The sequence below is a fragment of the Zootoca vivipara genome, chromosome 5 (assembly GCF_963506605.1).
Source record: "Zootoca vivipara chromosome 5, rZooViv1.1, whole genome shotgun sequence".
Lineage (NCBI taxonomy): Eukaryota > Metazoa > Chordata > Lepidosauria > Squamata > Lacertidae > Zootoca > Zootoca vivipara.
In genome coordinates, this window is record NC_083280.1 from 87,758,980 (window position 1) to 88,047,337 (window position 288,358).

Here is a 288,358-nt window from a genome sequence, read left to right on the forward strand (position 1 = left end):
ATGGGGAGCAGGGTAGATTTGATTTAAATCAAATCGATTTAATTTCACGATTTAAATCACTAGTCAGTAAGACTTGATTTAAATCTTTTATTTATTTATTTATTTATTTACAGAAAGACTCATTCTTGCTGGTATAATCTTAATATTTACAACCAAAGGAAGGTTTCATATTAGGAATATTTTTCTCATTTATATCAAAAATTACTGATTTGGTTATACTATTAGAAATACATAGACAGATAATTATGAAATTATTGTGAGGTTTAATAAGTTAACTGTTTATATTTGGGCAACTTTTCTGCTGTACTGTACTTTATTGGAAGGAGAAAAATAATCATTTCCTTAGTAACAATTTATTTAACTCAAGCAATAACATTGTAGCATATGTATCCATGTTTGTTAACTGATGTGGTTAAACTTTTTTTTAAAGAAAACAAAACTTAGACTGAGTTTTAGCACACATGAAAAACTTAAAACAAATCCTTATTTCCTGATGAATAGACTTTGGACTATAATGTAACTTAAGTAGAAAACTATATCTTTAGAAAGATTTTTCCTCCAAAAGCATTTCATTTTAAAAATCTGATTTAAATAAATAAATAAATAAATAAATAAATATTTATACCCCGCCCATCTGGCTGGGTTTCCCCAGCCACTCTGGGCGGCTTCCAACAGAAAAATAAAATACAGTAAACATTAAAAAGCCTCCCTAAACAGGGCTGCCTTGAGATGTCTTCTAAAAATCTGGTAATTGTTGTTCTCTTTGACCTCTGGTGGGAGGGCGTTCCACAGGGCGGGCGCCACTACCGAGAAGGCCCTCTGCCCGGTTCCCTGCAACTTGGCTTCTTGCAATGAGGGAAATGCCAGAAGGCCCTCAGTGCTGGACCTCAGTGTCCGGGCAGAATGATGGAGTTGGAGACGCTCCTTCAGGTATACCGGACCGAGGCCATTTAGGGCTTTAAAGGTCAGCACCAACACTTTGAATTGTGCTCAGAAACATACTGGGGTAGGTCTTTTTTATTTTATTTTAAAAAATCATTGGTTTTAATCTACCCTGCAAAGCAGCGTCATAGGATGACTTAGTCTGTTATCCTCAGATGCTGATTTTGAATGGTCCTGTGCTGATCCATTATTACCCCAAAGCAGTGTTCCATAGAGATGACCCACCAGAAGTGGAATTAATTCACCTCCTTCTTGAGTCAATCACCCATCTCCTACTACCCTTCTGGGGAAAACCCCACCCCACCCTCCAACTAATATATAAGTCTGGTGACTTCTGTTTCAGTGTATCTGAAGAAGTGTGCATGCACACGAAAGCTCATACCCAGAACAAACTTAGTTGGTCTCTAAGGTGCTACTGGACTTTTTTATTTTTTTATTTCGACTACGTCAGACCAACATGGCTACCTACCTGTAACTAAATAATAATAATAATAATAATAATAATAATAATAATAATAATATATTTATTATTAAACATTAAAAGCTTCCCTAAACAAAAATCCCTCATAATGTTTTTATTCAATGAGGTTACAAGGACTGTTACCACCAGCATACAGAATAATGAGAGTGAAAACTGGTCTTATTCCCCCCCCCCCCAAGTATTGTATACTGGACTATAACAAGCACAAGGTAAGGTGGCAGGACTATTTTTTATTTTATTTTTTATTTACATCTAAATTAAACAATAATGGCAGTCTGTGCCAGAAGCTGGAATAGTATTTGACTAAATCATCTCCCCATTATTTCACAAGCCGCACCCACTGTTTCCTTTGGCAGGCTGGAAAGCATTCCCGTAACTCTCCATGTGAAAATAGCTTTCCTGTTTCTAACCTCCAGTTCTTTTAAAACTGCTGTAGTAGAGCTGTCTGCAAGCATGGCTTTTTTTTCTGCTGAACAATAAATAAATGAATGAAATGAAAGTGTATTGCCATCCCAACACACAGGGCACAGAGCACTGTGGTTGTTTGCTATAGCAGCAGCTCACTTGCTCTATAGAGGCAGTTGCCATCTGCAGGGTTCACCAATTCCGCCAGAGGACAAAAATAGCCACCATCAGTTTTGCATACTGTATCCATTTAAACCAGGCACCCTCAAACTCAGCCCTCCAGATGTTTTGGGACTACAACTCCCATCATCCCAACTAACAGGACCAGTGGTCAGGGATGATGGGAACTGTAGTCTCAAAACATCTGGAGGGCCGAGTTTGCCTATGCCCGATTTAAATGCTTGGAAATAAACAATTCCCTATGATCTGGCATTAGGTAAAAGTAAAGGGACCCCTGACCATTAGGTCCAGTCGTGACCGACTCTGGGGTTGCGCGCTCATCTTGCATTATTGGCCGAGGGAGCCAGCGTATAGCTTCCAGGTCATGTGGCCAGCATGACCAAGCCACTTCTGGCGAACCAGAGCGGCACACGGAAACGCCGTTTACCTTCCCGCTGTAGCGGTTCCTATTTATCTACTTGCATTTTGACGTGCTTTCGAACTGCTAGGTTGGCAGGAGCTGGGACCGAGCAACGGGAGCTCACCCCGTCACAGGGATTCAAACCGCCAACCTTCTGATCAGCAAGCCCTAGGCTCAGTGGTTTAACCCACAGCGCCACCTGGGTCCCCTGGCATGATCTGGCATTAGCTGGGCTGAAACAATAAAGGTTACACATTCAAGTGATAACAAAATCAGGGGGGCCTCAAAACACCACCCATGAGTGGGGGAATCCTTCTGAGGAAGGTGGAGCAGGGAGCGGCAGAGCATACGCCCGCACTGCCCAAGGGGGGCATGGCACAGGGGGTGCCCTCCTAGGCGCAGGATAGCCACTCGGGTGCCTGGAGCAGCACACACGCCCTGCAACCGGGGGCAGAGCAAGCTGCTCAAGGGGGCAGAGTGAGCTGCTCCTGGCGGACATTGGGCGCGTGGCGCGCCTGCAACTCCCAAGCCTCCCCCCAGCTGTCAAAGCGAAGGGGGGGGGATACCGCTGGCAAAGTGGCACAGCTCCCCCCTTACCCCAATGGCTCGGGGTAGGCTTGGGTGTCACAGGCGGACAGCACACTGAATGTCACCCCTTTCAGTGAGGGCACCCGGGGTGGTCCACCCTCACTGACCCCCCTTCCTACGCCCCTGGGGGCAGGGGGGTTGAACCAGATGGGCTTTTGGGTCCCTTCCCAACCTACAGTTCTATGATTCCGCGAGTTTCACCCATTGTGCCTCTTCCTACGCAGCTGCTTGCAATGGTTCTTCAACATCAACTTCAGACCATTCATAGACCATTCATCAACACAGACCATTCATAGTGTAGGAATATTGTTGAAGTGTTGAAGAAATGATTCTTCAACATCAACTTCGTTGGACTGGTCATGTTGTGCGGTTGCCTGATTATCGTCTTCCAAAGCAACTGCTCTATTCCGAACTTAAAAATGGAAAGCGTAATGCTGGTGGTCAGCAAAAGAGGTTTAAAGACTCTCTCGAGGCAAGTCTTTAAAAATGTAGTATAAACACCGACAACTGGGAAACACCGATCTGCAAGCGCTCCCGTTGGAGAATAGCCTTGACAATGGGTTTTGAAGATGCTCAAACTCAGGACAATAGGGAGAAACGTGCTAAGAGGAAGGCATGCTTGGCAAACCCTCACCATGATCAACTCCCACCCGGAAACCTATGTCCCCACTGTGGAAGGACGTGTGGATCCGGAATTGGCCTCCACAATGGACTCACTGTTAAGACCATGTTTATGGAAGACAATCTTACTCGGCTACGAGTGATCGCCAAATTAGACGACTGCAGAAGCATTGGGCAGTGTTAATTTTAGGGGAAGTAGCTCAGCATCTCTGTCGCTCTTGCGTCTCTTACATTTGTACGGACTGCATTCATATTTATTCGTGGGCAAAATGGGTATACTTTTAAATAAATATTCCTTGCTGTTCCGTTAACCCAACTCGGAGACATGGGTTTCAGGAAGAGGGAGGGTCTCTCAGCCATAAGCCCTGTTTAGGGAAGCTTTTAATGTTTGGTGGATTTCTGTATTTTGATGTTTTGTTGGAAGCCGCCCAGAGTGGCTGGGGGAACCCGGCCAGATGGGCGGGGTATAAATAATAAATTATTATTATTATTATTATTATTATTATTACTCATTCAGATACCCATTTGGAAGGTTTTGTGTGGTGACCCACCAAAATAGTTCACCTATTTTATGAAAACATATGCAGAACACAAGAAGCCTTGTTTGTGCGGGTTCTCTATTTATTTATTTTTTAAACAACCCTGTATATTTCTGGGGAGCAGACATCAAAACAGCATAAGGGTTCTATCTTAGCAGAGAGAAATTGGTAGACCGTGTCACTCACACACACACACACAACCTCCCTAAGCAAATGTTCACCCTTTTTTCATTGTTCCCTTTGCTAAGAAAAATGGTTTCGAAACCAAACTGCTAGAGGGAGCCTGCAAATTACTCCACAGCAGATCCCATTTTGGAAAGTATGTGATTAGGCGCTTAACAAAAAAAAATATGGATTTGTTTTCCGTAATCAAAACCCCCGTTTTGCTGAAAGGCCATTGATAGAGAGCTGGGCTGCTCCTGAGCATTAGCTCTGAATCAGGAGCCCATAGCCTTATTTCAACATCCTACCCAGAACTCCATAATCTACTACCGGTAGCAGCCTGGAATTTCAGCAGCAGAAACTAACCTTTTCGCCTCTGGCTATTTGAGACTGGGAAGGAGAAAGAAGGGAAAGGTGAGTTCCTATTCACCCTTTTTGAGTCTTAAATAATCCTGTTTTTAAACTGGTGGAAGTTCTCGCAGCACTGTTGCTAACTCAGAATCATGGTGATATATTCCTAAAAGCATGCATCATTTTCTGAAAATAAGCTTCCCAATGTCTGATGTATCTCCTTGGGGTATAAAGTAGCAAAAGCATTGCTCAGTTGAAGGCATTATGAGACAACTACATTCAATGTATGGGACGCGGGTAGTGCTGTGGTCTAAACCACAGAGCCTAGGGCTTGCTGATCAGAAGGTCAGCGGTTCGAATCCCTGCGACGGGGTGAGCTCCCATTGCTCGGTCCCAGCTCCTGCCAACCTAGCAGTTCGAAAGCACGTCAAAGTGCAAGTAGATAAATAGGTACCGCTCTGGCGGGAAGGTAAACGGCGTTTCTGTGCGCTGCTCTGGTTCACCAGAAGCGGCTTAGTCATGCTGGCCACATGACCCAGAAGCTGTACGCTGGCTCTCTTGGCCAGTAAAGCGAGATGAGCGTTGCAACCCCAGAGTCGTCTGCGACTGGACCTAATGGTCCCTTTACCTTTACATTCACTGTGGGCTTAGGAGAAACCAGAGAAAATTAGGAGATTCACTGCAGTGCAAGCTCTTGCAAGTCACTCCACGGACACTTCTGGCATGATACATCATTGTACATTTCTTTAAGCCAGTGCCACAAGACGTGTCATTTAATTGTAATGTCCCCCCCCCCCCAAAATCATTTTCAGATGGGGATATCCAGTGTTACATCATACTCAGAGCAGAATAATGAAATCAATGGAATTAAGTAACTTAAAGTCACCAATTCCAGTGGGTCTTCCTTGAGTGAATATGCAGGAAGGAATATTGAATATGCAGGAAGGAATATTCAGACAATGACGAATACTTTGTCAACAGTGCTAGGGTTACCTTGTGTAACCCTAGGGGCAGAGATTAGCCCCCACCTGGGCACAGCCAAGCAGCTGTTACTGCAGCACCAGACACTCCCCAGGTCTCAAGTAGGTGCCGCACCTCTCAGAGTTTTCCTCCTTCCTCCAACTTTGGCAATCTATCAGGCAAGTACAGACAGCACTCCCGGGAAGCTGAAGCAGGCACCGCAAAATAAGTTCAGCCCCAATTTAAGGGCAGAAAACTGTCAGTTTATTTCAAATACCATTGTGATCTGTAAAATGTATGCTGCAAAAATGTTGGGAAAATACAGGATGTTGGTTTTTTTAACCAGCCATGTGGACGCAAAGCCCATCACCTCCTAGCATTGGCTTTCATCCTTCCAAGTGCTAACACGCCTTGGATCATCAGCCCAATATCTGCAATGGATTTGAAAGGGGATTAGACAAAATCCCAGGAAATTCCAAGGAGCTGGGAGCATTCCTCGCGATTCTATCAACGGATAGAGCTAATCGACACCTCCAGACTCACGGGCACCACCGTGCGCCTCTGAGCACCAGCTGCCAAGGAGCAAAGGCCGGGGAAAGGCTGCTGCTGCCGGCCGGCTTCCCAGCGCCCCTTGCCCGGCGGATCCCGGCCCCGATCCCGGATTTCTCTCCTTGGGTTCCCCAGCCCGAGAGACCCCTGCTGAAGATTCAGAAGAGCTAATATTCAAGCCCCTCTGAGAATTGGAGCCGTATCCTTTGGGTCCCTAAAAAGCGAGAGGGGGACCCAAAGGATACGGCTCGGGGCGCGAGAGTTGCAGTTGGCGACGCAGGGCGCTCTGCACATGTTCAGAGGCGCTCTCTTCCTCCCCCTTCTGTCACCCCCTCCCATCCCAATCCAGGTTTCTCCCGGAAGTTTCGGGGCTCCCTGCTTACCCTGGAGATGGTGAGCGGCTGTTCGAAGTCTTTGCCCCCCACCAGGCGGAAACCCCAGGGCGCCGGCCCCTGGAGAACGATACGGTGGGTCTTGCTCATGGTGCTTCGCCGCAGGCTGCGCGATCTAGCCGGCGCGGCGGGGCTAGGCTGCTCCGCCCCACCCCGGGGCGGGGACTCGGGCGGACCCCGAGCAGGCGCCGAGTAGGGAAGGAGCCGATCCCTGCCCGACCCGGACTAACTCCGCCCCGGGACGCGCCGCGGGGAGGAGCGCGGCCGAGGGCTCTTTTTTGCGCGTGCCCGGCGTCACTTTACCTGATGCCACCTCGCCAAAGGAACAAAGGAGTCCGATCCGGAAGCCGCGCCCTTTCTAGCCGGCAAGCGACTTTTTCTCGCACCCGGATCGTTTGGATGCGCGCGGTTGGTTCCAGGAACGCACGCGGAAGCAATTGCGCGCAATTACGCACAAGCAATGTTGGAGGAGAGACCTATGGCCACGCAGCCAGGGGGGGGGGGGGAAGTGCCCTGAGCTGGAAATTTTGGCACTAGCAATCATGGGGTTGCGGCACAAGCGTGCTCCTGAGCATGTTCATCAGCTCATGAAGGACACGTGCAGCAGAAGGAAGCGAGGCGCAGGTGGAGCTCGTCAACGTCAACGTGGAAAGGTAGCCCATGGATCTAGGAGAAGGAAAATTGGAATCCTAAATCGCAGAGTGGAGTCCCTGACTAAAATGGTTGGATGGCATCTTATACACCACCTGGGAACTCCTGCAGCCCAGCTGGAGCCAAAAGGTATTGCTCTGCTTTCATGGGCGTAGCCAGCGGGACAGCTGCCCCCCCACCCCAAATCAAATAAATAAGTAGAAATTCTTAACTGACCAATTGCATCACAGATGACTCAGTTGTGCGCCCCCCCCCCAGCCTGCCCTTCTAAAATAAATCATGGCTACGCCCATGTCTGCTTTCCTTTGGACTACCTCAGGCCAAGAGGGCCAGTCCAGACCTCCATACACACTGCCCCAGTCACTTCCGTGCTGCTAATGAAGCAAAAACAACACAGGAGGCAGTAGTTCTCTGCGGCCACAGTCGGTGCTGTGATTCTCCAGTGGTTTGGCTTCACCCCGGAAGGCACACTCCATTGTCCCAGAGCTCATTAAATTGGACCCACTACTGTGAAGTAAACCTAAGTTGTATATATTTGTGAGAGAACTATATATATATATATATATATATATATATATATATATATATATATATATCAGAAGTCACCAGACCTAAAAGGTTTCTAATATATATTTCTACTGTGTCAGACCAGCACCTGAATATTTGTGAGAGGTTTGTTCTCCAGACAAACCAAGTGCCTCTTTGGCATGCACATAAATCGAACAAACCCTCAGTACAAATTCCTGACAGATTCCCGCCTCAATTTCTGCAAGCCATTATTTTGACTTTTGCAATCGCCACACAGAGAAGTTCATGGCCTACAGAGGTTTCAGGCAAAGCAGGGTAAGTGGACCCTTTCAGCAAGTAGTATTTTGGCAGCTTATCTACTCTGGTGATTGCAGAGTGCAAGTTACGGCAAGACATTCAAACAACCCTGCTCCGTAGAGGTCCCACTATAAAAACCAAACAGTGCAAAAACGCAGTACAGTGGTACCCTGGTTGTCGAATGGCTTGGCTCCCAAACAAATCAGCTCCCGAATGCCGCAAACCCAGGAGTGTTCCGGTTTGCGAACATTTTTTGGAAGCCGAATGTTCTGACACGGCTTCCATGACTTTCAACTGAGTGCAGGAAACTCCTGCAGCCAATTGGAAACCATGCCTTGGTTTTCGAACTGTTTGGGGAGTTGAACGGACTCCCGGAACGGATTAAATTCAGTAACCGAGGTACTACTGTAATCCAAATCTGTCCCTTTCATTTTCAGATCTTGCCAACTCAATCTGCAGGCTGTCCTGCTTAAATTTAAAACACCTTCACAAGTAAAACCAAATGCAACTGTGTGTGGAGGGAGGTGCACATTTTAGGGAACACCCTGCCCTAGGCGCCCTCTCTCCCAAACTCCTGAGTGCAGCAGAACTATCAAGAGCAGGCATCCCCAAACTTCGGCCCTCCAGATGTTTTGAACTACAATTCCCATCATCCCTGACCACTGGTCCTGTTAGCTAGGGATCATGGGAGTTGTAGGCCAAAACATCTGGAGGGCCGCAGTTTGGGGATGCCTGATCAAGAGGGTTTCCCTCTGCCAATCTTAACACCCAAAATGGTCTGTGGGGAAGGAGGCGGTCTTTCAGACATTTGGGACCTCTGTTATTATAGGGAGCATTTGGAACAATTCAAGATATTAATTATGACCTCTAAGTCCGTACAGGGCCGTCTTAAGCATATCCGGCGCCGTGGTGCAAAGATCCCTCCGGCAGCCCCCCCCCCATTTCCCAGAGTTGTCAACCTTTTCCCAAGCCTCTGTGGGGGTCGTTCTCCTCCTGTGGAGGCTTGGGAAGGAAGCTGCACGCCCACCAGCCATATAGTTGGCAGGGCGCAGCTTCCATCCTAAGCCTCAGCAGGGATCGCTCTCCTCCCGTGGAGGCTTGGGAGGCAAGCTGCATGTCCCCCAGCCATATGGTTCCCTGCACAGCTGGCGGGCGTGCAGGGAAAGGGGAGGCCGTCGGCAAAGCCAAGCAGCTCCCCCACTCACTGGGGCGCCCCTAAGAGGGTAGTGCCCTGGCGCAATGCACCAATAAGCCCAATAGGAAAGACGGCTCTGAGTCCGTAAAAAAGGCTTGGGCCTAGGCGACCTCCTCCCACAAACGCACTTCCTCAGGACTCTCAACTTAACACTGGAGTGAGATGTAAACATGAGGCATAAACACCGTACCACTCTTCCAGCTGGGGATGCAAGGACAAAGGGCCTCACTCCAGTTCAGACCAACATACTGTACTAACAAGCGTTCTAAGCATCAGGTTTATTGGGCAAATAAGAGGAATCACCAGTAGGTGGCAGGCTGTCACCTGAAATCAAAAAGGCATTGGACTCTAGGTTAATACTGGTTGCAGGGAAAGCTCTTTTGACGGGCAATAGGATGGGGTGGGGCCTGGCAATCTCAGGGCATGACTGAAAGAGAAATCGGATAGGGATCCATTTCAAAGTCTTGTAGAAAGAGTCAGGGTGGTGTAGTGGTTAGGGTGTCGGACTAAGACCTGGGAGACCAGGGTTCAAATCCTCACTTGGCCCTGAAGCTCACTGGGTGACCTTGTCGGCCTAGCCTACCTCACAGGGTTGTGAGGATTAAATGAGGATGAAGGGAACTATGAGCTCTTAGGGGGAAATGGTGGGCTGCAAATAGGAGGGACGGAGGGAGGGAGGGAGGGAAACAAACAAACAAACAAACAAACAAACACACAGACAGACAATGGTGCCATCCACAAAAGTGGTGGTACTTGCTGTGCCTCCCATCCTGAATCATGCATGTCAAATAACGGGATTGCAGGGGTTGGGATAGATGACCCCTTGGGGTCCCTTTCAACTCTACAATTCTCTGATTCCAGGTCAGAAAGCCTTCACCAGCATTCATATTCAAGGGAAAGGCAAATAATTCAGGAGTATCTTATACATTGTTACACACAGGGGATAGAAGCCTACACACAAATAGCAGTCTTTGGGAAGTGGAGAAAATCTATTTCTGCATATAGAGAGATGAGTCCTTAAAGCTGATACATAAATGGTGTTTCACCAACACATGTTTAGCACACAAAGCAATATGAAGTTCATCAGTATGAGGGAAAGCAGGCCATGCAGAATGTTTACGCACATGTGGCGGAATTGTACAAAAATAATGGATTTCTGAAAATTAGTATTTAATGAGATGGATGCAACGACTAAAACACTGAGTAAAGTTGCAGCCCCCCCCCCTCTAGCTTTGCTTAACTTATGGGAAAATAAGGTAAAGTCTAAAACTCTTTTTATCTTTATACAATAGGCTGCTGTGAGACGATCCATTGCTCCATGCTCAAAATATGTGGATGGTTTGAAGAGAGATAAGTGGTAGGAAATATTACGTCAGGTGGCCTTGGTGGAAAAACCGACACATCAAATGAAAGTAATAAGTGGATATACAAAAGACTTGGACTTCCTTGCTGTACGGAAAGATTTAATTTTCTCTAACATGATGGAAAAGAGACTAAACCTGGAGAGAAAGTGCACTAAGGGCATATCTTAAACCAGTGGTGGCGAACCTATGACACGCGTGTTAGACGTGACACACAGAGCCCTCACTGCTGGCACGCACCCCATCGGCCCAGTCACACTACTGTTGTTTCCCCCCCCCCATTTGTTCTCCCGCTCCTCCTCATGCTACAGCTTGTCTCCGCTGTTAAAACCTCCGGATCCATTTTTGTTGTTGTTGCTGCTGGTAGCCAGTGATGGGTTTTTTAACCCGTTCTGTGCTGGGTTTTTTTTTGGCGCTTTGGCAGACTATGTCGGTGCTGTGTGTTAGTTCCAGCGAAGGTATTATTCATCATTTATTTCTGTTCTCTTCCCCCCCCCAAAAAAGTGCAGCACCTTTGGGTCATCCCCCCCCCAAATGTACAATTATACATTTTTGTTATTTAAACTTTAAATATCGTGAAATTATGGTTTTTTTCTTGAAGTGACACACCACCTGAGTTATGCTCGGTTTTTTGGCAAATTTTGACACACCAAGCTCAAAAGGTTGCCCATCATTGTCTTAAACCTTCTTCAGCCTATATTTTCCCTGCTGCCTGTCTTGTGATTTTAAATCTCTGCTGGCGTGCTCTCACCAAAGAATACTTGCCCCAAGCTTGGCATCCAGGAATCCTTCCTTCTTCTTTTTTTTATTGAACCAACAATACTTGCCTTCCTTACTCAAGAGGATCCCAGCTCAGAAGTCCTGGTGCAACTGCCGTCTCCCTTGCTGTGTCAGGTTCAACACCTGCTCAGGTAAGCTGGGCTCCTTTTAACGAACAGGTTCTTCTCATCAAAGACAGAATTAGGTAGCTACAAGGCAGCTGCAGCACCTGTCGCTCAAAAACAGAACTCTGTGTGTGTAAGTATGTATATTCAGAGTGAACAGTAACCAAGAGTATTGTGGCACCTTTAAGAATATAAAAAAATGTGGGGGTGGATGGAGGGTTTGTGTTGTGCACAGTGAGGTCAGAGGGGAATGGAATGCAGAAAAGTACAGAGAGCGATAATGAAAGCAGCTGTTGGCGACATAACACAGGCACGCCGGCATTGCTTGGCTGATGAACGTGTTGTGTTGCAGAAACAAAAATAAAATCAAGCCATGGGATAGCATTTAACCTCTTTATGCACTTCCACATGGAAGTCACTGTGTGACTCATGCCTAGATGTTGTTCACAGCACCAACATGAAGTTGCCATTCCTACATTCCCCCTTTTAATCTAGATTTACCATATCATCCTACAGAAGTTTATTTATAGCTAGAAATGGAGTGCAGGTGGTTTTTTTTTGCATAATTATTTTATATATAATTGGCAGATAGAGAAGTGGAAGTGCCTTCTTTTTCTCTTGACAAAGTAATAATCGTAAATAAATAAGAATAAAAATGTGCACCCCACCACCGAGACCATTCCATTGTAACTATCCAACCTCTCAAAATGTCAACACCTCTTGCAATGATTTGACCCCTTTCCATTTTTAAAAGTACAAATTCTACAAGCACTCTCCGTATCTCCTCAAAATAATTTCTCCTGCATATTCCCCATCTCATTTTAATGGCACATGTTAATTTATCATTAATAGCTACACCCCACACTGCCTTCTTTTGCCTTGTCTATTTTCTTTAATCAATAACCTTTATTAGGCATGACAAATTCAGAAGCTTCAGAACAAAATTATGAATAAAACATTCGCATTATAAACTTCATGAAATAAAATACATATTAATTGAATTAGTATTTTAGAACAATATATCAGTTTTCAATTAGCATCCCCTGGTCCTCTCCACAGTGGCCCAATCTCTCTGCGTAAACCGAGCACAAAAACTCAGCCACCACTAAAGTAACTCCATCATTATTATCTGACAATAACCCCTGAATAGTTGGCATTGCTGCGATCAATGCATCCACCTGCAAAGCATCCAAAGCCTTGTCTATTTATTATTATTTTCTTTCATTGTCTTTCCCCCCATATTACTCTTTTTTCTTCTCTCTTTTTCCTTTGATAGTTAGATAACAAGATCTGTATTCTTCTTTACACTCTAATAAAATTTATTCATTTTTAAAAAACTAATAATCTAGATTTATTCAGGGTGAAGATCCAGCGTTGGTGAAACACCAGTGAGACAGCCCTCCAGAAAAATATATATGGTAAAACAGAGAGTGGCTGGTAAGCAAAAGGCTACTTTGAGAATGTGGGTTGTTAGAAAACAATTTGGACAGGAAGAGCATTGAGGCAATGACCCTTCATTCTTTAGCTAGGAGCCTGGTGCCCTGAGAGGATCACAATGAAGATAAAAGATTAAAAGCTGAGAAAACAGTTACTCTACTATGCTGTTAATGAGAAACTGTCTATAAAGGAATGCAGCTAATAAACTTCATTCACTGTCTCCAAACATGACCTTTTCTGGAGAACTTCTTGTTTTGCACCCTGGTGGCTTCAGACTGGATAGTTTGTTTTCTCTTCTTTTTCTCCTGCCAAACAAGGAAGAAGTCTAATTTTTGAAAACATTATATAAAAGAAGAAGTCGGCAAAGGATTGTCTGGGGTGTCAGAAAAGGGGAAAGTGCCATTTTGTTTGTGGCAATATAACCTTTCGGCGAATTACTCGTCATCTCTGCTTAGTAAATTTGGATGCAAAACTCTCCCTGGCTTGTTGACACGCCAACTTGCTGAGCAGTAGCAGGCACACGACCGGCGAAGGAAAACACTGGAGCATCTGTGTACTCACCATTCTCAACGCCTTTAAAGGAAAAGGATCGGTCCTATGACCTTTAATGGTGCTCCCATCCTCATCATGTTCAAGTACTACTCTGGATGTCTGTACAAAGCAGACATGCTTCTCCTCAATCTCAGCACTTCCACGTTTCTGCAGCGGCAGAAACTGCCCGGAATGTTTTTGGCTTTGCACAATGTGTAGGTTGCCATAAGAACTGATAAGGTGCCAAAGGCCTCCGTTTGGCAATTTGGAAGCCTGCAAGGAGAGGGGGAAAGCCTTAATTTATCACTCAAAGCACACACCCTAGGGTTGCCTAGAGCGATGGAGAGCAACATGTCATTTCATTTATACCAGGGGGAATTGGCAAGAAGGCAAGAAACAGAGGCTTAGAATAAAAGAATAAAATAAAAATTGAATAATATGTCAGTGGTTGCAAAAGGAAAATATTGACTATACTTTAAAAAGGACCAGAAATTCTAGTTACAGGTAGGTAGCCGTGTTGGTCTGAGTCGAAGCAAAATAAAAAAAATCCTTCAGTAGCACCTTAAAGACCAAATAAAAACTTAGTTGGTCTTTAAGGTGCTACTGAAGGAATTTTTTTATTTTGCAGAAATTCTAGGATTAACTTGAGGAAGTGGGGGAGAAGGAGGGATGCCTAACAGAAACCAGGTGAACATGCATAAGGCACTCAAATGTGGTAAGAGGCAGGGCATGGGTGCAAGCCCTACCCCCAGTGTCCTCACATATATTGTGTCCCCCCTCCCCTGTCCTCAGTCATCCCTGTTCAGCATGGTGACAGTTGGGGACTCAGCAAATGGGAATGTAGGGGTAAATCTTTGTCTGCACCCCTGCATCCCACCCACTAAGTCAAAGGCCTGAAGTCACATATACAGTAAGTCGCAAACTTGGGTCGCCAGGTGTTTCTGGACTACAACTCCCATCATCCCTAGCTAGCAGGACCAGTGGTCAAGGATGATGGGAATTGTAGTACAATAACAGCTGGAGACCCAAGTTTGGGAAACCCTGGATTAGACCTTGGCAGAAACTACAAGACGGCAGGCAAAACTGACCCAGAGGTGGTGGTGGTTTTTAATTGCCCAAGGCTAATTATAACGATAAGTCTGTTAACAGACAGGACTGAAATCCACTCTGGGTGCATTTTTAATGTACACGAAGTAGATCGACAATGTAGTCTTTCTAGGCGTAACAATGTCCCCAAATATTAGCCACTTCACATTTGCAGTTTCCTTTCTGCAAACAAACAGTACCTGGGTAAACAACATCCTGCAAAATCTATTCATCAGTTTGTTTGTTTGTCTGTTTGCTATTGCATGTTTTGTCTCAGCCACTGCTAACAAATGTCCCCTTCAGACTGGTGTTTTCGTGTGGGTGTCTTTGGCAACATGTTATTAATGCTATAGTATTGGGTTTATTCAGATTTAGTTTGTTCTGCAATGCTTCCCCAAAGCTACCGCTTTATTATTGCTGTCTCGAGGGGCTGCAGCGAAACAAAAAACAGCAGAAAAAGAAACTTAAACATTTGTGGGACAAGAAGTCACAGGATTTCAGCAGGAAGTTATGAGATGGGGGGGGGAGGAAGTGAAGCAGGGTGACCGCCCCAAAACTTTTACAGCTCCAAACCTTATTGAAATGGGATTATTATAGCACCATGTGCACAATTCAATAAAAAGAACATCTAGTGAGTCTCTATAGTAAGATAACAAAAAGGGGGTTGGATAAGTGCATGGGTAGGCAAACATAATTTTTGAATTATGGTGCTGGAGGAGACTCTTGAGAGTCCCATGGACTGCAAGAAGATCAAACCTCTCCATTCTGAAGGAAATCAGCCCTGAGTGCTCACTGGAAGGACAGGTCGTGAAGCTGAGGCTCCAATACTTTGGCCACCTCATGAGAAGAGAAGAATCCTTGGAAAAGACCCTGATGTTGGGAAAGATTGAGGGCACAAGGAGAAGGGGACAACAGAGGACGAGGTGGTTGGACAGTGTTCTTGAAGCTACCAACATGAGTTTGACCAAACTGCGGGAGGTAGTGCAAAACAGAAGTGCCTGGCGTGCTATGGTCCATGGGGTCACGAAGAGTCGGACACGACTAAATGACTAAACAACAACAACAACAAGGCAAACTAAGGCCCGGCGCCGGATCCAGCCCAATCGCCTTCTAAATCCAGCCCACGGACGGTCCAGGAATCAGTGTGTTTTTACATGAGTAGAATGTGTCCTTTTATTTAAAATGCATCTCTGGCTGGAGCATAGGAATTCATTCATCCCCCCCCAAAAAAAATAGTCCGGCCTCCCACAAGGTCTGAGGGACAGTGGACCGGCCCCCTGCTGAAAAAGTTTGCTAACTCCTGGATAAGTGGCCATCTTCTGAAACAACATGCATGGTTTTGTTTGGGGAAATTCTACCCCAACATAACTTGGAATTTGCCTTGGGGTATCAAAATACCCCATTAAATTTTCCTAGGAAGGTGAATCACAGATTTTATTGTTGGCCCAGGCTTGCGGGCAGGAAAGGAGAATCAGTCTTGAAGAACAGGTGAAAAGTACATCGTAGAGGTGAAAAGTACATTGTGTTTTCCTCCCTTATAAAATCACAGATGGTTGTTGTTGTTCAGGGTGGGTGCATTCTCAAAGTGGGAGGTATTTTCCTTCTTCCTTAGTGTGCATGAACAATAGACTGGCCTCCAAGGATTTTTGCTTTTAACCATTGTTGCTCTTGGCCAGCCCATTTCTCACAGCCTCCCCAACCTTCGCTCAGGACAACATTCAAACAAATAGTTTTAGCATCCGATCCACTTGGAATTTGTTCTGCTGGGTGCAAAGGTTTGGCATTGGAATGGAATTGGAATAAAAGCACAGTTGCAAAATTTCTTGGCCTATTCATCCTATATTCTATGCCCCTCCCTTGTTTTGAACTTCCTTCTCAAGATGCATTGATTATTTTTGCCAGAATTTGGTTGTTTGATGTGATGTGACATTGCAGAAGTCTCTAAACGTCTATCAGCTTTCCATCCTGAAGAGGGGGAGCAAGGAAAGATACTGAGAGTGAATTTTGGCTAAGGCGAACCAGGAGCACAAGATGCAATCGAACTGAAGACAACCACGAGTGTCTGTTTGCAAACAGCAATTTACTACAGGTTTCCCAAACACAATAACTACTACAGGTTGTGCCCCTACTGCAGAACTCTTATTGCTTTCCTCTGGTACTTCTGTGCAGAAGTCATTGAGCACTAGGTGAGAAATTGCTGGTGTGCATTTTTCCTCGGCAGAGAGCTACTATATATTTGCAAACACATTTTTTTATTCATATACCCCCTTGATAAAACAAAAATGATATGAGATTGGCAGGACGCATTTTGTGGAGCCAACTATCCACGTGGCTGGTTTGGGGCGGCAAAATTATTTTTAATTATACGTTTTCCACCACAAGGGACATCATTTGGATTTTCTGCCTCAGGCACCAAAATGTCACGGGACAATCTCTGAATATTGCTTCGTATAACAGCTACATTTTCTGTATCCACAATTGATGCACCAGACTTTTATTTTCAGTCCACAAACTACTGATCTGCATATGCATGGTTCATTTTGAGGGAAAAAGGAGAGAGGAGTAACAGTAGGTTTTGCTATATTGGTGCAAACTGCTAGTTGAGGGCAACAATCGGAAACTTCATAAACATGCTTGCCCTTGTCTTTGTACTCAGAAACAAGTCTTCCTATATTCATTGGCCCTTACCCACAAGTAGCACACATAAGACCGCAACAGAAAAGGAGCTGGTCGAGAGTGAAACGGACTCCCTTGAAAGTTGGTGGACTCTTAATCCTTGGAGGTTTTTAAGCAGAGATTGGATGGTGTAGATTTATGCATTGCAGGAGGTTAGAATAGATCAGGCTTCCTCAAACTCGGCCCTCCAGATGTTTTGAGACTACAATTCCCTTCATCCCTGACCACTGGTCCTGCTAGCTAGGGATCATGGGAGTTGTAGGCCAAAAACATCTTGAGGGCCGAGTTTGAGGAAGTTTGGACTAGATGACCCTCGGGTCCCTTCCAACTCCCCAATTCTATGATTCCAAGGCCTGGTTTATTTTCAACAACAACAACAATTTATTTACACCCCTCCCATCTGGCTAGGTTCCTCCAGCCTCTCTGGGCGGCCCCCAACAGAATATGAAAAACACAATAAAACATCAAATGTTCAAACCTTCCCTAAGCAGGGCTGCCTTCAGATGTCTTCTAAAAGTCAGATACTTGTTTATTTCCTTGACATCTGATTTGCCCTCCCCTCGAGAAGGCCCTCTGCCTGGTTCCTTGTATCTTCGCTTCTTGCAGTGAGGGAACCACCGGAAGGCCCTTGGCGCTGGACGTCAGCGTCCGGGCTGAACGATAGGGGTGGAGACGCTCCTTCAGGTATAATGGGCTGAGGCCGTTTAGGACTTTAAAGGACGGGACCAATACTTTGAACTGTGCTCAGAAGCATACTGAGAGCCAATGTAGGTCTTTCAAGACCGGTGTTATATGGTCCCAGCGGCCACTCCCAGCCACCAGTCTAGCTGCCGCATTCTGGAATAGTTCAAAGGTAGCCCCACGTAGAGCACATTGCAGTAATCTAAGTGGGAGATAACCAGAGCATGCACCACTCTGGCGAGACAGTCTGTGGGCAGGTAGGGTCTCAGCCTGCGGACCAGATGGAGCTGGTATACAGCTGCCCTGGACACAGAATTGACCTGCGCCTCCGTGGACAGCTGTGAGTCCATGGGCGCACTCTTGCTGTGTGCACGATCTCATTTGCTCTGCATCCAGTGTGCTCCCACCGCTGGTTTGTAAAGCACATGGCGATCATCGCAATCCACATCTACCCTGTAGTTTCTTAAGGAAGGCTGCGTTCCTGTGCTTCCCTTACCCGCCCAACTAGCTACAACCCAATCTGAAAATGTCAGCCGCATGAAGACATCCATGCTCCTTCTCTACCCACTGACAGCGGGAAGCTTGCAAACACAGCCAGCCCTGCTGATGTGTACAGCAATGTACAAATGTGATTTGAAACACGGCAGGGGGAAATGACCTAGCTGCATTTTAAGCCAGGAATGTGTGCGCAACCACCCACACGCTGAATAGCGAGGATATAATAACTGGTGACAAAGGGCACAGCGCCAGGAACGGTTATTTTCTCCCAATTGCCTACAATAAGACCCAAACTCAGCAGTTCCATCATGTACCCAGGCATAAAATGGAGATTGCAATTTATTCAAATGAGCCATTGTAGACCGAGTGCGTCATGTCAGAGATCTGGAGGGATTATGGGCCCCCGGCAACATGCAGACACACAATAGCTGGGGGTTGCATGGTCCCTGCTTTCAATGGCCTGTGGATTAGAAGAGTGTTTGATATGCTCCAGGAGGCTTCAACTTCCAACCCCACAAATTTCAGATCTGCTTAACATTTGTATGCAGTGGAATTCTCTGCTGGGAAGTACAGCGGGCCAATACTTGGGTTTCCACTAAAACTTCATTTTTGTACTTATTTGGGTTTCCCTACCCAAACTGAGGGAATTGGTCTAGGGCAGGCACCCCCAAACTTCGGCCCTCCAGATGTTTTGGACTACAATTCCCATCATCCCTGACCACTGGTCCTGTTAGCTAGGGATCATGGGAGTTGTAGGCCAAAACATCTGGAGGGCTGCAGTTTGGGGATGCCTGGTCTAGGGGGTGTTATTGCAGCAGAACACCAGGACTGTTGTGGGTCTAGAGCAGTCATCCCCAACCTTTGACCCTCCAGATGTTTTGGCCTACAACTCCCATGATTCCTAGCTAAGAGGACCAGTGGCCAGGGATGATGGGAATTGTAGTCCAAAATATCTGGAGGGCCGGTGTGTGGTCTAGAGTGTGGTAAATGTATATTTGTCTGATGGGATGGCAGCTACCATCATTACAGAAGCAGCGAAGCATCTGTTCCTCAAAAACAACAATGGGCCCAGAGCTGCCCAGTTGCAAATGTCCCCTTTTGGAGACGAGGAAGTTGGCCATTCAGTTCCAAGTGCTCTTGGAGGAAATTGATTATCTAGATCTGTGAGGGAGGCCCTCCTGGTAGTGCTGCAGCCATCAGAGATACACTATAGAACAACCCGAGCAGGGCCTTCTCAATGGTGGCCCCTCAAGTGATTGAACTCCTCAGATAAGTTCTGCATTGACTCTTGGTGAGTTTTAGGCCCTAGCTGAATACCCACTTTTCAATCAGGCATTTGCTGGTGCCTGTTTCTGTTATTGTTATTGAAATTTTCCGGTTGCTGAGAGTGAGACTATATATTTATGATATTTTAATAGGTATTTAAAATTTTATGTACAGTATTTCTAATCTTTTTGCTGGAAGCCGCCCAGAGTGGCTGGGGAAACCCAGCCAGATGGGCGGGGTAGAAATAATAAATTATTATTATTACTGTGTTGGTGTTGTTGTTGTTGTTGTTGTTGTTGTTAGACTGGCACTGGGATTCCTTTTACAGTAAAGAACAGGCAATAATTTTTTTTATAACTAAGTCAATCCATGTTGAGCGTGAAAAATTTTGTGGATATTTACTCGAGGCCTTTGCAGAGTCCGAATAGAACCTGTGTAATACAGTTGCCGGTCCTGCTTGCTTCCGAAATGCTTGTCAACAGATTAAGAGTGTTTCGAGCAAGAAGCAAGGCTTGCCGTTTCCTACAGCTATGCCTCGGATTTCAGCTCATTTTCTCTGTTCCATGGACTGCAGTGGCAGCTGAGATCTGCTTGTGTGATGGAGTGTGAGGAACAGGTTAGTACTGAGATAGACTTTATAGCAGCAGCAGCAATAACATACTTGCACAGCTTGTAAACAAAGCAGAGCGTTTTATTCCAATGTGCTCAAAGCAAAGCTAGTGACAGTGAATAAGATAACAGAGAAGGGAGAAAAAAAGAGGGGGGGGAAACAGCGCCGGTGTGTGTGTGTGTGTGCAAGCAACAGAACTCTCCTCACCTGCAATTCTCAGCAATGGGTTCAAGAGTCATATTGCCTGTGAAAGTGGTGTAGAATCTAACCATTGTGGCTAGCAGCCTTATCATCCATGAATTGGCCTGATCCTCTGTTAAATCATCCAAATTTGTGACCATCGCTGCTTCTTGTGGAAGTGAATCCTTGTGGGAAGAATTCTATATTTCTGCTCAGTCCCGAATCTTCCAACGTTTTGGCTACACCGAAATGTCCCCGAGTTCTAATATTATAAGAGAGAGACCGAAACGTTTCCCGATCCAATTTCTCTACACCAGGCATGGCCAAACTTTGCTCTCCTGGTGTCTTGGGACTGCAATTCCCACCATCCCTGACCACTGGTCCTGTTAGCTAGGGATGATGGGAGTTGTAGTCCCAAAACATCTGGAGGGCCACGTTTGGCCATGCCTGCTCTATGCCATACATAATTTCGCACACCTCTGTTGTGTCTCCTCTTACTTTTTCTTCCAAGCCCAAAACCTCCAAATGTTGTCACCTTTCTTGGCAGGAAAATTCCCCCCTCGCTAATGTTGCTTGCCCTTTTCTGAATCATTTCCAACTCCACAGCATGATGACCCACTGACCCTACTATTTTCACCCATCAACCTGTTTTTGCCTGTTATTGTGTGTCAGGCCCAGCATAACCTGATCTCTTCTCGTCTTCCACCTTCTGGAAAATGAAATTGATAGCAAGGTAAGTCAGCAATTAATCAGTAGGATTTCATTCTTGGCTTCCAACATATATCATGGTACTTGGTTCCCCACACTACTATATCTCTCTTATCTGAAAATGTGGAAATATGATCTAGGAAGTCAACATCCATGTCTTTTTTCGGGTTTGGTCATGTAGCAGTCTCCTAAAAGGTAAAGGTAAAGGGGCCCCTGACTATCAGGTCCAGTCGTGTCCGACTCTGGGGTTGCGGCGCTCATCTCGCTCTATAGGCCAAGGGAGCCGGCGTTTGTCCACAGACAGCTTCCGGGTCATGTGGCCAGCATGACAAAGCTGCTTCTGGCGAACCAGAGCAGCGCACGGAAACACCGTTTACCTTCCCGCCGGAGCGGTCCCTATTTATCTACTTGCACTTTGATGTGCTTTCGAACTGCTAGGTTGGCAGGAGCTGGGACCGAACAATGGAAGCTCACCCCGTTGCAGGGATTCGAACCGCCGACCTTCTGATCAGCAAGCCCTAGACTCTGTAGTTTAACCCACAGCGCCACCTGGGTCTCCTACAATGATGTAATTCTTAGTTCCTTTTGATATTATTGGTAATCAGCTGCTCTCAACCAAACTTCCATCTTCAGATTTAGGGAATTCCTTGCATATCTACACTCTTCCTGTTCGCTCATTTGGAATAAATGAAATCCCCTACATTTCATTAATGAATTTCATCCCACCAGGTTTCAGTAATGCCTGTTAAATCATATTTGCTTCCCTCGGAGGAAAGATGGGGCAGTAAATAAATGAACAAGGGAGTGTTTGTTGAAGGTTGAGGCAACAGAGGAGACAATCTGCTTCACTTTTCATGGAAGAGTCCAAAGATTGTTCCATACCTTCCTATTCAAAATAGGACGGCTCATATATTACCATCAAACCCAATAGTGGCATTAAAAAAAAAAAAGCCACGGAAGAAGATTTGAAAACATTATTGCAGGTATGTTAACAATAGCTTTTGACGGAATAATTATTGACCCATCATGTAAATGTCAATTGAGAAATTGGGATATATGCATGGCATATGTGGTGAAATTAACGCAGCAGAACTTCGAGAGGGGGAAGGTGCATAATGTATCAGGAAATGGAGCGTATATGGAAACAATAAAATACAGCCTTGAGAATGTTTTAAACTAATTTAGTGTTTAATCGTGTCTAGAACCAAATGGGGCAGACCTTTTGTTGTATTTGCCGTGGTACCTTGTTACTCAAACGCCTTGGTTCTCAAACGCTGAAAACCTGGAAGTAAGTGTTCCGGTTTTCGGACATTTTTCGAGAGCCGAATATCCGATGCGGCTGCAAGGTATTGTTTTTTGGGCACCTGCACCAATCAGAAGCTGTGCCTTGGTTTTTGAACATTTTAGAAGTCAGACGGACTTCCGGAACAGATTAAGTTTGGCGCTTTTGTTTTGGCTATTTATTTTGCATTTTTGTTTTTGAGGCTTTTTCAGTTAATTTGTTTTTGTGACTGTGTGGAACCCAGTTCAGCTACTGATTGATTGATTCCGTGACTGCAAAAATGGATAAAAGCCCCCCATCCAAACAATTATCATCAGTGCAGGTAAGAAAAAAAATTATTTTTAATTTTTATCCTCTACGATACTGTCTTACTTATTTTAAAGTACAGTACATTGATTATTGCTGTCATTTTGTGGCTCAGTGGTCTCGTTAGATAGTAAAACTCATGTTAAATTGCTGTTTTAGGGGTTGTTTTTAAAAGTCTGGAACGGATTAATCTATGGGAAAGCATGCCTTGGTTTTGGAACGCTTTGGTTTTGGAACTGACTTCCAGAACGGATCTGAGAACCAAGGTACCACTGCATTGCTCCTATACCGTATATCTGACTTGGTATTATGTTGAACTTGTAAATCACGTATGGATGTTGTAATGCTAATTAAAAAGGAATAAAAATAAATCACTCAAACGAAACCCTGAAGGGTTTGGTGGCACAGGGGGAAAGACATGGGGGTGCCTTGCATCTCTCTTTGGGAACAGATGGGCAAAGCAAAGTTCTGGGAGATTTGCAAGACATTTGGGTGCTCTTCTGTGAATGAGCCTGGGTCTCCATGATTATGAGGGGGTCTGCATTATGCTGAACAAAAGAAACTGGTAGAAGCAGGAAGTTCTACCTGCTCCTTGGGGGAAATGGCATCACACAAGCGAGCCCCCTCGCAGCAGTTTCCTCAAGATCTGCTTCCGTCCCTGGAGGCCGTTGAGTTAACAAAGGGCCAGGGTCAGCCCAAGACATTTGGACACCTGAGGCCAACCCCAAAATGGCGCCCAGTCCCCTCCCCACGGGGGAAGAGAGAGCTACATCAGGAACAAACATGGGCAAAAAGGTTCCACATCAGGGTCTGTAGCCCCAGTAGATGCTGAAGCCTGAGGCAATTGCCTCACCTGGAGTGGATCTACACAGGTATTAAAAACACTGTGAAAACATTTGTTGTTGTTGTTGCTTTAAAAAAATGTCAAATAAAGGTGGAAAAGCTCAACAACTTTTCTGTCTGGATTTTCACTTTCTAAAATATGACAACCCTATTTTTGTAATCCTTTTAACTGCATCTAAGGGAGGACACAAGGGACCCAGGTGGTGCTGTGGTTAAACCACTGAGCCTAGGGCTTGCTGATCAGAAGGTCGGCGGTTCAAATCCCTGTGACGGGGTGAGCTCCCGTTGCTTGGTCCCAGCTCCTGCCAACCTAGCAGTTCGAAAGCACATCAAAATGCAAGTAGATAAATAGGAACTGCTACAGCGGGAAGGTAAACGGCGTTTCCGTGTGCCGCTCTGGTTCGCCAGAAGTGGCTTTGTCATGCTGGCCACATGACCTGGAAGCTATACGCCGACTCCCTCGGCCAATAATGCGAGATGAGCGCGCAACCCCAGAGTCGGTCACGACTGGACCTAATGGTCAGGGGTCCCTTTACCTTTAAGGGAGGACACACCACCCTCTGTGGCCCACGGTAATATTTATGTCCTATGTCCATGGTTCCCAACGTGGGGCACACGCCCCACGGGGGGGGGGATTTGTTTATTAAGAGGGTCAATTCGAGAATGAGTTAGACCAATTTAATGGCCTTTTAGGCTTCCTCCACGTGAATAGAAGGTCACTTTTTGAATAATAAGAATTATATGTGGGGGGAGGGGGAATCAGGATTTTAGAGATGCTAAAGCGGGGCATGCCCCCAAAAAGGTCGGGAACCACTGTTCCTTGTCATAGATCAATCGAGACTAGGAGTGATTTATTTTCGTTCTCCATTGTATTTATTTTTAGAAAGTGGCAAATGTTTATTCTGAAAGAAAAAGTTTGAGAGCCACTAATCCCTATGCTTTGAATTTTTGCTGCCAAGGGTAGGATTTCAGAACTCCGTTCCACCCCCACGCGTGGATGCCTGGAGGGATAAATTGCCATTAATACATCCTCTCCTACTCCTCCACCCCACGCAGCAGACACGTGTCGGCGGGGGAGGTGCCGGGCTGCACGCACGCCTCCTCCAGGTGCGGAGGAACGCGCGCTCTCTGCCGAGCGCGGGAAGGGGGGAAAGGCGAGGCGAGCTCGGGCCGCGCTGCGAGAGCGGACGCGGCCCCCGCGAGGCATGCTAATGAGGTGGGCGGAGACGCCTCCCATTGGCCGCCCGGCGCGCGTCTGCCGGTGAAGTCAGGGCTTTTTCTTGTCGCCCCAGGCAAAGCGGCGCGGATTGCTGCGGCGCGCGGCGCTGGAGGAGCTTCTCCTGCGAAAGCGGCGCGGGGACGGAGCGAGGTAAGAGGGGAAAGGGAAGGAACGCGCGCGCGCCAGGGGGAGTCTTGGGACCTGGGTGTCTGTGTGAACTGGGTTGGGAATGCTGCCGCTGCTGCAGCCGCTGCAGCCGCCGCCTCGGACTCTTCCAGGAGGGAATCCGGCTTATCCCGAGAGTGGCTTTGCGGGGGCGCGCGCGCGTGTGCGGGGGCGCGCTTTTGCTTGCTTTAAAGGCCCGGCTCTTGGGCAGTTAATTAAGAGAAGGTTGCTTGGGACGCGCGAGGAGCCTTTATTAGAACGCCTCCCCCGCGTGGATTTAGGGACCTCTTTAGAGAGTTTCGGAACCTAAGCCAAGGTGGTTCTCTCTCTATGTATGTTTATTTTGCAAAAGTCGAACTGCACCCCCCCCCGCGGAGATTCGGGTGCGATAGCAGCCCCACCCGGTTGATCATCGCCACGGCAAACGGGTTTTCTTGACCCGCCCCCCCCCCGCCGCCCCAAGAACTGGGCTGAAGATGGGAGTCCATCTTTAAGGTTGCCTTTTATAGATCGCGCGACCTTGACTTTCGGATGCCGGCGGTGCTGGAGGTTAAGGACCGCCGTGCATTGTTTCTCGGGGAGGGGGGGGGAGGAGGGCAACGCGGTTGGCGTGTGTCCTGTATCTGTTGCTAGGAGCGGTGAAAGTAGCATCTTCTCCGGGAGATCCAGGAAGCGGCCGCTGGTGGCGCGTGGCGGTTCATTCATGGCCCTTTTGCCCGCAGAGAATGGCATTCCTTCCCCTCCTCCGGGCAAAATCCTATGGGGAAGATCACTTGCGCGAGCCCCCATTGGAAAGAAGGAAGGAACGGGAGGTGCGCAGGAGCTGTACTGCATTGGTGCCTGCCTGCAGGGTTGCAGATGACCAAGGGAAAATGCTGCGCTTTGGGGGAATCGGAGAGCAAGCCAAACAGAGGATTTCAAATAATTTGTTTGGACCAAATTTCGGGAGAATAGACTAGCCCAGTGGTCAATAAAATAGATTTAGAAAGCTGGTTGTGTGTGTCTCACTCTCCTCCTGGGTGTTTACATGGAATTGCTGTGGCCGGTTTTTACTGATTTACATGCAGAAATGTAAAATACTTCTGTGGGTTTATTTGGCTGTTTTGTGTTCTTTCTTCTTCTTCTTCTTCTTCTTCTTCTTCTTCTTCTTCTTCTTTTTTTTTTTTTTAAAAAAACAGTGTACATTAGATATTTATTTCCCCCACAGAGCAAGACAAAGGACTGAACGCTTGTGAATTCGCATTTGTGTAAAGAATGAAACCTCTATCTATGGCCTGCCAGGAACATTTACTGTTAGGCCCTGCAGCCCTTCCAGTTTTGAGAATTGCCCCGGGGTGGGGGGGTGTTGGGGTTTCTTGCTAGCATGCTGCTGTGAACACGAAGGCTTCCACTTACTTATTTATTAGGCTATTAGTATAATGAATAAAAGCCACCTCAGGCCTGTTGTACGTATCCTGTTTCCATCAAAGAGGGTGCGCTTGTATTGGCAAACCTTATGCTTCGTTTTAGAAAGGCCATTTGCTGGTACGAATCTATTGTACAAACAATACATTTTCAGGCATGGGAGATGTGTGTACGCTTGGGGCTATTCAGTTGCATTGCTGTTAACTGGAGAGTTGGATTTTCAGGGGGGGGATTCTTGCCTTTCATTTGAAACCCTTGTCCTTTCTCCCCATCAGGATGCTGTGACACAGACTTGTATGTTTTAAATACTATACAGTACATACACAGCTGGGGAGTAAGTCCAGTTTAATGTAATGGGACTTCCTTTTGAGTAGATATGTATAGGATTGGGCTGTAAGTGACCCTCACTGAGACCTTCTGGATAGACTCTGTGGCATAAGTGGATAATAATAATAATAATATTTATACCCCACCCATCTGGCTAGGTTTCCCCAGCCACTCTGGGTGGCTTCCAGCAAAATATTAGGATACAATAATTCATCAAATATTCGCCACACCATTCTCCCAGGCCTGTGCAATTGTGGACTTACTTTCGAAGGGCTTGTAATACATTTACTGTGGCAATTGTAATAAATTTGTTGAACGATGCTGTTTAGTTGCTATTCAGTTGGATCAAAAGGGAAATGTATGACTGAGTACACATAACCAGTGTGCTCGCCCTGCTGGCTTTTGAATCGTCCTGCATGTAACATAATTCACAACGCAGCACCGACTCCTAGGTGTGTGTTTGTTTTTTAAAAATAAATACTGCTGTTTGATGTGTTTTCCCTCAAACCAGCTTCAATCTGAAAGGAAAACTTGAGCCACGTTTGACTTCACTGTTAAGCTGAGGTGTGTACATTTGAGGCAGCCGTTTGCACATGTGCAGATGGCAATCTTAATGGAAAGGAGTTGGGGTTTGCAGGAGTCAGGAAACCAAGGAGTAATGTGCATTGTGTAAAGACCTCCCAGCCCCCCTCTGACTGTGTGCAAATGCAACTTGAAACAGCAGGGGGAAGATGTCCTTGCTGTATTTTAAGCTGCTAATGTGTACATAGCCTAAGTCTTTTCATTGGGTAAGCGTCAAATCCAATTAAATGCATTCAGTAAGCATCCAGATCTCGCCCTCCTTTTCCTTAATTGCCATTAAATACATTTTTACATGCCACAGTTCTAAATGCTATTTTTTTAAAAAGGCCACGAGCAGGCAAACTTTGCTGAGCCTCCTAAAATATTAAGAATGACTTTTTCAGCAAGCTCTGAAATACACAGGATATAACTAACCAGCATGGATATGAACATAAAGCACTTTCACATCACCTAGAAACCCAAAATTAAAGACATATGTACCATAAGATATCCTGGCACAGATGTACAATAGAAATGAGAAGGAAATTAATTGCCTCCAGATTATTAACACTTAACTAGAAAGTTTGACATTGCTCACATGCTTAAGCCAAAACATCCTATTACTAGAAAAGCAGACCCTTGACAATTAACAGTGAAAGTTGGGGACGTAGTTTGTTTTGTAATGAACCCCGTCATAGTACAAGCTAAGCCTTACAAAGAATGGAAATTTGGCCGGTGGTGTTTCTTTGAAAGGCAGTAGCAACCAGGAACATATTTACTAGTACATACAGTATATGCTCTGTAAAATTGTCAGATGGCCTGGTCCAATTGACCAGGTCACGTAGACTACATCTCCCATCATCCTCGACCCATGGCTGTGCTGGCTGGAGCTCATGGGAGATGCAGCCCACAGGATCTGACCTACCTTGAGAGAGATATTCCAGGCCGAGTAGGAAAACGGGAATCGGCACAAACATTCACGCTATTCAAAATAAAATAAAATATGGGGCTCCACAGTTCTGGTCCCCAGTGTGTTACAGATGTTAGACTGTCAGACTGGGACCTGGGATGGTTCAGATCCCCACGCAACTCACTAGATTACCCTGCGCTGGTCACTCAGCCTAACCTGCCTCACAAGGTTGTGTGCATAGCATGGGGAGGTGCTCCTTGGAGGAGAGGTGTAAATGAGTAAATAAATAGGTGTCTCAGGCTGTCTTTTTCAGATGCGGAGTTGCTGCGCCCTTAGAAGCCAAGTGAAACTTCTAGGGGAGATTCCTTCCTTTGCGGTTTGCAGTTAGAAGTGCGCCCAGGTTGCAATTTTTGACACTGGGCTGCCGAGCTGCTCTGCTGTTTTGGCACAGTGCCCTCTTTCAGCCTGGCAGCCGGGGGGGGGGGCAACGTTGAATGCATGGATCGGGAGCGGAGATCTGCCAACAAGCGAGGGAGGAGGACCCTTGTTTCTGATGCGTGGGAAGGGAAAGAAAGGAGCGCTGAGTTGGCAGAGAAAACTGGGCAGTCATCTGCATGGCAATGCAACACTTCCATGAAGTGCTCAACACCAGAGGTGCTGCCATCGGTGTCAAAATCACATGCACACAGCTCTGAATAGAAGCACAGTTTTGTGCTGAGAACTGTTAGGAAGGGCAGGGGGCTGGTCCCCTGGTTGTATCACTGGGAAAACTCTTTAGGGCTTTGAAAGTGGAGAAGGAAGATTGCGTGAAAAGGACCATAGTGACTTTGAAAAAGAATGAGAACCTTTTACAATATATTTGCAGAAACAACAACAAGAAATGGCTGGCTGGATTTAAATACAGTCATACCTCGGTTTAAGTACGCCTCGGTTTGAGTATTTTCAGTTTAAGTACTCCGCGGACCTGTCTGGAACGGATTAATCCACTTTCCATTACTTTCAATGGGAAAGTTCGCTTCAGGTTAAGTACGGACTTCCGGAACCAATTACACTCATACCTCGGGTTAAGTACGCTTCAGGTTGAGTACTCTGCAGACCCGTCTGGAACAGATTAATCCACTTTCCATTACTTTCAATGGGAAAGTTCGCTTCAGGTTAAGTACGCCTCAGTTTAAGTACTCCACGGACCATCTGGAATGGATTAATCCACTTCCCATTACTTTTTCAATGGGAAAGTTCGCTTCAGGTTAAGTACAGACTTCCAGAACCAATTGCGTTTGTAAACCGAGGTACGACTGTAAACATTTACAACTTCATTTATTGAGAACAAGAAGTATAACAGTGTGACAACATATTTCAGTATACAAACAGCAGAATGTATCCTTTGATGTAACAAAGCAGAAATGGTAGTTTAGGGAAGTCAACAGGGAGGGGGGGAATTGGAAAATGTATGCTTAGTAATGTTACTGGTTATTTGTTATGAGAAAAGAAACTTAATAAAATTATTATATTTTTAAAAAAGAAAGTGGAGAAGGAAGACCATTACTGATCTGGCTGCAGGGATTTCCAGAAGCTCTGGGGTTCACTGTGACATCAGTTAAAGCCCCCCCCCCCGGCAGGGGCCTGTGAACTGAGCACCCCTGGATTTAGGAAACTTCTGTGCACCACGCAAAATGCTAAGGATATAGACAGGCTCTGACTGGCAGCCTGCCTCTGAAAAGAGTGAAAGTTGGAGAAAGAAGAGGCTGGTTGCTGGAGCCCTCTTCGAGGCTGGTACCTGGTGGGTGGACTGGCTGTGCTTGATGTCAGCTACATTCCCTCCAGGCCACAGACTTATAATATCACTCAGGACACGAGAAAGGCCTTAGTGAGTGCCGGTTAGCTAGGCAAGGTCTGTCCATTCCTTACCTTATAAGGTTTACTATGGTACACATGCCTCTTTGCAAGAACTAGTGGCCTTGCAAGTGAAAGGCGAGGGGGGGGGTATTATTAATTATTAGGAGAACGGTCACAGCTCCCCCCCTTCTTTCTGGCAATCCTGAGTACAAACAGAGATCTATCTCCATTGCTGTAGCAGTGCATTCTCAGTGATGTGATCAGCTGAGATAAACAGGAAGCAAAGTAGCAGTAATAAAAGAAATACGATTTTGTAATTATGAATCGCATTATAACTGGTGCTGCCCCTCCAGGAACACGACGTTTCTAGAACGTTGCCAAAAATCTCTTTAAAAGACTGCAAAGAGCTAAATGGCCTTGGGTAGCTTTGCCAGCTTCCAGGAACCAAGGATGTTTTTAATTGGGCGTCCTTGTGCCAGGCATAATGGTGGTTAATGAGTTGGAAAAAAGCATCTCTGAGCAGGAAGCTGGCCTTCTTCTCACCTGTCTCACCAGTTGGTTCTCACTGGTCTGGAGTCAGACATCATTCGTGCCTTGGGTCTCATAGGTCCTTTAAGGCAGGCACCTCCAAACTTCGGCCCTCCAGATGTTTTGGACTACAATTCCCATCTTCCCCGACCACTGGTCCTGTTAGCTAGGGATCATGGGAGTTGTAGGCCAAAACACCTGGAGGGCTGCAGTTTGGGGATGCCTGCTTTAAGGCATTGCTCTGTTCTTTGTTCCTGTTTCCCAGATGTAGCAAAATTCATTGAATCCTAGAATCCTAGAGTTGGAAGAGACCCAAGGGCCATCTCATTCAATGGGTCATTCATGCAATGCAGGAATTCATGAGTGCTGAAGCTCACTGGGTGACCTTGGGCCAGTCAAATCCTCTTAACCTACCTCGCAGGATTGTTGTAGGGATTAGCTGAGGAGGGAGGTGTGCCATGTACGCCTTGGAGAAAAAGGTGGGACATAAGCAGGTCAGCAGAATTTAAGAAAGCTGGAGGGGCCAGCCAGGTGGAGATGCCAGTCGCCAACCTGGCATCCAGAGATCTCCATGTGGTCACGATTGGACCCACGCCAGTCGCAAAATGTGCCTGGCGCCTGGCTAATTTCAAACACTGCTCTCCATGAAGCACATTTAGTACCCACCCTTCGCCGGCAGGTCCCAAGGAAGGCGACGACAATTCAAAATCCAGCATTAAAACAGTTAAACTGAAATGAATGAAATGGTTGTAGGTTGCACCCCAAAATGGTACCTCCACGAAGACTACTTTTGAACCTGATGAAACCGCAAAATCTTGAAGATGTTAGAATGGTCACACTGAAATATGTTGCCACTTGGAAGTTTTATTTTCCTTCTTCTAAGATCTGCCCGGTGTGATCCACAAGGAGACAGTCTCTGGGGAAATTAATTATTGAAAGGGTCTGGGTCTGTTTAATATTTTACAATTGCTTTTTGATACGGCTTTCAAATGAATTCTCTCCAAACCGGGGCGGGTAGGCAATAAAATGGGAAAGCAATTAAATATAAAAGCAAGTTGAAAGTGATGCACGATTCGTCCCCAACCCCCCCGAATTCCACATATGGGCTCATGGGGTGTGAACTGGCATTGACTTACCAGAAATGAGACCTTTATATCAGAGTGGTTAGCTTGGCAAAGGTGTTCACCCTGTGTGTATGGCAGCTGTGGAAATGGGATTGTTAGGAAAGAGGTTGAAAAGAACACGGCCAATATCATAATGCTTTTATGCAAATCTATGGGGCTATCACACTTGGAACACTGTTATGTACTGAGCTGAATCCTAGAACAATAGGATTCAGAATCAGCAGTCTGATTGGTCCGCAGGAGCTACCCAATCCAACTCCAGGTGGAAGTGAATCCGCAACCTGATTGGCCTGCAGGAGCAGCCAACCAGGCGGCTGGCAGAAGTGAATCCGCAACCTGATTGGCCTGTAGGAGCAGCCAATCAGGCTGCAGGCAGAAGTCAATCCACAACCTGATTGGCCCACAGGTGTAGCCCTGAAGTAGCCAATCACGCAAGGCCCATTGTGTAAATAATGTATATAAGCAGATGGTTTTGGGAAAAGAGCCATTCTTCTTCTCTTCTTCTCCTTGATGACGATGAGCTGAATAAAGAGCATGAAATTCACTCTCGACTCCGAGTATATTTCAAACACTATGTGCAGTTCCGGTTGCTTCAACTAAATAAAAGATGCCACAGAGCAGGAGAAGTTTCAGAAAAGGGTGAGTGTTTTCGAAGCTACCAACATGAGTCTAACCAGACTGCGGGAGGCAGTGGAGGACAGGAGTGCCTGGCGTGCTCTGGTCCATGGGGTCATGAAAAGTCAGACACAACTGAACGACTAAACAACAACAATCGGCCAATTGTGACCAAGTGAAGGTGCCTGGGTGTCAGGATGGTGCCTGACATCACCACCATCTGGAGATCCCTGGATCTGCTCTGTTTTGACACACTAATACCACATCTTGTAGAATCAGTTGTACATATTTTACCTGCACAATCGGAATGAATTTCGGGAACCAAAATGCTTTTTCTGTGCTGCCAGAGCAGTGAACAATGTTATGGCTAATAGTTGTCACTTGTCTTCACTTACCCCACCTGTCTGCCCTGCTCACAGTTGTGAAGAATGTCCATACACCACTTCTTCTTCTTTGGCGATCTCTGCGAGTAAGATTGTCTTCCATAAACCACTCTTCTAAACCACAGAGCCCTAGGGCTTGCTGATCAGAAGGTCGGCGGTTTGAATCCCCACAATGGGGTGAGCTCCCGTTGCTCGGTCCCTGCTCCTGCCAACCTAGCTGTTCGAAAGCACGTCAAAGTGCAAGTAGATAAATAGGTACCGCTCCGGCGGGAAGGTAAAGGTGTTTCTGCGCGCTGCTCTGGTTTGCCAGAAGCGGCTTAGTCATGCTGGTCACATGACCCGGAAGCTGTACGCCGGCTCCCTTGCCCAGTAAAGAGAGATGAGCACCACAACCCCAGAATCGTGTGCGACTGGACCTAACGGTCAGGGGTCCCTTTACCTTTACCTTTTATGAGTAAGATTGTCTTCCATAAACACAGTTTTAACAATGGGTCCGTAAGTGACTGTGGAGGCCAATTCTGGATCCACATGTCCTTCCGCAGTGGGGACATAGGTTTCCGGGTGGGAGTTGATCATGGTGTGGATTTGCCAAGTGTGCCTTCCTCTTAGCATGTTTCTCCCTTGCGTCCTGAGTTTGAGTGTCTTCAAAGCCCATGACACCTTTGGTAAAGGCTGTTCTCCAGTTGGAGCGCTCGCAGGCCAGTGTCTCTCAGTTGTCAGTGTTTGTACTACATGTTTAAAGATTTGCCTTGAGACAGTCTTTAAACCTCTTTTGTTGACCACCGGCATTACGATTTCCATTTTTAAGTTCGGAATAGAGTAGTTGCTTTGGAAGACGATCATCAGGCATCCGTACAACATGACCAATCCAACGAAGTTGATGTTGAAGAATCATTTCTTCAACACTTCAACAATATCCCTACACTATGAATGGTTGGTGTCACCATTAAGAAAAAGAGGTAGGAATATGCCAATACAGTATATATGTGGACTGTGCCTGGATAAAGTGATTTTTCTTTTAAGTTCTCAAATTTCTTATCCTTGCTCAAGGTTGTCATCTGAACTAGCCAGGTGTTAAACTGAGAATCACAGCCAGTCCATCATTTGAAAAATAAGACATTATAGCTTTCTTGCCCCAAAATGGCAACTAGACATTCTGTTTTGGTGACTGTAACCTTGGTTTAAGGATCCATTGATGCCTAGCTTATATATCTTGAGTTTCTAACGCTGCCAACAGCGTTCTCTGCAGCCTTCTCAGGTGTTTTTTTGCTGGGCAGAGATGTGTCCTTGGTCTTTGGCAATGCCTCTTGCTTCCCTGGATGAAGGATGAAGAGGTCAGTGTGTGACTGTAGACTCTCACAGAGTTAAGAGCCGCATCATGGGATCTGCCAACTGGCCTTGCCCACTGTTCGAATGTAGTCCCTGGAAGCTCTGGTAGAGAAAGATTCTCCACTCCAGACTTACATGGCTGCCCTCCTTTTTGTAGAAGAATATCCAATATGACAGCTAGGGAGGCAACAGATATTCAAAGCCTTTCATCACTCCTGGAAGGCACCCAAGCAAACTTGGACAACGGCCAGACTACATACGACGCTAAATGTGCCACTGAATTATTGTGTTGCTTTACTTTTAATAGCAGGAGTGCCTGATCAGTTTGGGGACTTCAAGGCAAAGAGAGCATTTTAAAACCCTTTCTTCACCCACCATGGTTTCAATGTGCCATGTCAGGTGTGGATCATTCGCAGTATGGAGCTATGCCCGTAGTATGCTGCTACACTGTGGTTCTTGGGCTTGCCGATCAGAGGGTCAGCGGTTTGAATCCCCACAACAGGGTGAGTTCCCATTCTTCTGTCCCAGCTCCTGCCAACCTAGCAGTTCAAAAGCACACCAGTGCAAGTAGATAAATAGGTACCGCTGCGGTGGGAAGGTAAACAGTGTTTCCATGTGCTCTGGTTTCTGTCAGGGTGTTCCATTGCACCAGAAGCAGTTTAGTCCTGCTGGCGACATGACCTGGAAAGCTGTCTGTGGACCAACTCTGGCTCCCTCGGCCTGAAAGCGAGGTGAGTGCCGCAACCCCATAGTCGCCTTTGACTGGACTTAACCGTCCAGGGGTCTTTTACCTTTACCTTTTTGTTTACAGTTACAGGTAGGTAGCCGTGTTGGTCTGAGTCGAAGCAAAATAAAAAAAAATTCCTTCAGTAGCACCTTAAAGACCAACTAAGTTTTTATTTTGGTATGAGCTTTCGTGTGCATGCACACTTCTTCAGATACCATGCACACGAAAGCTCATGCCAAAATAAAAACTTAGTTGGTCTTTAAGGTGCTACTGAAGGAATTTTTTTATTTTGCTTTTTGTTTACAGTTGATTCTGGAATGAAAGGATTGTAGGAATCGGACATGTGTAAGAACAAAATGCACATGCATGCCTGTCATGAACTGGCAATGGGGAGGAGGAAGAGAGAGGAAGAGGCGAGGGGTGTGGCCGGGACTGGGACACACTGGGGCAAGCTGGGGATGGGGAAGGAGAGGTTGGTGTAGGGAGTTCTCACGGAGTGACAGAGGTTGGGGGTCAGTGCACAAGAATCAAAGCAACAGGACCCATCAGCAGAACCAGCAGGGCTTCTGTCTCCTTGAACCCAACAAGCTCTGAGGTGTAGGGAGCACTCCTGGAGGCTGAGGCAGGCAAGGGCCCACAGCCCAGCTTCTTTAGCTGGCCAGGTGGGGCTCGCTAGCTCTAGGAGGAGGGTTGGTGATTCCTCAGCTGGAGAAGGCTCAGAACAGGTGAGAGTCACCTGCTTAATCAAGCCCAGATGCTGCAATCACCAGGCAAAGTGTAGAAAGGCAGCAGAGCTTGTGTCTGCTCAACTGCTCCATGTTGAAGGACCTCGGCAGAGATGCTCCAGGATCTCTGTGGCACAGTGCTTTGGACTTTGGACATGTGGATTGACTGGGGAGTTGACATACTGACTTGCCAGCAGGTAGGCCAGGGGTTCAGGACCAAGACCATGATGGCTGTCCTTTGTCAACAACAAATTGTTGCTGTTTTTCGTGTTGAATATACAGTGGTACCTCGGTTTATGAACACAATTGGTTCCGGAAGTCTGTTCATAAACTAAAGCGTTCATAAACTGAAGCAAACTTTCCCATTGAAAGTAATGGAAAGTGGATTAATCCGTTCCAGGCGGGTCCACGGAGTACTCAACCTGAAGTGTACTTAACCCGAAGCATGGGTGTAATTGGTTCCGGAAGTCTGTTCATAAACTGAAGCGTTCATAAACTGAAGCAAACTTTCCCATTGAAAGTAATGGGAAGTGAATTAATCCGTTCCAGATGGGTCCGCGGCGTTCATAAACCGAAAATTCGTAAACCGAGGTCCCACTGTATGCTATATGTTAATTTATAAGTTAATAGGTATATAAAGCCATTTGCACATAACAAAATATGTATTTTATCAAAGGAATTGTTGAAATGAAATACAATTAGGAGGTACATTAATAGTGAAATACAATTAAGAAGAAGTAACGGTATATTTTTGGGGAGCCCCCAAGATAGTGGAGACCTAAGCCAGGCATCCCCAAACTGTGGCCCTCCAGATGTTTTGGCCTACAACATCCCTAGCTAACAGGACCAGTGGTCGGAGAAGATGGGAATTGTAGTCCAGAACATCTGGAGGGCCGAAGTTTGGGGATGCCTGCCCTAAGCTATAGCCTGTTTAGCTTATACATAATTCCGGCACTGACTGTACTGCAAGGTTAGTATTCTGCTGGGCATCGCAAAACAGGATAGCTACTTTCTTACACTTTATTTATGTATCGTAGGAAGGGACAGCTGGTTTGGGGGAAGAACATAAATGTGTCATTGTGTTAGATACTGGCGAATAGCAGATGACTATAATGACTTTGGAAACCAGAATGCCCCTGAGAAGTTTATTTCTTTGAGGGGTAGGCAAACGTCTGCCCACAGAAAATCCTCCAGACATTACCAGATCTAGGAACTAGATGAGTTTCATGCTGATTTCTACATTGCTTAAGAAAGAACTGTGGGAAGGGAGAGGTTGTATCCAAATTCCCTGCTTGTATTTAACGTTCTTTCATTGTGTCATTTTAAGGTGAAGTTGAGTAGTGCAGGATTAAAATGCATAAAAGGGTGGTTTTTTTGGTGGGCCACTAGGGACTGGTGGCAAGACTCCAGTTACATGCATATTGGGTGCTCAGTAATGGATTCAGCCTTGCCTGTAACACTTTGTCTCAAAACTGCACCAGGAACATAAATTCAGATGTTTGGGAACACAGCAATTGTGTTGGCTGTGAATAGATAATTCTTTGGCAGATACTTCAAGGAATTGATTGGTTGCAGAAGCTTAATGTGCTGTTCTTTAATACTCAAAGACTCTCTTTCAGCTCCTCTTCTTAAAATATTAAGGGAAACATTTTTAGAGTGGCCAAACAGCTAAGAGCCTTGTTTTCAATAAGAGGTTGTCCAATCCACATTCTGGCTGCCTGTTCATATGAATCACATTTGTGCTGTACAGTACATTATAATCCTAGGCGCTCATGCAATGAGTCACAGTGGCCTTCACGGTTCTTGACTAAGGATGGTCATGATTCTTGTGAGGCAAGATATGAAGGAGGGCACCCCCCTCTCTTGCAACTGGCCCTCTGAGCAGATTTCATTTTAAACAGTGGCAGCTAAATATCGCGATACACCAATATGTCACAGCGTCTGAAATAAGGATGGAGCTATGTCAAGGCACTGGCTGGCTTCACAGTTTAACACATTGTAAACTTTGTATGAGAAATTGGGTTGGCAAAAACGGAACTCCACAGCGCCATCTGGTGTCCCAGTGCGGTAATGCATATACAACACATATAAAGCGTTCTAGTTACAGGTAGGTAGCCGTGTTGCTCTGAGTTGAAGCAAAATAAAAAAATTCCTTCAGTAGCACCTTAAAGACCAACTAAGTTTTTATTTTGGTATGAGCTTTCGTGTGCTTTCGTGTGCATACACGTGTATCTGACGAAGTGTGCATGCACACGAAAGCTCATACCAAAATAAAAACTTAGTTGGTCTTTAAGGTGCTACTGAAGGAATTTTTTTTTACATATAAAGCACCTTTTCTTTGCCAGTGTAGCTGAGCCCCAAGATTGTCAGCTGCTAGCACATTCATGTTTGCTTTATTGTACTAGCTACTAAGTTGCGCTTGGGGCAAACTACTTCCAAGTTTGCAGTGTTTGGATTCCTAGTTGTTTGAGTACCAAGGTGTTTGAGAACCAAGGTACCACTGTAAGATGATAAAGGCAAAGATGGCTGCACGACCAGCCCTTTTGTAGGGTCTGCCAGGGTCACGCCCATCTACCTGGGCACACACAGGGGGAGGATGTTCCAGCCCAGGTGTGACAGGAAGTCCTCCTGGCTAGAGCAACATTCCCGTGTGTGTCCACTCTGGGCAACCTGGAAATGTTGCATTTGACTGCTTCAGTGATTTTACAACCCACATCTGGGAGGCAGCGAGAGGAAGGGGGAGGAGGACTTAAAGGATTGCCACCAGGGAGAGAGGGGAAATTTCTGTCCAGGCGGATTTTTAAAAATGGGCAAAACGACTGGGTTTTTTTTGTTTTGTTTGCAGTAACCCAATAAATTTTTTCTAGTGCATTAGACTCAGATCTAAGGCACCCGGCTAAGAGGGTCTGCGGCAGAGAATCACAACAGAGCAGCATCTTAAACTGCAAGTTAAAGTTGCCAACTCTCCCGAATGTTCCTCCGAGGGAAAGAGAATGCAGGAAGATATGGGCTTCAAGTTGATGAAAAGACAGCTACCCTGAACACACCTCAAGTTGACAACCAATGGGATAGTAGATGCTCCTGGAAGTGGATGTTACCTGTGGAAGGGGCGTGGCTAATCTGTCGTTTGCCACGCCCCTTCCCCAGGCAACAACCACTTCCAGCAACACAGAACTCTGATGTCTTGCACACAGGTAGGCTGGCCCTAGGGGATAGGAGCCTTAGAAGCAACTGTGTTAATATAGAAAGTGCTTTCCAGAAACCCCTGCGAGAAACTGCATTGTTTAAATGAGCTGTCACATTTTTAAATGTTTGTGTCCACCACCCAGATCAGCAGCACAAGTAAGTGGTTTTCAGGAGCACCTGCCCGAAACCTGTAACATCAATTCCCCACCCACCTCTTATTCTAGAGTACGCCGTGCATGTGAAATTTAAAGATGGAAAGTGCGATATGCATTGAAATCCACAGAGAGCTTTTTAAAAACGACAGGTCCTTGTTTTAATTAAACACCTGCATGAAATTGCAGGAAAGGTGCTGCTTGGATATGCTTCCATTTTAAATGAGATTGCATGTACAGGTTTTAATTTGGAACAGAGTTTTATTTGTTTTTAGGTCCCCGAAACCTAGTTTCGGGCCTTCGAGCCTGAGCCTCTGAGTTAGAGCAGAATGAATGAAAAACAAAAGACTCATAAAGCTGCACCTGTATTCTGGCTGGAATGGAGAGCATACCTGAAAAGGTGCCACAGAACTCCCTTTAAACAGCTGCAGATTCTCAAACCTTAACACTTAACACATGGGTATTCAGGGACCCACATTTTACTGATGGTCAATCCATTGCCACTGCAGCCTGCAGGTGGGGCTAACATGATGGAATCCTCTTCTGTGCAGGAAAAATACCCCATAGCCCAGGGGTAGGCAACCTAAGGCCTGGGGACCGGATGTGGCCCAATCGCCTTCTCAATCTGGCCCACGGACGGTCCGGGAATCAGCGTGTTTTTACATAAGTAGAATGTGTGCTTTTATGTAAAATGCGCCTCTGGGTTATTTGTGGGGCCTGCCTGGTGTTTTTACATGAGTAGAATGTGTCCTTTTATGTAAAATGCATCTCTGGGTTATTTGTGGGGCCTGCCTGGTGTTTTTACATGACTAGAATGTGTCCTTTTATGTAAAATGCATCTCTGGGTTATTTGTGGGGCCTGCCCGGTGTTTTTACATAAGTAGAATATGTCCTTTTATGTACAATGCATCTCTGGGTTATTTGTGGGACATAGGAATTCGTCTATTCCCCCCCCCCAAAAAAAAATAGTCCGGCCCACCACATGGTCTGAGGGACGGTGGACCGGACAACAGCTGAAAAAGGTTGCTGACCCCTGCTGTAGTGTATCGGATATAAAGGCTCTAGCCCAGCTTTCTGCAAGATACACTGATTCTCTGCATTTGATTTTTCTTTTTTCTCATGGACATTCCCTCCCCATGGGGGAACATTCAATTATATGAGCAGTCTGAAGTGGTATGACACAAACACAGGTTGATCTGTGAAAACTAGGCTTTGGTCAGCATGGCATCTATGCAATCTTGTGCCATGGCAATGTTTAGTGCATTTGCAGCCAGCCACCTTTAAAATGTTAATAAGCAATAGCTGTATGTTCCCGTAAGGCCTGCTCTTAGCTTTCTGCTTGTGGTTTTCTTGGGGGGGGGGGCATGAATGCTGGTTTGCATGAAATTCTAAGTCAGTGAGGTGGTAGGGTTGCCATATTTTGAAGAACAAAAAAGAGGACAAGTTTCACCGATTTCTTCCCTTAACTACAAATTGCTCTGGCAACTTTCATGTTAAATACCCTTACTATATGTAGGCTATAGAAGCTGTGATATATTGCTTGTAGCAATGTTCTTCACTTTCAGCAACAAAATAATAATAATACATATTGCCCCCTCACTTGCCACAGGAAAGTATTTGGGCTCGCCCGTGTTCACATCTTTGTGAACATAAGCGTGCACCGAACCATTTATCAAACTGTTTAACATGTGCACATGAACTCTTCTTAAGGGCAGGCAGATGTTAACTCTTGCCCTCCCAGACGACTCCTCCAAGATCTTGTAGCTGAGCCAGCGTCTTTGGTTCAGCCACAAGAGAAGGGATTTATACAGTACAGTGGTACCTTTGGTTAAGAACTTAATTAGCTCCGGAGGTCCGTTCTTAACTTGAAATTGTTCTTAACCTGAGGTACCACTTTAGCTAATGGGGCCTCCTGCTGCTGCCGGGCCGCCACAGCACGATTTCTGTTCTCATCCTGAAGCAAAGTAATTAACACGAGGTACTATTTCTGGGTTAGCGAAGTCTCTAACCTGAAGAGTCTGTAACCCGAGGTACCACTGTATGTAGCTAGTTTAAGATGCTGCTCTGTTGTGATTCTCTGCCGCAGACCCTCTTGGCCGGGTGCCTTAGATCTGAGTCTAATGCACTAGAACAGGGGTTCCCAACAAAATTTTCTCGAGGACCCTTCATCGAGCCGCTATTGTGACAAGGACCCCTATTAATTCCTAATCCTAAAATTAAAAAGTGAGAGCCAAATTAAGAGTCTTTTTATATTTTATATTTATACGTTTTTTACAGTTACAACAGAGTACTCCATCAGTATACAGTTAGTTTTAATTTTCAGTTCTTAATGAGATGAACCACTTTTTAACCAACGGTCCATTTTTAACTACGCAAACTGTAGCTTCCGCGAAAAACAACGCTTTGTTTACAAATACTACTGTTTTGCAAAGAGGCAGCGCGCGCCAGGGAGGAGGGAGGGGAATGGAGAAGACAGGGTACCTGCGCAGTAGCGCACAAATGAAGCCGACGTGCGCAAAGCATCTTGGGGAGGTGAGCGTTAGTATATTGCGCGCGCTGCCTCTTTGCAAAACAGTACTGTTTGTAAAGCGCCACCTAACGGCATACAGAACTACTGCCTCTATCTAATTCTAGTTTTGCGCTAGACTCTGCTCATGCAGGAAGCGGCCAAAACAAAAAATCTGTTATCATACGAAATATATTTAATATATTTTTTAGCATCTTGCGGACCCCTCTGGCATAGCTCGCGGACCCCTGGGGGTCCGCGGACCACCTGTTGGGAACCACTGCACTAGAAAAAAAAATTCTTGGGTTACTGTAAACAAAAAAACCAAACAAAAAACCCCAGTCATTTTGCCAACTTTTAAAAATCCGCCTGGACAGAAATTTTAATCCTGAAAAAGAGGGCGTGTCCTGGAAATCCTACACTGTGGTTTGTTTCCTCCCGGATCAGCAAAGGAAGCAGCAAGGTGGTTGTGGTTTAAGTTGTGTGTGTGTGTGTGTGTGTGTGTGTGTGTGTGTGTGTGTGTATGTAGCTAGACATAGTTCCATACTCTGGATTATGGTTATGTGTGAAAAGGGTCATCTTTAATTGTATGATTATAGAAAATCAAAAGTTCAACATAAGGTAAAGCAATGCAGATCTATCACTCAACAAGCTTTGAGACCGTATCGCAGTGGAACCTTGGTTTACAGTGGAACCTTGGTTTATGGCCTCGGTCCAGTATACCTGAAGGAGCGTCTCCACCTCCATCATTCTGCCCAGACACTGAGGTCCAGCACCGAGGGCCTTCTGGCAGTTCCCTCGTTACGAGAAGCCAAGTTGCAGAGAACTAGGCAGAGGGCCTTCTCGGTGGTGGCGCCTGCCCTGTGGAACGCCCTCCCAACAGAAGACATCTGAAGGCAGCCCTGTTCAGGAGGCTTTTAATGTTTAATAGATTACTGTGTTTTATTTTTCTGTTGGAAGCCGCCCACAGCCAGATGGGCGGGGTATAAATAATAAATTATTACGAACTTAATCCGTTCCGGAAGTCCGTTCTTAAACCAAGGCGTGCTTTCCCATAGCAGCGGGGGACTCAATTTACAAAATAGAACACACTCGACAGGAAGTGAAATATGTTCTGCTTCCAAGGCGAAGTTCACAAACCAAAACACCTACTTCCGGGTTTGCAGCATTCTTAATCCAAGTTGTTCATAAACTAAGCTGTTCTGAAACCAAGCTACCACTGTACAGCAATGGCTTGTACCCACCAACCAACCAGCAGTTGTATTATCTGAGCAAGATGAATTCTTCCTCTCTGCTAGTTTGATGGTCTTCCCGCAGGCAGTCCTCCATTTGAAAGTAGATTAGTTTAGGAGTTTGTGGTTTTTTTAAAGTACAGTACGCAAAAATATGCTTAAGGGAGTGGTTCTGTTTTCTTTCTCAGCTGGGTAATTGCTTTACCACACTGATAGATAGTGGCATTGTGTGGATCACAAGGCTGAGCTGGAATGGGAAGAAGGAGTGGTAGAGAGGCTGCTGTTTGACATTACAGATCAGACTTGTTTTTCCTCCTCTAATCACTCCCTCTGCTTCAAGTCCAGAAACAAAACAAGCTTTTAAGTTCCTGTCTCTCTGGCACACCTCTCGGGCACATACTCAAAGCTGAGGGCCCAAGCTTAAAGAACTCTTAACTCAAGAGAACCCCGTTGTCTCAGAAAGCAGGTGCCCAGCATAATGTCTGCTTCACTTGGGTTGCTTACAAACCATCCTTTCCCTGCAGAATTGCCTGCACTCTCCTTTTACGGAGCAGAAGTAGACTACAGAGAATGTTTTTTAGTGCCAAGGGTAGGAACAACATAGCTCAAAATGGCCAGACAGCGCCAGCCCACCCATGAGGGAAGGCGAGGCAACCGCCTCAGGCGGCTGGATCCACAGGGGCAGCACATCCCGGTGGAGGTCTTTATTCCGTGCTTGTTCCTGATATAGATCTTCACGCATCCCTTCTTCTCTAGCGGGGAGAGGGCTACCATTTTGCGTTTCGCCTCAGGTGTCAAAATATCTTGAGCAGGCCCTGTGGTCAGGTAGCAAAAACCACTGTCTGAGTTGGTTGGCAAACCTCTCTGTTCTTTACCAGCAGAATAAATTTGATATGCGTGTGTTGTTCATAGATTGCTTATCCATGCTCAAATAAAACATGCTTTCTGGTAACGTTTCAGTAATTCCATTTTCAGCAAGGAAACAAAGAAGCACATAAAGCTAAAGAGTCGAAGGGTTTTCCATTCGCATTTCCTTTCTTTCCGCTCCTCTACTCCAGTGGTTTTTGAGGAGCTGGCAAAATGATAGCGACACATTCCACCTCTTCGCTGGGAGAAAACCTTGGGTCAGTTTAACAGTGCACAACTAGTTCATTTGCATGACTAGCTCTTTTTTTTTCATTAACCAGCCCGCCATCACATGACCAGGCTGTGGGATTTGGAGTGGAGGTCACCATGATCGTTTGTGGGGTTGCTATGCAGCGTCAACCGCAGCTTCTTGGTATAAGCTTCTTTTGTCGGGGGGACGACACTCCATTCTTTGGGAGATGGACTCCCCGTCAGAAATCCAGAAGCACCTTGGGTCTTTTAGTAAGAAAAAGAGAGTACAGTGGTGCCCTGACTTACGAATTTCATCCGTTCTGAAGGCACCTTCATAAGTCGAAAAATTTGTAAGTCGAAAAACGCCATTGGAAACGCGATTTCCCATAGGAATGCATTGGAAATGGAAAAAATCGTAAGTCGAAGCAACCCTATCTAAAAATTCGTAAGTCGAAAAATCCCTATCTAAAACCGCCACAGTTTTTTTCCGGATGTCGAGACATTCATAAGTTGAAAAATTTGGTTGTCGAGTCGTTCGTAAGTCAAGGTACCACTGTAGATGAACTTTGTCCTTTCTACCTCGTACCTCTACCCCAGCGCCTTTTTCATTAGGCATAAAGGTTGTGCAGAGAGAGAGAGCAGAATGTAAAAGATATTTTTTAAAAACACCTAGGTACACATGCATGCTCATCTACATAAAATGGTTTATGCTATATACAACTTAGGAGCACAACACCTCAAGGACCGACCGCCTTTCCCCATATGAACTGACCCAGACCTTGTGATCATCACCTGAGGCCCTTCTTTGTGTGCCTCCTCCATGAGAGGTCCAGAGGGTGGCAACCCGAGAACAGGGCCTTTTCTGTGGTAGCTCCCAGTTAGTGGAATGCTCTCCCCAGGGAGCCTTTGTGACATAACTTTAGGCATCAGACCAAAAACATTCCTCTTCTCCCAGTCCTTTGGCTAATTAAGCAATCTGTGGCCTGTCAAACTTTGTGAGTGGGGTTTTGTTTTGTTTGTTACTATGTTATGGATGTTTGTGTTTCTATACTGTAAATTGCCCTGTGATCCTCAGATGATGGGCGGCATACGGATTTAACAAAAATAATCAAAATATACATGTGGGATGTTCCCATGATGTTCTAAACTGGTATAGTCGGAACGCTCAAGCAAAAGTCCAGATGGAGAGAGCCAGAAGCTTCACAATTGCAGAATACATGAGACTTCCATATTCCTGATTTGGTGGATTCCAGGGCTTGGATTTAATCTTGACTTGGGTTGTCGTTTTACTGAAATACAATTTATCTTTGACAAAAGGCGGTCTTTGGAAGCGAGGAAGTTCCATAGTTTAGTGCCGGAGCAGGTACATTTGCAGCCAAAGGATCTCTTAATTGCAGGATTGGGCAATGCCTGCATTCGAAACCTTGAAGAACCACTGCTAGTCAGAGGCAAGACAGTACAGAGCTGCAAGGCCAGTTTTGTTTACTATTATTATGTTGAAAATTAGATTAGCAATGGCCTCTCTTGTGTCTGCTCACAAAAGGATGGGTTAAACTGCAAATACCAACAGCTCACATGCCTCACCGTCTTTTCTTTCTTGTATTACGTTTATATAGTCAGAACCTCATCCTGCCTAGGTGCCTTAATTGTGGATAAAGTAATGGAATGCTTCAGGGTTTTTTTTTACGGGATCTAATAGTGCTAGAAAGGACATAAATGTGCACTGTTTTGGTCTATGACAGATAAATCTGTTGGAACCGTCATGTTCGATGGGCTGTGCCTTTAGCACAAAAGAGCAGAGCTTGGCGTGGAATAAAGCTCACTTCTCCCTCACCGACTGTATACAATCTTGCCTGTTCTGTTCTGTGTATTTCTCCGAACTGTTTATATTGCTTCAAATATCATTGCACAACAGAACTTGGCTTGGGGCTGCTGCAAAAGGTATTTCATTCCATGTAGGGGCTTAGTCTCCCAGTGCTATTTTAGTTCGAAGTTCCTCATGAAGTTGTGACTTCATTTCATGTTCATGCACGGGGGCCGGTCCTGAGCAGCTTCCTTGCTGAGTCGTGGGTGCTTTTTGGCAACCACAGAATCAAATAATTGTAGAGCTGGAAGGGACCACGAGGGCCGTCCAGTTCAGCCCTTGCAATGCAGGGATCTCTTGCCCGACGTGGGGCTTGAATCCACGACCCTGAGTCTCATGCTCTTCCGACAACTAAGCTATCCTCAGGGACCTGCTTTGGTTCTTGCAAGCCCTCCTATCCAGGGCTTTTCAGGCAGTGCATTAAAGATTCAACTTCTGTACTGAGGAACGCTAAATTCTATGCTTAAGGGTCAGAAAATGCTGAGCAATCAAATAATGTTCTATTCATAATTCATGCAAGCGTTCAGAGCCAGGCAAATTTGTATTCCAGATCAGATAACTCTGGATTTCAGTTACATGAGTGCAATCTACTGTTCCCCCACCTTGTTATATAACTTTCCTTCAGTTTTTTCTTATCTTTGCTCCCTTCCATGTCAGTCTTGCATCTATGCCTCTTCTTCCTTTTCCCAAAGCCCACTGGCTTCTGTAGCGGCTGCTTCTATGCCTGTGGGAAGGTTCTTCATACAATCAAGCCATCTTTTCACTTGCCTCCTCTCTATAGCCCAACTTTTTAAGATGAGGGAGCTGAACACTATTGGGGAGGGCATCCTAAGTCAGTGTGAAATACATAGAGCAAATAGGGACGCTGGTGGCGCTGTGGTCTAAACCACTGAACCTCTTGGGCTTGCCGAACAGAAGGTCGGTGGTTTGAATCCCCGCGATGGGGTGAGTCCCCGTTGCTCTGTCCCAGCTCCTGCCAACCTAGCAGTTTGAAAGCACACCAGTGCAAGTAGATAAATGTGGCGAGAAGGTAAACAGCATCTCCATGCGCTCTGGCTTCTGTCATGGTGTCCTGTTGTGTCAGAAGCAGTATAGTGCTGCTGGCCACATATATATATATATTTGTCAATTTTGCCCAAGAAGCTCAATAACTTTGCCCCCCAAAATCTCAACAACTCTGGATTTTCACGGTTTGAAATACAGCAACCCTGGTCATTTACTCTGGAAAGGTAGAGAAAAGTGTCTGTTTGGTTGGGAAATGGAACTTGCACGCTTGCTCAAATCTATTTTTTTAAAGTCACAGAATTGTTGTGTGTCCCTGTGGACTGACTAAAACTTACATATGGTCTCCAGGTTAGGGGTTTAGCCATTACTTTCCTAGGTTCTGAGGTACCTATCAATTGATTCCATTGAACATAAAGAGATCACTTCTGTTCCAGACAGCGTCATTGGAGCAAACAATTTTTTCAGCTCCGCAAACACAAAACCGCAACCTCATTAGTGGCACGAATAACATTTCATCCGACTTATGCGGTGCGTAACTGAGAAGCCTCGAAACAGTTGGGAGTGAAATATGATGATAATATAGGAGCGGAAACGTGTCGTTCTGAGCTCCTTCTCCAAAGTATGTGACAAGAGCTTGAGTTTTCAGTTACAAGCAGAAGAATGAGGGAGGGTGGCAGGAAAAGAGATGAATGTGGGGCTAGAGTAGAAACGGGGAGCAGGATCTAGCTGATAGGCATCCCCACCCTTCAGGAGATTTTGAAAACGTGGACAACCATTGCAGGGACATTGGGTGACACAAAGCATTGCTGGCTTGAATTAGAGCTGAAAAGGCAATGTTGGAATGAGAGACAAAGGATGCACAAGCGAATTCCTCAATGATACATTGGGCAATAGATATTGGTCATAATATAGACCAGGCATCCCCAAACTGTGGCCCTCCAGATATTTTAGCCTACAACTCCCATGATCCCTAGCTAATAGGACCAGTGGTCAGGGATGATGGGAATTGTAGTCCAAAACATCTGGAGGGCTGAAGTCTGGGGATGCCTGATATAGACAGGGAAGCATGGGAATGAGGGATATAAAATCTAAGGTCTAAGAGAAAATGATATATCAATGGTATCTAAACGCCGAGTAAACTGTAAAAAATGTATAAAACTAAATCAAGTAAGTGTTGGAAATGTAAAGAGAAAGAAGGTTCTTTTTATCGTATGTAGTAAGTTCTTGTAGTAAGGTGAAGGCTTACTGCAGAATGATATACAACGAAATAAAAAAAGGATGCTTAAAAGAACGTTTGTGAAAAAAACAAAACCAGAAGCCTTTCTCTTGGGAATTATAGGGACAGAACCACCTAAGTTGTATAGAAATTTATTCATGTACGCAACTGCAGCAGCAAGAATGCCACTTGCCCCCAAATGGAAAGAAGCAGAAGTCCCAGCAAAGGAAGAATGGATGCAAAAACTTATGGAATATGCAGAAATGGCAAAACGTACTGGAAGAATAAGAAATCAAGATAACAAACTTTTTTATAAAAAGAATGTTGTTGTTGTTTTTTACAAATGTTATTGCTTGTAGGAGTTTGAATCCCCAAACACTGCAAACCTGGAAGTAAGTGTTGTGGTTTGCAAACTGTTTTCGGAAGCTGAACTTGCTCCCTTTTGAGTGCCACACTTACATTTTGAGTGTTAAACTTCCGTTTTGAGTGTTACGCTGAGGTCTGTCTGTTTTTCCTATTTTGTGTTTTTGCGGCTCTTTTTGTTTTGTTTTTGTGACTGTGTGGAAACCAGTTCAGCTACTGATTGATTGTGTGACTGCAGTACATTGTTTGTGGCTCTCATTTTATGGATCAGTGGCCTCGTTGGATAGTAAAATTCATGTTACATTGCTGTTTTAGGAGTGGTTTCATTTTGCATTACTTTCTATGGGAAAGTGTGCCTTGGTTTTGGAACGCTTTGGTTTTGGAACGGACTTACGGAATGGATTAATTTATAGAGCCAAGGTATCACTGTACACAGCACCCATACCTCAAAGTGTTGGTGCTGACCTTTAAAGCCCTAAATGGCCTTGGTCCAGTATACCTGAAGGAGTGTCTCCACCCCCATCGTTTAGCCCAGACACTGAGGTCCAGCTCCGAGGGCCTTCTGGCAGTTCCCTCACTGCAAGAAGTGAGCTTACATGGAACCAGGGAGAGGGCCTTCTCGGTGGTGGCCCTGTGGAACACCCTCCCATCAGATGTCAAGGAAATAAACAACTATCTGACTTTTAGAAGACATCTGAAGGCAGCCCTTTAGGAAATTTATAATGTTTGATTTTTTATCGTGCTTTTAATATTCTGTTGGGAGCTGCCCAGAGTGACCAGGGAAACCCAGCCAGATGCGCAGGGTATAAATAATAAATTATTATTTTTATTATTACACTGACACCTGAAGCATTCCTATTAGGAATTTTAGGACAAGATCTGCTGAAGAAAATAAAGAATTTATTTATGTATGCTACCACTGCGGCAAGAGTTTTGCTAGCAGAAGGATGGAAGAAGGAAGAAATTCCAATGAAAGAGCAATGACAAGAGAAATCGATGAATTATGTAGAACTGGCAAAATTAACATATAAATTACATGAAAAGGACAATTGGCAATTTAAGGAAGAATGGGAACTTTTTTACAAACTATTTGAAAAAAAACAAAGAGACTTAGATTCACTGGCAGGATTTGAATAAACATACACAACTTTTTATTAGAAGCATATGAACAAATAGGGAAATGATATGTACAGTTGTATAACATGCAGAAACAATATGTATGAATAAATCAGGGAGCTGAGGGAAGTCCGAGGAGGGTGGTAGAGGGAGGGGAAGGGGGGGGAATGGGAAAAATGTAATTGGTTGTAGTATTGATAAATTGTATTGACTTTCATTAATAAAAATGATATTAAAAATAAGAATAAATTATTATTTTTATTATTACACTGACACCTGAAGCAGATCAGGTTTCACATATAGCAGTAGAATTCTGGAAGCCAAGACCCAAGTTTGGGGCAAGCACTTTTGGGTGAGAGAAGCCCAGCAGAGAGTTAATGTCGCAAAACATGCAGCAAAGAAAAGTACAGTGGTACCTTGATTTATGAACACAATTGGTTCCGGAAGTCTGTTCATAAACTGAAGCGTTCATAAACTGAAGCGAACTTTCCCATTGAAAGTAATGGAAAGTGGATTAATCCGTTCCAGATGGGTCCGCGGCGTTCGTAAACCGAAAATTCATAAACCGAGGTGTTCATAAACCGAGGTTCCACTGTATGTAAAACCTTCGAAATATGCCCTTCCAGTGAGTCTCAAAAATGTCACTTTTAAAATACATTTCCAAGCTGTCCAACATCCCTAGCACAGAGATAGACCACAAGTCATTGGAGTACCGTATGTTTGTACAAACTTCAGGGTTCCCCAGTTAGCTCAAATAATTTTAGTATCCCAGACAGGGAATTGAGGGTGTCTACGGGTTTTTTTTTTATGTAGCTTTTCTCTCACTTGTATTAGGGAATGTTCTTTCTATGATGAAACGTTTTGCTTTGTTCCAGGGGAGAGGTGAATTTGCAAGCTCTGTCTTTGTTTCCCCGCATGACTATTTCTAAGGGTCGTCATGTGTTTTGGCAACTGATGCTTTTGCAACAGCAAAGCAGAAAATGGAGAGAAAACAGGCTTGGATTCTGCTGAGAGGATGCACTTAGCACACAGTTGAACACAGCCGTTGGTGGCAGCCTTATCATTTGGGCTGCAGCGCAAATTAGTCTTCCGATGGAACTGGGAGGCCAAGGGCCCTGATGACTTGAAACAGTCCAGACTTTTAGAGGAATGTGTGTGATGGCATTTCTCCAAGATTGTGTTAGTTCTGTGGTTGTCACACTGTGTTCAGAAGGCCTACGCTTATTTGGAGCTGGCAAGTTACAGGACTGACTTTTTCTTTTGTTTCACCTGATGCTGGATTTTCTTATGTAATTTTAAAGTTGCTGTTTGTAAAACAAGAAGTGACTAGCGTAAAAACATGCCGGGGGGGGGGGGAGTTAATGGGAACAAATGAAACCTCAGAGTCCATTTTAAAACTTCCAGCTGATCGTTGGCGCTTGGGGGACACTTCCCAGGGTGCTTTGCAGGCCCAGCCAGCCAGATTATCGTGCCTGCAAAGCCCCTTTGCCAAGCAAGTACTAGGATGGGGTTCAATATTTCAAATACGATAATTGCAACCACCAGATGGCAATTTGTTTCTCAGAAATGTATTCTTGCTACAAACGTTTCACTGGCACAAAGGTTCATCCTGTGAACTGACTGTCTGAAGCCACTGTTGGCATCGGAGGGTTGTACAGCTTGAGGATTTATGTACGGTGTTAATGACAGGCTTCCTCCGTTGAGGATTATCTCATCTATTTAAATGGGCGCTCTTTCAAATCAACATGCACTTTTAATGATGAGGCAAGCCCTGTTTGTTTCCCCAAATGTTTAATATTGCGACACGGGCCATCACTATAGATGTGGTAGAATCCACTCAGGTGCTTCAACCTGTGTATTGCTTCAGAAGATGAATTGCTGCATTGCATCCAGTGTCCTTGTTTGCACATAATGCTAAGCCAGAGCGTGGCGTGGTGCAAATGTGTGGCCTCCTGGAGAGGAGATCATGACCCCTCCTCGATCATTTTGCTGCAGCACTGAGCCATAGCTTTGCTTAGAGTCTTGTCTGAACCCGGCTTGTGGTTTAACTGTCCCAGACAAACCACGAGCTGCAAAATTACTCAGAAAGACCAAAGCGGCCTTGATCTCCTCTCCAAGAGCCTGCAGTTTGCTCATCCATGTTAAGCACTACATGTTAACTAGGGCCGTTGCCCGTTTTCTGACTCCAGCAATGCTTAGCAAGTGCTCTCTTTCCTTAGAGAGGCTGCCTGGGGAGGGAGTGGAGCCTTTTGCTATTTGGCAACACTTGAGTTGTAATTGAAAGGCGTGGGTGGCCTATTGTAGATAGGTTTTCCCGTGTGGGCGTGTGGTGTCACTGAAAACTTTTCTGACTTTGCTTGCTTCTCCTGTGAAGCTCAATCCAAACATCCTGTTGTTCCATTCGCCCCCAGAGCCTCAGCCCAAGCGTAATTTCAGCATAAGGCTGCATGCGGCTCTAAGATCCAGGTTGGCGCACTTTTCAGATATGTGCTGTTTTCAGTAGGTGTGGCATCTAGGATCCATTGTGCTGAAAAGTCTGGATGGTGTTGTTGTTTTCTGAAGCTCTGATTTTGTGTGGTCATGTATGTGCCTGGGAAATACTGTTTCTGATGACCAGTAGGGCTGGACGTAATATTGATATCGTCCGAAACTGGTTTGAAGTCCATATCGTGATAATGGTTTCATAATTTTTGACCTGGCAATAGATTGCAAATCATGATGTGTGAGAGCTATGCAAAAAATCACAATGTGGGGAAAACCGTGAAGCCAGCCAATGCCTCTACATAGTTCCATCCTTATTTCAGACATTGCGATATATCAGTAACATCGGCATATCACGATGTTTTGCTGATGTTATATTGCAATGTTGGAAAATGCCAATCACTTCTCCTACCTGGGCAGTTTTCTTTCCACAAGGGCCAGCATTGATGCCAAAATCCAGCATTGCCTGAGCTCTGCGATTGCGGCTTTCTCCCAATTGAAGTGCAGAGTGTTTGAGGACATTCGCAGACAAACCAAAATGCCTGTTTACAATGCTATTGTACTACCAACCTTGCTGTATGCTTGTGAAACATGGACCACTTATAAACGCCATCTCCAACTCCTCGAAATACTCCATCAATGGGGTCTCCAAAATTTGTTACACATCACTTGGGAAGACAGGTGATTCAGTGTACTGGAAGAAGCAAAGATCACCAATGTTGAAGCAATGATTCTTCAACATCAACTTCATTGGACTGGTCATGTCGTGCGGATGCCTGATAATTGTCTTCCAAAGCAACTACTCTATTCCGAACTTAAAAATGGAAAGCGTAATGCCGGTGGTCAACAAAAGAGCTTTAAAGACTCTCTCAAGGCAAATCTTAAAAATGTAGTATAAACACCAACAATTGGGAAACACTGGCCTGCGAGTGCTGCAATTGGAGAACAGCCTTTACCAAAGGGGTCATGGGCTTTGAAGACACTCAAACTCAGGACGCAAGTGGGAAATGTGCTAAGAGGAAGGCACGCTTGGCAAACACTCAACATGATCAACTCCCGCCCGGAAACCTATGTCCCCACTGTGGAAGGATGTGTGGATCCGGAATTGGCTTCCACAGTCACTTATGGACTTGCTGTTAAGACTGTGTTTATGGAAGACATTTTTACTTGGCTACGAGTGATTGAAGGAGAAGAAGATATTGCAATGTTGAAAACCAGGTATTGCCCAACCCTAGTGACCAGGGTACGGGAAGGAAGGGGTTGCCCAGAAAGGTGTGGTGGAGACTCAGATGGACCAGCTGAGGAGAAAGGTGGTCAGGTGAATTGTGCCTTTTCACCCCAACCACTGTGACCAAGCTCTGCCAGCTTCACCCCAGGCCTCCTTATGCCATTGAGATTGGGGTGGCAGACAACAATACATATTCAGTTGGCTCCAGCTCTCGGCTGATGCAATATATTCCATTGCTGCCTCAGGGGGAGAAGGTTTCAGCCAGCAGGCTCCCTTGCAGCTGCAAAATAATCCTGTTCTTGAGTGCTCAGACTGGACACTGCCCACTTCCCCTGCAAGTCTTGAAAATCCCAGTGAATCCAGACTAGGTAGTGTTATCTCTGCCGCTGAATAAGCCTTCCTTAGATCTGCATGAACTCCATAATCCTTTGCTGGTTGATAACATCCCTTTCCTGTACAAGGCGGTTTTGTGCGGTGAATGGAATACAGTCCGGACACTCTTGGATGAGCCAGAATGTTCTTGGTCTATCTTTTGGTCATAGCGAGGCTGGGTTTGGTACTGAGAGGGATCATTAATGTGCGGCCCTTGAGGTGTTTTTGGGTGGCCCTCAGTTACATTTGAGGCCCACAGCCCTCGTGCTGCCTTCCCACAGCTGGGTTAAGCAAGGCACTGGGATTTGGGAAGAAGGTGTGAGGCTCTAGCACGGTCCTAGAGTCCTCTTTCCTCCTTCCCCAAAGCCTTGCTAGCGCTTTCCCATGTTTGGGAAGAAGATGGAAGGGCTCTAGGACTCTGCCAGATCTTTGTGTTTGCTTCCTAAAGCACAGCACCCCACTTTGCCAGTTTGGGGAAGGCAGCATGAAAGCTGGGGGGGGGTTGTCAGATTTTGGCATTGCTTCACCCCTCCCCACAACAAGGCAGTGTGTGGCCTGCGGGTTCCATGTTGAAGCACTCTTGCAGCCCACTTGGTATTATAGGGTTTTTTTTGGGATCCCCTCTAAATCCTAGAAAGTAATAAATGGTAGGATTTTGATTAATTGGGATATGGATGAAAGCACAAGCTGCTGAACTGTGCCAGACAAGGAATGCCTGGGCTGGCTTATGCAAACCAGCCTGGTTGGCCTAGCTAGCAGAAGAGCAAATTTGGTAACATAATGTCAGGGTTGTTGTGACTACTCTTGAGTAATGACCTTCCACATGCTTGTCTTTCAGAAGCTTTTATTGGTGCACATTATTTACAGTGTAACGAACTGCTGGTTTCATGTCTACTCGCTAGAGTCAGATTCCTGCACTGCCCCCCTCCGCGTTCTGGACCAACATAAATGCCTTGGAACTGAGAAGCGCCTCCCTTTCCTCCTCCTCCTCAATTCCGGCATGGGGGGGGGAAGGTCTCCGGTCTGACTGATTCCTGTCCTCTCTTTCCCCCTCCCTCTCTCCCTGCCTATGGATGTTGCCAGAGCCCTGGCACTCTCTTTCCGTTTCCTGACTCCCTCCCTCAGACCCTTAGCTCTCATGACTGCTGGGAGACGAGCTGCTTCGGATGAGGGGGGGCTGTTCTCTGTAAGCCCTCCCCGTTACACATCACAAGAGGTTGATGGGCCATCAGAGAGGAATCCTTTGGCCTGGGCAGACAGATGTTGCCAAGGTGTGTTTTGAGGTGCCAGGAAAAGTTCTTGAGCAAGGTTGTGCCCAGACGAAGGATACCCACTTACCTTGGAGTGTGAGCCCCATTGAACTAAATGCATAACTCCAGAAGAAGATGAGAACAAGCTTTTGAAATCGTAATGGTTCTTTGTGGGTTTTTTTTAAAAAAGAAAAAGTTTGGATGGCCTGTTGCTATGGCAACAGGAAGATTCCAGCACCCGTTTCCAATAGCAGCTTGGTTTTGCAGCACTTGCAGTTTGGCGCCTGTAGTGTGTCCTTTGCACTTTTAGATGAAAAACATTTCATGTGACGCTGGAGGAGAAGTGGGACCCTCCTAAGAGGGTATTCCATGGCCACGCTTTGGAGTTCAAAGCAAGTGCTTTGCACGAGCCCTGAGATAACATGGCAAATGTTTTTCCATCATCTCTGGGGAATCCCAGTGCCATTCTATACATGTGTCTACTCAACAGTAAGTTTCATTGAGTTCAGGGTGGTTTACTTCCTGGATAACTGTTATTGCATGGATGCCTCAGATCCACAGGTTCTTTTTTAAAAATATTTTTATTAAAGATTTCTTGAATTACAAAGGTATGTGCAGTGTCGCTCATATTTTAACATGCATCATTTTTGCAAATCAGTTTCATTTGTTAAGACACTACGAAGAAAGAGGGAAACCGAGGTAGATAGGGGATGGGAGGGTGGATGGGGGTGAGAGTAGGTGACGATGTTTCTGTTTTGCTTAATATATGTAGGGCTTGATGTCAGCTTTGTTTGTGTTGGTACTCCTTTATTTGCTTGTGTTCTTTTGATGGTGAGAGAGATTTGGGTTGGCCAAGGATGTAGTTGTTCATTTGTGATTGGCTATGATGGTCTTTGTTTCCTTGTGTGAGTGGGGGGTGGGTGGGTGGGTATTTTTGGGTTAGGTTAGCCATACCACAGGTTCTCATCACATTAACAGCTGCCCCATGTTGATATTTACTCTGCACCTTCTGAAACTTTAAAAATCATCTTCTGCAAAGGCTGGTGCAAGATTGGTAAAGTCTGAGCAAGCAAAGGAGCAGCAGAAATGGAACACAACATGGTAGCTATATCAGATGACATAAGAAAATAGGCTCAAAACAGTTGTGAGATTCAATGCACATATGTTGTTGGCAGCCCTGTTTAGGGAAGCTTTTAATGTTTAATAGATTATTGTACAGTCAAGCCTTGGTTTACACCTACCTCGGCAAGCGACTGCTTTGGCGAGTGACCGCTGCAGACCCAGAAGTGTTTACATCTGGGTTCTGCGGCGTCGATGTGCAGACGCGATCTGCGTTCGCAGAAGCGCTCTATCGGCGCTTTGTGCAGAAGTGTGCCTTTGGCGAGCGACCGCCTCCGTGGAACGGATTGCGGTCGCAAACTGAGGTACCACTGTATTTTAGTGTTTTGTTGGAAGCTGCCCAGAGTGGCTGGGGATGGTCGGGGTATAAAGAATAAAGTATTATTATTATTATTATTATTTTATTAATTATGTCTGTCTCAAGAGACAATGGAGTATACATCTGAGGGTGAAGTCAAACCGCAGCACCAAAGTGACTTTCTATGGTGTGCAAGCCTGGGCAGTGTGTTTGGGGGTCCTAGGCTGCCCAGATGATACGAACCCACTCTCGGCCTCGCTGATGGGGGTCCAAAGGAAAGCAGAGCACCAACATGGCTGCGAGAGTTGCTGGAAGGAGGCGTACAAGGCATCATCCAGCCGTCTTGTGGACTCCACTCCGGATTTGTGTAGGGTTTACTCCTTAGCCTTTTCTTTTCCTGAAGATATCCCTCAAGGCAGCGGAGGTTTAGGATCAGAGCATTCCTTCTCCTAGATGGGCTACCTTCCCACCTGGCTCCTCACTTTCCTCTACAGCACATGCAGAAACTCTGGGTGAGTAATGCTGGAGACCTGGATCCAAGGAATAGTACATACTGCCATGCCTCTTTGTGCAGGATTCCACCACTATCACTCCTCCTTCGCTGCCTCAAACACGCATATCGGAACCAAATCAGTGTTGGGGAAAAAAGCACAAAATGTTAAATACGTTCTTAATGCCATTTTTGAACGTAAAGTATCAAAGTTGCCGGAAGAAAGAAGCTACAGAAAATATTGTCAGCTTGCTAATTAAAAGCCCACTGTGGTCAAGAGGAGTATTCGGCCTTGATTACCATAATAGGAAGCATTTTCTCTGTGTGTGTCAGCCATAGTGGGGAGATTTATTTTTGGTCCTGAGAAATTTATCTCTTTCACAGCTATTAAAAGCCTTCTCTGGCATCAAAACAATCCTTTGAAATATGTGGCAAAAGTTAAGTGGGGCAACATGTTTTCTCCATGATGTGGAGCACATCTGGGAAAACTAACTCTGGGAGAAGCAGATGGAGGAGTTTGCCTTGTCCCAAGAAGAAGAAGAAGACGACCAAGAAAGTGAAATAACATTTGCCTCTAGTGTCCCTATAATAGCAGGTTGGCGGTTGGAATCCCCGCGACAGGGTGAACTCCTGTTGCTTTGTCCCAGCTTCTGCCAACCTAGCAGCTCGAAAGCATGCCAACGCAAGTAGATAAATAGGTACCACTGTTGCGGGAAGGTAAACGGCGTTTCCGTGCGCTCTGGCTTCCGTCACGGTGTCCCGCTGCACTGGAAGCGGTTTAGTCATGCTGGCCACGTGACCCGGAAAGCTGTCTGTGGACAAACACCGGCTCCCTCGGCCTGAAAGTGAGATGAGCGCTGTAACCCCATTGTCGCCTTTGACTGGACTTACCTTAAAAAAAAAAAAAGCCTAATATAGCAGCTTTACACCAGGAAAAGGGTAGGATGGCAAACCCTGCCCTCCCAATGTACTGGGTTTTGATTGAATTGCAGTGTCCCGGCTGTGTTGTTCAAGGATAGCGATGTCATGCAAATGAGACATATGGCGGAAGGCAACCTGGATCATGTGATGGACAGGCAACTGGATGAATGGGTCTGCCAACACACTCTTGGCTCCTCCAACTGGCAGGCAGGTTCCTCAGATTGTCCGATGAGAGGCCACATCTGGGACACATCTCCCCACCTCTTCCCAAGGGAGCTCTTTAGATGCAATATTGACTCCATTTCTGCCCTGCTTTCCCCCAGAGAAGCCCAAGCCTAGCAAAATGGTTCCATGCGCCTCCATTTCATGCTCCCAACAACATGAGCACATGAGGCAGGTTAGGCCTTCTCGCGGGGACCTTTTTTTGCCAGCCCTCCACCCAAGGGCACTGTGTTGTGTGGCCCGAAAGTACCTTATTAGCAGTGTGGGGGTGGTTTTGAGGCGATTTTGGACCCCCTGGCTTCCTGGGGACGCCAAGTAATCTGGGCAGTGACTGTCTGCGCTGTAGTAGATTATGCTTGCAAGGGACTCTGTGGAAACGTTCGTGAGGTGGGGTGTTGTTATCCTGGAGATGTTTCCCTGCCGCCCTGTGGCTCCTTTTACAGACATGGCGGCACTGTTGCTACAGAACCACACAGAATTGTCAAATTGGAAGGCCCCCCCCTCTCCAAGGATCACCCAGTCTACCCCCCCTGCCATGCAGGAATCCTTTTGCCCAATATGGGACTCGAACCCACCACCCTGAGATTAAGAGCCTCGTGCTCTACCGACTGAGCTCAGCCTGTGTTCGGTGGGGGCTGGATGGTGTTACCATGGTCACCCAGGGTGTTACTGCTTCTTTCCGTTCTTTTTTTGTAGCAGCATATTTTCCTCCTCAATTTGCATATGTACTGGGATATTAAATAGGTGCAGCGCCCATTACACCTGGCACCCCCAAACTGCGGCCCTCCAGATGTTTTGGCCTACAACTCCCATGATCCCTAGCTAACAGGACCAGTGGTCAGAGGTGATGGGAATTGTAGTCCAAAACATCTGGAGGGCCGAAGTTTGGGGATGCCTGCGTTACACCAAGGTTGCAATGTCTCCCTTCTGTTGGTGCATTATATAAGAGTGATCAGTGGCATTTTCCATTAGTGTCAGAAGGGACAAAGGTCCACCAAAAAGACTGGATCCAAACCCTAAATTCGTTTTTCTGAATGACACTTCGGAAGAACTTAAGGTGACTTTCTAATAATGGGTTAACAAGTTTGCTTTCTCTCTCATGGCTTAGTCAGTGCCTTTAGCACCACCTGTTGAATTTCCGCCTGTAATCTACCGGTAACTGAACGGCACATCTCCTAATAAAGAAATACCCCCCCTTTCCCCACATACTGGCTACCTAGTTAGAGCTGTACAATTCTATACCTGGAATTGTTTTAGTAAAAGCGACTTACGTAGCTGCCTGCTCTTGTTTGGCCGTAACATTTGCATTAATTCAACCCTCCTTGCTCCATCCAGGCAGAGGGCCTTCTCGGTAGTGGCGCCCGCCCTGTGGAACGCCCTCCCATCAGATGTCAAAGAGAAAAACAGCTACCAGATTTTTAGAAGACATCTGAAGGCAGCCCTGTTTAGGGAGGCTTTTAATGTTTAATAGATTATTTTATTTCATTTTTCTGTTGGAAGCCGCCCAGAGTGGCTGGGGAAACCCAGTCAGATGGGCGGGGTATAAATAATAAATTATTATTATTATTATTAGAAACCCATTCAATCATACTTACTTCAACTGCCTTTTCCCATTTACGGCCAGCGTTTCCACGTTTCCTGCCTCTGTCCTATTTGCATGTCGTAGCACATGGAACCGGGGAAGAAAACATGAGCTCAGATCCCTGTATCAAAGCAGGTTTTTCCTACCCAACTCCCAGCAAAATGTCAAGCTTGGTAGCTGCCTACGTATGCCTAGTTAAGCTGGTAGTCAGAATCAGTTTTATTTCCGAGCATCACTCAGGCCTTAGGAATGCAATGGTCGTGATCTTCTGAGATATCTGTAGGAAGCATATGTTTTTGGCTGAATATAATTAAGTTCTGTAAATAACCATTGTGCCTTGGCAAGGCAGTTGAAACAACATTCTTCTGATAACCTGAATTAACATTAGATAAGAATGTCTCTCTAGATGTTCCTTGTCTAATAGCATCACTTCAAAGCCTCCCAAAATATTGTCGCTGTCTGAAGAGCTGAAAAATTGCTGAAATTCCCTCATCTTAGTTCTTTCTGAGGAACTCGGTGGACACGAATCCCATGTTCCCCTGCAGTTTCCAATCCAATTTAAAACGAGAACCACTCTAGGGCAAAAATATTAAAAACATCTGGGTTATGGACAGCTGTGGAAATTGTGTAGAGTGTTTTAGGGATCTGTGTTTAATATCAGGCTGTCATATTGCAATATAAGTTTACCTCCAGTAAATGGTTAATCCACAAAGTATAATATGTCCGCCAGTTGCCTGGTTGGAGTATATGCTCATGGAAATTGGGGGGGGGGGTTGTGAGTGTTGGAGAAGGAGAGTTTGAAATTCAAACTCCCCCTTCTGAAACAAGGCGGCCTCCTCGATTTCCAACTGCAAAGGATGGGAGTCCTTGTAGTTTGCAAAGCGTTCTGTTGGAACACTCGAATCAGCCTGATTTTATTTCTGGGGCAAAGGGGCATCCTTAATTAAAATAGCTGCTACTTTCAATAATGGAATTTGGGTTCCTCCCAGGAGTTCCTCGTGCCCAAATGATTCAAAACTTCTGGTGTTTTGCGCTAAGTGGAAATACTGACTTCACTGTAATGTCTTCTTTGGATGGTGAGGGGGGGGGAAATAGGTAGTTTGTAATCAGTACCTATGGCAGGAGTCAGCAAACTTTTTCAGCAGGGGGCCAGTTCACTGTCCCTTTTTTGGGGGGGGGGGAATGAACAAATTCCTATGCGCCACAAATAACCCAGAGATGCATCTATATATATAAAAATGTAAAAAAGGTGAAACTGGGGGCTCCACTTTTCTCCGAAAGCGCTTGACCGATTGTCCTGGAATTTGGACACAACGGTCCATGCCCACCAAATTGGGAGGGGTGGCTAATACCCCAGAGGACAGGATCACACTTCAAAAACGACCTTAACAGATTAGACAACTGGGCCAAAGCAAACGATGAATTTTAACAAGGAGAAATGTAAAGTACTACACTTGGGCAAAAAAAAAATGAAAGGCACAAATACAGGATGGGTGACACCTGGCTTGAGAGCAGTACATGTGAAAAGGATCTAGGAGTCTTGGTAGACCACAAACTTGACGTGAGTCAACAGTGTGATGCAGCAGCTAAAAAAGCCAATGCAATTCTGGGCTGCATCAATAGGAGTATAGCATCTAGATCAAGGGAAGTAATAGTACCACTGTATTCTGCTCTGGTCAGACCTCACCTGGAGTACTGTGTCCAGTTCTGGGCACCACAGTTCAAGAAGGATACTGACAAGCTGGAACGTGTCCAGAGTAGGGCAACGAAAATGGTCAAAGGCCTGGAAACGATGCCTTATGAGGAACGGCTTAGGGAGCTGGGTATGTTTAGCCTGGAGAAGAGAAGGTTAAGGGGTGATATGAAAGCCATGTTCAAATATATTAAAGGATGCCATATAGAGGAGGGAGAAAGGTTGTTTTCTGCTGCTCCAGAGAAGCGGACACGGAGCAATGGATTCAAACTACAAGAAAGAATATTCCACCTAAACATTAGGAAGAACTTCCTGACAGTAAGAGCTGTTCAGCAGTGGAATTTGCTAGCAAGGAGTGTGGTGGAGTCTCCTTCTTTGGAGGTCTTTAAGCAGAGGCTTGACAGGCATATGTCAATGTTTTGGGTCTGTAAAACATGGGCTCTCCTTCTGACTGCCTTGCATGCCTCCTCAGTGGTAAGTTCCTTTTAGTTCAGTGGCACTTACTCCCCTGCAAAGAATTAATAGGGCTAAGCCTTAGATCAGGCATCCCCAAACTTCGGCCCTCCTGATGTTTTGGACTACAATTCCCATCTTCCCCGACCACTGGTCCTGTTAGCTAGGGATCATGGGAATTGTAGGCCAAAGCATCTGGAGGGCCACAGTTTGGGGGTGCCTGCCTTAGATCCCGCTGAAAAGAGAGAGCATTTAAAATCCTGTTAATTGGTGTGTTTTCTTCACATTAGGAACAGAGGAGATGCCCAGCTAGACCTCCCACAGTGGATAATGCTCACAGATGCAGTGGACACTCTGGGTTAGCCAGAGGTCAGCTCAGATACTTGCCTTCTTAATGACCAGGGAGTGACCTTGCTCCCTCTCATACCATTATCCTGAGGAGGCATAAACGGTGTGGGAGGTCTTGCTGATCGGAATTAGCAGGAGCTGTAGACTGGGTTTCTTTAGCTTGGGCTGCACCTATGGGTGTGAAATTGGTCTTGGACCTAGCACTCAGGCTGTTTGGTTTGCTGCCTTTTTTAAAAAAAGATTTTAAAAAGAGCTTTATTTCTTTCTTTAAAAAATTACATAAAGAACCTTCAAACGCAAAATAAACCAAACAAACGCATGAAAAACTAATCTCACAGAATACAAATTATGTACATGAAATTATATATATGAAACTTAAATGCAAACTAATTACAAATTAATTGAAATAAAGATACGAAAGGAAAAAGGAAAAAGAAAGAGAAAAAAGGGGAAAAAAGAGAAAATTTCTTGTGAAAAAATAGAAATAGAAATAAAACTATGGATAAAAAAATGCTTCCGATTGTTGATATATCGTTTCTCGCAATTCTTAATTTCCCCTGTTTTCTCCCTTTTTATATATTCCCAACCTTAACGGGTGACTCTTTTCCCATTACTTCCCATACGTTCTCTTTAAGCAATCCTCAAGTTAATTTAGACAAACTACCAATTCACAATTTATGCCTTCTTTCCTCAGGTGATCCTCCACCGACATCCATTCTTTTTGAACTCTCTGTTTTGCTATGTTTCTTACGGCTGCTGTCATTTTGTCCAAATTCATATATTCAATCAATTTAATTAACCAATCTTGGACCGATTTGGAGACCTAAGCACCTTTACACCCAGTTCCTTCTTGGTTTCTCGACCATACATGCAATGGGCTTCCACGTTACAAGAAAGGAGATTCCGACTAAACATCAGGAAGAACTTTCTGACAGTTTAGAGGCGTTCAGCAGTGGAATTGCCTCCCCTGGGAGGTTGTGGACTCGCCTTCCTTGAAGGTTTTTAAGCAGAGGTTGGGTGGCCATCTGTCATGGATGCTTTAGCTGAGATTCCTGCATTGCAGGGGGTTGGACTAGATGGCCCTTGAGGTCCTTTTCCAACCCTATGATTCTGTAAAACATGGCTGGGCTATTCTTGAATGACAGGGTTGTCTGTCCCGGCTGTTGTTTTGGGAGCCTGTCATCTTTTATACAGGACAATCCAGCTCAAATGTTGCTGAGGGCCGCCCAAAAAGGCCCTGAGTGCCGGCGTTGGACCACCCTATATACAACGTCTCATTATTTTTCTAAAACTGAATGATTGTGTCTGAAGGTTTCCTACGTTATTTCCCCTTGAGCAGACTCCTGTGGCCGAATGTACCTAGGTAAAGGTAAAGGGACCCCTGACCATTAGGTCCAGTCGTGACCGACTCTGGGGTTGCGGGCTCATCTCGCATTATTGGCCAAGGGAGCCGGCGTATAGCTTCCAGGTCATGTGGCCAGCATGACAAAGCAGCTTCTGGCAACTAGAGCAGCACATGGAAACGCCGTTTACCTTCCCGCTGTAGCGGTTCCTATTTATCTACTTGCATTTTGATGTGCTTTCGAACTGCTAGGTTGGCAGGAGCTGGGACCGAGCAATGGGAGCTCACCCCGTCACAGGGATTCGAACCGCCGACCTTCTGATCAGCAAGCCCTAGGCTCAGTGGTTTAACCCACAGCGCCACCTGGGTCCCTTCGTGGCTGAATGTATGCAATAATAAATTCAAAAAACATCACGTTTTGAGATAGGGCGAGGGATGTGCCTTTTGTAGTGCAGTGTGTTGAAAAAGAAAAGTTGCTGAAACAAACTTTACTTGGGTAACGGCATGCCAGGCAGTGTTTATTCATGTTCCAGTGTCAGCAGAGCTGAGACAATAGAGCTGCAATTTGCAGAAGCCTCGAATTGCCTTGGGCGCGCGGTCAACTAGAGCAGCATTAGCAATAACCTGCAAATTTCCTTGTTTATAATGAGAACGGACAGAGTAGAACTCAATTGACTTTGCAGAACAATTGTCTTCTTACTGGTAGAACTTGATATCATGCAGGCAGCACTTAGTAAAGTCTGCTGTTAGGATTAGGCACTTACCTTTTGGTGTGAAAATATGGACACTGTTTTGCACATGGAACATCACTGTTTTATTTATAAAATGTTGCAGGGTATGCAAACAAATTTCCCGGCTCCTGTTGGACAGCATGAAATATGATGCCAATAGACTTGTGAGCAAGTGCATTAATTTCCTGCTTTTGCATTCCTGGGATTGCATATCCTGAGCACTTCTCTTGAACACTTTATGAGTCATGTCCAACTGCAACTTGTGCCAAATGTGAGTGCTAAGGACTATGGAATCTCAGTCGTCATATCATGGGAAACCGACGCTGGCTTTTGAATAGCGTGGCCCTAGGCAAAGCGGATTGCACAGGGGAAACCCCCTCTGTCTTGCAAGCAGCAGGATAATCTCTGCAAGACATCCTACCAATTATGAGCAAAGATCTCGCCACCCTTCAAAGTGCAGCATTACCCATATCTATGTGATCATGCTGGGGTCAGGCAATTGCAGGAAATCCCCTTCGTATCATGGTAACTGCATGTCTTAGACAGCTGGTGTGTTAGGCAGAGATTTTGACTGCATGCTACTACCATAGGGGTGGACCACAGGATCAAGTGATATGTGCACATCCCTTCTCCATAGCTGCCAAGTACCCCGTATTTCCCGGGAAACCCCCGTTTTTACTTACCGTTTCCCGGAGGTCTCCCGTTCCAGCTCCTCTCCCGTTAATTTCCCTTATTTTTGTTCCTGTCGGTGGCCATTTTTCTGGTGTCGCTTTGCACAGCTAAAATATACCTGATAGAATTATACAGGGGGTGGTATTAGTGTGCGAAAACACTCCTGATTCAGTGATCCCCAGGCATGCGCTTCCAGGTGGTGGAGATGTCAGGTCCCATCTTGGCGCCCAGCCATCTTCAGAATGCGCCCGGCACCCGGCTAATTTCAAACAGTGGATGGGGATATGCAGCAACTCGGGCGCCAGAGAGGCATGAATGCAGCCCAGTCCCATGGAAAACCTAGGCGGCTCAGGAGAGGCCAGCTACCTCCCCCAGGGATTGCTCTGGTTATAGAAACCCCGTGAAGAAGATGCAGCTCTCCCCTCTGTTCTGGAGCAGTGATGCTGAGCAGGAGGAAGACTCGGATGTGCCTTTAACCCTCTCCCTGCTGCACAGGAGCCCACATTGGAAAGGAGGAATAACAGCACAGGTTTCAGAGCTAGACGTCAGCCTTTTAGACCTTCTCCAATTGAACAGCTGCGCTGTTGTTACACAGGCACGTTTTGCTCATTTTAAAAGCGCTCTGCAAGCCAAGCAGCCGATAAGAAGTATGAAGCGGGCTGGGTTTGCCGCTTTGCCGTTCCGTGCATTCATGTGCCTTTCATGCTTGCCCTATGCAATTCTGGCAGCAGCACTGCGGGCCCGGGCCAACGTCAGGAACACCCACCCACATGCCATAAGTGTGTGCGCCTGCAAGCGTTTACCCGTATCGCAAGCTGAGCTGAATGACGTTGCAGGCGGAAGCGCTCCCTCTGCTGTGTAGCATAATTGCATAATTTCCGAGCTGTGTTAAAATCGTGACTTTTAAATAACACGGTGTCGTTCGTGTGTGTGTGTGTGTGTGTGTGTGTGTCTGAAACAGCCACCCAAGTAAATTCATAGCCATGTTGAGGATGCTTCTCGCACGTAGGCATTTCAAAGGGTACAAATATAAATAGAAAAACTTTGATTTCATTCACAAAGGATTTCCTCCCAGTTAATACAGTCTCAGCTTCACAATTGATCAGTGTGCAGTGACTACATGGGTGGGGAACCTTGGGGGGGGGAACACATGTGGCCCCCAGACCTCGCTGTTTGGCCCTTGGGATTCTCCCCAGGCTACCCCCATTCGCTGGCCCTGTTCCACACCCACTGTGGGTGTTTATGCCTGCCTAGACTGTTTCCTTGAACCCTGATAGTAATAGTAGTAATAATAATAAGTGGGACCCAGGTGGTGCTGTGGGTTAAACCACAGAGTCTAGGGCTTGCTGATCAGAAGGTTGGTGGTTCGAATCCCTGCAACAGGGTGAGCTCCCGTTGCTCGGTCCCAGCTCCTGCCCACCTAGCAGTTCGAAAGCACATCAAAGTGCAAGTAGATAAATAGGGACCGCTCCGGCGGGAAGGTAAACGGCATTTCTGTGCGCTGCTCTGGTTCGCCAGAAGCAGCTTCATCATGCTGGCCACATGACCCGGAAGCTGTCTGCGGACAAACGCCAGCTCCCTCGGCCTATAGAGCGAGATGAGCGCCGCAACCCCAGAGTCGGACATGACTGGACCTGATGGTCAGGGCCCCTTTACCTTTAATAATAATAATAAATTTATTATTTATACCCCGCCCATCTGGCTGGGTTTCCCCAGCCACTCTGGGTGGCTCCCAACAGAATAATAATAATAAAGCGATAAAACATCAAACATTAAAAACTTCCCTAAGATTGGTGTGCAAATAGCTTGCTGTACTGTACAAAGGTAAGCTTTACACTTGTTGCCACGCCCACTTTTGATAGTGGCCCTGCCCACTCCTGGCATGTGGCCCTTGGAAGGTTGCCTGGAATGGCCGGTGGCCCCCGGGCTGGAAAAGTTCCCCCCCTTTCTGCGCTGCACCCTGAATTAGCTTCCCTGCCCCCCTGATTCTTTTAACACAGAACTTGGGCTCGGCAAGTGGTAACACACACCCCTCCCACTTTCAGAAAACGGGTTGTTTGTTTCTTAACAGTGACAACGTTGTCAGTTTTTGTCATTTCGTAACGGAAGGGATACTTATTTTTAAAGCAGGTGCTCCCTTCTCTCTGTGTGTTCCCAGCAAGGTAACCACCGCCGTGACCAGAGAGCTTTCCCCTCCCTCCCAAAAAACACACAGCGCCAATCTCCGCAAAGCCTTTTCGATTGTGTGGACAGGAAGGAAGAATGTTGTATGGCTCTCATCCTGTCTTTGAAGGCGTAACTCTCCCTCCCAGCTGGAACAGCAGGCTTAGCTATTCATGTCCGCCCCCCCCTTCAATAATATAGTTTTATAAAGTCTCCAGGCTCTGAGGTCGCGCATGAAATGCGGGTCGGTGTGCATAGTTGCCGGACTCAGCTCCTAAATAAAAGCCATGCCTGCAATGAGGAAGCAGAACTTTTTAAAGCCAGGGTACTCTCTGACTACTGGGAAACTGGCCTGTGTGCCAAGATTTTCAGGAGAAGCTGCTTGGACTATTCCCTTCCTTTTTGCAGCAGCTGTTTCCACTCTGTATTTTAATGAGGAGGCTGAACTTCAGCCATGGGGGAAGGATTTCCCCCTAATGGCACCCCCTCCTGCGGCTAGCAGAGGGCTTTGCTTGCATTTCATGTTCTTTGCTTGCGTTATGCAAATGCCTTTGACTGCACACTTCCAAAAAAAGGAAAACACTGCGCTCTCCGTCAGTTGCATTCTGGATTACCAGCAATGTCGGGGTTTTCCCCTCCAGCTTTCTGTGGATTCTTAATTTCGATGTGCCGTTGACCTTGCCAAGTGAGTCTTTAAAACTTCCCAAGGTTTGAATTAGTCTTTTTTTTCCCCTTCTTCTTTTTTTAAGTTCTTCAGTGAAAATGGGATTTCCTCGGCATTTGAAGGCAGATTCAGTTGGAACTGTTGCATATAATCTTTCCGGCAAAGTTAACTCTTACATCCCTACTACTTTCTGTGGAGTCTTTCTAGTGCGTTTAACAAGTTTTACTGGCAGAAGATAAACGGGCTAAAGGGTAGATCGCCAGCGGTTTTGTTTCTTTGTGTTGTAATAATGAAATGTGGATGCAAATCTGTGAAAGCCCACAGAGTAGCCAAGATTGCAGATGTGGCTCAAGTTTCTTTGTGCAGTTAACGGTTTTATGTGCATAATTTGCTTACTGCCAAATCAGGTTTGGTTGCTCGTAGAGAAAGCTACTGATGTGGCAACCATAAGTATACTTTCCCATGAGTAAGAACAGCTGAACATATGGGATATTTCTGAGGGAGCATGCATAGATCTGCACATACGCCTTCTGTAATTTCGTCAGACTTCATAGCCAGTTAGTAGATATTTTATTCCTTTGTGTGTTTACCATGTCGGAGCAAAACCATGGAAGCAGCGATTCTCTTTCATGATAGTTCTAGAGTGCATTAGCTAAATTCAGCTCAAATGGCAAAATACTGCCTAGAGAATATTGGGAAGCAGCTCCTTTTGTTGTCGTTTTCCGGTTCGTGTGTATATCGATGAAAGAGGGATTTTGAAAAGGGACAACTGTGGTATTCTACTTTTTAATAATTTGGAAGACATTCCTGATTGATACTTTTCTCAGAAAGTCAGTTTTGTCCTAAACCCTTCGGTAGGATTATGTACCACTCTTTTCAACCCAACTGCAGTGTGCGTCATTTGCAACAGAGAAAATTGTGTAGGCGTCTGGCTTGAAACCCTTCTGATTTCCACACCCCCCCCCCAACCAAACAAACAACACCACTTTACATAAAAGTCATTGCATATGAGAATTATGAAGGAATGCAGGGAAGTGCCATATGTTCAGTTTAGCTTACAGCTATTTTAAAATTATCACCCTTCCCACACACAAATCCATTGCTTGAAGTGTAATGTGTCGATATAGCAACCCTGCAAAATGTCCAGACTGGTGGTGATGCCTGAATGTGGCAGGAAACGTGTTGATGTGGTGGTTTGAAAAGCTGGAGGAAAGAGGTAGGTGTATAGAGATGGCATTGCTACGGGAACCAGGAAGGTAGTGCTGTTCTTTCGTGGTCCCCCGTGGCCACCTTGATGTTTTAATTCAGACCACTCTTCAGAACAAGATTATAATGTTCAGAGTGCCAAGCACACTTCTGTTCTCTTCAACACTGATAAATTAAGGGTCGAACCAGACATAATATTGAACATGGCTTTGCATTTACAGTGGTACCTCGGTTTACAAACTTAATCTGTTCCGGAAGTTCGTTCTTAAACCGAAGCGCGCTTTCCCTAATGAGGTCTCTCACCACCGGTGCCCTTCTACTGTTCAGATTCCGTTCTTAGACCAAGGTAAAGTTCTCAAACCGCGACAACACTACTCCCGCTTTTGTGGAGTTTGTAAACCGAATCGTTCGTAAACAGGACTGTTCGTAAACCGAGGTACCACTGTAATGTGGACATTCCTCTTAAAATGTAAATGTAAACAGCAACCAGTGGCAGGGGCATGATACATTTCCGTGTTGTTGTTGTTTAGTCGTTTAGTCGTGTCCAACTCTTTGTGACCCCATGGACCAGAGCATGCCAGGCACTCCTGTCTTGCACTGCCTCGCGCAGTTTGGTCAGACTCATGTTGGTAGCTTCGAGAACACTGTCCAACCATCTCATCCTCTTCGTCCCCTTCTCCTAGTGCCCTCCATCTTTCCCAACATCAGTGTCTTTTCCAGGGAGTCTTCTCTTCTCATGAGGTGGCCAAAGTATTGGAGCCTCAGCTTCAGGATCTGTCCTTCCAGTGAGCACTCAGGGCTGATTTCCGTAGTTGGTGCCAAAAGGAGATTTCCTCTTGCTGCAAAAAGCAGCTTTCAATGAGCAATCTTCTACATTAGATAAGGACAGGGTTTGCACCAGGGGTCAGCAAACTTTTTCAGCAGGTGGCCGATCCACTGTCCCTCGGACCTTGTGGGGGGGGCAGACTATATTTAGAAAACAAACAAACGGACGAATTCCTATGCCCTACAAATAACCCAGAGATGCATTTTAAATAAAAGGACACATTCAACTCATGTAACAACATACTGATTCCCGGACCATCCACAGGCTGGATTTAGGAGGCGATTGGGCCGGATCCGGGCCCCGGGCCTTAGTTTGCCTACGCACGGTCTGTACCTTTCCCACTTGCTGTGACCCCAGTAGTGCTCAGCCTTTGCAGAAGCTGTTATTTGCATTTAATGTGCGCACATTTGAAATCGTATCGGGTTTAGCCTTGAGGGTAAGTTGGTCGAAAGGGATTTTAGTTCGAGGGTTCCAAATGTCTTGCTGCATCTGTTTCGACGGAGTCCTGAAAATATGGTCCTATTCCATCCGGAAAAACACTGCTACCCTAGCTAGCAAGTAAATGTAGGCAGGCATATTTGAGTGAGGCATGTCCTATTCTTGCAGCAAGTAAGGCAATGTGCTACTGCATCTGAGGGAAAAACAACAACAGCATTTTGGCTATTTCTGCACCCCATCGCTGACTCTCGCATGAGTTGTCCTTGGAACATACAAAGTTTCTTTCTCCTATCATCCAGCCCAGGATTGCCTGATCTGACTGGCAGCAAGTTCTTCAAGTTCTCAAGTAGAAAGCAAAACTTCCAGTATCGGAGCACCATTATACAAATAAACTGCGCAACCACACCTACTGTGTCACAGGACTGGTTGCATCACCTCAAAAAGGATATCTTTGGGCAAGGTTCAGGGGGGGAAACAGGCAAAATTATAAAGCAGATGGAACTGCTTCCCTCTGAGGAAAAGTTAGAAATTTGGTTCTTTTTCGTTTAAGAGAAAAGGCAAGAAAGAGGGGAAGTGATGGAGTGAGATTACAGGGAACCAGGCAGAGGGCCTTCTCAGTAGCGGTGCCCATCCTGTGAAACACCTTGCCTTCAGATGTCAAGGAAATAAACAACTCTCTGACTTTTGGAAGACATCTGAAGGCAGCCCTGTATCGGGAAGTTTTTAATGTTTGATGTTTTATCGTGTTTTTAATATTCAGTTGGGAGCCGCCCAGAGTGGATGGGGAAGCACAGCCAGATGGGTTGGGTATAAATATTATTATTATTATTATTGTTGTTGTTGATGTTGTTGTTGTTGTTATTGTTATTGTTATTCCACCTGAGGTTGACCACAAATACAAAATCTGCCTGCTATATGGGGACCTTGTTGTGGTGACCATCCAAGACTTCAGTGGGAACCGCCTGGAAACACAGTTCAATAAAGGCATTTCTTTAGGTCAGGACACTGGCAAGAGTTTGGTCAGATAACTAGCTCTAAAATGCTCTGTTTGCAAGAGTGGATACCAAGGGGGAAATTTGGTGCTCTTTCTAAATTTTACTTTGGATTTGGGGGGGGGGTCAAGATTGGGAGTGGAACGGGATCTGAGATTAGAAGCAAGCGAGAAAATCTCGAGACTGGAGGCCATGAGGAAAAATTAGGATCAGGAGTTAGGAAAGAGGGAGAAAATCTGATTGGTTGGTATCGGATCCCTCAGGCGTCTGAACGACTGGACTAACTTGAAATCGCACAAGAGGGCAGAATGTATCTTTCCTCAACCTATTTTTAGAAGTCAGTTAAAGTTTAGGAAGCAGAAAATCGAGGCAGACCTAGTTAGCACAAACTGTCCTATTGCTGCTTTCGATTGGATATGGTTCTTAGCAGATATACTGTACAGTGAGATGCATTCTGAAATGATTTCCCCTGCTTCTTCTTGGTCATAGTCTGTCTGGAACCTTAAATTGGACTTATTTGACTTCTTCTTGCTTTAGTTTCTGGAACCCCTCCTATCTGGCTGGCACTACTGCCTGGAGCAGAATACTCACCTCATATTGCTAGGTCTTTTGCACAGCAGTTTGCCCAAAGAACATGGTCATGACTAGGGAAATCATAGAATTGCAGAATTGGAACGGAACACAAGGGTCATCTATTTTTTTTTCATAATCATTTTTATTGGTTTTTTCTTTGCATACATCATCAGAAATCGGAAAGTGACATTTCAATACAAAAAAAGTTCAATAAAAAGTATACAAATTCCAAAATATGTCTTATCGTATTTTTTAGCTAAACTGAGAATTGCTACAATTTATCAACTTCATCTTGTGACTTATTTGTTTCTGTACACTTTCTTGTTTCTATACATATTTTCCTTCTACTCCACTTGTAATCGACTTCCTCCTCTCTCTCTTTCGGACTTATTCTTTCATTTAATCAGTTTCGCGCTCCCTAAAATTGTACCCGTCACAAATTATCTTACAAATTAAACATAGAATTTTGACTTAGGTTATTTTACAACTGTTGCAGTTTGTAATGTTGTATTGGCTTACCGGCGTTTCATGTCTTACCATGTTCCTTCAAATACTCTATAGGAACACAAGGGTCATCTAGGCCAGCCCCCAGAAATGCAGGAATCTGTTGCCCATCATGGAACTTGAACCCACGACCCAGAGATTAAGAGTCTTGCACACTACCGAATGAGCTATCCTGGGAATGTGCATGAAGTTTGTGTTTTTCTAAATTGCTTTTGAAGTATCATGTACCGTATTTTTCCGTGTATAAGACTAGGTTTTTTCCCTTAAAAATAATGTCAAAAATTGGGGGGCGTCTTATACACGGATTGTAAAATAAATCGGAGTCCCCCCAAATAGGGGGCATCTTATACATGGGGTCAACTGCATGAGATGAGAGCTTGCATGGAGCCCCAGACCGAGAGAGGTTGACAGTTATTTTGTGTTTCTTCCATTTGCGAATTATTGCACCAACCCTGGTCACCTTCTCACCAAGCTGCTTGGCAATAGTCTTGTAGCCCAGCCCAGCCTTGTGCAGGTCTACAGTCTTGTCCCTGACATCCTTGGGACAGCTCTTTGGTCTTGGTCATGGTGGCTACTTTGGAATCTGCTGGATTGATTCCTTCTGTCGACAGGTGTCTTTTGTACAGGTATAGCAACGAGCTGGGATTACAGGTAAGACCTCTCCCTTACAGCAGGTGCTTCTAATCTCAGCTCATTACATACCAGGTAGCCTGACATCTGGTTGGTTGATAGGGGATCAAATACTTATTATAATGCACATCAATCTCTGACTTTTGTCTTCTGGGTTTCTGGGGTTTTTCCTGTTGTTGTTCCGTCTCTCACAGCTATAATAAACCTACCATTAATATTGTGGACTGGTCATTTCTTCATCAGAGCGCAAACGGGCAAATTTAGCAGGGGTTCAGATACTCCCCCCCCCTCACTGTGTATTGTATGTCTGCAAAATGATGCACAATCTGTAACTTGAAACGCGTTGCTGGTTACGTGGCTGGAAGCCGAGTTACAAAACATGCATCAGGTTTTGTTTTTAAAAGCAGTTATGAAATCTTATGAAGGAGCAAGGGAATTATGAAAGCAAAAGAGCTCCGAAGGAGGACCAGCTCAATAACTGGTGCAAAATGAATGAACCGGGTCGACATCGCAAATGGTTATATCCCGAGTCTTGACCTCTTGCTATATTTGACAGCCGTTAAGTATCTAAGCCATTATATATGGTGAGGTGTATTGCAACTAGCTCATAGGAAAGCTGCACAGGATTGTATCAATTGGCTGCCAGCTTTGATTTGACCATGCTGTATATCACAAGGCCAGTGGCGAATGACAGGTGCACACATTGCAGCGCGGCCGTCTTCCAGCGCCCCAGGGCATTCCATAGCAGATCCTGCTAAAGTTCAGGAGGATATGCAGGTCTCTCTCTAAATGCCACACGCATTCTGGAGGATAATTAAGCAGGGCTTCCCTACCTAAACGAACCACTTTCCCCCCTCTTCCTGTTGACAGCCAGAAGCTTCTATTAATGCGCCACAATGTTGCTTGGGAAGATGTCTCTATGCAGCTCAGGGCATCGGGAGGTGGGCAGAAGCATACCCAACGATACGCAAGTCCTCTCGCCATCCTTTCTTGTCAAGAGATCGCTTGCCAAGCAACAAAGCTGCTGCTATATTCGGAATCAAAGAATGTGGCCGAAGGGCTTTCCACAAAACCGCTTACCATAGAGCTAACCCTGCAACTATTTATTCCCAAATAAAAGTTGTTGTTGAATGGAAGCGCAGTAGTTGCCAAAGAGCTTCTTATAGGAAGACCAGTTTGCAAACTTCTCAATGCCTGCTAAAAACCTATTTTGTTCAGGCGTGTCCCTTTGTTATGTACATTTGTTTTTTAAACAGCTGATTTTATCTATATTTTGATAACTTTATTGTGTTTGCTCTTTCAAGGTCTGTTTTCGATGATAATTTAAAATGAATATTTTATGCCATTTTATGTAAACTGCCTAATGGCTTTTATTTTTATTAAGCATTGTATAAATCTTGTTAAACAAACAACTAAATAAAATTTCTGCTTCAGGCCTCCAGGGCATGGCAGGGATGGTATTATTAGCAATCATGCAGCATAGAACCCAAGCCAAATTTGTACCTTGGACCTACAGTTAGTTCCACCTAGTTTGACACCCATAATCCAGACCCTTTTCAGGAAAATCTGCTGAAGAACAGTTAAAGCAGTTCGAAAATGTTGTGTTGAGGTGTGATAGTCTTGTACTTTACAAACTCCCCTCTCCTCTCCTCACTCAGAACATATAATAAATATAAGATCGATAATGGGACTTGTTATGCAGCCCAGGAAAAAGGAGACAAATCTCAAGATGCTTTTATTTATAAATAGGTTCCATTTATGAAAACCACTGCAAAGAATGTTGATTTTGACAGACTCATTTAAAACTACAATGTTGTTCCTTAGAGATAACTGTGGAAGGGGAAAACATTGCAAAGGCAAGTGTTGTTTTTTCCATCTTGGAGTTGCTTCTGAGGAAGATCAGCTTAGCTTCAAGTTGAAGAACTGAGGACGAACATCTCATCTCTGTTCATCCATGAGGTGCTATCTAGAAACAGAACATTAAGAATCCTTTAACAGCTTTGCCACTCATCATGAAAGTGATAACTAGCTTCTTGTGACATGAACTTCAGGCAAGCATCCATGTTTCAATATTTAGACGTGAAGGCACATGGTTATCTTGCTGCACACCTATCCACAATAATAGCATCATACCGGTAGAATTGTAGAGCTGGAAGGGACCCCAGGGGTCATCTAATCCAACCCCCTGCAATGCAGGAATCTCAGCTAAAGCATCCATGACAGATGGCCTTCCAACCTCTCCTTCAAAACCGCCAAGGAAAGAGAGAGTCCACTGTACCTTCTGAGGGACTTCTTTCCACTGTTGAATTGCTCTTACTGTCAGAAAGTTCTTCTTGGTGTTTTGTCAGAATCTCCTCTCTTGTAAGTTGAGGCCATTGGTTCAGGTCCTACCCTCCGAAGAAGGAGAAAATAAGCTTGTTCCCTCGCCCATGTGACAGCCCTTGATATATATGAAGATGGAAACACTCTATTTTTCTGAATGAGCAGCCTCCTTCCACTATCTTTAGAGACTAATCTTTTCAGCTATGGTGCCCCAGTTGTGGAATAATCTTCTTGGGGGGGGGGCGCTCACCTAGCGCTTCATTTGTTGCCACTTTGGTTTCTGGTTAACACATTTCTTAGGCATTCAAATAAATGTTTCACCTCTGATATTGGTTTATGTTATGCTGTTCTGCCAGTGCCGTTCCGGTTCTCATAACTTCTGCTGCATCCAAATTCTGCTGCATCCTGCCTCATGATGCAACCACCTCTAAACGTACACTAAAGGACATTATTCACTCTGGTCTTGTATACACCAGTGGCCAAAATTGTGGAAACCTTTAGGAAAAAGTGTGTTTCTGAGGTTTGATGGCTCATGACACCATTCTTTTTGGAGTAATACCATAAAATTATATATCAGTGGCAAGATAATTTAATGAAGAATGTAATGCAACAACATTTGTTCAATTATCTGTATTCTATCAAAAGTTATAGCCAAATAACCAGAAAAAAGGAAGCACAACTTGCTTATGTTGATATGCAGTAGCTTTCCTTCATTTGAATGTAGCCAATGAGCATGAGTGTTTAGAGAGCTAATCAGGTGTTATGAGCCTTCAAACCTCAGAAGGTCTCCACAATTTTGGCTGTGTGTGTGTGTGGAAAACCACATATACAAAAATGGTCCTGAAATATTCAGGAAGAAACCCTTCTGTTAACAGCTGTTTTCATCTTATTCTCTGAGAGAGGGTGTGGGGATAGAAGGTAACCAGGCATTATTGACCTGCTTGACATGCAGCTGTGAGAAATTTGAAGGAAGGCTGCAGGGGAGCAAATGGTGCTTTGCAATAAATGTTAGAGCTTGACAGGAACCTGTTAGTCAAAGTTACTGTACGGCTCTAGACCTTGATGCTTCACGTTGCTTTATTACCACTCTGTGCACCGTAGCTCCATTTTTATTGATCACAGACCCTCAGCACCAAGTTAGGAAAGCACAATGCTTTTTGCTTTGTTATTATTATTATTATTTTCATTCTTTGGCCGTGAATGTTCAAACAGGACATATAGCCGGAAGAAGGGAACTCGTCCATTGCTGTTTCTTTGGTAAGCACATCTCGTGCTTTTAAGAATTGTGTGACGGATAATGAGAGGCAAAACTAGAAGTAGCCCTGGGCTTTTTGAAATGATTCCGTTCCAATTTCTGAGGCCGTCACTCTGAGCGAAGTGTAGTTTAGTCTGTTGGCACTAGGCACTTAGAATCATAGAATCATAGAGTTGGAAGAGACCACAAGGGCCATCCAGTCCAACCCCCTGCCAAGCAGGAAACACCATCAAAGCATTCTTGACATATGCCTGTCAAGCCTCTGCTTAAAGACCTCCAAAGAAGGAGACTCCACCACACTCCTTGGTAGCAAATTCCACTGCCGAACAGCTCTTACTGTCAGGAAGTTCTTAGGTGGAATCTTCTTGTTTTTTTATATATATAAATGCTTTTTATTACTTTTTCATACATAATCATTTATACAAACTTATATATTCTTGTTCGAAGTAACTGCCTCCGCTTAAAGACCTGCAAAGAAGGAGACTCCACCACACTTCTTGGCAGCAAATTCCACTGCCGAACAGCTCTTACTGTCAGGAAGTTCTTCCTAATGTTTAGGTGGAATCTTCTTTCTTGTAGCTTGAATCCATTGCTCTGTGTCCGCTTCCCCGGAGCAGCAGAAAACAACCTTTCACCCTCTTCTATATGACATCCTTTTATATATTTGAACATGGCTATCATATCACCCCTTAACCTTCTCTTCTCCAGGCCTCACTTAACACGTGCGTCCTCTGTGTGCAACATAGGAAAGTGTGGTTGTGCTCACCTCCTGCTTGTGGGCTCCCCAGGAGCATCGCAGAGGCTACCGAGTCTAGAAGATGCTGGACTTAAAGGGGCTTTGGGGTTGACCTGCCAGGGCTCTTCAGTTGGAAGTAGGACCTGCTGTGCTCAATGACATGTATATTACCTAGAAGAAGCTACTCTGAATGCAGTGTGTTGTTGTTTAGTCGTTTAGTCGTGTCCGACTCTTCGTGACCCCATGGACCAGAGCACGCCAGGCACTCCTGTCCTGCACTGCCTCCCGCAGTTTGGTCAAACTCATGTTCGTAGCTTCGAGAACACTGTCCAACCATCTTGTCCTCTGTCGTCCCCTTCTCCTAGTGCCCTCAATCTTTCCCAACATCAGGGTCTTTTCCAAGGATTCTTCTCTTCTCATGAGGTGGCCAAAGTATTGGAGCCTCAGCTTCACGATCTGTCCTTCCAGGGAGCACTCAGGGCTGATTTCCTTAAGAATGGATAGGTTTGATCTTCTTGCAGTCCATGGGACTCTCAAGAGTCTCCTCCAGCACCATAATTCAAAAGCATCAATTCTTCGGCGATAAGCCTTCTTTATGGTCCAACTCTCACTTCCATACATCACTACTGGGAAAACCATAGCTTTAACTATACGGACCTTTGTCGGCAAGGTGATGTCTCTGCTTTTTAAGATGCTGTCTAGGTTTGTCATTGCTTTTCTCCCAAGAAGCAGGCGTCTTTTAATTTCGTGACTGCTGTCACCATCTGCAGTGATCAAGGAGCCCAAGAAAGTAAAATCTCTCACTGCCTCCATTTCTTCCCCTTCTATTTGCCAGGAGGTGATGGGACCAGTGGCCATGATCTTGGTTTTTTTGATGTTGAGCTTCAGACCATATTTTGCGCTCTCCTCTTTCACCCTCATTAAAAGGTTCTTTAATTCCTCCTCGCTTTCTGCCATCAAGGTTGTGTCATCTGCATATCTGAGGTTGTTGATATTTCTTCCAGCAATCTTAATTCCGGCTTGGGATTCATCTAGTCCAGCCTTTCGCATGATGAATTCTGCATATAAGTTAAATAAGCAGGGAGACAATATACAACCTTGTCGTACTCCTTTCCCAATTTTGAACCACTCAGTTGTTCCATATCCAGTTCTAACTGTAGCTTCTTGTCCCACATAGAGATTTCTCAGGAGACAGATGAGGTGATCAGGCACTCCCATTTCTTTAAGAACTTGCCATAGTTTGCTGTGGTCGACACAGTCAAAGGCTTTTGCATAGTCAATGAAGCAGAAGTAGACGTTTTTCTGGAACTCTCTAGCTTTCTCCATAATCCAGCGCATGTTTGCTATTTGGTCTTGAATGCAGTGTATTGAATCCAATGATGGCTTTGCCTTGTCAGAAAGTGCTTCTGTTCATGCAAGCCAGGACACTCTGTTTTTGCCGATCCTCCTGCAAACATGCCCATTATTGATTTCTGCGGATGTTGAGGAGGCGCCTTTGGTGGTGGGCTGCAAAAATGCCTAACTCAGGCACCCCCAAACTGCGGCCCTCCAGATGTTTTGGCCTACAACTCCCATGATCCCTAGCTAAGAGACCAGTGGTCAGGGATGATGGGAATTGTAGTCCAAAACATCTGGAGGGCCAAAGTTTGGGGGTGCCTGGCCTAACTCTTCTTGCCCTGCCTGTGTAAAATTAACCAGCAGAGGGTGCTTTGAACAGTTTATGCTCTACGGGGCAGTGGAGTTTCTCTGGCTCTCTGGCCATGATCTTGCCCTACAGTGCCTCTGAGGAAGGACCCTATGCCATGATGCCACACCTTTTCAGATGCAGTGTTGGGGGAGAAACATGGCTGTCCCCAACAGGACTGTGGGATCAGCTGTCTCACCAAACAGTGCACCTGAGGGTTACAGTACTTTGGGCGCATTGACACTTTCACTTGTCCGAAAGGTTTTCCCTTTGCCCGGGAAAACCTGCTCTTTACCACTGAATCGGAGCAGACAGCAGTCGAGTTTTCTGTGGATGGATGTTTGCTCCAGTTCGGCAGTAAAGAATGGGTTTTCCTGGGGGGAAGGGACAGGGCAAAGGGAAAACCGCTCAGATTTGTTGCCCAGAAAGCATGGAGCACATGAAAAACCTCTCGGAGCTTTCTAGGCACAGCACAAGGGAAGAGTGGACAGGCCCCCACTGGAAGTGGCTCTCCACATGTTCTGATGGGGTTCATGCACAGTCCTTCCTGGAGATGCCAGGGATTAAATTTGCAGCCCTCAGAATGCTCTGTCCCTGAACTGTAGCCCTTCCCCTAGCCATGGCTGGGAGAAGATGCTGCTGCTTGCTTGTTACGCACCCAACTCCCCTGCCCTTGAAATTCTTAAGAACTTGGGTAATTTTTAGCAGCCCAGGGTGTGCCTTGCCCACACCCTGCAAATGTCCTCAATTTTCTCTCCTGCCCACAGATGTGTTATTTTGAAATGTGTGGAAAACAAAAGGGAGGTGTTGGTAGGTCAAGGCGATATTAACCACTGGGAGCGGATGGTGCGAATCAAGACAAATTCCTGCCTGCAGGCTTACACTCTAAATGGACACAAAACACGGGAGAAGGGGAGAGATTGGACAGTGAAAGAAGCAAGTGAGAGTTCAGATTTTGGAAGGTTGAGTCGCAGCAGAGGAAATAGAGGACAAACTGCGTCCTGTGTTGAATCAGTAGCATTTCACACTGGAATAAGGGACAATCCTGTATTATAGGTGGCTGCGTTCCTTGTAGGGCCAACCCTCCCTTTGCAGCTTTTACCTCTGGTGAGTTTGGATTAGATGGTGTTTGTCTAATTATGCACAGGATCGGTTCATCTCACAGCCGGAGGGGAGGGAACAAGCCTGTTTGCAATGCATGTATTTACGCTGGCTGCAAAAGGAGAGGTTGAACTGCTTCAGCAGAACAAGTCTGTTTGCAGTCCAAACCTATGTTTGCATTGCCTATATTTGCTTTGGGTCAGGAGAGAGCTGTTGTGCCCAGCGCTTAAACAGAGCGGCAGCAGAAATAAGGAGGCTCTCTCTGCAGGTGAAGCACGACATTAACTTGGGGTCAGGAACAGGAAGCTGTGCCCAGCACTTGGCGGAACAGCAGCAGCAAATGAAACTAAACGAAACACATTTGCAGCTTGCCCTTGGGTCAGGATTCAGGAGGGAAGAGAAGATGATGCTTGGCCCCATCACCTATCAAGGACAGCGCCGGGAGGCATGGAAATCGAGGGGGGAGATGGGACAGGTTTTATAGGGCCCCTAAAATTGAGAGACAGGAGGATTTGTCACTGAACATGGCTCTGTGTCAGCATTGGGAACAAGGGGAACTGACATTTTTTTGTACTTGATACTGGGCTGGGAGAAAGAGGCATCAGGAGTTGGGTGAAAGGGAGGTTGTGCTTTCTGTACTCAGGCACCGGCACGAGACAGTAACCAGGAGCAGGGAATGAGGAGCTTAGAACTGGACTGTGTTTTTGTGGGCGCCCACAACACGTTTTCAGGGTGGTATATTAACAAGTACTGTAAGCATAACTAGCATCAGAGAATAACAATTTAAACAATTTATTTAACTCAAGCAATAACATAATAGCATATGTATCCATGTTTGTTAATTGATGTGGTTAAACAATTTTATTTTATTTTTAGGGAAAAACCTTAGGCTGAGTTTTGGCACACATGAAAAACTTAAAACAAATCCTTCTTTCCTGATGAATAGCCTTTGGACTATAATGTAACTTAAATAGAAAACTATCTTTAGAAATATTTTTTTCCTCCAAAAGCATTTTATTTAAAAAATCCCAATTAAAAAAAACCAATTTAAATAAAATCCAATTTAAAAAACAATCCTTGATTTTTATCCACCCATATGATTGGTGGCTATTAGCCAAGTCACTGATCCTATCCCTGCATCTCCAAGGGGCAGTTATTTCACTGTTTACTCGCAGCAGCGTCTTTTCATAGGGAATGCTTTGGTTCTGAGGAAGTGCCAGATCCTGCTCAAAACATGGTTGGCTCCAAGTTAATGAGGGAGAGAGGAGCTGAATAATAATGGCTAGTGTTGCAGCGATCGACTGCTGCGTCAGGGAAAGCGACAAGCGGTCAGAACAACTGAAAGTTTGGGAGCCACTGCTGTATGCGAACAAGGAACGAATGCAAGGAAATAATCTCTGGTTACTTGTTAATACAACAAAGACCCCAGTGTTCCTCCTCGTCTCTGAATAGAATTTTATGTTCTGGAAAAAGTCGTCATGTGAATCCACTCGTAAGTGCATCAACTGACGGAACGTAATTACGGGACACGCAAGAAGCAACTGAAAACGAATGTACTGTACCTAACTTTTAATTAGGTAAAACTCAGCCCCCTCTGAAAACCCAGCACTCCCCTCTCCTGTTCACTTCCTGGAGAAAACACTGATGGAAGCTACTTGACTTTGCTGTGGAGTCGTGACTGAGGGGGAAATAGCTTTAAGCCATGGAGGCAAGAGGGCCGAAGAGATACAGGTCATCCTCGGCAACAAGCAACAACAATTAGCTATCATGTCATTCATCGCTTCTGCTCAGGCTGCACAGAAAAAGCATTTTGGTTCCCGAAATTCATTCCGATGGTGCAGATAAAATGTAACTGATAGAATTCTACAAGATGGGGTATTAGTGTGCAAAAACTGTCCCAAGGTGGTGGAAGGTGGAAATCTTGGGTGCCATCCTGGCTCCCAGGCATCTTCACTTGGTCGCAAGGGGTCGAGAGCCGGATGCAAAATGTGCCTGGCGCCTGGCTAATTTCGAATACTGGCTAGATCTGTCTCCCTACGCCGCCTCTACAGCAGTCTATCAGTGAATAGGTGATAGACTGGGTCTCCTCCCACCCCTAGGAAGGAAATGGGGGCTGTGACAGCGTTTGATTCAGGCAAGTTTGATCCCCCCCCCGCCTTGTTCCTTGGTGAAGGGTGGAGGGACGCCATTTTGTGGTTTGCCTCGGGTCCCAAAATTTCTTGGGCTGGCCCTGTTTCTTTTTTAGAGTCTTATCCCTTATGGGAGGGAGATGTTTATACAGGACCTATTGGAAAAGATGTGGGACCCAGGTGGCGCTGTGGTTAAACCACTGAGCCTAGGACTTGCTGATCAGAAGGTCGGCGGTTCGAATCCCTGTGACGGGTTGAGCTCCCGTTGCTTGGTCCCAGCTCCTGCCAACCTAGCAGTTCGAAAGCACGTCAAAATGCAAGTAGATAAATAGGAACCGCTACAGCGGGAAGGTAAACGGCATTTCCGTGCGCTGCTCTGGTTTGCCAGAAGCGGCTTTGTCATGCTGGCCACATGACCTGGAAGCTATACGCCGGCTCCCTCGGCCAATAATGCGAGATGAGCGCGCAACCCCAGAGTCGGTCACGACTGGACCTAATGGTCAGGGGTCCCTTTACCTTTACCTTTATTGGAAAAGAAGGGCAGACTGATCTCTTCCGCATGCGCCCCCCCTCCCCGCCTTCTGATTTTGCTTCCATAGCATTCCAAGCAGTGTTAGAAAATGAGATAAGAAAGCTAGGAGCTAAATGACACCTTAAACTTAAGTTATGGGCGCAAAAACAGAATGTCTAGGTGTGCTTTTTTGTACCCACAATACAAAGCTGAAAATGAACTGCGGTTAAAATATTATGTCCATTTTTCACACGGTCTAGTCCAGGCATCCCCAAACTGCGGCCCTCCAGATGTTTTGGCCTACAACTCCCATGATCCCTAGCTAACAGGACCAGTGGTCAGGGAAGATGGGAATTGTAGTCCAAAACATCTGGAGGGCCGAAGTTTGGGGATGCCTGGTCCAGTCCTTCCCCTGGCCACTCCCCTAATATTCTTAAGAGGGTCTCTTCTCCAGGCTTCAGAGAGTAGCTGGAAGTGGGGAGGAAGAAAAAGGTCCTCTTTTCCTTCCACTCTGCAGCTTTAATATGAAATTTTGGGCGCACTGTTGCGCCCAGAGCTCAGAAAGTGCTCGCGCTAATGAAATTCCCTGTCGCAAAACGCGTCTAGAACAGTGTTTCTCAAACTTGGGTCCCCAGCTGTTGTTGGACTACAACTTCCATCATCCCTAGCTAGCAGACCACAGTGGTCAGGGACAATGGGAGTTGTAGTCCAACAACAGCTGGGGACCCAAGTTTGAGAAACACTGGCCTAGAACAATGGCAGTTTCAAAACACTGATTCCAGGACATTTGCAGTAGGGCTGCTATCAGTGTTCGAAACTCCCAGGCTCTGTAAATATATTTGCTTGCATTTATTATTATTATTATTATTAATTTTAAATTTAGTCCCTGCCTTCCCATAGAACATCCAAGGCACCTACTGGACATAATCGCTATCCAATAGGTATGATTGTCGCTCCGAAAATGCACAGCATACCGCAGGAGGAAAAACGGCACTTTGTGGAGAGTAGATTTTGCGTTTCCTGTGCACAGCTCGAATCGCTGCATTAAAAACAAAAACAGAGCTGTGCGAAACCGGTTTGGCCAGAGCAGGATACGAAGAATTAACATGTGTATCATAGTCGGTGCCTGAAGTTGCCAGGTCACCAGGCAGCCAGAGGGCCAAGGAGCACGTCAGAGCTCTGGAAGACTTCAAGCCATGTTCAAGCATTGTTCCTGACCAGGAAACAGCAACATCATGTTGAGAAGGAAGAACTCCAGCTCTCAGAAGCCTGCTCACTTCCCCGCTTAAGTCACTGGGAAGTCAGGGAAGCTCCACAAGTTTCAGTAATTCAGTAGGAACCCCCCCCCCCAAAAGGCTTCTGACTAAACTAGACATGACTGAAAGGACCACATCTGCGTTCTTTCACTTACAAAAACACACACCCCCATCTCTCTCTGTCCTGTTTCATATAAAATGATGGAATCGGTTAAAAGGGCATGCGGTCAAGGGAAGCCAGGTCCTGCCCCCCTAACTTTCTCTTAGGCAACATCACCTCAGGTATTTTTCTGCCCCAGCCTGGCTGTTCCTGGATGGAAGAAGAAAAATGACACTCTAAGGCAGGCACCCCCAAACTTCTGCCCTCCAGATGTTTTGGACTGCAATTCCCATCTTCCCCGACCACTGGTCCTGCTAGCTAGGGGTCATGGGAGTTGTAGGCCAAAACATCTGGAGGGCCGCAGTTTGGGGATGGCTGCTCTAAGGTGTCAGCAGGAAATGTACTCCCCAGTCGGTGTGTTTAGGATTGCAACCCGGGACAAGCCCTAGAAATGTTGGCCTTCGTGCACTAAATCTTGCGAGTCCTGGCAAACAAGGCTCGCTTCTGGCAGTGGAGCAATTGGCAGCTTGGTCTTTAATTATTTCCCTGTTGCTTACAAAGTACCGGCTTCCGTTTCCACCAGATTCCCCATAAAACTACAACAACAACAAGCCCTGCCTTTTGAGGGAGCCTTAACCACGATACATCCCATCTCATCTCTCTCTCAACTTCGTTAGGAGACCTGAGCAAGCAAGCCCATGAATCTTCACCCTGAGATTGGCATCAGTGGTGGAGAAAGAGGAGATGCGGCTCGCTCTGGGTGCCATTCCTGAAGGGGGAGGTGATACAGCTGGGGGGGGAAGCAGTGGGTGGGCTGGGCTCTCATAGGTGCCCAAGAGGCATTTCCACCTGGGAATCATAGAATCATAGAGTTGGAAGAGACCACAAGGGCCATCCAGTCCAACCCCCTGCCAAGCAGGAAACACCATCAAAGCATTCCTGACAGATGGCTGTCAAGCCTCCGCTTAAAGACCTCCAAAGGAGGAGACTCCACCACACTCCTTGGCAGCAAATTCCACTGCCGAACAGCTCTTACTGTCAGGAAGTTCTTCCTAATGTTTAGGTGGAATCTTCTTTCTTGTAGTTTGAATCCATTGCTCCGTGTCCGCTTCTCTGGAGCAGCAGAAAACAACCTTTCACCCTCCTCTATATGACATCCTTTTATATATTTGAACATGGCTATCATATCACCCCTTAACCTTCTCTTCTCCAGGCTAAACATACCCAGCTCCCTAAGCCGTTCCTCATAAGGCATCGTTTCCAGGCCTTTGACCATTTTGGTTGCCCTCCTCTGGACACGTTTTCCAGCTTGTCAGTATCCTTCTTGAACTGTGGTGCCCAGAACTGGACACAGTATTCCAGGTGAAGTCCTTTAGAAGCCTCGTTTGTGCCTTCCTAGCTTTGGAAACCAGCAGGTCTTAAGGACAGCCTTGCTGGAATGCAAACCTCTCTTCTTTGCAGTTAGACTTTTCTTGCTGCCTCTCCGCCTGCCCCTTCTAAATCTCTCCCCGGGTCACTCTGGAGTCTTCTTGCTGTTATTTTTGCATAAGAGTACAGCACATACTTTCGTGGCATCCTAATAGGCCTCATTTATACTACGTGAAGACAAGTTGTCTCAGGCCTGTTTACAAACCCCTAATAAGCTCCAGGCCACCCAGTTTGTCCAGCTGACGGCTGTTCTCAAGTGTCAACGCACTACCAGGTTGGACTTGCAGGGAACAAGTGCCACGACCGTCAGAGTGATGCTCTGGGCATAATTTTATGTCACTTATTGATGAGCAAAGATCACATGGGAAGGGTAGAAGAAGCGAGGATCTGATCTAATTCTTGCTGATTCTTCTTAGCAGCTCCAGAGGTGTTCGAACACCTTTAAACGTGTCCCCTTAGAAGCCCTAACTTTTACCTGGAACGTAACCAAATATTACTATTCAGGATTCAAAAGCATGTACGGTCATACCTCGGTTTAAGTATGCTTCGGCTTGAGTACTTTCAGTTTAAGTACTCCGCGGACCCGTCTGGAAAGGATTAATCCACTTTCCACTACATTCAATGGGAAAGTTCGCTTCAGGTTAAGTACGCTTCAGTTTAAGTACTCCGCGGACTGTCTGGAACGGATTAATCCACTTTCCATTACTTTCAATGGGAAAGTTCGCTTCAGGTTAAGTACGCTTCAGTTTAAGTACTCTGCGGACCGTCTGGAGCGGATTAATCCACTTTCCATTGCTTTCAATGGGACAGTTCGCTTCAGGTTAAGTACGCTTCAGTTTAAGTACTCCGCTGACCCATCTGGAACGGATTAATCCACTTTCCATTACTTTCAGTGGGAAAGTTCGCTTCAGGTTAAGTACGCTTCAGTTTAAGTACTCCGCGGACCCATCTGGAACGGATTAATCCACTTATTACTTTCAATGGGAAAGTTCGCTTCAGGTTAAGTACGCTTCAGGTTAAGTACAGACTTCCGGAACCAATTGTGTACTTAAACCGAGGTACCACTGTAATCCTCAGTTTAGGCCATCTCCTCTTTCTTTGCTGTACGCCAGCTCACCCCTGACAACGCAATCTAAGAGGATTGTGTTGTAGGCCTAAAAAAGTGGCTTAGTTCTGCAGTGGGTTAAGATAGCAGGGGCTTAGTGTGGTCAAAGCTTGTTGAGGCTTATGCTGAGAGTCACATTGCACGAGAACCAAGTCACTTCTGCATAAGGCAGCGTGAGAATCCTGCCTGCATTTTTGTCATGTTTGGTGAATGTATTCGTGCCTCCCAATGTGCACAGAGGCAAGCTACAACTAGTAGCTGATTCTTCCCTATGAGCATGTGGTGAAGCAGAAATATTTTGCCATGTGTCAAACCTCAAGATATTGAGTACAGGAGCATTAATTTCCTCCAGCCGTTTCCGTTTCCTGTTCGTTTATTTAATGTTACTTTTATGTCCCAACTTCCCCCCATGGAGTTCGATGTGTACAGGCTTCTCCCTCTCCCTCCACCGAATCCTCACAACAACCCTGCGAAGTAGGTTAGGCCAGGAGATGGTGTCCGGCCCAAGTACACCCAGTGGGCTGAGTGGAGATTTGAAAGCTGATCACCCGGGCTCTAGTCCAGGCACCCCCCAAACTTCGGCCCTCCAGATGTTTTGGACTACAATTCCCATCTTCCCCGGCCACTGGTCCTGTTAGCTAGGGATCGTGGGAGTTGTAGGCCAAAACATCTGGAGGGCTGCAGTTTGGGGGTGCGCCTGCTCTAGTCTGACACTGGAACCCCACAAGCTCTAGTTTCTGCAGAAAAATTACCAGGGAGGGGGACAACCCACCCCAAATTCCCCATTCCTAGGGAGAAAACAAAACCCACAGCCACCCCGCTACTGAGCCACAGTTGACGACTGGAGAACTATTTGTCTGACAGCTGGTGTGGTCCCTGCCCCTTTGAGCTGGAACGGGTGGCATGCATAGTAAAGATGCTGGTTATTTGAAAATGACGACATTCGGCCACCCTCCGTCTACCACCCTGCTGAGGCTGAGCTTGCCTGCTTTCCTGATGCGACACGGCAGGTTTTAGCCGGCTGTTTCTGCAAAGGACTACTGTAATTCCCCTCTTTCCTCCTCTTAGAGCCGGCGAGTCCCTCTCCACCGAATTGCGGTTCTGGCTGATGTCCAAGTGAGAGGGGGACTGTGCCAGGCAGGCTGGGAGGAGGAGGAGGAGGAGGAGGAGGACGGGGCCAATGACATGACTCAGACGAGCTCTTCTAATTATAAAGCACAGCCGGGGGTGGGATGGAGTATTTAAAGGTGTCGCACTTCTTCCTACACTTCAGCCCAGCAGGACACACACAGCAGGCTTCGGACTCGGGGTGATAACTCTCTCTGCCCCAGTTGAAATGAGGAGTGCAGAATATGGCACCTGCTCTGGTAGAAAAACCTGACCAAAGGTAAGGGGGGGCAGTGGGTCCAATTTTAGCTCTCTAGTACAGTGGTACCTTGGGTTACGTTGCCTTCGGGTAACGTCATTTTGAGTAACGAACGTGGCAAACCTGGAAGTGTATACTTCCGGGTTTCGCCATGCGCAGAAGCGCTCTATCGTGTCGTGCGTGTGCACAGAAGTGATGCCTGCGGTTACAGACGTTTTGGGGTAAGTATGGACTCCCGGGACGACATAAGTTTGTATCTGGAGGGTCCACTGTACCTTGGTTCTCAAACAACTTGGAACCCAAACACTGAAAACCCGGAAGTAAGTTTGTGAACCTTTTTTGGAAACCGAACGTGCTCTGTTTTGAGTGTTACGCTTCCGACTTGAGCGCCACACTTCCGATTTGAGTGCCACGCTTTGGTTTTGAGTGTTACGCTGAGGCCTGTCTGTTTTTGCTATTTATTTTGCGTTTTTCTTTTTGTGACTGTGTGGAACCCAATTCAGCTACTGATTGATTGATTGATTGTGTGACTGCAGTACATTGTTTATTGCTTTCGTTTTATGGATCAATGGTCTCGTTAGATAGTAAAATTCATGTTAAATTGCTGTTTTAGGGGTGGTTTTTAAAAGTCTGGAACGGATGAATCCATTTTGCATTACTTTCTATGGGAAAGCGTGCCTTGGTTTTGGAATGCTTTGGTTTTGGAACAGACCTCCGGAATGGATTAAGTTTGAGAACCAAGGTACCACTGCAAATATTTCTGGCCTCTTGCATTGATGCGGGTGCTGCATTGATCCGCCTGCGTCATATAGTTTAATTTCTAGTCCCGTTCTGGTTTTGAGGCATCGCTCAACTGCAGCTGTTGTTGAGAGAGTTTCTGATTTGATTTTTTTTTTTTAATAAGTCTTGGAGCTGATCCGAGCTACAAAGGACTATAGCTATCACACATCCAAAGGATTGGCAAGGGTTATGCGAGGAGACTTGTGAGATGCCTGGAGGTGTGTCATTTCTGTTGTAGGGTTCTTGTTGTCATAATGGCAAGCGCAGTGATCCGTCAACTTGGGACATCCCAAATTGAGACCTCGCCTCTGTCATTAACCTGTTAGGCAAGCTTAGGCAGTTCTCCAACGGCGATGCAGGAACAAATTACTGACCTGCTTTATAGGGTTGTTGTAGAGGTTTGCAATACAATGTGGCTGATATTTTTACATGGCATTGTCCTATTGCAGATTGAATAGCAGGCTGATTGTCACAGATAGATAGTATCACATACAGTGGTACCTCTACTTACGAATTTAATGCGTTCCGAACACACATTTGTAAGTAGAAAAAATTTGTAAGTCGAATCCCATAGGAATGCATTGGGAGAAAAAATTCGTAAGTAGAAGCAACCCTATCTAAAAATTTGTAAGTAGAAAAAATCCTATCTAAACCGCATCCAAGATGGCGGACGGAGCTCCATTCGTAAGTAGAAACATTCGTAAGTAGAGGTACCACTGTATAAAGAACTCTATACAGTGGTCCCTCGACGTACGAATGACTCGACATCCGTAGGTTTCGACTTACGAACGGGACAAATGGCTGCACGCTTATGAATTTTTCTACATCCAAACGGAAACTGTTGGCGGCTTTAAATGCGGTTTCCTCAACTTACGAATTTTCCCGAATTTTTTTTTCCCTATGGGAAGCTGCGTTTCAACTTACGAGCTTTTCAACCTATGAATGTGCATTCGGAACGGATTAAGTTCGTAAGTCGAGGGACCACTGTACATTTTCTCCTTACCAGTCTAGTTGCTGATCACTGTAATTTACCTGTGCTTTGGATTTTGGAGGTCAGACGGGTCTGCAATTAAAAGGAAAAAAAGGGTTACGGCAATTTTTACCTTGTCTGTTTGCCTGTGTGAAGCAGGCCAATGTCTGCCAGACTCAACCTCTGTTTAAATGTTAATCGGGGTGGATAATGTAACCGCCCCAAAAGTCTGAAGTTTTTATGCTCAGGTGCTTTTTGTTTACAGGAGGGGGGAAATAGTCACCAAGATAGGAAGTTTTACTTTGGGGTGTTGTTCACTATGTGTAATGACAATGAAGAGTCACTACAACGTGTGACAACACACACACACACACCCAATATACATAAGGGAAATTCCCTTTGGACAACTGTGGGAGTAATTTTCTGCCATGATTTGCAGCAAGGGCCAAAGACCTGTTCTGGAATGTATTCATGGCTTGAATTGGAAAAAAGGCAATACATTAAAAAAATATTGGTTATGGGGCCAAATGAATGGTCTGGTGTGGTTTCATTGCTGAAATTAAGCAGGTACAGACCTTATCACTCCCTTGGATGGGAGATCACTGGGAGAGTAGGATATATTTCTTAAAAATAAGTGTTCAGGTTGCTTTCTTCACACCATTGTACAGTCATACCTCATTTTAAGTATGCTTCGGTTTGAGTACTTTCAGTTTAAGTACTCTGCGGACCTGTCTGGAACGGATTAATCCACTTTCCATTACTTTCAAGGGGAAAGTTCGCTTCAGGTTAAGTACGCTTCAGTTTAAGTACTCCATCTGGAACGGATTAATCCACTTTCCATTACTTTCAATGGGAAAGTACGCTTCAGGTTAAGTACAGACTTCCGGAACCAATTGTGTCCTTAAACCGAGGTACCACTGTAATATCAACACAGGCTTCTTTCTTTAATTTTTTTATTTTGGGTCAAATTTTTATTAAACTTTAAAATGTTCACATATATATTCCAGGTCCAAATTTATTATACATTTCTCTTTAAACTTTGACTTCCAGGCTTTCGCTCCACACTGTTCTTAATCCCACCCCATTTACAATATTGCATTCTAACAAACATTTCACCTAAGACACATTATTCTATTTCATATATTATCAATCTTCTACCACTCCTCATGTTTCAAATCCAGCTCATGATTCCATCCAATTCCCCCCCCCCCCAGATATTCCAAAAAGGGCTTCCATTCTTCCATGAATAGCCTGCCATGCTGGTTTCTTACTTTTGCTGTTAGTTCCGCCAGTTCCACATGGTCCATTAGCTTTAGAATCCATTCTTCTTTTACTTCTTTCTTTCATTTTTAAACAGCTATGGTAGTGCCTAGGTTTGATTCAGTTGTCTAGAATAGGCCAGCACGACATCTGATTCCTAAACAAAGCCCACATAGAGACTCTCTGTCTCTCTGGAGCACAACAGGGTAAGAAGTAAAGCACATTTCTCCTAAGCTACCTTTCAGAACACAGGGACACAGGTGGCGCTGTGGGTTAAACCACAGAGCCCAGGGCTTGCTGATCAGAAGGTCGGCGGTTCGAATCCCTGCGACGGGGTGAGCTCCTGTTGCTCGGTCCCAGCTCCTGCCAACAGTTCCTGCTCCAGTTCGAAAGTTCCCAGCTCCTGCTCCAGTTCGAAAGCACATCAACGTGCAAGTAGATAAATAGGGACCGCTACAGCGGGAAGGTAAACGGCGTTTCCGTGTGCTGCTCTGGTCCGCCAGAAGCAGCTTTGTCATGCTGGCCACATGACCTGGAAGCTGTACGCCGGCTCCCTCGGCCAATAATGCGAGATGAGCGCGCAACCCCAGAGTCGGTCACGACTAGACCCTAATGGTCAGGGGTCCCTTTACCTTTACCTTACCTTTCAGAACAGGGAGAACCATATAAAGATCCTCGGAGGGTAGGGTAGGGGGGAACGTAATAAATACAAAGAACAACACAATTCGCACCGTGTTTTAGTGCTGAGGAATATGAACTGGGGAAGAAGACGAAAAACCTGCTAACCCACAAGACGCCCACCAGCGGATAGGCTGTGAGTTGAAAGTAATTGAAGAATATATTCCCATTGTTCATTTAACTAGCAACAAAGCTCCGGTGAAAGGAGGAAAGACCATCTGCCACCAAAGCCACATTTTAACCACAAGTCTATAACTCTTTCATTATGTGTTCAGGGCCAGGTTGCTGAAATGCAGCAACGCTGTGGGAAGGCCAGGCATGAACAGGACAAAAGAGAACGCATTCTTTTATCAGCGGAAATGGGGGTGCCAACATCTCCCTCTCTTTTTCTTTGGTGTTTTCCAGGTTGGGGGGGGGAGGGGAGCAGAACATTCCTTTAGTTTGCTTCTTAGCAGCTTGCCCCCATGGGATCCCTATGCCCAAAGCCCCCAGCATTGATGTAATGGAGTCACAGCTGTGGGCAACTCTGGCAGCAAAACGATGCCACTTTAAGCTATGGCTTCGTTGAATGTGATTTGATTGTTCAGTGATTTGGGGCTATGGCTGCAAAGGGGAGCAAAATGTTTGCAGTGGAAGCAACCATGTTCCTCACTCTTAACTGGGCATTATCTGTAGGACATTAGAGCATCTGCAAGAAAGACTAGGTAAAGGTAAAGGACCCCTGACAGTTAAGTCCAGTTACGGACGACTCTGGGGTTGTGGTGCTCATCTCGCTTTAATGGCCGAGGGAGATGGCGTTTGCCTGCAGACAGTTTTTCTGGGTCATGTGGCCAGCATGACTAAGCCACTCCTGGCAAAACCAGAGCAGCGCACGGAAATGCTGTTTACCTTCCTGCCAGAGTGGTACCTATTTATCTACTTGCACTTTGACGTGCTTTTGAGCTGCTAGGTGGGCAGGAGCTGGGACCGAGCAACGGGAGCTCACCCCGTCGCGGGGATTCGAACCCCCGACCTTCCGATTGGCAAGCCCAAGAAGGCTCAGTGGTTTAGACCACAGCGCCATCCGCAAGAAACACTAACAGATGGTAAGGAGGTGGGGGGAGTAAAGGGAGGACATTTGTAAAATGCATGCCCTCTGAGTTCCCGTTTGAGCCCAAATATTAACCTTAGCTTTTCTTCAAGCAACAGAGAATATAGCCATTCATAGGATACATCCAGACTTCCTTTTGCGCTGCACTTTCCAGGCACATGTCTGGGCTTTAAAGATCCGCATCTGAGCAGTTCTTTCTTTCTTTCTTTCTTTCTTTCTTTCTTTCTTTCTTTCTTTCTTTTTATCCCGGCGCTTTCCCTGGGAAAACCAGTGTTTTACCACTGAATTGGAGCAAACAACAGTCCGTGGAAAGCCTGTTTGGAACATGTGCTTAGAAATGTTTCACAAATGGAAGTCTGGATGAGCCCTCAAATGTCAGCATCCATGGCAGCTCTGCTGCCACTCACCATGTTTCATGAGCAAAAATGAATGTGCAAAAAGAACCAACACGTCACGGCAGCAGAATGATCCCACAATAAGACCTTACGCAACATACAGGCAAAACACAACTGGGCAGGCGTTAAGAAACTCTTTCGAGGTTGAAGACATCTGAAGGCAGCCCTGTTTAGGGAGGCTTTTAATGTTTAATAGATTACTGTATTTTATTTTTCTGTTGGAAGCCGCCCAGAATGGCTGGGAAAACCCAGCCGGATGGGCAGGGTATAAATAAATAAATTATTATTATTATTATTATTATTATTATTATTATTATTATTATTTATTAGAAACCAAAGTGCTTCCCACAGTGCACAACACCATGGGTCAGCCCGCACAAGGGCTCGAACCCTGAGCGTCACAAGCAGCCTGCAGGTACCCTGTTTCCCCTTTTTTAATACGTAGTCATAAAGTAAGCCATGGCAGGGTTTTTAAGTATTTGAGAAATATAAGACATACCCCGAAAATAAGCCATACTTCCGCGCCGCGGAAACCAACCTCCACAGGCACCTCCACTCACAGAGTCACTCCATGCAGCCAGCACTGCAGGAGTGCGATCAGCTATGATGAGGCGCTCCAAGAGCTCCGCTTAACAGCTGATCGTGCTCCCGCCTTGCTGGCTGCATCCCCGCGCTCTGCCTTCTCGTCCACCGCCATCCCTGCCACTTCCGTGCTTGCCGCCACTGCTGGGCTCACTGCTTCTTCCTTGCCTGGCCCGACCAAGGAGCTTGGAGCGCCCTGCAGCGGCGGGCGGAGCGCATGAGCCAGCGGCCTCTGCCTGGCCCGGCCAAAGACGCCTGCCACCCCGCCACCCGGAACTGGGGGCTGCTGCAGCGCCGAGCACTCAAGACAGCCCAGCAGCGCCCTGAGCCAGTGCCCTGAACCGTAAAAACCGTACCAGTAATAAAAAAATAAGACATCCCACCGAAAGTAAGCCACCCTGTGTTTTTTGAGGGGGGAAAAGTTATAAGACGGTGTCTTAAAAAGGGGGAAACACGGTAGCTCCATTTTTCAGCAGCAAACATGTAGGGCTTTGCCCTACAGTCACCAGGGCAGCTTACGTCAATTACAACACAATATTGATATTAAAAACACAACATTTAAAACAACAATATAGGAGACACCAGTAGAGACCAGGTTCCTGTTGAGTTTGTGTGTGTGTGTGTGTGTGTGTGTGTGTGTGTGTGGAATCCTGAGGCACTGTGAGGCAGAATACCTAGAACAGTTTTGAGATAAGTGTTAACAAATATTGAAAAGGCAAATCCTTGTTGGGCCAGACCATTTGTGGTTGCCGCATCCCCCAAAACATTATTTCACCTTGGCTGTCATCAGCCCAATTGTATGCTCTTGAGTTCTCCAGATATGAGAAAAAAGTAAGGCAGCCAGCCCCATGACAGATATGCACCCAGGGTGTGTGTTTTCTTGCTAAGCCTTATATACTACGGTGGTCTCTGGCTGTAGAGGTTGATGGATCCCTGTTCCCCTCACGGTTATAGAAATGGAGAAAGTGGAGGAAGGTTAGTTTCAGTGGGAATGTCGTTTTTAGTTCTTGCACATGTAACATGACACCATCACTGTGGGAAACACGCAGGTGGCGTTGTGGTCTAAACCACCGTGCCTCGTCTGCTTGACAATCAGAAGGTCAGCGATTTGAATCCCCAAGATGGGGTGAACTCCACTTGCTCTGTCCCAGCTCCTGCAACCTAGCACTTTGAAAGCATGCCAGTGCAAGTAGATAAATAGGTACCTCTGCGGCGGGAAGGTAAACAGTGTTTCCGTGTGCTCTGGTTTCCGTCACGGTGTTCCGTTGCGCCAGAAGTGTTTTAGTCCTGCTGGCCACATGACCCGGAAAGCTGTCTGTGGACAAACGCCGGCTCCCTCGGCCTGAAAGCGAGATGAGCGCCGCAACCCCATAGTCGCCTTTGCCTGGACTTAACCGTCCAGGGGTCCTTTACCTTTACCTTTTTTATATTCAAACTGTTTTTTAGCACTATAGATCAGGAGTTGGGTCTGAATACGGTCCTGCAAGCCTCTCTGTGTGTCTCTTGCTCGTAGAAGCTATCCCACTGTAGAAAGGCAAAATGTTATATTAGTTGTTGTGGGCATAGAATCATGGAACTGTAGAATTGGAAGGGACCCTGCGGATCCTGGTGTCCAACCCCCTGCAATGCAGGAATATGCAGCTGTCCCATGCAGGGATCGAACCTACAACCTTGGCATGGTCAGCACCATGCTCTAGCCAACTGAGCTATCAAGGCTGGGCATCTTTGCCCCTGTCCAGTGATATACCCTTGTGACCTTTCCTGTCTTTCATTTTACAGAGAGGATTCAAATTCGCATGTGGAGAAGCCGAGGTCCTCTGGCACAATGACTTCTGGTAAGTTGACTCTCTCTGCATTTTTCTTCCATTTCTTGTCCTCTCGTGAATGACGTATACTAAGATTACCAGATTTTTTTTCAAAGAATCCGAGGAGTAATATCTTCTCTTCTGTGGCCTCCTCTGTTGCGCAGCCTTCCTCTGGGCCTCAGCCTGCTCTCTTGGAGTGCTAGCCGCTGTGGAGTAGGCTCCGGTCGGGCCTGGGCTCGGCCACGTGTGGTGCAGCAAGGTCTGGGCTCCCTCTTTTTTCTCCTTCTTCTTTCTCTCTCTTCCTTCTCCTTCTCTCCTCCTCCTCCCTGCATTCGCTCCAGGGTTTTTACTGGCCCCGGAGTGCCGCTGGGCAGACGGCTGGGTGCTCTCGCTCCCGGCTTGATTTGGGTCGCAGGGGTGTGTGTCAGCCGTTTCCCCAGTTGATGCGCTGGGCGTCCCCGGTTCCCCCTTGGCAGTGGGGCAGTGGCAGCAACCCGGAGCCAACCTTGTAGCACAGTTGGTTCTGGCTGGCTTCAGGAGCTGCTCGCTGCCGCGGCACCCACCATTTTGCCTCTCCAGAAACCCCCATAGGATGTGTCTTGTGCCGTTGAACCAATCACGCAACATTCATTCCCCACTAATAAATCTACAACACTTAAAATATAAATCTGGGGACATGAAATGAAATCCGGGGACATTCCAGGGACGGATTTTGTCCAGGGACAGTTTTGTAAATCCGGGGACTATCCCCGGGAAACGGAGACATCTGGTAACCATAATGTATTCTGCTGGAAGCAATGCAGAGAACCACCCCAGCATTCTAGGAGTAACTTCAGGTATCACATTTCATAGAATCATAGAATCATAGAGTTGGAAGAGACCACAAGGGCCATCCAGTCCAACCCCCTGCCAAGCAGGAAACACCATCAAAGCATTCGTGACATATGCCTGTCAAGCCTCTGCTTAAAGACCTCCAAAGAAGGAGACTCCACCACACTCCTTGCTAGCAAATTCCACTGCCGAACAGCTCTTACTGTCAGGAAGTTCTTCCTAATGTTTAGGTGGAATCTTCTGTCTTGTAGTTTGAATCCATTGCTCCGTGTCCGCTTCTCTGGAGCAGCAGAAAACAACCTTTCTCCCTCCTCCATATGACATCCTTTCATATATTTGAACATGGCTATCATATCGCCCCTTAACCTTCTCTTCTCCAGGCTAAACATACCCAGCTCCCTAAGCCGTTCCTCATAAGGCATCGTTATTTGACCGGTACCTGCATCCCTAGCTTCCAGGAGTAGCATCCTTACAGAGTAGTTAGATCGAGGGTGCGGAACCTGATGTCGACTAGATGTTGACATTTTTTCTGCTTGAAACGCAGCTGACCTAGAATTCCAAAAAGTCCCAGAAGATGAACAAGAAGTCTGACCAGACTGCCTCAGATGTCAAATAAGACATTTCGCTAAGCATGCAAATATTTTAAGCCATATACTTATCTCCTGCAAGAAGTGGGCATAAACTGTAAGTGTGGGTTCTCCTTTAAGCTGCTGTTTATACTCCTGGGCAAAAGGTGGGTTATGCCCTTGATCTCCAAAGCATCTAATTTATTAGGCGAGCTTGATTTTGAGGGACAAGAATTGTCCTTGGCTAGAGGCTGCTGCTGCAAGTCTGAAGTCTCAGCACAGTGTAACAGTCTCTATGGTTGAACTCATCACATCAGTAGCACCTCATCACATCAGGAAGAAGAAAAGTGGAAACTGGCTTTCTCATTTCCCTCCTGCAGTGGTGGGGAAAGAGCAATATTAGCAAGTCTGCTCAAATTACACTAGGGTGTTTTTTGTTTTTTTGCTGAGTTAACGCTTTGTGTACGTTTGTGCAGATTTTTCAGTTGCGAACAGAAATGTGTTAAAGGTGGAAGCCTTAAGCTGTTTGTTGTGATGTAAGCTCACAGCGATTTAAGCTCCCTGGTAATCTTTTCAACTCAACGGTGTTCTCACTTGCCCACTGTCAGAAGCACTGTGACTCTGAATAACAATTGGTGGGAATTGCAATTGGTGGGAAAATATGCTTGTGGGTTTTCCATGGAATTTAGCTGGCCACCCTGAGAACAGAGTGCCAGGTTTTTGGCTTGAGCCCTTCTTATGTCCTCCCATTCATGTACTCTCATCACCTGGTGCCAGTGTAATTAATTTTCACAACCTCCCGGAGGTGATTTCTTCTTCTTCTTCTTCTTCTCCTCCTCCTCCTCCTCCTCCTCCTCCTCCTCCTCCTCCTCCTCCTCCTCCTCCTCCTCCTCTTTGAGGCATACTCAATACTCATGAATGCACTACTTATTAGCTTCGCAGGAATGTGTCTCGAAAAATAGAGTGTTATTAGCAATGTTTCACTACCACCTCCCATGCTCTCCTAGCCTGAGGGCATGATTCTTCTATCATCCTTGGACTCTGAGGATAAGTCTGCAGAAGAGATTACACCTTCCCAGCCTGTTTGAAGCAGCAGTTACAGAACCATGGAATTGTAGAATTGTAGAGTTGGAAGGGACCCGAGGGTCACCTAGTCCAACCCCCTGGAATGCAGGAATCTCAGCTAACGCATCCCTGACAAGGGGCCATCCAACCTCTGCTTAAAAACCTCCAAGGAAGGAGAGTCCACCAGCTCTCGTGGGAATCTGTTCCACTGCCGAACAGTTCTTACTACCAGAAAGTTTCCCCCAAATGTTTGATTGCAATCTCCTTTCCTGTAACTTATAGCCATTGGTTCATGTCCTACCCTCCAGAACAGGAGAAAACAACCACGTTCCCTCTTCCCTTGAGATATTTGAAGATGGCTATCATAGCTCCTCTCAGCCTCCTCTTTTCCAGGCTAACCATACCCAGCTCCTTCAAGCGTTCCTCATAAGGCTCAGTTTCCAGACCCTTGAACATCTTGCTTCCCCTCCTCTGCAAACGTTCCAGCTTGTCAACATCCTTCTTAAATTGTGGAGCTCAGAATTGGACACAGCATTCTAGGTGGGGTCTGTCCAAGGCAGAATAGAGTGGGACTATTACTTTCCTTGATCTGGACACCATACTTCTGTTGATGCAGCCCAGAATAGCATTAGCTTTTTTGTTGTTGCTGCATCACACTGTTGATCTCATGTTGAACTTGTGGTCCACCAAGACTCCTAGATCCTTTACACATGTACTGCTAGTAATCCAGGTGTCCCCCATCCTATGTTTGTGCATCTAGTTCTTCCTGCCTAAGTGCAAAACCCTACATTTGTCCCTATTGAAATTCATTTTCAATAGAAGGAAAGAATTAAAAAGAGGACAGGCAACTTCTCTTTGGAGATGGGGTCAACTAAAGAACAGGATAGCTGGACTTTAATAAGGTTTCAGATAACTGTGACTCTTTGCTGAGACAACATTCCTCCGTTTCCAACACTTGGGTGTGTGAAGAACTACTGTAGCTCTAGTTACAGGTAAGTAGCCGTGCTGGTCTGCCGTCGAAACAAAATAAAATATAAAAATTCCTTCCAGTAGCACCTTAGAGACCAACTAAGTTTGTCATTGGTATGAGCTTTCATGTGCATGCACACTTCTTCAGATACTCATACGAAAGCTCATACCAATGACAAACTTAGTTGGTCTCTAAGGTGCTACTGGAAGGAATTTTTATATTTTATTTTTACAGTACTGTATACTGTAGCTCTGAATGCTCTCCATGGTCCTGATAAAGCTTGCCTGAATCTTGATCAAGCTTGGCTAAATCAAAACGAGATGCTCCCTTTTGCTGGAGGGGGGTGCAAAAGGAAAAGCTCCCCATACACTTGCGGTGGACTTGTAAAGGTGTCAAGACATTCTGCTGACGTTTGGGATTATATCGGGATTTGTACATCAGATCATGCCACCTGACCCTAAATTGGAGCTTGTTTCAATATATTAAGAGCAGCTTCTCCACAAAGATATCCTGTTCCTCCTTACAGCTGCTGTAGTGGAGGTACGTAGATACTTTGGGGGGGGGGAGAAACCTCCTCTGAGCATTTACTCCATAATTTGTTTCACGGAAATTTGGCTTTGGGTAAAAGTTAAGGGGCTGTTTAGACCGGCTCTAGAAGACTGTGTGTGGAAGGGGGAACAAGGCAGCCCTCGGAGAAGGCAGGAACTTTTGCAAGAGTCATTGGAGAATGCAAGAAAATTATTCTTCCTTCTTCCTTCTTTCCCTATTTTGTTTGTTTTGGCTCACCAGTAAGGATAGTACTCTTCTGCGCAAGCGTGCGCTCTCTCTCTCTCTCTCCCCCCTCTCCCTCTCTCCCTCTCTCCCCCCCCTCTCTCTCTCACATACACACACACACACACACTCTTACACTTTTGTTATTGCGGTCCAAAGGGTTTTGCATCACTGTACCACAAAAACCCTGAACTGAACTCACCAGATAGTCAGTCGCCACTGCCCTGCTCCAGTTAGTCCCCTCCTGAATGTACTTCCTTTGCCGACTCAATCTGGAATGATCTCATCTCAGTCCTTTTCTGGAGAGAGGCGTGCATCCCACAGCACAGTGTTATCTCTAGCTATGCCACCTTTGCTTTACCTTAAAGATGCTCTGCATCTTTTAACGGCTGCGTTGAAGGCAGCCGTTCAACAGGTTCAGAATTTCGCTGACTAGGTGGTCATAGGTGAGGAAGGCTGTGCTTTACCTGTCCCATTGTTGTTTAGTCGTTTAGTCGTGTCCGACTCTTCGTGACCCCATGGACCATAGCACGCCAGGCACTCCTGTCTTGCACTGCCTCCCGCAGTTTGGTCAAACTCATGTTTGTAGCTTCGAGAACACTGTCCGACCATCTCGTCCTCTGTCGTCCCCTTCTCCTCGTGCCCTCAATCTTTCCCAACATCAGGGTCTTTTCCAGGGAGTCTTCTCTTCTCATGAGGTGGCCAAAGTATTGGAGCCTCAGCTTCACGACCTGTCCTTCCAGTGAGCACTCAGGGCTGATTTCCTTAAGAATGGATAGGTTTGATCTTATTGCAGTCCATGGGACTCTCCTGTCCCATTATCAACCTTTAATAATTAAGGGCACAACACCTCTCAGGAAAAGAAGGGGAAAGCTGCTGGAAACTTGGAGCGAGAGAGATTGAATGAATGCGAGCACTGAGTGTGATTTTTCTTTTCTTTTCTTTTTAATAGTTCTTTATTGAGATTAAAATAAAAAATGAAACAAAATATAACAATAAAAACAATACAAATAATATGAACAAATAAACCACACCTAAAACACAAATTATACATAACCAAAAATTTATACATAACCAAAAATTTCTACATCAAATATATCAAATAAATCGATTAAATCCAATATATACATCCTTCTTCTGTAAACCAACTTCCACTTGTCTTCCTCCTGGGCTGATATACTCATACCTTTTTACACTGCTTCACTTAATTTCCAAATTTTTGATCTGTACGGAATATTAAAAGTAAATCCAAGTTTTTATCATGGGGCACTGCCTTTTAAGATATTCCCCAAAATTTCCCCCAATTTTGGATAATTTTTTTTAGTACTGCCCCCTCTAATTGCATTTGTTAATTTAGCTAATTCCACATAACTTAATAATTTTTCTTGCCATTCTCCAATTTTGGGGGTCTCCTCTTTTCCCCAATATTTAGCAAGTAGAATTCTCGCTGCTGCTACTGCATACAAAAAGATCTTTTCGTTTATTTAGAGTGTGATCTTTGGAAACGATCAATTAAGTGATTTTATAGTATGTTCCAATATTGAGGAAGACATTTTGCATTTTCATTGAGTGTCCCCTTCCCTGAACTTGGGTATGAATTGCACGCGACATCATGCTCCAATTCTGTTTCCTGTTTCTTGCTCCTGCATTTTCCGTATACAGTGGGCACCTCAGACACTTTCCTATCCTTGTGGATTCAGCATGAGAATGTTGTACTGATCATTCCTGCTCTTTTTTCAGAATGCAAAGAAGTTGAAGTTGGAAGCACCGTTGTGAACGGCTTGGTGCTGAGCAGTAATGGACAAGACAGAGGTATGTTGAATAACAATACAAAATATTAGTACAGTAGTAGCATTAGTATTAGCTGTGGGTTAAACCACAGAGCCTAGGGCTTGCAGATCAGAAGGTCGGTGGTTCGAATCCCTGCAACGGGGTTAGCTCCTGTTGCTCGGTTCCTGCTCTTGCCAACCTAGCAGTTCGAAAGCACATCAAAGTGCAAGTAGATAAATAGGGACCGCTCCGGCGGGAAGGGAAACGGCGTTTCCGTGCGCTGCTCTGGTTCGCCAGAAGCAGCTTTGTCATGCTGGCCCCATGACCCGGAAGCTGTCTGCGGACAAACGCCGGCTCCCTCAGCCTATAGAGCGAGATGAGCGTCGCAACCCCAGAGTCGGACACGACTGGACCTGATGGTCAGGGGCCCCTTTACCTTTAGCATTAGTATATTAACCGCATTCTACACAAGCATCTCAAGGCAACAGCAATAAAAATAGAGGGGACGCGGGTGGCGCTGTGGTCTGAATCACTGAGCCTCTTGGGCTTGCTGATCAGGAGGTCGGCAGTTTGAATCCCCGCGACGGGGTAAGCTCCCGTTGCTCTGTCCCAGCTCCTGACAACCTAGCAGCTCGAAAGCACGTCAGTGCTAGGAGATAAATAGGCACCACTGCTGTGGGAAGATAAATGGCATTTCCATGCGCCCTGGCACTTGTCACAGTGTTCCATTGCGCCAGAAGCGGTACAGTCCTGCTGGCCACATGACCCGGAAAGTTGTCTGTAGACCAGGCATCCCCAAACTGCGGCCCTCCAGATGTTTTGGCCTACAACTCCCATGATCCCTAGCTAGCAGGACCAATGGTCAGGGAAGATGGGAATTGTAGTCCAAAACATCTGGAGGGCCGAAGTTTGGGGATGCCTGCTGTAGACAAACACCAGCTCCCTCGGCCTGAAAGTGAGATGAGCACCACAACCCCATAGTTGCCTTTGACTGGATTTAACTGTCCAGGGGTCCTTTACCTTTACCTTATGTTGAATAGGAATACAAAACCTTATTATTAGTAGCATTAGTATATTAACCACCTTCTACACAAGCATCTCATAGCAATGGCAATAAAGATTGCAAACAAACCATTAAAAACACAAATATTAGTTGTGGAAGATGGAAAAGCCAGCTTTAAAGCCCTAAACGGCCTCAGTCCTGTATACCTGAAGGAGCGTCTCCACCCCCATCGTTCTGCCTGGACACTGAGGTCCAGTACCGAGGGCCTTCTGGTGTTTCCCTCATTGCGAGAAGCCAAGTTGCAGGGAACCAGGCAGGGGGCCTTCTTGGTGGTGGCACCCGCCCTGTGGAACGCCCTCCCATCAGATGTCAAAAAGGAAAACAGCTACCAGATTTTTAGAAGACATCTGAAGGCAGCCCTGTTTAGGGAGGCTTTTAATGTTTATTAGATTATTTTATTTCATTTTTCTGTTGGAAGCCGCCCAGAGTGGCTGGGGAAACCCAGCCAGATGGGTGGGGTATAAATTAATAATAATAATAATACTAATAATTAATTAATTAATTATTCCCTGCTGTAGGAGGCGGTTGCTGGGTTTTCTTTTCGATACTACATTCGCAAAATCCACATATATGTAAATAAATTTCAAGGAGAGAGATGAGCAATAGATTCCCCCAAATCAGTAGAACAAGTAAGAGAATTAAAGTAGAGGAGCAGTCTGCCTGATGCAGCAGTTGGCCTGCTTCTGTAGAAGGAAGGCTACCCGGATAAACCCAAAAGGAACAGGAGCAGTCCCCCGAGAAATTAAGAGAAGTTGTCCAAGGTGCTTGCGAAGACATGCATCTCTTCAGGCTTCTCTGCAGCTTCACAGCCCGTCCTTTCTTACTGCAGGCTTACAGTGCTAAGGATGTTAATACATTGCCAGCTCAAGCCCTGCATATTGAAAATACTCCTTCCTCGCTTGCAGAGGAAGAGGTGCTGTTTTGTTTTGCAGCATCTTGGAGGAGGGCTAAGTCTGGCTTTCTGAGAGAGTGCTCTGAGCTCTGGATGTTATCCAGTCCACTTCGGGCTGATCTGGAGCTGCCTCAACCCGTTCCGCATATCCGGGCCCTATTCGGAATTCAGGATTTGCTGCAGTCTCAGTTGCTCGTCCCATGTCTGTAAAGGATTAAACAAAAAAACACAGAAGCCGGTGTGTTCAGTGTAATGTGTAGTTTGGCCCTCCAGGCCTTCGCCTTGCATATGACACTGTCATGGCAGGATGGGCGACTTTATATGAGGTTGGCTTATGCCTCCCCTCCTGGTAATATCCCCCCAGCCCCAGCCCCAAGCCCAGTTGATAGGAGATTACAGCTCAAAAGCGTGGGAAAGGGAGTATGGCTGGGTCTTGCTACTGAGTTGTGGGCAGAGGAAGAGGTCTTTGTCTTTGTTTCTATGCTGCTGGTAAAAAAAAGGAAATACCTTTCTCAGCGTGCAGCTTGGAAACCAGTGAGCTGAATATGTGAGAATCATCACATTGTAGCGTTGGAAGGGGACCCCCAAGGCTCATCTAGTCCAACCCCCTGCAATGCAGGAATAAATGCGTGGGCAAGTAGTGAGAGAGTTGTTTCTGAATACTGGATACTGTACCTTGGTTCTCCAACTTCCGTTCCGGAAGTCCATTCCAAAACCAAAGCGTTCCAAAACCAAGGCGCACTTTCCCATAGAAAGTAATGCAAAATAGATTAATCCGTTCCAGACTTTTAAAAACAACCCCTAAAACCGTCATTTAACGTGAATTTTACTATCTAACAAGAACATTGATCCATAAAATGAAAGCAGTAATCAATGTTCTGTACTATAAAATAAATAAGAGAGTATTGTAGATGATAAAAATTGAAACTATTTTTCTTCTTACCTGCACCGATGATAGTCATTGTTAAGATTGGGGGGGGGCTTTTATCCATTTCTGCAATCACACAATCAATCAATCAATCAATCATAAAACGAAAAACAAGCCACAATCACAAAAATGAAAAAGCCACAGAAACGCAAAAAATAAATAAATAGCAAAAATGAAAGCATCAAATATCATCTCAGACCACTGCAATCAGAAACAGAAGGCTTTTATTATGATGGGGGTGGGAGGGACTCAAATGAGCTGCACAAGGGTAAAAACAGCAGGAAAAAAGCCTTAATTGCGATGGGGGGGGGACTTAAGTTAGACGCGCAAGGGTAAAAACGGGAGGGGAAAAGCCTGAATTATGATGGGGAGGACTCAAATTAGGTGCACAACAGTGAAAATGGAAGCTCAGGAGCACGTTCGGCTTCCAAGGCAAAGTTCGAAAACCGGAACACCTACTTCCGGGTTTGCAGTGTTCGCGTTCCAAGTTGTTCGGGAACGAAGCTGTTCAAAATCCAAGGTACCACTGTATGTGCATGTTTCGCCCTCCCCCGCTGATGGTGTGCATCTCACAGTAGCCACTTCCCCCAAAAGTTGTATAGCCTTTTGGGGGGAAATGAGTAAGGCTCCCTACCTTGTATTGTATTGTGAAGCCTGGTTTATTGTATCCGTTTTTCCTTGGAAGCTTTTCTTCAGAGTTCCAGAACACATAGGTTAATGGGTTAAAAATAAGGACACAAGTAGCGTTTCCATTTTATTCTGCACTCTTGCCACACCGTTTCCCTCATTTCCTATAGAGATGAGATCCATATGGTTCCTAAGGGTTTCTTCCTATACCCATGTTCAGATGCTACGGTACATATACAATGGTTCATTAGTTGTATACTATGCTTGAATCTTTCTATGCCACGTTTCAACAAAAAAAGTTCTTTGGGTGCTGTTCTTGCCATTTTTAAAGTCACTTCCAGGTTCGGTGTGACGAGTGAGTGCATTGCTCACATGTCAATTAAAGGTAAAGGGACCCCTGACCATTAGGTCCAGTCGTGACCGACTCTGGGGTTGCGCACTCATCTCGCATTATTGGCCGAGGGAGCCGGCGTATAGCTTCCAGGTCATGTGGCCAGCATGACAAAGCCACTTCTGGCGAACCAGAGCAGCACACGGAAACGCCGTTTACCTTCCCGCTGTAGCGGTTCCTATTTATCTACTTGCATTTTGACGTGCTTTCGAACTGCTAGGTTGGCAGGAGCTGGGACCGAGCAACGGGAGCTCACCCCGTTGCAGGGATTCGAACCGCCAACCTTCTTATCAGCAAGCCCTAGGCTCAGTGGTTTAACCCATAGCGCCACCTGGTAAATTCAGAGGCGCCTGTAGTTGTGAAATAGACCCCATGCAATCCTGCATATTGCCAAAGTCAGCAGTATTTCAAAACGATAAGTGCTGCAGCTTTCCCCACATAGACTAAAGTTTTCTCTGATGTAACCTTTCAAGCAGTTTATAACCTAGACTGAAGATGCTTTCTTCTGTGCAATGCATGCTGGCAAGCAAGAAGTACCGGTAATTGTTTCAAACAGTGATGCTGCATTCTCAATAATAGGGATGAGGGAGAGCAGAGCTCGCTGCTGTCTAGTGGACGCTTCATTCCAGACTTGCAGAAAGTTGAGGGGATTGAGATAGCAAGACCCTATAGCAGCTCATCTCAAGACAGTGATCCTCCGGGTTCACACTGAATGCCAAAGGCAATAGCTGCTCTCTTTTTGCAGCGACATCTTATTTCAGGGTGGGTGGGGGCAGCTGGCACGCTGCTGTCAAATTGCAGCTCTTCTAGGACCCTGGATTTCTCAGTTGTTTAATGTTTCATTCCAAACCTTTATTGGCATCATTTACATTTAAAAACAAACAAAAAAGAGTCCAGTGCGATCCCATCACCAACCCATCAGTACAAACACTCGTCAAAGGGAGGGGAGGCCAGCAATCTGTTTCACCTCAGTGGGTCTCCAACAGGGGCAGGATCCTGTAATGTACTTTGGCGGCAAAAGATCAAATAGAGGAACTCAGCTACAGTCCTGATCTTTCCCCTGTAATAGGAAGCGTATGACCTCTATCTCCGGTTTCCAATTTAGAATACATAGTTGGTCCAAGTATTGCCGGCGGATATCATAGTACATTTTGCATTCAAGAACCATGTGAGCCAGAGTTTCAATCAAGTGGGCAGATCCTGTCTTCTTCTGCAAACCTACCCTTCTTCTGCAAACCTACCCCAGAGGAGGTTAGAGGGGTTGGCGTTGAACCTATCCAGCGTGAAGGTCCTTCTTTCTTGCGGGTTGTACAGGAATTGTAAATAATTGGGTTGGGAGTGAATTCCTGCACCCAAGAGAGAAGAAAGTAAAGAGGGGGACATGTTTTAAGAGAGAAGAAAGTAAAGAGGGGGACATGTTTTCCTCACGCCTAAGGTTAGTTTGTCGCTCTGTGTCCCATAACCTAGTTTTTAACATGGCCTTAGCAGCTGGAAAAGCCACAGCTCCTAGGAGGTCCTCTGAGAGCCCCAGTTGTCGAATCTTTGTGTAGAACAGTTGCAATCCTGGGGAGGGGAAGGAGTCTGACAAAACTTCACTCAGTAAGGAGTTGTTTAATGTGGCCAGCCCCCAGTTCCACCCTGGGGGTTGGGGGGAAAGGCATTGAAGAAGACAAATTCAGCAGATTCTTGAGTTCATAAATGTAGTCTGCGGCTGAGAGAATCAGAGGCGAGGAATTTTACGGTGTCGGTTAAGGAAGAGAGGTTTGGAAAAGGAAGGCAGGCAGGGGGAGAATGGCAATTGGTCTGCATCTTTATAGTTTATGGTGAACATCGTGGAGGGAGGGTTTAGGGTGGAGCATGTATGTGGAGCAGTTAAACAAAATGGAGAAAAAACCCTTCCCCTTTCTGTAAGATGTGGGTATATTTCAGGAAAAGGGACATCCGCCGGAATCAGGTACACATACACACACTGTAACAATAACATATTGGCCGTGCCGGATTTACGTATAAGCTAAGCAAGCTATAGCTTAGGGCCCTACTCTCTTGGGAGCCCCAAGAAGATTTAAAGGGGAAAAAACCTGGGTGTACATTTCCAAAATATAAGATAAAAAAACCAAATAAAATAAAACATACATACAGCAACAGTGTTTTGTGTTGTGTAGGCTCCTATTTGTTATGTGCAAATGGCTTGAGATACCTATTAGGTCCATAAATTACCATATAGCATATATTATATAAAAACAACAACAACGATAATTTGTTGTTGAGAAAGGACAGCTGGACATATAAAGGGCCCCATTACCTTCAGTAGCTTAGGGCCTCATCAAACCTAAATCTGGCCCTGCATATTGGGACTGGTAACCAGCCTTAAACCTGCGCCTTCTAGCACCAGCCGGAGCATATCTCAGGGAGATATGAAAGAGGGAAAAGTTACCCTCATTTTTCTAGTCTCCTTCCTGGAGAGGTCAGAGAAGCCCTACAAAGTCTCCTGTTCCAGACTGCCTGGAAATCGAACCCTTCTTGGTCTGTGGTGGGGAGAGAGATGCGAATGACAGCCTAATGTTTTAATTATCAAGTTTTCTGACATTGTTAGAATACTTTATGTCATGTTTCCCCACATGCCCTTCCCCTTTTGTTTTTCCCTGACTTGGACGCACCATCTTCTGTACTCTTATGTTTGCAGCGAATGATGTCCCTTTATGTTCACGCTCTGTTTCTGCTGTTAAAATAATTCCCGTGAAGAAAGTGAAAAGTTCTCCTGGTCTAGTGTTGCCGACAGGTATAATTCTCTCTCTCTCCCTCTCTCTCTTTTATTTTTGGTCCTTTCTCCATATATTCTTCCCAGGTCTTTTGCTTTGCCTCCTTGTTGCTAGAATAGATTTTCTGCACCATCCTCCCCACCCCACCCCACTGCTTTGCCGGGCCACAGATTTCGTCAGTGCTCTATAAAATTAGACCAGAACAACAAATATGCCAGCAGAGTTCACCAGAGAGCCATTCTGAAGATAATTTACCATGGAGGAGGGAGGAAAGAGTTATGAGCAGGTCTCCACTTGCTTCAGTAGTGAGTGTCTGGTGAGTTTTGAAAGGGGTAGGACTTTAGTGAGGGCACATGCAGACCACGGCCAGGTCACCCCCTTTTGCTCATTCCCACTTCAGCGCACACATGCTTTGGGACCTAAACTTCTTCCTCTTTCCTTTCACCAACTAATTCAAAATTGTGCTTGCTTATACAGTGAAACCTCGGTTTTCGAACGTCTCGGCTGCCGAATGTTTCAGAAGCTGAACGCTGAAAATCCAGAATTGAATGCTTCCGTTTTTGAACGTGCCTTGGAAGTCGAATGGTTTCCGAGGCATGTTTTTCATCCCCACCCCATTGAACTTGCTGACATCCCTTTGATTCTTGGTTTTTAAACGTTTTGTAAGTCGAACAGATGTCCGTAACAGATTACATTCAAAAACCGAGATTCCAAAACCGAGATTGTTATAGATTCAGGAGGAGGACCCTGCTAAACCAAATTAGGGTTGCCATATATTGAAGAGCAAAAAAAGGAGAGGGACACATTTGCCAACTTCTACTTTTAACTATGGGACGCGGGTGGCGCTGTGGGATAAACCACTGAGCCCTAGGGCTTGCTGATCAGAAGGTCGGCGGTTCGAATCCCTGCGACGAGGTGAGCTCCCGTTGCTCGGTCCCTGCTCCTGCCAACCTACCGTAGCAGTTTGTAAGCATACCAGTGTGAGTAGATAAATAGGTACCACTCCGGCAGGAAGGTAAACAGTGTTTCCATGTGCTAATCTGGTTTTGCCAGAAGCAACTTAGTCATGCTGGCCACATGACCCAGAAGCTGTCTGCGGACAAATGCTGGCTCCCTTGGCCAGTACAGCGAGATGAGCACTGCAACCCCAGAGTCGTCCGCGACTGGACTTAACGGTCAGGGGTCCCTTTACCTTACTTTAAACTATGGATCGCTATGACGACTCTTATTTCACATACCCATTAAAAAGGAGCGTGTCCTGGAAAAAGAGGACATATATGGCAACTCTAAATAAATGGTAGGATTTTGATTATTTAGCATATGAAGGGAGAATAGGAGCTGCAGTGGAATTCCTGGGCTAGCCTATGCAAAACACTAGGGCCGTTAAGAATCAATACAGGTGTATTGAGAGTCATTGGCAATGCAAGAGAACTATCCTCTCCCCTTGGCTTGAAGTGTGAACAGAGACTGGGGGTTGGGAAGGTTGCCAAAGTAACTGGGTATGAGGTGGCAAGGAAGGAGAGATTTTGAGCAAGGTGTTATGGGAAGAAGAAGGCAGAAGAGAGACTGGTATCCATCTTGGGCAGGCTGGCTGCAGGCTGGCTGGGAGAGATGGCTGGGAGCAGCTCTTAAAAACAACAACACGTTTACATACAATATGAATAAATGACAGCAATCATTTGATAAAATAGTATAATATTTGCTTACACAAAAGGTGTCAGACAAAGCTAAAAGGCTTTGCGCATGGGCCCATAAGCACAAAGTTGCCTCTAAATTGTATGTGCTGATTTATGAGTATAGGTGCAAAATCATAAATGATTACAGTGGAACCTTGGTTTAAGAACAGTTTAGTTTATGAACAACTTGGATTAAGAATGCTGCAAACCCAGAAGTAGGTGTTTTGGTTTGTGAACTTTGCCTTGGAAGCAGAACATGTTCCGCTTCCTGTCGAGTGTGTTCCATTTGTAAATTGAGTCCCCCGCTGCTATGGGAAAGCACGCCTTGGTTTAAGAACGCTTTGGTTTAAGAACGGACTTCTGGAATGGACTAAGTTCGTGAACCAAGGTACCACTGTGCAGTACTAGAATTTAAATTTCGCAGAAGTCAGGAGAGCTAATTTCCCACTCAAATCACCCCAAGTAAAATTCTTCAATTAATTTATACTCGGCTCTCGGACAAACCCACAAAGCAAACAAATATTTTCACACTCTGCATAATTTCAGAGGCAATAAGTCCTTGGGTCCATTCCTAAAGCTGTACCTCCAGCTTTAGAAAAACCCTGTAAATTACCCAACCTATCCCCTCCACAACCCACCCCTCTCCCCCAACACTGCCAATCTGTGTCCCCCTGCAAAACTGCCCCCTCCTCACCTCCACATGACCCAGAAGCTGCCTGCGGACAAACGCCAGCTCCCTCGGCCTATAGAGCGAGATGAGTGCGCAACCCCAGAGTCGTCCGCGAGTGGACCTAACGGTCAGGGGTACCTTTACCTTTTTAAGACGTGCCGGCTTGCTACTTGTCCTCCTTTCAGCTGGGCCCAGGGATTATATTCCATGCCCCCAAGGCCTGGTTCTGAGAAGGAAAAGAAGCCCATTCAAAACCAATTAATCGGTCACTCAGATTTCAGCAATGGGAAAAAGGCAACGCTCACACTGCCTCCCTCCTCAGCAAGTAGATGTTCTGTGCTGTGCACGAGACCTGGGGCAAAAGCAGACTCTGTTTCAACAAAAACTGAAGATTCAAGATTGCACATTTGAAGGGCGGGGATAGAAAAAGGACAACTTCCATCAGGATGAGGGTTCATCATGCGGTATGTGAGCATTTGATTTGCAGCAGACTCTTTCCTCAGCCTGGATGCAATTAAAAAGGGGAAATAGATGCTCCCAGGAGAGAGAGCCTATCATTTAGTATTGTCTGCAGTTTGTTTCACGCTTTAGAGGACGGTACCGATATTTCTTGCAGACCAATTCAAAGCTGTGCCTCCTTAAACATTTAAGACCTTTCAATACAGCTCTTCAAAGCTGTTCACACAGAATATCAATAAATAGCAATAGAATGATAAAACAGCACAATGTTCACTCATGCTAAAGATGACCACGATCAGTTGGTTAGAGCGTGGTGCTGATAACACCAACGGTTTTCCTGCAACGGCTGCCTTTACAATTTTTGGGGTGGCTAAAGGGTTCACTTAGGGATCCAGGTGGCGCTGTGGTTAAACCACTGAGCCTAGGGCTTGCTGATCAGAAGGTCAGCGGTTCGAATCCCTGTGATGGGGTGAGCTCCCGTTGCTTGGTCCCAGCTCCTGCCAACCTAGCAGTTCGAAAGCATGTAAAAATGCAAGTAGATAAATAGGAACCGCTACAGCGGGAAGGTAAACGGCGTTTCCATGTGCTGCTCTGGTTTGCCAGAAGCGGCTTTGTCATGTTGGCCACATGACCTGGAAGCTATACGCCGGCTCCCTCGGCCAATAATGCGAGATGAGCGCGCAACCCCAGAGTGGGCCACGATTGGACCTAATGGTCATGGGTCCCTTTACCCTTTACCTTTAAAGGGTTCACTTAATCTCTCCTATTGTTCTGTGATCAATTTATATGAAGATTGCGTGACCACAGGGGTGCCCCCTAGGCAAGAGAGCTGTTAAATTTCAGAAGGACTGAAACGGGTGGGATGGAGGGATTGCGTGCCTAGTTTGGAGGGGCAGCTAAAAGGGGTCTGTTTCCTCCCTGTGGTTTTGTGAGCAATAGTTTAGTGTTAAAACATCACAAACTGTAAAGGTGCCCCTAGGAAAGCAACCTGAAGAATAGGTGCAAAGGTTAATAAGTTATAGTGAATTTGGGGGGGAGGGACCGCTTCCATCTTCTGTGGCTTTCAATTTGAGAAAGTAAATGCAAAGGGGCCTTGGCATGGGTGTGTGGGGGACAGTACCTTTAAAAAAACAAATAAACATTTAAAGGTGCCCAGCACAAAAACAAAAACAACCCCTTTGTCTATTTGTCTGGAATTTAGCAGACTTGACTTCATCCACTTGGGTAGAGCTACGATGCCTGCTAATTTCATCTGATTCTTTCATAAAAAATATTGCAGCCTTTTAATTATAATAGCATGCCTGGGGGCTGCACCAATCTTCTGATTTGGGGTTTTGTTGGCTGCCATTTTAATTTTCACAGTGGCCCAAGGTGCATAGCTGCCAAATCTCCTGTTTTCCCTGGGAAATCCTCATTTTTCCAGCTGTTCCTAGCTGAAAAAACAGATGTTTTTGTTTTCCCCCCGGTTTATTCTGGCGCGGCGACCATTTTGGAACTGGGTGGAGCATGCTCAGAAGCGACTTTTGATGCTGCTCTGCCCAGTTCCAAAATGGCTGCAGTGCGACTTCTGGCGCGGTGGCCATTTTGGAACTGGGCAAAGCAGCATCAAAAGTCGCTTCTGAGCATGCTCCACCCAGTTCCAAAATGGCGGCAGCACTACTTCCGGTCTGCTACTTCCGGCCGGTCCCTTATTTCTCCGACAGCAATTTGGCAGGTATGCCAAGGTGGCCATGCACCAGAGCCGTTGCCAGAAATTTAAAATGGTGGCTGCCCAGTACTGACTGCTGCATTCCCTCAGGGATAATCTGTTGGGAAAGGGCATGCCATTGGTGGGTAGAACTGAAGCAACCCACCTCTCTCTTTCTGGCATCCCTTTCCCCTTCTGCTGCACTGCTGTGGGAAGGGACTCCTCAGTGTTGCTGGAGGGGTCTTAGTGAATCACTTGAGGAGGACTTTTGAAATTGGCCCTTGGGCCACAGGTTGCATGTTCTTTAAAGAAGAAAAGATGTCTATACAAAGGGTTGCCATTTCCATCCGATATCCTGAAGTCACTAGAACTAGTTTGCAGGGAGTACAGGGAGAGATCTGTTGTTGTTGTTGTTGTTGTTGTTGTTGTTGTTGTTGTTGTTGTGAGAGATCTGTTGTTGTTGTTGTTGTTGTTGTTGTTGTTGGTGGTGGTGGTCCCCCTGCCGCACGTTCCCATTCCTGTTGCCTCCCACCTGTTGGGACCTGAACTTGGAAGACCAGGGTTCTGTTTAAGCACAGCAGGCTCCCTGCCGCAGAAGTTTAGCACTCGTGCTATGGGAGAGCTGCAGGAATGTACAGGAAGGCATTGGGGTCGGTGGGGCTTATCTCTCTGCTCACGCCCTCGTGTAATGGGAGTTGCGTTGGCCCACCTCACAGGCGTGGGAAATCAATATGCAAATTCTTATTTTGTATGTTTGGATAATGGAGTCCATGGGGGCTGTTTTGCCTTGTTATAAAGTGGGGTTTGGACTGCTTGAACTAGTCATCCTTCGACCACCCAACTGGATCACGTTCCATCTTTAAGCCTGCAGAACATACACACTTATAAGAGAGGAAGTGCCACCAAATGCGGCGATTCTTACTTCTGAGTAAACATGCATAAGATTGCATTGCAAAGATAATAATTCTGCTGGAAGCCGCCCAGAGTGGCTGGGGAAACCCAGCCAGATGGGCGGGGAATATATGTATGTTTGTACAGTGGTGCCTCGCAAGATGAGTTTAATTCGTTCCGCGAGTCAATTCGTTTTGTGAAAAATTCGTCTTGCGAATCATGGTTTCCCATAGGAATGCATTGAACTTTATTTATTTTTTTGCCCATAGGAACACATTAATTAAATTTCAATGCATTCCTATGGGAAACCGCGATTCACAAGATGAATTTTTCGCAAAACGAATTCGACTTGCGAGTCACCATGTATCTTGTGAAAAATTCATCTTGCAGGGCATTCGTCTTGCGAGATACCACTGTATGTATGTATGTATGTATGTATAAATAAATAAAATACTTATAAGCCAGATACTGTTAAAGTATCTGTTCTGCCTACCAGCATTTCATTAAGCCTCCTGGAAGGATGTTCTGATGGAGGCAGACCATAATAATTAAACCCTGCCAACAAATTAAGATTCTGAAGTAGTTTGGACTGTGTAGGTTTACTTTGGAAAGCAAGTATCACACCCAGGGGCATAGCAAGGGGGGTGGGTGGGCCGCCCCGGGTGCCACCCCGGGGGGTGACACTCGATGTGCCCCTCCCGGCCCCCCGCCCGCAAATGTGCAGTCCGTATGGGCTGCCGCGTTTCAACCCCCTGTTATGGGCCGCCGTGTGCGAGCGGCGCCCTGGAATGCGCAGGTGCCGTATCCAGCACGTGCGCAGTCAGCACGGGATCCACTGGCATGCTCTGTAGTGCGTATGCGTCGTTACGTCACATAGTGACGTTGCGCGTGCAAGCTCCGGAGTGGGTTCCCACCCCGGGTGACTGAGCGGCTCCGTACCCCGCTGATCACACCAGGGCTAGTGGTGGCAGGTGAAAGAAGAGAACGGGAAGTTGGAGAATTCTGACAAAAATGGAAAAGGAAGCAGAAATTGCTGCAGTTCACATGTTTTTGGAAATCAGCCAAATGAATACATGAGTTGTTGTTTAAGTCTGCAAACAATGCATAATTAATTCCTATTTTTACGTAGTTTTGACATTTCCTTTACATTGAAATGAACGAATGCTTTGAAAGTTACGCAAATATTTAAGTAAGTCACGTGACCTATGTTAAAGAATGGATAGCGTAACGGATATTATAGTGTGTGGCAGAAACCGAACTGCAGTAGAATGGAAACAGTGCTGATTGTGGCAAATACCGGTTGGAATGGAGATTTCTGCCTTCTCGCATCCCTAGATGGGAAGCAGTTGGGGATATTATGGTCAGGGGAGCAGAAGCAAGCTGCGAAGGAAAGACTGGCAGCCTGAGGGGCACTGAAACTTCTGCAGTTAGTGCCTCTTCCCACCCAGAAAGTAGCTTTAGAAGTTGGAGATTCCCTGGAATCCCATTTAGCTGCTTCGTGTGAAATCTCACATATCCAGAAGCTAGACAGTCTTATAGGAATCAGTTTGTGTGCCTTAATTATTATAGTGAAGAAGCTGCTCTGGCTGCTGCGATAGGCTGCTTAGGTGAAGTACAACTATAGTCAACAGAGGATGGGACAGAAATATAATCCTGGCTGGCTGATACTAGTGGTATATATGAAAATGCAACCGTGGTGTCTAATATCTATACATTTTGTATTTTCTTCCTTTTTTAAATAAAAAAATTCCTTCAGTAGCACCTTAAAGACCAACTAAGTTTTTATTTTGGTATGAGCTTTCGTGTGCATGCACACTTCTTCAGATACACTTGAAACAGAAGTCAGACCCTTATGTATATACAGAGGGTGGGGTGGGTGGGAATGGGTGATGGGCTGATGGGAGTGGTAAACCTGTAGATGGCTGTTAACGACTGCTGATGACTGCAATTGGTCCTGCGGGGGGGGGGGGGGAAGCAAGGGCTGAGGTGCTAAAGAAAGCTTGATCATGCATCTGACTTCTGTTTCAAGTGTACCTGAAGAAGTGTGCATGCCCACGAAAGCTCATACCAAAATAAAAACTTAGTTGGTCTTTAAGGTGCTACTGAAGGATTTTTTTTATTTTGCTTCGACTCAGACCAACACGGCTACCTACCTGTAACTTCCTTTTTTAGATCATGGTCTTGATTTGGAAATTTGACTCATCTCTCTGCAGATAAACTTACTTTAGTGTATATATATTTTTAAAGCTGGAATCAAAAGCTGATTTCCATCCACACTATTATGACTAGATCAATTTGCTTAGATGCTAAAGCGAAGCAAGCAGGATGCTTTCTGTGAAGACAGCATGATTTAAGATTCTTTCACGTTCTAACTCATCATCTTAATGTTGTTGTTTTTTTTTGCCCCTGTAGACCTGGATCCTGCCAAAGTCTGTACTGGAAAGGGGGCTGTGAGCCTCTGGGCATCTCCCACCTATGAGGAGAATCGGAGCGTCAGTCCTACAAGTCATTCACAAGACGTCCCCCACTCTGAAAGTAAGTCCAAAGTGTGAGATAATAGCCATAGACTAGAAAGTCAAAGTGCTTGTTGTTTAAGCTGCTGCCACTTGAGTGAGGCATCCCCAAACTTCGGCCCTCCAGATGTTTGGACTACAATTCCCATCATCCCTGACAACTGGTCCTGTTAGCTAGGGATCATGGGAGTTGTAGGCCAAAACATCTGGAGGGCCGCAGTTTGGGGATGCTTGCTCTAGTCTTTTAAAAAAAAGTATTTCAAAACCAACTCCAGTTTTAAACTAAAAATTTAATTTACATGCTTGAAATGTGGGCTATGTTTGGCTTTTGACATTCAGGTTTTTAAAACTACGAATTGCAGCGAGCAACTTTTGATCCAGCTGAAAACCAAATCCTAGTTGTGAAATGTGACTGAAAAAAGAGCAAAAATGGCAGTGACACGTCACATAGTTCAGTAACATCATGCATATGTCTGCATCAGAACTTAAGCAGTAGCACAAAATCTCCATTTTAGAAATTCAGAATGTGCTGTCTCAGATCTCAGCTATGTGAATTTTTGAGTTCAGTAATTTTGTATTTTCAAAACCCGGTGTTTCGGAATGAAGTTAATTTTTTTGTTCAATTCTAAGCTTGAAACGGATGTGTTTTCATTGTGATGCTCCTTTATGGGGACAAAGCATCTTCCGGCCCCAGAGGGCTGTGCTCTCTCTCACCGCAGTGGCATTTTGACGTAGACAGTATTCCCAAGTTGATTCTGTTGTCAATAAAGCTCAGCCTCCCTTTAAATAGCAAATACGTAATCGTAGTAAACAAGCAAAGGCAATAAACAATGCTCAAATGAGTAACTGACCCTGAGAGGACAGGATTGTTCTTGAGGTGGCATTTGCTTGCAGGTACAAGAGGAGGGACTGAAGCACTTTTTAAACCAATGTATAATGAATTTATGGAATGTTTGCTACCCTACAAGGTATGGAGATGGCCATTGCCTTAGATGGCTTCAACAAGGAACGAGTCAGATTTATGAAGGGTAAGATCTACCGGTGGCTAGAAGTCAGGAGAGGTGCAGCATAGTCACCATTATGGACTCCAACGACAAATAAAAATAAAAATGCAGCAGACAGATTCTTACATCACAGTGCTGAGCAATGCTTTTTCACATTGTTCCCCAGCAAGGTGGTGGAATGAAAGTCATTCCATTAACCAGCCACTTTGTTCTTTTCAACCTGCTGTCCTCCTCTCAGAAGGGATGGGATGATGGGGTTTCTGAAGAAAACCGCACCGCAAGGCTGCTTGGGTCTGACTAGTTTCAGATGTCGTCTCACAGCCCCTGGCCTGTTCCACCCGCTGGCTGAGATCCTTTCAGGAAGTCACAACCCCTTCTGCCATTTGAAGGTCGGAAGGAGAAGGCCCTAGAAACTGTATCCCAACTATCATCGACTTGCCGCCCTTCGTTGGACCATAATGCGTAACAGCCCCAGGCAGCAAAGAAGAGGATGAGCACATTCACTTATGCCAGAGGCATTTGACAAAGCCTGAACAGCATTTGCTGCCTTTTTTTAATCAGTCTTTATTTTTAACTGCAGGTGTATGAAATTGTTTCTAGAATGAAACATTGCCAGCCTAAAATAAAACCACTTCATTCCTTTCTCTCAGTTCAGATCAAAGCTGGCTTGGGGGGAAATACTTAAAAATGCAGTATTTCATAAGAACAACAGAATAGATATGAGCTAGTGTCGCCCAACCGCCCTGAAATGCAAGAACCTCAACTTCAAAGCATCCGTGACAGATGGCCCTTGCTCAAAATCTTTCAATGAAGGAGAGGAATTTCAGCTCCTTGGGGCAAGTGGCACAGAGCAGGAAGCCGAGGAATATCGTGCTTGGCTGAGAAAAGAAGCAAAGTTTCCCCATACTTGAGTATGTTAAACACTACTAAGGCGGAAATCCCCTGCTCTCTTACTTCAGAGTAAGCCCCACTGCACTGAACGCTGGCGGAGATGTTCTTCTGAGCATGCATCTCATGCTCAGGCTTGCTGGTGGATAATTTGAACCGCTTTCTTATTTTTTAGCGCAGAGGATGCAGCCAGAAAGCTTCCGCTGTCTCACAGCAGGAGGAGGGAGCAATTTTTGGAAATGATTACGCGAGGGGTTGGGAGAAAAAGGAGGAGAATCGTGCCCACTCTTTTGACACCGTGCAAAGTGGAATGCGTATGGATGGAAAGAAGCATTGAATCCTGTAGCACACCCCAGTGGGCGTAGATGCCCTGTGGGAATTCCAGATATAACGTAAAATAGAAAAGCTGCAATCGGAGAGTACTTAGTGTGCTGCACCAGAGCTCTAGTTAAGCCACCTGTCTCAATTTATCTCCCTTGCGCCCTTTCCCCTTCACCCTCTTCTCTGCACAACATCATCCCTCCCTCCCACCCACGCCACGCCACGCACTGTCCTTTTTTATTGCTGATGGCTTCCTAAATTTCCAGCAGTGAGTCATTTACAATGGAAAAGGGTCATTGTGCTGACTCTCCCTTTGGAAAAAGCCTTTTGGAGCCAGGAGGCTGCGTTTTGCATGTGCATCAACAGGGGATTGGGCTGTGTGTGTGTGCGCACACACACACAGTGGCACCAAAATCAGATTCTGAAACATCTTGGAAAGGAACCCAATGAGAGTTATAAACTTCCCTGGGATCTGATTAAGGACTTTGCTCTGCTGCGGCAAATTTGCTCCTAACCCTCAAAACAGAGAGCGTTTGTTTGTTTGTTTGTTTGTTTGTTTGTTTGTGGTTTCCATTCTTAGGATCTTGGAGCAACGTGCGTAAGCCCAGCATGTAAATAGAAAATACTGTGTCACACCTTGTGGCTGGGCTCTATAAAGATGGCACATGTTGTACCAAGCACTTCTAAATATGTTTGTTTGTTTGCTTGCGGCTCTCTCTCCCAGCTCTTCCAGCAGGGTTAAGAAAGGACAGATTTGTTTTCCACCCCTTGCCTACATCTCCGTTTGAAATATTGAAGCCCTGCGTTTGCAGCAGTGTGTGGCATTTGGGCTCCGTACTGAGAGCTCCGGCTGCCTTTTTGACTCTGGAAGGAAATGTCAATGGACAATTGTTTCTTCATCACTCTGAATGAATTGCCTTGTGTTTACAAAGGTCAGGAACGGTGAGGGAATCATGTTTCTATGGAAATTAGGCAGCCCTGAGCTCCAAGTATCCCATGCGCAAAGTGGACTAAATTCTTAACTCTGATTGGTAAATGCACAACACCCCCCTCCAAATGTAACAGTTGATTGTGGTGTGGTTTGTTTTTTTCCTAATTCCCTCCCTCCTTTTCATTTTCTCCAATGCTTGCCACCAAACGCTTCAGGTGTAGAGCCAGGAACACCCGAAACAGGTATTTATGAAATCGCTTCATTTTCTTATGGTTTCCGCGGCACACCTCTCGGTTGCATAAGCCAAGCACAAAACCTTGACTGTTTGGTACAGCTCTAGTGATCTGAAGTTCTTCGTTTTGCAGATGATTGCAGGTTACCGCTTAGTGTCGACTCCAATGGGGGTGCTGAGTCCTCTGCTCTGGCGGCCAAGGGCTACCGCAGTGTGCGGCCAAACCTCTCTGAGAGCAAACCACACGTGAGTACCTGCCTAAAAATCCTTACGTGCTGGGAAATCTTTTTGAGCCAAAGTAAATGAAGAGCGGAGACCTGTGCCGTCCTCCCGGCTGTGCTCGGGTGGGGAGCTTTTCTAATTCCTTTTCTCATGGTCTGTAACACAAGCATAATGCCAAGGAACATCTCTCGTGTCTGTTAAAACAAAGAGGTAGCTGTAATTGGTGGAGAGCGCCACAAAAGAGCAAGTTTCCTTGTTTGTTTCCCCGTTCAGCAGTAGTCGTCTTCTACTTGGGATCCATCTTTAGCCCTAACCTTTGTTTTTTAAGTTAATGTGGACTTGGAGATCACCTGGTCCAGAATGCTATTACAGCATCGCTAAGATCCAGCCATCAAGCAGGGGAGACTGTCCCAAGGCAGGCTGTTCTACTGCCAAGCAACCCTTACCCAGTAGGAAGGTTTCTCCTACTGCTCAGCTGAAATCTGCTTCCACACCATTTCTGCCTAGAGATTCTGGCCCTTCCCTCTGGAGCGACGCACACAAAGATGTTTGCTCCATCTTCTTCCTGATGGGTGTTTGAAGACTTGCTGCCGTATCTCCCCTTAACCTCCTGACCTTCAGGCTAAACATCTCTTTAAACTGTTTCTCGTGGACTTTGTTTCCAGGCCACTCGCCATCCTAGTTGACCTTCTTTCAACATAACCCAGTTTGTCAATGTACTTCTTAACACACGGCACCTAGAACTGGAGTCAGATGTGCCCTGGCTAGTACAGAAGATTTACAGTCATTTGCTCTCCTTAGGGAACTTGGAGAGTTGTCTGGGCTGGTGGTGAGGGTGGAGATGGGTTGGCTTGGGATCTCTAAAAGAGAATTCTTAGTACTCTCCAAATTACGATTCTCAGGATTTTGGGGGCAGGAGCCACGATGCTAGTAAATAATTGGTATGAATATATGTATAGCCTTACACACACACACACACACTCCCTCTTTCCCCTTCTCTCTCCCTATTCTCTCACCCTTATACCTTTCCTTAAAATAGCAAAAGCAAGTATCATACCCCTGGTGTGGTTCTCTACACATTAATTGGTTCAGATCTTTATGAACTCATTGGTCAAATGAGGCACGAGTGGTGATCTTAACAGCATCGTGTAATAAAAAGAATTTGTAATGTTTGCCGTGCACAAAAAACCCCTCTGTTCTCTCAATCGCTCGGCATCGTTATGCTGGTTTCCATTTAACTGATGGGGCACAGATAATACTCACGATTACACAATGAGATCTCTGGCTGAGCTGAGAGTTGAGCTCAGGTCCAAGGGCAGAATACTATTCACAGACGAATGCCAACTCTCAGTTGCAATACTTGCTGCTTGGCCCATCATAGACCATTTAAGAAGTGAGGCACCCAATGGTGCTTTTCTTTTGCTTGAATGACCTTATAGCTGCAAACGAGCTCAAGTTGGTCCTGACTCTCGGCTAGTCCAAGGCATGCTGGTTCAAATCAGGCTGTTTTTTAAAATAAATAAATAAATGCTGTGGGGTCTGCGATTGAAAACCGCTTAACAAAGGTTATGAGTTCTAGGATTTTACCAGAAAGGGAATTTGAGGCTTTTTTGACATTGCCTTCTCCTAGAACTGTACTTGGTCAGCAAAAAGGAACCGGCGTCCTTCTTGATCTTGAATCTTGGCTCCATGTGTATGTGTGTAATTTCCATTACTGAATGAAGCAAAGTAGGGGAGAAACCACAGCTGTTCTTCTCTCCTGCTACCAATCCTGCCTGTCCTTTGCCACAAACTGGATTCTTGGTGAACCAGGTCGTTACTTCTGCCACCCACTATGTATGGATTGCAGGAACCATTCAGTTCTGGGTGGCTGTGCTAAAGCTGGTGACCGGCAAACTCTGCTTCGTTTTATACAGAATAGGGTGACTGCACCATTGCATAACACAGATTTTTGTGAATGAGAGTGAGGGGACAAGCTTGATTCATAACGTTGGTTTCCTTCTTTATTACATTGCCTTAAAATTTTGCTGTTTTGCATCGAAGGATGCTTGCTTTCCCCGCCTTTTTTCTTTTTGCAAACAGGAGGAGGCCCTCACTACTGGAAGAGGCAGTGAGGGATTTATTTTTATTTTTAATACCAAAACCACCCCCTTCGGTGTTATTTGGTACGGTCCCCCAATCATCTGGAGCAGATTTTCACGGGGCTGCAGGGGGGATGGAAAAGATCTCTTCCCCTTCCTTCAGCAAGAGCATCCGTTGGATCAAAAGCAGTTCTGTGCACTGGAAGGGCGCAGTCTGATTCAACTCAGCCTGGTGGTTATTTTGTTTTTGTCCAAGCCCTGAACCCCAGTCACACCTCAGACAGTTTCCAAATGCTTCCAAATGCTAACGTTTAGTACATTTGAGAGGGAAATTTAGAAGCTATTCGATATTAGGGTTGCAGACACATTATTTGGTCACACAAACTTACTGGAGGCACAATACCTTCCCCTCCTACCCCCAGACAGTCTCTGGACTTCCCAGTTTCCAGAAGCCTTAAGAAAAACCCTTCTTTGGGGGTATTTATTTCACTTATGTTTGAGCTGTGGTTGGTGCCCAGAGCTTGGGGGGAAAAAATAGTCGTGAGCTAAGATTGCATTCTGCACATGTGTAGGACCCTGTTTTATGTTCCAAGCTCTAGTAGAACTTATTTTTACAACCAAGTTTTATTTAAAGTTTTCCACATCAGCTACAATAAAAATCAAACTAATCTAAAAAGCAAAGTAGAAAGGGGGGGGGAGATGAGGAAAGGAGGAGAGTAAAGAGATAGAAGAAAGTGAGATTTTAAAAAAGGCTAAAAAGAAAGAAATAGGGCTTTCAATTATCTGCCTGTCAATTATGTATGTAACACAGGAGGAGGAGGAGGAGCAGCAGCAACAGCAACAACAACAACAACAACAACAACAACAACAACAACAACAACAAATTATTTATATCCCACCCATCTGTCTAGGTTTTCCCAGCCATTCTGGGCGGCTTCCAACAAGAGATTTAAAATACATTAAAACACCAGTCATTAAAAACTTCCCTAACCAGGGCTGCCTCCAGATGTCTTCTAAAAGTCAGGTAGTTGTTTATTTCCTTGACATCTTGACATCTGATGGGAGGGCATTCCACAGGGTGGGCGCCACTACCAAGAATGCCCTCTGCCTGGTAACAATGATTCAAAATGTTCAAAGTATGCACTAGTTATCTCTTGCTTGGACTACTGCAATGCGCTCTATGTGGGGCTGCCTTTGAAGGTGACCCGGAAACTACAACTAATCCAGAATGCGGCAGCCAGACTGGTGACTGGGAGCGGCTGCCGGGACCACATAACACCGGTCTTGAAAGACCTGCATTGGCTCCCAGTACGTTTCTGAGCACAATTCAAAGTGTTGGTGCTGACCTTTAAAGCCCTAAACGGCCTCGGTCCAGTATACCTGAAGGAGTGTCTCCACCTCCATCGCTCTGCCCAGACACTGAGGTCCAGCGCTGAGGGCCTTCTGGCGGTTCCCTCGCTGCGAGAAGTCAAGTTACAGGGAACCAGGCAGAGGGCCTTCTCGGTGGTGGCACCCACCCTGTGGATCGCCCTCCCACCAGATGTCAAAAAGAAAAACAACTACCAGACTTTTAGAGGACATCTAAAGGCAGCCCTGTTTAGGGAAGCTTTTAATCTTTAAGAAATGAGTGTATTTTAATGTTTCTGTTGGAAGCCGCCCAGAGTGGCTGGGGAAACCCAGCCAGATGGGCGGGGTATGAATAATTTATTATTATTATTATTATTATTATTATTATTATTATTATTATTATTACTCCAGGATAACTGGCGAGGGGGCTACTTCTACGGAAACTTAAGTGCCCCCTCCACGTGGTTCCTCTGCATTAACTTGCAGTATCCTGATTCCTGAAACTGCTGTCGATATATAACCAAGAAGGTTTTAGGGGACAGGTACACAGCGTTGCGTGGAATGTTTAGTTCCTGTTTGAGACTGAAATTGAAAGGCAGATTTTTCTGGTGACATTCTTGAAGGTCTACAAAGGAAGGAAAGGAAGCAGGCACCCATCTACAACAACGGCGAAAATAAACAATAAACAGCAACAGATATTTGAATATTGCGCTCTGGGTATTGCTGTTCAAGAATTGGCAGATTGGAGGGGAATTCAGAAAACAGCCAGAAAGATGACAAAAGGCCTCTTCAAGGCACATGAATACTAGCTCACAGAAGGCGGCTGTGAAACCTTAGACTGAAAGAAAGCATCTTTAGGGAGTCATTTCGGTTCTCGAAATGTTTAACTGTTTAATCGACTTGCTGTTCCTGTTTCCTTAAAGGGAAAGGCATTCAAAGGGCACAGAGCAAAGATTTGGATTTATTTGTTAAGCTAGTACAATGCCCTCTCCTCCTTTTGTAGTAGTAATAATCAGGGTAGATTACCATTAAAAAAAATAAAAATTATGCCCCCTGCCTTTTTTAATACCCCCCCACCCTAAACTATTAATCACAGACAATTATAGGAAAGGCAAATGTATACTAGACATGAAAGAAGACTGTGGCATCAGATAACTGCAAGAAAAGGCTGTGCAAATACCAATTTGGGATGTTTTTGTTGTGGGATATCATGTCATGGAGCAAAGTTTGGTGTGACCCAAATGGTAACTTTCAGGACGAATAGTACCTGGGAACAGACTGTCAGGAAAGCATTAAAGGCCCTGGTCCAAATTTATTCTCCCCACCCCCAAGGGGGCTGCTATTAATTTCCTTTTAAAATGCTGGTGATCTCATTCATTTTATCTCCTGCGTCATGTCTTGTTAGAGCAGAGCGTTGAATGGAGTGAACCACCAAATCCCTTCCAATTGTATCGATAATTTTACTCTGAGAGCTGCTCACTGATGTGTGTTTTTTTAATTGAAGTATGCATATATGAATGAAACCTCAGTATATACAGAAATCCCAGTTCCAGAAAGATTTAGAGAGTTACATAGCCGTCTTCCAAATACAATCATACACAGTTTCAAACTGTATCTGATTTTATTTTCAAAACACTCTCAATTTTATCCCAGTTTTTTTTTAAAAAAATTAAAGAGTGTTTTGAAAATAAAATCAAAAAGATAGCTGTTTGCCCCGTACCTTTTCAATAAATAAAAATTTGAGCATTATAAGTGTTTTTCCAATTTCCACCAAACATTTTTCTTGTGTTGATAAATTTGATGTTTCCCTTCCCCCAACGTATAATTTGTATTCAATTTGTATTCAATTTGTAGTCAATAAATCACCAGGCTATAATGTTATTTGTCTACATCCTGGATAACACCCAATGACACAGGATTGGAGGCAAGTGATAGTTCTGAACCAAATTTTCCTTAATCACCAAAACAATGGTATTTGAGAAAGACTTTATATTAGAACATGTCCACCAGGAATAATTGAAAATAGCATTCAAATTGCCACTTTGAATTGATTAGGGCAGGGGATCTCTACATTGTGGGACCACATCTCCCATCATCCTGGCCGCAGTGGGGCTGATGGGAACTGGAGTCCAGTGACAGGTTCCCTTTGAATTAGGACCACTGTTAATCCTTCAGAACTTATGAGACTTCTTCTGGTAGAACACGTTGCAGTATATTCAATACTTCAAAGAAGATTAACTGTGGTACACTTGAGATCTCAAAATGACAGCTATTGGCAAATGTTGGCTGATGAGATGATGAAAAATATCACCCAATTTTATTTTCTAATCTATTTTGGTGTGTGTGATGCTTTGGCTTTTATGAAGTCTCTGCCATCTTTTAAAAAAAGAAACATTTCACCTCTTTTCCTTTCCCCCCGCCAGCTGAGTGTGTGTGTGGTGTGTGTGCGCTGTTAAAAGCTTGCAGCAACAGAAACATTACAATGACATTTGAGTGGTCTGTCTTGTCCCCCACCCCTTTTTTTTAATATACTGTGCAACTATTTTGAGTTCGGTGCAAAAGCTCACTCCAAATGGGGTCTTTGCTAGCGCACTTTGTAATGAAAATCTGACTTCCTCATTGATCAAGGGCTTTCATTTGGTATCAACAAGTTTCACTCTTAAGGTTGCATGGTAGATTTCCATCACTCTGCTGTAACGATATGAGTTCATAACAGACCCGGGGAATGCATTTTTGGTCTTTACATAAGCATTTTCCTTCCAAAGACCTCTTTGTTTCATGCACCTCTGCCTTTGTACAGAACCAGAAGTAATATTGTTGATTGTTTGGCGTAAGACCCTGAGCTTCTGAGCTTCATTCCAATATCCAGAGATCCTGAGAGGGATGATGGGATTCAGAGCTGAAATTCACCACCTCTAAAACTGTGATCTTGAGAGTAAACTCCAGTCAATGCTATAGGGCTTCTGAGTAGACATGGTTGGGATTGTTGCATTAAATCCTCAGGCTCCCCTGGTTTGTCAACTAAGTAGAAAACTGAACGTGTTTACTGTAAGCAGCACATAACACTCACTTCTTGTTTGTTTGTTTATTTATTTGCTTATTTAATCATATCATCAGTGCGCACTGTGTTACAGTCAAAGACAAGGTAATAAGAAAGAAAAACATACCTTAAATATAACACATATGTATATAAGCAAAGATCACAACATAACTTATTCCTCCAATTTAATGGATTCTTATCCCAGGTGGCGCTGTGGTTAATTTAATGGATTCTTAATCCAGGTAGCGCTGTGGTTAAACCACTGAGCCTAGGGCTTGCTGATCAGAAGGTTGGCGGTTCGAATCCCTGTGACGGGGTGAGCTCCCGTTGCTTGGTCCCAGCTCCTGCCAACCTAGCAGTTCGAAAGCACGTCAAAAAGCAAGTAGATAAATAGGAACCGCTACAGCGGGAAGGTAAACGGCGTTTCCATGTGCTGCTCTGGTTTGCCAGAAGCGGCTTTGTCATGCTGGCCACATGACCTGGAAGCTGTAAGCCGGCTCCCTCGGCCAATAATGCGAGATGAGCGCGCAACCCCAGAGTCGGTCACAACTGGACCTAATGGTCAGGGGTCCCTTTACCTTTACCTTTATACACCTTGATATCAATTCCCGTTCCACTCTTTTCCCTGGTTTGAAAAGATATCAGATAGGAAATGCATACCATTGACTTCCGTGTGATAGACAGCTACACCGATCTGGGCTTTGGGTTTTCAGCCAGTACATGATACACTGAAATGATACCACCAGCTCATCATGTGAAGATCTGGAGATCCTTCCTTCAACAACGGGAGTGAATGAGCTGTGTGCCAGCTTTGAAATTCCATATTACAGTTTCGTTTCTTCCTGTTAACCTCAGTCTAATGACCAACTCATTTTTCTCTCTCCTCTTTTCCTCCTTTGTACGGTGCTGACTACTCCCCCCCCCTTTTGAACCCCTTAACCGGACAGACCCCTTCTCCACCCCACCCCTCTCCTCCAAACGAGGGGAGCTTTGCATGGCGACCTCACACCGGCACCGCGATAACTGTCCTGCAGCCCGTTCCCCTAACGGACCGTGTACACCCTCACACACCCAAGCCGCATTTGCGACCCAGCCTTGAGGGCCGGCCCAGTTTTTCCTCCTCGCCCAAACCCTTCGTTGCTGCTCCCTACAAATCCGCTAGCTCGATCCCCGCAGACGGGGAGTTGCATGTTGGGCGGCCGCGGCCGGGAAGTCACTCCTTGTTGTTATCCGACACGTCACCCGAGCACCAAAACACCCTGGCGCTTGCTAAGGAACATCCGAGTGGTAAAGCCGGACTGAAACCCAACCACGAAACCAGAGCGGAGAAAAAGGTCAGCAGTCTATATGTAGCTTGTTTATCTAACAGCACTTGTTCGGCTCCCTTTGGAAATTCCACCGCCCGTTCAGATGTCCAAACACAAGGCACCCGTTTTGGAGCTGAGGTCACTCTGGCACCAGCCTTCTCCCATGCTTCCTCTGTAACAGATACTGGAAAGTCTCTTCCTCCTCCTCCTCCTCCTGCCCCTCCCAGACCATTCTTTAATATTGTTCTCAGTGGAGACTCAGTTAGTTATGATCAGAGCCATCCCTCCAGGACTCCACAGGCTGCTGGCAACACAAAGGCAGACTCCCCACATACGACTTGCAGTGAGGACAGGATGAGAAAGGAACCATTCATTGCTCAGCCGCCGCCGCCGCCGCCATCCCAGCAACATCCATGCAAGGCAAAGGAACATGGCAGGGTACTTGGTTTCCTTCCTAACCTTTTTTCCTCCCCCTTTCACATGTCTATATCTTTCTTTTTCCTTCTCCCACCGGTGTAAAACGCACCAGCGCCTGCTTTTCCGACTTGGACGCATCCTAAAATCTTTCCCTCTCTCCTTCTGAATAACCTGCAGCCTTTCCTTCCGAGACGGATGCATGTTTGTGTGGAGATTGCCGGTGCACGGTTTGGGGTGGGTGGGTGGGGGTGCCTCAAGCCCAAACCGTACCGGAGAGGTTGGAATGGGCGCCGTTGTGTGAAATCCCTCCGTCTTAGGCCAAAGGAAACATAGCAGTTGGCGCAAAACTGCCCTCAGGTGAATGACCGTGTATTCTAAGGGATTTTGGATTGCTCGATCTGTTGATGGCAGATGACTCGGAAGGTGGGTTTGGGGCCTGGAAGTTGTGTGAATTGTCGTAGGCTCTTTTTTTTAATGGCACAGAATCTGGCCGCTGTGCAAAACATGCTCCTTTGGGGAAATAATGTCCTCTCGCAAGGTGCCCCTTTTGTCGAAGCGGCGCCTTTTGCATGCCACCGCACACCTCCACTGTTTCGGTTCCCCCCCCTTGTGTAATGCCACCTTATCTCCCACAGGATGCGACTTGCTCTGGCACCACCACCCCAGCTCATACAGAGGTTATAGTAGTGCCATTCCAACAGGTTTACCCAGACAGAGGGCAAGAAGCCAGCTCAAGCACACCTCCACCGCCTCTCCTGCCATGTGGCCAAAGCTCGGCATTCTCTGACAGCACTCCTGCTCCCGGCTTGCTCCTGACCTTCCCGACATTAGACGATTTCATTCCCCCTCACCTTCAGAAAGGTTCCCAACATAACCAGCCGTCCTCTTCGCCGGGGATCGTGCCCCATGTTCGCCCGAAACTGCCTTCACTGTCGCCACCACCGCCACCTCCTCCTCCTCCTCTGCTGATTCCTCCCGTCACGGAGGTCTCAGACAGTGTGTCGGAGCCCGAGAGCACAGGAATGATCTTGCGCACAGTAAGCCTTGCCACATGCCACCGTGACGGCTTTGCTAAATTTATGCTCCCGGATTAAATGACCTTATTTTTTTTTTCCCCTCACTGGCATACTAAACTTTGAACAAGGTGCTCTCTGCCAACAGCATGACAACCGAAACCTTGTTTATGTGCTATTATATTGCATGTGTGTGTCTTCTCTTCCCCCTCTTCTTGCTCAGTCACCCTTCGGCCGTGTAATGTTTCTTCCTTGTCCTTTCCTATTTGAAAACGCTATGCCAGGGTTTCCCCCAAACATTTTGGACTACGGCACCCATCATCCCTGACCACTGGCAGCTAGCGGTGATGGGAGTTGTAGTCCAAAAACAACTGGAGGCCCAAGCTTGGGGAGCCCTGCTCTATGCCTTTGGCCATAACCAGGGCCATATACCAGGCACATCCTAACTTAATGCCCTGCAAATGGTGCTGGACTACAAATCCCAGCCTCCTGACCTGATGGAAGTACTCCAATTTAGTCTTCCGCGCTGCTTTAGACTACCTTCATGGAAGGACGTAGGGTAGCTGTTATGCCAATGTCTTAGGGCTTCTTCCTTTTGTGGCAGCTTCGTATTTGCAATTCCACATCTGAGTACGAAAGCACGCCTGCCATTGTTGCGTTGCAGAACACGTGACTTTCCTTGGCCCCATTTAGTCACCTGGCAGCGGGAAGAGGTCTTTAAAGAAAGCTTCACATGCAATGCCTTTCATAGAATCGTAGCTGGAAGGGGTTCTGAGGATCATCTTTGTGTGTGTGTAATAATTTTTATTATTACAGTCATGAATCAATTTTATTAGTTTTCAATTACAATAACTCAATAAAAGCCTCATTGTCACAATACCAAATTATAATACAATTCATATTTCCAGTTGTTCAGACACCGAATTATATTATTTTGTTGGGCCCCCGCGTGCTAGAATTGATGATTCGATAATTTACTTTAACTCCGCATTCCAAAAACTTATGAATTCCAATTGCACACCAGTCAGAATAACAAACCCTTATATTGCAACTTTAACAACTTCCATTCGCATTAACACAGCAAATAATTTACAGTCCTACAGGTGAAGCCTTCAAACTCTCTCTTTGGATTCTGAGCATCATCTAATCCAATACCTGCAAGCAAGGCAGTTGCTCCATACGGGGATCGAACCTCCGACTTTGGCATCATCAGCACCTCGCTCTAACCTACTGAGCTATCTAAGCTCAGTGAAGGCTGGTGGGCTCTCTCTGCCCATGGCAGGCTACCTCTCTCCAGAGGGCCCCAATTAGAACAGCCAAACCTGGTGAAAAGTACTTTATGCCACCAGGATCTCCATACACAACTCTTCCAGCTTCAGGCTGCAAATTATGCCAGTACCTATGGTTTTCTTCTTCAAGACTTGGCTTCTGCTGGCTTCACTTCCTGGAGTCTGAAAACACAGCCAGACACAGGAACAACAACAACCACCACCACCCTAATTTAATGATGGGGCTGGGGGCTAAACAGGCCACCCCTCTTCCAGTTTCCCCCGAGGGCTTTTATATACTTGCTAAAGTGATTATGGGACCAAATGGATCTCTGGTGGTCGCCCGATGATTCTGTTGACCTTTGAATATCATGTAGCGCCAAAAAACCCAGTGGGGCACATTTGGATTCAAATTTCCTGTGCTTCTGGTTTGATTCAAAGTATTCCATTAAAAATGGGGAGTGGGGGAGATGCAATTGAATTTTGACATTTTATCCCTCTGGGGAGGTAGGGGCAGCACACATGATTGCCCCAAACGTTTCATCCTTGTGGCAACCCTGTGGCAATAGGCTGAGAGGTGGGGGCTGGTCCAAGGAGAACCCAGAACATGCCTTGAGATGGTCCTTCCTGGTGCACACTGGCTCCTGCAAATGATGGCATCATGAAGTTAAGTAGGAGATCAGTATGGCTGTATGTAGTGCGAATGCTGTTTATTGGATGTGCGGACGCGGGTGGCACTGTGGTCTAAACCACCGAGCCTCTTGGGCTTGCTGATCAGAAGGTCAGCAAGCTCCCGTTGCTCTGTCCCAGCTCCTGCCAACCTAGCAGTTCGAAAGCACACCAGGGCAAGTAGATAAATAGGTACCACTGCAGCGGGAAGATAAATGGCGTTTCCGTGCACTCCGGTTTCCATCTTGGTGTCCCGTTGCCCCAGAAGCGGTTTAGTCATACAGGCCACATGACCCAGAAAGCTGTCTGTGGACAAAAGCAGGCTCCCTCAGCCTGAAAGCGAAATGAGCGCCGCAGCCCCATAGTCGCCTTTGCCTGGATTTAACCGTCCAGGGGTCCTTTACCTTTTTACCGTATTGGATGTGCACACTCAAAGAATTGTGGAGTTGGAAGGCACCCCAAGGATTATCTATTCCCAACCCCCTGCAGTGCAGGAAACCTTTTGCCAACATGGGACTCGAACCCACAACTTTGAGTTTAAGAGTTTCATGCTCTACCAACTGGCTATCCCCCCCCACTTGCAGTTGAACCCTAATTTTCTGCCACTTGCTGCTCACTTTGAACAAATCCTTCTGGTAGACTTAAACTGGAAATCTCAGGGTCAAGGTGATCATTTCATCTTGACGGCCACCTTTATTCCACCGCCACAAAAATTAAACAGCAGTTCTTATGTCAGTGATAACAAATAAGCAGGTTCTGCAGCTGGCTGCAGTTGACCCAAGGATGTGATGCTCTGCCTTCCTCTCTCCTGTCTCTGACGGTTCCTCTCCACCTGTTCTTTGCATTGTCCTGATGTCTCCGGCGTCCTGCTGTCTAACAGCTTGCAAAGGGGGGTTTGTCCGCAAGTTATTTCCCTGATCCCACTCATCAAGTAATCCGTAACCGGCTTTCATTTAGGGACTGCATGAGTTTTGCATGCCTGAGGATGGAACACCTCTTTTTAAAAGGAAGCACACAGATCTCTCTCTCTCTCACTCTCTCTCTCTCTCTCTCTCTCCCCGTAACCAGAATAGCTCACTCCTGCCACCAGCTGTATGCCATGTATTACAATTTCTTTGAACGACGCTCCTTATTTCAGCGCAAAAAGGGGTTTCGGCTCTTTCCTTTGTGTGTACTAACGGCAATGAGAAAGGCGCCGTGCCGGTGCATCGAACTAAACTTTTCTCGGTTTTGTTTGTTCTCTGTTGCAAAGCGGCTTTCCTCCAGGTACCCTGTGACCCTTGGGCGATAATGGCATATGTACCTTTCCATTTCAGGAGCCCTGTCCTCTGCTCCATGAAGCGCCTAGGTCCAGCAGTGGCACAGAGTGCTATGGCTCCCTAACTCTCACCAGCAAACCCACCTCCGGTTACCCCTCCACAACCATTGTCAACCCGACCATCGTCCTTTTGCAACACAACAGAGGTAAGGGTAACAGCATATTGTTCCGGTTGGTCGCGGCACCATTAGCAGTCGGAGATCTGCTCGCGGAGCAGACCTCGGCACTTTGAAGCAAGGGGAACCCGTTCCAGCGAGACGGACCCCATAAAACTCCAAATTGTGCGTTTCGGAGACTGATGGCTTGGCGGACGTCTTTTTTTGGGGGGAACTTGGGACAATTTTCAGAGAGGGCGATTATATATGACAGGATACAAACATTCCTTCCAGCAGCACCTTAGAGACCAACTAAGTTTGCCGTTGGTATGAGCTTTCATGTGCATGCACACTTCTTCCGATACATGACAGGGTAATCGCAATGGGGTGGGGGTAGGGCTGGGCTATATATCGATACGTTGTTCAAAACTGGTTTGAAGTCATGATAATCAGTTTCATAATTTTTTTAATCAGGCAATATATCGCGAAGCATGATGTGTGTGTGTGTGTTATGCAAAGAATCACAATGTGGGGGAAACCGTGAGGTCAGCTAATGTTTCTACATAGCTCCATCCTTATTTCAGACACTGTGATATATTGGTAGCATATATTCTGGCATATAAGATGACCCCCCAAACTTTTCCAGTTAAAATATAGAGTTTGGGATATACTCGCCGTATAAGAAATACAACCCGGCATATAAGACGACCCCCGACTTTTAAGAAGATTTTCCTGGGTTAAAAAGTAGTCTTATACACAGGAATATACAGTATGTTGTGGTTCAGCTGGTGATATATCACAAAGTTGAAAACCAGATATTACCCAGCCCTAGGGTTCGCCTCCTTATTCCAGACATTGTGATATACATATGCACACACACATACACACCGTACTTTTCCTTCTATAAGATGCCTCCGTGTATAAGACGCCCCCTGAAATTGGGGGACTGAAATTTCAGAAAATGGGGGAGATGGCAAAAAGTTGTTGTTGGGGGGGGGGTTTACCAAGGGTTGCTGAGGTTTTTAAAGGGGGGGAATGCTGAAAATTGCTCACCCACACACATCACAAAATCCACCTCCCATCTGTCTCCTCCCTGGCCAGAGATGCCAATCGCCCGCCCAATTGCCGCAGTGCCAGCCAATCAACAACACCCATTGACGCAGCAACCAGTAACTCACACAATAGCCGCTGACAACCACGGCAGCAACCAATCAAACGTCCACCCCATGTATGAGATGACCCCCACTTTTTTGCATGATTTTTAAGGGGGGGCGAACATAGTCTTATACACGGAAAATTACGGTATATTTATTTATTTATCTTATCTGTAAACTGCCTGAAGGTTTTCCTTTAAAATAAAAACAAAACTACAGGGAGCCGTCACAGCATGTTAACAATGAGGTTAAGTTATGACCTTGGGAAACCCTTCATTTTAATTTTGCTTCTGCCCATTAAGTCAATAAGTGGCCTTCGATAAGCCACCCTTTCTTTCATCCTTAACCCGCACCTGCAATCTGAATATAATAATTATTTACCTGTCTTCCAAAGTCGTTACAAAAGGTCACAAGATAAACAGTCTAAAGTGATATATAGATACTAATAATAAACCCACTGCTTGGAAGTTTGGTGTTTTTTGTGTGTGTGTGTTTTTGAGCTTTGATATTCATACATCCTGTTTGGAACAGCTGTGCAAGAGTTTTACTCACTTGCTGTATCAGTGACTTGGGAACGTTGTCTAGCACTGCTGAACGTTACTTTGCTTTGGTGGAAAGACCTTGGGTTCAGGATCCGATAAGGAGGCACCTAAGCCCTTGTGTACAGCATGTGTTATTTACGCCTGCCCAGATCACTGCAAGAGTTGAGAGCGCTCACGTCTCTGGTGTTTGTACCACTTATTTGTCTGTCGTTTTCTCCTCTCCCACAGAACAACAAAAAAGGCTTAATAATAGCCTATCAGGTACGATGCCCAAAATGTTGCCACCTCCTTTTCTTCTCCTGTTCTCCTGCTGCTGTGTTCACCTGAGAAGCGCACTGCTTTGTGACTTAGCAGAGTAGTACCTTTAGTGAATCCACAAGTGAAGAGCCTTTACTGAAAGGGGTAGATAAATTATTGTCCGCTCAGTCGCTGCGAAGTATATCCTCTCTCTTGAAAGCGCTGGAAGGAGCAGCATGTGAATTCTTTTAAGACTGCCTTGGGTTTATTGGATTCTCAAAGGCAAGGCTGCATAGTCAATAAATAAGCTTGACAGCTACACAGCGCCTTGCCGCTAAAAAAAAGATGTTGAGCTCCCCCAACGCAACTATTCTGTCCAGTTCTGCTAGAATTTTGCACGCCTGCCTTCGCACAACCACTGCACCTCACCTGAGCCAATTCCTGGGGTGGGATCCCAGCCTGGATGAAAAAATAGTGTGCCCTACATACATGCCTGCAGATAGCAACATGTTTTAAAACCCGAACATGCTTTTAAATGACACTAAACTGGATCCAAATGTAGAGGGGGGGAAAGGAACAACTACATTTATCGACTGATTGGGTTGCAGAGTAAGTGTGGTAAGCTTTTCCCTTTCTGAACTTTCTTGGGTTGCCATATATATATATATATATATGGACCCAGGTGGCGCTGGTTAAACCACTGAGCCTAGGGCTTGCTGATCAGAAGGTCGGCGGTTTGAATCCCTGTGACGGGGTGAGCTCCCGTTGCTTGGTCCCAGCTCCTGCCAACCTAGCAGTTCGAAAGCACGTCAAAATGCAAGTAGATAAATAGGAACCGCTACAGCGGGAAGGTAAACGGCGTTTCCATGTGCTGCTCTGGTTTGCCGGAAGTGGCTTTGTCATGCTGGCCACATGACCTGGAAGCTATACGCCGGCTCCCTTGGCCAATAATGCGAGATGAGCGCGCAACCCCAGAGTCGGTCACGACTGGACCTAATGGTCAGGGGTCCCTTTACCTATATATATATATATATATATATATATATATATATATATATATATATATATATATACAGTGGTACCTCTACTTACGAATAACTCTACTTATGAATGTTTCTACTTACGAATGGAGCTCCGTCCGCCATCTTGGATGCGGTTTAGATAGGATTTTTTTCTACTTACGAATTTTTAGATAGGGTTGTTTCTACTTATGAATTTTTTCTCCCAATGCATTCCTATGGGATTCGACTTACAATTTTTTTCGACTTGCAAATGTGTGTTCGGAACGCATTAAATTCGTAAGTAGAGGTACCACTGTATAACTGTTGGCTTGCTTGCTAGGCTACTCGCCCATTTCCTTCTCCTGTAAGAGAAGAGCCGCCTGGCACCTGTGTATTTATGAAATCCCCTTTTAAAACTGTCTCAGCTTAGTGGCTTTCACCCACATCCTGTGGCAGCTCCTGCCATAAATTAATTGATCCTGTGAAGTATTTTCTTCCTACCGCCACCAATAAATGTCACTTTACCTTCCTTGTTGACATCATACACAATCTTAGAAAGCAAGATTGTGTGCCCGTCCCCTTTATGCATTTATTTGTTATATTTATATCCCACCTCTCCTCCAAAGGAACACACGGTTCGTAGTTCTCCCACAATCCATATTTTTTATGTTATTATCTGTCTAGGTATCTTTGACCCCAGAACTCTGTTTAAATTTCCCACTTCAAAAACTGGTGGTCTTTCTCTGGTTTGCTTTCCATAAAGCAACAGCTTTTTCTTAGCAAACCCATTGGGCTTCCTCAAGGGGTTAACTGCGCCTTGAAGTGTATTTAGAGGATTACCATGCTGAACTTTCAGTGATTTTGAGACTTCTCCTTCGCTTGTCAATCCTTCACTAGATTTAAGAGCAGGCCCCTATTCAAAACCTAGATCAACAATCAGTATTTTCATTTATTCAAAACATGCCTGCCACCCTGCTGCAAATTGATTCAGGAGCAATTTACACAGGTTAATCGACAATATTAAAAAAAATTAAGAATATTAGATGAAATGGCTCTATACAGGATTTGCTCAGGGTACTCAATGACTGAAGCTGGCTCTTTCTGCATGAGCCTTGTCCTGCACTATTTCAACATCCCATTCAGAACCATACAGCTCTGGTTGGCTTTGGGGACTACAGCTCTGCGCATGATTTTAGTATCTGGTCCTCCCATCTTCCTCCCATGCATGCTACGCAGTGATATCAGAGTTCCTGCAACTTGGCAAACTTTTGATGAGGGAAGTTTGTAATGTCCTGTGTCCTTTTCACCCCCGAAATCCTTCGTGGGGATTTCCTCAAAGGTGGGACTTGAAGGATGCCCCGTTGTAGCACTTCGTTATGCAACCTAACGTCAAGGTACGAGGGCCGAGCCAAATTTCTCAGAAAAGAACGTTATCGGAGTCTCCTCTTTTGGTGCGTTTCTCGTCCCACCACCGCCAAGCTGGCTGGGGAGTTCAGCCGAATGGCCCTCTCAACTTCTCCACCAATATTACTAGCAGGGAAGATTTTGAGCGCAGCCGCAGATCCCATATATTTTAATATTGTTGAAGGAATCAACAGGCTTGGCTCCTGTTCCTGCCATCTTCCTGTCCTAACTTTGCGCTTCCTTCATCTACCAGCGTGAGCTGAGAATACAATTCTTTTGAGTTTAAGTGAGCTTCAGTGAGTTTTTGCAGAATTCCCCCCCCCTGAGAATTTCCCTTAATGCCTCCACTTCAAACAGTTAGAGAATCCCACCTTGCCCCAAAGAATATTTGGGGCAAATGTCTCCCCACCACCACAATTTTGCCACCCACAAATCGCATGGAGAATTTGGGGGAGCCGTTTTTTGCCCAGCCCTATAAATATTGCTAGAATTAGGGAGTGGCTTTTGAGAACCCATGTTTAGCCTGATTAGTGGCTAGAGTCAATCCCAGACATTGATGGGCTCCTCCTCCTTGTAAATCCCTTGCTCATTCGCTCACATTTCAAATTATTTTGCTGTCTCGGGACAGTCAAACTCATCAGTATTTCGCCAAGGTTTTTGGAGTGATTGACGTTGGATATTGTGTAATGATTGTATTGGGAGTCAAAGCGATGGACTTGCTTCCTTGTTTACAGAGCCAGCGATAGATGTGCCACTAGCTGATCAAGTAGATTATATGCCTGTCCAAGGAAAGATGAGCCAAAGCAAGAAACAAGCAATGGAGGAACAGAAGAAAGTAATTCAGAGTCCGCAGTACATGACCGATTCCTCGCCGGATGACATAGGCATTCCATTAAGGGTAAGGACATTTGGCCCTATTTCATTCCACGTAAATTCATTTGTGCTAATCTCAGGTTGTTGGTCGAGCGGTGATGGAGCAGCAGCAGCAGCAGGGGACAAACCTTGCGATGCAATGTATTGTCGCAGAGAATGAACAGAGTGTGTGTTGTGAGGCGAGCTTCCTTGTTTCCCGAACGGCGGAATGAACTCACTGCCAATAACTTGTTTTGTCCCTTTTTCTATTAGAACACGGACCGATCAAAGGACTGGTACAAGACAATGTTCAAGCAGATCCACAGGCTGACGAAAGGTACCGTTTGCCTGCCTGTTTTTTCTCCCCCCCCCCCCCGAAGCCCTGCATTCAAATCTGTGGGCAGCCCTTAGTGGATGTTGGAAGTACCCAGAGCACCGGGAGAAAGGTTGAGAACAGACTTAGAGAGCCAAACTAACCACGATAGCATTTAGCTTGCCTTATTTTTGTCCTTTAAATAGCAGTTGGAGGGGGAGCTTCAATCTGAACTGGGCATGTGGGGAGTGGCTTGGTCTCAAAGGAAATCCAGCCTTCCCCCAAGCTGCCATTAGCTCTAGAAGAGAAGTGTTTGTTGGGGGCCAAGGAAAGTTCTCCCCCAAGACTAATTAGAGGGATGTGATGACCCTCCATGACACTCATTGAAAAAGCAAAAAAAACTAAGAAGAGGTGTGTTGTGTTTACACATATTTAGCATCATTTGTACGTTGGTCCATGGATGCTGTGTGCCTGTGTGTGTGTGTGAATTTTTATACATGTTTATAGTCTTGGCCATGAAAGGGCAGTGAGCCCAGAAAGGGGCTGCATATCTTTGCAATGTGCAGCTCGTTCTACCTCTGCCGCCGCCCCCTACATGGATGTCTGAGGTGTGGAACATTTTGCACATGGACCTCCATGCCTTTAGTTTTTTGCATATAATGGAACCACGAGCATGTGGGATTCGAGGGCCCTGGGAAGGCAGCATACAGAGAGGCCTGCTGCCTGCGAAGGGTTTCTCCGTGCAAACGTCCATGCCTGGAATTGGGGGGGGGGCAGAGCCAGGAGAAGCCCCACACCATCGGGGCAGGGCCTGAGATAAGGCCCCACAGCCTTCTTAGCCTCAACTGCCCTCTAAGGACTGGTCGGCTGATACTGACGGACGATGTCTTCAAGTAAATAAAGAACCATGCAGATTCAAATACTCCACAGGGAAAGGAACAACTTTACTGAGGCAAAAAACTTTGTTACAGTGGTACCTCGACTTCTGAAGGCGATGTACATGCAATGTGCAAGCAAAGTGAGAGAGAGAGAGCGCAGCTCGCTGAGCGCAGGAATTTATCTGTCCTGGCTCAGCGCAACCTTGAGGTAGTCAACACAATATTTGCATCAGAAGTGAGCCTGCTAGAAGCTTCCGGAAGCTTCCAGCACTTTCCAGTTTCTGCCCCCAATGACCTTAGTCATGACAGATACATGTCGTGTTCTTCACTCGTCTGGCGTTGACTCCCTTGATGCCTCTCGCAATGCTGCTATTTGTTTATCTTTATTTACTTATTAGATTCCTATACCGCCCTTCATCACAAGATCTCTGGGCAGTTCACAGAATAAAAAACAGGACAAAAACATGAAAATAAGTAAAGCAAAACAGCCAAGCGATAACACACACACACACACACCTTCCCACAGACACATTTAAAAGGCTGTGGAATATTAATCAGCCCAAGGCCTGGTCGAAGAGGAACGTTTTCGCCTGGCACCTAAAAATATATAACGAAGGCGCCAGGCGAACCTCCCTAGGGAGAGCATACCACAAACGGGGAGCCACCACAGAAAAGGCCCGTTCTCATGTTGCCACCCTCTCAAAGAGTCTGGGATGGTTTATATGGGGGGAGGTATTGTGGTCCTGAGCTCCCCTCTGTGAAACAGGCCCTGTGTTTTGGCTTTGTGGGGTTAAGGAAGCATTGTCCTCCTCTTCCTTTTGTAGTCCTCTATAACCTTGCCGGGACCCAGGTGGCACTGTGGGTTAAACCACGGAGCCTAGGGCTTGCTGATCAGAAGGTCAGCGGTTCAAATCCCTGCAACGGGGTGAGCTCCCGTTGCTCGGTCCCTGCTCCTGCCAACCTAGCAGTTCGAAAGCACATCAAAGTGCAAGTAGATAAATAGGGACCACTCTGGCGGGAAGGTAAACGGCGTTTCCATGCGCTGCTCTGGTTCGCCAGAAGCAGCTTTGTCACGCTGGCCACATGACCCGGAAGCTGTCTGCGGACAAACGCCGGCTCCCTCGGCCTATAGAGCGAGATGAGCGCCGCAACCCCAGAGTCGGACACGACTGGACATGATGGTCAGGGGCCCTTTACCTTTATAACCTTGCCATTGGGTGAGGAGTGTTTTTCCCCATTGGTACTCAGCCAGAAACTGCGGGGGCATGTCCGTGTCATGTGCTGTCAGACATTTGGTGGGGGGCAACTGGGCCCCTTGTTTTGCCCTTCTCGCAGTATTCGTTTCAGCTTTCGCCACCCCCTTTCCCCTTTAATTCAGCTTTCCTGCGCATGAACCCCTTTGCGCTCCTCCTCCTCTCAACAACATGATATTTGGTGGGAGGCAGAGGGAGGAGAAGCCAACTGCCATCTCAGGGAGACGATGAGCCACCCAGGGATGGGGCTCGAAAGAAGGGCGCAGAATGCTAAATGGATGTTTTCTGCCTTTTTTGCGGGGAGTGTCAACATAAAATACAATTCTCGGCATGCGCGTGCGAAGAGATTCACACTGATTTGTCCATCTCTCCCTTCATTTCTTTCCTCTCTGTTCTCTCCCCCCCCCCCAATGTGCTCTTTCTGCACAGACCCTCCCGAAGAAAACCCTTATTGCCCTACCTACAAATTCCCCGAACTTCCTGATATCCAGCCCCAAACCAAAGGTACCCACAAGCTTAGCCAGTTTTTCTGTGTTGGGTTTTTAACCATACTCTTTAAGTCTTTCACACTAGAGCGTGCTACTAGTCGAATGCCTGTCCTTTCAAGCATGGCTGGCTCTTGAGTGGTGCTGTTTGCCACCTTGTGTGATGTGTGCGGAGGCAAAAATACTTCCTAACCTTCTATTCTCTGTCTGGAGTGTGTGGTGTAATACTGTTGTCGAACGAGCCCGCAAGGAGCTTAATGGGGATAGGAAATTAGGGGAGTGATGTTTCCTCCACTGCTTTCCAACTCCCTTGCTTTTCTCCGCTGCAGAAGAAAATCCTTATTCTCCTACCTACCAGTTTCCTGTGTCTACTCCTAGCCCTAAATCTGAAGGTAAATAGTTGCGGTTGGTCACTGTTTCCTTTTGCACAAGCGCCGCTGCTGCTTCCTCCTCCTCAACTTTCCAACCAGAGTTTTCTTCCCCCACCTTAGTTTGCTTCTTCCTAATTGATCCTGCTGCCAGTTAACTTTTGCCTTAACTGTCGGACCAGCTATCTTGGCTTCGCCTTGCTCTCTCCGCTTTCTAACAGTCCCCGGACTAATGCTGCGGGACTTGGAGCTGCTTGGTTTTTGTGTGTGCTCAATCCAAGGTCCTGAGCCGTGCATCTGCAGTAATTTACCTGGCACACTGAGCCCAATCCACCAAGCGCAAACTGCATTGGATAGAATGAGGACTGGTCTGAGAAGAGAGCCATTCGATTGCACATTCCCCATTCATTCCATGGGGGGCTTTGCTGAAAACTTCCCCAGTGAATTGGGCTCATGATGCCAGCTAATTGATTGCCCTGAAATATAGCATTTAACCTAGTGTGTATTTTTTAAAAATAATTGTCTTGCGTTTTCCCCTTCCCCTGCCCTGACTACTTTTTAAAGATTACCTTAGACGGGGTTTTCCAAACTTGGGTCTCCAGCTGTTTTTGGACTACAGCTCCCATCATCCTTAGCTAGCAGGACCAGCGGTCAGGGACGATGGGAACTGTAGTCCAGAAAACAGCTGGAGACCCAAGTTTGGGAAACTCCGCCTTGGAACAAAAAAGACTAACAAAATCAATGGAAAGAGATGACCATTGACATGACATTTAGTGACCCTTAACACACACAGACAGAATTGATACATTTTCAGTGCATAACGGTGCATTTATACTGTGCAACTTTACACATATTTATACATATCTTAGTATATTACTGTGTCATGTATGATACGTAAAAGTTCTAAATATGTATCAATATGTATATATATTTGGTAATCATGCATTTATGCTCTGACTCAAAAGGTTTAGACCAGGCATCCCCAAACTGCGGCCCTCCAGATGTTTTGGCCTACAAGTCCCATGATCCCTAGCTAACAGGACCAGTGGTCAGGGATGGTGGGAATTGTAGTCCAAAACATCTGGAGGGCCGAAGTTTGGGGATGCCTGGTTTAGACTCACTGAAGCTCCTCTTAATTCCAGCCCTCGGTTAGCTGCCCCCTCTCCCATGGATTACCTGCACTTCTAATTAAACCTAGATATTTGTACCCGTGTAATACTTCCTACTTTGTTGCTGGTGTGGGGCTTGCTAGGGGCTGCCTTGCCATAGCTGGTGCACTCTCAGCGGCGACAAGTACAAGCTCTTAGACGCGCTGAATCTGGCATGCTATCTGTAAGAGTGGCCCATAGCTCAAGACTTTAGAAAAACCCTTTTTCGAAATGCATGTGTTTTGCATGTCTGAGGCTCCAGGCTCACCCTCTGACACTGGGGGTTCAAAGAATGATCTCTGGTGGCAGAAGAACCTGTGTCAGAGATAACTGCTGCTAGTCAGGGTCCGAAGCACAGAGCAAGTTTCTGTTCCATCTTGTGTGGTCATTTGAGGCCTTCAGACAAAATGCTATGCATTGCAAGGAACGCCTGTGCGATGAAAGTTATTTACAGCATGGACTCAGAAGCCCTTTGGCAGCAAATGAATGTTTAGAATATTGTGGTACCAGCAGTGTTGTGTCTGATGCTACAGAGCGACCCAGGGCACCAAGGTTTGAAACCGCCTGGTGTGGAATTGTTTCTCTGTCAGCTGCTGCGATTACGAGATGCATCTCAGTCGTGTTGCAGCAGGAGGAGGAGGGGATGACTTTCCTAAGCCCTTCTTGCACCATGGCAAACTATTTGTGGCAACGTCTTATAATGAGATTGCTGCCGCAGGAACCTTGCTCACTATAGGACGGCAGCCTGCGTGCCAGTTGTAGCTCTGTTCTGGAGCACTGGGTGGTGAAAACGCAGGTTTCTAGCTTGTTTTAAAACTTGTGGGTCTGTTTTATTGTTATAGAGCAGGCATCCCCAAACTGCAGCCCTCCAGATGTTTTGGCCTACAACTCCCATGATCCCTAGCTAACAGGACCAGTGGTCGGGGAAGATGGGAATTGTAGTCCAAAACATCTGGAGGGCCGAAGTTTGGGGATGCCTGTTATAGAGAATGAACGCTTTCTGCAACAGGAGGCCGCCATCGCTTCAAGAAGGTTTTGCTCTTGCTTGAGGCAGGAGAACTGGGGACTTGGGCAATGGACCCAAGCACTTTTCTCCTGTGCCTCAGTGGCAGCTTTCAAGCAGAGAGAACTGATGGCTGCCCTAAACTGTCCAGTGCAGATGATCAGAGGATGAAGTGAAGCTTTCAGCTCAGTGGGAATTGGGTGGCATGAGGAGCTAACAAGAACCCTTGTAGCCCTGTAAACACCAGGGCCTGACTTCTCTCTCTGAGCAAGCTGATGTTCAGGTGTGTCGGCTGGATCGCCATACAAAAATAGTGGAAACTAGTCAGTCAAATGGGAAGGCCTCGGAACTGTTGGTGGGTAATGGGCAGGAGGTAATGGACAGTCTTTCTGGGCATTAATGGAATGCCAGCACCCATTTTCCAACCCAGCGTCTTGTTTCGTTTATTTTATTCCGTTTTTGCTAATCAGTCCTGCTCTGGTGTTGGGAATGAGGATGTTTTTGGCAGTCCCTTTGAAAAATAGGTTTCCTATATATCTATATTGGTGGGCATTCTTTCGAATATGCTGTTCTAGAGGAGGAGGAGGAGGACATATGTACTTGCATAAGGAAAAGCAAAGTCACACTACGCATGGTTCAAAGTAATCATATAAAGCAGGCAAAGAAGCTGAACAACTGTGCCTCCCCTTTAAAAAGTTCAACATCTTACCTCCTCCCTGAAAAAACTCAACAACTTTGACCCGAACCCCCCCCCAATGGGCTTTCTTCCTTCCTAAAAAAAGCTCAAAGTTTTTTGACCTGAACCCCCAAAAAGGGGGTAGATCACTGCCAGTTCTTAACTGTGAGTAGATCGCAGTCTCTTGGGAGTTGGCCACCCCTGGTATAAAGGATTATATTGCAGTACTGATAAATAGTGTGTCATCTGGGACTTCCTGCCGTCTTGTTCAAGTATCCCCTCCTCTCCTGCCTACCCTGAAGAATTTCAAACACAAGTTTGCTAGAACCGAGCCTAGTAAGATGTTGAGTTGATGTGGAGGGCCTTCTCGGTAGTGGCACCCACCCTGTGGAACGCCCTCCCATCATATGTCAAGGGGAAATAAACAACTAACTGGCTTTTAGAAGGCATCTGAAGGGAAGTTTTTTTAATGTTTGATGTTGTGTTTTTAATATTCTGCTGGGAGCCGCCCAGAGTGGCTCGGGCCAACCCAGTCAGTTGGGAGGCATATAAATAAAACCAACATCCTCATCATCCAGTCATTCTAGCAGTCAAACAAGCATGGAAGGAGAGGGAGCTCTCACAGCCACGTGCACAAAGGTAAACATAGGAACACTTGTGTATTTATATATTTTGTAAAAATGTATATACCGCTGGATTATAGAACAAACCTCAAATTGGTTAACGAAAAAGATAAAACAATAAAAAAGCTATTCCCACAGTTTAAAAACATCCAGAAAGTTTAAAACCAGAATAGAATAGAGTAAAACAAATCAAAGCTCATGCAAACTTTCTAAACTGCTGTGTGGGGTTGTCTAAATAAGGAGTTTTCCAGCTGGCGCCGAAAGGAATACCTGCAGTGTTTTCAAACGCCTGCCTTTTCCATGGTTAGAGAGGAATCTTGCAGACCTCTCTCTCTTCACACTCTCATTTTCTCCTGCTGCCGTTCCCCACACAGATGAGAACACTGAAAAGGATACCAGGACAGAAGGCAAAACTCTTTAAGTCATAGGTGCCTAATGAAATACCTGTGGTGATTGTAAATCGTTTGTTTTCCAGATGAAGATTCCGATTCCTATGTGCCTCAGTACTCCTTTTACAAAGACAGTAAGTACATGGATGTTTCAAAGTTTGAAGTGAACTCACGTAAACGCTAAATATTTAAATAGTATGAAAGAGAACATGTTGGTGGGCTTGTTAGTTGCATCCCATCGAAAATCGTGGTGCTTCTAGAACGCAAAACCTTGAACATTTCAGAACATTGAGATCTTGTTGTTTCCCTTTCAGACGTAACCATGTTGTGTGTTTGTTTTTTAATGCTCCCTTTTCAGCAAGAGCACAAACTTCAGTACCCCGTTCCAAGAGCGAGAACAACACGATTGACATGGAGAAAGTGGTCAAGAGATCGGCCACTCTGCCCCTGCCAGCTCGTACCTCTTCTCTTAAACCGAGCACTGAAAGGTAACTTGGTTTCTCCTCATCAGGAGTGCTTTAACTTGTGCCACCTGTTTTGCCACAAACCTCAGACTTTCCCCCTCAATTCAAACCAAGTGTGTTTGGCGCAGTGAGAAAGGAAAGGGGCGTGGATCTGGTTCCAAACATAAGGTCGTAATTACAGTTTGGTTAATGGGCTCCAGCCCATTTTTGACAACTAGAATGATGCTTTGGCGTATCAGTGTAGGAAGGCAAAGAAACTCCCCACACCCCTAGTTTGAACTGCACGGTGCTCCAAGCCTGATTTTTCCTTTTGGTTGAAGCGTTTTTGTGATTAAACTAGGATTAACCTCCCAGTGAAAGTATTTCGTTTCTGTAACAACAAACTATATTCCGCCCCAGGAATGATTGGGAGCCTCCGGACAAGAAGGTGGACACAAGAAAATACCGCGCTGAACCTAAAAGCATTTATGAATATCAGCCAGGAAGGTCCTCGGTTCTGAACAATGAAAAATTGGTAATGTTAATTTTATCTTACTAATACGCTTTCCTCCCTTCCTGCACCGCTGGCATGCTTCCATGTGGCTAGGTTTTACAGTCTTGTTTTTTAAGTTTCCGTCTAAACTTATATTTAACATCTTAAAAATCCTCCGTCCTGTTCGAAAACAGCTGGTGAATAGGCCGAAGCCCCTTCACTGTTGCAAAATTCTTTGGAGTGTGTTGAATGTGGTTGGTTCGCTTGCCAAATGCTTAATAATCCATGTTGGACACCACAATCTGTTGGGTGGTGGGCCTGATTTTTAACGCCTTATGTTATTGGTGCATTCAGTGTGGGATTTAAGCAGCAATGAGTTTTAAATAGGAGAGTTTCCACAAGGTTTTTAAGTTAAGAGAAAGCAGGCTTTGCTTCTTCTCTTTTGCTTTTGGGTTCTTCCTGTGGCCAGGGTTAGGAACATAGTGACTCTTCAGAGTTTCAGATGGAGATGCTAGGGATCGAACCTACGACCTTCCTTCTGCATGCAGCTCCAACCAATGGGTTTTGGTTTCATAAATTCATCTGTTACTCAGTGGCGAGTGCTCCTTCCCCACGCAGCAAGTGTCCTGGGCGAAAGCTCCGCTTGTGGGCGAAAGCTCAGCTGGGTCTGATGGAAGCTGTGTTTCAAAACAACTGGAGAGCACCATTATATTTGAAGGCTGCTGTGCCATCTTGCAGAGGTAATAATGGGCCAAATGGACTATAGAGTACCTGCAAAAGGTCTCCGATTCAGTCCCCAGGACCTCCAAGCAGGAATTGAGACATCCTCAGCAGACCTTTGGGTCTCAGATTTCTCCAGCACCCTGTGCGAGGCCAGAATTCAGCAACCCACCCACCCGGCCTCTCGCCTTCCATTCTACATCATAGGTTTTTAAATTAAAGATTTTCTTGTGTTACAAAACAAACAAAGGGGGGGCAGTGCATGTCATCTCCACTTTCAGTTCATAGAGTCTTTTTCACAGTTCGTTTACATGTAGTGAGAGACAGTTTTCTCGTGGACATGCTGCAGTTTGGGGGGGGGAAAGAGAGGGAAGGCGTGTTGTTTTTTCGTTCTGTTGCATAGTGTTAGTGTCAGCATAACATGGGTCTTTTGCACCTCACAGACCATGGGAGGTTAGGGGGTCCAGAGTTGGGTTGGTTGTGTTCAGTTGATTGCAGCATGACTTGTTTGTATATGGGCTGTGGTGCCGCCAAAGCGCTGCTCCCCTAAACCCACCACTGTCCTCTGTCTGAAGCACTGGAGAGAAACTGCCGGTCAGTATAGACAATTCTGAGCTGGATGACACAGGGGTCTGAGTCCGTAAAAGGCAGCTTCCTATGTCCCTGTGATCTGCACAAGGCAGCATTTTATGCCTGTCTAAAGCTTTGTGAAGTTTCGAAGCCGGTTCTCATTAGGCAAAAGGAAGTCTGTGTTAAAAATACGATAATTGGCTCAGTTCAAATGATCGTGGTTTAGGAGGATTGTGAACAAGCCCACAGACTTTCCTCTCCCTTTTGATTTTTTCTGTTGTTTGCTATGATGTCCACGCTCACAAACTAGCACTGGGGAAGCACACATATGGAACATCTTATGTCGCAAGGAGCATCATTCAGAATGGAGAGCTAGAGCTTTCGCTGTCTTTTTTTTTTTTTTTTTTTTGGTAGCAGCATACTCCCCTTCAGGTCTAGTGCTAATGGTTAAATGGCTGACCCCATGTCTTCCTGCTCAGTTCTCTATTGACTACCGCAGTGGTGTACACCATCACAAGGGATGGTCACTTGGGGTGGTTTTTTTCAGCTAAGGGAGCTAGGTCTGTGCAATTTATCGGGCTCAGCATGTACCTTCATCCCAGTGCTGTAGCGTGGGTTGCCGGTGCCCGGGACTGCGTGGAGCAGGCATCCCCAAACTGCGGCCCTCCAGATGTTTTGGCCTACAACTCCCATGATCCCTAGCTAACAGGACCAGTGGTCGGGGAAGATGGGAATTGTAGTCCAAAACATCTGGAGGGCCGAAGTTTGGGGATGCCTGCTCCACACAGTCCCGGGCACCTGGCGTGGAGGGATGGGAGGTGAGGGAAACAGACAGAGGACGCCTGTGGATTCAGCTGCTTAACAGCGTCCACCTCACCCAGGAAATTGCAGCTGCAGGGATAAGAAAAGGAGAGTCATTTTGTTATCTGCAGGCGTCACTTCCCGGTTCACATGGAGAAGCTGTTTCCAACAGAGCCCAGCGATGGAAGCGTGCAGCTGTATTGAGGCAGTACCGGGTGTTGAAATGTTGTGCCCCTGACCATTTTGTGCCCAGGGAAACTGCCCCTGTGGCCTGCCCCCCAGGCTACGCCACTGATTCTTTCCCCCTGCCCTTTCCCCCATTTTTGGCCAGTCCTCTTCTGTCCATTTTGTGTTTTCATTTCCATAGTGGGTAGTGTTTTTTTTCTTGTACCCATGGCCATGCACTTGTGATGCATAGCCTTCAGGGGTTCTATTCTGCCATTAAAATAAATCAGCTTCTAGCTTTAAAAGGTTCTGAACGATGCTCTGGACAGGCACAGTTTATTCACACATCTGAACCCTGTTCACATCTAAGAGGGAGCCTTAAATTAGTATGAAGAGAGGTGTGTGGTTGAGGGAAGCTTAACATTTTCCCCATCTTGCTTCCTTAAGCTTTGTATACCTCAAGCACTTTCTTCTCAGGCTGTCTCACTCCCAGTATCAGAAAAGCCCTCAGAACAGTGATTGTCCTTTGTTAGAGCCTGATATCTGCAAAGGAGACGACTAGAGATGCTTGAGGAATTAAGCCTTTGCAAATTTCTAAACAAAAGGACCCGAATCTCTTCCTGACATGCCGGTTGGAACTTAGCTGCCCGTCAGATCTTACACTTTTCCAACTGTCGTGGTCCAGCGTTACCTGTGCAGTTTAGACATGCCAAAATACACACTTAAATACATATTTTGAGAGAAAAGGAACATTTAAAAATGTATTCGGTTGTCTGTGTGTGCTGGAAGGATTCTTCTGTACCCCAGAAATTCCAAATTTATGTAAGAATGGAATGGAATGATGGGGGAAATACAGGAAAGTGTCATAGGCTGGCAGTCGACAGCTTACAGATATGGTTACAACATTGTTATACTGTGTTTCTCCGATAATAAGTCATATCCCGAAAATAGGCCATACCCCCGAAAATAAGACATCCCCTGAAAATAAGCCACCGTGTTTTTTTTTTTGAGGAAAAATAAATATAAGACGGTGTCTTATTTTTGGAGAAACACAGTAGCTTTGCTCGTCTCACAGGCAGAGAAGTATAGAGCAGGTTAATTCTGAACTGCTCCTAGCTCAATTAAAGTTTGTCCAGCTTTCCAGCCTTACAATGCATTTTTTTTCTTTAAGTTTTAGAAGGCTTTTAAGTGGTTTTACCTAAAAACTCTCTTATAGAACCCTAGTGTGGAAAGGTTTCTCTGGGGCAAATTGCAGCTGGCGTGGTAAAGGTTAATCTCCGCCGCACCCTTGCCAAGTCCTTATCTGGTTCAGAGGTGGGGAAAAGAGACTAGGGACTCAGCTATACAGCTGCAAATAAAACATTTTAAATGTGCTGTAACGTGCAGTGTGCAAATGTGACACTAGATGGTGACAGTGAGCTATGCAAAATTCAATGTATTTCCCCAAACGTTTTTTTAAAAAAAGGATTTTCACAGCGTTTTTTATATCTGTGTTGTTTTCAACTCGGAGGAAAATTCTGAGCACAGGACTCAGGCATGCTTAATATCACACGTAAACATTTGAGATGTGGTGAAAGTGAAAAGAAGAGTTATCTGGTATTTGGTGCCTGCTAGTTGGAATCCTTGTTGAACTAGCAAAAAGAGTTTTGTGGAATGTGAGAGCTTGCTATTTTTCTTTGCTTTCGGCTGCTAAGGGGTACTTAGAAAAATACCAGGCAGATCTGCAAGAGCTTCTGGGACTTTGCTAGAGGAGGCCTGAGTCAACATGACTCATCTCAAACAAGGGCTAATATCTTTAGCGCCCTTGACAGCTAAGGTCTCATAGCATCTTTTTACAATGGAAAGATTGGGGAAAGTGATTGACTTACGATGGGCCAGAAAGCAAATGTTATATAACTTGCCCCGTCCTAAATTATAAAACAAAACAAAACACCTCTCTGTAATTTGTCAGGCAATCTCACTGTTACAGTCAAAGCACAGAAATATTGGGGGGGGGGTATTTCTGGGACCAACAAGAATGTTAGTCGCTTTGTATAGCTGGAATGTCACTTTCCCTAATGATTTTGAGTCCATCTGCGTTTGCACTTTCCCTAATGATTTTGAGTCCATCTGCGTTTGCCAAGCAAAACGTTTTTCTGCTGTATTCAGTCCCTTGTGCTAACATCATCCAAGGAGAATGGAACCAAAGCACTGTGCAGTAGCTGTCGTTTGGGAAGATCAAATCACCTTTTAACCCAGGTTAAAGCACATTTCCCAGATTTCAAAATTATGGTATCAGTTACACCTCAACTTGTTTTATATTTGATGCAAAGCAGTTTGCTCCACCTTTACCTTTAGTTTGCTCCACCAAGAGCCAATGTTTAAATGTGCTCAGGTATTCAGTGTACAGTACAGTGGTTCTAAGAGCCCCAGCGTGTTGCTTCAAAACAGAATACAAGTATAAAAAGGGAGAGCCTTTCTTGGTAGTCATTCTGTTCCTGTCCTGTCCTGTCCCTACTCTGTTGGTTTTGTCTGAACTCTAAACTTTTACCCGTGTATTAAATGTTGGTGGTTTAACAGAACAGAGTCTTATGTGTCCATTCCCTTTAGAGACTTCTCAATAACATGCTTTCTCTAACTGCGTCCTCTTTAGTTTAGAATTTCACCCTTCATCCTGTTTGCCATTTATGAAAAAGGGTTTTCTCACATATCCATGTGCTGTTAAAGATGCCATGTTCTGCACCGACACATAAATAGAGTGTGTGTATGTGTGTGTAGCTGAGATGGGAGGAGTCGCAATGGAAATTGCGACCCAAAGTCTTCATTTCGGCAGAAAGGTGATGTTCAGCAATTGGCTGTTCGGAATGGATCGCTCTGGAAATTTAAGAAGGACTTAATAGGCTTTATTCACATGTTACATTTAGCGAAAAGGAAAGTCACGTGTCTCCATATGTCGCCCCGCTGTTGCTGACCACGTGGTCTGCGTTTCAGCTCGGGGGAAATTTGATTTCACCAGCTCTCCTCCTACATTTGCCTGCCAATAATGGCATTATCTGTCCCAGTTCAGAAATGACCCATTCCCATGTGGTGTGGTGAAGAGCAAGACTGTATCTTGACACTCTGTATTGAAACGGAGTTTCTTCCGTGACTTATCAGTTCAATTCTATGCCAATCTACTGAGATGCAGGCGCCATTGAATTCAATGGTACTTACTCCCAAGGAGCTGTGTATGGCCGGAGCTTACATTGCCAAGTAATGGGAAGTAGGGGGGAAACGCAGAACTCCGCATCTTTAACAGTCCTTTCCTATTCTCTGCATAATGTTGTCGTTCTCTTTCTTCCATTCCTGTATCACCAACTCCTTTAGACTCGGGATATAAGCCCAGAAGAGATAGATTTAAAGAATGAGCCTTGGTATAAATTCTTTTCGGAATTGGAGTTTGGGAAGCCGGTAAGTTTTGATGGTCATAACCATTTACAAAAACAAAAACCCAGCCTGCCTTACAAAACGCACATGCAACACTCCCTCCGCCATTCTGATTATAGTTATGACTGTAAAACAAAACAAAAAAATGCAACCTTTTTTTTTAACAACAACAAAAAATGCAGAAATAATTTTTTTTTGCGCATCAAGCCACAGATGTATAGCCTCTTGATGGTATCTGGAATTCACTAAACCTATGTGAGCAGTACTGGTGGCCGTTCATATGCCAAACTTTAGTATGCCGCTGCAATTCATTAGAAATGTTATTTCCTTTATTTTCCAGTGGGTGCTTCCCATTCCCCTAGCGACAGCAATGACGGCCATTTTCTTTCTTGCTATTGCTAAATAACTTCAGAGCAGGATGCCCTCATCAACTCTTGCCATCTCTTTCCTGAAATCTTTGGTCAGCTTCCTACCAGCAGGATGAATCCTGTACAATACACATAGCTTGCCCTCCCTCCCTGTGTGCCGCTGCTTTTCTCCCAGCCACAGTCCTCCGAGGAAACTGCAGTCACAGCAAAAATCCCAGAAATGTCCTTTTGGACAGACCCGTTGCGTTAATCTTTCCCACATTATTCAAAGTGGGTTTCAGATACAGGAGCGTCATCCTATCAGAATACTGCTGCGCATGGCACCTTCCACAAACAACGGAATTGAGAATTTGATTCCATTGTCGTGTTTTATTTATGCATATTATAGGCGTTTTACCAATATTAAATTATTGTGGTGGTTTCATGTTTGTGTTCACATTTTTGAGAGGCAACCAGGTGGAAGAATTCTGCTGGAACGGATTATTCACCTAATTCACGCAGATAGTCCTGCATGCAGAATCCAACACAAAATTGGAAGTTTTTGATGGTTAATCCATTCTTACGTAACTTTAGAACATTTCTGGTTGGGCACAGTTTTCATGGGATGACTTCCGAAACCAATCCCAATCCACCCAATTTTTGCTCTTGAAATAATTTTTATTAAGATATCCACACCTTACAGTCAGTCATGAAATGCAGAATTAATCAAAAACCTGTCATATCTACTCAATTTGGGGCACGTGTTTTGTATATTGACACGATAAATTGGGAAGGCGGCTCCCTCCCATTAGAGTCAGCCAAGCCCTGATTCTAGGACCGAAGCTTAGGACCGAAGGTTCTTTGGCATCAAGTCTGCCCAGAAAACCCTCCTTGAGTTTTTCCTCTCGCCACATTGTGTAAATGGGTCCCATTTATCAGGAAAAAAAAATTCCCTGGGTTAACTTCTCTGCCAGAGCAAGAGCGCGCACCTTTGGCCATGAAGGGTGTTCAACATTGCGAAGTATTCTCACCTGAGCCTATTCCTCCAGTTTTGTAAGATGTGGAACAGATCTAGGTTTCCTTTTGCACATTATGGGGATTCAAGAAATCCGGGTGATCAAAACCACTCCCCCTCCAGCAAATTACCAGTTTAAATAGGGGTGAAACGGGAGCAGGAATTGCCAGCGTTCTCTTATTAATTCCATTTCTGGAACTGAAAACACAATACAATTGGTATACATTGTTGTTGTTTCTGTCAATTTACAAATGATAGATAATGGATTCTGCCCCCCCCCCTTTTCCGGTTTGCATTGTTTCCTTTGCATTTAAATTGAATGGAGTGGGACAATGTGATGCCAACATAATTTATGCAATCAATTAAGCTGCGTAATTTCACCACAGCAGACAGCAATTACAAAATAGCATTGTTTTTGGCGGTTGATGAACTGGAGCAAACAGAAGCAGCGATGAATACAGGGGTGGAATGGAAATCTGGGCTCCTTACATCCCTGGTTGTAAGAGCCATGAAATTTGTGGCCTTTAGGACCGTGAAAATGCACTCTGCAGCGTTCCGAGCTAGCGATCAGATTCCATCTAAACATTCATTCCGTTTTCTTCTTTTTTGCACTTTTACAAAAGTGCAAAGTGCTATCAGCAAAGTGAAGTTCTGCAAATTCCGCTTTGCTTACCCCCCGCAGTGCTAAGGAAAGCTCCACTGTTGAAATTCTCACTTTAAGATCCCTATTAAAGGCATGAGAATCCTCTTAAATGGGGAATCTGAATACCCTGCGAGGGATTAGAAGGGCAGATTATTCCATTAGTGATGGCCATTTTAATAGGCCTACATTGAATTTATAACGGGGTCCTTTTTTCAATGTAAAATCTGCCAATATGGGCAGGAGGAAGGTGAGCTTTTAGAGAAAGAAGTGTCTTGCTGTGGAATTGTAAAAAAACAAAAACCCCAACCCTTTGTCTGTGAAACATTTGCCAAGATGAGTTTGAAGTTGTTTCCTTGTTCCCCACTCAGCATAGACAGGCATGGACAGTGGGCAATCTTTGCTGATATATTCTGTGTGCTCAACATTAGTGCCCGAGCCACTGGTGGTTCAGAAAACCTATGGAGTGCTAATATTGGTGTTCAGGGTGGGCTGTTGCTGCCCATGTTTTATCAGTTTCTCCCGCTGCCTCCATTTCCGCTTTCACTAGCTCCAACTAGAATGGCTTTGGTGCAGACAACTCTGGCCTTGCCACCGGGGCCTATGATGGATTCCCAGGACCCTTCTTTCATCCCTGCCCTCCCAGGTGTCTCGGTCCCAGTGGTACCTACTTCCCCCAGTGTTTTGACCCATGGGCTTCAACTGGTTTGTTGACCACCATTTCTGTGGTCAGCTCCACAACTCTGGTCTTGGTTTTGCTGGAAGCACCTCTTTCCTCTATGAAAGGTTGGCACATGGGCTCAAGGCAGAACAGCTCGACTTGTTGCTGTGAATCCTGGTTTTTACTTGATTTAGACGGATATTGCTGTTCTGGTCACACCACCTATGGTTCTGGTATATTAGAAACCACCATATAAGGTTGGAAATCTCCTTGGGAGGGATGGCACGGCATGGTGTCCCGTTCCTCATTGGCATTTAATACAGAAGAAGTATATGGCTGCCCTCATGCAGCAATAGAGCAACCATTTTTTTTCTTTCAAAAATGGCTGCCCCATTGCTGTACGGGAGCAGCCATATTGTTTCGGGTTTTTTTTCCCCCTGTACTAAGTGCCAGGGAGAAACAGCCGCGAGATTTCCACCTGAGTGGCAGAGCTGCCCGGTTTTCACAGCTTCAAGCTGCGGGCGGGTGCGGGGAGTTTTAAAAGTAAAATGAAAAACGGTAAAAGGCAGACATCAGACCATCCTTTCAGATTCATCGCCGGGGTGCAGGTTCTGGAGTGGGCCACATTCTGAAATGCAAAAACAAGTGGGTGGCTTCAGAAAAAAAGGCAATTCACTCTAGAGTGTAGAGTTCCTAAATTTCTTCCCCCAAGCCTAGTTTCTTCAGTGTACGTTGGGTTTGTTTTTCCTTTGTCTGCCACCCGGCGAACTCTTCCTGCTGGATGGCTGATAAACTGAATGAAAGGTTATACTGTAGAAGTGAATCTCCATTCCTAGTTTTATAAGACAAGGCAGCCTTGTAACTATTGGTGCTTCTCACCGGTCCATTTTTTTTCATTCTGCTACACCAGCAGCAGAAGCTACTGGTTTTGATTCCCATCAGTACAAGTTTCTATTCCTTGGGCTCTGTGTACCGTAGCACCTCCCAAACCCAGATCTGTTGGGACCCCGGGAGCTGGTATCCAAATCTGGGTCCTTAATTCACTTCTTTGACCAAATTCTTAATTCCACCTTCTGTTCCTTGCGAAAGATCAACAAGTAGCTCAAACGGTGACATGAATAACTCTGCATTTTCATTGCCCCACACTGCCACCTCTGGGATTTCAGCCATTTGTTAACATGGTATGTATTTGAAGTCTGGGAACGGGGCTGGAGATCTATATTTAAAAGAAAAAGAAAAGGCAACCCCACAATTTGCTCTGTTTGAAAATCTTGGTTATACCCCTTCTTTTTTTCCGGGGTGTGTGTGTGTGCAATTATTATTATTATGGTTTGGTTTCTTTAGCAAACTATTGGAAGTGCTTTCAAGCAAATTTTTAAAGCAAGCCCTGCAACACAATGCATGCTTCCTCTGTCCCTCTCCCATAATCTCCCGTGTTTGCGGTTTTTACAGGTTTAGCCCTTATTACTTTCCTTCCCCTCTTCAATTTTATTTCCAGTGTTGATGCGGTTTCCGCCCCCCCCCCCCCCAATGTACTCCCTCTGTTCTAATCCAGTTTCCATGTTCTTTGTGATGTCTTTCCTTACCTTCATTTCCTCATTTCCTCCTCTTGCTTTCCATCAGCCTCCAAAAAAGATATGGGATTATACTCCGGGAGATTGCTCTATCCTTACTAGAGAGGATAGGAAGGTAATTGAAACATACGTTGTACTATAGTATGGTTTCTGTGTGTATGTGTGGCTTCAGCTTTCAGTCTCTAGCAATGTTTGGATTTTGCGCGAGTGCAAGTGGTGGTTTGAATTTAATTGGTTTTGGATTCCTTATGCCTTGTTGTAGGCTGATAAGAAGCCTTAAAGTGTTCTCCTTTTAATCCTCGTTGGATCACAGCAACCTCCTTGCTCTTGTGATCTGTAGTGATAATTGTACTAACAAGTGTTTTGTGCGGTATGAATGAATTTGTTACAGTGGTTTAAAAAGACATATTTACAAGAAACCCTACTAGATCATGACAAATTCAGGAGGGAATCTAAGACAGCTGTGTAGTTGAGTATGGAAAAAATATTCGACTTTTGTCTTGTCTATCTTTGTCGCTTTGAAACAAAAGGCTCTGTTTTTCAGAATTAACTTTTGTTTTGCCTCCCCTTATGTGTTGTTTCTTCCTTCTTCTTCCTTCTTTAACCAGACTGACCCAGAAAAAGACATCTACCTCTATCAGACTGAGTTAGAGGCAGATATAGAAAAAATGGAGAAAATGTATAAAGATAAGAAGCAGATGAAGGTATTTCCTCTTCATTCCGCGCTGCTTGCTAATCCCTGTTCCTAAACCCTCTGCTGCTCTAATCAGGTTGTGGCTGGATAATTGGCAAACAATGTTGCTGCAAATGGTATTACACAGAGGCTGCATTCAGATGCAACACTAAACCATGGTTTGCTGTTACAGGAAGGGAGTTTGGGCAAGCTTGGAGCTTGTGTACGCTCCCCTCCTCTTCTGGTGCAGCTGTGAGGTGATCGAAATCTTTCTGTTTCCATTTCCAGTCAGCCACGCACAGTTTATTCAGCATTATGTCCAAACCTTAAACTGTGATCAGTAAAACATGGTGTACACTAAACCCGCAAGTTACATGGGAGGTTATGTTCCGGGGATCGCGCCCAAAGCCAACATTGCGTACTGTCAAAACCCACTTGGTTCAACGATGTGTGGGCCTGCCAAGGTTATTCCCCCCCCCCCAAGAAGCCTGCCCCCTTTCCATGGCTTTTCATTTTTGTGTGTGTAATTTTTGTGAGTTTACTGTGTTGGGGGGGAAAGGTATCTCAAAAGCAGTCAGACTGCTTTACAGACCCTATTTTCCAGGGACATTTCCGGATTTACAGAAGCCATCTGGTTTCTGATTTGATCCCGGAATGTCCCGCTTTGCCTTAAAGGTAAAGGGACCCCTGACCATTAGGCCCAGTCGTGACCGACTCTGGGGTTGCAGCACACGGAAACACTGTTTACCTTCCCGCTGTAGCGGTACCTATTTATCTACTTGCACTCTGACGTGCTTTCAAATTGCTAGATTGGCAGGAGCAGGGACCGAGCTCATCCCGTCGTGAGGATTTGAAACGCCAACTTTCTGATCGGCAAGCCCTAGGCACTGTGGTTTAACCCACAGCACCACCCGCGTCGTCATCGTCCCCCAATTCTCATCAGAGAAATGTTAGGGAGGGTATGGAGTTATGTGACCCCCCTGAACCAAGGAGATAAGTAACTATACAACTTTTAGAAGACATCTGAATGCAGTCTTCTATAGGGAAGGTTAAAAAAAAGGCTTAATGTTTTATTATGTTTTTATATCTGTTGAAAGCCACCCAGAGTGTCTGGGGCGGGGTAATAATAATAATAATAATAATAATAATAATAATAATAATAATAGAATAGGACGTCCTTATTTCCATCAGAGGAATGTTGGAGGGTATAGCTTTATCTCCCATGAAACTTAATTTTCAAATGCATTTGATTATCCTTCTTATTCTTAATTAAAACAACACCCCGAAGCAATCTCATTTCAGTGTACAGAAACCGAAGTTTCAGTGGCCCATTTTCTTTTTCTTCTTTTTTAAAATCATTTTTATTAATTTTCCAATAAAAACAGCCAATCAACATATAATCATAATCATATTCCAATAAAAAACCTAAAACAAGAAAAAGACCAAATTATATTTCCAATTATTTATTATTATTATTATTTTCAGACTTCCCATAGTCTGGACCTCTTGGAGCATCTTCTACATCTCATTTATGAATGTTTCTATTTACAAATGGAGCTCCGTCCGCCATCTTGGATGCAGTTTAGATAGGATTTTTTCTACTTATGAATTTTTAGATAGGGTTGCTTCAACTTACGAATTTTTTCTCCCAATGCATTCCTATGGGATTCGACTTACAATTTTTTTCGACTTACGAATGTGCGTTCCGAACGCATTAAATTCGTAAGTAGAGGTACCACTGTATATTATTCCAGTCTGGTTTTTTCCTCAGCACAGCTTTTCCTAGATTCTTTTTCAGTCCAATCCAGGCTCTTGTCCAACTCCTCATTAAAAAAATTAATGATGCAGCTTCTCCGGTGTTATCAAGTTGTAAATTACTCCCTTCCAAGCTACTGTCAAAAATCTCCACTTGATAAAAAGCTGCTTGCATCTTGCAATGTAAATTAATTGTATTCCACATATGTGAATCATTTAGCGATCAATCAGCTTTTCAGAGACCACACCTTCCCCCCTCCCAGGCCCTAGGAGGAGGGAGCTAGCCACCCAATAGCTTTTTCTCTCGCATCCAATGATTGGTTACAGGTAGGTAGCCATGTTGGTCTGACGTAGTCGAAACAAAATAAAAAAATTTCTTCCAGCAGCACCTTAAAGACCAACTAAGTTTTTTATTTTGGTACACCAAAATAAAAAACTTAGTTGGTCTTTAGGGTGCTGCTGGGAGGAATTTTTTTTATTTTGATCCAATGATTATATCCTGCAAACAGCTGCACTACATGTTGTCCAACTTATTATCTCAGTTCAGGTGCAAAATCAGCCAACAAATATCTCTATTTCCTTCAAAACAGGGAGAAACTCAAGTTTTTCTGTGCTGCGTCATTAATCAACACCATTTTGAAATGCGCAGGAGTTGATTTATTAGAAGCGAAACTGTATAAATCAGTGCCATTTTGTTTTGTTTCTTCTTTTCCTTATCAAGTCTCTCAAATCAGATAAAGCTGTGCAATTAAATGTCCAATTATAGATGAAAATCCATCTGTACTCCTCAAAATAAGTTAGGTTTCTTAACGGGGCTTGGCGTAGAAAAAGCCGTTTGTATTATTATAAAACGAAGAGTACATACCGCGTAACTCCAGAAATCATGATGAGAGTCTCCTTTAAATCGAACTCTAAAGTCCAAGCCAGGAGCAGTAAAATCTTCAGGTCTTTTCCCATCTCCTTCGTTCCAGACTATGTCTGCTTATTATCCACATCTAATTATTTTATTGAAGCAGATATTCCCGCCAGCCGTGTTGGGCTCTTGACCCAACACTGTCTGCCGAGACCCAACACAGACCCTGCTGAGTCTGCCAGGGCTAATTACCCCCATATCAGCCCTGAATTCCTGGCACGGCCGGGGTCCGATCATATGGGAGTCAGCCATTTCCTATCCCCGGAAACAGGAAGTCCAGTGGCCCATTTTCTTTGCATATGCTTCCCATCTCTTTTTGTACAAGACGGGTCGGAGGGAGGTATAATAATTCTAAATGCAGCCTGTCTGCCTTAGAGCCAAGCCAGACACGATGCTAAATGTGCCTATGCCTTTAAAGTGCACATATATAGCTTTGTTTCTAAGAAAAGCAAATACCGTATATTCCAGGGTATAAGACGACTGGGCATATAAGACGACCCCCCCCCAACTTTTCCAGTTAAAATAAAGAGTTTGGGATATACTCGCCATATAAGAAATACGACCCGCCGTATAAGACGACCCCCGACATTTGAGAATATTTTCTTGGGTTAAAAAGTAGTCTTATACGCAGGAATATACAGGATCAGGACTAGGGTGTTACAGGTAGGTAGCCGTGTTGGTCTGAGTCGAAGCAAAATAAAAAAAATTCCTTCAGTAGCACCTTAAAGACCAACTAAGTTTTTATTATGGTATGAGCTTTCGTGACGTCCACTATCCACTCCCAAGCTTTTTATTGTTCGCTGTGTTGAAAAGAAAACCGGCTTCAAGCTGTTTCTTTAAACAAACAAAAAATAATAAAGCAGCGTTTTATGATCTGGTGCATATGCATTTTACCTTCTACGCTAGAGAAATATAATCTGCTTTGGAAAGTGAGTGGCTTGGGCAGAAGGAAGTCGCGGAGGACGTAATTGTAAATATGTGCCTCCCACCAAGCAGTCTATTTCCCTTAATTTGCTTAAGGCTTTCTTTAAAATAAGGCATGGACAGACAAATAATCACGGTGCAAAGGCATGGCCCGAGTCAAAATCTTTTACTTCCGTGAAGGAACCTCCAGCATGCCAATCGGAATCAGTGTATAAAGTCCAGGATTTGAATTTAGGGTGGAAAATTGCTCGGTGGAGTTCTCTGTCTCTCTGTCTCCTTTTGGTTTGCACGAAAGCTTGTGCATATCAGTGACTTTTTTTTTGTCTGGATTCTTGCAGAGTACGACAGGCTCCTCTCCTCCGGAAACTTCCTCGGATCATTTGCCTCAGTAAGTTTTGAATGCTGCGCTCTGATGTTGATGTCTTGAAACGTTTATCGTGTTGGGAGCTGTAGCTGCAGGTCTTTTAAGAGCTGTGCCCATGTACAACATCACAGGAATCATTTGATGTGTCTCTAAGCTGGATTCAAAGGGTATTTGGGTGACATTTCTAGTTCGAAGTGTGCCCTGAAATTAGCACAGGCAAAAGGTTATTGGAGGGACCTAAGAAGGTTCCCTCTTAAAATCTTCCTCCGGAGAGATTCAGTCAGAACGTGCTTAGCTCCTTCAGGCTTTCGTTCTGCCATTCTGAATCAAACTAATCAGAGTTGAAATTAATATGCCCTATGTGGTGCTGTCACAGGTAACGTAGCGCAAAGGTTGACAATATTTTTGACCTGGCGCTACAGATCTTTATTTTTCCTCACCCTGTGCACAAACTTGAGCAGGTGGGCGGGGCAAAACACCCACCAATCGTCAGATACCGTGAAGACGTCACGTGACTGATAGGTGCATAGCCCCGCCCACCTGCCAAAGATGGCCCACAGAGCATACCTGCCAAGTTCCGGCCTGAGAAATAAGGGACTGGACCAGAAGTAGCAGACCAGAAGTAGCGCTGCTGCCATTTTGGAACTGGGCGGAGCATGCTCAGAAGCTACTTTTGATGCTGCTCTGCCCTGTTCCAAAATGGCCGCCGCACCAGAAGTCGCGCTGCAGCCATTTTGGAACTGGGCAGAGCAGCATCAAAAGTCGCTTCTGAGCATGCTCCGCCCAGTTCCAAAATGGCCGCCGCGCCAGAATAAACCGGGGGGGGGAACAAAAAAATCTGTTTTTTCGGCTGGGGACAGCTGGAAAAACGGGGGATTCCCGGGGAATACGGGAGAGTTGGCAGCTATGCCACAGAGTGTGTAAGGGGCAGAGGCGGAGCTAGCTGCTCTGGCACCCAGAGCGGCGCACATGCGGTGCACCTGGGGGCGGGGCCATGGGGGGGTGAGTGTCCCAGGGCTGGCTGCTTCCTGGGTGGGGAGGGAGCCGCACCGCTTTGCCAGCAGCCTTCCTCCCTGCCCTCTTCCTTTTGACAGCTCTGGGGAGGCTTCCCCTCCCCCAGGAAGTGGTCCGGGAGTGGGGGGCAACAGTGTACCCCCACCCGCGATTCCCAAGCCTCCCCTGAGCTGTCAAAATGAAGGGGTAGGGGGAAAAGGCTGCCGGCAAGGCAGCACAACTCCCCCCTCCCCCAACGGCTCGGGGTAGGCTTGGGTGCCGCACCAAATGTCACCCCCCCCCTCAGTGAAGACACCCGGGGTGGACCGCCCCTGGTGAGGGGTGTGCTTTGCCAGCATGTACTGGCAAAAAGTACTCATAGAATCATAGAACTGTTATGTATTAAGTTAACTGCAGTACTCCTTCTGGCCACCGTGGCTGCAGTTCTCACTCAGGTCCACAACATGCAAATGAAGGATTGAGAGTGCTGTTCACGGATTGGGTAGCTAGGGGGAGTTTGTTACTGTTGCAAGTTACTGAGTACTATATAAGCCAGTTGACTAAGCTACTGTTCAGTCTGGACTCAGAGCTGGAATAAAGAGCTGGTTGTTTTGAGAGCTGTGTTTTCATGCTTCTTACCCACTACTCTACAAGAACTGTAGAGCTGGAAGGGACCCTGAGGTTCATCTAGTCCGGCAGCTGTCCCACATGGGAATCGAACCTGCAACGCCACGCTCTAACCAACTGAGCCGGGTTGAAGTGTTCGCTCCCCAGCTGATGAGCAGGAGGGTTCAGCCCTCTCTGCAGGGGTCTGCTTTGACCAGCTCATTGCCCACAGGGAAGGTTCCGGTGAGATGCACCAAGCACGATGGAGCCTTGCCTTCCTGCCCACCAGCTGTGACCTCACCTGATGGACAGCTGGGTGTGGTTGGGGTGTGTGTGTGTGTGGAATGTCCCCATAGGCCAATTTGGACCGCTGGCAGTCTTCCCCACCCCTGTTGGAGTGAAATGCTCTGGACCTTGGTGGCTCTACAGCCAGAGGGGACGTTGGTTTTCTTCATGATAAGCGCGGGTCGTTTCTTTGGTGGAAGCTAGAGCAATGCATTTCAGCACCGCATAGAGAAGGAACAGCTGCTCTGCCTCCCCATTTCTCTTCCCATCCTACCTTCCTTTCGACGCTTACATTCCTGTCACCTAAAACACAGGGAGCCGATGTGTGTTTTGCATACAAAAATCTCTGCAACCACGAGAAGATCGAGAAATGCAAGGTGGTTTTGCTCTTAGCAATTTTGCAGCGGTGCGTTGAGCTGCCAGAACACCCGCCAGCGTGGTCAGTCTACAATTTTGCAACTTTTTAATTGCTAAGAAAACTAAGTCTCCCTCCCCCCCCCCTGCATACTTTTAGCTCACCGTCCTCCCCCAGCTACCATCCTGCAAAGAGAGAGTTTGAAGCAGCTCTGGGAGATGCCAGCGGGCTGGAAAATGAAAGGCAAATATACAAAAGTGTATTAGAAGGTGGTGATATCCCGTTGCAAGGGCTAAGCGGTCTCAAACGTCCCTCCAGCTCGGCTTCCACTAAAGGTATGTCGCTAGAGCAAGAATTTCCGTGCATCTTGATGTACTGGCTGTTGTTGGTAGAACTTTAAAAACAGATTGTGTTAATATAAATGGTGTGCTTGTGTCAGGATTTGAGGTGTGATGCATAGTTTCTGGGGTGGTATACCTGACTACACAATTTCATGCTTCAGTCGGGGTGTGTGTGTCATTTTCAGTGCTTCCCCACTTTTTTAAAAACAACAACAATCCTTTAAAAATTTAGCCTTTTCCCAGCATGTTAGATTTCTACTTGCAGGGAGTTTTATAAAAAGGAGCCTGTAAATCACCCACATGCCATCTGGGTTGGTAAAACCCATTTTGCCACCACACAATTCTCTTGTCTTACTCTGCCGCACATGTAGACCAGGCCACAGTCAACCTACATTGATATCAAATATGGATCCCAAAACAAAGGGTTTCAGATCCAGGAGTTTTATAAACCCAAGTACCCAAGAAAAGATTTGTTAATCTGCTGGTATCCACTCTTGTTTCCGGGGTTTAGAACCATATTTTGACCCCAGGTTTCATGGGAGCAAATTTTCCCACTTGCAATTGGGTGGAGGGTTAAAGGGGGTGGTTACTGAGTCATCTCTAGAAAAAGTTTGCTTATCACTCATTTTGCCATGTTTGGCCCCACTCCCTTCCAAGCACAAGTCCAGTTATGCTCCCTCTGAATCTTGCTCATGGTTTGACCTTCCCTGGCCATGATATTCTCTTCCTCTCACTCCCTTCTGAGCATCCTCACGGACCCACAACATCACTCAGGCCAGTTTCCCCCACCCGTGGTAGAGCCTTCTCTTCCGCCCATCCTCTTGCAGATTTAGCTTCCTAAACTGGACATTTATTTGGGATTGCGTTGCCCGTTGACCTTACTTATTCTTCCACTGCCACGGTGCTCTGTGTGGCTTTTCTAGGCCGGGATGACCTAATAGAGAACGAACAACACTCGCAGATGCGAAAGAGCCTCTAGCGTAATGAAAAGCGCATTATAAGCTGCAAACACTGTGGCTAATGCAATAGTTGCAGCGAATTAATGCAAGTCAGAGTTGTGCATTAAGCCCTGCTGATTTCAATGGGGAATTAAGCAAGTGCTGCTGGCATGGATTCATATTATAATGGCAATCCCCCCATTCCTGTCCTGCAGTTCCTTTATGGAATTGCTCCTTGCAGAAGTAAAGAACTTGAATCCTCCCTTGACAATCTCTGAAATGCAAACTTAGGAATCACTGGAGTTGAAAGCAATTAATTCTCTGTTGACAGCTTGCTTCTGGGTTGTTTTCCTTTTACATTTTTGCAGTTACTTTTCCGAATGTTATCTCTGCAACCTTGCCACACATTTGTTGTAAAAAAACAACAACCCCAAAACCCTGAATTTCCCAGGAACTCACAAGTTACTCAGTGGAGTCACAAACTTTTGCCTATAGAGGTACAGAGAACGCTCACATTGGCCCATCTATAAGAAATACAAAATAATTAATGTCTTTTGTGGAACCAACCTTTCTTACTGTAATAGTATGAAGCTTTTCAGTTACATTTTCCTCAGGCAGAAAAGGGGCAAATTCTCAGAGATTCAGAGGGCAACATTGCAGTTACATTTAGGAATTTCATCTTGGAGATAGTAATCTAATAGCAAAGCCTTTTTAACTGTAAACGTATAATAGTGTCTTTACTAGGAGTTCCTGGCTTTTATAATGTGCAAAGACACCATTTGAAGCACAGGATAGAAATCTTTGAATGAATATAGCCTTTTATATTGGACAAGGTTGTGGCTATTAAATCTTCCAATTGTACATAATACAGTACAAAACAGTACAGCGCTCTCTTGAAGACTTGGAGACTCTCGAATCTCATTTGTGCAGTCAAAGTACTCGCCCACAAATGACAATCTGTTCTTTTCCATTGTCGCTTCCAAGTGTGGCGCGTGGGATGTTCAGAGCTGTTAATTTTTAGCCTTTAAAATCTCAAAAGAATCTACCTCGTGTGTCCGTAGTTTACAGGGGTGTTAAATAGCGTCACGTTGCATTGACTAAAATTTATTAGCAGTGTCGCTGCCTTTGGGTGCGGAGTATTTATTTATTTTCTTCCCCCTTCAAAGAAGATTTTGCTCTTAAGCAGAAAGCTTGCATGCTGTTTCACCTAACAGCGATTTAAACCAACAGTTTTATTTATGTACGGGCATTTTGCATGCTGGGCACAGACGGTTAGATTGCAAGCTTTTGCTGATTTTCATAGGAGCCCTTAATACCCTGGTGCTCCAGTTTTCTAAAGCAGCGGTGCTGACTTGTAGAGAACTTGCTCAATCTCTGCTGCCCCTAGTTTAGAAGCTCCTCTAATGTCACAGGATTTACTTCCTGGAACACGAACTGTCCTGTGTTACCTCGGCAGCAAAGCCTGGCTCTTCCATCGCTCTCCTGCATTCCTTTTTAACATTGCCTGCCTCAAGGTTGCCTTGAGAGAAGCCACAAAAAGCATGCCATTTCCCTCCCCCTCCCCCTCCCCTCTTTATCCACGGCTTTGCCACACTTACGCTAACAGGTTGTATTTATTTTATTCTGCATGCTTTCCAGTGGATCGTAAAGGTGGGAATGCTCATACGGTTGCACCCTCTTCAGTTAATAGCCGAACCCTTAACTCTAATAGCGCTGGTCCGGTAGGTCGCCCGTGTAAACATAAGAAACCCTTATCTGCTGCAAAGGTCTGCATTGCTGAAATTCTTCCGTCCAAATTCAAACCCAGGCTGGCTGCTCCACCTCTTTCTGGGCAGGACAGAAAGGATCTCTTGCCTCACGAGAAAACGCAGAGCTGCGAAAACCTCCGCGGCTCCTTTGCCTCCTTTGATAGCGGGAAGGATTTCGAGAACTTGCTGATGAAGTCCAAGCAGGAGTTTGCCGTCAAATCCATCAGCACCCAGAGCTTGCAAGAATATGGATCTTCCAGCTCCAGGAAGGGCTCTCGGAAAAACGAGAAAGAGTTCAGCATGTTGTATAAAGACATGCATCATATCAACCGCTCCGGGATCCAGCTGGGCAGCATTTCGGCCTGCAGCGTGAAGGAAATTGCATCCCTTTTTGAAAACGAGCCAAAGGACAGGAGGGAGCCCAGCCCCAGCCGGGAGAACCTGGAGCAGATCCCCAAGCACACGGTCTCCTCTCGCATCACTGCCTTTGAGTTGCTGATCCAGAGATCCCTCTCCATGCCTGCTCTCAACTTCTCCGGCTTCCAGGTCAAATCTCCCGCGCCGAGTCTCTCTAACAGCTGCCTAGCTTCAGCTCGTTCAGCCGAATACCTGTTGGATTACCCCAAGCTGGATCTGGGAGGAAAGGATATTGCCAACCTCGCTGATACATCCTCCTATTCGTGTAGCAATACGGAGGACGTGGCATCAGAAGTCAGCGATCTGGCGCCTGCGGAAACGCTCTCTGCTTGCACCGACGAGATAGATCTCTTCTCCAACGTCTCCGGCGACAGTGGCGGCGACAGCATCACCGGCGGGCCCTCGAGATCCAAAGCCAACAAATGCAAAGGGTCCTGCCCTGCTTCTTACACCAGGTTCACAACCATTCGGAGGCACGAACAGCAACAGTCCGGCAGGGGGGAACCCCAAGAAGAGAAGCAGCTGCTTCCCAGAAATGTCTATCTCATGAGCCCCCTTCCCTTCAGACTGAGAAAACCCGTGCAACACAGCTCCAGAAAGACTCCACCTCTGCAGATCCCGGGAGACCTGTTGGCATCCAGCTGCGAGATCCAGAATAATCTGGCTCGGTCGAGGCGGAGCCTGGTGGACAGGGTGGATAGCCACCTCTTCCATGAGCAGTATACCCGGCAGAAACCTCCGGCCCCCAAGCGCCTCTCTTCCTATGACGTTCTCAAAAGGTTTAGCCACTTCCTGGATATGGAAACATGCCAAAATAGCTCCGTTTCCCTAATGGACATCCCAGGTCCCTTTAATAATGGGAATGTTCCATATGTATTATACCACAACCTGGACACAAACAACAACCCGCACAGGACGTACTTTGGAGGTGGCATTTTTTTAATAGTATTTTACTGGTGTTAATTCATCTGTATCCCACTTTGCTTCCCCTCTCTGTTTTGTTTGTTTTTTTCAAAAAAAACAACAACAACCCTTCCCCTGCATTTCATCTTTTCCCGTGCATCCCTTGTGCCGTCCTCCTTGCATTTCAGGACTTGACTGAACTGAGAAATTAATTCCTACTGCCTTTCTAATCACCAATCAGAGCAGGTTGTCTCAAAAGTCAAAATTTAGGATGTGAATTATTTAGGGGAGACGAGATTAAAATCCCACATAATTTGCATCCTCAGAGAATGAAATAACAAAACCTAATCTATTTTTAGGGGCAGTTTTTCAGGTTCTTGGTGTGGTGTGTGTGTCTTTGCGTGTGCGAGTGTGTGTACCTGTATCTTTGCATGCTGTGATACAACTTTCCTCAACGGAACTACATTCAATCATATTTTGTGAACAGCAAATATGTTGTCTCAGCCCTCTGGCGGGCCTGGGTTTGATTTTGTCGTTTCTTATTTCTGCGTTGTTATTTTACTCCCAACTTTTGGAGCACCAAAAGGTGGGGGGGAAATCCAAAATGTTAACCAGCACTTGATTGCAAATTGATCAGCACATTTTGAAGCCTTTTCTTTCTTTAATTTTTTTCCCCTTCCCCCTTTTTTCTAGATTTGAATCAGTTGTTGTTTTTAATTGCCTTTTGTTGTCTTAAAGTAGATTCAGAATCACCAAGGCATTTTGCACCACTTGATTACATGGAGAGTCCTGAAGAATTTTCCCGCAGGCGCTACAGTGATAAAGAGGTAATTTCCCCTGAAATATCTAGTAATACTCCCCCTCCCCCCTACGCACACGCAAAAGGAGTAGACCTTAAGCGAGATGCTCTTAAGAGGGGTCTTCTGGGTAGAATTATTCGCTGCCCTGGAATTTTATTTTTTTATGGTTGCGGAGTTATAAACATCTAAAGAATAAAATTAATTAGAGCAGAGACTATCAGTTTGAAGTTACATGACAACGTTGGTGATAGTGGACAGGAATGTATAAGCACAGAGTACCGGACAAAAAGGGGGTCAACTTTGCTCACTAAGATTCTGCTTTGCCCCTTCCCATCCCTGGAATCCCATGCATGTCTACTTGGGTGTAAGTTCCGTTATGTTCAATGGGACTTGTTTCCAGGTAAAAACACCTGCTTTGGAGTAGGGATGGAAGGATCTGCGAATTTCTGTTCTCTCAAGTTTCTTGTCTGTCCGTCCCCCAACTCATATTCAGCTGTCCAGATTTGTGAAGCAATTTGAAATTAAAGGGGGGGATTATCATGAAAATTCTTTAGTGTGGTTTTCTCAAAATAATACCTTCTTGAATGCAGTTTTGAAAGGGCTGTCTCAAGGTAGAAACAGTATCCTACCCCACCCACCCAGTTTAGAGAAGTTCCTTTTGACCCTGTCTCGCAGGCTTGTTAAAAAGACGACAAGCAGGTAGTTTTGCCATTACGTGCCTCGCTTTAATGGTTCTGCAAAAGTGGGCACACACAACAGATGTGAAAAGCCTCTTCAGTTTTTGCTGCACATTTTAGAACACTTGGAGCTAAAACGTGAATCAATTTCTGTTTACACTTTCCAGCATTAAGATCACCTTGGATTTGCTGGTCTTTGTTTTCTTACAGGGTGGTGTTTAAGGCGACGGCGAATGCAATTGCATTTAGACCCGCAATGTGTTTTTCAGGCACTGACTTGGCCATTCTGCCAAGCTCAGCCAGAGTTGAATCATATTATTCATCTGCTGGGCACACCTGTTGCTTTTGGGAGTGGCTGGGTAACAGCATAAGAACATAAGAATTACCCTACAAGATCAGTCCAAAGGTCGATTGGGCTGTTTTCTCAAACCACCTGTTTTTAACAGCAGACAGGTGCCTCTGGGGAGCAAGGCTTGAAGGCAACAGTCTTCTCTTACCAGTCCCCAGCATCTGGTCTGCAGAGATATAGTCTCTCTGAACACTGAGATTTAACTTAGCTATCTCTGCTTTCTAAATAAATGAATGGGGCCCTGCAATAAAACGTCGCAGCGTGAAGTGCTCCTGTGAGAGCGCAAGCCAACTAGACATGCTCTTTTCCAGGGACCTCTGCCTACTGGAGGTTTTTGTTTTGCCGGTTTGGCCCTCTGTAGCCAAGCTACATTGGAGGTGGTGGGGATTGCAGCGATGGAGTCGGCGCACTTTTTGTGGCATCGACTGCTGCTACCTCAAATGCTTTTTCTTCCCCGAATCCGGGGACTTCTCGTGCTTTGAAAATCCAAAAAGGAGGAGAAAGAGGGAATTAAAGGAGTCACAATGGGCTCACAATCCACGTTAAGGCCCATAAATTTTGGGGTCGCTTTCCTAAAACAAAATCTGGATAGCATTTGTAAGCAAAGTGCATTTCTGAAGAACATACAATCTTATTGAAAATAAAGGTAAAGGACCCCTGGATGGTTAAGTCCAGTCAGAGGCGACGTGGGTGGCGCTGTGGTCTAAACCACTGAGCCTCTTGGGCGTGCTGATCAGAAGGTTGGTGGTTCAAATCCCCGCGACGGGGTGAGCTCCTGTTGCTCTGTCCCAGCTCCTGCCAACCTAGCAGCTCGAAAGCATGCCAGTGCAGGTAGATAAATAGGTACCACTGTGGCGGGAAGGCAAACGGCATTTCCATGTGCTCTGGTTTCCGTCACAGTGTCCCGTTGCGCCGGAAGCGGTTCAGTCATGCTGGCCACACATGACCCGGAAAGCTGTCTGTGGACAAACGCCGGCTCCCTTGGCCTGAAAGCGAGATGAGCGCCGCATCCCCATAGTCACCTTTCTCTAGACTTAACCGTCCAGGGTCCTTTACCTTTTGGAATATATACCATATATATATAGTACTTGTGCAAGCCTTGTTGTTCCCCCAGTCCTTCTGATGCCGCCCTCTTTTGTGCGGGTGTTGCTATTTTGGCTACAGGAGGGTCCACACTTGGGGAATGAGTTTGCTTGTTAGTACAGTGTATATAAGCGGGATCTGCAAATGTTACCATGTGGAATGCTGCCATTCTTGGTTCCAGTAGCTCTGTCCCACCCCTGACGCTGGTTTCCCCTTCCAGATTCCTAACAACCCACCCAGTCACCAGTTTGTGGACACTGATCACATTCAGTCCTCATTGGGCTTTTCACAACGTTTGTGTGGATGGGGATTCTGAATAATTTTTATTTAATTATTATTTGCAAACCTCGAGGCTCCCCCGGATCTGTCGATACTTCCCTCTTGTGGATTGGTGGCGCCATTTTGGCCACATAAGCAATGGCCGTCTTGGCCTCAAAAACAGAAGGGGAGGTGTTCCTGGTGATAACAATTCTATCCTCCATGAGTTCCCCATCCTTTCTAAGCTTGTGGCCATGGCCGCGAGGATTCAGTTATCTTGTGATCCTGCTCTCCAGACCAGGATAATTCTTAGGATAATGTCCAGTGTGCAGCATTTAATGATGTACTTCTATTGTGGTTTTTTGGGGTGGGGTGGGAAACTTTTCGTTATGTTTTTTAGCTAGTATGCATTGGAGAGAGGTGGTGTTTTTTAAGAACAAACAAACAAGCAAGCAAGCATAATAATAATAATAATAATTTGCTGGCAATTTTGAAATGCCATAAACTAGCTGATTTACTGCCCATTTTATGCAATTTCATGGCAGAGACTTTTAGAGGACCAGAGACGGCTTAGACGTGAGCAAGAAGAGGCTGACATTGCAGCTAGAAGGCACACAGGGGTCATTCCTACGCACCATCAATTTATCACTAATGAGCGGTTTGGGGACCTCCTAATTGTAGACGATACCGCAAAAAGGAGATCTGGGTCAGAGGTCTGTTCTGGTTGCCTCAGTCTGCTGCTTGGACCCGATTCATATTTGCCTCTTTCATAGCGTTGTGCTTTTAGGCCAACATTAGCTATCCAAGAAGTGTGTTACTTTTTTAATTTCCCCATCCGCGCTTGACTTAGAAACTGCTTTTTTCAACTTTGTTGAAATGAATTAATGGCTCTGTACCAAAAGCTGTATGTGCGTGTTTTAAAAAAAGCATGCCTGCTGAGGATTGCTAGTGCACAACTTGTGACGCATGCCTTTAAAATATCCGTTAGTTTTATGGCAAAAATCGGAGGGGGCATTTGCTTCATCTTTTGCATCACGTAATGCTACATTCTCTCCTTGTCTGTGCCTTATGCTTAGAACTTCCATTGTCTTGTTGATCCTGACCATGTGATTGTCTTGTAGTGGATTAAACCCTAGATGGCGCTGTTCTTTCTCTCCTCTCCTTTCGTTAATATTCTTCCGGTCGGGAAAACAAACAAGAAACAAAAAAACGACAACCCCAGAATATCTCAGCACATTTCATTTACAAACAGCAAAAAGAGACAAAAGGGGGAAATGGTTTTTCAATGAGTCATATTTGACAGGAGCTACGCAACCTGCATGTAGCCTTTCCACCAGGCCCCCCGCCAGAGCAATGTTGTGTTGCATTCAGTGGTCTTTTTACTCCTTAGCTTATATGTGACGAATGCTGGGAATTGGCTTATTTTTAAAATAAAAAATAGTGATCCTTCAAGACCAAAAGCATTTCCTTTGCTTAAGATGCCGACTGTGTAGTATTTATTGCTAGCAGAATTTCACAAGGAGTGTTAAAAGAACATTTCTGAAACGTTTCAATTAGCTGGTAAAAGAACCCTGAAACGTTGTTCTACTACTATGCTCATCTTACACTTTTAGAATTGGTACGAGGGATGGGAGTGCTGGTATAAATCTGGAGGAATGCGTGTATGCAGCCCATAGGCAGTTTAAAATTGCCAACACCCCTCCTCTCTTCTCTGGATTAAAATATTATATATTATTATAGGGACGCGGGTGGTACTGTGGTCTAAACCCTCTTGGGCTTGCTGATCGGAAAGTCGGCAGTTGCTCTGTCCTAGTTTCTGGTAACCTAGGAGTTAAAAAGCACGCCAGTGCAAGTAGATAAATAGGTACCGCTGTGGCGGGAAGGTAAATGGCGTTTCCATGCGCTCTGGTTTCTGTCACGGTGTTCCGTTGCGCCAGAAGCGGTCTAGCCATGCTGGTCACATGACCCGGAAAGCTGTCTCTGGACAAACGCCAGCTCCCTCGGCTTGAAAAGTGAAGTGAGCGCTGCAACCCCATAGTCGCCTTTGACTGGACTTAACTGTCCAGGGGTCTTTACCTTTACCATGATATATATTATTCCCTCAGAACTATAGAAGTTATTTTAATTAAAACCTCAGTTTTATCTCCATTGGCTTCTCCCTTTTGTCTCTTTCCTGCCGATCAAACTGACAATTTGTGCGCGCAGTTCAGGTGAAGAGGTAGCCGCCAAGAGATGCTTCCTTGGTAAATATCCAGAGTGCCGTGTAAAGAGGGACTCCTTGTCCTCCAGCTCCGCCAAGCTTGCTGATACGCATATCAGAAGGGGATGTCACCCTAAATTCTGTGGGTCCCTGGAGCCATGTTTTTTCCAGACACAACGTTCTGCTATGCAGAGTGGATCGCTGCCTGTTTATCAAACCCTTATCACCAGCCTAGGCAAATCTGCTTTGTGTTTCCTTCCGAAACTGGCTGGAAATGTTTTTTTCTGAGACTTAGGAGGCAGCACTGAAATGCTGCCATTGCCCATGGTACCGACGTTCATTTTTGTGCGCGGTCTCCAATCAGACTGGTTTCGCAGAAAAGCCGAAAAGTAACCCCCCCCCCCAATTATTCACAACTTTTGCTTTTCATTTAGAGTAGAAACGGAGATTTTGCCACTGGCTGTTGAGAGAGTGGGATTTCCCCCCTCCCCAGCTAGACCCTTAACACCAGGCACGTCCAACAGGTAGATCGCGATCTACCGGTAGATCACTGGACGTCTGTGGTAGATCACTGGCTCCCCCCAAAGAAGCTCAACAACTTTGGCTTCCCTAAACAATTCTGACCTGAACCCCTAAAAATGGGGCTTTCCTCCTCCCTAAAAAGCTTAACAACTTTGACCTGAACCCCCCAAAAGGGTGTAGATTACTGCCAATTTTTAACTCTGTGAGTAGATCACATTCTCTTGGAAGTTGGCCACCCCTGCTTAACACCGATCAGGACTCCCCAGTCATTTAAGATAGCAAAACATCTGGATGAACCCTTCATAGTATTTTTGCCCCCATCCCACACCTGACCTTAGCATTTCTGCGGCTGGGATTTCCATGCTACTTAAGGCCCTGTCCCGAGGACTTGGCAATTGTTTTAAATGTGTTGTTTTTAACCCTCAGATGAGAGCTGCCAGAGCGAAGTTTGACTTTAAAGCCCAGACGCTCAAGTGAGTATATGCGTACGGCTGCTTGCTTCCCTCCCCAATGATAGACTCTGGTTGTTAAAACAACAAAATGCTTCTCTGTGCTCCTGCCAATTTCTGTGCTCGCTTCCAGTGATTGTTAACAAACAGAAGAGTGTTGCTCTTTATCTTCCTTGTGACATTTAAGGGTGCATCTAGATTTTTAATTGCATAACACAGCGTTTCTCGACCGCTGTTCCGCGGCACACTAGTGTGCCGCGAGACGCTGGCTGGTGTGCCGCGACGTGCGGCGACGAGAAGGGCGATTTGCATTGTCACGTGCCTGGCGGCCGCCAATACACATCACTGACCCGCCGGAAAGGAAGCCGGCCGGGTCACGACGCGGGGCGAGCACAGCTCTCAACAGCCACCACCACGGGAGGGTGGTTTTAGACAAACTTAAAGAAGCTGGCTGGATGAGCTCAACCTGAAACTTGCTGAGCAAAGGATTGTGCTGGCAGAGAAATCAGCGGCTTGTGAAGCCTTATTACAGGAGATTGCAACCAACACAGCAATTGGCAAGTGTTTCTTACAGTCATAATTATATAGCCAATATAGGGCGGCACAGAGTTAATTTTTTTAACTTTTTTAATGGTGGTGTGCCTCGTGATTTTTTTCATGGAACAAGTGTGCCTTGGCCCAAAAAAGGTTGAGAAACACTGGCATAACATATGGAGGAGTTCAGGTTGGGAAAAGCTAGTACAGTACAGGGTAACGGTCTTCTTGTTTAACATTAAATTGGAGAGTTTCTCTTACTCCAGTGCTTTGAATCTGCCCTCCATGCACAACTCAAGGGAGTTTAATCTGTAAAGTTTAATCTGTAAAGCCTAGGGCTTGCCAATCAGAAGGTCGGCGGTTCGAATCCCCGCGACAGGGTGAGTTCCCATTGCTCGGTCCCAGCTCCATGCCAAGGCATGTCAAAGTGCAAGTAGATAAATAGGTACCGCTCCGGCGGGAAGGTAAATGGCATTTCCGTGTGCTGCTCTGGTTTGCCAGAAGCAACTTGACTGGCCACATGACCTGGAAGCTGTACGCCGGATCCCTCGGCCAATAACGCGAGATGAGTACCGCAACCCCAGAGTTGGTCACGACTGGACCTAATGGTCAGGGGTCCCTTTACCTTATTCAGTAACAGCAACAACAACAACTTCATAATTGATAATTTACTTTTGTCATTTATACCCTGCCCATCTGACTGGGTTGCCCCAGCCACTCTGGGCAGCTTCCAACATATATAAAAACAAAACATTAAACATTAAAAAGACTTCCCCAGACAGGGCTGCCTTCAGATGTCTTCTAAAGGTGCTATAGTGGCTTATCTCTTTGGCTCGGAGTTGCGTAACTCCATACCCTCCAACATTTCTCCGATGAAAATAGGGACGTCCTAGGGGAAAGCGGGGCATTCCGGGATCAAATCAGAAACAGGGACAGCTTCTGTAAATCCGGGACTGTCCCTGGAAAATAGGGACACTTGGAGGCTCTGTAATGCTCTACCTTAAAACCTATGTGGCTGTGGTTGCTTCCAAGCTAGTCTTTCCCTCTGGAATTTTAATCTTTTCTCCACTCGCTTTTTACCAAGTAGCCAGACAACTTGCTTGCCAGCCCATTGCATTCCATGGTTTCGCACGTTATCTTCCCGCAGGTTTCCCTAGACCCAATTTATTGTGTGTTTTTTTGTTGCAAAACGCAATTGCAGCACCAGCCACCCTAGTATAGCTAGTCCAAGAGGCTCTTATGGGCTCCTTTGCCCTCAAACATTTACCGTTTGCAGATTCAGTCCCAATTTATTGCTTCTTAAAAATAGCAGGCGGGGCTTAGTGATGGAAAGCCTTCATGCCAGTTTCTGATTCGGCTAGCTTCATCTAATTGTTTTCATTTTTTTAATGGTGAAAAAACTCTGAAGTAGAAGGGTCTTGAATATCAGGGAAAGTAATGCTGAATAATAATAAAGCGTTTTGTTAAATGCTTATGCATAATATCCCTGTTAATTCCATCTAATTGTGGAAAAACAATGTCCCCGTGGCACTAAAGGGTCTGTACTGTGGAAGTTGTCCAGAGGGAGGAATTATTGAGGGAAGTTCTCTAGGTCCAGGTTTGCCTCTTTTTGGAGGTCTGCAAGAATTTGGATCTGGGGAATCTCCAGTATTGTGCTCTGGTCAGACCTCACCTGGAGTACTGTGTCCAGTTCTGGGCGCCACAGTTCAAGAAGGATGCTGACAAGCTGGAACGTGTCCAGAGGAGGGCAACCAAAATGGTCAAAGGCCTGGAAACGATGCCTTATGAGGAACGGCTTAGGGAGCTGGGTATGTTTAGCCTGGAGAAGAGAAGGTTAAGGGGTGATATGATAGCCATGGTCAAATATATTAGAGGATGTCATGAAAGAAGATTCGACCCAAACATTAGGAAGAACTTCCTGACAGTAAGAGCTGTTCGACAGTGGAATTTGCTGCCAAGGAATGTGGTGGAGTGTCCTCCTTTGGAGGTCTTTAAGCAGAGGCTTGACAGGCATATGTCAAGAATGCTTTGATGGTGTTTCCTGGTTGGACTGGATGGCCCTTGTGGTCTCTTCCAACTCTATGATTCTATGATTAGTGCTTACAGATAAGGGGCATGCATATGCTACTTGTATTAATATTTACAAGGGATGTTAATTGCGCATTAACACATAACCTGTATGTTTTTAACAGGGAGCTCCCATTGAAGAAAGGGGATGTTGTTTACATTTATAAGCAAATTGATCAGAATTGGTTTGAAGGCGAACACCATGGCAGAGTTGGAATTTTCCCACAATCATACATAGAGGTACTTGTTTTGCTGCAGATACAATGAGTCAAAGTGGTGAGGCTTGGTTTGTTTAATTCAATTTATATCTCGCCCATCTTCCCAAAGGAGCAATTTCAAATCAGCCACAATATGGAACATTTGTGAGAAATATTTTGTGGCCACATTCATTTTTTCAAACTTACCTGAGACGCTTTAACCATTAAAACTGTTTTATTATCACCCCTTACGAGAATTATGCTTTGGATTTGTTCTGGTGTGTAACACAAGAGTTTTGATTCAGATGCAGTGTTAAACCACTGTTGGGTGTTTCTTGGGACTTACATAATTCACCCTTTCCTCATTTTTTTCACAACGTTGCACAGGGATGGTTTCCAATTGCCAAACCATGGTTTAGGCATTGCATCTCAGCCGAGTCAGTCAGAAATAGGGTCAAGCTATCTTGCACATCCACATCTAACCTGGTACTGGAATCCAATGACTGGAGTCCTCATATCTGCCTTTTGGTGTGTTGTTGTTTTTTTTATAGCTACTCCCTCCCACAGAAAAAGCTCAGCCTAAGAAAACATCACCAATACAAGTCCTGGAATATGGAGAAGCTATTGCCAAGTTCAATTTCAATGGTGACACTCAAGTGGAAATGTCCTTCAGAAAGGTACAGGGGTCTTTGGATCATGAAAATAAATGAGAAAGGGTGTTTGTTTGTTTGTTTGTTTGTTTCAAAGCAGGCTTTCTATTTTGTTTCCTGGCTGCCCTTGTCTCGCTCCTTTGTAGCTTGGCGAGTGTCTATGGTCACACTTAGCCATGGTTAATTAAGAAAGGCTGCTGGATTCACATGTAGGGCCAAGCCATAATTGAAAAAAAAACCAGGCTTTAGAGTTTGGTTTGTTGGCGAACTGTGGTCAGGGTTAACACATGCTGCAAAGCTATGTGTTTTCTCCAAGGCTGGGACGCCACATCGAGTGGCAGGAGGAGACCCGGCTCCCAAGAAGGAGTCCCAGGCCTGAAGCCAGGAGCTCTTGATGAGATAAGTATTCCTGTGAGCAAGGGGACTTTGCTGCCTCTGTTCAGAAGTGTGGCAGGTGGGCAGGGTTGGTTGTTCTCACAACTTCATGCTCCTGTCACCGTTTATTTGAGCTCTTGCCATCAGGACAGATATATAGAACAATGCAGGCAAGAACGAGCCGTCTCAAGCACAGATTCTTTTCTAGAGCGATTTTGGCCTTAAACAAAAAGTCTGAACTTTGAAGTCATCTTATTTTACTTTTTATATTGCATCGTATTGCAAACTTACCCAGGTGGCGCTGTGGTTAAACCACTGAGCCTAGGGCTTGCTGATCAGAAGGTCGGCGGTTCGAATCCCTGTGACGGGGTGAGCTCCCGTTGCTCGGTCCCAGCTCCTGCCAACCTAGCAGTTCGAAAGCACGTCAAAGTGCAAGTAGATAAATAGGTACCGCTGCAGCGGGAAGGTAAACGGCGTTTCCGTGTGCTGCTCTGGTTTGCCAGAAGCGGCTTTGTCATGCTGGCCACATGACCTGGAAGCTGTACGCCGGCTCCCTCGGCCAATAATGCAAGATGAGCGCACAACCCCAGAGTCGGTCACGACTAAACCTAATGGTCAGGGGTCCCTTTACCTTTACCTAGAAAGTCTGAACTTTGAAGTCATCTTATTTTACTTGTTATATTGTATCGTATTGCACTGTTTTAATTAGGGTTTTGTAGTAATTTTGGATTATGTGGAATGCTTTATCTGAGTGGATGTGGTAACTGAGTAATTTCGTTGTTCCCACAAGGGGAACAATGACAATAAAGGTTATCTTCTCTCTTATCTCTGCAGTCTCAGATCCCGGTTCCCTGATTCTGAAAGCCTTGTCCCTGAACTGTGTTTAGGGAACCTGGAAGCTCCTCTCCTAAGTTGGCTTGATCCTTGCTGACACATAAGGGGCATCTAGATTAATTCCTGCTTTTCTCCTGTTGCTGAGTTTGAACAGTCAGTCTGCTGGAGAAAAGCGTGGCTACTTCATTTAGAAGAAAGCGCATCTGTCATTGTTCTTGGGCGAGAGCCAGGGCAGTGATCTTGTCCATACAATGGTTGCCTTTTTCACCTTGTGTTCTGCTTCATGGTTGGGTCTCAGACTGGAATTCAGCAAGTACCAACGTCTGACAGTAGCTTTGTGGCCATTCCTGGAATCCTTCCCTCTTGTCCCCCTCACCAATATGTTTCATCACAGTTTGGCCACCGGTCCAGGAGTCGGGTAGCCGCAGTCATGCTCTCTGTTGCTTCTGAAAGCCAACTAGAGGGTCTGCAAATCTGATTTAAAATCGGGATCATGTGTCGAATCCCTTTTAGCAGTTCCGTGCAAACCGAAAGCATAGGCAGGTGTGCAAATTCAGCCTCCCTACCTGAGCAGCGGGGTTGAAAGTCTTGCTGCAGATCAGGAGCTTGATGTGCCCATTCATACTTTCTCCGCAGGGCGAGAGGATCACACTGATTCGGCAAGTGGACGAAAACTGGTATGAAGGGAAAATCCCCAGCACTCACCGCCAAGGCATCTTCCCGGTCACATACGTGGACATTTTCAAGCAGCCCGTGCTGAAGAACACACTCGACTATGGCAGCTTGTCGTTCTGCCACTCCCCAAACCGCAGCCTGACAACATCCCCGCAGGTACCTGCTCTGAATCGAGCCTTGTGAAACCGTAAGCTGTTGCTGTTTTTTGCTAGAGAGTCCCCTTCCCCTGCTAATCACTCTTAGTTAGTAAGAAGAACACATTTGCCAGCGGTATATTCAAAAGATACATCTTTTGCATTGCCCTGTATGGAGTGGCAGTTGTGGAAAGGGTTGACAATAAGCTCACCGTTTAGGAAAGCTCAAACCACCTGTTTCACACACGACACTAAATCAGGCCTTGCTCTGTATGAAAGCACAGAGAGGAGATTGTGGTGGCCTTTCTTGGCTCTGCTGCTGCTGCAAGCTAAGCATGTTGGCATAGCCCAGGCTTGTGTGTTTGCCTTGCTCCAGACAAACCATGAGCCATAACCCAAGGATACCCTGTGTTAAATCACGGCTGTTCTCACAGCAGCAAAGCAGCATCGGGAGCAAAGCGACCACAAGCTATCGAGGAATCTGCATGCCCCATTCATTTGAATTAAGCCATGGTTTGGCTTAGAGTTACAGCCAAAGCAATTCTGGCGAGAGTGAAATAAACAGGGTCATACAATTGAACCTTAAGGACTTTGCCTATGCATTCCTCCTTAACTTTGAGCAGGAAGAGGGTTTGCACCAATAATTCTAGTTGTGTACAGAGGCAAACACAGTTTTAGAAAATAGTTTTAGAAATGGCAAAGCCCAGCCTTTACAGTTTTTAAAAAATAAATAGCCATGTGGTAAAATTGGTAAGCACCCACTTCTGATGGAACCACATGCACGTATTTTAAAAATAGTTCCCAAACAGCATAAGCACGGGTAGAAAGCAGTTGTACATTTCCCCCTCCTGTTCCATCTGCTCACAGTTTCTACCAGAGCAATGCTGACTTCATTGCTCGAAGGGTGTTGTGTTATGTTTGGGATTTTAAGAGATGCTTCCCGAGCTGCTGCAGAAAGTCTCCTGGAGAGCAGTTTGGCAGTGATCGAGGAACAAAAAAAGGAAACAAGCACACGCGTGATAAGAGGGAGGCTTCCGTTCCTATGAAAATATATTGCCTGCCAACCCTTTAGATGACAATCATGAATGCCGTTAGGCAGCTTTAGTCTTTGTGAAGACCATGAGATGGATGCCGCCTAACTGGTAGGATTGCAGCGTTAGTTGGGCAGGACCGATAGGGTCAAACTAGTCCTGAAATGAGCAACCAATTCTCACTGCACTTCATTGTCCTGTACCACTGACCCAAAGGAGGGCTCTTGGGAGCAGTTGGGTGCACGCTTATTTCTATTCCTCTATTCTCTGAACCTTTGAAACACCCTAAATTGTCAGTGCTCAGCCATGCACTGGCTTTTCCACTTTTCTCCATTCTTTTGTTGTACACGCTTCATTTTATATTATTATTTTTAATAACCTTCCTTCCTTTCTTTCTCTTTCTTTCTTTCTTTCTTTCTTTCTTCCTTTCTTCCTTTCTCATTTTCTTTTCGTCAAGTCTCCCAGTTCTGAGCTGCTTTTCACCCCAACTCCTCCCCCTTTGCCCCCCATGCGCCCAGCCCCGTCTCCCGAGTTGCAGGCCGTCACCTCCGAGTGGATTTCCCTGACCTTGGGGACGCCCCGTGGCCACGCTCCCCCCGTCACCCCTCCATTACCACCTCTTCCTGACGCCTCTCTCTTCAACGTCGACTATCTCACCCCTTCGGCGGTGGCCAGCCCCTCGCCTTCCATCAGCCTCCATCCCTCTAACATGTCCAGTTCCTCGACCCCTACCTCTATCATTTCCCCGCTGCCTCCGTCCCCGTATGAGCCTCAGTCGCCCACCCAAAATGTCAGCCTGGCGGCTCGGCAGAGCGGAGAGAGGTTTGCTAGCTCCCCTTCCCCACAAACGAGCTACTGCGATTCGCCTTGCTCTGTAGTTGGCAGCCCCGACAGCTTCCTCTCAGAGCTCAGCGATGCCACTGAACGCCAAGGCAAGTTGCAGAAGAACCAAGGACCGAGACGGAGAATTGAGAGGGAGGATTGCATTGCAGCCGACAGAAGTTGCGGTGGCATCCCTGAGATCTGTAGGGCGAGGTGCCTGTCAGAGCTGGAGAAGGCCGTTAGCTCACAAAAGAAATCTCTTCGCACCACTGACGAGAGCACGCTGTATCAGGAGCAGGGAGGTAGCTCCAGGTGCAATTATAAGCAAGTTGAACAGAGGGGAAATCAAAGCAGGCCCTTCAAGGTATTTCTTCTGCATGCGTGTCCCGAGGTTAACATCGCTGTACGTTTGAGTGTTGCCTGTGTGTGCCACTGACCCGGGTTGCAGCTCCTACTAGCTCAAGTGTTTCCCAAACTTGCGTCTCTAGCTGTTTTGTTTTGTGGACTACAACTCCCATCATCCCTCACCAGCAGGACCCAGTGGTCAGGGATGATGGGAACTGTAGTCCAAACACAGCTGGAGACCTAAATTTGGGAAACACTGTTCTAGCTGCTGGTATATTCCTTCTAGCTTGATGGGAACTAACAGCAAAACTTTGTCCCCCGAGCCTGTTGCGTTGGAAGAGTCAACAGAGTGGAGATCATTTTGGGATGGGTCCCAAGATGAGAAGTGGTTCTCATATACAGTCTAGTCCAGAGTTATCCAAACTGTGTGTCGCACATTTAAAAAGGGCGCCGCCGTCATGAAAGGTTTGGAAAGCTCCGGCCTAGTCTGTTGGGCGGTGGCTCTCAAAGGATGTGTCTTGAGAGCAGCTTTGCTTTCGTGATCCAAGGAATGCTGTATGCAAAGTAGCTGTAGTCTGTGTTCCCGTAAGATGTTAGGATCCTGCTCAGGTATCCCAAATGGAAAACACTCTTTAAGCTACGGTGTCATTTAGCAAAACGGATGCACTCGCTCAGACAACTGCTAATGGTAATCTTGAAAGGGTGTGTGTGTGGAGGAACGCAGTGGAAATGTTCCATCTCTGGTCCTCCAGGGAAAGGACTTATCGGTGCCTCTAGGTGCCTTCATCTGCCTCCAGCATATATCTATTGCTTTTCCAGGCACCCAATTTAACTGGGGGTTTGAACCTCGGCAGACCTGGCAAACCTATGGTACTATCAGCAAGACAGTGAAAGTACCGTATTTACTCGAGTCGAGTGCTCCATTGAATCTAACGCACACCTCAGTTTTCAGAACCTTGAAACAAACAAAAAAAAGAGCATTTGCCAGTGAATATAAATGTGCTGTTGAATCTAATGCGCACCTTAATTTCCACAATGTAATTTGGCCAAAAAGGGTGAGCGTTAGCTTCGAGTAAATACGGTAGGTAGTTGGCTGCCAGGCTGGGTGGGAGGCATGCTCTTTTGCATAGCAGGACAAAAAAAATGTTTGCTGTGGGGCTGTTTTAGTAGGGATTCATTAGTCTACGTCCATCTCAGGATTGGAGAGAATAGTACTTGCCAATGAGTTGTAGACCTGGACTAGTAACATGCAGGCTGGGAAAACTCTTAGAAGCACCAAAGGTGTTGATTTCAGCTGGATCTCATATATTGGTTTTGGCATAAGGCTGCGTACACACAATACATGAAATTTGCATCTCTCCTGCCCCAAAGAATCCCCGAAACTGTAGTTTGCTCCCCACAGTGCTACAGTTCCCAGACCCCTTACAAACTACAACTCTCCGGGTGCTTTAAAATGTACTTTTTCAATGCATGGTGTGTGCCTAACCCCTTGAGACCTGTGGAGGAACAACCGGAAAGGGATTGAATTTATAAGTAAACACATTTCCAGGCATACACTGATTCTTGTCTCAATGTTCTCAGGGGAGTCATGTCATTGACCTAACAACATTCGTTCAAAGTGCATTAAGCTTGCGATACTAATGTGGGACCGACAACTTTGAAAAGGCATGCCTGTTTTTTGCATGGACTTGTTGACACGATATTTGCACTGAGTCCAGAACACGTTTTCTTGTTTGCGAGAGCATCATTGCTGCAACGATGTGTCGGGACGGGTCATTTCCCTTTGCTGACCAACTTTTCCTTCCTTTTTAAAAGTCTGTCAACGCAAAACCATTCTCTCCATCTGCTCTTCTGTCTCCCTCTGCAATTTCTTCCTTTGCGGTTAGAACGCAAGCACCTCCCAGACTCTCACGCACGGTCAACGTCCCACAGGTAATCACGGGAGTTTGGGGCCTGGGGGGGAATGTCATCGATTGGTATTTCATGCTCACTGCTGTTGCTTATCAACATGTGAATTTCAGAGGTCAAGTACATATTTTATATTTAGTAAATTGCTATGTGTATTCGATTAGGTTGGACTAATAAATACATTGTTGTTGCCTTAATCTGAGCCAGAGACCATAAGGCATAGGCAAACTCCGGCCCTCCAGATGTTTTGAGACTACAATTCCCATCATCCCTGACCACTGGCCCTGTTAGCTAAGGATGATGGGAATTGTAGTCCCAAACACCTGGAGGGCCGGAGTTTGCCTATGCCTGATCTATGAGCCAATTGTCTGCTCTGACTAGCAAAAGTAAAAGAAATGTACACCCACCAAGCACAAAAGGCATGAGGGAGGAAACTTTAAAACAGTACTTGAATTTTATAAAATAGCAGAAAGGCCTTAGAAAACGCTCAACCCATTTCAGTTCAAGACCACCTTCAGGGTCACAATACAGTTCTCCTATTAAGGCAATAGCATGTCTTAATTAAGGTATTGCCTTAACAGGAAAACTGTATTCTTTATTCCCCACAAGGAGACTTTTAAGTAAAACATGTCGACCATTTTATAGATCCTTCGTATTATTTTATACCATGAAATTTATTAGCACCGTTTTGAGATCTTTGCCTGTGCTTTACTTTTTCTGTCTGTTATTCTGACTGGTAGCATCCTCTCAAGATCTTCCTTTTTCATCCGTATAAATTTGATCCTGTCTTCATTGAGAATATTAATCGGTCGGGTTTAAGGTTGTTAGCTTCACAAATGGTTAGTTCAAATGGTTGAACTAAGCCTGTTGGGGGAAAAAAACATTTTCATTACGAGTGACATGGAAAAAGCTGTATCTGGTGTTAATTAATAGGTAATACTGGCCTAGATGGGCCCAGATCTGACTCAATGTAAATCATTTTTCTATGTTCACAGCGATGAATAAGGTGCATTTATGGAACACTGCCTAATGTGCTAAATTAGCACAGGCCCTATTAATCTCAGCCAGGATTCCATGTTAGTGTCCTCATATAAACTGTGTCCAACTTTTTTGCAAGTCAAGGTTTTTGTGTCAGCATCACGTGGGTAGGTTCTCTTTCTCTTTGCTAAGCTTTCATTGGCAGTGAGAGGTTGGGGGTCCCAGGGCATAGTTGGCTGTCTGCAATGAGTTTTGTTTACATGTGTTTGGGAGGGGTTGTTAGGTCAACTTACCCACTTCGATCCGTATGCTATCAGTGGGTTCTTGCTGTTGTCTTGTTGGACTGTGTGTGTAATAAAGGGGAGCTACACTGGAGTGTAGGGCTTGCCGATGAGAAGGTCGACGGTTCAAATCTCCGCGACAGGGTGAGCTCCCGTTGCTCGGTCCCAGCTCCTGCCAACCTAGCAGTTCGAAAGCACGTCAGAGTGCAAGTAGATAAATAGGTACTGCTCTGGCAGGAAGGTAAACGGCGTTTCATGTGCTGCTCTGGTTCGCCAGGAGCGGCTTTGTCATGCTGGCCACATGACCTGGAAGCTGTACGCCGGCTCCCTCGGCCAATAACGTGAGATGAGCGCTGCAACCCCAGAGTCGGTTACGACTAGACGTAATGGTCAGGGGTCCCTTTACCTTTACCTGGGGTGAAGGTGTCCTCTTTTATTTGTCCCCGTGCTAGTTTCAGTTTCTTCGTTAGCTTTTCTAGGAGGACTGTTTCCCATATGGTTTGGTACCAGTGGTCCATGTTCACTCCTGACATGTCCCGCCAGTGTCTAGTTATAATGCTTCTGGCTGCTGAGAGCAGGTGGCTTGTGAGTTCTTTGCAGTGTGAGTGTGCATTATCGTCCTGGAAAATATTCAGTAAGTCCAGTTCTGGGGTATCTTCCAATACCTGCTTTGTTCTTTTGCATATTTCTAGTAGGACTGATGCCCAAAATGGGGCAATCCCACCATATATGGAGGCAAGTGCCTGTAGAGGTGCAACCTCTCCAGCATTTTTGTGAGGATTCTGGGTGTATCGGCACCAACTTACGTGGTGTTGGGTACCATCTGTAGATAAGCTTCTCAACGAGTTTCCTTTTGGGGGGCTGAGATTAAAGGGTGGTTTTGGCCACAGTTTAGTCCATTGGGTAGGGTTTATTTCATAAGGTATGCCATGCACCCATTGTTTTTTGATTGATATGAGGTTTGTGGGATTCTGGAGCAGTATTTTGTTATTTGTGGATACCATCCCTTTGCTGTCAGGAGAAGTTTTTTGAAGGTGGTCAAAGGCCTAGTGGCTAATGTTTCTACTGTTGGGGTGTTTAAGAAGGCATGTAGCTGGTAGAGTGTTAGCCAGGGTATTTGAGTATCCCCTAGTTTGTCTTTTATTTCTTGTGTCAGTATGGGTTTATTTTTGCAGACATCTGTTAGATGCTGCAAGGCTATGGCTTGCCATTTTTTTATTTGAAAGTTTGGGGCTGTGTGATGGAGTTGTGGATGGTGGTCCCAGCGAGGTTAGTGGGGATGGGGTTGGAGACAGTTCATCCACTTTTTTCTTCCATGCTTTGAACGTGGACTGTGTGGACCTGTTATAGTGTTGTGGGGATTTCCCGTAGTTTGTTTTAGAAGAATGAGTATGCTGTGGTGGGGGTGTTTTCGACTGTGTCTATCTTCATGTGCACCTATTGTTCCGTCTCGTCTTCTAGGATATACGGGATTATGTGGCGCACTTGGTTGGCGAGGCGTAGTTTGGTCAGAATAGAGTATACACTTCCAAAGTTAATGCTGAATACATTACTTCTGGTAAATGAGCTCCTTAATCGCTAGAGGGCCGTGAAAATTTGTGTCCCGGGCTTTTTAGACTCGTCTACCCATGTACTATCTGAAACCAAAGGGGCTCGTTGGTTGCCAGATGTGAAATATGTATTTTAAGCTGTCCTACCTCGCTATAATCCTATCTCAGTGTTTCTCAAATTTGGGTTCCCAGCTGCTGTTGGACTACAACTCCCACCATCCCTAGCTAGCAGGTCCCGTGGTCAGGGATGATGGGAGTTGTAGTCCCAAATTTGAGAAACAATGCTAGATTCCAGCCTCCCAAACACAGGGTCACAGGTTTGAAACCTTCCCCCAAGCTCTTAACAATAGTCTCAGAAAAGGAAAACCACAAGTGACAAATTATTATTTTTAAAGGGAAAACACAAAGGTGTGACCTTTTCTGAACAGAGGGCAATAAACCCTGGATGTGTTTGTGTGTATGTCACGCTACTAGCTGGAAGATCACATAATCCGGACTCTCAACAGCTAATTAGTGAGTGGCAAGCTGTTGCGCTAATTGCATTAGGATGCAAGGCACAAAGGTGTTGTCTTCCAAGCCAATAGATAATGCAGCAATTTGCCCTGCAACACATAATGTCTTGAAAAGAATTTCAGAAATAGACTGGAAAGAGAAGTTGCTGAATTACAACTTATCACCAAGCTCAAAACCATGGAGGGACCTGGTTTGAACAGAGATATCGGATTCTTATCTCATTATACATGATAAGCGATCTTCAGCCATCTCAACCCTTGCTTTTTCATGCAAAACCATTTGCAGTCGTTTTCGGTCATCACCAGCTATCAGTCAGTCAATCACCCACTTCCACCACCCTTCTGAGTGATCCCCCCTCCCCTCCCCATCCCCACCTCTCCCCACCCCTTCTCTACATAAGTGCCTGGGGACTTCTATTTCACTGTATCTGAAGAAGTGTGCATGCACACGAAAGCTCATACCAAAATAAAAACATAGTTGGTCTTTAAGGTGCTACTGAAGGAATTTTTTTATTGAAAAGCTAGGATAGCCATTACAGACACAGTAGGAATTGAGAGACAAGTTGGGAGCTGAGTAGAGAGAACAGAGGTGCTCTTCGGTAACAATACAGCTGAAAGGCACTCTCCCGCCTGTCATGAAGCCAAATCATAGCAATCGTAAGGGAGAGGTTACGTATCATTATTTCAGTGATGCGAAAGACCACTTTACCCAATTTGTTCTCCCCAGGTTCTGTCTTGAGGGTTTCAGGAGACTGGTTAAAGTGTGAGGTTATCTCTTGCTTAAATGGATGTCGCTGCTGTGTTGGGTGCTTTGAAATGGGAATTGAAACAGCATGGCTCTTGCCATCCATCGGGAGATTATTGTATGTGAATAAATAAGCTCCATAAAAAAATTAATCTGGCTTGTGTGCCTGAGCCCAAATGCATTCTTCTGCAACTGACATTTATGTCTGTGAACTGTGACAGCTTGTGCCCAGTAACTTGAATGTACTCTCCTTCCGTCTAAGTGGAAAATTGCCACAGCAGACATTCGCAGTTATAGAAAAGGGAGAGGGGGAGATACAGAAAAGGGAAATGAGTCGAGGCTAGCAGCAAAGTGTAAACTTGGAAGCCTTCCTATCTGTATCACTTGTGCCTGCTTCTCCTATCCCGAGAAAGGACTCCAATTTGTTCTCTCCCCCCCCCCCCCACCAGAGGGGCAGCTGTAGTCGTAGCAGCTTAAGGGCAAACAAATATATTCTGCCATAAGCTTTTGTGGCTAGAGTACAATCTTAAATTGGCAGGCATATATATACCACTTTATAAAACCACGTTGACGTGGGTTTGCCATCCCCACCCCCCTTTACAATCAAGCGGTTTATAAATTTTTGTGAAATAAAATAATAAATAAATGCACATGTTTGGGGGGAGGGATGAAGAGGTCTGCAGGTAAAGAAATGCCTTAATAATAATAATAATAATAATAATAATAATAATAATAATAATAATAAACATAATAATTTAATAATAATAAACCACAAGAATTACATTTAAGCAACACAAACACCCTAGCTCACAAAGTGGTGAGCTAATTAACATGCAGCGGATTTTTTTAAAAATAGCGTAATCTTGATTTAATCTAGGTGACATAATTGCATTTCCTGGTCAGTTATATTTCAGCCATTTCACACAGTTGTTTCCTTCGTGGGCCCATTTGCTTTCAAACTGATAAAGGGGCTGAAACTTGGGTGCATCCCAGTTTCATAATACAGTGGTACCTTGGAAGTCAAACGGAATCCGTTCCGCAAGTCCGTCCGACTTCCGAAAATGTTCGAAAACCAAGGCACGGCTTCCATTGGCTGCAGGAAGCTCCTGCAGCCAATTGGAAGCCGCGGAAGTCGCAGCGGATGTTCAGGTTCCAAAAAACGTTTGCAAACAGGAACAATCACTTCCGGGTTTGCGGCGTTCGGGACCCAAAACGTTCGTCTTGCAAGCCGTTTGAGATCCAAGGTACGGCTGTATTTTATTCATTTACCAAAAATCCCCTTAATAGGAAACATGGGTGATCAAATGCCTACCTGTTTGGAAGCAAAATGGTCCCACGTGAAAAGGTGGTAATACAGAACATACCAAAGTACCTCCACAGGTGTGTAAATATAAGTGTGTAAATTAAAAGAAAAAGCCAACATGCTCTCTATATAAAAAGGCCCCTCCCACCCTGTGACTGTCAGGAGTTACAGAATGTTGAGGACAAAAGAATAAGAAAATTATAGGCTAATTCATCTCATTGTCTGGCAAATCCTACCATCAGGGGCTCCAAAGCAAGGCTCCAAAGTATTCTACACATTTCCGTTTCCTCCCCTGGTAATTCCCCATTAAATCACTGAGTCTAGAGGTTGTGCTCTTTGTGTCTTTCCACAGGAACTGTGCCACGATATTTTTTTTTGAACATCGGTCTTTGTTTTGCTAACCCATCATTTCATCTTCTATCTCCTCTTCTTCTAATCCTTCTTGCCAGAGTCACAGTGTGCTCTACGGCACAGCTGTTTAGTAATATCCAGCGGCGAATGTCTTTTATGTCAAATTTCCCTTACTTACTTTTTGTTTTGCTCTCTTCCTATGATTTGAATTTGACTTGCTAGTGCATTTGCTAAAAATGTCTCCCTTACCATGTGCTTTGGTGATCACACAGCCTTCTCATCATTCATTGAGGCCAGGACCAGATCTCACAGAATCTGAAAAGAGCTATGTGGTAAGATCGCCTGAGATTCATATCTGCAGCCTCCATTTTAGCATTGTTCATGCAGCGCCATTCTCTCTTATTTCCATTTCATACTAAATGGATCCAAATGGTTTCCAGAGAGTGGTAGGGGATGTTTTATCCCATGTTGATGGCCTTTCAGCTGATTCCCTGGTGACCCATTGGAATACGAAGTTAACCAGGGCTATTGACTGTCTGGTTCCAAAGCGTCCTCTCCGGTTGCATGGAGCCCGGACAGCCCTGTGGTTTCCCCCAGAGCTGAGGATGATGAAACAATCGCTGAGACGGCTAGAGCGCCGGTGGCGGAAAACCCACTCAGAATCGGACCGGACACTGGTTAGAGTTCAGTGTCGAGCCTACCAGGTGGGGATGGCGAAGAAGACCTTCTTCGCCGCCTTTATTGCATCTGCAAAAACAGCAGCAGGAGACTCTTTCAGGTGGTTCACAATCTATTGGAACCACCTTCGTCATCGGGGCCTGGTAGGTGTCCAGGGCAGCTGTCTACCAGCCCCATCTGGTACGCAGGCTGAGACCCTACCTGCCCACAGACTGTCTTGCCAGAGTGGTGCATGCTCTAGTTATCTCCCGCTTGGATTACTGCAATGTGCTCTACGTGGGGCTACCTTTGAAGGTGACTCGGAAACTACAACTAATCCAGAATGCGGCAGCTATACTGGTGACTGGGAGTGGCCGCCAAGACCATATAACACCGGTCCCGAAAGATCTTCATTGGCTCCCAATACGTTTCCAAGCACAATTCAAAGTGTTGGTGCTGACTTTTAAAGCCATAAACAGCTTTGGTCCTGTATACCTGAAGGAGTGTCTCCACCCCCATTGTCCAGCCCGGACACTGAGGTCCAGCGCCGAGGGCCTTCTGGCGGTTCCCTCGCTGCGAGAAGTGAGGTTACAGGGAACCAGGCAGAGGGCCTTCTCAGTGGTGGCGCCTGTCCTGTGGAACGCCCTCCTAGAAGATGTCAAGGCAATAAGCAACTGATTTACTTTTAAAAGACAACTGAAGCCGGCCCTGTTTAGGGAAGTTTTTAATGTTTGATGCTGTATTGTTTTTTTAATACTCGGTTGGAAGCCGCCCAGAGTGGCTGGGGAAACCCAGCCAGATGGGCAGGGTATAAATAATAAATTATTATTATTATTATTTTGGAGGTGTAAGCAAAACAATACCGTACACAAGAAGTATCAGCAGACTCGGAGTAATCCTGAGGTTTGCAGATGCTTTAAAAATGCTTTTTTTAAAAAATGTTTAGAAAGGAACCCTAAAGGGAGAAAATGCCCCCTAACCCATCTTCATAGGAACTCAGTGGCATGAAATATTGTCTGACTGAGATAGGGTGGGTTGCGAGAACCAGCTGGGAGAGGGAATGGAATGGCTGAAAAGTGAAAAAGTAGAGATACACAGATGTTGACATGAGGTTGAGTAAACCATCTCATTTTCTGGACAGGTCATTTCCTAATTCACCCTGAGAAGCTATTTAGTTTAGAAGTTTAGAAGCGTTGAGTTTCTGGGGGTAGAAGTCCAAAGACTGTTATATAGTAGGGATGTAGGGATTGAGAAGAACTATGTCCTCATTCAAAACAAACACAATAATGGAAGGAGGAAATCAGAAGACCCTCCAAGTGTCCCTATTTTCCAGAGACAGTCCTGGATTTACAGAAGCCGGGGGACGTAGTCTTATTTATATTGGAGAAATGTTGGAGGGCATGGAACAAGCCCCAGGCCAGTGACGGCTGAACTTAGTCACTTGACCCAAAATGAGGCCTGACTTGTGGGAGGAGAGAGCAAAAACCAGAGGGAGAAGAAATGTAGCAGAGTGACCATATCCCTGAACCAGAAGTATCTCAGCCTGCAACATTTTGGTGCATTGCTGCACTCATAAAGCATCTGTTACCTGCTTCTTGACATCATAGTCTAGACGTGCCAGTATTTTGGGGGGAAAGGAGCCCCATATGCCAGAGCGGGTGGGTGGGTTTGGTTATGCCAACAGTGAACAATGATAATTTTTTTGACTCTCACCCCTAATTCTTTCGCAACCACTGTCCCAAGTACACGAGATGGAGGCTCTGGTGCAGGGCAAGCTGAACCAGGTGCCATCGCAAACACCTGGCTTCTAGGGGGAGTTTTGGTGCGCAGTTAGGCCATTGGAACAGCAGCTGAAAGTTTCTGAAACAAAGGCTACTGTAGGCGAAGGAAACTCAGGCATTAAATATCTGTAGCATTGGGGGGGGGAGCTTCGGTTGCATGCATGTGATGTGTTTTGAAATGACGCACTCAGAGCTGGAAGATGTGAATTTGAGGTCCTTGCTAATTCCAGTATCTTTTGCTGCTACTGCTTTGTTACAAATACGTATATATATATATATATATATATATCCAAAACTAAACAGCAAACTCTTCTGTATCTTGCCTCTGTTTTTCCATGCTTGCAACCTGGATTCCTCTACACTTCACTGGCTGGATCTACCACTGTATTGTCTTACTGGATTGCTGCAACTGGATTTCCCCATCTCTTACTATCACCCCCCTCTCCTCCCCACTTTTCCCTGTTCACTGTCCTCTGACGTGTTCCCCCCCCCTCCGTGGATGTCAACCCTGCGCCGTCTCTACCGCCCAGGAAACCGTTTGCAATGAGATCTTACACATTGCGGAAAAGTCCGTTCATTACTGCAGCACAATTTCTCAGCCTCTTGTCTCTTGCCACAAGGGGCCCCATAGTGACAATAAATCATCTTTCATCATTTCTCAGCAACCGCAAGTCCTGCCGCTGGGAACAAGCCTCGACCGGAACCACGCGCCACAAGATATGTAAGTTGGTCTGAAAGGGGACACATTCGCCCCTCATTTCAGCAGCTGCCGTGCATTTGATGGATGGAGTGCAGGAGACACAGCACAATTTTTTAGTTTGATGGCTTTTCTTATTTAGCACAAGGGACCACCAGTATTTTGGTCTTGTGGTCTTGGCTGAGATCCTACCAGATCTATTGATACTACCAGACCCGTCTCCATTTTTTAAAAGATCATGGATCAGAGGTCTGGAGATGGATGTGTGGAACCTTGGTGTGGACCTCTGGAACTTCCTGCTAGTTGAAAGACTTCAGAAGGGCAGTGGCAACTCATAATCTCCCCCGTGAGGTCCTGTAGATACTTCAAGACTGCCACAGGGCCACTGGATGAAGTCCTCCGTGCCACTCCTTGCCACCTGATCTGGTCCCGTGGTTTCAATATTTATTAAGGGGCTGGCTGTGGTGCAGAATAGGGTATGAGGGAGCTGATGGTCAGAAAATAATATTGTTGGATAAAGTTGAGCGGGGGCAGAGGAAATTTAGACTCCTATCACTGCCGATCTCCTGTGTTTGTGGAATGCTCTCCCCCGGGAGCTTCGCCTGGCACCTTCATTATACACCTTTAGGCACCAGGCAAAAAGGTTCCTCTTTAACCAGGCCTTAAAGACATCCAATGCCCTTTTAGAATGTTTTGGGGAGGGGGGATTATTTGGTGGTGTTGTTGTTGTTTTTTGTTTTATTATGCGTTTTCTGATTTTATCTTGTAACTGCCCTGAGACCTGTGGGTATGGGGTTGTATACAAATTTGAATCATCATCATCAGATCTGTATTTGAAGAAAGTTAGTTACAAGAGGGATATTGTTAGTAGTGGCTGACAATCTCTTCCCTTAATTCTACCCCCCCCCCCAATCCACTGTTTCTGTGCATTTTCAGGCTTAGCTACCAAGCACTGTACAGCTATGTACCGCAGAATGAAGATGAGCTGGAGTTGAGAGATGGAGATATCATAGATGTCATGGAGAAGTGTGATGACGGCTGGTTTGTTGGTGAGCATGACACCTGTCATTTCAATTCGTTTTTAAAAACGTTAACGGGAACATTATTTAATTAATTTCATCCATTTGATTCACAGACCCATTTACACAAAGTCTACAGTTAGCCAGAGTACACGCTATAATTCCGATAATTTGCTTGACTCGGAGTGATTGCGTATATTCTGCTGTGAGTTTGCTATCCATTTTAGCAATAGAAAATTGCCTTGACAACCCAAAACCTTTCCTGGGCAAGATTCAAGCAGCAGGCCTATATATGTTTCGCACAAGCTACTGTAGAAACAGCACATGGAAGATCCATGAATCAGTTTCTACTTCCTCAGACCCCAACACACACTAATGTTCTGCAGCAAGAAATTCTGCCATATGATCCACCAGTTAAACAACTGTATAGCATTAAATCTCATTAAGCGGAAAGGCATACCTGAGCCACCACATTTAGTAAACATGATCCTTTCCCTTCCTTCCCAGCATGTATAGAGGGAGAACAACATTTCCTGGTTATGTCTAGATATAAACTAATTTTCCTCAAGCATGTTTCAACTGTAGAATGCCTCAAAATAGCCATTAATTCCTTAGAAAGGCTCAACAGTAACCAATTTTGATTGCTAGGTGTTCAAGACAGAACACGCATGCTGATTTGTAACAGGGTTTGTGGATGTACACAAAATAAATATAGCTAGTAGTTTAGAGAGGATATTCACTCTGAGTTTTCAGCCATTGGTAAACTGACCTCCAAACATAGAACACCATTGGCCATGCATTTTGGTAACCCAAATAGATTTCTCATCACCTTACCTTAGACCCTTTCCAAAACACTAAATTTACTGTTGACCCCCATTGGAATTCCAGACAATTACAGCATACGTAGACTGCTCTAAAGCCGTCAACTGTTGCAAGAGGCTGTTTAATTGAGCCAACTGTTGTCTAATAAAGCAATTATTATTCACATGCGCATCCAAAAACAATTTATAAACTGAAATCCTTTTGGAGAAGACCATTATTTTACTTTTATTGTAGTTCTTGATAAGCTAATCACTCAGGCAATAGATCGTAAAGACCCGTTCAATACCAATAGGTCAAAAAACCCTCTTCCAGACCATTATAGTCTTTTCAGCTCAAGCCCCAAGCCCTTGAATCTGGTGCTGTGCATTCACAAGCCAAAGGTCCTCCCCTCTTGGCTCCAGTTTCCAGCTCTTCCTTCACTGTTCTTCAAACATTGCTAGACTGACACCCACTCACTGACTTGAGACCAATACTTTTATTTCGAAACAGGGCCTCCCTCCAGCTAATCATCTCAAATTGGAGCGATTAGCATGCACGGTGCTTTTGAGCGATATTAAAAAACGTATCTTACAAACCGAATTTTGATGTAGCAGAAGACAAAAGGGTGGAGAAGCAAGGGAAACAAAAGATGTAGAGTTATCGGTACATGATCTTTTATTTCAGCTAGGATTAAGCCAGGCTCTGCTGAAAAATATTGATTTTGGGGTGAAATTTGAAGGAAAAGAGGGAGCTTTTCTGGGGTGGACTTCCAAGGAGAAGGGGAATCAGATCAGATCAGATATCTATCCCATAGGGCAGCATGTGTTTCAGCCTTCTTGGAAGACACAGGAACAGGCCATTGGTCCACATATTTAGGCAGGGTTTCAGCCTTACCTGGACTTACCAGGGATTAAACCCCGTGCACTAACCAAATAAGTGGAGGATCCTTTCACGGGATCAAGTTGCGTGTTATCCTGCTACACAGCGATAGCAAAACGAAGATGGAAAAGCCATCATCACCAGCCTGCTTTTGGGGCTGTCACGCCCACATTTCATAGAATCATAGAGTTGGAAGAGACCACAAGGGCCATCCAGTCCAACCCCCTGCCAAGCAGGAAACACCATCAAAGCATTCCCGACATATGCCTGTCAAGCCTCTGCTTAAAGACCTCCAGAGAAGGAGACTCCACCACACTCCTTGGTAGCAAATTCCACTGCCGAACAGCTCTTACTGTCAGGAAGTTCTTCCTAATGTTTAGGTGGGATCTTCTTTCTTGTAGTTAGAATCCATTGCTCCGTGTCCGCTTCTCTGGAGCAGCAGAAAGCAACCTTTCTCCCTCCTCCATATGACATCCTTTCATATATTTGAACATGGCTATCATATCATATTTGTTCTTGTTTTATTTCTCAACAGGCACCTCCCGGAGAACACAACAGTTTGGTACTTTCCCAGGCAACTACGTGAAACTTGTATCTTCATAAAAGCCATTGCTAGCCCGTTGGTGATTTCACCAGGAGAGAGAGACAGACAGACAGACGGACGGACGGACGGACAAAGAGAAGGAGCTGGGTTTGAAACTGTAAGAAAAAAATGTTCAGAAAAGACTTATTTCATGAATGTAGCCGACAAGCGAGGAGACGCTGGATGTGAATGTGGTAAAGTGTTGGACTGACTCGAAGCCCTTGCCTCCTTTGAAGATTGACCAGAGCAAAGTGCCGAGCCGCTTACACTGCTGCCTTTGTGTCTGCGTTTATCCTTCAGGGGCGGCAATATAAGACTTCGCTTTCGTTCAGTATTGGGTATTCACTCTCCGCGGTGTGAAACGGGGGGGGAAAGCAATGAGATGGAAGTGTGAAATAATGTGAGCAGGGTGGGGAGGGGAAGAGAACACGAGAACAGTGAATGCTTTTTGGTTGCAGACTCTTGTGACTGCAGTCCGGCTGGCAGAGGGTGAAGTTGGTGTCTCATCCTGCTAAAACGTCGTGCAGCTCGTTCCCTTCCTTTGGAATGTGCACCTTAACGCATATGATGAGGGGGCAAGGAATTTACGGAGACCCGTTTTATATAGAAGGGCACATTGCCAAGATCACCCTCCCGTTATCTTTTTAATTCACTACACAAGATTTAAGCAGGCTTTTCTGTGTTTCCTATTCCCCATTTTATTGAGGCTGCAATCTTCTATTTTGTTTTACTGGTCAGTTGGCCGTAAGAAACCTACTTTTACTGCACTTAACTAAAACAGCAGGTAAGGCGGCGGTCTTGACACTGTGCCTTGAGGCAGACGAAAAGAATTGAGCCCGGATCTTTGATTGGTCATTAAGATTTGGCGTTACCGGCAGATAAAACGTTGTATTCTGTTCTGCTTGACATTATCCAGCCACGTTCTAGGCATTTTGACCCAGCTTTTCCACACATATCCTAAAGTTCTGCCCACTGCATGTTCTGGGCCGTATCTACTCAGAATGCTATCTGCACAAGCTTCCTAAAGCTACATTTCTCCCAGCGGCAGTTTGTGCTGAATGCCATTTCCAGTGGTTTGTGCCTTTGTGAGAATTTAGTGCATACTTTTTGTGTGTGCTTTGGATGAACACTGCATTTTAAAAAAAAACCCCACACCAATTGTGTGCATTTTAAAGCATAACTGTTGCCACTAATGCTTCCCTGTCCTCTTAACTGGAATAGCTCCTGCCGGAGGATTTATTTGGATGTCAAATGCAGTGATTCCGGGTATTAGTCCCTTGATTTCCTAAGTGGACTCCTACCAGCCCATGTGGCAGACCAGACGATTGGTATGGTAAGAAAAAGTGATCCATTCATTCACAACTCTCTACCTTTTCTCTTTTTGCACTTGCTTCTTACATGTCTGGCTTAGCACCAAATAATATAGCAAGCAGCCAGACTCTATCAAGGCATCCTTCTCAGTTGTGGGATATATTCTGGCAAAATATATTCCTGGATGTGCCTTTTTAGAATTGGTGGCAAATGGGATTTTTCTGCCTGTCTTTTTGAAAAGAAACACAGAAAAGTACAAGCAACCTGCATTTCTGGATTTCCAAAGCCACTTTGTTTTGGGTCTCCTTGAATTGACATTTCTCTGACTGCAATCCTTTGCACACTTACCAGGGAGTAAAGCCCCATTGTGTTCAGTGGAATTTAATTCTGAGTAAGCATGCATAGAATTCCAGTGCCAATTTCCCAAACTTTGCACTTCCATGCAAAATGAACCTGTTTTTTTTCCCATAGTCATTTTGTTTAAAAAGAAAAAGGGGCCATGGACAAGTACAACTAGCAAAGATTTAGATTGCGATTTTGTCATAAGCTGTATTTATTAAATATAAAAGTCCTATTTTTCTGCTGGTGCTTTTATACAGTTTATTCATAGTAACAGCAACTAACTCACTGAGGTCAGCATGTTTGCAGTTCGTTGTATTAATAGCCATGCTCCAAAATAGCAGGATTTCTCTTTTGCTGACTCTTCCCCACCCCCACCCCCACAAGATCAGCCAAAAAAAGTCAAATGAAGTGCTTTCATATTATGATTGTATATATGTATATTTGCCTTTGTATAGACTTACAAATAACTTATATTGAAGAAAATTAAATTCATTGAAAGCTTTTTAAAAAGGGCAGTAAAGAAGACTTTTCCACTTTTATTTATATTAAGTAATAATTATTCCATGTACGGATCACATTAAATATGAGGGGTTAGCAAAATTATAGCTCAATTACAACTAAGCCACAAAATGCTGCTTCCATTCATTTGGAGAGCTGACGTTTTCATAATTAAGGATTGTTACCGCTTGAGTCCCACTGAAATGATTTACAGTCTCCTGCAGCTCTTGCAAACCTGCACAGGAAAGGGTCCCAGAGAATGGCTTCCCTAACGTATTTTAATGGGTTTCTAATGCTTTTTTATTTGCATTTTTATCTGAAGCAGCGTTTTAGACGTGGCATTAAAATGGAAAAAGGATTGGATAGGTGCAAATTATTAGCTTAACCATATTGGCCGTATGTAACCATCTCGATGCCATTTTTAGTTTTAATACACACATGCGTGTTCCATGCTCACCCATCAAGAAGTCACTTTTTGCGTTTTGTTTCCTCATTGCAGTGGATTATTATTTGACAATAAATGGAAAGATTGAATTAAAAGTGTGTTCCTTTATAGAAGTGATCTAGTAAGTATCAGCCCAGTTGGTGGTGCTTGTATTTGCAGGAATGTAAGAAAATCCCTTGCTGATTCAGGGTCTTGCGTCAAAGGGCTTGGGGCTCTTGTGGGTGGGGTACTAGTAGCCACTGATCACCTTATTTTCCAAGAAGTTATCTGACCCTCTTTTAAAGCTGTCTCTTTAAACCCCTGGATACTATTTGTGGGCACATTTGGCATGTGAAATTGCCAAGGCAGTACGAATGAAGAATATGCAAAGGTGGGCAATCCTGGCCTGAGCTTGGGGAAGGCAGGCTTCCCCTGCCGACGCACTTCGGCTCTGTCGGGCGGGGGGAGGGAGAAGCGGAGGATTGGATCGGTCCTCCGCTTCTCCCTCCCCCCGCCCGACAGAGCCGGCAACCCCGGGATCTGTCCTTTCTGTCGGCGGTGGGGGGAGAGGAACGAACGGAGAGAAAAGGCTGCGTAAGCGCTTCTTTGAACCCCGGGATCTGGGCACGCTTAGCAGCAGGGGGAGAGGAACGAAGGAAGAGAAAGTTGCCCTTTCTCTTCCTTCGTTCCTCTCCCCCCGCCGCCAACAGAAAGGACAGCTCTGGGGCTGTTGCCGCCTGCCTTCCGGCGAGCCAAGCAAGCAAGCGCCGCCACTGCCGCCAGTCCCCCGGAGCCCATAGGAATGCATTAATTAACTTTAATACATTCCTATGGGAAATGGTGCCTTGCAAGACGAATTTCTCGTTGGACGAATTAACCGTTGGAACGAATTAAATTCTTCTAGCGAGACACCACTGTACAATGATTACCATTCAGGAGTGGTTGGCAAACTTTGTTCCGAGAGGCTTGCAAAAAGATACTTTCGGATGGAAAAGCAACAGGAACAGAGTGCACACCTTCCATTACACAAAGGAACAACCAAATTACCATGGCGATAATTATCCGCAACACAGGATGCAAAAACCTACAGGTTAGTCCAACTACACTACAGATGAAGGTCCCACTTTGAACCCTGGCAGGGATACTTAAAAGAAAGGGGCTGAAAGGAAGCAGAGCTAAAGAAATCGGTGTGTTGTATGTCTCAAGAAGTGGGAATAGCTCAAATAGTTTTTTTTATAAATAAATATAAAAGGAACTTGCCTTCAGAAAATACCGAGGGGGACTTTTCCTGAAGCAGCCATTCCTTTTTCGAAATCACTTGCAACTAGCCCAGCATAGACAAAACGAAATTATCTCGAAGTAAGAAAGCAGAACTTTTATTAAAAAGGAAAAAAACGAAGAGGAACATTAGTCAAATGACATAAAGAATCTTTGATACGTTTTAAATTATGTACACTATTTTTATATGTAAATATCTGAAACTATAGCTTTATACAAGTTTGCTATAACAGGATGATACTGGGTGGGAGGGATAAAAGCATTCTATTTTAGAAACAAAAGGATTTGGTCAACCGATTTGAACGCTTAGAAAATTTGATTAAAATACATCATAACTTCATATACAGCAATCATGCCATAATTTACTTGAAAAGCATGATACAAAGTCCACAGGACGTTATTTTACAACAAATCTGTTTTGCAGTAACAGCTTTCAACGGGTGCCAATTGCCTTGTCAAATGGGTGGCAGGCAAACAGCTTGAAGCTGCTTTAAAAACACCGCACTAATATGCAGAACCACCCCCCAACCACCAATTTATGAATAAAAGCAAAGTGGCAATGGGAGTTTTATTTATTTCTACAAATTTTAACTCGTAACTATAAAAGCTTTCTTATTAATTCCACCCCAACCACAAAGATGGCTTTCCCCTCAAAGTATTTTTTTAGGAATTGCAGTACCTTAAGGTCATATATGTTTGTTGGAACTTAACTAGTGCTGCCTCCTTTTGTTCCTCGTTCACGCTAGCCGCCTGATTTTACAGTCATTTTAGCATCCAGGTGATCTTGAAAAGAGAAATGTTTAAAGCAGCTGGCTAGAGACAGGGAGGGTGGCAGGTAAGGAAACTCTGGTTTAACGTAAACTAAAAAAACATGAGATAAAGTTGCCACAAGCAAGAAGGCATAGGCAAGCTAGAACTCCTCTCCATCTCCACTACATAATACAATTAAGGTTTTTAGTTGCTGCTGTTTTTGTTTTGTTTTTTAAAGAAGTTCTAATGGAGCTTCATTTTTATAAAATGAATTATTTCACATATCCGTAATTCAAACTTGGAAAGCATTTCTCTACGGAAATTCCTCAATTGCATAGCTTTCTCTGCACATCCTAGGCACACAATTTCACTGCAGCAAATTGGGTTTCTTTTTACAGTTATTAAAAATTGGTGAATGTCAGTATACCAGTCAAATACTGGAGAAATTTTCAAAATGTGCTTTAAAGGCACATTTGCACGTGCAGCTAAATCATTTGATATACAGCTGAATAGCTTCAACTGAGACATATTGCCGGAGGGCAAATGAAAACTTTTCCACAAATACTCTCCTCACCACTCACTGACTTACTGAGATAGTGTGGGAATATTTGTACATACATTTATGCCTTCTATTAAAGAGATTCTTGGGTCCCTGCCTTCTCCAATTTATTTTCAGCACATCCCTTGAAAAGAAACAAGCACACATTAACAAAATTGGGTAGGGGAGCAAATAGAATTTAACCCCAACATGTTTTCAGTCAAGGTAAGTAGATGCTGGCAAAAAAAGGCTGACCATTGTTCTGAATAAAGCAGTATTTCTGCTTTATTTTTTTTTAATAAAAGTTATAACATACTGGTGTTCGTCCTCTTCTTGTTCACCTGACGTTTGGATGGATGGTGCTAAAAGCAGGTAGGATGACACACCCCGAGTCGGCTTCAGATAAATGTCCATTTCACTGCCTGACAGACAATTTGAAGAGGCTTCTCAAAGAGGGACTACTTTGCTGTTGACAAAAGGAGATTTACCTGGAAGGCAAATGGCAAAGGAGTTTCACTACTGTGGAACTCGTAATGCCTGTTCTACAGAAGCAGTGACATTTGAGGGTGGGGTGGGGTTTGCACAGGGAAGGTCCTGGATGTGGAGATCTGAAACTATTTGAGGGCAATACATAGGGCTGCTGCCCAGCGCAGCGCTTCCGTTGCCACAAGGAATCAGAGCAGGAAAAGATGCTTGTCAATTGGGAGCACAATCTCTTCCATGTGGGTTGGGCGGGGGGTGCTTCCCTCTTGTACACGCACACACACACAAAGGAATAGCTTGTGGCTTCCTGATCACTTCTGCACACCATACCACAAACATCCCAGACTGCATAGCCTATAAGCAAGGTTTTGAGCAAGGCCCTTGTACCAGTTACAACGGCTGGCTCATGCCTAGTTCTGAGACATCCTGTAGCTTTGCTTCTGGATGCACTGCTAGCCTGCCAACAATACCCAAAAGCAAGCATTTGTGCTGCTTTTGTCTCAAAGCCACCTGCAAAATATATTCAGGGGCCAAACGTCCCCTGCTCAGAACATTTAGTTAAAAGAATATATTTATCTGACCGAATTTCACCCAAAATATAGTTCACAGAGAATGGATTTTAAAAAATAAAGAGTTTTCTTACATACCTGTTCCATTGAAGGGCAGGCTACAATCTGGAGATCTTCTTTGCTAAATTCTTCTTTTAGTAGAGCATGCAGCTTCTGGAACACTTGCTGAATATTGTTCTGAGGAAAGGAAGAAAATATTTTAAACTTTCCTCACCCTAAGACCAGCCTTCAAATATGAACACGTACAGAGAATGGTTATCCAGTTTGGGGAAGTACTAATGAGTTCAGGTGACTTACAAGCTTCATTTTCTTGTTACTTCTACATTCTCCCATTAGGCAGTTAAAACTCGAAGGGGGTCAGAGGTGTCACTGTAAGAAAACCTACATTAGCAGCTGGTGGTCTACATAAGCTCCTAAGATGAATAAGGCCCCTTATGCAGCCTTTATCAGTAAAGGGCACTGCCTACTGGAAGGATGCAGGAGCGAAAGAATAGCAGCCTTGCTGGGTGTGTCTGGCCTAATCCAGCATCTTGTTAACTAGATGCCTCCAGGAAACCCACAACCAGGCCTTGAGTGATACTGTTGTTCTCCAGCAACTGGTATTCAGAGGCATGGGGTCTCATGAATATCAGTCGCCGATAGGCTAATTACCCTTTGCAGTCAAAGTTAGAGGCCATCACATCCTGGAAAGCCAAATTCCATAGTTTTGCTACGTGCTACGTGAAGAATCAGCTTCGCCAGGTGACCCCAGATTCTAGTACAGTGGTACCTTGGTTTATGAGCTTAATCTGTTCCTGAAGTCTGTTCTTAAACCAAATCCGTTCTTAAACTGAGGTGTGCTTTCCCTAATGAGGCCTCCCACTGCTGGTGCCCTTCCACCGTTCGGCATCCGTTCATAGACCAAGGTAAAGTTCACAAACTGGAGCGCTACTTCCGGTTTTGCGGAGTTCGTAAACCTAACAGTTTGTAAACAGGACTGTTTGTAAACCAAGGTACTATGAAAGAGAAGGGGGGGACTGCTTCCCACACCGTGAGTAATTTTACACGCCTTTATCATGTCCCATCCTTACTTTCCCGCCCCTAAACCAAAAAGCCCCAAACGCTGCAACTCTTTGTCATACAGGAGTTGCCATAGCTCTCTGATCGTTTTGATTTCCCTTTTCTGCACAGAAACTGGCTCTACAAGCCACATATGGCTTATAGGCAGCTTCAGGAAGTAAACGAAAACAAGATTAAGAGGACAAATTCTGTCATGAGCTCAGCTGCAGGCATTTACTCCTCATCCACAAAATCACCTTTCCTGGCCACTTGCAGACATTCCTGGCACTCGAAGGGCAGCAGAGCAGAGAAATATAGGTAGACTAGGGAAGAGGAGCCAGGATGCAGCAGGAACTGTGGTGTAAGAAGTGAGGACAACCGAAGACCTGGCATTAGCTACAGGAAGATTTTGCAGGCCACTCCAGAATATAGCACCATACATTTGTCCAAGAAAAGGTACAAACCCCCACAGCATCACCAAAGGGATGAGCTACAGAGCTTGCTTAGTTTCAGGCAAAACAGGATCACTTGACTTAAAGCATGTTGTAACACTTTGCACATATTAATAAGCTACTATTAAAGTATGCATTCCAGTATTTAAAGTGAAAAACCTATAAAACTTTGGTTCTCATATTAAGAAAAAAAGAGGAAACGCTACCGAAATACTTACCCTAACTGGCTTGAACAAGATGAACTCTGTGTCCTTGTTGGATAAATACAGCGACATGCTCTGCAATGTCGAGGGCAGTTTTGTTTTGATGGTCCTGTATGTCGAAGACACCAAGTCGGCAATCTTTGCTGCGAAACAGAATTCAAAGACATATTAGTGGCAGAGAACTTGTCCTTTTGAAATCCAGTCATGGTTTATTGGCTGCCTCTTATACGAAGCAAGCACCTGTCCTGCTACATGCTTTTCACGGAATCACAGAACTAGAGAGCTGGAAAGGGACCCCCCAAGTCCAGCTCCCTGCAATGCATACATCTCTTTCCATACATTGCAGATATCTAAAACTGCTGTGTTAGTTTCTGTAAAATATATATTCGCAAGCAACCCTAATCCTTCTGGAAATGATAGGATGAACATCAAAGCAATACATACATATTGCATTTATATCCTGCCTTTCCTCCTGGGAGTTTAGGTAAAGGTAAAGGGACCCCTGACCATTAAGTCCAGTCACGAACGACTCTGGGGTTGCGGCGCTCATCTCACTTTACAAGCCAAGGGAGCTGGCATTTGTCCACTTCAACAGACAGTTTTTCCAGGTCATGTGGCCAGCATGACTAAGCCGCTTCTGGCGAAGCCAGAGCAGCACACGGAAACACCGTTTACCTTACTGCCGGAGCGGTACCTATTTATCTACTTGCACTGCGTGCTTTCAAACTGCTAGGTTGGCAGGAGCTGGGACCGAACAACGGGAGCTCACCCCGTCGCGGCGATTCGAACCGCCGACCTTCCAAGCGGCAAGCCCAAGCGGCACAGTGCTTACTAAGGTGTAAATGAGATGGCCTTTCATCCAGTAACTGACCAGACCTTAACCTTAGTTTGACAAACTTCGTTTCATGCACCTTCGGTTAACCAAAAGTAATTTGTTAGTGGAAAGAGAACAATGGCAGCACAATGCAACAAAACTTATTGAGAAAGGGCCTCCTGGATTTGCAACCTAAGAAGTCACAGAGTGAAACCCGTGCAGCAACTCCAAGGTCTATTTTATTTCAGTAGTAGTGGAGTGCCCATAAGGAACCTGGGTGGGTGCAATGATACGACTGTCATGCACACAGGGGGAGGAGATGCCTGCTACTGCAATGTATCGTCATCCTTCCCGCTTACCGTATTGGCCTGAATATAAGCCTCACTCCCCCCCCCAATTTTGACTGTGAAAAGTTAAAAGTGTGGCTTATATTCACCTTACGGTATGCAGCCAGGAGCGCGGGGCACACAGCGCCAGGAGCGCGGCAAAGCAGCGCTTTACGTAGTCCCCTTTCCTCTCCCCCAAGGCCAGGAAGGGAAAGAGCAAGGAAGGGGAAGGGCCACTAGCAACACAGTTGTCCGTCCCCCCGTCCCCCGGGCAGTATGCAGCCAGCAGCAGCAAGGAATGGAGCGGCTTATAGTCGGGTATTTTTTCCTCTCTTTTTTCTTCTTCTTGCCCCGTCCCCTCCAATTTTAAAAGTGTGGCTTATATTCAGGTGCGGCTTATATTCAGGCCAATACGGTATTGTGCTTTGAAGGTTAAAGGCTCTGCCTGTGGCTTCCCAAAGTACCAGATATCAGGAAGCAGGGAAAGCATATTTACAAGTGCACCAGAAGAAGGGTGGACAAGAGCCGCAAATGTTTGCAGAAGGGTGCAAAGTTATACCGAGACAGAGTACCTCTCCCTTGGCAAACACTCCTTTTGCCGGCAAGCTGTCTTCCTTCTGTATGCTGGGCATGGAGCATATGGCAAACAAATGGGTTTTCTGTCCTCCATGGATGGGACTTTTTGTTGCATGTGTATGGGAGACACTTACTGTATGCTACTTATTTTCCATTCAGCTTGGATACAAGCTAAAGCGGTTAAGTGAGATTCATTAAAGATGGATAACGGTCAACCCTTTGAATAGTTATCCCCCTGAATTAAACTTTTACAAATTAATGTTTAAAATTTAAAAAAAGGTCCAGAATGGCGAAGTCTGCAAGCCAAACAAGCTTCAACTTGCAGAAGGCAGAAAAGAAAGGTAAGAAAGGTAAGCATGTACAAAGGGATGTGAGTCTGCACCTAAAGAGATTACCTGGTTGTGCCCAAGGTTGCTGTAAAAGGCTGTATTTAGGACCACCTTGAGTAGCCATTGCCTTCAGAGCAGAAACCTAGAGTAATGAGATGGAAAACGAGCAATGCACCAAATGCTATGCCATACTTAGCAGTCACATTGTTATTGTGAAGTGTTTAAAGGTCTTCATATGCACCACCCCAGCAATACCTATAACAACCATCTATGATAGACCAGAATTTTTATTCCCATATTGCATCTGGGCTAAGTTATGCAAAGGCCACCAAAGTAATTCTCAATGGAGGTTGAGATTCAAACTTGCTGCTTCACAGAAAACTACTAGACTGAACCAGATCTCGGGAGACACTTGCCAAGAAAATCTAGCTATTAGGGCTTGCAGCTATTAAAACCAACACGTAGAACAGGCATCCCCAAACTTCGGCCCTCCAGATGTTTTGGACTACAATCCCATCATCCCTGACCACTGGTCCTGTTAGCTAGGGATCATGGGAGTTGTAGGCCAAAACATCTGGAGGGCCACAATGTGGGGATGCCTGGCCTAGAAGAAGTGGCAATTTCGGTAGTTACGAAAGAGCGCCCAGGAACCCTTCCAAAGGAAGCAGGTTATAAAAAGCAACTGTTTGGCTTTCTTCGAACGCCTCCCCCAAAGACGTATCCAATCAGAAACTGGAAAGAGAATGCAGTGAGGAAAACATAAATTGTCAAAGGCTAAATTGAGACCCGTTTCTTTGCCCTCTCCTCCCCACTTCAGGGCCCAAAACAATAAGAGCTGCTGGGGTGAGAGAGATGAGCCAGCTGGCACTCTCATGAGGTTGGAGGAATTTCAATTAGGAATTTACGTGTCCTGTTTATACAGGCATAGAAGCAGTGTCACAGCAAAACAAGGCTGCCTTTGGTTTATCCTTATTACACACACCCTTATTATATACAGGGCTTTTTTTAGCCGGAACTCACCAGAACTCTTTACTGGCACCTCTCAGGTGGGCACCGTTGCCGTTATAGGAGAACAAGGGAGGCGTTCATGGAGAGTTCTGGCACCTCTTTTTCTAGGTGTTGCCAAAAGGCACCTCAGTACAGCTGACTTGGGATTGCTTGTATTGATGACATATTGAATGGCATCGGGGTTGCTAAACCCGTGGCTCTGCAGAAGTTGCTGGGGTCTAGCTCCCATAATCCCTGAACACTGCGAGGGCCACAGATTATTTTCCTTTCAGTTAGATATACCAATGTACTGTATTCATAAAAGGCAACCTACACCCTTGTGCAAATTAACTGAAACAAAGCATGTTTTCTATCTTACTCGTAATCCTGTACTCAAGACAAACACGAAAAGTCAGTTGATCACTATGGTGTCAGAAGCCTGCAGCCAACAGAAGGAATGATGTGCTCACCACAATATACTGAGGTTCTACGAAAGAGTTATTCTAGAGCTGGAAAAGAGGTATCCTGACAGTACTGGGATATTGCAGCAGGACCTAACCCGTAACCCTGTCACACATCGAAAGTGATGAAGAAATTCATGACAGAGCAGCAAATACAGGCACTTGATTGGCCAGGGAATTCCCCGGATGTAAATCCCACGGAGGATTTGTGGGCTATATGCAAAAGTCGCCTCCGTGCTGTAGACTGTATGAGTATGGAGAAGCTCATTCAGGCGCTGATTCAAGTGTGGTAGAGGGATCCAAAAATCAACAGTGACTGTTAGAAACTAGTAGACTTCATGCCAAACCGTGTTCAAATGCTGCGTAAAAATAGCGGAGGTCATATCTGTTACCAATGTACGTATATGTGAGTTTTGTACAATAAACTACATTGTTTGTTTCAGTTAATTTGCACAAGGGTGTAGGTATGACATTACAGTTCTCTAATGATTTTGGGATAGATGTTCCCTGTACAATGTCTATGTTTCTGTCAATGATCCAACCAACATAAATATCCCAAACACAGCCGCTTAAGATACCAACGGTGCTACCGTAGGATCTTACACACCTTCGCCAGGAATTCCTCCAGAGGCTCCACAAACTGCTTGGTTTGCTGCTGAATGAACTGCTCACAAGCAAACTTCAAGTGCCGATCGACATCCTTCTTCGAGTCAATATAGTGCTCTCTGATTTCCGGAGTGCCCTGCAACACAGACACAGTAGTTTCTCCCTTTCTCAACTCTTCTGAAATAGCTACACTAAATAAATAAATAAATAAGACTTTTTTCAAATGCACCATTAACAAATGCTCTTTACCTCCAGCAGGAACTGTATCAGCGCATTGTTGCTACTAAGCCTAAAGAAATGTGGAACGGTCATAGGGTTCAGGATTTTAAATGCAGCATCTGTGGAAACAAAACCGCTGGCATAGAGTTCACATTGTTTTAAGGAGCATTCTGCGTCTGTACTTGTTCTCCCTTGATCCAAGAATATGAAACCTGTATAGAGTTTTCTATGAATTCTCGAAAATTATCCCATGGAAGTACTTTCCTTCATGTGTCTAGAACGTGTACTTTGAATACGCAAATAGGAAGTCTACAAATTGTAATTGCTGTGTGTTTAAAACACACACAGATTTATTTGAACCGGATGAGCGTCAAATACAGATTTATGTATATTATAATTAGCAATATACTGCTGAGGACTACATTCTTAGCACATCAGCTCATCTATATATATTGGTTTCACGAGAACAAAGTAGTTTGCCAATTTTGCATTATTAAATAAAATCATGCATTCATCTTTTGAGAAGTTTTAAACTGGCCAGTCTCTGCTTCCATTGACATTAAGAGGTAAGGCATTTTATATACAGTGGTGCCTCACGTTGCGAATGGGATCTGTTCCGGCTGCCTGTTCGCAACATGAAAAGGCTGCAACATGAAGCGTCGCATCATGCGCGTAGGTGACGGACACGCCGAACCCGGAAGTAACCCGTTCCAGGACTTCCGGTTTGGCGCGTCCGTAACCTGAAAAGATGCAACATGAAGCGGACGTATCCTGAGGTATGACTGTACTGTGATTTGCTATTGGTTACGTAGGAAAGCTGATTACTGCTTTTTGGACACAGGCTTACCATATTACTCAGGTCTGGTTTTTGGTGACACACTTCGGGTGGGGGGGGGACTATTTACCTGTGCCCACTGTGACAAGATGGCAACAACAAGAAGAGAGTTTTTTTAGATCACAATTCCCCCAGAACCTCCATCAAGAGTTCTGAGACCTAAAAGCAGTTGCAAAGGCTTCAAGGAAAGCAGCAGAAAAACTTTATAAAGTGCTCAAGGATGTTTTTAAGGTCTGATTTTGCTGTATAAACCTGCTTCAAATGTTGTTATTTTAATTGATGAAAACTAATAAAAATTAGGAAATTTTATAGAAGCATGGAATTGGAAGGGACCCTGAGGATCATCTAGTCCAACCCCCCTGCAATGCAGGAACATGCAGCTGTCCTATACGGGGATCCTATACAGGGAATTAATTGGCAAAAAATAATAATTGAAATTTCCTTTGAAAATGAGACTATCACTTTCACTTATATTTTTACTGGAGCTAAATTTATTTGGATTTTGCTCAAAAGAAAACCATATTATTTGTTGTCTGAATACTAATACTAGATCTTTTGCATATCTCCTGATGAACATTTCTGTCTCAAAATTTATCAGCTAATAAAGTACCCTACAATAATAATCCGCAACAAAACGGAATACAAATACGGTCTAATATGAATACAGTTTTATGCAAAAGTCGTCTGATTTTTCTAAGCTGCGGATATATATATACAAAGCAAGTTTTCATTAGCAAGTAACAAATTGTCTCAGACTCTCTCTCTCTCTCAAATGCAATTCTGTCCATAATAAATAAATAAAAACCCTACCCGTGGGAGATGGTTTTAATTCACAGTACAATAGATGGCAGCTGGGGTCAAACCCATGGTGTATAAGCATGTTGCCAAATTGCAGCCACTCCTATCACTTAATTCCCATCTTGTCTGTCTACGGCTGCCATGCTGGGAAAAGCTAGCAATCAAATACAAGGATGCTAGACTGTCAGTACTGGCCTCCATTCTCCACCAAGAGGGAGAAGAGAGCGTCCGAACCCCCCAGACTCTGAAACTCATATACCCACTAAAGCCAAGGCAGCACCCTGCAAATCAACTGACTGCACTAACAGACTGCACTAACTTTGGTAACCGTCAGCCTAGCACCAAACACACCCGCTCAGCTTCCGGCGCCCCCTTTTTTAGAAGATCTCCACCCCCTCTTTCCCACAGGGGAAAAACCTGTTCAACAAGTCCCCTCGGGTTCACTGCCCTTGACAACTCCAGCTTTCTTCCTTCCCATTTTGCCTTCTCTCCTTCCCCCAAGTCTAGGTGTAGCTGATGTCAGGAACTGGCTGGACGAAGAGGAGCAGCGGGAGGCAACAGCCAGGGAACCCCCCGCAAGGGAACCCCAAAAGGGGAAGGCTCTGAGCCAGGGAATTGGTGGTGGGATGTGGAGGAGAAGTCAGAGGGAGTAGATGGGGAGAAGGGGCTGGACGCTTAAAGGGCAACGGTGTTTAGTGAGCAGGAAGAGCCTGTGCCAGGGAGCAGTTCAGACTCCGAGGCTGAAGCGGGGGGGGGGGGTGTCAAGAGGTTGCTGAAGAATCCAAGGAGTCTCCCTCTCCTGCTGAGACAAGCTGTCCTCCGCCCTGGTCTCCAAGAACGTGCAGAATAATGCACTCTCATGCATTTTCAGCTTGGGGGAGGGGGAGACATGTACGCATTACGGTTACTTACCACCTTCCATTATTAACTGGCTGGTATAAAAATTTTATTCATCTAATAAATGCTCAGAATAAAATTATATATCAGCCAGCATAGGGCACCAGCAGGACATATTTACCCTTTTGCTTGTTAACTAGAAACTACTTAACAAGACAGAGGTCTCATCCATGTTCAGCTGCAATGAGTAGAATTGTTAGTTATAAGAGCAGGTTTTTTCAAAGCAAGATACTAGCATATTAGCAGACAAGCAACATAACTGCTTCAAACTACTGAGACAGAACAGAGAGAAGGTATTTTAAATCCCCATTCACTGACTCACAGGCAGTAAAATTTTGAGGCTTCAAGTATTCCTTCCTTTTCTTACCACGCCTCCAGTTTTCCACTTGCTTTAAAATTTCAAAGAATAATATACGCCTTGGCATATTCTTTTCTTTGTATATTTTGTCCAAGTGACTTTGAGAAGCACATTTGTTTTAATTATACAATGCAAATAGCTTCCGCAGCCAATTTTCTAAGTAAAAAAAAAGCTTCCTAATCTGTTCTAGGCAAGTGATTTTTGTGCGTTTTAAGCTTCAATCATTAAAACAAACAAAGCAAAGCTCATCTGCAGAAGGAAAAGTGGAAATTTTGGAAAACTCAAATTTACCATAAATTTTATTTCTCATCAGCGGATAGGCTCTTAGAATCACAGAATTGTAGAGTTGGAAGGGACCCTGAGAGTCATCTAGTCCAACCCTCTGCAATAAAGGAATCATCCAAGGCAGATGGCCATCCAAGCTCTGCTTATAAACCTCCAAGGTAAGTTAAGAGGGTACCCAGAGTGCCACAGAATTGAAGAACTGTAGAAGCTGGCAGCAGAGTCCCCCTCACCTAGCTTGAGGAAAGTCCCCTTTCAACCAACCTTTTTTTTATATAACAAAAAGGAATGAAAGGCTCTCTTCCCACCATCACTAAGTGCAGGGGAAATAAGGAAGAAGAAAAAGGTCCAAAATAGCCTGAAAGCTGAAGCTGGGAGAAACTCCACCATCTCAAAAGAGGGAGGATTAAAAAAAGGAAAGAGGTGGTTCCTCCACAAAAGAGAATAGGATGCTTAATCTGCAGAAGCCCTGCCTCAAGAGCAAGTAGAAGGCATTAACTCACTCTGGGTACCCTCCTCCACCATCAGAGAAGATACTGTACAGTACAAAGCTTACTACATACTTAGCTTTTCTAAAAAAAACTTATTCATTTCTAAAGCCTCCGGACATTAACAGGGACCACACCTGATAATCCTGCACCAAGTCTGCTAATGCCAAAGACCCAATTCCTCTGCTTTCAGAAGAGGTCAATATGGCACAGAATGCTGCTCCAAAGAAGGGTTAGAGCAGGAAGCTATAGCAAGCACCAGCCAGCAGCAACCCTCCCCTTATATTTGCACCTGCCTGTTGACACTGTCCCTTGGTGGAGCACGCTAGCACAGAAAAAACATTATGTGTATGGAAAGAAGGATATCCAGGTACCATTTTTAACAGGTAAGAGTTAGGAGGATTTGAGGTGTTTTTAAAGAAAACTACCAGAACTGATGTGAAGGAATACTAAAGGCTTTTTGGGAACTTTCCCATCCGGCCCTCAAAAGAAAGGCTGAGCTCGAGTTAGTTCAATGCAAGAGAATGCACAGCAACATGCAGGTGATTGCAGGTGAACATAAACAAAAAGAGGGACAAACAACAGGCTGCATGGAAAAGCCGCCATTGGAACTCCCACACTTTTTCTTTACATAAAATCAGCCATGTCTTTCTCCACCCTGAATTGCTTCAGGCCAGTAGCATTGGGAGGTTTTGAGTCTGTCTTCCTGCACCATTTTCCTGATTGAAATCGCCACAAAAAAGATAAAATTATAAACTATATATATTATAAACAGATAGAAACAGGATTGGCAGGATTATTGTAACAACCTGCAGTTTTATAAGAGTATATATTTAAAGAAGGTGAATAAATGAGCAAATTAATTCGGATATGCAGAAGATATTAAAAACAAATTTAAGGAACCACAGAAAGAGGGGGATGGAAGTCAAGTTTTTGAAATGTCAAAATGATTGTAAAATCAGTGAAATGTATAAACCTGAAAAGTATGAATGAATGAATGAAGAAAAGGAAGGAAATCACCACCAAAAAGATAATAGCAACTTTCGGAATGGGTCGATTTTGATCAGAGATACGGTGCAAGAACTAAACCCCCTTCCTCCAAATGCAGCTGCCCCGATCCAATTTGAGAGGTGCCTACGGTTGCTTTTAACGAAAGAAAAAGATATTGGGAAACCCGGTAACAGCTCTCTGATGCAACATATAGCTTGGCCCTCAACCCTCATGGCTGGCATATCGGAGGAGGGGCAAACCCACTCGGACTGACCAGTCAGCACAATGTAGTACCTCTAGTTTTCTTAAGGTCCAGGGAAATTTCCTTAATGGTGAATTCAGTGTGGAAAGGAGCAATTTGTTCACGAAGAATCAAAAGATGTTTTATTAAGAAAAGCTGTCCGTCAACCTGGGTCTAAATTGCAACAAAAAATTAATGTAAAAAATAGAGAGAAAAGGGATAGACACTGGTCAACTGGTTGTCCACTTATTAAAAAGCAGTTTCATTCCCTTTGTATCCTAGGATACCCACCTACTTCCCATTAAACCATATGCACATGTCCTACAAACACGCTATAGAGAGGCAGCAATTCATATTCGTGCTATGCACCTCTGCTTAAAAGAGAGATGGGAGATCGCTGCAAAAGTAGGTGGAGTCCCTAACAACATTATGCATATTTTGATTCTTTTGCCATTGAATTGTTCTGTTTTTGAATGAATGAATGCAAATTTGTAAGCACCTACATTTTAAGCCATTTCAGCTAATTTATACTACTGAATAGAAAACATCACCATGCTATCAAATAGGCTTTTTCTTCAGCTTCCCCGCTCTCTTTCACAGTTACCCCGCTCAAATCCTTTCTTGCCAATCTCAATCACCACCGGAGACGTCCCACATCTCCACCCATCTTTGAATCATAGAATCATAGAGTTGGAAGAGACCACAAGGGCCATCCAGTCCAACCCCCTGCCAAGCAGGAAACACCATCAAAGCATTCTTGACATATGCCTGTCAAGCCTCTGCTTAAAGACCTCCAAAGAAGGAGACTCCACCACACTCCTTGGCAGCAAATTCCACTGCCGAACAGCTCTTACTGTCAGGAAGTTCTTCCCAATGTTTAGGTGGAATCTTCTTTCTTGAAGTTTAATTTTAAAAAATCTCATCACTGTTCTTTCCCCATTTGAATGAAACAGCGGGTAGGCTAGGCTTGTGCACCTTCCCATAGGCATACAGAATTCAGATCTCCTAAGGAAAAACGAAAGTACATGCACTTCAAATATTTTTCAAAACAGTCTCAAATTTGGTGCAGTGCACTCCTAGGAAAAGTTTATAGAGACCTTCCTTATATGAAAATATTACACGTTAGCAATATGAAAAGCTGTATTATTACATCCCTCCAACACAAAATAACATTACCCAACCTTGTTTTTAGAAATGGAATCTGCAGCTGTTAGCAAAGACTGTATGCAGGCAGATAAGGCCTCCTGCGATAATCCTTGGAAGACTGCCCTCTGGAGAGGAAAAAAGAATGCAAATGTTCATAAAGGTTAGGGCCTTTATCCTTGAGGAAGGTCATCTAAAGCTAGCACCCTCAATTTGCAAATTTAAGCACTATCATCCCATGCTTCATTTGCATTTCCCCTCAGTTCCTCAAGACAATGGATTTAGAAAAGATAGTATGTACTATAGCCACAATTTATGCAATACGTGAAACATACAATGACTCCATGAAGGTATTGAGAACTTCAGAACTTATTACATGGGATGCAGCCAGTGCTTTTCTTTCTTAAAAAAAAGTTTAGGAGTACTCTCATTTTCCTACTCATATTGAAATACTGCCCCTCAATGAGGCCAAACTCTGATTCACAAAATTTTTTAGGGGTATGTGTACCCCTGCGCCCGCCCCGCCCCCCAAAAAGCACTGGATGCAGCCACAGAAAGAGGCACTTAACACAAATGGAGTCATGCTCATCATTTATTCTCAAAGGAAGTCACAGAATGTGTCTGATCTTGTTTGTGAACAGGGGTGTTGCAAATCTGGGTGATCTGGGAGAGCCAGTGATTTAATGCTATTTTGTCTATTCCCTGCAGCCATTCTGAAAGACCTTCCAGCATCCCAAACGAGGCTGTTTTAATTGCAAGCTTCCACAACAATCCAGGTACAATGTTGCTGGAAGAGTAAACAGGTATATATTATGTCTTAAAACAAAGCTGCAGAGGCTAATTTAAAGATATCGGGCCTGGATCCAACTAACCAGGCATGCTAGCAGAAGCCAATGCAAGCGTTTCCAGTAGCGAAACAGGATTTCTGCCCCTCTCCTCCCCCTGTGTGCCCACACACCTCCCACAATCTGCTCTGGAGGGTCAGAACAGAGCACAGAGGAAAGGATAATTGCTTGCGCTGGTCGAACACTAAGCAAAGTGTGACACTGAATTCCTCCAACAGTGGCACATATGACCAAAGCCCACATATACCGTAATGACAAGTTAACCCTAGTTAAAACCAACAGGAGCGAGATCGCATCTCCTCCACCCCAACCCCTCACTTCTGGAGCACAAATTTCAATTGTGTGTTACGATCTTTACTGGTATTGACTGCTAAGGCTATAGAGTTTCGAGTTTCTTTGGAGTTTTCTATGGGTCCTGCTTAATCAGGATTTGAAACAAGGTCTCCAGCCGTGAATGTAAAACAAAGCCATCTTGGTTAGCAGCCACTGATGGCCTTATTTTCCTGGCTAGACATAATTTTATACCTACATCAATACATCTGTAAAGCTTGGAGAGGCACACAAGCGTTCTTCTCACAGTAGGGTACCACATGCCATGCAGATCTGCGGGTGAAATTGTAGCATGAAGTCTAGGATGGCAGGATTCCAATGGATCTGTAACACAGAGCACATTCAAGGCTTGCTACTACAGAAGTTAATATGCAATGGTAAGCTTTATGGTAATCAATTACAGACATGCCCCCCTCTTATTATCAAAAAGGGGTATCTTTAGGTTGACATATTTGCACTTTGTATTGTAACAGTTTGCATGTGACAGCTGTGGTTGGAAGCCTTGATATCCAATACAGCATCAGGGAACATAATATCAGAAAGTATACTATCGGGAAGTGTCTCCCTTGGGTTGATAAGTAAGGCTTCCAGCAAAACCACCAAGGGAAGACGTTTCCTCTCAGGTCCCATACCAAGCCTGGAACGCAGAAGGCAGTTTTAGGCAAGTGAAAAGCAAGATATGAAACCACAAGGAAAAATGTTCAATAGTACAAAAGCACTAAAAAAAGAAAAGAAAAGAACCATTAGGACAGGGGTCAGCAAACTTTTTCAGCAGGGGGCCGGTCCACTGTCCCTTAGACCTTGTGGGAGGCCGGACTATATTTGGGTGGGTGTGGGTGTGAACGAATTCCTATGCCCCACAAATAACCCAGAGATGCCTTTTAAATAAAAGCACACATTCTACTCATGTAAAAACACCAGGCAGGCCCCACAAATAAGCCAGAGATGCATTTTAAATTAAAGGACACATTCTACTCATGTAAAAAAACATGCTGATTCCCAGACCCTCCACGGGCCGGATTTAGAAGGCAATTGGGCCGGATCCGGGCCCCGGGCCTTAGTTTGCCTACCCATGCATTAGGAGATTCCACTGGACTCAGAATGTCTAAATTGGATGCTGATAATTCAGACATCCAAGAATACTATTTGCCACTGACTCCTGCTTCCCTTGCTATCTTAACATGGATAGGGAGACTGTCCCAACACGAAAAGCAGGCAAGTCAGTCTCCTCAGACCTAATGCAGCAATTTTGGGGATGTGTGACAATAGATCTCCCCCTGCTTGGGTACCAGCAATGTGAGGCGTGTTTCTGCCGAGTTCTTATTTATTTATGTATTTTTTTATTAACCCAGTACTGACTGAACCAGTTCATTTTTTTTATTCATACTTGATCCATCACACTAATCTGCACTGAATGGATAATCGCTTTGTGGGTTCCAAGTGGGGACCAGGAACCAGGAAGCTCTGAGGGGAAAGTGTGTGTGTGTGAGTGAGTCAAAGGACTTAACGTGCATGTTTTCTTGTGTTGTGTAAAAAAAGGAAGTCCCAGGACTACTGGATAACATCTTCATGATTCCACAGCTAGACAGAAACCAAGAAATCTATCTTGCCATGCCTCTTTGAAACCCCTTTGTAATAAGAATCATGCCCCCCCAAAAAAAAACCCTTTCAGAATATAACATCCACAAGTAATTACGACTACAGTTTCAAGAATGATATTTAAAATATAAAATATTTCATTTTATGTTTGCTTCTCTCGAGAGCTCTCCAAATACCAAAAAGCCAAAAGCAAATACAGTTGTCATTATTAGCATGTTTTTACAAGTACAGATTACTTGAAACGCACCATTTTTAACCACACTGCAGTTCTCCGAATCTTCCAGCTTCATATCTGAAAATGAAGGATCTGCAGGCAACTTTCTCTCTTCATCTTTTAGACTTTGGGCAATTTGCTACCAGGAAAAGCAGAGTTTGAAAACAAAAACAAAAACAAAACAAAATGAATTATATTTCCATCTCAGAATTTCCCACTGATCTGCAAGAGAAAAATGCTTAGTCCAACTCCTCAGAACCTCAGAAGGAAAGTGAAGAAAAAAAATGCTACAACTGACACATCACAGCAGTTATTTGGGGGGGGGGAAACCTCTTGGAAAGTGGAGTCGGGTATCACATAGTTTCTGTTTCAGCTGGGAAAATCAGTTCTGCATTTCCCCTAAGTTCTGCAAGGGTCTGGGTGTCTAAGAAGCCAAAACATTACAGTTGGGTTTGCTTGCCAAATTAACAACCCTCCGGCAAACGAGAATGTTCACCCTGAAATATTTTCTCCCACCTTTAATGTTTTTTTATTTAGATGTGTGTCAGAAATGATAATCTGTTTACCGGTTAATTATTCCACCAGTGTGCCACATAGTGGTCCAGTCAACAGGTGCTCTCCATCCGATTTAGGCAGGCTATTTAGAAGAAATACCTGTTTGGGAGATAGCTTCCCTCCCTTCCTCTCCAGAGCCAGTCATCAAGAGCAACGCCTGCCTGGCCCAAGCTATCAATATTTATTTACAGTGGTACCTCGACTTGCGAAGACGATCCGTTCCGTGGCCGTCTTCATAAGTCGAAGTCTTCGGTTGTCGAAGTGCCACATGTGCACATGCGCGAAGCGCGATTTCACGCTTCTGCGCATGCGCTGACCGAGCGCACCGCTTTGCGCAGGCGGAGAACGTGCATGTGGGGTGAAATGACTTCCGGGACTGTCGACTTCGGAAGTTGAAACCTTCGGAAGTCGAAGTGTTCAGTTGTCGAGGTACCACTGTATTCGACTTACATGCCACCCTTCAACCTGATGACTCGCAAAAGTTGCTGAAACACAGTCCCAACTTTTCGTACTATTAGCAAAATTCAACAATATCCAAAGGGCACCAGGTTTAGAAAGTCTGTCCCAAATGAATCATAAGAGTTGGAAGGGACCCTGAGCATCATCTAGTTTAACCCCCCTGCAATGTAGGAATCTCAGTTAAAGCATCCATGACAGATGGCCACCCAACTTCTGCTTCAAAACCTCCAAAGGAGGAGAGCCCACAACCTCCCCAAGGGAGACCGTTCCGCTGTCAAACAGCTCTTACTGTCAGAAAGTTCTTCCTGATGTTGATGGAAAACAAGAATAATCAGCAAGCCTAAGCTGGGTGGATATTGGCAAATGAGTAAAAGGAGAGTTCCCGGGTCAGTTGTATTTATCTGTCACCATCTAGTGGTCCAGACCCCAGGACTTTACAGAGCGCTCCTCCAATTGCACAGTGAGGGAACCTGTATTGTCTGGATTTCGGGTAAATATATGCTTTGAACCACCCTTCTACTGAAGGCTGCTTCAATGGACACCTTTACATTTCATTCATAATGCTTGGTGAAGCTATTGAAGAAAAACTAGGAAGGCCTTGTGCATCTCCACCTAGACACATTCTCTTCATCTGATTGTCCGGAACATAGGAGCTCCCCTAATGGCATGTCTTTGGGTTTCACCAGGTGGTATGAACATAAAGACACCAAAGAGCTCTGCTGTATCAGGCAGGTCAAAGGCCCACCTAGCCCAGCATCCTATTCTTACAGTGGTCAACCAGATAGTTATGTGATGCCCCAACGGAGGGCAAAAGCACTCTTCCCCGCTTGCAGCTCCAGCAACGGGTCCAGAGAGCCATGAAGTGGAGGCAGTACATAGCCATTGTAGCCAGCAGCCATTGATGGACGAATTCGCCACAGGTGGGGGGCACAGATCACAGTTTGGGAACTCCTGGCTTAGTTGAATGCAAGGGGTTTTGCTTTTTCAGAATCCAGACAAATGCAGAGACCCTTACCGCCATCATTTCCAGCTTGGCAGGATAAGCAAGATCACCCGGGGCCGGTTTGTAGCCTATAATGTCAGTCTGGATGTAGATATGCGTTCTGTAGACCAGGCGCTCTTGAACATCCTCCCACATCTCCCGAACTCCAGCAGCAAATGCAGCCAGCTGTTCCACTGTTAGAAATAGGCGCAAAATTAAAATCATTAATTTCTCCTCATTGAACTTCACTGTTTGGCTAAAGGCTTAACAATTAGTGTTGGTCAAATCATCGCAAGAGGTGTTGAAATTTTGGGAGGTTGGATAGTTACAATGGAAAGGTCTCGATGGTGGGGTGCACATTTTTATTCTTATTTATTTATGATTATTACTATAGACCTCTTCATCCGAGGATCACAGAGCGGTTTACAATATAAAAACACAAAAAATGTGTAACATAGTAAAAGAACAATTAACAACTCTTCCCCCCCCCCCCCCCGCCGACACTGCATAATTATAGTTGTGAACAGATGCACAGATGTTATAATACTGTAACGCGTATTATAATAATTTCTATCCAGATTAAAATCATTGTGGATTTTCAGCTTTACAATTCACACTTTGATGTAAAGACGGTTTGATTTTGGCTACCGCAAATCCAGTCCCATCTATACAACTGCTGAAATACACTTTGAGCAAGAAACAAAAGACACAAAATAAAAACTGGTCGTCTTTCTTGGACACCAGTGATTAGGCTGTGGAATCCTGATTTCCAAAATCAGGATTTACTGGACAAAAATGTATGGTAGTTATAATCAATGGCATACTAAAACTAAGACAAAGCTAAAAAAAATCACTGTTATGTTTCTAAGCAATATTTATTATTATTTATTATTTATTATTATTATTATTATTATTATTATTATTATTATTATTATTATTACTTATACCCCACCCACTCATACTTATTACTTATACTCATACTTATTACTTATACTCATTACTTATACTCATTACTTATACCCCAGCCACTCTGGGTGGCTCCCAACAGAGGACTAAAAACAGAATAAAACATCAAACATTTAAAAACTTCCCTAAACAGGGCTGCCTTCAGATATCTTCTAAAAATCAGATAGCTGTTTATTTCCTTGACATCTGATGGGAGGGCGTTCCACAGGGTGGGCGCCGCCACCGAGAAGGCCCTCTGCCTGGTTCCCTGTAACCTCACTTCTCTCAGTGAGGGAACTGCCAGAAGGCCCTCTGGGCTGGACCTCAGTGTCTGGGCAGAATGATGGAGGTGGAGACGCTCCTTCAGGTATACTGGGCCGAGGGCATTTGGGGCTTTCAAGGTCAGCACCAACACTTTGAACTGTGGTTGGAAACGTACCAAAAGCATGAAGGATTGGTAAGTATTCACTGATACTCATAATGTATAAATTCTTTGGGTATAATTCTCCATTTTAAAAAATTGTTTTTAATTTTTTTTTTTGCAGAGATAGAAGACTTCCTCAAGCCCTTTAGCTTTTATATATATATATAAAAAAAGAAAACTAACTACAGTGGTACCTCGGGTTACAAACACTTCGGGTTACAGACTCTGCTAACCTAGAAGCAGTACCTCGGGTTAAGAACTTCACCTCAGGACTTACCTTCCAAGTCCCGGACTGCAGAATCCGGGACCGGCAGCCATGTGACACCGGAAGTCGCGTTGACGTAACTTCCGGTGTCGCTTTGCCCTTCTATGGGCACAAAAAATGGCCGCCGCCGGCTTCAAAAGTAGCTTCTACGCATGACCGGAAGTTCATCGACGCAACTTCCGGTGTCGCCCCGCCCATCTATGGGCACCAAAAATGGCTGCCGCCGACACCGGAAGTCGCATCTACGCACTTCCGGTCATGCGTAGATGCGACTTTTGAAGCCGCCAGCGGCCATTTTTTGTGCCCATAGAAGGGCAAATCAGAAAGGGAAAAAAATGGCCACCGGCAGGAGAAAATAACGGCGAAAAACGGGAGACGAAGTGATACAGGGGACCACCGGGAAAAGGTAAGTAAAAACAGGAGTTTCCCAGGGAAAACGGGGTACTTGGCAGCTATGCCTCAGGATGAGAATAGAAATTGCGCCGCCGCGGCAGCAGGAGGCCCCATTAGCTAAAGTGCTACCTCAGGTTAAGAACGGTTTCAGATTAAGAACGGACCTCCGGAACGAATTAAGTTTGTAACCAGAGGTACCACTGTACCTACCAGTAGTCATAAACAACATTACAGTCGTACCTCGGTTTACGAACCGCTTGGAAGTGTTTTCGGCGCGCGCGCGTCCCGCGCATGCACAGAAGCGGCGTGCGCGCTCGGTTTGCGACCTTTTCGGGTTACGAACTGCGACCCGGAACGGATCGCGTTCGTAACCCGAGGTACTACTGTATAATCAAATAGTTCTGGGAAAACGCGTTCACTTGAAATATAGGTACATTATCTACTTGACATCAGAAGGCAGTTTCGCTAGAAATACTGTGCACCTTGTAAACTTCAGCACATCTTGCAGATGGTAAGTGAACAAACCTGAACTCAATGCACATAATAAACGAGGGAGAAATGAATCACATCAGCTTAGGCTACTGAAAGTCCTTGCCCTCCGTAGTCATTCTGCCATGTGGAAATTTCCTTTGGAGGCAAAAAAAGGCCAGCATAGCCCCTGCCTGCCTCCACCCCATCCAGGCAAAAGTAGTTGCCTAACTTCTTCTATTCCGCTGCTAATATCAGCTCACATTTCGTCTGTGCATGAAGGTGCTGGTTTCCAAGAGCTCACTTTACTTGATTTTGGGCACTGGAATGTTTAATAAGCAAGAAATCGTGCCTGACAGAACCAGTCCAAACAGGATTTAATGGAACTTGGTCACTGTAAAAATCAGATTACAACGTTGGACGTTTTAATTTAAGAGACGTGTGTTAAGTTGAAACGGCACAGGTGGTAAATCCTATATATTCTAAAACCCATGCCATTCCAGTCTGTTAAAAAGATACTTTTGATCAAGTGTTTGGTTTCAAAATCTTAATTTTACAGTTACCATTGTTTTGCACGTGATCTTCAAGCATTTCATTTTTGAGAATCCCACAGAGCTCAGACAAAGTTTCTAAGTGAATTACATGGATGATCAGTGGCCGCAAGACATCATATAAAGACAGGCATAGCTTCTCCAAAAGTTCGCTGTAAGACAGAAAAACAAATCCAGTATGGACTATAAAAGATGGTGTAAACTGACACATACATTTCTTATGGCAGTAGAAAACGACATGCAGCTAAACCAACATCACTTACAATCTGGGCCATGCCATGACTATCACCAATATCAGAAGTACTCCATCTTTTGCTTCACGTCAAATGCTATCACCAGTACTACTAATTGATTAAAAATACAAACAATTTCATTTATTGAGTCGTTACATTAGCTTATGTATTGTTAAAAACTCTGGCATTTGACTAATTGATTAAAATTTATATGACTGACTGATCAAGTCTGCATTTAATCTTTTGTTTTCAGATACTGCAAGCAACATCATACGAGGCAGGAAACCTGGAAAAGGCGTTCCATGCTGCGAGACTGAAGAGTTTTCGACACTGATCCCAATATTTCAAAAAGCAACAGAGCAGGAGCACTCTTTTTTTTTACAATATAAGACACTCAGCCAGCTGAGCTATATTAGGAGCCAAAGAACAGAAACCCACACAAAAGTACATTCAGCAAAAACAATCCTGATGGCTAGTCAAATCCCCATTCTTTGGACTGGATCCACACTTAGGCACAGAAATCAATAGAACTTGAATTGCGACTAAATTAAGTCCCATTGATTTCAGTGGATCTACTGAGTACTGTAAGCGCGACTAAGTCCAGATTCAACCCTTTATGACAGGCATAGGCAAACTCGGCCCTCCAGATGTTTTGGAACGACAATTCCCATCATCCCTAGCTATTAGGGCCAGTGGCCAGGGATGATGGGAATTGTAGTCTCAAAACATCTGGAGGGCAAAACATCTGGAGTTTGCCTATGCCTGCTTTATGAGTTAGAACAACTGCTGCACATTGTGTCTTCAGTGTTTCCAACTGCAGGGAGGTTTTTGAGGGATATCCAACAGAACGTGCTTAAAACAGGGCTTCCCAAACTTGGGTCTCCAGCTGGGTTTTTTGGACTACAACTCTCCCCCATCCCTAGCTAGCAGGACGAGTGGTCAGGGATGATGGGAGCCGTAGTCCAAAAGCAGTCGGAGACCCAAGTTTGGGAAACCATGGCTGAGAACATTCCTCAGACCCTTAGAACCCTCTGCAGACTGTTGTGTGCATTTATGGAAGCCCACCTGCAGTTGCCCCACCCCCCACCCCAATGTTATGCTTGCATGCGGAAGCAAATGCATGAACAGGAGTTTGAGGCATCCTTATGTCAACAGTGTGGTGCAACAAAAAGCAATGTCCTATGTGATACCCACTCCAGTTTGGGTGTTGGTTTTGTGAAGAACTCATCAAACAGCTGATGTTCATCCTGGCACACATGGACCATAAAAGCACAGCCACTTCGCACCTGAAATGAGAGTTGGCAAAAGGTCAGCCCATGTGTATTTAGAAAGGAAGATGCAAATGATGCAAGTATTTAAGTTTAGTAAATGGTATTTATATCTGTACTGATCCAAAACACACTTCAGGCAACTCCCCGTTTAGGCAGGGGTTGCGCTCCGAGGCACTGTGCGTCAGCGGCACATGTGTAAGCCCATCCTGCACTCCCCTGCAGTGCCAAAAATGGCCTGTAATTTAAAAAGCAATCATACAATCTCTTGCAGCTCCTTTGGGAAATTTTGATTTCATTAGCCTAGGAACACAGGGAGAGAGGGATAATTTTATTTTTAAAATCAGGGTGTTCTGAGATGCAGAAATGGCTGCAAGGCAGACTGATCTCCAGGAATAAGGTGAGAAGCCAGTCGTTTGCACTGAAAGCTGGCTGGGGTGGGGCGGGATTGCATTATTAAATATTTAGCAAACATTGCTGATTTTCAAATGAATTCAAAAGGAATCCAAGGATCAAGAAAATTCAAGTTCACACAAAGTGTCTTACCAGAGCACAATGATCTCTGCTGTTTCGGTTAGTTAATTCTGTCACAGTGCTAGTAATACTAGGCCCTAGTAAGAGCTCCCTCTGATCAAGGTAGCATTGATGGATTTCGTTTAGCAGTTGCCGGTACCTAGACAAAGAGGAGAGTTAGGAAGCATCCGCCTTCACAGCAATGTTTAATCTTAGAGCTAATAACTTATTGCTGCTTTGGATATTGGATAGTAAAAACTCATGCATTCTTATCACTGATGTGACAAATTTGTGTCTAGGAGGTATCCCTTTAGACTGCGAGTGTGGTTTTCTTTAACAATATAAGGCAACCTTCCCACATCTCTCTAGGGCAGGGTTTCCCAAAGTTGGGTCTCCTGCTGTTTTTGGACTACAACTCCCATCATCCCTGACCACTGGTCCTGCTAGCTAGGGATGATGGGAGTTGTAGTCCAAAAACAGCAGGAGACCCAAGTTTGGGAAACCCTGCTCTAGGGCAACGTGCCACAAAGGACAGCAGGGGTCTTATTCCTTTTATAGTTGCATTGGGGAAAAATACATTTTGGTAGATGAAGCTTGTCATGCAGGTGTAAGAAAAGTGACGCATACTGAAATTTCCTCTTCAATTATTAAATATACCGAGGATCGATCTACCTTTGCCTTTGGCTACCTTCTCTCTTTTTTTCCCCCCAAAAAGAAAAACCTACCCTAAATAAAAAAAAGGAAACGGTGATTCTACTGTTACAATACACCTTATGCTGGCCCCCGGCATATCAGATGAAGCCTAAATTGACTTAATATTTCTGCATCAGACTCAATATTTTCAAGTACAAAACACAATCCTTGCCATTTGACTTAGTTTCTGCATACTCACTCTGGCATCTTCTCAGACCGCTGCTCTATTTGCTCAATAAGTGTCTAGGGAAACAAGAAGAAAAAAACTGAGAGCATTCTAATGCTTCCCTAAAGGTAAAGGTAAAGGGACCCCTGACCATTAGGTCCAGTCGTGACCGACTCTGGGGTTGCGGCGCTCATCTCGCGTTATTGGCCGAGGGAGCCGGCGTACCGCTTCCAGGTCATGTGGCCAGCATGACAAAGCCGCTTCTGGCGAACCAGAGCAGCACACGGAAACGCCATTTACCTTCCCGCTGTAGCGGTACCTATTTATCTACTTGCACTTTGAGGTGCTTTTGAACTGCTAGGTTGGCAGGAGCTGGGACCGAGCAACGGGAGCTCATCCCATTGTGGGGATTTGAACCGCCGACCTTCTGATCAGCAAGCCCTAGGCTTTGTGGTTTAACCCACAGCGCCACCTGCATCCCCTACATAGGGATATTAGAAACATTCAATTACAGTGGTACCTCTAGTTACAAACTTAATTCATTCCGCAGGTCCGTTCTTAACCTGAAACTGTTCTTAACTAGAGGCGTGCTTTCGCTAATGGCGCGTCTTCTTGCCGCTGCACCACTGGCACACGATTTCTGTTATAATAATACTAATAATACTAATAATTTATTATTTATACCCCACCCAACTGGTTGGGTTTCCCCAGCCACTCTGGGCGCTTTCCAACAAAATATTAAAATAAAATAGTCTATTAAATGTTAAAACCTTCCCTAAACAGGGCTGCCTTCAGATGTCTTCCAAAAGTCAGTTGTTTATTTCCTTGACATCTGACAGGAGGGCGTTCCACAGGATGGGCGCCACCACTGAGAAGGCCCTCTGCCTGGTTCCCTGTAACCTCACTTCTCGCAGGGGGGGGGAACTGCCAGAAGGCCCTCCTTGGAGCTGGACCTCAGTGTCTGAGCAGAACGATGGGGGTGGAGACGCTCCTTCAGGTATACTGGACCGAAGCTGTTTAGGGCTTTAAAGGTCAGCACCAACACTTTGAATTGTGCTCGGAAACGTACTGGGAGCCAATTTAGGTCTCATCCTGGGACAAAGTTCTCAACTCGAGGTGACTCTTCCAGGTTAGCGGAGTTTGTAACCTGAAGCATTTGTAACTTGAGGTACCACTTTAGTCAGTCTGTTGGCCGATTTCCTTTTTCTAAAGAACTTGCAGCACACAGTGAATATGAGAGTAATTCATACTTCTAGGCTTCTTCCAAACCATAGGCACACACCTATGAGCATATCTTTGAGTACCCCTTCTGCATACCTGCCAAGTTGCTGTCAGAGAAATAAGGGACCGGGCTGGAAATAGCAGACCGGAAGTAGCGCTGCTGCCATTTTGGAACTGGGCGGAGCATGCTCAGAAGTGACTTTTGATGCTGCTTTGCCCAGTTCCAAAATGGCGGTCGTGCCAGAAGTCGCACGGCAGCCATTTTGGAACTGGGCAGAGCAGCATCAAAAGTCACTTCTGAGCATGCTCCGCCCAGTTCCAAAATGGCCACTGCACCAGAATAAACCGGGGGGGGGGGACAAAAAAATCCGTTTTTTCAGCTAGGAACAGCTGGAAAAACGGGGATTTCCCAGGGAAAACGGGAGAGTTGGCAGCTATGCCCTTCTGTCTACCATAGTTTGGCAACTTACTCTGACTTTGGGTGCAGCAGCTCTGAACTTCACATAAAATAACGTGAAGGCGTTGTCTGAATTTGGTACAACTGAAGGCTCCTGAAAGAAAAGAGAGAGAAAGAAACATCATGCGCGATATGAGCTTACTAAGTAATAAAACTATTACACAGTGACTGCAAAAACTCCATACACTGTACTGCCATGTGCATATAACTAGATGCCACTAGCTGGGAAAGGAGAACACAGAAGCAAGTTCGTAAACTGTGCACCCAAGGAAAATATAACTGGCATGCAGTCCTCTTCAGATAAACAGCCCTCTAGGGAGCCTCCCCAGCCAGGTTTAATTTGTGAAATTCACATCCATTCCAGATAGCTGTGCAGTGAATGATCTCAATGTGGAAGCCCAGTTAAAGTATTAGCATATTCCCCCTAGGCTGACCAGAGGCTGAGGTGCCTTCTCCATTGTACAATTCTCTCCTGGTCAAAGAAAATACATACAGATTCTCCCTTTTGTACATCTTCTACAGTCCTGCCACCTCTCTCCCCAAAATGGGTCCGTTGACATTCTAATGAGGCACCCCAAACTCTTGCAGGCTGCCAGATGGCATCTTAATTGGATTCATGGAATCATAGAATCTTAAAAGAGTTGGAAGGGACCCAAGGGTCATCTAGTCCAACCCCCTGCAATGCAGGAATCTCAGCTAAAGAATTCATGACAGATGGCCATCCAACCTCTGCTGAAGGAAGGAGAGTCCACCACCTTTCATGTTCAATGGATTGTTGAGGAACAAACACATTGTTCAAGTTCTTTACACACCACAGAAGTCCGTACATCATAAAAGTGTGTGTTGGATAAGACAACTATTAAATTTGCCAAACACCCAACATGCTGCTTCGGAATGTAAAAGTGCAGAGAAGAATCATAATAAGAAAGGTAAATTATTTGGGAGATATTCCCAAGATATTTTAGTTCAAAATAAACACTTACTCACTACTGGTTCTTCCAACTTACCCTTTTAATAAACTGGTTTGTGAGGTTTTGTAGTGTATTCACAGTGTATGTTTTCATGAGGTGCAAAGCTCTTGAAAGGCATTGTTTGGACCTTGCAAAATATACAGGATAATCCCTAAAGTTTGGCTGGAAAATAAGAAAAACAACAACGTTTTAAGCAAAAGCTAAGAAAAAGGGAATTGGAATGGACACAATACATCTTCATCTTTGAACTGAACAAGGTTATTTCTGTCTTGCACTAAATGCACGTTTTAAGAATTAGAAATAACACGATTTATCCCAGGAAAAAGCAAACACTTGTATCAGCAGACTTGGTGTCTCAAAAGAAAAGAGATGGACTGAAAGGGAATGATATGAAGTACACTGCCTTGAAATATGCAACGGAATGAGGAACAAATGCAGATGCTTTTAGGAGACTAACCATCAAGGCTGGCAGAGGTTTGTGAGAAGAAGTTAATAAGCCCACATTCTATACCAAGCGAATTGTATTCAGAAGTTGTGTGATCGTGCTAGGGGGATGTAGAGGAGGGGAAAGAAGAGAAGAAATGTTTTGTTAATTCCTCCTCTTCTCTCTGTAGCCTGTCTCATGAAAAGCTGCTCTGAGTGTTGGGGGAACCTCTGTAACAGCATGGGATCTGGCATTGGGATCTACAGAGGAAGAGGAATTAGTTAAAATTGCTCCCTACCCCCAGGAATACCCGTTGGGGCAGAGTCATTTCTGTCTACAGAATGAAGTGTAGGGATTTAATCCATAAAGATTGTCACGGAAAGCATGAGGCCCCTTTTCAGTTCTGTCACTGGATTTATTCTATTTAAAAACCCATGAAAAACAGAATTGTGAACCATGAAGTACAGTGGTGCCTCGCTTTACGAATGCCTCGCACAACGAAAAACTCGCTAGACGAAAGAGTTTTGCATTGCGCGAGGCATTCATAAGACGACAAAATTTTCTTTGAACGCTGCTTCGTCTCGCCTGCCTCCCCCAACACGGAACGCAACTTCGGAGACCTCCGAAGCTGCGTTCCGTGTCGGGGGAGGCAGGCGAGAGGCGGCGGCAGGAGAAGGTCTTCCCCCGCCACCGCCTCTCGCCCTGAACCCCAGGCACGAAGCGCAACTTCAGAGACCTCCGAAGTTGCGTTCTGTGTCGGGGGAGGCAGGCAAGGCAGTGGCTGGGAGAAGAGATCTTCTCCCCCCGCTGCCTTGCACACAGCCGGTGTCGGACGGGGCTTCGGAGACCTTCTCCGAAGCCCCATTGCATGCCGCTGCCAGTCCCCCAGAGCCTATAGGAACGCATTGATTAAGTTTCAATGCATTCCTATGGGAAACTGGGACTCGCTAGACGAAAAATTCGTTACACGAATTGACCCATGGAACGAATTAATTTCGTCTAGCGAGGCACCACTGTAATGTAAACAGAGACAAAAAACTGAGCCCGACTTACATGTGATGAAATATATGCAAGACAATCATCAAGTTTAGCCAGCATAGGGATGAAACCATCACTGTTTACAGACAATGTAGGGGAATTCAGTTTCTTGAAGAGAGAAAAATAACATGTCATATAAGTAACAGCAAGAACAACAACAAAAGAAATCATGGCACTATTCAGCACTACTCATTAAAAGTCTTCCAGTAATTAAAAGAACAATCAAGGAAACTAACATTGGGGACAAGTATTTTATCCAGTCATGTCCCATGCCTCAAGTGATGAACATCTGGGTGGCTGCATGTTCTCCACCCCTGCTATATAAGGTCAGATTCAGACTTAGAAATCAGAAATTCAGAAATCAGTGAGACTTAGGTTAGTCATGACTAGTTTAAGTCCAATTGATTTCAGTGGGTCTACCATAAATATGACTAAGGCTCGTGTTGCACTTTAAACCAAACCATGGTTTAGTGCAGGCATAGGCAAACTCTGGCCCTCAAATGTTTGGGACTACAATTCCCATCATCCCTGACCACTGGTCCTGTTAGCTAGGGAGGATGGGAATTGTAGTCCCAAACATCTGGAGGGCTGGCATTTGCCTATGCCTGGTTTAGTGTAAGCGTACGAGTCCCCTCCAACTGCTGCTGCACTTCCATGAGCTAAGCCATGGTTTGGCTTTGCATTATTGTCCGAACCAGAGCTTATTGTTTGTCTCTTCCTTGGTTACAGCTTGTGGTTTGTCTGCGCTGAGACAAATCATGAGCTCAGGTTGGGGTGAGGTTCTTTCCCCCAAGTGAAAAGAACACTCCATTGCTACCAGCCCACTTTCCACTGGTTAGCCGGCAGCAGGACCAAATGACTGCACTTGCACATTCAAGCTATAAGGTATGGGTTGCTGTAACATTATTCCAAGATGCAACCCGTACTATTTTTCCTCTTAAAACATCCTCAGAATACGTTTCTTCTCATCAGCCCATGGAACATAAATGCATTTTAAAATTATTTTGCTCAAATATCACCTGGGATGCTCTATTTTAACACTCTCAAACTGCAGCAACCAAAAGTTCAATGAACATGTCAAACGGTGCCCCAAGTGGGGAACCTTACCTAGTTCCTTACTATCTATACTCGTCATTATCTGCTTACTTACTGTAAATTGGTTTAAAATGTTTTAAGTAAGCATTTTCCTATGCAGAATTTTCCGAACTTTCAATATAATTGTCTTTCGGCATAGCCACAGCATCAAAAAACATGAATAATGATGGTTCATTCAATAAATTGCAATAAATTTCTAGCCCCATCACATACGGATCATACATTGCATGTAACTGTATGCATATTTTATATTTTATTTCACCCACATAACAAGAGACAGTGACTGGCTTAGGGACAGCCACTGAGCTTTAATCTGAGTAGGGATTTGAACCTTGGTTTCCCTGGCCCCAGTTGACACTCAACTCACTGCTATTAACCTCGGTTGCTGCATTTCCTGGAATAATATAATTATTTCTATTTGTACTATGATTAAACAACTTTCAGTCCCATTCTATAGGTTATCATTATTAATGTTCTTATTGAAATTATTCGGCTATTTTATAATGCCCTGGCCAAAGAATCTGCACTTGGCAACAGTTGGGCCTAATAAACAAAATTTCTCCAGCGCCCCTTGGAAATTTCCTCCTTCCTTGTTTTTGAAGACCAAACATAGACAGGAGGCTTAAAACCACTTTAACAGAACAATCTTATGCATGCTCTCTTAGAATAAAGTTCAGTTTAATCCCATGTACACTTACTCCGAAGTTTTACTGGATTTTAACATAAGAATGCTAATTATTAATCAGAGCATGCAACTCTTTAAAGTCTCCAGAAAGACATGAATCTTAAGTGGGAAAAGATTTTTGGTCTTTTTGTGTGTGTTTCAAAACAATTACTTACCGTATTAATATTTTCCAGTTCATTAAAATATGACAGTTTCTGCTGGATATTTTCTGCCAGGTCCACAAGCTCTGACTGTTCAAGGAGAAATATAAATTATTTTTAGAGGCAGTTAAAAACATGGAGTTACACTGTACGTCAGGAGAGGACAACCTGTGGGCTGATTATACTAAAACAATGCCATACATTTTGTTACATTTTACTTGCATATAAAAGGTGTAAGATGAACTTGGTGAATCAACTATTTCTATTAGAACACACTTACATCTAAACCCATTTGCTACAATGGGCATTCATATATTTTGGTTAGAAAGCATAAGTTGAGTTTAAAATCTGGAACTTTAGGTCAAACCTTTTTCTGGTCCAATTTAAGGCTGATATCACCCTATTCAAAAAGTCACTCTCTGCCAGAATATAATCCGTTCTAGAAAGGGTCCACTGCTCAGAAGAAAAGGTTAAAACCCCAGCTTGTCAGGTGCACTTCTTGCCACACATCCCTTGTTTCCTTTACAGCTGGTTATCATAGGAATTGTAAGCACTAAGAACTGTTCACTCTGTCTGCTTTTTTCCTCCTCCCTCCCCGTCGTTTTTCCTCTTATGTGCCATGCGCCTTTGGGCTAAATGTGTTTAGCCTTTCGGCTAAAGAGCAGGATTAAAAATGCTTGCAAGAAATAATTAACGTAGCTATAGATGCATAGGAAGCTGAAGTGTTTTTCTAAGTATGAATCTACCTGCTCTTTCAATAACTGTTCGCAGGCTTCATGCAGCGTTCCCGTCTTGGTGGAAACAAAGAGATATTGCTTCTGTAACGACTCCAGGTGCTGAAGAGCACTGTTGACATCACTCAAGATAGCATCACATTGCTCTTCGAATCCAGACAAGTAAGCTCTCGTCTGCCTAGATAAATCAGAGCACAACAGTTACATATAGGCACGCATTTATCCTTTGAACTGATAGAATAGATTCAGAATAATAGCATGGGGAATCTGTGTAGTTGAACCTATACTGTGCAGACAAGCTTCCGAGTAATCTGGTTAACGAGTGGCTGTCTAACCTTATGCACATAAACCGGTCAACATCTGATGGAAACCAAGCGTGGCTTATTACAATCAAGGCCTGGCTGAAAATATATTACAGAACAACACCAAACTCCTTTTCAACTTCTATACTTGAAGAGCGTACTTGATGGCACATAGAACAATTCAGGACAAAATACGTACTTTGCGAATTGCTCTGGAGAGCCTCGAAGTATGTGATGAACGCGACATAATCCAAACAATCAAGCAGTGGCGTTATGGCCACGGAAAACAGCATTTGTCTCCTCCCACTCCAAGACACTGTTCTCCAGAGGCCCTAGGCATAACCACTTCTTACAGATTTTGTGCCAACTGCAGTACCTAAAAGACCTACTACTTCCTTCCCAACGAAGAGCTTTTATGCTTGCAAGACTAAATGCTTTCCCCTCTGCAGTGACCACAGGTAGATACTCACAAATTCCTTATCAAGCCCGTCTGTGTGCCTGCAATCGGGGAGTACCAGATTCACTGGACCATATTCTTTTGGACTGCCCTTTGCACAGCAAACTCCGCAAACAGATGCTGAGCAAGAAGTTAGACCTGCAACCCACGGCCCCGAGAGAAAGCCAAATGATTTTCCTCCTAGTGGATAGGAGTAATCTCCATCTTACCCGGAAGCGTTCTTAATGAATCATCCCTCTAGGGAATAGACAGGGTGAAGCAGAACAACCAAGAGCCTTGTGACCCTTGACAGCCTCACTCCTGGCCCTTTTAAATTTATCCCACTGATTTGAAATGTCTTAACTTGTAATGCCAATAAAGGTATTTGTATTGTATTGTATTGTATTGTATTGTATTGAGTGGAACGGGAGGAAGATGAAAACGAAGCATAGCACACACCAAAAGCACACAAGCACGGCAGGACATTCTCATAGGATGTTTGGCAAGCTGCCATTGTTGGATACTATGCCTTGATATTCCCAATTCAACCAGTGGGGTGGGGAGGCATATATACCTGTATTTAGCCCCTTCATCTTGATCCATCTGCGTATGGAGTTGATCAAACCATGAGAAGAACTAGAGCAAAGAAGGGAAGAGATTACTTAGGATGCTCTGGGAGAACGGCACCAATGGCATTTGGGCTGATGAAATGGGCTTATTAGGAAAGATAATCCAGTGTATTGCAACAATAGCACTGGTGGTAGAGGAGTCACTGGGCCGTTCCTTTCAAGCCCCTGTCCATGCTTCTTAACTGGACTGCAGAATTCAGAAGGTCTCCTCCTAAGGTAAAAAAAGTCCCTCCCAATTCTATGATTCATTCCTTTGCAATTACACAGAGGAAAGGGGGGGGAACCTAATGGAATGCTCTATTTAAAAAATAAAAATAAAAGCAACTGTCGGACAAAAAAAAGAGGTCCGCAGTGTTCCCATCGCCAGCCACTCTCACCCAACCCACTTCTCCTTTAGAATCTGACAACCTGTACAATGTCCCTGCCCTCTTGACCAAGTTAAGCACTATGGTCCAGCTTCTCTTCCTGGCCATGAGCTGCCAAGTACAGGCACCTCTGAATAGGGAGAGGGACACAGACAGGCCTCAGAAAAGGAAGAAAAAAGCAGGCATGCACAAGCACCTAAAGATAAAAGCCCAGCCAGTATTTTTGCCTATGTAATAAATAACATCACATTTAACACCTTATGTTTTGCATTTGGAATAAGAGAAGGCTTGATTTTTATATTATGTTTCACCTGCTGTGCTGTTTCAATTCTTTCATTTTCCATACGCAACATGGAAAACCCTTTCAAGAGGATGTCCTCTGTGGATTCTGGCACTGTTGCTGTCGATGTTACGGTTAATGATTGCTGACCAAGACTGCTAAAATCTTCAATAGGAAGCTAGACACAAATAAAAAATAAAAATGAATGAGTTGAATGCCTTAAACTGTTGTTTTAAAACTAGTTTCTTCATTACTTACTTGCCCCCGCAGAATGTTATAACACGTGGTATCATTCACTCAAAACCAGATCAGAATGCTTTTATGTCACAATTGTTCATTTAAGCTGAATAAACAGAAATACATGCAACTGATAGCTTTTACTCCCTTTTCTTTTCTTTACAACTGGATGCATCTGGAGTTCTGTAGCTCTGTTGTGCTCCACTGGAAGTTCCACTGGAACTCCAAAGCTGCAGTTTAACTTATTGATCTGTAGGCTAACATAATATACTCTGTAAAGGTAAAGGGACCCCGACCATTAGGTCCAGTTGTGACTGACTCTGGGGTTGCGGTGCTCACCTCGCGTTATTGGCCAAGGAAGTCGGCATACACCTTCCAGGTCATGTGGCCAGCATGACAAAGCCGCTTCTGGCTAACCAGAGCAGCACATGGAAACGCCGTTTACCTTCCCGCTGTAGTGGTACCTATTTACCTACTTGCACTTTGACATGCTTTCGAACTGCTAGGTTGGCAGGAGCTGGGACCACTGACCTTCTGATCAGCAAGCCCTAGGCTCTGTGGTTTAACCCACAGCGCCACCCGCATCCCTCATACTCTGTATTGGTGTCCAAAATCACAAAAAGCTGTGCAGGACACCAAGTTTAGATTACTTGGTTAAAAAGAGGTAGAGTGAATCAGAGCCTGGCAACATGGGACGGTCAGAATTCCACTTGGAAGAGGACACATCCTGCCAACATTTCTGCAGGATGCGCTTAGTACAGATTTATAAATGAGCCATAAAGAAGGCTGATTGCCGAAGAATTGATGCTTTTGAATTATGGTGCTGGAGGAGACTCTTGAGAGTCCCAAGGACTGCAAGAAGATCAAACCTATCCATTCTGAAGGAAATCAGCCCTGAGTTCTCACTGGAAGGACAGATTGTGAAGCTGAGGCTCCAATACTTTGGCCACCTCATGAGAAGAGAAGACTCCCTGGAAAAGACCCTGATGTTGGGAAAGATGGAGGGCACAAAGAGAAGGGACGACAGACGACGAGATGGTTGCACTGTGTTCTCGAAGCTACCAACATGAGTCTGACCAAACTGTGGGAGGCAGTGGAAGACAACAGTGCCTGGCGTGCTCTGGTCCATGGGGTCATGAAGAGTCGGACACGACTAAACAACAACAACAACAACATGAATGAGCACCCCAATTGAGCAGGCAACGTCCTGTACTGTAACAACTACCACAACCAACATCAAATGTGCAAACAATTCTAAATTCAGAGTTATGATTAAAGCATTCTTTAAAATGTGAGCCCATTTTTAATAGAGGTGTTCATCACCTCTATGCACAGCCCGAATTATAAGGTGATCAGGAGTGTGTCAGGTGAGGTTTTCACATACCCGAATCAGATTGTGCCATTAATGGGATGTTGAGTCACAACTCCCTAAAGTCCAGAGCTGTTCTACAGACTTGGGTGCTGCAAAATGCTGCATTTTGCCAGTTAAAATTAAGTGATTGCTGCATTTTAAGAAAAAAAGCAAAAGTCTGCTTAGGGACCTTTACCTGGGAACACATGGAGCAAATGTATTTGGGATCAGGCTACAAATCAATTAATATGAAAGGTAGGCAGCTTGGACTGAAAGCTGTTGGAGCCCCTTACACTAACATGTCACAAAGACATACAAGCCATCGCGAATATCATCTTTGTTGCTGCACATCTAGTCACCAAACTCTGCCACTTTATTCTCACAATTGTGAATAACATGCACCTTCAGATCAATGACACTGACATGGGGACTTGCATGGCTCCACCATATGCCAAACATTTCCACAGCTGACTTGGAGCAATGCTTTCTCAGCGGCTGTCCCCAAAAAACCCTTTCCTCCGCCCATGATACACTGATGGCATCTTTGGCATCCTGAAGCCACAGACAAGAGGCAGTGGAGAAACTCTACCAGGACTTTAACAACTGACACTCTCCACCAGTGCTGGATTTACGTATAAGCTAAGCAAGCTGTAGCTTAGGGCCCCACTCTCTTGGGGGCCTCAAAAAAAAATTAGAGAGGAAAAAAACCTGGATGTACATTTCCAAAATATAAGATAAAAAACAAATAAAATAAAACCTACATACAGCAACAGTGGCAAATGGCCTTAGATAGCTATTAGGTCTATAAATTACCATATAGCACATATTCAACACAAAAAACAGTGACAATTTGTTGTTGACAAAGGACAGCTGGACATATAAAGGGCCCCATTACCTTCAGTAGCTTAGGGCCTCATCAAACTTACGGTAAATCCAGCCCTTCTCTCCACCCCATTGATCTGAATCTAGAGCAGTCCACAAGGCAAGTATCCTCTCTGGACCCTACTATGCAACTACATAATGAACATAGAAGCATCACTTAATGTTGGAAAACTAGGGGCTGCTACGCGCTTCCAACTTCCACCCAGAACACATCACAAAAACCATTCTCTACAGCCAAACCTTGAGATAAAACAGGATCAGTTCTGATCTGTCAGACTAAAGGATTTACACCAGGCATTTCTGCCAAACACATCCAATGAACTGACAAAGCAGATCAAAAAGGCCAGACTGATACCCAGGAATAACCTACTACAGAACAGGCCCAGGAAATCATTACTTGCTGGCTACCTGCATCTCCTAGTTAAAACCACTCTTAACATATCATCAAGGACCTACATATCCAGGACAGTGAAATGTCTCTCTCAAAGGCCTTGTGGGTGGTAGGCCTGCTCTTGCTAACAGACAGCCTAGGCAGTAAACTAAAACCACTTATCACCAGCAACAACAGCAAACACCACATCTACTCTGATAACACTATTACAGAACTAATAAAGTCAGCCACAACATCAGCGTTTCATGCACTTGCATGTCTCCCAATGCAACAAATACGATCATCTGTCAGTAATGCTCTTTTGCATTACAGTACAGTGGTACCTCGGTTTATGAACACAATTGGTTCCGGAAGTCTGTTCATAAACTGAAGCGTTCATAAACTGAAGCGAACTTTCCCATTAAAAGTAATGGAAAGTGAATTAATCCGTTCCAGATGGGTCCGCGGCGTTCATAAACCGAAAATTCATAAACCGAGGTGTTCATAAACCGAGGTTCCACTGTACTAGGACAAACAAGACTAGTCTCTGCACACAGAAGAATCAATGGGCACGAATTGAAAGTAGGAGAGCTTTTCAGTCTATCAGGGCATTTTTGGTCCAAATAGAGGTAAGGTTTGCTGTTCCACTACTCATGCTAATTCACTAAGCAATGAGATGAGGATGTTTCTACATGGACCTCACTCCAGGTATCTGATGAAGTGGTCTAGTCCACAAAAGCTTATGACATAATAAATTTTGTAAGAATTCTAAATACCCAAGACTTTAGTTCTTTTTACCTTGCTTACACTGTAAATCATTTGGAGACAGAAGTATGTGACTGGAAAAATGCTGTGACCCATTCTAGGCTCCTGGGAAATAGTGGACTATAAAGTAAACAAGCGACACGACACAACCATCCCTACAGCCTTCCTATCTGTAATATTTGCAACCATACCTTCCTCCAAGGAGCTCATGGTGGTGTATAGGAATCTGAACCATTTTTATTCTCACAACAACCTTGTTCGGTAGGTTAGGCTGAGAGAGGATTACTTGCTCAGTACACAAAACAATACTCAAATTTCTTTTGCTTTTTAGAAAATGTGGCACCTGGATTCTGAGCAGAAAAGTAGCAGAGGCAAGAGAAGAGGCTAACCTTTTCTCCACCGGCAGTTTTCCCTGCTCCACGTTGCCGGATGTCCGCATCTGAGGGCAGGTCCTTTCTTTTGGCAGAGTGCCCACACCTGACTAATTTTTTATATATATACTTCTAAATACAGATAAATAAATACCAGCCCTGCAGGGCTTACAAAATGCTTTTCTATCAAACTCCTCTGTTCAAAGTTTCAAAAATTTGAGAGAGGGAGAGAAAGAAAGAGAGAGAGAATGAATTTTAATTCTATTCATGTTTAATTGTTTTTAATTATTGGGTCCCTTCCTCCAATGCTTTTAGCCACCATATTTTTCGCTCCATAAGACGCACTTTTCCCCTCTCAAAAAAGGAAGGGGGAAAGTCTGTGCGTCCTATGGAGCGAAGGCCAGAGCCAGAGCCTAAAATAGAGCCAGAGCCAGAGCTGTGCACAGCGGGAAACCAGCTCTTGGGCTGCTTCCGTGACAGCGAGCGAGGTGAGAGGAGAGACGGAAGGGAGCCCCTTCCACCCCTCCTCCCAGCTTCCATCCTTCATTCCCCCCCCCTCCTCCCAGCTTGTTATTGTTTTAGTTAAATAAATTGTTTAAATTGTTATTAAGGAAATGATTGTTTTTCTCCTTCCAATAAAGGACAGCAGAAAAGTTGTCCAAAAATAAACAGTTAACTTATTAAACCTCACAATAATTTCATAATTACCATATCTATGTATTTCTAATAGTATGATCAAATGAGTAATTTTTGAAATAACTGTAAAAATGACTCTGAAAATTTATTATTCCAAAAATGAAACCTACACCTGGTTGTAAATATTAAGATCATACCAGCAAGAGTCTTACTGACTAGTGATTTAAATTATAATTTAAATTGTGATTTAAATCAATTTGATTTTAAACAAATCCAACCTGATGGAGAGAGACCTTCCCATCCTCTGGACCCCCTGGAAACTCAACACACCTGCTGCACCTGGAACTGTGTGTGGAGAGTGCAGCTGAATAGGACACAGCTGCAAGCAGCCTGAGGAAGGACCAGCCACCTTGGGCCTGCCCATAAAAAGTAAGGCTAGAGTGAGAGAGTTCCCAGGAACGTTTCTCAGTATGAGATTTTTGTGGGTGAGCTGAGAGTTTTTTGGGCCCTGGGTGGGAACCTGGAAGCTGAGAGGGAGGGTGTGTCAGAAGGAATTGATGTTGATTTATAGATATTAGTAACTTTGTATTAGTAACTTTGTATTTGTTGCTTCAGTTTTCCATTTACCTCTTGGAGATATTTGTAATACACTAGGCAGTATAAAAAATAAATAATCCATCAATCACCCAATACTCATGGGGAAATGTGGCACAACTTTTCAGAGTAACCAAATGACGCCTTATTACACAGCATGACAGAAATCTGTGGTTTTATCAAGACAAGTTGCTTGCTGTGGTTAACAACCATTTTCACAAAATGCATTCCTGAATTGCAGAGGGTTGAACTAGATGACCCTTCCAACTCTATAATTCTATGATTCTGATTCTATGAAAATGCACCTTCTGTACCATGAAAATATATTATTATTATTATTATTACTACTATTAAAATGAACTCTCCCTAATTTAGGTGTCAGGCAAAAACATTCCTCTTCAGCCAGGCTTCTGGCTGATTCACATCTTATATCCTTGAAATTGAAATACGATTCTAAAAATAAAAATTATATATAGTCATCTAAACAACCTTATATCAATTACTTCCCTCCTCCTCTCTGTGGTTCAGTTTGCATATCATAAATCCCTGCATATATATATATAGAGAGAGAGAGAGAGAGAGAGTAGTAGTAGTAGTAGTAGTAGTAGTAGTTTCTGCACCGGGCAAAACAATTTATATAGATAGATAGCTTACCGGTATGTAAAATATACAGGGATTTATGATATGCAAACTGAACCACGGAGAGAGAAGGGGTATATAGATATAAATACACTGTACAGATATATATATTGCTTTGCCCGGTGCAGAAACGACTTCAAAGCAATACATTGCAATGGTCAAACAGAAGCTTATCTTGAGTTTAAATATTGCAACAACCATGTTGAAAGGAAATCCTCCCCACCTGCTCAATTTCTTCCTCCCAGGAGGAGGAGGATAAACGTGGAAAACCAGAAAAAGAGAGAGAGAGAGAGAGAGAGAGAGAGAGAGAGAGAGAGAGCAACACATTCTGCTCCTCTTCCTCAGAGAGAGCTTTTCCCTCCGCGGAGGTTCGTGGCCCCATTGAAGCCCCCCCCCTGCCAGGGACCCCGGGGCCTCCTGGCTTCCCTCCCTCCCGGCCTCCGCTCACCTCAGCCGGGGTGGGCAGGCAAGGCAGCGCTTCCCTCAGCTCCAGCACCGACTCCTGCTGCCGCTCGGTCAGGGGCGCCAGGGGCCTCAGTGGCCTCTCCCACAGGCTCAGCCGCTCCCGGGCTTCGCTGGGCAGCTCGGCCGCCATCCCTCCGCCGCTTGGGTGTTTCTTCTCCCTTTCTCCCCTCGCCCGGAACTATAACGCTGTCCGGAATCGTTTCCGAGGGGGTGATGGACAATGCGCTGCGCGGTCACGTCACTTCCGCCTCCGGCAGGAAGCGGCTGGCAAACGCTAGACTCAAGAGAAACTAGACTGAACTCGCCGGCTGGCTTCCGGGGTCCGTAGAAAGAAACGCACAGAGACTCGAATTAATCAGCTGGGTTATCCAGCTTGCAAAATGTTTAAATGAGCTATTTAAGCCGCTGTTTAATCTTTTTTTTGAGGGGGGGTGTTATTTGGTTATCTTTTTGTTTTGATTTTATTGTAATCTTTTTTGCGGACCACCCTGAGACCTCCAGGGTATAGGGGTACAGAAATCCATTCAATCAATAAAGCGGGTTTCTGGGGTTATAACAGGACGTTGCCCCCCTCCCCCCCTCTCTCTCTCTCTTTCAGAGCAAAAGTGAGGAATTGCCCGTTTTATTTCACGCTTTTATACGTATTGTGATTTTAGCATGAGACCTGGCAGTGTAACAACAACAATAAAAACAACAATTCAACAGCGTGGGGAACAACACCCAAATTTTTAAGGTGCCTCTGACTGGGTACCAGTGTTATCCTTTTCCTGACTCCTTTTTTGAAGGTCGAACAAAAATGTTTTGGTGTTCGCTCACCTTGCAGTTCAGTCCAGCAGTTATTAAAGTGTTTGAGCTGGAGCTCTTTCCTCAGCCTGGGTTGTGGCTGAAAGGTCTTGCTGGCAATGAGGAGAAGATAATCAAACTCTGCATCTGCTGTCCCTCCAACAAGCTCTGCCTTAAGAGGTCAGATGCAATGTTTTGTTTTTAATTTTTATTTATTCTTTTCATGTTTATACATTTTACTAATTTTACAATCATTTTAACATTTCAAAACTTGACTTCCTTCCCCATCTTTCTGCGGTTCCTTAAATTTATTTTTAATATCTTCTGCATATCCAAATTAACTTAATTTGCTCATTTATTCACCTACTTTAAATATATACTCTTATAAAACTGCAGGTTATTACAATAATCCGGCCAATGTTCTTATCTGTTTACAATTTATCTGTAAATATTGAATAAAACATTTCTTATATAAAAGGTTTGTTCTCTTGATTTCTTTTTCTTCTGGTAATAAGTTCAGATGCAATGTTAAAGCTCAAGGTTTAGCATCGTGGGAATAAACTTGGGCGAACCGTGATCACGAGTAGGAAACTGGAAACATTCACTTCTAGGTTTAAAACTAACCATGGTATCTTGTTATGCCTGACAAGGACAAACTGTAGCTAGTTTAAACTACAGCTCATTGAACTAAACTTAGGATCAAGACATACTTTCTGTTCTTGGTTTGTAGGCCCCAGTTCAGATGAAACAGCAACTATGGTTAGTTAGCCCCTACTTCCAATCGCCTTTCATGTAGTTTTAATGTCATGTCCAAACTGGGTTTATGAGTAGTATACATTCAAAGGGTGTGGAGATTAAGGAATCTGAAGCTTAGCACACACACAAAATCCAAATAATAATAAAAAATGCAAAGCCTTTCTGAGCCTCATCCTTGTTACGACGGTGACTGTGGAAAGTTGCATTTATGGATTCCTGCATTGCAGGGGGTTGAACTAGATGACTCTTGGAGTCCCTTCCAACTACAATTCTATGATTCTGTGATCTTTCCTTACATGTTATTCAAACCTCTTAGTAAAATGAAGGTATAACCATTTAAAACATTTATAGAAGCTCATCACTGCTTTCCTGAATCCACAACAGAACTTTATTCAGGTTTATGATGCAGGAGAGAGATAATTTTACAAATGTGAACTGCCTGCTATGCACCCTAACATCTCTCCCTGCAGCTTAACTCAAGTTTCAAGCACTTTCGGGATTCTTCATTCCAATCTCCGACTCCTCCATGGGATCCCAGGAGTGCAGCTGCTCGTGCAGAAGATCCATTTGAGCAATGATCTTACCGATCGCAACTTTGATCGCTTTTTGCTGGAGCTTCAGCTTTTGGTTCTCCTCCCAAAGTATTTTGTTCCCTCCTTGGATGGTCTGGAGGTCCTGTTTTTCTTCCCGTAGCGCATGGTTCTCTCTTAGGAGCCACAGAAGAGTTTCGTTCAGTTTCTGGACAACTTCAAGCGCCTCATTCTCCTTCAATGGCAATAAGGCTTTGTTTCTTTCTTGAACTGACAAAGCTCTCCTCTCCCCTTGGCTTTCCTGGACAGCTTCGGCTGCCTCAGCCGGTGCAGTCGTATTGCTGTCTTCCTGGCCTACAATTTTACTGGTTTCCTGGGCTGGGGTAAATTCATTTGCTGATGACTGAGCAGGTTGCTTTTCCTGCAGGAATGGGATGGGTTTCTTCTCCTCTGGGAAGACCTTCAGAGCCAGATTTTCCCGGAAGAGCTGGAGGGCTTTCTTCTCATCTCTAAAAACCTGAATGGCTTTCTCCCCCATACCATCCTTGAGCCCTGCTATGAGCGGAAGGGCTGCTAAAGGGTGGTTTTCTTTCTGGAGGACTTGCTGAAGACTCTCGTCATAAATAACCTGGATGCCCTTGTTCTCCATCCGAAGGGACTGCAGGGCCTTATTCTCATCCCGGAGGGCCCTGTTTTCCACTCGGAGGGCTTTGTTTTCCTCCCAAAGGGCCTTGTTCTCTTCCCAAAGGGGCCAATCGTTGTGCATCTTCTTGCCGGAGTGCTTCTGTCGGGCTTCTGTGGCGGAAGAGAGTGCTGACTGAATATAGGTTTCATTCACCCATTTGCCATCGATGAAGATAAAGGTGTCGTCGCTCAGTTTGACCCGTGGTGGGATATAATCCATTTTTATCATCTAGCAGCTACATGTATCGGTTCAAAAGAACATCTGAAGGGCTGGATTACTGCATAAAACAAAGGGAGACACGTCAAACAATTTCCTTAGCAGTTCAGCAACAGTATTTATTTGCAAGCAGTACAAAAATCTACCATTGGCGCTTCAGAAACAACAGACAGGGAATCAAAAGACATTGCATTCATTATAAAGACGATAAATTATATGAAATTAAGCAATGAAACAAAGCTGTTTTCAAGTCAATACAAAGACCATAGCATATCTCAACTATGTTTTCACTTTCTCTTTGTGAATCCCTTGTTTGTTTCTTTTAATCCTTATTGATCTTTTGTGTCTGGCGAGTTTATAAAGTCACTTTGGGGGAGAAGGGCCTTGACATATAAGCTCTTGCAAAGTTTTAAGTCAACTCTGAGACTACCTAAACAGTTACTACTAATCAGCCTCTTCTATTTGTGTACTTTTTCCTCCCAACATCATTGCTTGATCATTTGAGGGGCAAACCAGCCAGCCATGCACTTAAATACACAGCTATGTATCTTGTTTGTCACAGTGTACATGTATGATGAAGCAGCATGTTTTAGCCCAACTTGCCACATGTCAAGGTTTCCCCGGACATTTTGCTGATTCAGCAGAAATCCACCTGGATGCTATTTTTGCTGGCCAAATCCCAGATGTGTCCAGGAAGAGCTGGACATATGCCAGCCCTATCTTCAATACCTCCATACTGAAATTGAGATGGCAGAGCTAGAAGCCTTATGGAAAATATCCCCAATGGACACCAGTTCAGGAGTCTAGACAGCTTTGTTCGGACAGCTGACCTGTATGTTGAGTTTTCTTCCTGCGGGCCCTCCAGGCTGTCAGTATTTCGCAGGAGGGAAGCAAGCTTATACCGGAACTTTCACAATCAAAAGTGGATTAAAGCACTCTGTTGCCGTAGCGCAACAAACCCACTTTAAAAAAAATACAGAGGGACTTTTTGTAGCTTTGCAGGAAAGTGATGGGGACGAACTAATGATAAACAGCAAGGTGTGTAAACACCCTGCAAGCAAATTGGGATGAATGTAGGCTGTTGTTGTTATAAAACCACCCAGTAAACAAATCGGAATGAATACTCAATAAAGCTCAGGCATAGGCTGGGCGCACACAATATCTTTAAAGCACATTGGAAGCAAGTTCTTTCCTTCAAAGGATTCTGGGCACTGTAGTTTGGTAAGGGTTGCTGGGAACTGTAATTCATGAGGGCTCATCCAGAATTCCTTTTGTGCTCTTGAGTGCCAGATGTTGAGGACCTGCATGTAATTCTCATCTTGCCAAGCTTGTTAACTTCCTAGAAGTGACTGGCTGCCAATGGGTGGACAAAGAACTGGGAGGTCCTTGGCAGGGCTTTTTTAATGGGGAACGCACAAGTACTCTGTTCTGGCACCTCTCAAGTGGGTTCAGGCACCCCCTTTCCTATAAAAATAGCACCGGTCCTTGGTATTACCCAGCACAGGTGATGGATGAATCGTAGGTTTTTATTTTTGGCCTTATGAGGAAGGGTTGAAGGAGCTGGGTATGTTTACCCTGGTAAAGAGGAGACTGACAATGGCTTCAAGAAAGCAGATTCCAACTAAACATACAGGAAAACTTTCTGGCAATAATGGCTATTTGACAGTGGAACCTCTTGGGAGGTGGTGGACTCTCCTTCCTTGGAGGTTTTTAAGCAAAGGTCGGATGGCTATCTGTCATGGATGCTGTAGCCAAGATGCCTGCATTGCAGGGGTCTGAATTAGATGACCCTTGGGTCTCATCCATCTCCACAATTCTATGAAGGCAATTAAAGTGTCCAAGCACCCTTTATTTTGATCTGGGGCTTTCCCCACAAACATCTGAATTGATGTTTGCTCCGAACCAGCTTTAAAGAGCAGGTTTTAAGCAGGGAAAGCTCGGGTGAAAAACAACAACAATGCTCAGTCACGGAGTGTTAAAATGTAGACTTCTGCCTGGGAAAAGTCTGGCAAACGGGAAGTGTGAATAAGCCCTCTGTCTTGATTCAGTTAAATACTGCAACTGAGTCATAGATGGGCTACAGCTCAGGTTACTTGTGGTGTATGTATGAGATTTGGTAAGAGGACAGACAGTTCAGCTCTATAGGGAAAAAAGTCTCTGCAGATCTGTGAATGACCTGCTAAGACAGAAGTCTAGAGGGCAGTGGCTGAAGTATGTGGCTAAATTTGGCTGTGCTACTTACTTTCTCCTGAAGGTGGTCTTCCTTACGCTTTCAGGTACCTAACATGTAGCATGGACCACGAAGGGAGAGTCGCCGCCACCTTTCCTTCCTTCAAACTGGTTTCCAGTGCTGCTTGCTGCTACAGGAACAAACTGCTCACAGGTCCATGCAACAAAAGGGGTGGGGGGCGTGTCAGCTCCATTGTGACACTGAAGCAGCATCTAAGCACATCTAGAAACCAAGCAAGTGGTGAAGGAGGGAGGTAAAGTACTTTGTAAACCGGTTTTCATTAAAGCTGCATTCAGGGTCAAGAGTTTCTCAACAATAACTTCATTGCAGCACATCAGAGTGTTTATCGGACCTGCGGTGATGCCCCCGTTGTGGTCATTGGCGACCTGAAGTAACACATTATTGCGTTGCGCCAGTTTCCCCATTGTAAATAGGAATTATAATGACCGATTTTACTATGTTGTTTTGTTGATAATTGTTAAAATGTGCACTAATGGTGCCTTTCAAAGCCGTCTGCTCCCTTTGTATATTTTAAATCAGGCATCCCCAAACTGCGGCCCTCCAGATGTTTTGGCCTACATCTCCCATGATCCCTAGCTAACAGGACCAGTGGTCGAGGATGATGGGAAGTGTAGTCCAAAACATCTGGAGGGCCGAAGTTTGGGGAAGCCTGTTTTAAATGGTTTTCACAGGTGCAGCCACTGCTATTCCCAGTGTGAGGTGTGCTGTAGCCTTAGTTCGAAAGACCTTCAAACTTTCACCCAGCAACTCTCTCTCTCTCTCCCTCTCCCTCTCTCTCTCTCTCTCTCCCACCCCAACAGAATTCTGAGAATGGAATAGCCCTTCGTGAACTCCCCTTTGAGTTCCTCAGCAGAAGGGTGCAGGACCAATGGGACAGCTGTAAGTTGTTTCAAACTGTTTTTGATACTGTGTTGTGACATTGTGTTTTAATGTTGTATCTGATATAAGCAAAAATCTGCTCTTATTCCCTTGTTGGGTTCTCCATCGGTCGGAGAATGTAACAGAGGCCAACCAGAGAATTTTGAGAAGCAAAGCCTTTATTTTTTTGCTGTTGCAACAGGGTCCTTCCCCTCACACAGGAGAGCAAGGAAGGAACCCAGAACAAAAGAGAACCTCCACTTTTATCAGCTTTCCCATCACCCAGAAACACTCCCAAAATACATCATTCCTACATCACAGGTGGCGCTGTGGGCTAAACCACTGAGCCTAGGGCTTGCTGATCAGAAGGTCGGCGGTTCGAATCCCTGTGACGGGGTGAGCTCCCGTTGCTTGGTCCCAGCTCCTGCCAACCTAGCAGTTCGAATGCACATCAAAATGCAAGTAGATAAATAGGAACCGCTACAGCGGGAAGGTAAACGGTGTTTCCATGTGCTGCTCTGGTTCGCCAGAAGCAGCTTTGTCATGCTGGCCACATGACCTATTGGCTCCCTCAGCCAATAATGCGAGATGAGCGCGCAACCCCAGAGTCGGTCACGGCTGGACCTAATGGTCAGGGGTCCCTTTACCTTTACCTTTACATCACAGCTACGTAATCAATACCTCACAAAAAGGGAGGGTTCAAGGTAGAAATCTGAGCACCTTTGACACTTCTCCTAGTCCTCCTCTCACCCCTCCCAGGTGTGAATTCCCAAACACAAAGAGAAATTAACAGTTTCCTAAAAGTTGATCACTTTCTTTTGTTTGGAGGAGTCATCCATTGTGAATGAGATGACTAGCAATCTGGCACCATTTGATGGGGAAATGTCCAGTTGGCAGAGCCTCCGGCTTACAGGATTATGGCTCCCAAGTTGATAGTCATGTGGAAATGTGTGTGTGATTCTGGTCAGCAGGGCCGGCTCTAGGTAGACCCCCGGTGGCGCAGGGCACCACGGCGCCGGCCCACCAGGAGGGCGCCGTGAGCTGCGCCCGCCCGGTCCGCCGGTTCGACAACCCCGCTGTGCCTGCCCGCCCGCCGCGGCGCAGCCGCGCTGTGCGCAGCGCCCGCCCACCGCGCTGGGAAACAATGCGGGGGGGGGCCGCCGGAGGGATCCGTCGCTCCACGGCGCCAGGGGCACTTAAGACAGCCCTGCTGGTCAGAGAGAGTCAAAATGGTGTCAGTCAGGCCTGTCTTCCTGTGCTGCTTCAGACATGTGCCTGTACATTCATGTACATGTTTATGAACAATTATATATATATATATATATATATATATATATATACACACACACACACACACACACACACACACACACTGTAATCTTAAAATTTACAACATAACCCACCCTTGAACCTTAAGTTAAAGGACCAGATAGTACATTAAATAATCAAAAACAATACTACTACTACTATTACCGTATTGGCCCGAATTTAAGTAACACCCGCAAACAAGCCACACCTTTAAAATTCCGGGGGGGGGGGAATACCCAGATATAAGCCTTAAAATTGGGTTACAGGCTGAAAATTGCTGCGGTTGGTAGAATTGTAACTCCAAGCCAAATTAAGCCTTTGGTCTCGCAAGCGCGCAAAAGTGACCGTACAATCGCTAAAATTTCAAACTGCTATTCAATTGCTACAATTCCGCAGGCACTCACACCCGTAAATGGCAAATGTAGAAGAAAATCCTATAGGTACTAGGGAGGATCCGCAAGTGGGTTAAACACCTGTTCGTAGCAGTTTAAATGCAAATAAAAAATCAAAACTGCACCGTAAAATATGGGGAAAGCGATGAATGAATTTATTGCACAGCAGTCTCAAGCTTGCAAATCAGCAATAAAACAATTTTTTTGTTCTGTTTTACCGTATGTAATTGTCTGTTTCAGCAGTGTTATCATAAAAGCCAATTTTTGTAAGGTCACAAATTTAAGCCGCACTTTAACTTTTCACGGTTTGATTTTTTTTGGGGGGGGGGAGTGTTGCTTATATTTGGGCCAATACAGTATTATTATTATTATTATTATTATTATTATTATTATTATTATTATTACTTTACCAAAATCTTCCTCTGCAAAAAGAGGTTTCCATTTTACTGCCTTGCTCTTGATGCACTTGAGAATTTCTTTAGCATTTTGATCAGTGTAGGATTTTGATCAGGGCTGGGCAATATCTGGCTTTCGACATTGTCATATATCACCAGCTAAACATCGCAATATACTGATATATCATGACATCTGAAATAAGGACGGAGCTATATAGAGGCATTGGCTGGCTTCATGGTTTTCCCACATTGTGATTTTTGCATAGCACACACACGATTCACGAAATATTGTCAGGTCAAAAATTATGAAACCGATATCACGATATGGACTTCAAACTGGTTTGGGACAATATGCCGATATATTATTGCCCAGCCCTAGTTTTGACCTTACCTTATTGTTGCAAGGTAGCCAAGGTCGGAGTGTGTTTTTCTTTCCATGGGACATTTATCCAGTACTCTGAAGCCTCCCTGGCTACCAACACTTCCTAATCCAGAAAAGTCCCGGGGAGGAATTGCCTCATGAGGTCTTCCTTCTGGGCTTGAATTGATGTGCAGGTGCCTGGGGAAGCCTGCAGAGATCAAACTTCTGGTGAGATGATATATCGGGTCCTCCCTAACAAGAGGGCATGTGTTGCGGTGTGACCTGGAAACTAGACCCTGTGTTGTGGGTGGGAACGTTTGGATGGCCACAACACCCTATTGGAGGTCCCTTGATGCTGGGTGCAATTAGACCAATGGGATGCCAGCAAATTTGTATCAAGGGACCTCTATTTAAGCCCATGCACATGCCCCTGAGCTTCCTCTTTGGGGCCAGTGCATCGGAACACCTGCCCACCTCTCCCTATATTTAGGGCTTGCACGCATGACCTTGCTATGCCGTCGTGTGTCGTCTATTGTTGAGACAGGGGCATGGCAGGAATTTTTCTCACTTGGTGGATTGGCTGTTGCCATTTGGGTTTTGCCTGCTGCATAGCAAATCGTCACAACTTGTAAGGTTGCGGATAGGCTCTGGTTCAGGTGATAGGGGTGGCAGAGCGCTCTGGCCATCCCTATGCGATGGGTATTCCGTTAAAGGAATCCAGGGACTCTTTGGTTGGTCAACCCTGAGAGGGGTTGTTCCTGGAGCCAGAGTCCAGGGGAGATCTGGCTGGTGGACTGGCTTGACCCCGCTTTCCATTGTGCTGGGTGTTCACCCAAGGTTGACCTATGGTGTGCCCTGGGTCAGCGCTGCCTGCAAAGGTGCAGGGAGCTAGTTGAACCTGAGCCTATGCAACCACTCACTTGATTGCAATCAATAAAGTTGTGGCCTAAATTCTGCCAAAAACCAAACCAAAAATTTGAGTCTTGTCTGAATTTATTTGGGGGTGGTTAAAGGGTCTACACACGCAAGTAGAATGAAAGAAAGAAAGGACACTTACTAAGTCACCTCAAAAGTAAGGTAAATGCAACAGAAGTCCTACACTTTGATCATGATTTCCCTGGAATTTACTCTCCCCATTGATGGTTTTCAAATGCAATTTATTTTCTTGTTTAATTGAGTGAGAAACTTAAAAATAAAATTAAAAAATCCACAACAGAGAACTAAACAATTTCTGTGTCTGAAGCCAATTGCTTTCTTCGCAATCTGAAGCCCTTGGACCACACAAATTCAAAAGAACTACAGTACAGTATCCTGCTTCCTGGACATTTCTCTCTCTCTCTCTCTCTCTCTCTCTCACACACACACACACACACACACACACACACACACACACACATGATAAGTGTAAGAAAGATATATTTTATTTATTAACACACACAAAAACCTTTCTGTCACTTTTCTTTATAGCATAGATCCAGTGCAACGATCTCAGTGGATAGTGATTGGAGAATGTTTTTGTACCATTAAGTGTGCTGCTACAGAAATTTCAAACCACAAGTGGTAAGAGAGAAACAAACCATGAATGGCAAATCAAGTTGATGGACAATGCCGAAATGGTGAAAATTAACTGGGAAGCTCGGGAATTAAGAAGACAAGAAATTTAAAAAAGAATGGGAAATGTTTACAATGTATATACAAAATCATTGTAAACAGGTCAAAACATTAGCAGGATTTTAAATACACTTGTAATGTAACAGAATGTATAGTTAACTTAGGAAGATGAAAAATTGGAGAAGTATTGCCATGCAGTTGAAAATAGAATCAAAAGGACACATGGAAGGGATGGGGCGAAGTCAGGAGATTCAGAGTAATCTTGATATTTGGATTTTGTGGTGTTTTGATATATGTTTTTTCCTGTCTCTTTTTTTGAAAATCAAATAAAAAGATTATATCAGGGGTCCCCAGACTTACCGTGCGGCGGGCCGGAGGGCAGGGGAGTGTGCGCCCGTGCACATGCGCACACGCACACGGGCGGGAAAAAAATCGCCGAAAATCGCTTGTGCGCATGCGTATGGGCCTCCCCCGACCCGGAAGTGCACCAGAAATGACCTCTTCCGGGTCGGGAGGGGCCCATACGCATGCGCACAAAGGATTTTCGGCGATTTTTTGCCGATTTTTTAGATCGTCGCTGCGCCGCGCGCCGTGAGAGCGGGCGGCGGCAGCGGGCGGCGGGGGTTGTCGCCGGCCGGATTGGAAGGCCGATCGGGCCGCATCCGGCCCGGGGGCCGTAGTTTGGGGACCCCTGGATTATATATATATAAAGAGAGAAGCAAACCAGTAGCCCAGCTAATAGGCATGTCCTACCAATACCCTCTGGGGGACGCGGGTGGCGCTGTGGGTTAAACCACTGAGCCTATGGCTTGTCGATCAGAAGGTCAGCGGTTCAAATCCCCGCGACGGGGTGAGCTCCTGTTGCTCAGTCCCAGCTCCTGCCAACCTAGCAGTTCGAAAGCACGTCAAAGTGCAAGTAGATAAATAGGTACTGCTCTGGCGGGAAGGTAAACGGCGTTTCCATGTGCTGCCCTGGTTCGCCAGAAGCGGCTTTGTCATCCTGGTCACATGACCTGGAAGCTGTACGCCAGCTCCCTCGGCCAATAACGCGAGATGAGCGCTGCAACCCCAGAGTCAGTCACGATTGGACCTAATGGTCAGGGGTCCCTTTTGCCCTACCCTACACACCTTTTGCCCTACCCTCCAACTTTTCTCCAATTTAAATAGGGACATCCCAAGGAAAAGCGAGGCATTCTGAGATCAGATCAGAAACTGGGGTGGCTTCTGTAAATCCAGGACTTGTTGTTGTTTAGTCGTGTCCGACTCTTCGTGACCCCATGGACCATAGCACGCCAGGCACTCCTGTCTTGCACTGCCTCCCGCAGTTTGGTCAAACTCATGTTCGTAGCTTCGAGAACACTGTCCAACCATCTCGTCCTCTGTCGTCCCCTTCTCCTAGTGCCCTCAATCTTTCCCAACATCAGGGTCTTTTCCAGGGAGTCTTCTCTTCTCATGAGGTGGCCAAAGTATTGGAGCCTCAGCTTCAGGATCTGTCCTTCCAGTGAGCATTCCAGGACTATCCTTGGAAAATAGGGACACTTGGAGGGTCTGGGATTCCACTGCCCAAGGTAGCTGCTTCAGTCTGCTTCATGGGCAGGCCAACCCTGACTTGAGACGTATATTTTTAGGACCTACCTGTTTTTGTGGTCAAAGTGGCTTAAAAATGTTTAAACATTGTGTTTTAATAGTTGTAACCCGCCCCAGGAGATTGGGGTGAAGAACGGGTAAAAAATATTAATATTTATTATTTAATTGTCCCCTTGTTTCCTTTATTGCTTTCAGAGCCCAGTCTCCTTTGTGTGTTGACAATATGTCGAGTGGACAGAAGCTGACCGGGCCTGGTAGTAAAGACAGTTTGGAACCAAAAAGAACTCCTTCACTTTCTACATCCCAGCCAGCAGATCTCAAACCTTCCAGCCTGCTTCTCACTGAAGAAAATGTTAAGAAACTGCAAGAGAAGGATTCTGCTTCTAAATCTGCCCTTGCTAGAGAGTCAATAGAAGCCTACATTACGCAGAGCAATCTCTATTTGAATAAGAGTGAAGCTAGTACAAGTCGAAGCAAGGAGCAAAGTCTGTCCGATGAAAGAGAGCCAAAGGCAGCTTCTGTTGTTATCCATGTAGAGGACGTGTGCAAAGATGTCTCAGAAAACATTGAACAATCCTCAAAAGCAGGTACCTGTATATTATTCCCTGGTGAGTATTTGAGACTTTCTGGTCACAATGCATAAAATACAAACAGCAACAACAGCAAAGCAAAAATGCAAAAACCACACCTGTATAAGTTAAGCACTCCACAGGCTAGGATAGCTCAGTCGGTAGAGCACAAGACTCTTAATTTCAGGGTTGTGAGTTCGAGCCCCATGTTGGGCAAAAGATTCCTGCATTGCAGGGGGTTGGACTAGATGACCCTTGTGGTCCCTTCCAGCTCTACAGTTCTATGATTCTATGATTCTATCTCACACTCCTCCTTATGATACTTGTATTGGTGCCTAGCTTACTTGCAGCCAAGGCAAATTTTGCAACCAGTGCAGTAATAAATACGTTATTGCCAGCCAGCAAAATAGAGATTTGCTCAACTACATGAGATATGGGGAGTCTACAATCTAGTCTTTTATTTTTTATTTTAAAAAAGCTCAAAAGCAGCTGGGGAATCAGGAGCTGAATAGGATCAAGGCAATGGCACTGGGCTCACCCACCTGGGAGTTTAATGTGTATTTGAAGCTGCTTGTGTCTCTATTATTTATTGCAGCATTATTATTATTAGTAGTAGTAGTAGTAATATCCTGGGTAGATATTTTGCTGAGTCAAATCTGTAGTCAAGATGACCAGTCCCACTAGCCCAGGGATGGGAAACATTTTTGGCTCCATGGGTCAGATCCTCATCCGGATCAGCCATGCAGGTAAAATTTTGACACATGAGCGGGTTTGCTGCACCTGAAAATAATGTGATGGCGTTACGATGTCATGTGACTGACAGGTGAGTTGTTCCAACCACCTGCCAAAATCCCTTGTGGCGGTTCCCAATTGCCCACTAGCTCAATGGCTGGTGCTGGTACCCCACAGTACAAGGTGGGTTGCTAGTTCTATGCTCAGTGCTTTGGGGATCTCCATAGCATTTCTCCCCTCCCCAGGAAAGGAAAGAAGCATCCTTTTTTTTGTTCTGGGGCTGAGCTAATGAAACGGCAACAACTTTTACCCCTGTTTTATTCTGCTGGCTTTTTAAAAAGTCCCTTTTTCTCTTCCTTCAGATTCCGAGACAAGATCTCCATCATCTTCAGTTCTTGAGTCTCAAACATCAATGAAAGCAGAGTTGCCAACAGTGTTAGTAACATCCTGTTCTACATTTCGTTAACACCAATAACGGTGCTGTGTCCAGACAGACAGCCTATTAAATCATTAGTTTAAGATATGGTTCAGCTCAGAACCTTGCTAACTTGTTTCTGATACTGAATCCAAAAAGCCACCAGAACAGGCCCCCTTCCATCTGAAAATTGACATCCCATATGATCCCTTGTTGAGGGCAGGGAAGGGGAGGGAAGAGGCAAAAACTAGTTCCAAGGAAAACCATAAAGACACTCTGGCAACACTATTGCAGGGCCTGATAATGTTCTTTGATAATCACCTGTTCATCTTCCAATGTAATTGCATCTTCCACATTCCACATAGGACAAACCAGGCAGTATCTATGAAAAGCAACCAATGGAAACAAATCCGACATTAGAAATAGCAATGTTCAATGTAGGAGAGAATTTCAATCTACCAGGGGACATGGGCGTACCCAGGATCAAAGCTAGGGGGGGCACACCAGCCACGCCCCCCAGCCACCCGATTGGCTAGCTGGCAATGATGTGGCCAGGATCCCCCCAGGAGGCATGGTCAACATCCACGCCACCCAGAGGAAAGGGGGCCGTTTGCAAGGCAGCACACAGAGCCACCCGTGCTTGCACTCCTGCCTTTCCCACTCCTTTAATGGCAGCGGTGACTAAAACAAGGCAGCAGCAGTGAAGCTGCCTCTGTTGAAGGAAACCTGGACCTGGACCTGGGCTAACTTCAGCCCACACTCTTTTAAGTCACAGCGAGCACAGCACAGAAAGTGCTGCCCCACAATGCTCCACGGCACTTCATTTGCAGTTCACAGCACTTTCTGTGCTGTGCTCGCTGTGACTTGAAGGAGTGTGGGCTGAAGTTAGCCCAGGTCCAGGTCCAGGTTTTTTTCAACGGAGGCAGCTTCGCTGCCGCTGCTGCTGTTTCACTTCAGCCAAGCAGGCTGAGGCGGAGCACAGCAGGCAGCACCCCTGCCTGCCCTCTCCAGCTGCCCTGCTTCTGGGGGGGGGGCAGCTGCCCCCTCCTGCCCCATGCTCGGTATGCCCATGCCAGGGGAATCTGCAGCTAATCTTCTGGTAGCTACTTTTGGGCAAAGGAATTTAAAAGGGAAACTCCAGTGCGAAACAGCTGAATTACAATTCGTCAGGGAATTGAGAAAAATTCACTTCTGTCTGGATAGAGACAATGGTCTCCTCTACTGCAGATGTTAACTAAACTCAGCATTGCCATGATGCTTTATGTTATTTATGAAATTTATATACTGCTTGATTGAAAAAAAAAACCCTCAAAGTTTACAACCGTAAACTCGGGGGGGGGGGCACAGAACTTTGGATTACGTAGCTCAGAATTCTTTCCCCCTGCCCTCAACACAACATCAAAGTATATATGGGGTATCTTTGTTAAAACAGGAAGTCTCTTACTGAACCTTTCTTTCCCCATTGCAGAAAATGTGGTGTTACAGATGTGGAAACTCAGACAGAATGGAGTTACTCGGACTCAGAAGAAAAAAGTATGATAATAAGAATACTTTGCTGGCCTTAATCAGTTTGTTTTTCGGAGAGAGTGTCTTCTAAACAATGACACAGGCATATGTACACATTGAAAACCAGCTTTGGGCCGACTTGGCAAAATTTGATTGCATTTGAAATGCTGTGGTTTTATCTTCCAAATGCTATTTCTTTTATTAGCTAGATTCCTTTAAACTATGACAAAATTAAGAGATCATGTCTAACCCATAATGAGGAGTCGGATAATTAATTTGCACACTTTTAAAGTCTAAAATTCAGTTTTCACTAATTTTATATTGCTTTGGAACGCTCTGCTCTTTTGTGTAGGTAGCCTATGTATTTCTTACTTGCCCCAGGTTGCCTCTTTTCCTACAGACCCTCTTGGGTGTTAAGATCAGAGGAGTTGACCTCTTGGTTGTTCCACCACCCTCAAAAAAGCATCTTCTATAGCAGCCCCAAGGGACACGGGTGGCGCTGTGGTCTAAACCACAGAGCCTAGGGGTTTGCCGATGGGAAGGTCAGCAGTTTGAATCCCCGTGACGGGGTGAGCTCCCGTTGTTCGGTCCCAGCTCCTGCCCACCTAGCAGTTCAAAAGCAAGTCAAGTGCAAGTAGATAAATAGGTACCGCTCTGGCAGGAAGGTAAACGGCGTTTCCGTGCGCTGCTCTGGTTTGCCAGAAGCGGCTTAGTCATGGTGGCCACATGACCCGGAAGCTGTCTGCGGAGAAACGCCAGCTCCCTTGGCCTATAGAGCAAGATGAGTGCGCAACCCCAGAGTCTTCTGCGACTGGACCTAACGGTCAGGGGTACCTTTACCTTTACCTTTATAGCAGCCTCTAAGTTGTGGAGTTCCCTTCCATGGAGGTTTACTTGCTGCTTCGATTACGCTGCTTCCAGCAAACGCCGAAGCTTTGGCTTTTGACATGTCATATGTATTTTTAAAGTCCTGGCGGTAAAGTTAGTGTATTTGCCAGCTGCCTTTGTTCTGTGTTGAATACAGTATTTTATTGTGTTGGTTATATATTGGGTTTTTATGTTGCTTGTTTCAGCGTTGCAATATATACCAGTATTTCTCACACAGGGAGAAGAATGCTGGCGCAGGCAAGGAAGAGTATCAAGGAGAGCCATGATGTCGGAGAAAGTGAGGGTGAGTTTTAGCAACAGCAAAATGTGCTTAACATTATTGGGGTTGTTGTAGAAAATTGAACGCCATACACTCATAGGTCCACAGATGTACAGAGAGGGGAACGATGCCTTGACCTGACAGGAGCCATTTCTCCTTGCCAGAGATTGCTCAACAGGAAGAATAATCCCCACTTGACCCCAGACCAGTGATGGGCAACCTTTTGAACTTGGCGTGTCAAAATCCGCCAAAAAACCGAGCATAACTCGGGTGGTGTGTCACTTCGAGAAAAAAACCATAATTTCACGATATTTATAGTTTAAATAACAAAAATGTATAATTGTAATATATAACTGTATTTAATAAACCAAAAAAATTATTTAACCAAACCAAACCAAAAACCCCTTATTTATTTATCACAAAGTGCCCAGAGTTGTTGAGCTTTTGGGGGAGAGCTGCTGACCAAAGTTTTGGAGGTTTTTTGGGGGGTGCAAAAGTTGCTTTGCGTTTTTTGAGGGGGTGCCCCAAAGCTGCTGCACTTTGGGGGGGGGGAGAACAGAAATAAATAATGAATAATACCTTCGCTGGAACTGACACGCAGCACCGACATAGTCTGCCAAAGCGCCAAAAAACCCAGCACAGAACGGGTTAAAAAATGAACGCTGTTACACCCAATCATAGTCTGCCAAAGCGCCAGAAAAACAGCACAGAAAGGGTTAAAAAACCAATCTCTGGCTACCAGCAACAACAAAAAAAAGGATCCGGGTTTTAACAGCGGAGACAAGCTGTAGGAGGAGCGGGAGAACAAATGGGGGGACGGGACACAACAACAACAGCACAAATGGGCCGATGGGGCGCGTGCCAGCAGTGAGGGCTCTGTGTGTCACGTCTGACACGCGTGTCATAGGTTCGCCATCACTGCCCCAGACTGTCTCCGGAAAACACCCCCACCTCCCTTTTGCATAAGTCTCACCTAAGCACCCTTACAATCTCTCCAAATAGATGCAAATGCCTTAAGTAAATAGGGTCTCCCAACACTGGTATTTCCACCCTTCACCCTCCTGGCTAAATCTCCACGTCAAAGCATTCCTTCCCAAAAAGAAGATCTTGGGGACCTAAAATCCTTTTTCTGATCCAATAAAACTATGGTCTTATAGAAAAGTTATGTTACGTCCTGCTACGTGGGTGAAGGACCCTGTTGCAACAGTTTCTTTTGTTTGGAAATAAATTGCCTTGCTTTCTAGACGTTCTGGTGTGGTCCCTGTCATTTTCCTCCGACAAGGAGCTCCGTAAATTGGGTCTCCTTGTCAGGTTCTCGGACTCTTCCTGGGTCAGAACCTAGTTGTTTTCTGGGTCACCCGACCCCTAAATTCCTACAACAGGGTTCAAGAGTACATGGTATCTTGGCTAGACCCCATTATGATGCTTTTCTTATTTGATCCGTAGAAGCAATTGAAGGGTGAACAATGAACGGCAATGCGTTTCGATCTTTCAGGGAAACTCTGGAGCGACATATTGACCCAATTGAATGCGTTCTCCTAGAGCTTGTTCACATGTTGGCCACCTGATAACTGGCGTCAGTGTTTTGTGTGAGTGGATAAACTATCACAGATCAACCAAAGAGAGAATGTCTGCAGAGCTTCATGTCACCTCAAACCCAATGCTCTTCAATGGAGTCAGTTTTACACGCTCATCTACAGCAGTGTTTCTCAACCAGTGTGCCTCCAGGTGTTTTGGGACTACAACACCCATCATTCCTGACCACTGGTCTTGCTAGCTAGGGATGATGGGAGTTGTAGTCCCAAAACATCTGGAGGCACACTGGTTGAGAAACACTGATCTACAGGATATCAAGTGTTGGTTAAGGTAGAGATGTCAATGAGTTCAGAGTGGCTGATACAGAGATCTGTTTACTCAGGGTCTTGCTCCTGCTTGCAATCATCATATCAGTTTTTTTTTTGGGGGGGGAGGCAGGAGGCAAATTGTTGATGGGGATTTTTTCATTTAAGTAGCTTGATGTTCAGTTTCAGAAGGCCACAAAAGTGTTTGTTTGTTTGTTTGTTTGTTTGTTCTACAGAGCTAATAGTTCGCAACATATTAGAAAAAACAGATGTCGCCGAAGTGGTCAGTGAAGGTACGCCTTGTCACACTGATAAGATTTTAAGGCATCTCACCAGCCACAGGTTGAACTATTTGATACAGAAATGAGGTTGTAAGGTATCCCATTCCATTCAACTACCACCTTCAGAGGGAAGGTTCTGAAGGTTCTGAGTTCTGCTAAAAACGGACATCAGGTAGCAAGAATGAGAAAGATTTCTGCAAACAACTGTGTGCCAGAGTAGACAGCCATGTCGCTGGTGGAACCTTCCAACATGGCAGTTTATTATGGGCTGGATGCCGTTTATGCTTTGAAGTTTTGTTTCCATTTTTGCAGCACCCACGTGGCATAGTAATCATGAAGATGCCAGCTTGTGCTTTTTCTTCCCTTAATTAACAGGTGGCTTCCGTTGCCGCAATCCTACTTCCCTTTGCTCCTCCCATGAGCAGATTTGTGAAAGACCAGCAATAATAGAGAATAAATGCTTGGGGCTGGTTAGCGCTCTGAGTTACACTGTGTGCGCACACAGCAGCCTTCCTGTAAATTACGATCATTTATCTCTTTGAGTCTTCCCCAGCTGATGTTTGAAAGGGTTAAGGGGTTCACTGTCAAACCCAAGACCCTGAGTTGTAGGATGAGACCACCCTTCCAGGGATCCAAACAACTCACACAGCAGCCAAATAGAGCCCAAGAGACCCGAGGCAACTGGTTTAGGGCAAGGCAATTTCCCACATATTTACACAGAAGTATAGAAGGTGTTCTTGTTTAAGATTGCTTACGGTAGCAGCAAAATGAGAATTCCAATACCCAATAAGAAAGAGCAGGTCAATTAAGATTTTAGGAACATTTTGGTGAAATATGTCTACAGTCGTACCTTGGGTTTCGAACAGCTTAGTTCTCGGAACGTTTTGGCTCCCGAACGCCGCAAACCCGGAAGTGACTGTTCTGGTTTGCGAACTATTTTTGGGAGCTGAACGTCCAGCGGAACTTCCTGCAGCCAATCAGAAGCCGTGATTTGGTTTCCGAATGTTGTGGAAGTTGAATGGACTTCCGGAATGGATTCCGTTCGACTTCCAAGGCATGACTGTACTTCACCACCATTCTCTGGCACCTACAAAGAGAAATAAGTTGGGAAGTTTGGTCCTCTACATATCTGAAAAGGGCTCCTCTATCCCATGCTTATCATTTGGCTTGGTTTGCGCCAAGCACCTTGCATTTTGAACAAATAAGCAAACCTAAGAAAAGCTTTTTGCCAAGGATTAACTTTGTTTTTCATCTTTGTATATTTACCCCCTTCTAAAATATTTCCGATGCATTTTGCTTGGAAACGTCAAAGAGAGTTCTGAAGATCACAAGTCAGAGGTGAGATTACATATAAAGGTAAAGGTAAAGGTACCCCTGACCATTAGGTCCAGTTGCGGACGACTCTGGAGTTGCGGCGCTCATCTCGCGTTATTGGCCAAGGGAGCTGGCGTTTGTCCGCAGACAGCTTCCAGGTCATGTGGCCAGCATGACAAAGCCGCTTCTGGCGAACCAGAGCAGCACACGGAAACACCGTTTTCCTTCCCATCGGAGCAGTACCTATTTATCTACTTGCACTTTGACATGCTCTTGAACTGCTAGGTGGGCAGGAACTGGGACCGAACAACGGGAGCTCATCCCGTCGTGGGGATTTGAACCGCTAACCTTCCGATCGGCAAGCCCTAGGCTCTGTGGTTTAGACCACAGCGCCACCCGCACCCCCGAGATCATGTATAGTTGGGACCAAAAGTATTGTAGTTCATCTCTTTGTAGGGGTTTGTTTTGTACAATTGAGATCTATGGTCACATATAATGATCTACCTGTGGGGAATGCATAGTGCTATTTCCCAAGAAAAAAAGAGGTGCCGGAACTCACCATGAACACCTCCCCCGTTGTCTTAGAATGGCAATGGCACCCACCTGAGACGTGCTGGAACTGAGTTTCTGTGAGTTCCCCCTGGGGGAAAAAAAGCCCTGGGAATATAGATTTTGACTACTGGAGGCAATATTTTAGAGAGAGGGTGGCAAGAACCAAGGATTACACAAGCCCTCTTTAGGCACAATAGTTCCCACCTAACCGGCACAGCCACTCTCCTGTAGATATGAATTCCCACCCATCCACAGCAGTTGTCCGCTCGTTTTATAACTGTTTCTCCACAGTTCTAAATATTTGTTTAAATGAAAGCAAACATTTTCAGGGAGCCAGAGTCAACCCCGTTGTATTGGATGAGCTGTTCACTTGTCCCTGGTCTGGAATCACAGAAGGGGCCTCCTCATGGAAAAGTGATTTGACTCTGAGCCTAAACCGCATTCATATACATGTTTTCCTGTGAATAGCTAGTTTGGTTTGAGAAGCCATTTGCTTACCCCTCCACCTCTTTTCAGGATCATTCTGAAACCGATCTTTGCCTTCTTGGCTGCTGCGAGTTTTGCACTGCGGCACTGAAAGCTTTACCAACAGCAGAGTACCTGGATGAGAGCCCAGAGAAAATGGAATGTGTGAGTATTGTTCTCATTTTTTAAAACAACAACAACAACGTAACTTCTGAAACTGGAATACTTCTCAGAACAATAGTATGTGCCCTGGTGGTTTCCTCTGGAGGAGAAGGAGAAGCAGATGTCAGTGGGAAGAGACCCATTCACCTCCTCCCCTCCCTTCACTTCTAACCCCAGTGGGACTGAGATCAACCCCCATTTGGGTGGCCATACCCAGCTCCCCTGTTTGCAGTTTCTCTGCCCTTTCTTTAGAAACGAGCCCAGAGAGCTCTGTTCTGTGATCATGACTGTCTCTACCCATATGTGCATGTGTCGACCTAGGTCAGTGGTGGCGAACCTATGGCATGCATGCCAGAGTGGGCACTCAGAGCCCTGTCTGTGGGCATGCGCACCGGGCCGTAGCTTCCGTGCCGGGATGGGGGAGGAGGAGAGGAGGGCTCGGGTGCAAGCAGAAGTGGAGACGGGGATCTCTCAGAAGTGGAGTGCAGGCTTCGGGCTGAGAGATCCCTACCTCCACTCCTGCTTGCACGCAAGTAGGAGCGGGAGCGGGAGCGGGCAGCTCAGCTGACGAGAGCCTGGCTGCCTTCAGGGGCTCTCAAATGCAGCTTCTGGGCTGCCTCCACCTTCCCCAACCCCAGCAACTATTCAGCCTGGTTGCCTTCATGGGGTTGCAGGGGATCTGATGCGAAGGTAGGGGTGCCTGCTCGCTTGCCGTCCAGCCCGCCTTCCCTCACTAGGAAAACGGAAGTGTGGCACTCAAAACGGAGGTTATGCTCAGAACAGAGCACATTCAGCTTCCGAAGAAAAAGTTCCAAAACCGGAACACTCATTTCTGGGTCTGAAGTTTTTCAGGTTCCAAGTAGTTCGAGAACTAAGCTGTTCGAAGACTGATGTGCCACTGTATTTATTTCCCCCGATTTGAACTGTATTTATCCCCCCCCCCCATGGTGATTTTCTTGAGTCAAAATGAGAGTACCCCTAAACATTTTTTAAGGAAAAAATGCATTGAGTTATACCATAAAATTATATATCAATGTAAAGATAATTTAAGGAAGAAGTTGCTGAATTGGAACTCATTACCAAGCTTAAAACCATGGAGCCACCTGGGATGAACAAAGACATTGGATTCTTATCTCATTATGCATGATCAAGCTTTCTTTAGCGCCTCAGCCCTTGCTTTCCCCCCGCAGGACCAATTGCAGTCATCAGCAGTCGTTAACAGTCATCAACAGGTTTACCGCTCCTATCAGCCCATCACCCATTCCCATCACCCCCACCCTCTGAATATACATAAGGGTCTGGTGACTTCTGTTTCAGTGTATCTGATGAAGTGTGCATGCACACGAAAGCTCATACCAAAATAAAAACTTAGTTGGTCTTTAAGGTGCTACTGAAGGAATTTTTTTATTAATGAAGAATGTAATGCAATAACTTTTATAAAGGATTATTTATTACAACAGCAGTTATAAAGAAGAAACATGAAATACGCAGGGGAAAATGAGATATACAGGTTTAATTGCCATGTTGGCACTTTGCGATAAATAAGTGGGTTTTGGGTTGCATCTTTGGCACTCGCCGACACCGACCTAGGTTAACTAAATGTTCTTCTGTACGTTACCTTGGGGCAGATATGGAAGGCAGTTAACTCGACAACCAGAGCAGGCGTGAGACATTTTGGCACCTGAGGCAAACCGCAAAATGGTGTCCTCTCTCCCTAACACAAAATAAGGGGGGAGTGAAGATCTACATCAGGAACAAGGAGGGGAATAAAGATCTGAACTGAGATCTGCTGCCCCTGCAGATCCTGCCGCCTGAGGCAGCCAGCTGACCTTGCCTCATGGGTGGGCCGGCCCCAACAACCGCAATGTTCTTCTGCCCAGTCTTTATTGAGCATTTGTTCTCATTTGTTTCCAGGGAGGTTCTGCAACAATGAGCACTTCTCTTGGTTTAATTATGTGGCAGTATTTCCCTGTTAATCGTTTGTTGATCCCACACTTTTCAGTGCATCTCCCCATCCCTTTTCTACCCACACAAAAAGGCCACGAAAGAACTTGTTCTGCTAAGGTGGCAGAGCACTTTAATCGCACGAATCTGAACTTTTGGTATGTGCTTGAATTGCTCCTGCAAAATACGGGCAGCCCAGAGGTGACGCAAGAGAGCTAAGCAAAGCTAAGAACTAGCAAATTTGGGATCTAGGATAAAATAGCCTGTAAACGAGGGAAAAAATCGAGAGCAGCTTCCATTAAAGTGATTTTTTTCAGATTACTGGGTTTTGTGTAGCTTATTTGTTGCAGGACATACAAGGAGATTTTCGAATGTGTAGTTCAGGAGCTCACAGAAAACACTCCCAGAGAAAGTACTATCGACATCACTCCTCACCAACACCAATCGGATGGCTCTTGGACAGAGAACAAGACTAGAAGGACACTGATTAAACAGTAAGTAATTTTGGAGATGACTTATTCAGCTCTCAAACTTCTGAAACTACCCAGAGACTTCCCGCTTTATTTTCTGATTGCTAAATATGACAGGACTGTGGAAACGGTCTTGAGGGGAGTTTGATCTGGCCGTCAACCATTCAGGTTGCCATATTCTCAATAGTGAAAATCCAAACAAAGTTGTTGAGCTGTTGAACATCTCCCCCCCCCCAAAAAAAATTGTTTTAGGGCTTTCCTTTGTTTCTTTTTTTAAATAGCCCTACTTGTCATAAGTCCGGGTTTTTCCAGACATTTTGCCAATTCAGCAAAAATGCACCTGGACACTATTTTGCTGAGCTATTTCTGGACTTGTCCATGAAAACCCAGACTTATGGCAGCCCCTATCTACAATGGAATAAGACTCAAAACCAGAAAGCAACTTTCAAGTGTAGAATTTATAGCCATTAAAAAAAGAAAAAAAGGAATCCAGGACTTTTATTCACTCCCAAGAAGAATCCATCTTAAGTTGTCATTTTGAGCACTTCCAGCATAAGGAATAAATGCTTCAGACTTGACAGACAAAAATAAGGGGCTCATTGGGTTCCACGATCACTGCAGATGGTGACAGCAGTCACGAAATTAAAAGGTGCCTGCTTCTTGGGAGAAAAGTGATGACAAACCTAGACAACATCTTAAAAAGCAGAGACATCACCTTGCCGACAAAGGTCCGTATAGTTAAAGCTATGGTTTTCCTAGTAGTGATGTATGGAAGTGAGAGCTGGACCATAAAGAAGGCTGATCGCCGAAGAATTGATGCTTTTGAATTATGGTGCTGGAGGAGACTCCTGAGAGTCCCATGGACTGCAAGAAGATCAAACCTATCCATTCTGAAGGAAATCAGCCCTGAGTGCTCACTGGAAGGACAGACCCTGAAGCTGAGGCTCCAATACTTTGGCCACCTCATGAGAAGAGAAGACTCCCTGGAAAAGACCCTGATGTTGGGAAAGATGGAGGGCACAAGGAGAAGGGGACGACAGAGGACAAGATGGCTGGACAGTGTTCTCGAAGCTACGAACCTGAGTCTGACCAAACTGCAGGAGGCAGTGGAAGACAGGAGTGCCTGGCGTGCTCTGGTCCATGGGGTCACGAAGAGTTGGACACGACTAAACAACTAAACAACAACAGTGTCTCCTGACATCTTTTCCCTTCCCAACATGTTTGTTATGGAGAAAAATCCAAAGTAGGTAGATGCTTATGTAACCGTTCAACCCTAGTAATATATAGATTTCTCCTCTTTTTTTATTGTGCTACCTCTCCATCTTGGCTTTTTCAGCACATGGAACTGCTTTCTAAATGTCATAGAACCATAGAGGTGTAGAGTTAGAAGGGACCCTAAGGGTCATCTAGTCCAGGCATGGCCAAATTTGGCCCTCCAGATGTTTTGGGACTACAATTCCCATCATCCCTGACCACTGGTCCTGTTAGCTAGGGATGATGGCCGTTGTAGTCCCAAAACATCTGAAGGGCCAAGATTGGCCATGCCTGACCTAGTCCAACCCCCTATAATGAAGGAATCTCAACTAAAGCATCCATGACAGATGGCCATCCAACCTCTGCTTAAAAACCTCCAAGGAAGGAGAGTCCACCACTTCCCAAGGGAGATGGTTCCACTGTCGAACAGCTCTTACTGTTTAGCCGGAATCTCCTTTCTTGTAACTTGAAGCCATTCGATTCCTATCATCCAGAGCTTGTTTCCTCTTCCGTGTGACAGCCCTTAAGATATTTGAAGATGGCTATCATATCTCCTCCCAGTCTCCTCTTTTCCAGGCTAAACATACCCGCTTCCTTCAAGTGCTCCTCCTAAGGCTTGGCTTCTATACCCTTGATCAACTTGGTTGCCCTCCTCTGCACACATTCCAGCTTGTCGACATCCTTCCTAAATTGTGGTGCCCAGAATTGGACACAGTACTCCACGTGTGGTCTGACCAAGGCAGAACAGAGTGGCATTATCACTTTCCTTGCTCTATACACTACGCCTCTGTTGATGCCACTGCATGAATATGATCAACATGCAGAAGCAACTGTCCACAAGTTTGCTTGCTCGGCCACCTCTCAAGCATGCTACATGGAGGATGCAATAAAACCCCCAGTATCAAGCTCTCCTGCTCCAGTGCCTGAGTCTAGGGATCTGCACTTTCCTTCTAGTTGGGAAAAGGAAAGGCAGATCAGCTTCCAGCTGTATTCCCAACCACCTCTGCATAGGGAAGGACTCGTGAACTCAAGTCTGCTTTGTTTTCCCCCACACATTAATTTTATTTCAATCCATACCTTCCCCCGGCTGCTTTCCCTGCACAATGTTCACGTGGACGTAGCATGTGAAACCTTGGCTCTGTGCCTGGCATTATTTGCAATCTTAAGGGTTTTTACTTTCAGCACCTCTTTCTCCTAGGATTGAAGAAAAAGGGGGCATTGAACAGTACAGGGACATCTTTGAGCAATATATAAAGTTTGGGCCATGTGAGTACAAGCCTCTTGTTGGTTGCAGAATCTAGGGAATCTAGGGAGTCTGGTCTCCTCACCCCACCCCTGCCCCGTTGCCATCCCCTCCAGCTCCTGCTACAAATCCTGCTACATTCTCCCTACTGAAATTCCTCCCAAACTGACACCTTAAAGAAGTGGGGCAAAGATCCACCAGGGAGGGTGCAAGGGGGAACAGTGTGGGCTGCAGACAGACAGACAGACAGACAGACAGACACACACACACACACACACTAAGCGTTATATACTGAAATTCCAAATTGTTTGAACACTCTCCTCCTAAAACTGTTTCAGGTAAGAAACTCGCATTCAAATTATCAGCTTATCCACCCAAACCCAAAAAAGTCTGCAAGAAACGTCCAGAGCCCAGGGAAATACTGACTTTAGATGTGGAGTTCAAAGCTGAACAGTTAAAGGTACAGTATGTGGTTTATCCTAATTTATTGGGACTCTTGTGTACAGGGGGACCTCTTCCAAGTCCCTTTGTGATGCTCAGTTAGCGCTGGGGCTCATTTACTAGAGTAAGAACTTATTCAGCAGGTGGGCTGGGATTTGCTGTCCCTTGCCTTGCATTCAGTAGCCATCCCTTGTATAAGCTCGGAATAAAATAGATACAGGTGAAACTCGGAAAATTAGAATATCGTCGAAAAGTGCATTTATTTCAGTAACGCAACTTAAAAGGTGAAACCAATATATGAGATATATGCATGACATGCAGAGCAAGCCTTTATTTGTTGTAATTGTAATTATTTGTCGTTAGGCGGGTCAATTATAAATGGAATGTAATTAATGAAATGTAATGGCGATGTTTATTTTTGTATTATTGTAACTATTTGTTTTATTACTGTGGAATTTCCAAAAGAAAGCATTTGTAAAAATTAAAATTAAAATTAAAATAATAATAATAAGTTGCATTACTGAAATAAATGCACTTTTCGACGATATTCAAATTTTCCGAGTTTCACCTATATACTGACAAGGTGGGGTAGGGTGGCCATAGGAAAGCATTGAAATGGGTTGGTATCTTGGCAAGTAATACATACATAAATGTCGGTCATTTCAAGTGGCTATAAAAATGCATTGGGAGAACGTTTGGTTTCCCCTAAATTGCTTGAAAACGTGGCTGTTTGCTGTGTCCACCGGCTGATTTTCCAAATGGCAGCCGGAATGCACTTCAATGGGGCGAATCCTACTGATGGCTGTCCCCCACCCACGGCCGTTTCCAATGTCACGTCTACATGAATGACTTTGTGAGACAATTGTGTGGGGCTGTTCAGGAACCTACCATTCCCCAGACCACGAGAAATCACAATCTTGCCTCCTTGCCCCTGTCCCTATGTCCCATAGCCCTTACCATAAATTGTATCAAGAGAACTCCTTGAGGGAAAGGCCTTGTGGATCCCTGCCACTGTGCTGGGAGACTCAAAAGGTAAAGGTAAAGGATCCCTGGACGGTTAAGTCCAGTCAAAGGCGACTATGGGGTTACAGCGCTCATCTCGCTTTCAGGCCGAGGGAGCCGGCGTTTGTCCACAGCTAGCTTTCCGGGTCATGTGGCCAGCAGGGCTAAACTGCTTCTGGCGCAACGGAACACCATGACGGAAACCAGAGCGCACGGAAACGCCGTTTACCTTCCTGCCACAGCAGTACCTATTTATCTACTTCCACTGGCGTGCTTTCGAACTGCTAGGTTGGCAGGAGCTGGGACAGAGCAACGGGAGCTCACTCCGTCATGGGGATTCGAACCGCCGACCTTCCGATCGGCTAGCCCAAGAGGCTCAGTGGTTTAGACCACAGCGCCACCTGTGTCCCTAGGGAGACTCAAGACTCGGCAGGCGGTGTGCTGGGGCTTCAGCTGCCTCCTCATTCATTCCTCACAGCGGCCGATCATGCTGCCTGGGGTGGGCAGCCTTGCATATCACACACATCCTTGTGTTTTCATAGTGCAGAAACATAGTGCATTTCCTAAGTGCGGTGGTCACATTCGTTACAACAGGCATGGCATCATAGGTGGTCTTGAACGTCACTGGGGGAAGTGGTTGGGGGTTTCCTACTAGTGATGGCCAAGCCAGGCAGGCAAAGGAGGTACCTTTTTTTCTTTCTTTCTTTCCCTGCCTTCTCCCCTCTTCATTCATCCCCCCATCCATATCTCCCTCGCTTCATTCCTCCATTCATAACACACACCCAGCAGCAGCACCCCGTCTTCTGAGCACCCTAATCCAGCCAGCTACTTTTCTTCTCTACAACTGCCTACCTTTGCCTCTTCTCATTAGGCAACTTACATACGTGCTTGTTTGTTCATTCAGCGTTGAACTTCAACTTGTCTATGCTCTGGTGGCCTCTGGGCTAGATTACTGCAACACATTATCTACAGGGCTGCCCTTGAAGACTGTTCAGGAACTAGCGCTGATGCAGAGACAGTAGGAGCACACAAAATAATTTCCAGAATTATTTCCACTGGCTACCAATGAGTTCTCCAGAATTGATAAATAACCATGCTCTTATCTTCTCCCTTTTCTCCCGCTTTTTCCTTAGATTTGCCATTCTACCAAGCCTGTGAAAAGATATTATTCTGATGGGAAGAAGATATTCTATCTTTTTTTCCCAGATGGGACCGGCCAAGTTTAATATCCGACAATAGCAATCATAAGGCCAGATTAAGAATGGTTGACGCCTTTGGAGCTGTACAAAGTTGCCAGTAAGGTGGGGTGGGGATGGAGAGATGTGCGGCTGTTTATAGTACCAAAAAAGGCATCCAGCAGACTAAAGGACACTATAGCTCCTTCTGCATCTTCCCAACACCCATGTGAGGTAGCTTAGGCTGAGAGTTTATGCCTGACCCAAGAGAGGAAGTGAGCAAACACAGTCAATTAAAATGTGAAACTGGATTCACGGTTCCCACCTGCTGCCAGTGGGTGAGTGTCTAGAACTTTCTGAAGATTCACCTGCAGAATTTTCTATACGTGCACCCGCAGAGATCATAATGACTGAGAAACTGTCTCAGGCATATCATAGAGGGTAGCCTTTTGGAATTATTTGAAAAAATAAATAAATTTAGCAACCAAATGAAACTGCAGGCAGGGTTTGAAATTTGAGCAACAGGAAGAAATGATAATATATCAAATAGAGGAATACATATATTAGATGAAATTTGTGATGTAATAGAGCAGGGGTTGGCAAACTAAGCCGTGGGGGCTGGATCTGGCCCAGTTGCCTTCTGGATCTGGCCCATGAACGGTCCAGGAATCGCCGCGTGGATCGGCGTGGGGATTCTGATCGTTCAGGGCTGCGCCATTTCACACACACACACACACACACCGTGCCACCTCCCTCCCTCCTCCTGGCTTCTCCCTGCCCTGCCTAGAGGAGGAAGGGAGCTGGGATGAGCTGGCTGAGTGCTATTTTAAGCAGCCCCTCTCCAAAGCCAGCCCTTTTGCGCCGCTCATTGTCCCTCCGCCGCTGCCACCGACAGCCCCTGCCGCTCGCAAGGCACAGGTAAGCTGTGTCCTTTTATTTAAAATGCATCTGTGGGATCTTTGTGGGGCCTGTCTGGCATGCTGTGTCCTTTTATTTTTATTTAAAATGCATCTGTTGGGATCTTTGTGGGGCCTGCTGGGATCTTTGTGGGGCCACTCCCCCCAAAAAAATAGTCTGCCACCCCCCAAGGTCTGAGGGACAGTGGACCGGCCCCCTGCTGAAAAGGTTTGCTGACCCCTGTAATAGTGGAATATGCATTTGGTGAAAATTGTGATATTTTACAGTATATAAAAGGGATGGGTATAAAAACAGCATGGAAGGGAAGGTGAGAAGTCAAAATTATAAGAGAAATGTATAACAAATTGAAATTAACTGCTTAAAGTTATGAAAATCTAATGAAAATCTCATTGTTTTAAAAAAGAGAGAGAGAGAATCCTTTTGGGCAGGAGCAAAGTCTCTTAGTAAACCAGAAACATTTTGACATCTTGACTCAAGGGATCACACCAAAAGGATCCAACCCTCTGAGACTCTTGGGATGGAAAATGTGTTTACTAGTAAGTCCTTGGGTAATTTACGCGTAACGAGCTTTTAGTGAAGAATATTAACAAAGCAAAAAATGTTTGCAAAATTAGAAAGGAACCGCCGATGTGAAAACACTCTTTTTCCTTAGCTGTTAATCAGTTACCCATCTGGTAATGTTGCTATCCTCATTAGCTATGTACAAGAGTTTCAGTTCACATACATCGTTCTCCAGGACGACCATTCATGTGAAATGCAGGCCTGCTTTGCAAACCAGGGCTTTGCAGTATGCTACCACCACAATGGGAAGATCTGGTAAGTGGAAAGGAAGCACTCAGACACTTCCTTCTCTATGAAATCGATGAAAGTCTCGGCCAGGGCTTCCCAAAATTAGGTCTCCAGCTGTGTTTGGACTACAATTCCCACCATCCCTGACCACTGGGGTCCTGCTAGCTAGGGATGACGAGAGTTGTAGTCCCCCAAAACAGCTGGTGACCCGTTTGCAAAACCCCAGTCTAGGTTTTTGTAGCATAACTATTATTTAACTGTAATGGCCTAAACTGGGAAAAGGCGTTCCTGGCTACCGTTGATCCCTTTGCTTGAACAGGCAGCGCTTAGTCCAGAAAAACCTCCAAACTGCCAACTTGGTCCTTCAAGTGGGATGCAGCAGAACAGGTAGTACTTCTCTTTTTCAGGATTAATCTTCAGTTTGTTCATCTTAAATCCATCACCAAACTGCTTGTAGGAAGCTTTGTTCAGTTGTACAGCCTCCCCGGGATTTGTATGTAGAATACAGAGGATAGATGGCTGCATGCAGACGTTTTTAAAAATGATTAAGTGGGTTTCACCTATGCAGCACCATCCAGCAAAAGGATTTTCATTCTCGCAATGGGACTCCCCCCCCTTCCCCCTGCCCTGTCTGAAATTGGCTCGGGTCTCTGCGCCCCCAAGCACAGGGCAAGAAGAGAGGGGCAGTATTCCTTCCATCATGAAGGAGTGTCTCCGCTCCGGTCGTTCAGCCCAGACACTGAGGTCCAGCGCCGTGGGCCTTCTGCTAGTTCCCTCCCTGTGAGAAGTGAAGTTACAGGGAACCAGGCAGAGGGCCTTCTTGGTGGTGGCACCCTCCCTGTGGAATGCCCTCCTATCAGGTGTCAAGGAGATGAGTAAGTACATAAGCTTTGGAAGACATCTGAAGTCAGCCCTGTATAGGGAAGTTTTTAATATTTAATGTTTTACTGTGTTTTTATATTTATTGGAAGCCGCCCAGAGTAGCTGGGGCAACCCAGTCAGATGGGCGGGGTATAAATATTTATTATTATTATTATTATTATTATTATTATTATTATTATTATTACTACTACTACTAAGTGCTTGTGCAGACAGAATGTTTTTAATAGCATGATACTGTATTCCACCCAGTGTACGCTAGCAAAGTTGTGAGGCAGCAAAAAGTTTGTACAGTCGTACCTTGAATGGAATCCGTTCCGGAAGTCCATTCAACTTCCAAAACGTTCGGAAACCAAGGTGCGGCTTCTGATTGGCTGCAGGAAGCTCCTGCAGCCAATCGAAACCCGCGGAACCCACGCTGGACATTCGGGTTCCAAAGAACGTTCGCAAACCGGAACACTCACTTCCAGACTTGCGGCGTTCGGGAACCAAAACGTTCAACTCGCAAGGCGTTCGACTTCCAAGGTACGCCTTTATACCGCTATGGAAATGAGTGGCTACATTGCAGCAGTTGATGCAGAGTGAGAAACATACACTGTACCTATTAATAAGGTATATTGGAGAGAATAGGCTTGCCCTCTGTTCTGCGGCCTCTCACAGATTGCAAAACCTTCCTTTTGGAGATTGATTAAAGACAGGGGAGAAGCGAATGCTTTAAAACTACGCTTTCAACCATCTCAAAGCCATTACGTCTCTCCTCCTTTGTCTCCTGCCAAAGGATTCAGGTTCTTGCTATTTTCTGTCCAGCAATAAACGGCGACCCCCAAAACATTTAAGATCATAGGCCAGCTTAAGTCCTCGCAGAGAGGACTGCGTGGAGGCTCCCTTTGGGAACGGGATAAGGGCTAATGTGTTCTAAGGTGGTTGCTGAGTTATGCACTTTCACTGGCTTTTTGTTCCTCCATCAGAGATCAAAGAGCTTATTCCAATGTCTTTTGTTTCATCCCCTCCCCGCCCCCCCCCAAACAGGTTGAATCTAGACCTCTGCCTTGGCTCGTACTTTGACCGGAAGGGAGTCAGGAAGAAACACTGGAATTGGTGGGACAGGAGCAGCCACATCCATGCACCTCCTTTCCAGCCCATCTACATTCAATTGAATGTTTACATCCAGGTTAAAGTTGAAGCCCAGGACCAGATTTTCCTAACGTTCACTGATAATCATGACTGCCTTCAGCTGAATGTGGGTGCAAAGCTGAAAGTGAGTGCCTGTGGCATTCTCATTCACATGCCTGTGGCAGGGAATCTTAACCTGTGCTCCCTCTGTTTGTCAGAAATGTTTGCCAACTTTTGCCGAAGTCCAAACGTTGGCTTGTGAACTAAAATCCAAAGAATTAGCAACGAGCCACTTTTGGAGTTTAGCAAAAGTTGGCTGAAACGTGCCCCTCTTTGTGCAAGTTCATAATTGGAGGTAGAACCCACCCACCCCCCTTTTTTAAAAAACAAAAACCCACTACTTTTATATAGATACAATAAAAACACAGAAAGGGGGTGGGGAGAAATAGGGAAGATAAAATAAATAAATAAAAACAGAAAAGATGTTAAAAGGGAAAAATAGAAAAATACGATTCAGATTTATTTTTTTAAATGCTTCCCTAAGTAAAAGCTTTACATAAGAAAGAAGTTTCTTACCATATGTTCCTCTTCTCAGGAAAAGCAGTAGGTATTGTAGATGTTTCACTATTACCCTCTAACCAGGAAAGGAGGCAAGGAAAGACACTGCTAGCTAAACAACTTCACTGAGTTATTCCAGAAGGTGGAATAAGGTGGATGGATATTACGCCTGACCTACCTCAAAGGTAGGTCGGGACGCGGGTGGCGCTGTGGATTAAACCACAGAGCCTAGGGCTTGCCGATCAGAAGGTCGGCGATTCGAATCCCCGCGACGGGGTGAGCTCCCATTGCTCAGTCCCAGCTCCTGCCCACCTAGCAGTTCGAAAGCACGTCAAAGTGCAAGTCGATAAATGGGTAAACGGCATTTCCGTGTGCTGCTCTGGTTTGCCAGAAGTGGCTTTGTCATGCTGGCCACATGACCTGGAAGCTGTATGCTGGCTCCCTCGGCCAATAACGCAAGATGAGCGCCGCAACCCGAGAGTTGGTCACGACTGGACCCAACGGTCAGGGGTCCCTTTACCTTTACCTCAAAGGTTTGTGGTGGGGATAACATGGGGGGGGGGAGAAACCCATTAATAATAATAATAATAATAATTTATTATTTGTACCCCGCCCATCTGGCTGAGTCTCCCCAGCCACTCTGGGCAGCTCCCAATCGAATATAAAACAATACAGCATTAAAAATTAAAAACTTCCTTAAACTTTGGGGTCCTTGGAGGAAAGGTGGAATGGATACGAATGTGATACTGATAAATAAGGAACAATCAAAATATAAAGTCTCTCTCCAGCCTGCCTGCCTCTGTTTTTTAACTGCGGGAAGGGAGCCATGTGTGGACTCAAGAAAAAACGCCCAAGCTAAATTAGTAAATTAGACACAAACTGGATATTCAGGCCTACAAACACTGAACTTTATATGTAAGTCCCTAGTCCTTTCTAGGCAGGGAAATGCATGTTGCAAGTAAAAATGGTGTGGCTTGGCTTAAATCCTTTCTCCTTGTCATGAGCCAGGACTGGACTGAAGACAAAGGGAGCTGCTCCTTTGTGCAGCTGTATAGCATGCTGCCTTTCCTTACCCAGAATGTCATCCTGGTTACACAGGCATGTCCTTCCACCTCCGGGCTGAAGTTGCGCTGAAACCAGATCAAAAGCTTCTGAACTCTCTTTCACCGAACCGGACCTTGCATTTCTAGGAAAGGAGACCCGGGAAGCACCTTCATACTTGCAGCCTTTACTTAGAATTATGATGAAAGCTAACATGACAAAATAATTCTATATCTGGCCCTTTTGCATCACATTCTGTACTTATGACTTTCATAAGCGAACAGAGGAATCTACATTCAGAATCCTCCCCCTCTTTTAGGCTCTAAATCCAGAAGTGTTTCCAGATCAAAATACAGTCATACCTCTATTTACGTTTCCCTCCGGTTATGTAAACTTCAGGATACGTAGGCGGCAAACCTGGAAGTATATTTCCGGGTTTTTGCCACACGCGCATTCGCAAAGCAGTATCCGCCATGCTTGCATGCGCAGAAGCAGTCTCTCCGGTTGCGAAAACCTCGGGATCCGGCCGAACCTCTGGAATGGATCCCGTCCGCAACTGGAGGTAGCACTGTATAGTGGAATCTGCTTAGATAGAATCTCTATGTAAATACAGTCTTGGTTTTTTCAGTTTGTGGATCTTAAATTTGGATTTTTGTAGCCAAAAGATCCAGACATGCTGAAGTTTCTCCGGAGACCTGCATCCTCGGGAGAGCTAGTTTGCTCCGAGATTCTACTGATAAGAAGGCACTTAGCCAGCATGCAGAATCTACTGAAAGAGCTGTGTCTCATTCCACCTGAAGAAATCAAATACTTCTATTCCCTCGTATCAGACATGTATGACCATGTACATCGCCGACAGAAAATGAGAACTCGATCTATGCAAAGATGAGTGCGTACCTGTTTTTTAGGGACAGCTACTGAGCTACTTCCATGTTAAAACAAGTAAACTTGTCTTCAGTCATTGTAAGTTTACCCTGTTGGCTGTAGTGTGTACCAAGTTTTGTACAAAACACGTCTGAGATTGTGAAAACATGTACAAGTTGCATAACCCATTCAACTGTTTGGGTGGTCTTACAATTTGGATTATATGGATAGAAACATTTATTTGCTAGCATGGGGGAACAGAGAGTTGCAAAGAGAACAGCCTGATCACAGGACTCTCTCTATTTCTGAAAAAAACACCTACCGTATAAGTATTTGAAATAAGTTGCAGTTTTCATAATAAACTTAGGAGTGACTTCCAGAAATCAAGGGGGTGCTATCGGCCCCAAAACTGTTGATTTTTCCCAAAAGGGCAGCTTTCTTCCAAAGGTATACCGGGGAACTGCTATATGTTGTTACAGTTCCAATGCAATGACAAAAGAGCTAGCAAAACCCATTGCCGATCATTTTATTCATATTTATTTTTTTACATTTGTAACCCACCCTGGTTAGGTTGAAGTCAGGTAATACAAAAATCAACATATTTAAAAATAGATGATATATAATCAAAATACAGTCATACCTCTTGTTACGAATGCTGCGGGTTGCGTACAACATGGGATATGTACGCACCAAACTCGAAAGTACCAGAACAGGTTACTTCCGGGTTCGGCGGTTCACGCATGCGCAGACGCGACAAATGACATAATGCGCATGCGCAGAAGCGCCAAATCGTGCCGTGTACATGCCAGACGTGGTGCTTCATGTTGCGTACTGCTCATGTTGCGTACGGGGCTCCGGAATGGATCCCATATGCAACATGAGGTACCACTGTATTCCATGTTGCAGGGATGGTGGACCTGTGGCCTTTCACATACGATGTTGGACTACAACTCCCATCTTCTCAAACAATGGACTGATGGGGTTGGAAGTACATCTGGAGGGCCATAGATTCCCCACCCATGTTGAAAGAATGTCAATCATTTTTTAAGGAACCAGAGAGAAAAGGGGGAACCAATTCATGAACCATGTTACAAACTATTTACAGACTTTTCCATGTCTTCTCTCTAGTTCCTGCCTTAGAAGAATTCAGTAGCTACTTATAGGGCAATCTGTATCATTTCTTTGTACATTTCATTACATTGCACTATATGCCCCCATGACTCCATCAGGACTATACATCTTAGTGTGAAAAGCAGGGGCAGCCAACTTTCCAATAAGTTCCAACAGGACTGGACAAATATAGCATGGCAGCGTCTGACAAGGTCTCAATTAATTAAAGAGAAAGAGGAATTCTAAAGATAACCAGCAGACCTTGATGTTTGTTGCAAAGCGGTGTAAGGCCGTTGAATGACTACAGCAGCTGCAGAACTCTATTAGAGGGTTGAAGCCACTCAAACCTGGATTTAGAAGAACGAGTTAGCAGGTATGTATGAAAATGCCATCCTCAACTGCAAGGTTCTCAGGCAGTGGCAGTTGCGTTTAGGAGGTGATCATAAATCCAGGACGGGACAGATGCGCACAGAGCACACCTGCGGATTCTCCAAGTTCTGTTCACACACTCAGCTAATTTAGCCAATTCCAATCGAGACTCTGCAAAAGAAAGCAGGACAACCATCAACTGTGCTCCCTTGTATAAAGCGGCAAACAAGAGCAAGATGAGCAAGGGACACAAGCTGGTAACCGAGGAGACTTCTCAGGTTGTCATTTAACGTGGAGGCTGCATTCTGACTCCCTCCCATAACACTGACCCTGGGGTTTGCGAAGGAAAATATAATTTCAGACATTTTGTGGCTTTGTGGAGGAGGGGATTGCAAATTGGTTGGTTTGTGTTTTAATTAGAGGTTGTTCTTTACTGGAGAATCAAAAGGTCAGTCCAGAAAACCAATGGAACACGACCTAGCCTTTTGGTGACAACATGAAAAAAAAGGAGTTATTCCCCTGAAGACAAACCATTAACATGAAAAATGTTAAGGGGGGGATAATATATGAAAACGCCTAATGCAAGTTTTGTGGCACTTTCAAGGGTAGCCTCCACCAGCAAAACCAGAAGGGCTGATAATAAAGGTTTATGATTGGGGTTTATCATGGGGTTATTGAAGTGTTTGACCTCAATTAACCCCATGCTGCAGACTTGGGACTCATTAGCAAACCCAGAGTATGCTACGGGTAAAACAAATTGCTCCCCCTCCAAAGAGGTAGCTGTGCTTGTCTATGGAAGCAAACACAACTTAGAAGCTCGGTCACCTTAAAGACCAACAGGTTTATTATGGGATACATACTAGTCATCATCAATGCAGGCCCAAATAAACCTGCTAGTGTTTAAGGTACCTCTGTTGTGGCTGCTTACCCAAAACTGAAATTCAAGTGGTCATGTGTGCAGTCATGCCTATTTCTACAATTTGTAGCAAGTGATGCTCAACTCACACTCCCTAAAGGGGGAAATTTCAACACATTGGTTCCTACTAACATTTTCTTTGTGAGCAATCAATGCTGGACTGACACCCCAAGTATCTTCACCTTGCAGTGACTATTAGCCAGAAGCGCTCCACCCATATTTTAGAAATGCAGTTTCTTATTCGATGAAAGAATATGGAATTCCCATTATCTAACAGAGTAGTCAACAGGGGCAAAACTAGGAAAAAGGTCACACTCAAATTCTCTGGAGGTACTTGTATTCGGACATTAAACCCTTGGCAACTGAGCTTGCCTGAACTAAAAGGTCTCCTCCTTTGCCATTTAGCCCTTCTCAACTTAGAAAGTAATCTAAGGTATTTTATCAGTTTGATGAAAATCACCCGATAAATTTGTTGCCCTTTTGGAAAGCTATCCAAACCGAAACTGAAGGGAGCCGTTAGTGAAATTAAGACGTGTAAGAAAATCGAGAGACACATACATTCCCTTACATAAATGGACACAGTGCAAAATATACTGAGACAGTTGTGGACTTGAAGCATGAGTGGTTTGCTTGGAAAATCTGTGACTAACAGAGGGAGGGAAGGGAAGCGTGGACGGGTGGCCATATCTGTTGAGTGCCCTCAGCCACAGTGCTGAAATGTGGCTACAGGGAATAGGATGAGCAGTGGAAGATCTGTGTTTTTACCATTCCTGCCCTCCTGCTCCCATGATAGACCTCTCTGTTCTACCACACAGCCCAGTCAACAGATGCCTCTCTCTTTTTGCTGATTTTCACAAAGTGAAAATGTTGTTAACCTTCTGGAGCAAGTGCACCGAGCAAGCAACTGGAGAGTTCTGAGTATTTAAAGATTATTACCAAAATGCTGCAAGCAGGGAAAGGAAATTAATGGCCCCTCTCCTCTCCCAATCCTCAGCCGACAGGACTAAAACTGAAAAGTTGTCTGAAATTTCAAGAGGATTCCGATCTCAACCCCAAATTTTACCACCCTCACACAAAACTGAAAGAGCCGCTTCTTCCACTCAGCTCAATCTCTATTGAATAAAAGCCTACAGAAGAACTTGTCCCTATCTTCCAACTACCAGACTTTTAGAGGACATCTGAAGGCAGCCCTGTTTAGGGAAGCTTTTAATCTTTAAGAAATTAGTGTATTCTAATATTTCTGTTGGAAGCCGCCCAGAGTGGCTGGGGAAACCCAGCCAGATGGGCGGGGTATAAATAATAAATTATTATTATTATTATTATTATTATTATTATTATTATTATTATTATTATTCTAGGGGTAGAAGGAAGAAAAGTCTTCGCTGCTCATTTTGCAAAAAGGTTCTTCTTATTCAAAATCAACACCAAGTGGAGCCCTCTAGACTTACCATCATGCTGTTACTCTGGTCACGTTTTGCTTCTTGTATAATAGTGCTAAAATTGTCGAGGTAGCTTAGATTTTCTTCTATCAAATGTGCAAATGGTGGCCTGAAAAGGGAAATCGGGATTATCCCAACTGAGTAGTCACAGTTTGGTAAATGCCGCATCTTATGTACGGTAGCATGTTTTGACCAGCAGTAAGCCCTCTCACTATTATTCAGTATCATAATTTCTAGTGGAAGTGGAGAGTAAGTGGCTAAAATTTAAGTATGGCTGTAAAGAGCAAACAAATTGTTAATTTCCATTAGGCTTACACATTTCTAGATGTTTCCATAGAAGAAAGAGGCTGAAGCGCATTTCCTGGTGATGTCTGTGAGAAGAGCAGTGCAGGCACTGAAGATGTAATTGTGCTATCCACATTGGAACTCACAGGAGATTTAGCAGAACTCTGGGTCTACAAAAAGAAAAAAGAATTCCCAATTTTCAGATCCAGAATTTTCAGATTCATCCAATTGTTCTTTCAACAAAGTATTCACATCCTAAGTAGTGACTGCAGTTACATATAATACGTAAGTAGTATGCCTATGGTATGCAAGTCTACAGAAATAATAGCACAGATCCTAAATAGTTACAAATTTATAATCTCTGAGGCCCAAAGATATGAGGCACATAGAACAATACACTATGCAGTATAAAGGAAAGTGCAAATCCATCCACGATTCCCCCCCCCATACATTGTAATGTCTGAAATTCCATTTTGTTTGTCTAGCCAGCATACAATGCAGCTATGACATTTAAAACACACTTGAAGAGAAAACCAACACAAATGTTTTTGGCAATTTGCTTGGAGACCAACTGTCATATTGCCACTAATCCAGCAGGCAAGAAGCAAATATTTCTTCCTGTGAACCTTAGCGGTGAGACCTATACTGTGATTATAAATTCTTTCCCATGTCATTTTTTCAACTTCAGCACAATGCACTTCTAGATATACAGTTACAGGTATCTGTAACATAATGTTTCATCAATTGAAAAAGGATTGCTTCTGAAATTAAGAGGACAAACCCTTACGCAAGCAATTTTCAGCAAATGCCAGATTTCCCGCTGCCTTTTCGCTTGCATCTGCATCAGTGAATTGTCAGCCTCTTTGATATTATTCAGAGCCACTTCAATCTTTGGAAGCAAATCAATAATCTTCTGTTTACTACCCAACAGTTTGCTGTGATGGAAAAAAAAAAGATGTATAGGTTGGGCATCAACTTTTTGTCATCTGGACATCAGAAACAAAATGAATGTACTGTAAGCTTTTTGGAAATTATTGCAGAAAGATACAATATGCATTTCATGTGTTGCCAGGATCCTGTGGTTCAGAGCTTCAGAAGCTGCGTCGTCAGTACCTAGAAGCCCCAAGGATATGTGTTGATCTTAATATATAAATGAGCAGAAAAGGGACCAAAATGGTAACACTTAAATCTGCTTTTTTAAAGCACACAGCAAATAGAACATGAAAAAGATTTAATACAAGCAAGAAAACAAACTGGCATTGAGGTTTCCTGGAAAACACCGCAGGAAAGCACTGCTAGTCTGCTGCTTTCCTACCAGCAACACACAACTCATCTTTGCCTACTGGTCCCACTCAATATCCCCCCACCTCGCAGTCCCCTTGGCTCCTGCTTTTCTCAGCACTATTTTCTTCCTCTGTTCCATTTACCTGGGTTTCTGACTCCCTAATCCATCACCCTCCCAAATCACAAATTCTCTGGCTGTTTCACCCCCTTACCTTTAGCCCCTTAGGAATACACACATTACTCGCATGGAGAGCAAAAGTGTGTAGAACTAGGAGTGGGGAGGTGCTTTTAACCCTGCTCCAGACACCGTGCCTTTTTCTTCCACTAACTGCATGCTGTGCATGAAGAAAGCCCCAACGCCCAAGCGCCTGCTCGTGGGTAGAGATGCCACGTGATCAGAACACCAGATCACGCAAATCTCCTACTTTTCAGCCGACATGTGCATTCTTACCACACAGCCGCCGTGCAAGGTTTCCATTGCCATCCAGTTATATTAGGGTGTTTTGATCAGGATGCCATAGCTATGTTTTTATGGAATTGCAATCAAAGAAATGACATTTTACCGGCTCAATAAAATACCACTTCACATATTCTACCCATGCGCTTTATGGCTTAACTGCCAGTTTGTGTTTCTCATGTGTATGAGTACAGCTGGTTTAAACTGGTTCTCTTATCTCTTTCGGTCAAGGTCATGCTGACTATAAAAGTAGGGCCAGGAGCCTAGGTTTCACCTTTCTCTTTCTATCTCTTTTCCTTCTGGGGTGGTGTTCTCTACATAGACAATGTTAAGGTTTAGTCTTATTGTAAAATAAAAAAAAATTCCTTCAGTAGCACCTTAAAGACCAACTAAGTTTTTATTTTGGTATGAGCTTTCGTGTGCATGCACACTTCTTCAGATAAGAAGAAGAAGTGTGCATGCACACGAAAGCTCATACCAAAATAAAAACTTAGTTGGTCTTTAAGGTGCTACTGAAGGAATTTTTATTTTATTTTACTTCGACCCAGACCAACACGGCTACCTACCTGTAACCAGTCTTATTGTAAGTTATTGTAAGTTTAAGTGCAGTCTGCTTCAACTGGATTTCTTATGGACAGTGCCAATCCTGAATGTATTGGATTTGTGACCATTATGCTCATTTGCCTTCAGTAGCAGTAAAGCTCTGCTGGGTGAAATATTCATTGCCTCTGGTCTATTTTTTTGGGAATCCTGCAATGTGTTTGAATTGTTACTCTGCTAACTATACGCTGGAATCTGCTTTGGATCAATACTGAGTAGAATTTCTATGATATTTACAACTTCCCAATTAAGTTTTAATGTAAAGTTATAAATGGTTCAGATCCTACCTTAAAGCAGGGGTGGCTAACATGGGTCCTCCAGAGGTTAGATTGCAACTTCTATCATCCCAGCCACTAGGCCAGGCATGGCCAAACTTGGCCCTCCAGCTGTTTTGGGATTACAATTCCCATCATCCCTGACCACTGGTCCTGTTAGCTAGGGACGATGGGAGTTGTAGTCCCAAAACAGCTGGAGGGCCAAGTTTGGCCATGCCTGCACTAGGCATTCTAGCAGGGACCAATGACAGTCTGGACCAGGGGTCAGCAAACTTTTTCAGCAGGGGGCCGGTCCACTGACCCTCAGACCTTGTTGGGGGCCGGACTATATTTTGGGGGGGAAATGAACGAATTCCTATGCCCCACAAATAACCCAGAGATGTGTTTTAAATAAAAGGACACATTCTACTCACGTAAAAACACCAGGCAGGCCCCACAAATAACCCAGAGATGCATTTTAAATAAAAGGAGACATTCTACTCATGTAAAAACATGCTGATTCCTGGACCGTCCGCGGGCCGGATTTAGAAGGCGATTGAGCCAGATCCGGCCCCCGGGCCTTAGTTTGGGGACCCCTGGTCTGGACAGCGACAGATTAGCCACCCCTGACTATTTCTCATTGTCAGGAGTACACAGATATATTTTTCCCTCACAACCCCCCACCAGGATATTTACAGGAAGCAATCTAAAAAATTAAAAATTAAAAAAATCTTGAAACAGGCCTCTACGTGCCTTTTCGAGACTTATTTGTACACGTCTAGCCTTTCTTCCCTTCAAAACTGCAAACAACTTAACACTGTTAACACTAAGGGACAGAGATAAAAACCAACGAAAAGGATGGCTATAGAGTAGACAGATCTTAAACTCGGCACAGGACTAACGTGCCTCATGGGCTATCAATATATGTTTGCTTGGTCATATATCAGATTGGAATGAAAATGTGTGAATCTGCAGAAAGAGGGCTGCACGTTGTACCTAAGATGTTTGAAGAGTTCCTTGAGCACGCGATCTTGAGTGTGAACTGTATGGACTATGATCTTCACCATCTCTGTGCTGTCACTGTAGGAATGATCTGAAAGGGATACCTGTCACGTGATCAGTAGAGTGCTCCTCTTAACAGCCATTTAAAAAACAACACCAGATGTTGAAAAACATTGACAAGAAGAAAAACTGATTTACGCATTTCCCATTACTAAACACTGGTTAGTTGTTTAGGACAAGTCTGAAATTGCAGGCTTGATCAACATAGCTAGAACATTTTGTAATCAAACAAATCTTTCATTTCTAATGGTTGCTTCATGCAACCATTCTTTTGCAATGAGTTTCACAGACTATTGTAAACACCATTTAAAAAACTGCAGAAGTGATGCACTTAGGTGGCAAAAGGATGGCAACTCATAATTAATGCTATAGGAATGGGCAGCAGAAAGTCTACATATTCTAAATTCTTACACTCTGAGATCCATTAGAAATGATCATATAAACTTAGAAAAGAATGAAAAAAATATATGCAAGGCATGTAAACAATTCAGTTGCTCACTTCTGCTTTTTCTTATTTGTTAAATTTAACATCCCAGAATGTTCCTGGACTTGCTTAACATCCTTTGCCAACAACGTCTGTCCACATCAGCACTTGCCTGCCTTATTGTTCTTTGCAAAACCTCAAATTTAACACAAAGTGTTCTGGAGCCATTTCCATACCTGGGGGTCTTGGTTTTAATTGCTTGTAGAGTTCTATAGCTCTTTGCTCACTGTAAAAAGATAAAAATTGTAAGCACAGTTTCCTCTCTCTCTCTCTCTCTCTCTCTCTCTCTCTCTCTCTCTCTCTCTCTCTCTCTCTCTCTCTCTCTCTCTCTCTCTCTCTCTCTTGCTATCAATTGGGACATTTCCAGAAATGAAATTGGATGGCCAATCAATCAATTGGTGTCACAGTGTAAAAGCTTTGAGTAAAGGAAAAAAACATATTTTTTTTAACTTGGTAGAAAGTAATGGCAAATTCTCACCAAGTAATTTTGACTCACTGTTGGGGTAGGGTTGGATCTGTTACACCAGGCACCCCCAAACTGCGGCCCTCCGGATGCTTTGGCCTACAACTCCCATGATCCCTACCTAACAGGATCAGTGGTCGGGGAAGATGGAATTTTTTAGTCCAAAACATCTGGAGGGCCGAAGTTTGGGGATGCCTGTGTTACACCAAAAAAATTGTGTATTAACCTCCTGTCCTTGTTTTCATGCTTGTTTTTATCCTCCTTTTTTGTAAGTCACTTTTGGTTTCATTTGGGGGGGGGGAAGCAACTAATGAACAATAGAAAACATTTTCATCTTAACTCAAGCAAGCTAGACAAGCAATTCCTACAGATACAGGTCTATCTGCAAGAAGACCCAATCTTCTCTCCATTTTTCATGGTCAAAACTGGCTCTAAATAAATCACAACACAAGATCATCCAGGGGTTTCATTACTATATGACTGCCTAGAAAAATGACAACCAGCCAGTCAGTTTTGTGCACCCGAGATCCAGAATGAACCAACTGCTGAAGTCTTGACACATTTGGGTGAGACCCCAGGACAGGTATCTAAGAAGGGGCAAGAAAATACTGGTTTCATCTATTAGCTAGCAACCGTTTCAGGGCGTCATGTGGTTAATTACAATACCCTAGAAAAGTTACACACCCCAGTAGGCACTTCGGCATAGTGGAAACGGCACTGATGTCAAAGTGACAACTTTAGTGTTCAAAAGTCAATACAGTGGTACCTCGGGTTACGAACTTAATTCGTTCCAGAGGTCCGTTCTTAACCCGAAACTGTTCTTAACCTGAGGCACGCTTTCACCAATGGGGCATCCCGCTGCCGCCGCGCGATTTCCATTCTCATCCTGGGGGAAAGTTTGAAACTCGAGGTACTACTTCTGGGTTAGTAGAGTTTGTAACCTGAATCGTTTGTAACCCGAGGTACCACTGTACTCAGGATTCTCATACTTCCACTCTTAAATTGTTGCCCAATACAGTGGTACCTCTACTTACGAATAACTCTACTTACAAATGTTTCTACTTACGAATGGAGCTCCGTCCGCCATCTTGGATGCGTTTTAGATAGGATTTTTTCTACTTACGAATTTTTAGATAGGGTTGCTTCGACTTACGATTTTTTTCTCCCAATGCATTCCTATGGGATTCGACTTACAATTTTTTTCGACTTACAAATGTGCGTTCGGAACGCATTAAATTCGTAAGTAGAGGTACCACTGTATTCTAAAAACAGAATTAAATGCGTCTTTGACCTGCAAGATCTGAGGGTTGTATCCAACAAAGTTGTCCTGTTTGCACAAGGACTTCAATCTGTTCTGCAGGGCTGGGGGGAAATATCCAGACCAGATCTGGAAGGCAGGCAGGGGGAAGTAGGGGTTCCATTGCACAAGTTATACCCACAAACATTAGATGAAACGCTGAGCAGTTGGCACAGGATTGCGAAATTTGTGACAACTAATAATGAACAAAGCCTACCAGCCATGTATTGTTGAGCAACTGAAAGGGCACATCTTCCTTGCTTTTTAAAATCGCAGGCAAGCAGCAAAACAATTAATGACTTGGCTGTTCACCACACCCAGTTGGTGGACTCAATCCTTGATGGGTTTTCACTGTCCAAAAACTGAACGCATGTTTCTTTTTAGTGCAAGTAGGGAGAAGCAATTCTCCCAGGCTTCTTTCCAGACCTTAAGTTTCCTACATATACGAGGATATTTGCTCTATGCCAAAATTATAGTATTATTTTAAACAGTGCTTTTTTTCTAAAAAAATGTTTAGGGGTACTCTCATTCTGACTCAAGAAAATCACCATTTTATAGTTCAAATCAGGGAAAATACAGTAAATGGACAAAAGTACAAAGATTCACAAAAATTTTAGGGGTATGCGTACCTCTGCATCTCTCCAGAAAAAAAAGCACTGATTTTAAATACATATACTATTATTAGCCATCTAGGTCCTGAAGAGTGGAGAGACTATTAAAAAAATCCCCACACTAATACAATGCAAAAGAATAAGATACTAACAAATAACGGAACACCTTAAACTTGTTAGCCTGCAAAAAAATCACAAATGAGAATAGCTTCGTTTCTTACAGATTCTCCATGAGTTCACCCTGACGTCGTGCATGGGGACTCCTCTGCAATTCCACAATCTCAGTGTGCAAAGCCATGATCTGATCATCCAAGTAGCCAATATCTCCAGCCTGAAAACGAGAGAGAATTCTATACACTGGGAAGTATCTTGAGGGAGTTTCTCCTCCCACTTTTGATAGGAAAGTATGTGCGTGTGCACACTGATGGTGGCAATTGCTAGGTGGTGGTAAGATTCTGCTCAACTCTGTGTGTGCTTGTGGGCAATCATGTGGTGAGGCAGACTGAAAGCCCTGGTCATTGCCCATTTGGCAGTATTTTCATCTTCCGTACCTGTTCGCACTGCAAGGCCTTTTCTTCCATTTCTTTCCAGGCTTTCAGCATCTTTTCCGAGGCTTAAAGAAACATATTTGTGTTAATTTAAAGCAGCAACGTTCGCTGAAAATAAACAGCCTTTATTTTTTTAAAAAACATGCACATTTTGAAGTGGTGATGCTGATGAATCTCAAAAATCAGACTCCCCCTTTTGAAAAACCTTGGCCAACTTATGACCTCAAGTCTGGACCTGGCTCACAACGGGTTTATCTGCCAGTCACCTGCCAGGCTTGGATGACGACAACTACAAGGCTTTGCTTGTCATCAGCCATTTCTCTCTGCCACTGGCTCCCTCCTACTTTATAAGGCTAAGTATGTTTTGAATAAGGAGGACTAGAAGAGGGCAGGAGGCAAGCTCCCCTGAATTTGGTCTTACTGAACTTTGAAAGATTATAGGAAGTAAAGCAGCATTGCAACCACAGTTGTGGGGTGGGGCATCCTTGTACAGATGGGTGTCCAAAGCAGGATCTATCCTATAGTTAGAGCTGGCTTGCCCATAAGGCACCTGTCTCAAGCAGTGGATGTCCCACCACTTCCACAGCAGAGAGGGAGGCATTCTGACACATAGCACTGCCACTTCTCTTCCATGCTCCCGAGTGAATAAGCCAAGCAGCAACCCTTTGCAGAGCTCCCTGGCTCCCTGGCTCCCATCGAGTTCAGCTCCATCTGGTACGCAGGCTGAAACCCTACCTGTCTCGCCAGAGTGGTGCATGCTCTAGTTATCTCTCGCTTGGACTACTGCAATGCGCTCTACGTGGGGCTGCCTTTGAAGGTGACTCGGAAACTACAACTAATCCAGAATGCGGCAGCTAGATTGGTGACTGGGAGCAGCCGCCGAGACCACATAACACCGGTCCTGAAAGACCTACATTGGCTCCCAGTACGTTTCTGAGCACAATTCAAAGTGTTGGTGCTGACCTTTAAAGCCCTAAACGGCCTCGGTCCAGTATACCTGAAGGAGCGTCTCCACCTCCCTCGCTCTGCCCAGACACTGAGGTCCAGTGCTGAGGGCCTTCTGGCGGTTCCCTTGCTGCGAGAAGCCAAGTTACAGGGAACCAGGCAGAGGGCCTTCTCGGTAGTGGCACCCGCCCTGTGGAACGCCCTCCCACCAGATGTCAAAAAGAAAACCAACTACCAGATCTTTTAATCTTTAAGAAATTAGTGTATTTTAATATTTCTTTTGGAAGCCGCCCAGAGTGGCTGGGGAAACCCAGCCGGATGGACAGGGTATAAATAAATTATTATTATTATTATTATTATTATTATTATTATTATTATTATTATTCAGTGCTGGGGCGCAGTGGCAGCGGAAGTGGGGAGGGGATCACAGGGGGGCCGGAGGCAGCAATTCCATTTTGCCTTAGGTGGCAAAACGGGACAGACCACCCCTTCTTACTGCTAATGTGGCCCTGAGCACCAGTTCCTCCAAATACTTACATATTCCGTATGTCATCTGATCACTGTATTTCTCCAAGTCAAGGTGGATGCTCTGCTGGAAGAATTTCAGCTTTGCTTTCAGTTGCTGAGATGCGGACACCATGTTGTTTTTCATTTTGGTTAAATTGGCATTGTACCTAAGAAGACTCAGCCTAGACAACCCAAACAAAGCAGGTGTTAGCAGTTGCTTCGTGGTGCGGAGAATTTCTACTGTGTCTGCATGGAGCTTTATGAAGTCCACATCCCGGATGTCAGGTGTGGACAACCTCAGGTGCCCCCCCCCCGGGCCTATCTACACAGCCAGCAGGACTCTCCTAAGGTTACACCTCCTCTTCCCACCCCTTACACTGGCCCTGCTCAGTGCTCTTTCTTGCCCATCACTGGCATGCAACCCCCCAGAAAATGATCCATAAGTGAATATGGGAGTGAGGCTGAAAAAGGGTTGGAGGGGTATTCAAAGCATGAGGTCCTTGTCTGTCTTATTGCTTACTGCTCTGCTTCAGTCCCCCCACAAAATCTTATGCCATCAGGAAGCCACTATAATTCTCTTGTTAATGAAGACTCACCATGCCCTGTATCCCATATGGATTTCACAGAAACAAAGAAGTAAACTCTGCATTTTTAAAAACAAACAAACAAACCAAGCAGTGCTTTTTGGGTAGCCTGAACACACACTTGCCACCCTTTCCCCCCTGATCTCGGTTACTGAATCGCTGGCTTACATTGCAGCTCTTTGCCCCTGGAACAGCCGGCCGTAATCTTCTTTTAGTCCAATGATGTAATGCACAGCTTCAGCCCATATCTTACGAAGCTGCACAATGGGGAGCTGAATTTTGCTCTCTTGCACTGTGTGAGGAAAAAAGGAAGGAAACATAACAGATGAAAACATTAAGATCTGCAATATAAAAAGGTACCAGTGCATTTTTATTAGAGGCAACCCAGAACCAGAACAGTTATAAACAAGAGACATTTTTGAATTGCACTCAAAAAGAACGCCTGAAATCTAACACACCACCATATCAAATGGAATAGTACAGGAAAAACAAAAGATTCAGTTCCTCTGATGATTTCTGCTTGTGCGGATGTCTAGGCAGGTCCCTCCACTGGACTGATCAAACTGCACAATAAAACTGCTGTCGTAATGTTTAAAACTAAGATTGGAGTTTTCCATGGGACTCAAAAAGCAGGAAATTATGGGAAAGCAGGAGTGGGACTCAGCAGTTATGTTGCTCTTCCAGACCCGATTCTTCAAGTACAACGAATAGTTTTAATTGCTACAGAAGACTTTCCATCCGTTTCATACACAAATGGGAATATTCCCTTCTACCCTGAAAAAAGGAATCACTGCATAGTACAGGGAATCTTTGCTCTTCTTGTTTCTAGACTGCCTTCACCGAGGAGAAAACTGCCTGAGGTGCTGCTAGCGCAACCCTCAAAGGTACAAAGGAACAAGAAGACTCTCATCCCACCCACTGAGGGATGGAACAAGAAGGGAAATGACTAGCTAGATTTTGGACCAAAAGAAAAGGCTGGTGGGGCAAGGATGAGGGTAAAACTTGTGCACCTAAATAACAGACCGTGTGATAAAAATGAACAAAAACACGGGAAGTCCAAAAATATACAGCCTAATTGGCTTCTCCTCGTAAGAATGTCTTATTAATGGTCTGGAGTTCCTCATAAAACTTTATCAAGCTAGGTGTGATTAGCTGGATTTCAAACATTGTATCTGGCCATTGAGGCACACAAAAATGTCTACTATAACAATTAATGCTTCAAAAATCCTAACCAAGGAAATACAAGGAACGTCACCTCTGAATACACTACGCCTGCAACTATTATGGGCTGATTTTGTGAAACAACTGGCCATTGTGTTTCCCTTACGGTAATGGGATCATGAAATATATTAGTTACACTGCATCATAGCAGATACAGAACAATTAGTCAACCTAAATAATATTTTTATTACTACTGCTCTGAAAGTTATGTCCCTGCTCATAGCAACTAATCATCAGGTCTGAACTGCAATATACTTACCAATATAATTTACACACTCGGACAGACTCCTGGAAGCAAAGGGGCCTTCATAGATAGTTTTGCTTTTATCAAACAAATAAACCATGTAGCTATCCCAGCCTCTCTGCCAAGGAGAAAAGAGAAACAAACAAGTCAAAAATTCCCACAGAATAAGCAGCTGTAATTCAGAGAACCATGATTGCAAACTTGAGGGGAAAAACAGAGGAGGCCACCCCAGGCACAAGTCAACTGTGCAAAACTATGTGGATTGTGTTAAACTAAATTGTTGTGCAAGCAAAAGTTGCTCCTAGCACAAGAAGACCATCCTTGTTCTCCCCCAGCTCACACGCCCCAGAATACTCCCAAATTTGCTCTGGATGGGAAGATTTAGGGCACACACAGAGGGAAATGGTTCTGCCCCATTAGGAAAATCCATGTGCTGACAGAACTGACTGTAGGCAGGATTCCTGCATTACAAGGAGTTGAACTAGATGGCCTTCAGGGTCCCTTCCAACTCTACAATTCTATGAATCTATGTTGAATATAACTCTTTTAATAGTCAATATATATTTTTTCCTCAACAGAACCAGAAAACTTATGTATGAACTGAAAAAGATACAAGGCGTACATGGGGAAGAGCGGAGGAAAGGAAACAACTGGGTGAGTGGTAGTTGTAAAGAACAGAAACTTCACCCTTAACTGTAGGCAAATAAAAGGCTGGTGCAAATATATTATATATTCCCCGTTTACTGGAATTAAAAAGGGAATCTTACTACGCCATCAATAACACACTGAGAGGCTGGCTTCCGAGGGTCAAGGCAAATTCCCATCTCAAGCAAAAGCTCTTGGTTCCCTGTGCTGATCCCGGTCTCCGACTCAATGCGAGACTGAAGAGAATGGAGACTTTCCTCAGGGAGCAATGAAAAAGACAGGATCTTGGCAGAAGTCATATTTAAGATGTGAACTATCTGAAAAGGAAAGAAAGGCACATATACTCAACCCCAAACCAGCAGT

At 45.0% G+C, this 288,358-nt stretch overlaps 6 protein-coding genes across 49 annotated transcripts in view; 2 read left to right on the top strand and 4 right to left on the bottom strand.

The window, feature by feature from the left end:
• Positions 1-6,742, bottom strand: part of PDLIM1 (PDZ and LIM domain 1) — a 32,897-nt gene extending 26,155 nt beyond the window's left edge. The window contains exon 1 of one of the 2 annotated variants that reach the window (XM_035137847.2): positions 6,562-6,742. In XM_035137847.2, the coding sequence (XP_034993738.1) occupies positions 6,562-6,660 (99 nt within the window). In that variant the 5' untranslated portion in view covers positions 6,661-6,742. The remainder of the gene's footprint in view (positions 1-6,561) is intronic. The other variant, XM_035137848.2, reaches the window with a different exon arrangement.
• Positions 6,743-24,817: 18,075 nt separating this feature from the next.
• SORBS1 (sorbin and SH3 domain containing 1) lies at positions 24,818-196,727 on the top strand. Of its 41 annotated transcripts, none has more exons than XM_060275087.1 (35): positions 24,818-24,959; positions 94,907-94,962; positions 100,876-100,947; positions 107,490-107,585; positions 115,361-115,483; positions 118,821-118,847; positions 118,971-119,083; positions 126,475-127,272; positions 127,887-128,288; positions 131,518-131,665; positions 133,539-133,571; positions 136,687-136,850; positions 137,078-137,141; positions 139,678-139,752; positions 140,063-140,125; positions 144,027-144,074; positions 144,299-144,428; positions 144,804-144,918; positions 150,478-150,561; positions 154,824-154,889; positions 155,383-155,478; positions 159,378-159,427; positions 161,802-161,977; positions 166,728-166,816; positions 169,702-169,869; positions 172,305-172,351; positions 175,054-175,168; positions 175,677-175,802; positions 177,621-177,815; positions 179,282-180,010; positions 181,807-181,923; positions 187,892-187,951; positions 190,588-190,778; positions 191,691-191,803; positions 193,989-196,727. In XM_060275087.1, exons 2-35 carry the CDS (start codon positions 94,953-94,955, stop codon positions 194,054-194,056), a joined length of 4,971 nt encoding a protein of 1,656 aa, XP_060131070.1. In that variant the 5' UTR covers positions 24,818-24,959; positions 94,907-94,952; the 3' UTR covers positions 194,057-196,727. The 41 variants fall into 41 exon arrangements, 40 of the variants coding, with proteins under 40 accessions (XP_060131070.1, XP_060131069.1, XP_060131078.1 ...); XM_060275086.1 differs by lacking the exon at positions 24,818-24,959 and adding an exon at positions 66,110-67,231; XM_035137358.2 differs by lacking the exon at positions 24,818-24,959 and adding an exon at positions 84,693-87,393.
• Positions 196,728-197,971: 1,244 nt separating this feature from the next.
• On the bottom strand, positions 197,972-238,454 carry COG3 (component of oligomeric golgi complex 3). The gene is made up of 23 exons (XM_035137371.2): positions 238,246-238,454; positions 231,984-232,130; positions 231,253-231,314; positions 229,953-230,118; positions 229,222-229,296; positions 227,302-227,394; positions 225,861-225,986; positions 224,867-224,947; positions 223,209-223,252; positions 222,350-222,476; positions 221,730-221,821; positions 220,315-220,454; positions 217,290-217,450; positions 215,294-215,399; positions 213,647-213,771; positions 212,311-212,400; positions 211,183-211,303; positions 206,271-206,359; positions 206,023-206,157; positions 204,034-204,109; positions 201,938-202,065; positions 200,308-200,406; positions 197,972-199,665 (listed from the first exon to the last, which is right to left on the bottom strand). Exons 1-23 carry the CDS (start codon positions 238,390-238,392, stop codon positions 199,636-199,638), a joined length of 2,460 nt encoding a protein of 819 aa, XP_034993262.2. The 5' UTR covers positions 238,393-238,454; the 3' UTR covers positions 197,972-199,635.
• A 1,311-nt stretch (positions 238,455-239,765) lies between these two features.
• On the bottom strand, positions 239,766-258,850 carry CBY2 (chibby family member 2). Of its 3 annotated transcripts, XM_060275108.1 has the most exons (5): positions 253,161-258,850; positions 252,033-252,093; positions 246,828-247,005; positions 243,475-243,684; positions 239,766-241,293 (listed from the first exon to the last, which is right to left on the bottom strand). In XM_060275108.1, exon 5 carries the CDS (start codon positions 241,242-241,244, stop codon positions 240,285-240,287), a length of 960 nt encoding a protein of 319 aa, XP_060131091.1. In that variant the 5' UTR covers positions 241,245-241,293; positions 243,475-243,684; positions 246,828-247,005; positions 252,033-252,093; positions 253,161-258,850; the 3' UTR covers positions 239,766-240,284. The 3 variants fall into 3 exon arrangements, with proteins under 3 accessions (XP_060131091.1, XP_060131092.1, XP_060131093.1); XM_060275109.1 differs by lacking the exon at positions 253,161-258,850 and having other exon boundaries at positions 252,033-252,448; XM_060275110.1 differs by lacking the exons at positions 252,033-252,093; positions 253,161-258,850 and having other exon boundaries at positions 246,828-247,357.
• On the top strand, positions 250,219-271,845 carry ERICH6B (glutamate rich 6B). The gene is made up of 9 exons (XM_060275208.1): positions 250,219-250,582; positions 253,180-253,244; positions 258,821-258,982; positions 261,260-261,417; positions 263,846-263,913; positions 264,229-264,350; positions 266,467-266,558; positions 268,090-268,242; positions 270,124-271,845. The coding sequence occupies exons 1-9, from the start codon at positions 250,219-250,221 to the stop codon at positions 270,467-270,469; spliced, it is 1,530 nt and encodes a 509-aa protein (XP_060131191.1). The 3' UTR covers positions 270,470-271,845.
• A 1,334-nt stretch (positions 271,846-273,179) lies between these two features.
• CHUK (component of inhibitor of nuclear factor kappa B kinase complex) overlaps positions 273,180-288,358 on the bottom strand; it is a 31,787-nt gene continuing 16,608 nt past the window's right edge. The window contains exons 10-21 of the mRNA XM_035137714.2: positions 288,118-288,312; positions 287,366-287,468; positions 286,054-286,177; positions 285,332-285,483; positions 283,853-283,914; positions 283,523-283,632; positions 281,107-281,156; positions 280,381-280,477; positions 277,577-277,724; positions 276,820-276,959; positions 276,514-276,613; positions 273,180-274,320 (exon numbers count right to left, since the gene is read on the bottom strand). Of these exons, the coding sequence (XP_034993605.1) occupies positions 274,294-274,320; positions 276,514-276,613; positions 276,820-276,959; positions 277,577-277,724; positions 280,381-280,477; positions 281,107-281,156; positions 283,523-283,632; positions 283,853-283,914; positions 285,332-285,483; positions 286,054-286,177; positions 287,366-287,468; positions 288,118-288,312 (1,308 nt within the window). The 3' untranslated portion in view covers positions 273,180-274,293. The remainder of the gene's footprint in view (positions 274,321-276,513; positions 276,614-276,819; positions 276,960-277,576; positions 277,725-280,380; positions 280,478-281,106; positions 281,157-283,522; positions 283,633-283,852; positions 283,915-285,331; positions 285,484-286,053; positions 286,178-287,365; positions 287,469-288,117; positions 288,313-288,358) is intronic.

Coding starts and splice junctions, on each gene's coding strand:
- SORBS1 (XM_035137358.2), top strand. CDS start 87,359: ATGGCACCTGCTCTGGTAGAAAAACCTGACCAAAG. Junction 118,848..118,970: donor GCCAGGAACACCCGAAACAG/GTATTTATGAAA, acceptor TTCGTTTTGCAG/ATGATTGCAGGTTACCGCTT. Junction 128,289..131,517: donor CAGGAATGATCTTGCGCACA/GTAAGCCTTGCC, acceptor TTTCCATTTCAG/GAGCCCTGTCCTCTGCTCCA.
- COG3 (XM_035137371.2), bottom strand. CDS start 238,392: ATGGCGGCCGAGCTGCCCAGCGAAGCCCGGGAGCGGCTGAGCCTGTGG. Junction 224,948..225,860: donor CAAACCAGTTTATTAAAAGG/GTAAGTTGGAAG, acceptor CTTTTCTTTCAG/GAGCCTTCAGTTGTACCAAA. Junction 206,360..211,182: donor GGACCTTAAGAAAACTAGAG/GTACTACATTGT, acceptor TTGTTTCCACAG/ATGCTGCATTTAAAATCCTG.
- CBY2 (XM_060275108.1), bottom strand. CDS start 241,244: ATGATAAAAATGGATTATATCCCACCACGGGTCAAACTGAGCGACGAC.
- ERICH6B (XM_060275208.1), top strand. CDS start 250,219: ATGTCGAGTGGACAGAAGCTGACCGGGCCTGGTAGTAAAGACAGTTTG. Junction 258,983..261,259: donor GCCCAGAGAAAATGGAATGT/GTGAGTATTGTT, acceptor GGTTTTGTGTAG/CTTATTTGTTGCAGGACATA. Junction 266,559..268,089: donor GATGGGACCGGCCAAGTTTA/ATATCCGACAAT, acceptor GCTGTTAATCAG/TTACCCATCTGGTAATGTTG.